Genomic DNA, 224038 nt, shown 5'->3' on the forward strand with positions numbered 1-224038 from the left:
CGGCCTGCGGTCCAGAGAGACCCAGGTTCGGTTCCCGCTAGGGGTGCGTACCTCGGTTGCAGTTTGTCCCCGGCCCTGGTGGGTCGTGCGGGTGGCAGCCACTCGATGTGTCCCTTTCACGTCGATGTTTCTCTCTCTCTCTGTTCCTCTCTCCCTCCCACTCTACCTGAACAAAAAATGGAAAAATGTCCTCGGGTGAGGATAAAAATAAAAAGAATAGGCAAGATGACAAGACCCTGTGCTTATGGCCGAACAGTCACAGAGTGGCCGGCTGGTGTGGGTCAGTGGTTAGTGTCCTCAGACCAAAGGGTCGCTGGTTTGATTCCCAGTCAAGGTCACATGCCTGGGTTGCAGGTTCTGGTTGGGGTGCATGCAGGAGGCAACCAATTGAGGTGTCTCACACTCATGTTTCTCTCCCTTCCACTCTAGAAATCAATGGAAAAGAAATAAAATAAATGGAAAGCCCTGGCTGGTTTGGCTCAAGGGTTGGAATGTCCGCCCGCAGACCAGAGAGTCCCGGGTTCGGTTCCTGCTAAGGGCACGTACCTCGGTTGCAGTTTGTCCTCGGACCCAGTTGGGGTCATCTGGATGGCAGCCACTTGATGTGTCTCTCTCACTTGGGTATTTCTCTCTCCTCCTCTCCCTCCCGCTCTATCTGAAGATAAATGCAAAAAAATAAATGGAAAAATATTCTCTGGTGAAGATTAACAACAAAAAAAATTAAAAAGGAACAGCAAACTACCTGGTTTTTATTTTAATTTTTATCCTCACTGGAGGAGAGTTTTCCATTTATCTTTAGATAGAAGGGGAGGGGGAGAGAGAGACATCAATGTGAGAGAGGCTGCCTCCTGCATGACCCCGACCCCTGGTCGGGGATGAACTGCAACTGAGGTGCATGCCCTGGGAACTGAACCCAAGACTGGCCCGCTGGCCCACGCTAACCACTGAGCAGAACTGGCCAGGGGGCAGATCACCCCGTTTTTGCGATGTAACGACTTCTAGACGCCCGGTTGTAGTCTACGTAGAGGAGGGTGTCCGGCGGCTGTGGGCTGAGACAGGATCAGGGACATCTCAGGCCTGCAGAGCCTGGGGCCTCAGGCCAGGCCCATCCCTGACCGAGAACTTGGGAAGGGGCTCAGCATCTGTTGCGTCTATACATCTACGGGGGAGGGCCCCTGAGACGCACCTTCAGCTTGCTCCCTGGGGTGGGAAGTGTGCATGTTTCCTGACCCCAGTCCCCTGCTCCAGGCTCCTGTTGCTGAGCTGGGCTTCCAGGTGCCAGTCGTGACCATGGGTGGTTCTCTAAGGGGTCACTGCTCATGGTAGGTGGGGTGTCATCTCCATCACGAGCCATCTCAATCCCAGCAGGAGGCCCTTATGCCCACCTTGCCCCCAGTGCCCCCAGCCCCAGGGCTGCTGCTCCTGCCTCCAACCAGAGTGAGCAGGGTGCTATGCCGTGAGGACCTGGTCCCGTGCCGGTGTCAGGCCCCACTCCGCGGGGTGGAGACTGCCCGCGGTCAGAAGTCCTTCCCGGGTTCTGGGGTGGCCTGTGCCCGGGCTGCTTGCCAGCTAGTCTGCCCCGGGGTCTGCGTGTTGTGCCTCAATCCTGCCAACATAATGGCATGTGCATGGGGGGTGTCAGCACCCTGGGCGGAGGTCACCGAGAACTTAGCCCTGCCACCCCAACCATGGTTGCGCAGCACAGAGGGCGCTGTCAGCGTCACAGCGACAAGTGGTGGGCTGTGCCCAATCCCACTCTCCCTGCCCCAGTGACTGTGCCCGTGACCCTGGGCACCAGCCGTGGGAGCCTGTCCCTGGCACAGAAAGCTGGGGCTGGGCCACCACGTGCTCCAGGAGGGGTGTCACCGGTACCGTCCCCTCCTGCAGACACAGCTCACGAGTGCATGGCTCGGCCTGTTCTGCTGGGAGGTAGCGAGTGGAGTCCAGGACCCAGCAGGGCTAATGGGTGAGCGAGGTGACTTCACAGGCTCTGGGGTAGTGACATCCCAACTTCTCTTTCTCCCTCTCTCCCTCTCCCTCGATCTTATTTACACAAAGGTGGTAACGCCACGGGCCTGGAACCCGAACAAGCAGCAGCAGACCGGGGAAGTCTGGCCTCAGAGGCTGCAGGGAGGGGCCTGCAGCGGCCGAGCCCCGGGGGGGCTCCTTGGACTTTGCAGCTTCTCGCATTGTCTTTCAGTTCGCGTCCGTCCTCTAGGTGGCGGAAGTCACGCAAACCAGGTCACCTCACTAGTTCCAGGGCAGAACCACTAAGCACAGGCTTGGTCCTGCCGCGTCTGCGGGAAAGGCAGGCTGTGCCAATGGCACCGGTCTGACTGCTGGCGGCCAGCCCCCAACGACGGGTCAGCTGGCAGGTCGTACCCACGGTCCCACCCCACAACTAGCTTTCAGGGGTCTTTTTCGACGGGGAGGCGTTGGTACCAACCCTTCTCTGATCCTAGTAGAAGCCCCGAGCTCTCAGCCTGTCATTGGCAGACGGGAGGAAGAGGGTCCCTCTTGGAGTCACCACCATGGCCACCGAGACGGGCTTACCCAGCCTGTCTCTGGCCTGGCCCTGGTCACTCCCGAGAGGGCCACGCCCTTGGTGGCAGCTTCATCCACGGTTCTTTCACCTGATCCTCTGAATGGGGAGGGCAGACAGAACTTTCCACAGCATCAGAAAAGATCATCTTCACATCGAAGGAAAGTTCTGTCTCCTGCCTAAAGGGTAGAACTTTTAGTCTCCGGCTTTGTGTAAATAAGCCAGAAACTCGACCTGACTCCTCCCCAGTGCCCAGGAGTCCGACCACCCAGCCAGTCCCCTGAACCCTGAAGTTCAGGACGCTGGGCACCACCCTTCTGTCGGGGCCCCTGCAGGGCCTAGCATGGGGGAAGAAAAGCCACCAGAGCCCTGGAAAGTTTGGCTCAGTGGTTAGAACATTGGCCTACAAACCGAAGGGTCGCGGGTTCGATATCCGGCTAAGAGCAGGTGCCTGGGCTACAGGTTTGATCCCACGCTCCAGTCAGGGTCATGCAGAAGGCAACCAATTGTGTCTCTCTCACATTGTTGTTTCCATTGCTTCTTCTCTAAAAAGCAATGGAAAAACACCCTCGGGGAAGGATTAACAACAAACAAAGCCCACCGGGAGGCTCTCAGTGCCTGGGTTCAAGCACTGGACTCGGCCGAGGCTTTGGCCCAGGGACTGAGGTCCCGGTTTGATTCCTGGTCAGGGCACATGCCGGGTTGGGGGCGTGCAGGAGGCAGCCAATGGATGTTTTTCTCTCACATTGATGTTTCGATCTCTCTCTCTCCCTCTAAAAAAATCAATAAAAACATATTTAAATAAAAAAATACACGGGTGGGCAAAAGTGGGTTAATTTACCAGCCATCTTTACTTAAAAGATAAATCATAAGGCTATGAGATGACAATATAAATAATATAACAAAGAATACAAGAATAGCCCTGGCCGGTTTGGCTCAGCGGTTGGAGCATCGGCCTGTGGTCCAGAGAGACCCGGGTTTGGTTCCCGCTGGGGGCATGTACCTCGGTTGCAGTTTGTCCCCAGCCCTGGTTGGTTGTGCAGGTGGCGACCACTCGATGTGTCCCTTTCACATCCATGTTTCTCTCCTCTGTTCCTCTCTCCCCCTCCCACCCTACCTGAACAAAAAATGGAAGTGTCCTTGGGTGATGATAAAAAAAATAAAAGAATAAACTATTTTGCTGACACAACTGTAAACCTACCTCTGCCCACCCTCTATGTTTGGGGATTGGATTTTGTTGGATGGACCAGCTGGGCGAAGCAAGGGGTGCGGGTGACCCAGCTGCCTGCCCCACCCTGTCTGCTGGCCAGTCTTGGTTCTGACCTCAGTCAGGTTTTCAGTGACCTCCCGGGGGTTGGGGGGGTGGTCTCACCAGGTTTAGGGCTTGAACTGCATTCCTCCAGGATTCATATATTGAGATACTAACCCCAGGACCGCAGGAGGGGATCTTATTTGGAAATGGGTTGTGCAAATGTCCTTAGTCAAGATGAAGTCACACTGGAGCAGGGTGGGCTCCTACTCCACTGGTTGGTGTCCTTACAAAAAAAGGAATTTGGCCCTGGCCGGTTTGGCTCAGCAGTTAGAACATCGGCCTGTGGACCAGAGTCCTGGGTTCGGTTCCTGCTAAGGGCACGTACCTCGGTTGCAGTCTGTCCCCAGCCTTGGTTGGGGACGTGTGGGTAGCAACCATTCGATATGTCTCTCTCACATCGATGTTCTTTTTTTTAAAGTCTTTTTATTTTTTTAAATTAATTTTTGTTACAGGTGTTTTTCCTTTTTCCCCCCACTGACTCCCCACTTCCCCCCCTCCCCACCCTGTCCCCAGCTTGGTTGTCCATGACCTTTGTTCATGCTTACGTGCATTTAAGTTCTGTGGTTTATCTCTCCCCCACCACCCCGTCTTCTGGGGATTGTCAGTCTGTGCCCCACTTCCACGTCTCTGGGACTACCCCATTCCTCAGACTGTTATGTTCATTATATTCCACAATTAAGTGAGATCATATGATACTTGTCTTTCTCTGCTTGGCTTGTTTAGCTTAGGATAATACTTTCCAGGTCGCTCCATGTCATCTCAAAGGAGAAGAGATCTTTCTTACAGCTGCATAGTACTCCATTGTGTAAATGTGCCACAGCTTTTTTTTATCCGTTCGTCAACTGAGCACATCGATGTTTCTCTCTCTCTTCCTCCCGCTGTATCTGAAATGCAAAAAAAAAAAAAAAGTCCTTGGGTGAGGATTAAAAAAAAAGGGAATTTTGGACATGGTCACGCATACAGGGAGAACGCGTGTGAGCGTGAAGCCACGGGAGGCCTAACGTGTCTGCAAGCAGAGAACACTGAGGACTGCCAGGAGCGGGGCCTCCAGACCCTGCGTTGGAGGAACTCACCGTGCCCACACCTTGATCTCCACCTTCTGGCCTCCAGAAGCAGAGAGAATCAAGTTTGTTGTTTAAGGTCCCCAGTCTGGCTCCCTGTGACGGCAGCCCCAGCAAACCAACATGACCAACGTCAGGTGTGCGGGGCTGTCCGATCCCGTGGCACGCTCCTGGCCCGATTCTGCTGCCGCGTGTGTCCCGGGCTCCATCTTCTCCGCTGGCTCCTCCTGCACCCAGGCCTACGTCCCACCTCAGGCCTTGGCTGCTGCAGTGAAGGCAGGTGGCCCGGCCCAGCCTCAGGCCTGTCTTTCAAAAATTCCACTGGGTGCATTCCTCCAGGCAAGCCTGCACCTGGCCAGCTGCAGAGGACACACCACCTGGGACCTAATGGCCTGTCCTTGCGGCACAGACTGGATGCCACCTCAAGTGTGAGCAGGGTACAGTGGCAGGGACCTGGCACCAGGAGAACTGGGGGCAGGGCCAGGGGTCGTGACGGAAGGAAACTGGCCATGTGGGCAGGGCCCACAGAGGGCTCCTGGCGTGCTTGGTGGTATGTTCTGAGTGCGAGCTGAGGCATTTAGATCCAACCTGGGAGGCCCAGGAAAGAATAGTGCAGGGAGGGACAGGGGTCTTGCCCGGTGTTTCCTCAGATGTGGGCGGCCCCTCGCTTCCCAGGAGGTGGAGGAGCCATCCTCACCACACATCCTAGAGAACCCAAGACTGGGGGAGACGCCTGGGCCCTCGGATGTCCTTGGTACCCGCTTGCCTTCCTTGTAGGTCCTGTCCTTCCGGTGCCCTCTGTAAGGCACCTTGTCGATCCAGCAGCGGGGCTGGGTTCGATGGCCAGGAAGGATCTGACCCCTTTGGCCAGGCACAGCGACAGGTGGGCTGAAAGACGAGCCAGTAAACTTGATCTGAGGCTGGGGAGGAACAGCGGCTCGGTTTCCACCCTTCGCGGTGGGAGCATGACCGCGTGGCTTTATATAGCCCGGTGAGTCCTATATAAGTGGGAGGCGCCCTTGCTCAAGGCGCATTGCGTGGTCCAGCTGGAAGCCACTGCCCTTGGCTCGAAGACCCTGCCCCCTAGTCTGGGCTGGGCACACGCCTCCCCCAGCAGCAGGGTCCAGCGGGGCGGTCCCCACCACAGCCCCCAAGATGCCCAGCAGAACAGTCCGCTATGTCCGCTACAGCCCACAGCAGCGGCGGCGGCGGATGCTGGCTCAGCGCAGCGTGCGCTTCGCTAATGATGTCCTCTTCCTGGACCACATCCGCCAGGGCGACCTGGAGCAAGTAGGGCGCTTCATCCGGGCTCGGAAAGTGGCGCTGGACACCATCTACCCCTCAGGTGAGCGCCTGCAGGGCCAGCCGAGGGTCGGTGGGGCGGCAGGGGAGGGCCTCAGCCTTGACCCTCCTGCCCTGTGCTGCCAGGCCTGGCGGCCCTGCACGAAGCAGTCCTCTCGGGAAACCTGGACTGCGTCAAGCTGCTGGTCAAGTATGGGGCGGACATCCACCAGCGCGATGAGACGGGCTGGACGCCCCTGCACATCGCCTGCAGCGATGGGTACCCCGACATAGCCAGGTGAGAGGGTGAGGCCCGCAGCCCGATCCCAGGCCCCAGCCTCAAGGAGCCTCCGGGATGTGGTCCCCCGAGGCTGGCCTGTGATGGAGCTGAGAAGCCTCGGGGCTTCGGGAAGCTCTTCCCGCCCTGTTGCCCCCTCCTCCCCCCCCGGGTGCAGGCGGAAAATCAGCCTCCATTTCTGAAGGACCAGGCGGATCACCCTCACCCCTCGGGGTCCTCGGGCTGCAGCTGTTACCTGGGCCGGGGGAAGGCTCCTGCAGGCCCTCTCCCCACTGCAACCGGGGCCGCCCTTTGCACCCCAGGTACCTCATCTCCCTGGGGGCAGACCGGGGTGCGGCCAACGACGACGGCGACCTGCCCTCCGACCTCATCGACCCGGACTTCAAGGACCTGGTGGAGCTGTTCAAAGGGACGCGGGTGGCCTGAGCCCCCGTGCCCGCCCCCTGCTCGCACGCTCCCCCGCCCGCGGGGCGCGTGCCCCGAGATCGGGGCCCCCCTCTCCCCTACCTCTGGCCTGGCTTTTTCTCCAGGTGCACTTTTTATTGGGACACTTTGTACTTTTTCAATAAACGTGATGCTGCAGTGCGTGGTGGTGCCTTCGATCCTGCAGACGCCGGCGCCCGGGCCCCGCCGCCCCGCGCGCCGCCGTCACGTGGGCCGCCGGCGCCTGCGCGTGCGCGTGCGCGTGCGCGGCGCGCGTCACTTCCGGCCGGGCCCCAGCTGGCGGAGGCGGCGGCGGCGGCCGAACAGCGAGGTGAGGCGGCGGCGGCGGCGGCGGCGGCGGCGGCGGCGGCGGCGGGGGCGGAGCGGGCGCGGCCGGGACCCGCCCTGGCGCGGCGGCCTCGAGGGGAGGGCGGGGCGGGCCGCGGAGGCCCGAGCGCCCCACCCACCCGCCCCGCGCGCCGGCTGCCGGGCGGGAGGAGGGCGCGGGGAGCGGCTGGGCGGGCGGCGGCCGGCGAGGGCCAGAGGCCCGTCTCCGTGTCCAGGCGCCTGCCCGGGCGCTCGCCGCCGGCCGGGGCCCCGCAGCCGCCCTTCCCCGCGGCCGCATCCCTCTCGCCGGGACGCGCGCACGGGGCGGGGCCCGGGCTGGGGAGCCCCGGGCTGGGGAGCCCCAGGGCGCCCGCAGGTGCAGGCGGAGCGCCCCGCGTCCTGCGCCGGCGTCCTTTCGCTGCGCCCCCGGGTGAACACAGCGGCTTGGGGCGGCGGGGACAGCGGGAGCAGAGGCCGGAGGGGCCAGTGGGCAGCAGCGAGCGACCCTTCGCTGGAGAGGGTCGAGGGTCGAGGGTCGAGAGCCTTGCGAGCAGGCCGGGGAGGAGGGCCCGGGGCCGAGTCCTGAGTAGTGGTCCTGCTCCCGGGTGGGTTGAAGGGGTGGTGGGACTTTCAGGGGACGTGACGGGGTTGCACACGCGCAGGGGAGGGGAGCTGCCGTGGGCACCCGGGAAAGCAGGCGAGGGGCGGTGCGTGCTTGGAGGCCGCGCCCCAGGGTGTCCCGGGACCCGCCGCCCTACGCGGGGCCTCACGCTCCCGCTCTGCTTGGGTGGCGGACCCCTTTCCCGGAGCCGCACGGGCTGGAGCTGGGCTGTTGAGAGCCCAGGCGCGAAGTGGAATCTAAGAGTCTGAGTCTCAGAAGTTCCGAAGGAGCACCGAATGCCCAGCGGTCAGCCATTGGCTCGGACCCCGGAATACCCGCTGTCACAGTTCCGGGCGACACTGTCTCCTCCCCTGTCCGTGGGCACTTGGCTGTGTGTGGGGAAGGGGTTGGACACGGTGTCAGAGGCCAGGCTTTGGGCCCCTCGCCCCCATGGAGGTCTCTGGAGCCCTGGGTTGTCTGGAAGAGCAAGGTACTGTGCAGGTCACCAGAAAGGTGCGCTCCACGCACCTGCGCAGGGCCACCTCCGTGTCAGGGCGTCCAAGAACCCGCAGGGGCCAGGCATGGGCTCTGGGGTATCCAGCCTAGTCCAGGCCCTGGAGGCTTCGACGTTGGGGTGCAGACCCTTCTCTGCTGGGTGTCAGGCTGCTCTAACCACGGAGCATCTAAAATGGGGATTGTCGGGGTACCTTCTTTCTGGCCCAGCGTGGGACGGGAGCTGAGTTTGTATTGCACCCAGCGCAGTGCCACCCTGCAGTTAGCCCGCAGCACGTGTTCGCTGTGGCCAGGACGCGGATGTTTCGCACAGTGCCCTGTGTTTTTCTGGCTCCCACCTCCTCTGAGTGGGTTGGGTGCACGTTCAGGTTGTCCAGAACTGTCCTGGTTCATGCCTGGTGATCAGCAGCATCTCTTTCACTCAGAAGTGCCGGTTTGACAGTACATTCTTTCTAAGATCGCCCTGTCTGTCCTCTTACTGGGTAAGAGGCCACGCAGGTCTTTTTTGAGGTGGTGGCCTGACATGGCTGTGCTTGGATCCCTGTCAAGCAGGAGGGCTTGGGGAGCACCCCTGGGAGCCACAGTGACTCAGATGAGAACACTGAGGCCCCGAGAGGGAAGGGACTTGCCCAGCAGGGATGGGCAAACTTCCACTGCAGAGTGGTGCTGGACTCGGCCGTGTGCCCAGCATGTAGCCCACCAAGGTCTACGGGATGCAGTGGGGGTGCGGCGGGTGGTTCTCCTGCTGGGACGCAGTGGGGGTACAGTGTGTGGTTCTCCGGGCTGATGGCCGCAGGCAGAGGTGACTCTGTGGCAAACTATGTTTGGGGATGGGCCAGGGGCCCAGTAGCCAGTGATACTGGTGAAATAGATTGGGGCCAGACCTGAGAGCTTGATGTAGTACAGGGGTCCCTGTGGGAAGTGAGGGGAGTGGTTGTCGGGAAGATCATGCTGGCAGTGTGTGTGGGGACGAGGAGGCTGTCCCTCTATGGGGGTCCTCACACAAGTACCCTGGGAATGGGGAGAAGTAGCAAGAGCGCCTTGGTGGCGGCTGTGGGCCGAGGGGGGACCTAGATGTCCGACTCTGAGACACCAGGGACTGTGAGCGCCTCCAGTGGGGTTGCGCTCGGATGGGAAGACGGATGGGAGGGAGACGCAGTCAGACTGGCACGTGCTGGCCCAGCGCAGCCCAGCCCCACGCAGCTAGGGCGAGGGAAGTCTCATAGGGTTGGCGGCCTGCCGTGGACGCGAAGGCGTCCCTAGCTCACGGGCTGAAGTGGCTGTGTCCAGTAATCCTTGTGAGGGAGAGCGGGAAAGACGGGGAGGGAGAGGGTGTGGAAAGGGGACACGTCCCTGCCTGCCCCCGTCCCTGGTGTGGCCCAGGCAGGGTGAAGGCCAGGTAGATGCTGGACACGGTGTGCAGCCTGCCCGCTCCCTGGCCCCACACCTCTCCCATCACCTTTGCCTCCGCTGCTGAGCAGCTGGTCTCTGTCCTGCCAGACTTCAGTCTCTGGCCACTCCAGGGCCCTCAGGGGCTTTTTCAGAGTCCCTGGGGCTTCCCAGGCCTGTGTCGTTCTCCCCAGCCCCCTTCACCTGCGCCTCCACGCCCTCCTGTTTGGCGGCCCAGCTCAGCGCTTTGCCCTCATAGAAAACACAGTCAGGTTTCCTGCACTCAGCCAGACATGCACCGCCGTGGGCCCTCGCCCGGCGCCACGTGCCGTGGACTAGTCTGGGCTGAGTCCCACCTCCCCGCGCTCCACTGAGACCGCTGTTGCTAAAGTCAGTGGGGATGATGTCATGCTGGTCCAGAGGTCACCTTGGTCCAGGTCTCAGCTGCTCCCCCCACGCACTACATTGACTGTCACAGGGTGTGCACATCCGTTTGATTTTTAATGGAATGCCCTTTGGGTCAGAATTGGGCCCAGCTCCTTGGAGGAACCTCAGGAAGTGATGAGGGTGAGTGAGCTACTGCCCCTGCTGTCTCTGGGAAGCAGCAGGTCTCTGGCCTCTTGGGAAGCTGCTGCTACATCTGTGAGACTCCTTGGTGCCCCGAAGGCCTGTCAGGTGGCAGGGTCTTGGCAGGGCAGGGCCAGCAACGTCCTGGTGAGAAAGACCTGGGGAGGGGGAGGGAGGCCGAGCTCAGGGAGAAGTAGGAGGACTTGGAGGTGCCTCACACCTGAGAAGGCTGGTTGGCAGGACGCAGGTGGTTAAAGTCAGGCCCTGAGGGGTGTGCCCCCCCCTTGAGAAGAGACAGACAGGCTCCTTTTGAAAATGTCACTTTATTTGTCTTCAAGTCTTGAGGGTGGGCAAGCCTGCTGAGGGTCTGGCCCCTGGTAGAGGGGCTTTCACTCTGACTGAAGCCCTGAACCGAAGTAGGGTGTTTGTGTGGGAGGGTGCTCGGTGACCAGGGACAGGTGCCGCCTGGACAAGGTCCTGTCTGGTCAGGAGTCAGCTCTTGGGAGCGGCATGGGGTGGGGTCCCAATGCAGAGACCAAGGGTTCTGGGTCCTGGGGCTCAGCTCGTGGGCCCAGTCCCCTGCAGGCCAGCTCCTGTGGGCCCAGTCCAGCCAGACCTGGGCTTGCGGAGATGAGGGGGAGCAGGGCGCAGGGTGTGAGCAGAGGAGGCCAGCAGAGGCTGCAGGGGAGGAGGGGCGGAGGCTGGCGAGGCCAGGAAGGCAGGCGCCCTGCGTGGTGGGCGGGTCTAAGGGAGGGTGCAGGAGGGCCCCGGGCCCTGGGTGAGCAAGCAAGGGCCTGGCTCAGGGTGGGCATCTCCATCCTGTTGCATAATTGGAGCCCCTCTGCTCCCCACCATAGCCCCTTGGGCACCCTTGTGTGCTCTGGCTTTAGACGAGGGAACCTGGCCTGGGAGGGGCACAGGGCTTGGTCTCCAGGCTGCTTCTGTGCGTTTTTGTCACTCTTGACTAGGCCTGTGGGCTTCTGTGGACCTGTGTAGGTGTTTCAGTATGGCTGAGTGAGCCAGAGAGGACACACCCACACTGTCCCGCCTCCTGGCCTGTTAGGAAGGGCTGCGGCTCATGCTCTGGGCAGTGTGGGGGCCCTGGGTTCCCGGGTGGGTGAGGGAGGCTCTCGTGCTCAAAGTGCCATCCCAGAGTCCCCTGCCCCCGCACCTGTGGTTGCCCTGCTGTGGGACAAGGTCAGGCCTGGGACCAGCCACCCTGCAGTGTGTTCTCAGCCAGAGAGAGGACACTGGCCAGCTGGCCAGTTTGAGAGTGAGCCTAAAAATAGATTCTCACCCAGGGCTGAAAACCCCCCTGGGCAGAGAGAGGGTATTTAACAGGCTGTGCCCCAGGGTCTTGGTCACTGGGTCAGGCCCAAGCCCTGCAGCTTCCTCTTGGCTCACACCCGGCCCCCGGCCCTCCTGCCCTGCTGGATTCCATGTTCCGGGCACCAGCTCACTCACACCCCAGCCTCCAGGACCAGGAAGCTGGGCAGGTTCCGTGTGTCCACTGGGCTTCTCACCCCCAGGAAGCATGTCCCCATTTTACAGATGGGGAACAGGCTCACGGAAGCAACACGCCAGGTCCTGCAGGCTGTGGGGCAGAGTTAGGGTTCACTGGAGAGGGGCTTTGTGATTCTGGAAACGGGGTGTCATAGAGCAGCTGGCACCATCTGCACCCCCTGACTGTGGAGAAGGCTCCAGGGCAGTGGAGGTCCAGGTTCTGGGGGCTCAGGCTGCTCCAGGTTGTGCATGTCGCTGTCCCCCAGCCCTTTGCTCCCCCCAGTTGAGCCTGCTTCATCCCTAGTCAGCCCAGATTGTGGCTGGACCCCACCCTGAAGGGTCCCCTGGTGTCAGTGAGGCCACAGCAGTTTGTCGTCAGCTTAAAGGGAGGAGGGCGACACACCTGCGTCCCTCCCCTCTGAAGCTCCTCTGGAGAGGGTGACGCTCTGTCCCCTGTTCTGGGTTTTCCCTTCCAGAAGCCAAGGGGATCCGGTGGAGTGTGAGGACCAGACGCCCCAGCGATGACCAGGTGGGTCTTAGGCAGCTGAGTAGCCTTCACCCCAGGGGCAAGGGGTGTGGCATCCCCACCCTGCCCCCCAGACTCTCCTCATGAGCCGGGTCCCCCCAGTTCCCCTGTCTCCAGAGTCGTCTACAACGGCAAGAGGAACAGTAGCCCCCGCTCTCCCCCCAACAGCAGCGAGATCTTCACCCCGGCCCACGAGGAGAATGTGCGCTTCATATATGAAGGTACGGCACCCTGCCGGCCCCATGTCACTGCTAGCCCCAGGGCCCGTCTGGGAGGACAGGTTCTTGTTATGGGGCTGGGGTTCCCAGTGGGCAGCACCCCCCAGAAGAGGCAGCATTTGGAGCTACTTGGGTTCTTTTGGGGAGGGAAGGGCACTGTGGAAGGCAGATGTGAGCTCTGGGGCACCCAGTGGTGCCCGGAAGTAGGGCTATGTGCCAGCAGGGGTAAGTGCTGTACCCCAGTGGGTCATGTGTGCTTCTGTGACCATAACCCTGGTCTGGATGGATGAGGGGACAGGCCTGCTGGCGGAGCTGGGCGTGGAGGCCCCCATGGGTCCGCAGAGAGTGAGGGGTACGGGGTAACTTCAGGTCACAAGCCGGCCAGTCTGGGCCAATTGCTGTGAGCTGGGAGATTGGTGGGGCTGGGGGAGGGCCTGGGAGGACACTGAAGGGGCAGGGGGAAGGGGACTCTCCAGCCGGGACTCTGACCCCTGGGCTGGAGCTCTGACTGGGCCGCGTTCCCACAGCCTGGCAGGGCGTGGAGCGGGACCTTCGGAGCCAGATTTCAGGCAGTGAGAGGGGCCTGGTGGAGGAGTATGTGGAGAAGGTCCCTAACCCCAGCCTGAAGAGTGAGTGGGAGGGGCCGGCCTGGAGGGCGGGGCCTGGTCGGGGTGGGGCTGGGGCGGGGAGGCCCTGTTGCTTCCTGTTTCCTGATGGGGGGACAGCTGGTTGGGGTGGTTGGTCCCAGGGCTTCAGGGAACAGGATCTGGGTGGAAGCTGCCTCTCCTGTGCCCACCGCTGACCAGTCTGTCCCCCAACAGCCTTCAAGCCCATTGACCTGAGTGACCTGAAACGCCGGAGCACGCAGGATGCCAAGAAGTCCTAGAGCGCCTGCGGGCTGGCCTCTGGGAGACACGGTGCGCCTGATGCTGGGCGGCTCTCCTGGGGCCCAGCTCCTGGGGGCCAGGGCCGGCTGCCAGGGCGGCCAACCCCAGGACCAGGACAGCGTGACTGATGGCTGAGGCCTGCTGCCCCTTCTCCCCAGGCCCCTTCCCTCTTGGCAGGCTCAGCTGCCAGTCACTGGGAGGGCCTGGGCCCTGCCAGCCCCTGGGCTCTCCTGGGCCTAGCCGCTAGGTTCCTGGAGCCCCTGGTCTGCCTGCCCCCTGGGCCTAGCTGCTAGGTGCCGGAGACCCTGGCCCGCCTGCCCCCTGGGCCTCCTAGCCGCTAGGTGCTGGAGCCCCTGGCCCGCCTGCCCCCTGGGCCTAGCCGCTAGGTGCCTGGAGCCCCTGGCCCGCCTGCCCCCTGGGCCTAGCTGCTAGGTGCTGGAGCCCCTGGCCCGCCTGCCCCCTGGGCCTAGCCGCTAGGTGCCTGGAGCCCCTGGCCCGCCTGCCCCCTGGACCTCCTAGCCGCTAGGTGTCCGGAGCCCCTGGCCCGCCTGTCCCCTGGGCCTAGCCGCTAGGTGTCCGGAGCCCCTGGCCCGCCTGCCCAGGGGCCTGGATCCTGACTCCCCTCCCTTTCTGCCCCACTGCCCCAGCCCAGACCTGTGGCTGCTTCCAGGATCAGGACAGAGACCAGAGGCCCTCTAGTCTCCTGGCCTGTGGGACTAGTCCAGGGTTGTCCCTGAGGTGCCAGAAGACAGGACGAGGGCAGCTCCGCCCTCACCCTTCATGGATCTGCCATGTTGCTGTTTCTCTGGCCTGGACACGGGAAGTGAAGAATCCCACCCACACTGTCCAGACTGGCCCCTCCCTCCTGCGCTAGCCCCAGGAGGGCACCAGCCCCCCAGGCCTGGGTACCACTGGTGCCCTCATAGGGCCCTGGGCCTGGTGTCTGCAGCCCTGTGGCCACAGCAGCCCCTTGAGCAGGGGTGTGAGGTTGCCTGGTGGTCCTGTCTCTGTTCTGGGAGGGTCCCGTCTCTGTTCAGGGCCCTTTCCCTGTGACTGCAGCCTGGGACCAGTGAATAAAGGCGGGCGACGCGGGGTGGGCCTCCTGGTGGTCTGTCCCTGCAGCCAAGACGTGGCTGTGAGTCTGAGGTTATGGTCGACGCCCCTGAGCCCAGAAATGTCTGATCTCTGGGCTCCGCTAGGGGTTCAGGCCTCTGGGGGACTGTGGGAGGTGGGGCCTCCTGGAGGACAGAGGGTGGGATGGTTCCTGTGGGCCCCTGCGGGCTGTTCCATTTGGAGGCAGAGACCTGAGTGCATTGACCTTCAAACCGGGAAAGTCCTGGCAGGCCAGACCCAGACAAGCCAAACCAGAATTTATTTTGGGAACATCTTTTCCCAGAAGAGTATTTTGGGGGCTTGAGGGCCCCACAGGTGCCCCTGGGAAGTGTCATCAGGGGGGTGGTTCCCCGGGGCTGGGGCACAGGAAGGATGGCTCATGTCATTAACAGCCACCAAGACTTGCTGCCACTGGGCACTGGAAGGTGCCTGGCCCTGAGCCAAGTTCCTGTAACCCTGTGGCCTCCTTTGCTCCCAGGGGATCTTCTGGGCTGGGTCACCTGAGCTGCCCCCCACTCTCAGGGGCTGGGAGGGGAGTGTGGGCCAGGAGTGGGTGGGTCCAGGGGGCTACAGCCAGAGGCTGAATGGGCCCCCGGCGTGTATCACACCCTCCACTCAGCATGACCTAGATGACTGAAGACGGGGTGTGGGGGACCAAAGGTCCTGCCCATGTGGGGTCCTGCCAGCCTTGTGCCCATCTCATCTCCCTTCACCACGGTGGGCCCTGGAGTCAGCCTGCCCTGCCTGCCGGACCCTCCCTGGCCTCGCCAGTGGTGGTGCCACTGGGCCTGTACACCCCTCTGCGTGGGTGGCCCCCGGGACACCCCTCAAGGCCTCCCACTGTTCTGCCAGTTGAACAGCTCTGTGAAATGAAGGCCCTTGGCCTGGGGTCTTTCTGCCAAGAACACCTTGGGAGTGGGGGTGGGGTCGCAGGCCACATGCTGGGAGGAGGGCAGGGGGGGAAGTAAGCACAGAGGGTGCAGCGTGGGGCAGATGGGCCAAACGGGGAGCCCTGACTGCAGACGTCTACTCCAGTGCCCCCCTTCCCCAGTGTGGGGCCAGGCATCCTGTCTGGGGGCCCCCCCGAGTGGCTGAGCACTGACACTTCCCGGTCCCAGGCACCTAGGGCCCTTACCAGCACGGGGTGGCCATGTTGGGACAGGGGCGTCCACGGGGCCATCACCTCCTACACTACAGCGCAGGACATCGCTGCTGGGCTGCCCTCCCTGGGCCGGCTCAGTGCCCTGGTCCTGCCAGTGAGGAGGGGCCTGGGAGGGGAGGCCTGACTCAGGCCTGAGCTCCGTGGTCATCAGGCCTGTGGGGTCAGGACACTCCGACGTGCTGGGCGCGAGTGTGAGCAGCCCTCCTGGTGGCGCCCGGTGCCGTCCGTCACCCAGCGACGGTACCCTGTCTTCTCGTGGGTTTTGTCCCTCGAGTATGTCTTTCCCTGTTTATGGGTTCAGCTTCCCCCACCCCACACTTGGGGGGGGGTTTCCCACATTCTGGAATGGGCGGGGCGTCCTGTGGGTTAGCAGGCTGCCGTGTCCTGCACTTCCGCAAGCAGCGCGGCCCAGGCTCAGCTGGGGTCCGAGGAGAAGCAGGGAGACCTGCAGGAGGGTTTCCTCAGCAAACCTGGGGGGCAGAGGGGCAGGTAGGGGCGCAGCGTGGGCATCAGAGGGCACCAGTGGGAAGCTTGGCCCACAGTGTGGATTCTGGGGGGCCCTCGGGTTGCACATACAGATAGGGAGTCCTCTGAATATTGATTTTTAAAAATCGCTAGAGATGGGAGGAGCGCTGGGCCTGGCTGGAGCGGAGGGGAGCAGGAGAGGGACTGAGTGGTGGGGAGTGAGGCAGAAAGTGGGAGGGCTGCCGGGGTCCAGGTGAGGCCCAGCAGCTCCCAGAGGCCCTGGCTCTCAGCCTTCCGCACCCCCCGCCCCCCGCAGCCACTTCCCAGCTGGTCTGTGCTGTGCCCCCGTCCCCCCAACGCCCTCCCCTCCCCCGTCACCGCTAGACAGTGCTTTCCCTCCCAAACCCGCTGCTACGATGTTGAGTATTTACATTATGATGTCCGTGTTTGTATTCAGAGCTGAGCTATGTGCTAAGTTGTGATTATTTTTTCTTTCCTGCCCAGCTTTTTGTTTTCCTTAGAGTTATTAACTGCCTTCTTTTTTCATTTGCTAGTTTCCTAAGTACTAATACTAACAAAGTCCTGACCTCTGCCCCGGGCCATCTATGTCTCCTCACAGTGTGCTCGGTCACTGTGATCCCGGGGAGGGTCTCTCCTGGCACACCCTGGGGTTACACCTTGATGCTCCCAGGTTTGACCCATTGATCAAAGTCCATGTTTTCTTTCTTGGTGCCCACACTCACTTTAGTAGCATGCATATACGTGCACACACACACAGACACACGCGTGTGTGTGCACACATGTGTCTGTGTGTGTGTGCACACAGGCTGAACAGTACTCATCAATTTTGGGGAAAGGGCCTGCGTGGAGGACTGGGTGGAGGCAGGGAAGGTGGTAGAGATGGGGAAGGGGCAGAGGGTCTGGGTGTCTGTCTCCTTGGATGGAGAGTGATGCTGTGTGGATGCAGGGCCCTGAGGGGCAAAGTGGGTTCCTCACCCCTCCCCTGCCCCCCTCAGGGCCGCCTGATCAGAATCAGTTTATTGGCTGGGCAGGTCAGCCCCTGCCAGGCCTCCACCTCCGCCCCTGACTCCACTGGCCTGCTCTAGTTCCCTTGGGGACAGGGCCGGGGTAAATGAGGACAAGGGCAGAGGGAGGCCCCTAGGTGAGCGCACCCCCAGGCGGTCACTCACCCAGCTCAGCTGCCGTGAAGGAGAGAGCTTGTGCCTCCCGTGCCAGCTGGAGCCCACACCCACTTCGGGCACCAAGGGGCTCGGAGGAGACTCAGGGTCTCGGGGGCCTGGAGCAGGAGGTGGCCTGAAGCCTGAGGGTCTGAGGGTCAGGTGCCGGCAGCCTCCCGCTGGTCCCCTGGCTCTGCCTGGGAGCCTCGCAAGGGTGCAGCCCACTGATCACAGGGACACCGCCACCCACCAGCCCGCAGGGAGCCAGCCCCTCACTAGCCTCTAGCCCACACCCTCCCCTCCTCACTCCCTCCCTGCCTCATCCAGGCCTGTGGGGCATGGGCAGCTTGGGGTGCAGACCCCCTCAGGAGGGCCCCAGTGCCTGGTGGGTGAGTAATTCTATTTACCTTTCCGGAGAGGCCTCCTGTCCTCTCATTTGCTCCAATTAGCCTGGCTGTGCCCGAGCAGCTCCAGCCCACGTGGCGGAGGGGCTGGAGGCACCCCTCCCCCAGCCCAGCCTGCCTCCCAGCAGCCCAGGAGCAGGGACACCTGCTGCAGGTCTGCCTCGGGCTCTGCTCCTGCGGCCCTTTCCTCCTCTGACAGCCCCCCCATGCGCACACCCCGTCAGGCGTCAGCTCTGCTGCAGGTGCTCTAGAAGGGGGACACGGCCCCCCGGGGCTCCCACTCCTGCCCTGCCTCCAGCCTCCATCAAACATGCTGTGCCAGGTGGCACCTTGACCTCAGGATGCACCTGGGCCACTGACCCCCCCCCCCCAGTGCACCACCTGGCTCTTCCTCCTGCCTGGCCAGCAGGGTGCCCAGCACCACCCCACGGCACATCCTCGCGGCACAGCTGTGTGGTGGGCGAAGACAGAACGGCCACTCCTCTGCCAGTGGCCGCACGGGTGTGCCGCCGTCGCCTTCCCTCAGACCTGCTCAGTTCCGGTCGCAGCTCCCTGCTCCGACCTGCCGCACAGCCTGCAGACTGCTCAGGTGGCTGGAGCCAGCACGAAGCAGAGGCCCGAGGACGCCGGTCCTGGACTGCCCGGCCCTGCCTCCGCTGAGCCCAAGTCCAGCCCGGCCGGTGTCCACGGGGGTTGGCAGGAGTGTGGCCCCCCTCGGCCATCATTCCCGTCACGTCCCTCTGGGGCCAGTGGTGACCCTCTGGGGGCTGGGGGGCCAAAGTTAATGGGGACTGTCTACTCTGGGCTGGGTGGGGTGAGGCCGCCTGAGCTGGACAGAAGGGTAGCCAGAACCCGTCCAGGTGGGGGCAGGGAGGGCACCGACAGCCACACTTGGGGTTCCCTCAAAGGTGCCAGGTCCAAGTCATCTGTAAAATGGGGGTTTCCATCGGCAGCTGCCCGTTCTTGAGGGGACACCCTGGGCTCAGCCCGCCCACCCCCAGGCCCCTCTCCAGGCTGCACACAACGCCTTGTTAGAGCTCTTTATTGTAGGAGGACAGACACTTCCTCCGACAGCACTAGACGCGGGGACACAGCCCCTGGCAAGACAGCTTCCCGCCACTCCATTCCCCAGGGTTCCCCACCCCTCCCCTGCCCTGGGGCAGAGCAGGGAGGAGCCCGGGCCCCAACCCGCAGACCACCACCCTGGGCCGCTCCAGCCTCCTTGGGCGTCAGTCTGAACCGCTGGCTGGTGCCCTCTGGGCTCGGAGTCCAGCCCCCGTGGGGCTCCGCAGGCATCACAAGCAGCTCTGGGCCAACCCAGGGAGGTTGCCGGCCACACAGGTCTCCACAGAGGGGCCCTGGCTGGCCCCGTTGCTGTCTCGGCCCCTGGACAGGAGCAGCTTCTCGGTGGGGGCTCCGCTGGTGGTCTGGGCCAGGGCCGAGCGGCTCCCGCCCTGGCGCCCGTCCTGCAGCGCCTCGCCCCCGCGCCAGCGATGCCAGTTCCGCAGCAGCTCCGCCTGCACCTGGGGCGGCGACAGGTTGGGCCAGTCCCACCCTCGGGGTCCCCAACCTCCAGCCACGAGCAAGATGGGCCTGGTCACCATGGAGCACGGCCTGCCGCCGGCTGGCACCCCTCGCTGTGCGCGCCCCGAGGACAGGGCTGAGGCCTGGCACCCAGACACCTCGGCTTGCTGTGCCCGCCCCGCCGACCCAGACCCCACCTACCTCCTTGTTGAGGAAACAGTAGAGGACAGCCACCAGCAGGCCCTGCAGAGAGGGGGGGCCCCGAGGGGGGCAGCTGAGGGAGGGTGCACCTGAGGGGGGCAGCTGAGGGGGGCACCTGAGGGGGGCAGCTGAGGGAGGGTGCACCTGAGGGGGCAGCTGAGGGGGGAGGCACCTGAGGGAGGGGAGGCACCTGAGGGGGGCACCTGAGGGGGGCGGGCACCTGAGGGAGGGGGGCACCTGAGGGGGGCACCTGAGGGGGGCGGGCACCTGAGGGGGCACCTGAGGGGGTGGGCACCTGAGGGAGGGGGGTGGGCACCTGAGGGGGCCAAGCACCTGAGGGGGCACCTGAGGGGGGCGGGCACCGGAGGGGGGCGAGCACCTGAGGGGGGGCACCGAAGGGGGCGGGCACCTGAGGGGGCACCCGGAGGGGGCGAGCACCTGGAAGGAGCTGAGAAAGAGGTCGAAGAAGAGCTTGGCGGAGCGCAGGGTGCCCTGGGCATGCTCGTCAGTCACAAAGGCGAACACCACCTCGTGGACGCCCAGCAGGGGGATGAGGGTCAGCGTGGACTTGGCCAGCCTGTGGGGGCGGAGCCTGAGCCAGAGGCACGGTGCCCGCCCCCCCCTCGGCACCCGCCACCCACCGGAACTTGTAGTCGGTGTGGCGCATCTGGCGGGCGCGCAGCTTGGCCACGAGGATGTGAAGGATGCGGATGAAAATGAAGAAATTGATCTGCACGTGGAGGACACAGCTCAGGGCACCCTGGCTCCCGAGGCCCTGGGGCTGGCGGGCACCCTGCCAGGGAAGGCAGCCCAGCCCCAGGCCAGGGCGCCGGCCAGTGTCCTGGCGGGGTGCCGGGCCTCCCTCCTGGTCCACCCAGGCAGGATGCTGTCTGTCTCCTGGGCCACTGCAGGCCCACAAGGAAGGGGGGCTGGAGGCTGAACCCTCAGGCCCCCACCCCCTCCCCTGGAGCCAGCAGGGGAGTCATGTCCTCACCAAAATGGCCAGGAAGACGGGAAAGCGCAGGATCCACCAGACACCCATGTTGTCGTTGCTGGTCCAGCACCTGAGGGTGGGGCCAGCTCACACCTGTCAGCCCCCCCCCAGCCCCCAGCCCCTGGGGATCTAGCTGGTGCCTCAGGAAAGAACGGAAGATGCTCAGAAACGGCCCCCATCCTGGGCACCAGGTTTGCTCACCCCCCGCCTCAGGCCAGAGATTCCTCCCAATGCCCCAAGAACTGGGCACGCAGCTGCCCCCCACCGCCCCTGTCCAGCGAGCGCCGGGTGAAGTGAGGTGACCCCAGCCACCCGGGCTGCCCTCGGACTCTCATACTCACTGGATGTTCTCGTACAGACACTTGACCACTGCCCAGGGGACGACGAACAGCACGGGGGCCCCTGCGGGGGGCGGCAGCTGTGGCGTCAGCGCTCCCACCAGCCTGCCCCCCCGCAGCAGCCCACTCACCCCAGCCGATGCCCAGGTAGAGGGTGGACAGGCTCCTGTCGCGGCAGGCGGCGAGGCTCAGCAGGCTGTGCAGGTACACGCCCTCCACCAGCAGCCAGCAGTAGTTGGCCACGACGCCGTACTGCATGACCACCGCGGCCACCCGGCAGCCGGCCACCGCCTGGCCGCAGGGGCAGCAGTGAGCTGGGGTGGGCGCCCGCAGGGGTGGGGCGGGGGGGGGCGGGCGCTCACCCCGTCACTCAGCCAGCCGCTCAGGCTGAGGTCGTCGCCGACCTTCTGGCTGTAGCGGGTCCTCAGCAGCGTGTCGATGACCAGCACGGAGCTGGCCCTGAGCACGAAGGACGCGAACAGGTTCACGTGGATGTAGTTTCGGGTGCAGTGCAGCTTCCTGTGGGGGAGGGAGTCAGCGGCTGCCGCCCCTGCCCGCCCCCCTGCTCTGGGCTGGGGCCTACCTGAGCCCCAGCAGGATGGCCAGGGCCAGCAGCAGCGCCCCCAGCGAGAGGCAGTACCCCACGGTGTACATCGCCTGGAAGGTGCTGTACATCACGGCCGTTTCCTTCTGCAAACCACAGGGCCGGTCAGGCGGACAGGGCACCTCGCCGGCCCCACCGGCCTCTGCCCCGCGCGGGCTGACCTGGGCCTTGAGCTCGTCCTCGTCCAGCTGGCATTGGGAGGCGTTTCTCCACGGCTGCCCCCGGGGCCCGCGCACCCACTGCCCGTCGGGCCCACACCGCTTGTAGACGAACCGGTGCTGGACTGCGGGAGGGGGAGCTCTGGTCAGCGCCCCACCGAGAGGCTGGACCCCTGGACCCCACCCCACATACCCTTTGCTGCTACCTTTGTGGTGCCAGGGCAGGTACCAGGGGCAGGAGATGCTGGCCGTGGTGTTGGGGGGCGTGTCGGGCCAGCAGGAGTACTTGTCGAAAGTCCTGTTACAGACCAGCTCTGCAGAGGCGGGGGCTCCTCAGCAGGGCCCCCACAGCCCCTCCTGTTTCCTCGGGATCCCCGAGAACCATCCTCTGCTCCCCCAGGTCTCTCTGACCCTCCTCCCTTCCTTGTCCACCCCCAGAGGCCCAGCCTGGTCCCGCACACCAACTCTCCGGACACTTCACAGACCTGCCCGGGGTCTCCCCTCTTCCCTTCTTGAAGTGCCTCTCTCTCTGGGGGCTGAACCCCAATTCTGTTGGCACCCTCCCTGGACCCAGCACCACACCCCGCCCCCTCAGTCCTGCACAGGCCCCTTCCCTGCCAGGACAGTGGACGGGCCTGCCCAGCAGCTCCTGCTCCTCTCTGACCCCAGTGCCCTTCAGAACTCATCCCTTGGCCACCCCACCCTGCCTGAGCCCTGGACAGGACGGCCACCCCCCAGCCCCGCCTGAGAGGCCTGCCCACCCCAGCAGCCTCCATGCTGTCTGCCCAGTGGCCTGTATGCCACGGGGCAAAGACAGTGTCCTCAGGCCCCATGGGGACACCCGCACCGGGGGCATGGAGCACCCCAGTTCCGAGGCAAGTCCCTGGCCTCTCGGTGACTGGGTGTCCTCACCTGCACAGGGTTTTCCTAATGAGTTCAGGAAAAGCTACTGGGCCAAGGCCTGGACTCGGCGGAGGTGGGGGGGGCTCACCGGTGGGGGGCGGCAGCAGGCTCAGGTTGTGGAGACACTGGTCACCATAGAGCTTCCACTTCTCGAACAGGAAGTCTGTCACCTGAGCAGCGGGGGCCTGGGGCTGGGCAGAGACCACAGGGGCGAGCTGTCGGCAAGGGAGGGGGGCCGGCCCGAGGGGGCGCGAGGGCGGGGGCGGGCGGGTGCTCACCTGGCCGGCCAGCAGCAGCAGCAGGAGGAAGGGGGGTCGGTGTGGCCAGGTGGGGGGCATGCCTCTGGGCTGCCACCCCCCACATCTGGCTGGGGCTGCGAGGTGTGGGTGAAGGGTCTTCGAGGGCAAGCACGCTCCTGGGCGGCTGAGGGCCAAAGCAGCCTGGTCTGGGGAGAGGACCCTGGGGTGAGGAGACTGAGCGGCCATCTGGGTGTCCTGCTCCCTGAATGTCCCCCATCTGAGACTCCAGGTTGTATTGATAAAGTGGGAGCTGGCAGAGAGGTAGTTGCTCTTTGTCAGTAGGTCCTGCCCAGCGTCCTGGGGTGCAGCTGGGCTCCCACAACCTGCAGCTGTCTCTCTGGTGGGTCCCACAGCACCAGGGCCCCTCCCCTCTGTGCTGGGGCCACCACCATCCTGTGGTCCCAAAACGGGGGGAGAGGGGAGCGTGTCCCCAGCAGCCCACCTCCTCCCACAGCCGGCACCAGCCTCCCCACCTATTCTTAGACCCTGGGAAAGTCGTCTTGCCAGGGCTGGGTGCCGGGCCATCCATCACGTCGCCCCCGCTGCCATGGTTATCGAGGTGGCCCTGCGCCAGCGCCCAGCCTTGCCAGGGGCCAGGAGCACCAGGCACATGCGCAGGGTGGTCCCTGTCACACGCATGCCCCCTTCCCCAGACTGGAGTGTCGAGGTGCCCCCGGCTCAGGCTGGTTCTGGGTCCCACGGGGCAGTGAGCTGGCAGAACATTCCTTCGAGATGAGCGCTGCTGGCGGCGGGGCCCAGACACGGGACCCCTGCCCTTGTGGTGCCGGGTCCTGGGCGGGAGCCCGTCTGAGCCAGAGCTCTGGGCAGCAGCAGCCCCATAAATCCTCCCTTCACGCTTCCAGCCTGCCTTTCCTCGGCCTGCGTCCCCTGGGGCAGCAGGGAGGGGCCTCCCCAGGGCCTGGGTGCAGGGCCCAGAGCTGTGGGTGGTCCTCTGGGCACACTGGTGCGGGCTGAGCGAGTGACGGGTGGACAGATGGACGGCTGGCTGGCTGAAAGTCACTGTTGGGGAGAAGCTAGGATGGGGGTGTACAAGCTGTGGCTGAAGGTGGAGGATGTCAGGACACCCCGGATTTCTGCCCCCTCTCATTAGTTCAGCTGGGTCCTTGTGGGACCATTTCAACCAGGCGTCTCCCTGAGACTCACCCCTCACCCCTAATGGGACCCTGAGATGCCACCATGCAGGGTGAGAGCTGCGGCCTGGGGGGGCACCTGGGTCACAGCCTACTCGGCGGCTCCTGACCCTGTTCCTTGGGCCCCGGATGCCGGCCAGGCAAGCCCAGGAGTGGCTTGGTCCCCAGTCCCTGAACAGGCGAGGAACCCCAGCGCAGGGCCCTGGGGGGCACCATGTGAAGGGTGCTCGGGGCAGAGAAGGTGGCCAGCAGGTGGGGGACGAGGGGCGGTTCAGGTGTCTTCAGCCCTGAGGTAAAATATGGTCCTTACCTCCTGGTTCTGACCAGACAGAGCTCTGACCATCTGCTGCCCTGCTCCTCGCTGGCCCTGCCACTGAGCTCGGTAGGTAAGGGGCAGCTGGACAGACCTGTCCCCAGACCTCTCCCCACTGCACCGGCTGCTGGGGGAGGGGCAGTGGGTGTGCAGGCTCAGGGGTACCGGGGGGCCTGGGCAGCTAGAAGCTCTAGGGCCAGGGGAGGGGGAGAGTGACAATGGCTGGCTGGGTCAAAGTGGAGATGCTAGCAGGGCTGCGGGAGGAAGGACACTGCCCGATAAGCTGTTCCCTGTCCACTGGCCCTGCAGCGGGGGGTGGGGCCGTGGGGACTGAAGTTGTGGCCGGCCAGGGAGGACAGCCCCTGGGAGCCAGGTGGGGCTCAGCAGCCAGGCAAGCCCAGCTGTGCCCCAGCTCCTGGCCTCGCTGACCTCACAGGCATGTGGGGGCCTGTGGGCAGGGCTGCCAGGGCTGCTCAGGCTGGGACCCCAGAGAGAAGCAGGGTTCGGGGGAGAAGGGGAGGGGGTGGGCTGCATTGGGCCCCCTCCCTCCCTGCCCCTCCCACACTATCTCTATGGCAACCATGGCTAAAGAAGGGGGGTACTCTTCATGTCCCTCACTCCCACCCCTAGTCTGCCAAGGGCTTAGGAATGAGCACCCACAGATCACAGGCTGTGTACCCCAGCTCAAGGCACCCCTAGCCCCAGATCCTTAGAGGTCAGGGCCTCAGCACCCCAATACTGAAGGCTGCAGGTGATCCCCACTAGGCACCTGATGGGAGCTGGACAAGGGCCAGAAGGGGGTGAGTCCTCTGTCCCTTTTGGGGCAGTGCAGGCAAGGATAATCTAGGCATGGGACTGAACAGAGGTGGGGGTGGGGAGCTGAGGTGCTGGGGTCCCTGCCCTGGGCACCCTGGCTCTTGCAGTGCCCAGTTCTGGTCCTTGGACCAAGGGCAAGGAATTTAACTTCTCGGAACCTCAGTTTCCCCACTTGTGAAGAGGGGAGGTCTGTCTCCTCAGGAGTCAGTGACCTCTGCCTGGACAGAGCGTCGTGGCCGGGCCCCTCCTCGCCACGAGGCCGGGGCACCCCAGGACAGACTGTCAGCCCAGGAGCAGTATCTGTTGAGGACTGAAACCCCAGATGGCACCCTGGCCAGTTTGGCTCAGCGGTCAGAGAGTCGGCCTGCGGTCCGGAGAGAACCCGGGTTCGGTTCCCGCTGAGGGCATGTACCTCGGCTGCAGTTTGTCCCCGGCCCTGGTCGGTCGTGCGGGTGGCAGCCACTCGATGTGTCCCTTTCACATCAATGTTTCTCTCTCTCCCTCCCTCCCACTCTATCTGAACAAAAATTGGAAAAATGTCCTCGGGTGAGGATTAAAAAAAAAGAAAAACCCCAGATGGCGGATGGTGAGGAGCTGAAGGCAGAGGTGCTGCTCTGGGCTTCCCCTTGGCTGCAGCACGGGGCTCCCTGTTTTTCTTTCTTTATCTTCACCCGAGGACATTTTTCCTTTGTTGTTGTTGTTCAGATAGAGCGGGAGGGAGAGAGAGACATCGACGTGAAAGGGACACATCGCAGGACCAACCAGGGCCGGGGACAAACTGCAACCGAGGCACGCGCCCCTAGCGGGAACCGAACCCGGTCTCTCTGGACCGCAGGCCGACGCTCTAACCGCTGAGCCACACCGGCCAGGGCTCCCTGTTTTTCACCTACTGTCCTCCCACTGAGGGTGGGGTGGGGGCAGACGACTGGCCAGGGGAGGACTGTGCCCACACAAATGTCAGTCCAGAACTGGAGACTCAGTAGGCTCAATGGACAGAGGCAGGGGCCTTTCCCAGGGCCCCAGACCCCTCTCTCCCAGTCCCCACCCCTCTCCCGGGATTCACCCCACGTGCATCACACCGGCTCTCTGGCACGTGCCCTGCCCACGCCTGGCACCAGTCTGGAGTGTTCTCGGCTGGGCCAGTGCCCCATTTCCACTGGGGATGGCTGAGAGGCTCCCAGACCTGGCACAGGGGTCCCTAGGCTGAGTGGATGGCTCATTAGCCAAGAAGGGCAGGCCACCCCAGGATCCCAGTGGGTGGGGTCGAGCCTCCCAGCCTCCGAGGTGTGCGAGGTGGGGGGTGTTTTTGTGAAACCAGATCACGTGGCGGAAGGTGGTGACCAGGGTGGACCAGGGGCCGCGGGCTGTTGACAAATCCTGTCCCGATGTCCTTCACCCCCAGCCCGTGGGGGCGGGGCGGCCTGGACGCCGGCCAGGGTACAACCCCCCCCAGCCCTCATCCCCAGCACCGCGGAGGAAAACCAGCCCTGGCCGGTCCTCAGTCCCGGTGGATGTGGGCGCCCAGACGCCAGGGGTCAGTCGGTTCGGTGCGCGGTGGAGGCAGAAACCCCGCGGCAGAGAGGCGGGAGGGGGGCCGCTGGCGCGGCGGGAGGGGGGCCGGACGGTGACCCGTCCCCGTGCGGGTCGAAGTAACCATCGTGGGCTTTGCGCAGAGCGGCCCGGCGGGGTGCTGAGCCCCTCGCGCGTCCCTGGAAACCCCCGGGAAGCTGGGATATTGTGGGGCGTTCTGGGGGGCAGGCGGGGCTGCCCAGGGCCCGCGCCCCTGGGGTGTCTCTGCGGAGCTGCCCATGGGGGAGGGGAGGGGGAGGGGAGGCAGGGGTGCCCGAGGAGGAGTGGGGCGGCCGGACGGAGGCCTGGCGGCCACGGACACCCCATCCTTGGCCTCGCTCCCCGGAGAGAAAGGGGGGCGAAGCGCTGAGACACCCCCACCCCCAGCCGCCCGACGGTGCGAGACCCGCTGTGTCCGAGCTGGAGGGTGCGTCCCGGGCGTTGGGGACGAAGGTGTCCGACGAGGATGAGGACGGCAACCCCGGGCCCCGGGACCGCCCAGCCCAGGACAGGGGCCCCCGCGGGCCAGCCCGAGCTCCCCCCTCTGCGGGCCCGGCCGGGCGGGTGGGCTCCCGGGACGTCCCCTCGGGCCGGGCCCAGTGCTCACCGCGCCGCTCGGTCCGCTCCGCGCCGAGTGTCCGGTCGGGGTCGGCGCCGGCTCCGCGCCCGCGCCCCGCGCCAGCCGCGCGCAAACTTCCCGGCGGCGACGCTGGGCGGCGGGGGCGGGGCGCGGCGGGCGGGCTGGGGGGGCCGGGGGGGCCGGGGGGGCGGCAGCGGGGTCTGCGCCCGAGCTCGCGCCGGGCCCTCCTGGCGACACCCGGCCCCCGCCCCGCGGACACCCCCGAGGCCCCCGCCCCCGGACCCGCCCGGCGGGGGGCGCTCGCGGGGCGCCGGCCCGGAGCCAGAGGACGGCGGCGGGTGTGGAGGGCGCGCGCCGGGTGGGGCCGGACTCGCTCTTCCCGGTGTCGCGCCGACCTGCCGGCAGGGCCGACTCCCCCGCCCCGGCTCCTGGGTGACACTTCCTCCGGCGCCCCGCAGAGGGGCTGGACCCGCGGGGTCAGGCGGGGGAGGCCCTGCACCGGCTGAGCCCAGGCCAGGCAGGGAAGGAAACCCCAGGGGCGCCCCTTGACGCTGGCCTCAGGGCGTGTCATCTTCTTCAAGCCCCCCCCAGTACCACTGACCCCAACTTCTGTCCCCCGCCGGCTGCTGCCAAGGGCCCCCCACTGTCCGACGGTCTTGTTGCCAAAGAGAGCGCCCTACAGCTGCACCCCTTCTCCCAGACGTCTGCCTGGGACCCCCCACGAGCACTTCTCCTGCTCCTCCCCTCCCACCAAGTCTAGAGCTAGCACCCCGGTCCCTGCTTTGGGGGCCCTTCCACTCCCTCACCTGCCAAGCCCCCACCCCAGCAGCCCCTGCTCAGAGCCCAGGGACCTCAGGGTCACCAACCCTATGGACACTTTGGGGCCCCATCTTTTCTGGCCTTTCAGCATTACAGGACACTGTCACTGATGCCCTCCTTCTAGAAGGTTCTTCCATGGCTTCCCGGGTGTCACTCCCCTCCACTGTTCCTCATACTGTGTCCCCCTGCTCTCTGGGTGCCACACACCCAGGGCCCCCCCGGACCTGCTCCCATCTCCTGGATCCCCCCCACATATACACACATGGTCCTGAAGGCACCAGGACCCCATTCTTTCTCGTGTGTTTCTGTAGAACCCCTCTGGGCCTCCTCTCCACTGTAACCCCTCTGGCCACCGTCACCTGGGACGTGCTCCCTGCTGCCCTTTGTCTCTGCCACCCTTCTCTCTATTCTACTTCTGTTTCAGGGGGCGTGGGGACCTGTGCCCCCCCAGCCCCTGAGCAGAGCAGGCACTGGTGCCACCCTGACAGGTGGCTGGGACCCTAGCACACCTCTGTGCCCAGCCTCCTCTGACGCCCCAGGGGGAGGGGCACTCCTGAGGGGTACCCTCCAGACCCCCATTCTTACCAGTGCACCTGAAACCCTGCCCCCAGAGCGGCCTTTCTGTTTCTGTTCAGGTGATGGCCAGAAGGCAAAGGTCAGAGGCAAAGGTCAGGAAGTCAGCTCGGCCGGCTGAAGGGCTGTCTATACAAATGCAGGGCTCAGGGCTGGGGGAGGGGAGCCTCCCCAGCTTGTGCCCAAAGACCCGGTCTCCCCTCCACTCCCCTGCCCAGCACCCCTCCTCCACCTGCTCCACCTCTCTGGGTACAAGCACCTGTGTGGGTGGGCACAGTTCTAGGTCAGCCTTGGTGACTTCCACCTGTGCGTGGGGTAGCAGGGACCACCTCTAGGCGGCCGTGGGGATCAGAGCACAAGCTACCAGGTCTTCCTGGGGTGGGGGGGATCTGAGCAGTTGAGAAAGGGGTCATCTTCTCTGGGCTGTGTAATCTTCAGAGATGCCCTCCCATTTCTGGGCCTTATTTTCCCCACGACGTCTCCAGCTGGGCAGAGGCCCAGCGGTCCAGTCTGGAGTGGGCGCTGGGTGGCCGAATGGGCGGAGTTGGGGTTCAGCAGGAATCGATGTGGGAGAATCAGTGTAGGAGCGTGAAGTGGATGAGGGGAGCAACACCTGAAATGTGTGGGCGTAGTGGGGAGCAGAAGGGGAAGGGCGAGGGGACAGATGGGGATGGGGGCTCCCTCCCTGGGCCGGGCCACCTCTATTTACATAACTGAATTCGTAAAACATAAACAGAGCAGGAACTGGGAATGAAGGGGACTGGGCCTTCCCACGTAGCAGTCTGGGGGCCTCGGAACAAGGAGGCGCCTGCCCTCCCCAAGTCCCCAGGGGTCCTGACAGAGGGGACAGCCTTGGAGGTGTGCAGGCTGGAGTGGAGGAGCTCCATCTGCCTGCGTCTGCCCCAGCCCCCTATCGGGTTCTGTCTGTCTGGACTGTGGATTCTGGAGAGAATACCCACAGAGCTCAGTTCAGGCTTTTGACCAAGCTCTGGAGCTGGTACTGCCCACAAGGAGAGAACCCACACCCACCCCATGTTCGGGGGGGGGGGGCAGGCACAGAGATGGTGGCCAGCCTGGGCGGTGCTGGGCAGAAACCAGGGCAGAGGGACGCAGGGCTGGGAGGGTGCATAGGGGCTCAGGAAAGGTCTCAGAGGGAAGAGAGGGTACCCCAGTCACAGCTGCTGGTGGCCCCCCCGAGCTGATCTCTCCTGGGGCTCCTCACTGTGCCCTAGTCCATTGCTTTTGATACAGTTTTATCCAGGTTTTCTTGGGCACAACTTATAACACAAGCATTTTGTTCTATTAATACGTCCTCTTTGCTCGGGTGCCGAGTGTTCTGCCGTGTGGGTCTGTCAGGTCTGACCCACTGTTCACGGGTGGCAGGAATCCAGAGGGTCACCCACGCCCATGTGGATGGGCACTGAGCTGCCAATGAAATCTGAGGACCCCAGACACATTCGAGGGATCGAGAGCCCACGGAGAAGAGAACACTGGGGGAACCAACGGGTGCAGGGAATGAGAGAAAACCCTGGAACCCCGTAACCACTCGGCTGTCCTTAGCGAGAGAGGGGAGACAGGGCCCCTCCGGCTAGGATGGGCACTTCGGAAAACAGGCAGAGAAAGAGAAAAAGCCCTGGGAAATTATAATATACTGTTTGCAGTTTTCAAAACGTACTGGACGGTTGGAAAGGTGCGCCGAGGGACTCTCAGGAGGCAGAGGGGAATCCTGGAGACAGCAAGGAGGAAGGGGAAGGCAGGAGCCGGCGGGAGCTCCCTGCGGACGTCTGGCCGGAGCTTCCAAGACGAGATCCGAGAATGAGGAGACGCCATGGAGAAGCAACGCCAAACACGCCCCCGGAGCTCCAGCACAGGAATCAGCAGGCAGACCCCAGGCATGACCCTGGGCGGCGGCATCCTCCTGCAATGTCAGAGTAATCGGAACAAACAGAAGAGGTCCAGAGGTTTCGGGGGGCATCGGTGTCCCGGTGTGAGCCCGGATCAGAAGGGCCCCCGGCTCACCAGCAGCACAGTCTGAGTGCGTCAGGAGAGGACTTCTGCCCTCGGGTCCCCTCGGGTCCCCTCAGGTCCCCTCAGGCACAGTCATGGCAGTTTTTCCGGGGCAGACTAAGGACGTTGGGCAGATACCAGCGGGTCCTAGAAGCCCGGAGGGTAAGCAAGGAGCTCAGAACCAGGCAGGTCCTAACGGAGATGCGCTGTCTGCGGTATAGACACTGGATTTTGAAGGCTTAGTAAAGTCGTTCATGAGCTCTGGCCCGATAGATCAGTGGTTAGAGCACCATCCTACTATGCCAAGGTTTGGGGTGTGATCCCGGGTCAGGGCACATAGAAGAAGCCACCGGTGAGTGCTTAAGTGTGAACAACAAACAGATGTCTCTCTTTCTCTCCCTCCCTCCTCCTCTCTCTAAAATCAGTACATAGCCCTGGGGGGTGGGGGGGTCAACTGCAAACAATCGATGTCTCTCTCTAAAAATCAATAAAAAGCCCTGGCCAGTTTGGCTCAGCAGTTAGAACGTCGGCCTGCGGTCCTGAGAGACCCGGGTTCGGTTCCCGCTAAGGGCGTGTACCTCGATTGCAGTTTGTTCCCGGCCCTGGTCGGTTGTGCGGGTGGCAGCCACTCGATATGTCCCTTTCACGTCGATGTTTCTTTCTCTCTCTCTGTTCCTCTCTCTCCCTCCCACTCTACCTGAACAAAAAATGGAAAAATGTCCTTGGGTGAGGATTAAAAAAAAAATAATAATAAAAAAAAATAAAAATCAATAAAAAGCAAATCCTCGAGTCAGTGAGAATTAGCATTTTTTAAATCAATCAATCAATAAACTTAAAAATAAAATAAAATTGCTCATGAATCATGTGTGTGCCAATCACATGTTGAAATGATATTATTTCTTTTTATTTTTTAATCTTTATTGTTGAATGTATTACAGATGTTCCTCATTTTTCCCCCATTGACCCCCTCCTCCCCACTCCTGCCTTTTTCTACACTATTGTCTGTGTCCATTGGTTATGCATATAAGTTCTTTGGTTTATTTCTTCCCACTCCCCAACCCCTTTCCCTTTGAGGTTTGTCAGTCTGGAAACCAATTTGTTCTTCTTAACCCCTTCACCTTTTTCACCCATTCCCCCAACCCCCTCCCATCTGGCAACCAACAAAATATTCTCTGTATCTATGAGAATGTTTCTGTTCTGCCTGTTCATTTTGTTTGTAGATTCGATTGTCGATAGATATGTATTCATTGCCATTTTGTTTGTTCATATATTATATCTTTTTCTTCAAAAAGACCTTTCATCATTTCATATAATGGTTTGGTGGTGATGAACTCCTTTAACTTTTTCTTGTCTGGGAAACTCTTTATATGGCCATTGATTCTAAATGACAGCTTTGCAGGATAGAGTAATCTTGGTTGTAGGTTCTTGCTTTTCTTTTTTCTTTTTTTTATTTCTTTATCCTCACCCGAGGATATTTTTCCATTTTTTTTTTTTTTTTTTGTTCAGGTAGAGTGGGAGGGAGAGAGAGGAACAGACAGAGAGAGAAACATCGATGTGAAAGGAACACATCGAGTGGCTGCCACCCGCACAACCAACCAGGGCCGGGGACAAACTGCAACCGAGGTACGTGCCCTTAGCGGGAACCGAACCCGGGTCTCTCAGGACTGCAGGCCAACGCTCTAACCGCTGAGCCAAACCGGCCAGGGCTAGGTTCTTGCTTTTCATCACTCTGAATATTTCTTGCCACTCCCTTCTGGCCTGCAAAGTTTCTTTTGAGAAATCAGCTTATAGCCTTGTGGGAACTCCCTTGTAGGTGACTAACTGCTTTTCTCTTGCTGCTTTTAAGATTCTCTCTTTGTCTTGAACGTTTTGCTTTTTGATGATGATGTGTCTTGGTGTGGACCTCTTGGGGTTCATCTTGTTTGGGACACTCTGTGCTTCCTGGACTTGTATGTCTGTTTCCTTCCCCAAGTTAGGAAAGTTTTCTGCCATTATTGTTTCAAACAGGTTTTTGATTTCTTGGTCTCGCTCTTCTCCTTCTGGCACCCCCAAGATGTGAATGTTGGCACGCTTGAAGTTGTCCCAGAGGCTCCTTACACTATCCTCATTTTTTTGGATTCTTTCTTCTTTTTGCTGTTCTGATTGGGCATTTTTTTGCTTCCTTATATTCCAAATCGATAGTTTGCTTCTTGGATTTACCTACTCTACTATTGATTCTGTGTAAATTATTCTTTATTTCAGTTAGTGCCTCCTTCATTTCTGACTGGTCCTTCTTTATGCTCTTGAGGCCCTCACTAAGTTCGCTGAGGTTCCCATTAAGTTCACTGAGCATTCTTATAAGCAGTATTTTGAACTCAGCATCTGTTAGGTTGCTTATCTCCATTCCACTTAGTTCTTTTATTGGGGTTTTGTTCTGTTCTTTCATTTGGGACCTGTTTCTTTGTCTCCTCATTTTGGCTGCCTCCCTGTGTTTGTTTCTGTGTATTACTTAACGAGAGGTATGGGGCTAGATGCTGCTTGTTTGAAAGAATTTAGGAAAACCTGAAGCAGGATCCAAGACAGGCCAAGCTTATGGTTAAGCAAGTGGCAACAGCTTGGGTGGGCCTGAAAGTTGGGTGGGGCGGGGCCTCAGGGAATCACCAGGGCGGGGCAACCAGTATGAGCCAAGTTGCTGGAGTCCCAGATATGGGGGCTGTCTGCCGCCCCAGGGAAGGGTTCACCAAAGGAACAAAGGCTCTGACAGCACATCTGTCCCCGAGGAAGCCCCCTCTCCAGGCCTCGCTCCAGTGCCAAACAGCTCAGTTCTTCCCTGTATGTCTCTGGCGCCCCTGGAGCTGCCTCCCCTTCAAGCTTAGAGGGAGAGAGTCCCATTAAGTCCGTGTGCGGGCCCTTTAAGAGGAGCTGCCTGAGGCTCCAGCCGCCTCAGCCTCCCTGAGCCTCAGTTCCCGCTGGTTTTCCAGCCAGAAGTGATGGGGACTCTCTTCCTGGCACTGGAACCCTGAGCAGGGGGCCTGGTGTGGGACGGGGACCCCTCAGTCCTCAGGGAGGACCTTCCCAGCCGAGGTGTCCTCCTGATTTTATCCGCCACACGTGGGTGTGGGACCAGCCCCTCCGCCTCCACCCTTCCTGCCAGTCTCGATGCGGCTGCTGCTTTAATTCCGTAGTCGTAGGACTTCCATCCAGCTTGGTGTCAGGCGGTTCTGAAGGATGGTTGTTCTGCAGTTTGGTTGTAACTTTGATGTGGTCGTGGGAGGACGGATACCACGCTTACCTACCCGCCGTCTTGACCGGAAGTCCGAAATGATATTATTTCTACATATCAGGCTCAGTAGAAGGTAAGACTAGAATCGCCCTGGCCGGTTTGGCTCAGCGGTTGGAGTATTGGCCTGCGGACTAGAGAGTCCCAGGTTCAGTTCCTGCTAAGGGCATGTACCAAAAAAAAGAAGGAGGAAGGTATGACTAAAATTAATTTTGCCTGTTCCTTTCACTTTTTTTTAATCCTTACCCGAGAGTATTTGTCTATTTATCATCAGATAGAGTGGGAGAGAGAGAGAAAAACATCGACATGAGAAGGGCACATCGACTGGCTGCCTCCCGCACGACCCCCACCAGGGCTGGGGACGAACCACAACCGAGGTACGTGCCCTTGACCAGAATCGAACCTGCAACTCTCTGGTCCGCAGGCCGACGCTCTAACCGCTGAGCCAGACCGGCCAGGGCGAGGAGAAAATGTAAAATGACTGGCTCAGAGGTGTGACAAGCACGTGTACAGAGGGGAGCGTGGGCTCAGCAGCCGCTTTTCCACAGTGAGGACGAGGAGCCGCACCCCATGAACCCGACCGAAGGGCACGGCGCCCCTGCACCAGAGGCCCACCAGGGTAGGGGTGTCAGGGAGTCGAGATCATGCCCACAGTAAAAACAAGACCTTGACTGAGCACCACTGTGTGCCCGGCACTGTGGTGGGTGGAGAGAGGCCAGCTGGGGGCGGACAGTGTGGACGCCGGCCTCTAACCGAAGCAGGGTGTGGAGACGGAGTGCAGAGGCTTCGTTTCCATTTCTCTATCGTTGAAAAAGCGACCTCCTATGGCTATTGTTTATTTTAAATGTTTACTGTTTTAATGGCAGGTGACATACAACGTAGGGACTGGGCATCGACGCGGTCGCCCTGGTAAGTCTGGCATCCCGCTGACACCGTTCCTGGTGATGACTGTATTACCCTGTTTCCTGGGCTTTATGTCCCGTGACTGTTTTTATTATGGCAATTTGTACATCTTAACCTATTAGTTATTTGTATCTGTTTTAGATCGTTTCTTTTAAAAATATCGTGAGCCCGGCCGGTGTGGCTCAGTGGATTGAACGTCGTGCCAGGGACTGAGGGGTCCCGGTTCGATTCCCAGGCAGGGCACAGGCCCGGGTTGTGGGCTTGATCCCCAGTAGGGGGCGTGCAGGAGGCAGCTGATCGATGTTCTCTCTCACGTCAATGTTTCTCTCTCTGTTTCTCCCTCTCTCTCTCCAGCTCTATCCGAAGATCAATGCAAAAATGTCCTCGGGCCCTGGCCGGTTTGGCTCAGCGGTTAGAGTGTCAGCCTGCGGTCCAGAGAGACCCGGGTTCGGGTCCTGCTAAGGGCATGTACCTTGGTTGCAGTTTGTCCCCAGCCCTGGTTGGTTGTGCGGGTGGCAGCTACTCAATGTGTCCCTTTCACATCGATGTTTCTCTCTCTCTCCCTCCCTCCCACTCTATCTGAACAAAATACCAAAAAAAATGTCCTCGTGAAAGGATAAAAAATAAATAATAATAAATAAATAAATCATATTTTTAAATGATAATAATAAAATAAAATATCACAAAGCATTTCAGACAAAAGTATACAAATATCAGCTGCCTTAAGGACCAAAGGCTGAGCCCCCCCCCCCCCCCCCCCCCCGGCGCTCCCTGGGGCTGGTGCTTTCCCACAGGTGCCTCCGCTGGGCCGGTCAAGGTGCAGTGTGATGGCGGCGCAGCTGCTCCTCTGTCCCTGTGGGTCCCCGGAGCCCTGGCTGCCTGCCTGCTGCGCGGTCCTCCGGGGGGAACCGTCCTCTGCTCCTGTCTCTCTGGCAGGACTTGGGTCCCCCCGCTCCTTTCCAGAGGGCTGTGACGAGGCCCGTTCCCGGACGGTCTCCCGGCACACACCGTGGGTCTCTCCTGGGGCTACCGCTGCGTCGTGGGCCGTGTGCACATCTGTTCTCCGAAATGATGGTGTACGGGTGTGGGCCCACCCGCAGGGCTTCGGAGCTCCTGGCCACACCTGCCGGGTGCCGCCGTTCACCCTCAGGTGTACGAGAGCTTCCATTTCGTAGTGTGAGTCACATACAGAGAAGTTACCCTGGAGAGATGTACCGGTCACATGAGCTTCCAGGGGAGCACGGCCACACCGGGGGGGGCGGGGGGGACTAGTCCGGGCCACAGGGGGCCGTCGAGGGCTGCGAGGCACACGGTGTGGGGAGGAGTGAGAAGGATCCGTATGGGCCCGCGGTTCTGGGCGAGTTGGACTCGGCACAGTTACAGGTTTAACGCCCCTCAGTGGCTTCCTGGTCCTCGCTCAGGCCCTTCAGGTCCTGGGGGACCCCTTCCCATCTTTCCCAACATCCTTGTCACCCCCACTCCCTTGGCCTGGCTTATTCTGCAGATGCCCGGGAACCCTGCCTCCCCGGGTCCCCCCCTCCCATGCTCACATCCTGGCCCTGAAGACTCGGGACCTGGGACCTGCCTGCTCCCTCCTGGGTTAGGAGCCTCCTGTCCTGCCGCATCCTCTGTGCCCCGGCCCACCTGTCCCCTGCCAGTGCCGTCTGCCCCAGCCCCCGACTTGGTCATTGACCGAAGCCTGGCACCACCCACGCTGGCGGCCCCAGGGTCCCTTCCTGCCGCCACCATCCCCCTGAGCAGCCTGATTCAATTGAGCTGGCTGGGTCCTCCCTAATGTGACTTTGCAGAACCTAATGGCCGTGATGGTGGCTTGGGGCGAGAGGCAGCTGCTGAGACAGTGGCCAGGGCCCAGGCACCCTTCCCGGAGGATGGGGGTCACTCAAGGGGAGAGAAGACAGAAGTTCCCTGTTGCACTGTGTCCTCAAATCCACATGATGAAGCTCTGACCCCAGCACCTTAGGACGTGTCTGTGCTTGGAGGTGGGGTCTCTGCAGAGGTGATTGGGTCAGTGAGCTCACTAGGTGGGGCTCCAGTCTAATCTGACTGCTGTCTTTATGAGAAGAGGACATCGGACAGGGACATCGGACACCTGGGGCAGGGAGAGAGGGCGGCCGTCTACACACCGAGGGAGAGGCCTCGGGAAACCCACCTGCCGACACCAGGACCTCAGAACTGGACCAGGACGCGAAGTGCTGACTACTGGTTTGGCGCCTCGTCCGTGGCACCTGCCATGGCACCTTCCGTGGCACCTTCCGTGGCAGCCCAGGACACGTGTGCGGCACCACGGCAGGTCTGGTCTCGTTCCCTAAGCCGAGAACAGATCCCAGGGAAGGTCGAGACGAAGAGTTGGTCGCGGGCAGGAACCCGAGGAGGAGATGTTGCTCCCCCTCCGTCCGTCTCCTGTGTGCAGTCAGGGCCCCGGCAGCCGCGTGGACCCCCACCCAGACGGGTGCCTGGTGCAGCACCCGAGCCCCTGGAACTCTGGGCCGTCCTCCACCACCAGGCCATGCTGAGGTCTCCTCTCCAAGTTCCGGCAGTGACGGGTCGAGTCTCCCGTGGCCGGAGTGGGAGGTTTTGGGCCCGCGGCAGCTGGGAGGGTCGGCCCTGCGAGGAGCTACCGGGCAGGTGTGCAGGGCAGGCCCCAGGGCAGGCGAGGGCCTGGGCCTCCAGGGCGCGGAGGGCTGGCAGGGTCGGGCTGCCTGGAGGAGCCGACGGATTTGGGGCGCTCGCCACATCCTGCAAGGGTGCCCGAAAGCGTCCTGATACACTGCCCGGCGGCTCCTTGACATGTCAGGAGGACAAGGACCTGCAGTGTGGAGGTACAGAGGCGGGGGCGACGGGCCAGGGCCCCGGGGGCTGGCAGAGCTGGGCTGGCAGAGCCGGCCGGTGGGCTTCCTCCGCAAGATCAGAGAACCTGCTGCCGACACGCTCCCTGGAGTCCAGAGGACGGTGGGGGCGTCACGACAGGCTCCGTGTCCCTCCTGTGTCTGGGACGACAGCCCAGAGCGGCAGTGGGCAGGTGAGTGTGACCACAGAGCAGGCAGTGAGGCAGGATGGCCCCAGGGGGCCCTGACTGCTGGAGCCGGGACGCGGTGTGCCGGCCGAGGGTGTTGGCGACCTGCTGCCGCAGAACCAATGACCCCAAATGTGTCAGCTTCAACCACAGCAGGCGTTTACCACCCGGGGGTCAGGAATCTGGGTCAAGGTGTTGGCCGGGCTGCGGCATCTCGAGGCTCGGTGGACGGCGACCCTTCCAGGCTGGGCCTCGTGTTGCGACTGTCAGCCTCGGGTCCGCGCTGGCTGCTCGGGTCCGAGCGAGAGGGCAGCCACCGCCCATTCTCAGCCTGGTCTCAGGAGAGACGAAGTCTGCCGCATCCCGTTTGTCAGAGGCACGTCCGTCCAGTCTACACGCAGGGGGCGACTTCACACACGTGGGTGCCGGGGCAGTGCCGGAGCGGTGCGTGGGCCGGTGAGGGTGCTGCTTGGCCTTAAACCCTAAAAAGATCAAGAGTGGGTGACCCCTCGCCGACATCTCAGCCCCGTCTGGTCTCAGGCGGCTGCACGCCCGAGAGCCGGATCTTTCCAGAACTGTAAGGAAGGGCCTGAGCTGACCTGCTGCTGCGTGGGGGTTACAGAGGCCGAGGATGGTGTCACCCCGAGACACGGCCCCTCAAACAGGACGGACAGCAGGACTCAATGTTTGCACACTCGTGTTCACAGCAGCGTGGCTCACAGAAGCCAGAGGTGGGAACAGGCCGTGCACAGACGATGGACAAGCAAGATGCCGTCCACCCACACGACGGCGTATGGCTCGGCCTTGAAGAGGACGGACGTTCTGACGCCTGCCAGGACGTGGTGGCCTTGAGGACGTCGTGCTCAGTGAGATCAGCCAGTGACAAAGGACGGATGCCGTGTGATTCCACACACACGAGGGTCCGAGAGGCGTCAGATTCCTGGAGACAGAAAGCCGATGTGGGGGGACGGGCGGGGACTGGGGATGGATGGGGTGATGGTTACACTGAGTGCCACTGATCTGTGCTCCTGAAAACGTCTAAGATGCTGAGTCCATCTGACCCTCCATCATTTGTCACACAGACGGACCTCGGAGGTTCGGTTCCCGACCACCATAGAGCGAGTGTCCCGGTGAAGCGAGTCCCCGGATGTCTGGGTTTCCGGGTGCACGACAGCCCCGTGGACACCGCCGCAGGCTGCTGAGTGTGCGAGAGCTTCATGTCCAAACTGCGCACGCGCCTCACCAAGAACACCCTCGTGCTGAAACGCCAGCCACCGGCCGAGCCCTCGGCGGGTCCTCGCCTTGCTGCTGGGGGAGGGTCAGCCTCAACCTTGATGGACACGCAGTGTCCCTTTTATTTTTATTTATTTATTAATTTTTTTTTTCCTTTATTGATTTTAGAGAGAAAGGGAGGAGAGAGAGAGAGAAATGTCGATGAGAGAGAACATCAACTGGCTGCCTCCTGCACGCCCCCCCACTGGGGTTGGGCCCACAACCTGGGCATGTGCCCTGACCAGGAATCGAACCGGCAACCTCTTGGTGCAGGGTTGATGCTCAACCACTGAGCCACACCGGCTGGGCCTGTGTCCTTTTTTAAAAAAAAAAAGTTTTTATTGATTTTAGAGAGAGAGGAAGGGAGAGGGAGAGAAAAACACTCATATGAGAGAGAAACATCGATCGATTGCCCCCCATGTGCGCCCCGACCAGCCTGGGACAGAACCTGCGACCTGGGCATGTGCCCTGACCAGCAACCGAACCAGCGGCCTGTCAGTGCACAGGAGGACGCCCCGCACCCGGAGCCACGCTGCTGGGACGACACGCAGTGTTTTTGAAGTGTGAGAAAGTGAGGTGAGCCCTTATTTATTTATTTCTTTCTTTATTTATTTATTTATTTTTATCCTCACTCGAGGACATTTTTCCATATTTTGTTCAGATAGAGTGGGAGGGGGAGAGAGAGAGAAACATCGACGTGAAAGGGACACATCGAGTGGCTGCCACCCGCACGACCAACCAGGGCCGGGGACAAACTGCAACCGAGGTACATGCCCTTAGCGGGAACCGAACCCTGGTGTCTCCAGACCGCAGGCCGACGCTCTAACCACTGAGCCAAACCGGCCAGGGCGGTGAGCCCGTATTTAGATTTATTGTACATTTATATAATTATAGCATTTGTTATCTTTCGTTGTGTTTTATCACACTACAAACATTTTAAAGACATGACGCCGGGGTGGTGGTGCCCGTCAGACCCCATTCCATCCACGAGCTGCAAACACCCCCGGATCAGGGACCACGCGCTGCAGGTGCGACCCCCGAGCGCAAAGCCGAGCACGCCCCTGGGACCAGCAGAGCCTGCAGGGACGCAGCCAGGACACCTGGGCTGGACCTGGGGAGAGCTCGGGCCTCGGCACTACTGAGCAGGCTGCACACGTGTCCCGCCTTGGCCCAGGGCCACCCCCGCTCTGCTGGCACCAGCGAGCAGGTCGGAAATGTGCCACGTCAGCGGGGCTGTTTCTGTTCCTGCACCCTCGGCAGCAACTCAACGCGGCCGCGGCCGGAAGGATGAGCGGCTCAGCGCGGGAAAGGGTCAGCCTGGCCCTGACGGGGCACCTCCCAGGAGGGGCGGCCTGCAGAGCCCCAGGGACCACAGGCCTCTGGGGTGGAGCCTGGGCACCCGCACCTGTGACGGGAGGGGCCCCTCAGATTTGGGTGCTCCAGAGAACTCCTCACCCGTTCTCTCGGCCAGGTGTGCCCTGCAGTGGCTCTGGGTGGTGATGGAGGCGGTGGTGCTGGTCCTCCAATCTTCACACTGGGGGACTCAGTGTTGGGGTGCGGGAGAGAGAGGACATCCCAGGGGGCGTCCTGGTAACCCACGTGGGGTCTGAAACGTGTCACCTGGAAAAGAAATCTTGGCTTTTGGAGGGTGAGGAAGGACCAGTCACACCAGGGTAGGAAGGGTGGGGTGGCGGTGGAAGTGGGGTGCAGGGTCCTAGCCCTGGGGAGGTGCACACTGCCTCCTGCATTCAGCACCCCAAGGCCTGCCACCTTCCTCATAGACCCTCTCCCTCCAGCCCCCATATCCCGCCTGTACCCCACAACCACCCCGAAGTGTGCACCAAAGGCAGCCAGAACCTTCTCTCCACACACCCCAGGGTCGCCGGGGTCTCTGCCTGCCGCACCCCTGCTGCAGAACCCCGTTCCCATCGAGTCCGGCAGGACAGACACTCCTGGCTGGACAGACTGGCCACGTGGTCTGGACTCGTCCTTCCTTTCTGGCCTGTGCTCGGTCACAGACCGGCTCCCCTCCAGCAGCCACGTGTCACCCTGCAAGCCCGCTGGGTCCGCGCCCCGCTGTCCCGCAGGGGGAGGTCTCACCCCCAAGCCTGCGCGGGCCCCTCCCAGCCAGCGCCCTCTCTGAGGCCCTCAGGTCTCCTGCTCCGGCTGTGGCTCGGACCTGATCCGGCCCCAGAGCTTCCCGGTTTGTACTGCTCCAGGCCAACCCCAGAAAGCAGGGCCACCAGCCTGTCCTCTGTTCCCACCTTCCACCTGGAAGGTCCCCTCAGGCCCCACTGCTGGCGGCACCTGCTGGTCACCTCGTGGACTCCCTCGTGACAGCCCTCCCGCTGACAGCGTCGCCTGGCTGCCACCCCGTGGCCACTCTGAGAGTGACAGGCTGTCCCGGGGCTGCGGCTGCTGGGTGGACCCGCCCAGCCCCACAGAGTTCCCACCCATTTCGTTTTTTTCTTTTGATTCTAGAGAGAGAGGAAGGGAGAGGGAGAGAGAGACAGAAACATCAATGAGAGAGAACATCGATTGGCTGCCTCCTGCAGGCCCCCCACTGGGGATCGGGCCCACAACCTGGGCGTGTGCTCTGACCGGGAATCGAACTGGCGACCTCTTGGTGCAGGGTCGGCGCTCGGCCCCTGAGCCACACCGGCCGGGCTCCCATCCTTTTCTTCCTTCACCTGCTTATTGGATCGTTCATTCTTTCACTCGTTCGTTTGTTCACTCACTGGGCGCACGACCGTGCTGGCCGGCGGAGGCTGGAGGGACACAGGAAACACCCTACCCCTCCTGTGACTCCCCAGGTACAGGACGGATGAGCAGGGCATTTCTGTCCCAGCCCCATGGACTCCCTGCCACCCTCCGGGCGGAGTGGAGGGCCTGTGCCCGGCACCAGAGGTGCAGCTGTCCCCAGGGTCCGCCCGCCACCACCCAGCTTCCCCGTCGTCCCTCAGCTGCCCACTGTGGCCTTTTCTCTCGTTTGAAACGGCTTTATTGGGACGTAATTCACCACTGACGTGCAGTCGATGGGCTCAGTACACGCGCACAGTTGTGCAACTACCACCAGTCTGTCTGAGAACATTTCATCACTTCCCAAAGAGCCCGCTCCCCATGGCCACGTCCAGCCCCTGGCCCTGCGGAGCCGCTGTCCGGGGACCACGTGCGCCGCATCGGCACGGTCCCTCGGCTGTGGCAGGCCAGCTCCCTCCTTCCTAGGCAGGCTCGCCGTGCGGCCGGGCCACCTTCGCTCCTGTTCACCCGCGGACAGACATCCGGGCAGTTCCCACCTTCTGGCCACTGTGTGTGAGGCTGCTGTGGACACGGGTGTGCGGCCTCTTGTGTGGACACGGTTCGCTTTTCTGGGGTGTACACTCAGGAGAGGACTTATGCCAGTTGTCTGAGACCCACCAGCCAGGGGACCCTTTCACACCTGAGCCTGACCCCCTTGAGGCCCAGTCAGGACCTGCTCGCTGCTCCTGGCCGGCAGCCCCGCCCTGAGCGCACGGGGGCTGTGCTGCGTCCACGGGAGCCCTGGAGGCCTCTGCTCCGGCCCCTTCTCCAGGCTCAGCCCGGGCGGGCGCCCACACTCCTCCTGGTGTTTGTGCAGCTGGGGGCCAGGTCGGGGCTCCAGGAGGGTGAGCAGTCTGCTCAAGGCTCGGACTAGCCGTTCCCACCGGTTGGTGAAAGGACCAACCCTTGAGCAGGGCAGACCCAGAGCAGGTGAGCTTCTCAACGGGGTGGCTGTAGGCAGTCGGCTCAGGTGGGGTCCGTGAAGGTCACCCAGGTCTTCTCTCCCCTTTCCACGGGGAACCCGAGCTGGTGGGATGTGGCCATGGTTTGAGGGGAGGCTGCCCGGGAATGGAGCCAGACTGAGATAGAAGAAGACTGGGTGAAGCCCCTGGATCGAGCCATGCCTGACGCCTGCCACCCAAACTTTTCAGTGTTGCGAGTTAACACATTTCCTCTTTCACGCGCCAGATGAAACCGGGTTATTGCACCACCTGCTCGGAAGGCTCCAGATTAGTGCAGGATCCGATTCACAGAGATGCACCGTCAGCCCGTTTTCTCTCGGGTTATGCTTCCCTTTTTTTTTAATGGTTTAAACGGTGACTTTTACTTTATTATTTTTTATTTTTTTTATCCTCACCCAAGGACATTTTTCCATTTTTTGTTCAGACAGAGTGGGAGGGAGAGAGAGAAAGAGAGAAACATGGACGTGAAAGGGACACATCGAGTGGTTGCCACCCGCACAACCAACCAGGGCCGGGGACAAACTGCAACCGAGGTACATGCCCTTAGTGGGATCCGAACCCGGGTCTCTCTGGACCGCAGGCCGATGTTCTAACCGCTGAGCCAAACCAGCCAGGGCTATTTTTTATTTTTTAATTGGATGTATTGGGATGACATTGGTTAATAAAATTATGTAGGTTTCAGGTGTACAATTCTATAATATGTGAGGTATATACTGTAGTGTGTGTTCGCCACCTAAGCCAAGACGGGTTGTTCTTTTCTTAGTACAGTAATTTGCAGGAACAATTAACGCGTTAGGGACTTGGCAACATATATTTTGCAAACGTCCTCTGGTCTGCTGTTTGTTCATGGAATATTTTGCAACGCACAACTTTTAAACTGTTATATAATCAAATGTCTATTTCTCCCCTATAATTTACAGGTTTAATTTTGTTTTTTTTAAACAAATTTTTTTTCTTTATTGATTTTAGAGAGAGAGGAAGGAAGAGGGAGAGAGAGAGACAGAATATCCATTGGCCGCCTCCTGCATGCCCCCCACTGGGGATCAGCCCACAACCTGGGCATGTGCCCTGACCGGGAATCGAACCGGTGACCTCATGGTGCAGGGTCAATGCTCAGCCACTGAGCCACACTGACCAGGGCTCCACTGGCCTCTTACTTTTCATTTTGGAGCAGAGGTCACACCCATCTCGTATGGAACTTTGAGAGTGGGTGTCTCTGTCCCATGAGTGTACAGTAAACATCTCATCAGACTAGTGACATCAGGGTGCCCGTGTCTGGGAGCGCTGGACCACCCAGGACAAGCAGAGACTGTGTGCTCAGGGCTCGGGTGGCAGGGAGTGGCCACTGTCTCTTGCGTTTTGGCAGAGACTCAAAGCAGGCCGGGGGGACGGCCTCCGAGTGGAAAAGGAGGCCCAGGCCGACTGGAGCCCTGGGCTGTGGGTCCTAGGTTGCGTCTGAAGGACATGGCCCTACTCTACCCAGCCACCCAGGGCTCCCCACCCTGGGGACCACCCTGGGACTGCTCACTTGGGGAGCGCACCCCCTCTTGGTCCACCGGCTCCAGAGAGCCAGAGACGCTGAGCTTTGGGCCCGAGCGTGGCCAGGGCTGGATGGCACACTCACCCCACCAGGACCGCTGCTGCCTGGGCTGGGGGGCAGTGGCTCCCCGAACCCCAGAGGAGCCACAGGCACTGAACTGCTTTGAACAGAGTGACCGAGCCCATGGAGTCGGCCCAAAACAGGAAGGAGCGAAAAAGGAACACACACTCCGGCGGGGGAGAGAGGAGGAAGAAACGGAAAAAACGTCCCAGCCTGCGAGGAGCCCCACCCGGGTCGGACCCGCGCCAAGGGCGCTCAAAGGGCATCACAGGCGCGTCCTCCGGTGAACCGCGGGAGCTCACAGAGGGGCGGGAAGCCGAGGGGCGGACACGGAGGGCTGGGCGGCTGACCGGGCCCTTCGGAGCCAGGAAATGAGCGGAAACTACAGGACAGACCCCAAGTGGCCATAAGCACCGCGGGAAGGCAGAGATGAGCGCAATTTGAGCAGCTCACAGGTGCACAGAACAAAGACCACCCAGGAGGGGGCCTCTGGAGGAAGCCTTTATCTGGGACAGAAAATGTTCTCCAGGGAAGGACCCTGTGTCCTCAAACACACCTGCGTCAGGGGAAAATTACAGACAACTGACCGCGACCAACCCTGGATGGCACTGAAATTCAGGGTCAAGAGTCACTGAGGCCTCAGGACTTGAACCCCCACCCAGCCTTTGGGGTGGGGGGGACTACCCACCAATGACATGTCAACGTAAGAAACGTCCAAACCTGCAGAGCATTTCTATGAGTTTATTTGAGCCAGACGGACGACATACACCAGGGAGCAAGATCTCAGATGCTCCAGAGGACAGTTTGCAGCTTCTCTGATGCATTTGAAATGAAGAAGGGGATGGGGGGGTGGGTAAGGAAGGTCCCAGGAAGGCGGGAACCGAGTTACAGGAGAGTTCGTGTGATCATGTACCCCGAGGGTGGATAACCCCGTGGAGAGGGATCACTTCTGGCATTTCAAAGGTTCTTTAAGCCCGGCCAGTGTGGCTCAGTGGTTGAGCGTGGACCCTACACCAAGAGGTCACCGGTTCAATTCCCGGTCAGGGCACATGCCCAGGTTGTGGGCCTGATCCCCAGTCGGGGGCATGCAGGAGGCGGCCAATCGATGTTCTCTCTCATGGAGACGCTCTAACCGCTGAGCCAAACCGGCCAGGGCTCTCATGGATGTTTCTATCTCTCTCGCCCTCTCCCTTCCTCTCTCTCCTAAAATCAGTAAAGAAAAAATAAAAACAACTACAAAAAAAACCAAAGGAGTGTTAATGTAGACGCACAGAGCTAGCTTAAGGCAAAGAGGAGCCTTTCAGTAGAGAAGTTCTAAGCCTAGGTGTAACTTTCACCATGACCCGGCCGGTTCGGAATGGATCACACTGTGAGGCAGCTTTCTGTGGAATCCCTTGTTTCCTGTCCACAGACACAGGTAGGCGGAAAGATCCGGACGGGCTGGGGAGCGGAATGCTCAGAGGCCCAGAGAAGCTCCTCCCAGGAGGTTGTGTTACCTATGGAAGTGAGGTGACCCAACTGGAGGTGTGTTCCTTACACCATCTCGAGACAAAGAATTTCTGAGACTTGCACGGGAGGCTGAGTGATTTTTATTCGTGTATAATTACATTTCTGAGTTTCCAAAGTCCCATTTCCCTTGACCCTGTCCTGGATGAAGTGCAGCTGGGGTCTAGTAGAGCGAGAAGCAGAGCCAGTGTCCACCTTGCAGCTGGGGCCAGTTCAACAGGCTGGTTACAGTCCATTAGTCCACTGTGCGGGGTCCACATGGCCACGGACTGTGAGAGAAGCCCTGTGAGCCAGGAGCCAACAGCGAAGCACCAAATGCCAAGAGAGCTGAGTTGATTTTGTTTTCTTAATTGATTTTATAGGGAGAGGAAGAGAGAGAAACATCGATGAGAGAGAACATCGATTGGCCGCCTCCTGCATGCCCCCCACTGGGGATCTGGCCCACAACCTGGGCATGTGTCCTGACCGGGAATCGAACTGGTGACCTCTCGGTGCAAGGTCAATGCTCAACCACTGAGCCACACCGGTCAGGTTGATTTTTTTTTTTAATCCTCACCTGAGGATATTTTTCTATTTATCTTCAGAAAGAGTGGGAGGGAGAGGGAGAGAAATGTAGACTGGTTGCCTCCCGCACGACCCCGACCAGGGCTAGGGACGAACTGCAACCGAGGTACATGCCCTTGGCCATGTACCTCAACCCGCAACTCACTGGTCCGCGGGTCTACACTGTGCCACTGAGCCAAACCGACCAGGGCTTTTTTTTTTACATAAAATTTTTTATCTTTATTGTTGGAAGTATTACAGATGTCCCTCCTTTCCCTCCCACTGACCCGCACCCCCCCACACCCCACCCCACATTCACTGCCTGTGGGGAGCTAATGTCTTTGTTCAGGGAAATAAAGAGCCCAGACCGGCTGTTGCTTGCAGCGGCCACGCCCGCTCTGGCCAGTGACCTGTCCCCCGGTGTGATGGCAGCCAGCACCTTCCTGGGCAGCCCACCTTTCCTGGGCAGCATCTGTCCGTCAGACAGACGTGAGCAGAGAAGGACGATGGGCGAGGACCAGGAGGCCCCGGGTGGAAGGCCACGGGGGTGGGGGGGAAGGCGCCGGGTGGAAGGCCACGGGGGTGGGGGAGGCACCGGGGGGAAGGCCCTGGGGGAAGGCCGGGGTGAAGGCCCCGGGCGCCTTGCAAAGGGCAGTCGTGGGTGGAACCTCACCGCAGGTGACCTGTCCTCTCCAGCTACTGTGGGTCCTGAGGTTTGGACCTCGGACCCTCCCTCCCTAGAGGTACCATCGAGGCCTCAGCTGTATTTCAGCTCCAGGCCCAGGAAAGCAGCAAACCAGACAAGGGTCACCAAGGCCGACCTCAGGACCAGCTGCTGTCACTAATGAGTTCCTGTCCTGGCGCCGACCACCCATCAGTGGATACCTGGACCCCGAGAGGACACACCTGGACAGCTGCTGCCTACTCTGCTGAGCCCCCCCCCCAGCACCATCACCTCCCTCCCTCCCAGCTCCCAGGGCCCTTCCTTTGCCTCTATAACTGGTTTCCTCGGCCCATTTCTTCTACCACTTGCTTCTTCTGCCTCTGTGGTTTTTTGGATGGACGTTCTCGTATACCTGGGCTCGAATTCTTTCCCAGCCAGAACTCAGGTGTCGAGGTTCCTGAGCCCAGCGGTCTAACACCAGGTGCCATCCCGATGCCCACAGCAAGTCTGCCTTCCTCTCTGTCCAGTCCCTTCCTCCAGGGATGGGGGTGGGGCGGGCTGGACCGGTGGCTCCCTGGGCCGCGCAAAGCCTTAGCGGTCTGGTGAAGCTGTCGCAATGACATGCCTATGACATGTGGCCTTCCCTTTGCCCCCTTCCTGCTGGTAATAACCGGGTTCATGACAGTGGTGTCCGCCGCAGCCAGGCCGCTGAGCCCCACGAGCCTGGGAGGCAGGGGGTGACATCTGGGTGACTTTGGGCAGAAGGGAGACGGTGCCCAGGAGGGGACTGTGAGGCGAGGCAGCGTCACGAACAGGCAGGCGACACGCACGACAGTGTCCAGACCTTGACCGCGTCAAACTGCGGGTGTGGCTGTGCGGGACCCGGTGGTGCGCTCCCCGTCACCCGGCAGCCTCCCTGCCTCCCGAGCCCCAGTACCCGGCCCTGCCGGCTGAGTCTGCGGCCATCTCGCGCTGACTTCTACGTGCGGAAGGCTCCCAGGCAAGGGTCCCAGTGCTTCCTTGCGGGTGACTGTCCAGTCGTCCAGACCACTTGCTGGAAAGTTGGGCTTTCCCGCTAACCCTTCCTGGGGCCCTGTTGACATGTCTTGACAGCCGATACCCAGCGAGCAGCTTTTGTAAACGATAAAGTGATAAAGTGACCAAGTCTTTCTTCAAGAAGGTGGCCGGGGCTCCTGGGCCAGAGAACCGGGGTGCAGCGAAACCCCACTGCTCACACTCCAGACTGGTTCTGACCCCGCGCCGTAAAGAATGTGGGGCCCCTGAACTGAAAGCTCGGGGGGAGGGCTCCACGCTCAGACCTGCCCCCCGTCCTGTCCGCTACACGGGGTGCTCTGCCTACCGTCCCCGAAACCTCGCGCCCCGCCCCCCCTGCCCACCCCACCCCTGCTCTCTGCCCTGCCTTGGTCCCCAGCCAGGCCGGTCCCTGCCAAACTGCCCAAGTAGACGGGGCACACTCACCCCCACCCTGGTCCAGGCAGGCATTGCCTCACGTGGCGCGGTGCCAGCCGCCCAGGGCGCATCCGCCAGCCGGGAGGAGGAAGCCTGTGAGGCCACGTGGCCCCCGAGGGCCAGTTTCTGAACTTGCTGCCTTTTTTTCTCAGTTTCAGTTGACGTTCAGTATTATTTTATATTGGTTTCAGGTTAGACAGTTACACCATGAATGAAGTGATCCCGATAATTCCGGTCCCCACCCGGCACCACACGTACTCATTACAGCGTCGCCGACTACGATCTCTGGGCTTCTCCGACCCCCCACCCGCCTCCCAGCCCCTCCCACTGGCGACCTCAGTCTGTTCTCTGTGTCCGGGAGTTTGTTTCTGGTTTGTCCGTTTATTTTGTTCTCTAGATTTTGCAGATAAATGAAGTCACGTGGTATTTGTCTTATTTTGAACTTGCTGGCTTTTTAAAAAAAATTTTTTCCCCACCTTTATTGGTTTTAGAGACAGAGGAAGGGAGAGGGAGATAGAAAATCGATGGGAGAATGTGGACTGGCCGTCTCCTGCACGCCCCCCACTGGGGATCAGGCCCACGTCTGGCCACGTGCCCTGACCGGGAATCGAACCGGCGACCTCCCGGTGCAGGGTCGACGCTCACCCACTGAGACACGCCGACCGGACAAACTGGCTGCCTCTTTAACTCGCCAGGGGTCCGAGAAGCAGCTTCCTGGTGACCATATGACCATATTCACTCACCTTCCTTGGCTGTGGGGGTCCCATGGCCTCGACAGGGTTTCTCACCCTGGCCTTCAACCTGTGCTGGCCCTGAACCCCGGCAGAATTGGGGGCTCTGAGCCCTTCCCCAGCGTGCCAGCCCCTGGGGTCTGGACCTGCAGCCAGGCCCGGCCGCACACCTGCCTCACCTGTCCTGGAGCCCTGGGAGTCTGGCTTAATCCTGTTTCCAGCCACTGGCCGCTTCAAACCCAGCCAGAGATGCCCGAGGGCACCCTAGTCCACAATGCACGCCAAGTACTGTCATCCACGAGACCCACCCGAACCCAGACCCACCTGCTGGCTTTGGAAATACGAGGGCAGAGCAAGGGGCCGAGTTCGGCAGGAGGCAAGCGCCCAAGGCCCTGGTGACCAGCCGACAGGGAGGGGAGGGGGCTCCGGCCTGCAGGGACAGCTGGGATTCCCAGCAACCCGACTTGCGGCAGACTGGGCGCAGCAGCCCAGGACGCTGACCACGGGCTGGGCAGACCTTCCCGCTCCTGCAGTTACTGCTGTAGTTCACATCCCTCAAAGGCCCTTTTTAAACATGTGAAGTATTTCTATAAACGACGTGACTTCCGGGATTTGCCCCAATAATCCAGTGGGTGGGAGGGGCTGCAAGTGTTCCCGGGCTGGGTGGACACAGGGGAGCAGGCTGGTCGATGTTGTTTAACCCCCACCCCAGGGTATTCTCCCATTTATCTTCAGATAGCGTGGGAAGAAGGGAGGGAGGGAGAGGGATAAACATCCACGTGAGGGGGACACATCGACGGGTTGCCTCCCACACGCCTGGACCAGGGCCAGGAATGAACTGAAAGGGAGGTGCACGCCCTTGGCTGGAATCAAACCCGAGGTTCATTAGTCCAAGGGCCAACGCTGAGCCAAACCACTTGGCTCCCAACCGCTGAGCCAAAACGGCCAGGGCAGGCTGGTTGTTTTTACTTTTTTTGGTACATGCCCCTAGCGGGAACCGAACCCAGGACTCTGGTCCGCAGGCCAACGCTCCAACTGCTAAGCCAAACCGGCCAGGGCAGGCTGGTTGTTTTTAATAACAGGTTTATGGAGACACCTTGGCTTTTAGTGGTCACAGAGCTGCAAGCATGCCCCCCCCCCATGATCTAACGCTCCAGATGTGAGTGGGCTGCAGACAGACCACTTGCCCTGGGGGCCAAAGGCCTCAGGGCAGGGCCCAGACCGGCTCCCGTGTACTGAGGCTCCAGGCCAGGGGCCCAGGGTCTCCCCAGCCCCTCTGAGCTTGCTGGGCAATTAGCCATAGCCCGAGTCCAGGGCTCTGACTGGGGGGCATCCCACACGGCTGGAAAAGGGAGGCCCACCCACTGAGCTGAGGGGTCCTGCGGTCGCAGGTGCTTGTTGGGACGGGGTGGTCCTGTGGAGTCCAGTGACCAGGACCTGGGAGCTCAGTGCTGACCAGACCTCTCAGCTCACACACCCACCCCCCGCCCCCACAATGTTCTTGGGCTGCTGCCGCCTGCACCCCATCTCTCTGCCCACAGGCCGCCCAACGCACCCAGCCAGGGCTTTGCTTCTCTCCCCTCTGGGCCCTGCCCCATAAACCAAGAGCGCTTTGCCCTCCGACAGCAAGGCAGTCTGCAGACCGGCGAGCGGCCTGGATGCAGGCGCCAGACGAGGGGCGGTTCACTGTCCTTTATTACTGTCCCTGCAGACCGGCCCCTTGCGGGGGTGGGGACACAGTCCCAAGGGGGCCCGGGGGGAGGGGAGCAGGCTGCACTGGCAGCGGACTCTGGGTGGTGGGGTGCTGGCTGATCAGCTACTGGGGCCTTGGGGGTGACCGCCATCCGCAGAGAGGGGCCCTGAGGGGAGGCACGGATGGTGGGGGCACCGCAGCCCTGAAGGCAGCCGTGGTCTCTGCGCGCTGAGGTTTCGATGGAGCTGTTAGCAGCTGGGCTGGCTGGAGTGGGAGGGGCCGGTGGGCGGGGGCACCCTGAACTTGGACCCTGCTCCCTGGCACCCGTCTGGCACTTGTTCATTTGTTCACTGGCCTGGCAGCTGGGGGCACAGCCACCTTTGAAAGCATTGTAAGCGCCCTGGTCCCTCTCGTGAGACAGAAGTCACGCACACACCGGTCCTGAGGCCTTTGGGCAGCTGCTCCACGAGAAACCTTGGGACTGGAGAAGGCACAGGGGACCCCAGAAAACCCGACAGCCCGCCTCCCAGCCCCCGTGTTAACTGCCTACTGGGGGAGGAGAGAAACCCAGGGCCTGGATGCTGCCCTCCTGGCGGCCCTCTGTGTGCAGGGCAGGGTGCGGGCCCACGGCCGCCGGGAGGAGGGAGGCTGGCGCTGTGCTGGGCTCAGGGCGCAGCCCAGCCCCCTGGACTCTGGAAGAACCTGGTTTGGGGGTCAGGCATAGCCCAAGCGCCACAGCCATGGCGCTGTCAGGATGGCACTTTGACGCCAAAGTGTTTACGAAGCTGTTCCAGAAACACGAACGTGAGCACGGTGTGGGGCATGAGGCGGATGCCAGCTGGCACGAGGCCCTGGGGGAGGAGGAGAATGAAAGTGACAAGTGACGAGCCGGAGGGGGACCCCCGCCCTCACCGCGCTGCCCCGCCCCCGCACCTTGTAGAAGGCCAGCGGCCCGAGCTTCGCGGTCTCCAGGGTGCAGTGGAGGACGCCCTGCAGAAAGAGCCACAGAGCTGCTCCCGGCTCCGAGGAGGCGGTGACGCCTGCCCCGGCACCGCCCGTGGCCCCGGGCGAGTGTGAGGGTGACCTGACGGCCGGTGCCCAGCGTGGCCAGGACACTCAAAGCTACACACAGGATAACACGTGAGCCAGAAGGTCATGGTCGCCCTGCTGCTGACCGGCTGACTGCTGACGTGGCAAAACCAGAACCCGAAGGCGTGTCCAGTGTGCCAGCAGCAGGCTGACCCGCCGGGCACCCGAGGGGTGGAGAGAGCAGGGGCCGAGGCACCGTGAAGACACGGAGCGTGCCACGGGCACCGAGCACCAGGCCCCGCCTCTGTCAATGTGACAGAGAACCTGACTCAGGACACACAGGGCCAAGGCTGCTTGGAGGCAGCTGGGAGGGGTGCAGTGAGGAGCGGGGAGAGGACAGCCGTCGTCATCCCAGGATGAGGACACGGGCTCACGGGCCACAGCCTGGCAGCCGCAGGGCAGGGACCCCCAGGGCCCCGCTCACCTGGTACTCGCCCTTGGAGTTCATCAGGCGTGTCTTCAGCACGTCCAGGGGCTGGCACAGGACCGTGGCACATCCACCCTGGGGAACGCGGCACCAAGGGCCTGCCGTGTAAGATGCTTGGGCACCCCTCAATCCCCACTGGTCTGCCCCCAACCCCCAGGAGCTGCAGGACGGCACCAGGAACTGCTTTAGCCTGGGCACGGGGTGACCTGTGCGCTCTCCTGGCCTGGCACTCAGTCTGAGGGGCATTCACCAGCTGGGCCGGTGCCTCCTAAGCCCTGGCCCTCAGCCCCCAAAGCTGGCCGGGACCCCCACGAGCGCCACGCTCAGCACTCACTGCGATGAAGCTGGCAATAAAGTGGGTGAAGATGCCGTCAGACAGGTACCCCGTGCTGAGGACCAGCTGCTTGGCCTGGTCGTAGCAGGACAGCTGTGGGGTGGCAGGGTGGTCAGGGCCGTCCGGCCCCGGGTCCGCAGTGACACCACCCAGGCTGACTAAGCACCTGTTCTGCGGTCCCCTACACCGAACTGTTGTTGGGTGGACAGGTGAGACCCAGGAAGGTGAGGCCAAGGTCACACACCTGACCCACCTGTGCCCACCTGTGCTCAGTGGCCACCGCCTTCCTCTGTGACCTCTAGGAGGGCTGTGGCCGGGCCAGGGACCCGTAGATGCTCCCCTGAGACCCCCACCCCTGCAGAAGCCCTACCTGGCCCACGGTGACCAACATCCCTCGGCTGGAGGCCATGGTTGCTCCCGAGAACAGTCTCCTCAGACCCTCTGCCAGAGGAAGGGAAAAGGTCCAGCACCAAACCCGTCAGGCCTCCCCTGGGTCTGGACCGCGCTCCCGCCCCATCTGCCTCCGGACTGGATCCTGGCCCGAGGCTGCCCCAGGCTCCTGCCACGCACAGGGCCTGCTCCTCACCTTCTCGGGCCACGCGGTACAGGCCGTCCAGGGCGTGGGCGTAGCTGCCGGGGACACAGAATGGGCCGGTGAGGCTCTCTGCCCACGGGCTCCCCGGGGAGGGTCTTCCCCAGGAAGAGCCAGGAGACCCTCAAGGAAACATCGCAGAGCCAGGAACCACGGCCTGTTCCGGCAGCGCAGTCTCCTCCCGCGGGGCCCTCAGCAGCCGCGGGGCCCCCACACCCACAAGGAAACACCGGGCACCGCCCCTCGGGAGCGGCCAGCCCCAGGCTGGGATGCCCTGCCCGGCCCCTTCCCACCTTCCCCAGGCTTCCGCCCGCCGAGTGAGGACCACAGGTGCGTGTGGAGCACCTTCCGCCCTGAACCGATGCCGATCACGAGTCTAACTGCAGTGTCCGCCCGCAGACAGAGGTAAGAAGGGACAGTGTCTTAGACTTCATGAAAAATAGTGGTGTTGCTTTTTAAAATATTTTTTTCTTTATTGATTTTTAGAGAGTAGAGGAAGAAAGAGAGAGAGAGATAGAAACAGCGATGAGAGAACATCGACTGGCCGCCTCCTGCACGCCCCCCACTGGGGATCGGGCCCACAACCCAGGCATGTGCCCTGACCCGGAATGGAACCAGGACCTCTCGGTGCAGGGTCGACGCTCAACCACTGAGCCACCCCAATCAGGCAAAAATGGTGTTTTTATCATAAAAATCCCCAGCTCCTAAAGCCTCTGAAAGGCCCAAACTCAACCTTCTAAACCACCCACCACGGAGCCGTGTGCAAAGAGCAGACGGGGAGAAGACGGTGACCGGCCGTCCCTGCCACCCAGCCCGAGCCCCAGACTCCTGCACAGGACAGACTCACATCCTGGAGTCCCCTCGGGACTCAGGACAGACATGCGACGCCGGTTTCCAAAGCCGCCGCCGCCCTGCTCCGCCCCGGTGGCCTGCTGGAGCCCCAGCCGAGCCCCTGCACAGCGGCTGGGGTCCTCCCGGCCCAGGCCTCCCGGCACATCCCAAGGGCAGGACTCGGCCCCACTACTCACTTTCGGCGCTGACTCTGGGGCAGCTTCATGTCATTCTGCATCCTGCAACAACAGCGTGGACTCAGGGGTGCAGGCCACACCCACCCCAACTGCAGCACAGGAGGGCTCCCTTGGCTCGCCCACCACAGGCTCAGCGGCTTCCTCGTCCAATGCCCAGAATTCCAAGGTCCAAGTGCCCTGTTCCAGGCTGAGCCCTGGCCTTGTCAGGGGACAGCAAAGACCCTGGCCATGGGGACTGCACTGACCTGACGTTGACCATATCTGCGGGAGTCCCCACGAAGCCTCCGATGCAACCTGGGCAACAGACCCCAGGATCAACAGGTGACCGTGGGCAGTGGCTCTGCTGCCCTACGGCCCCATCTGAGCACACCCCCCTGCCGGACCTCCCCCCACTTGGCCCCCTGCCCACCCAGCCACTCACCACTGATGGAGCCCAGCAACACCTTCTTGTAGAAGGGCAGGGGCCCCTCGCTGCCCTTGGCCACCCGGTCCCGCACAGTCTCGTAGATAGCGAACCGGGTCAGGGAGTAGGTCATCTGGGGGAGAGGCCCAGCTCAGGGGGTGCAGGTGGAGGGAGGGCAGTGCTGTGCGGGGCCCGTATCCCTTGCCCCCCCATGCCAGCCAGGTGCACGGTCATCCCTTGTGGACAATGAGGAGCCCTCTCAAGGCCACATGGCCAATGAGTGGCCGAGCCAATCAGCAAACCTCTTTCCCTCCCTGGGCCTCAGTTTCCCCATCTGTAAGTGGAGGTCTCCAGTCGGCTTTGAGAATAGGGCCGACCCTGTGGAAGGCGGAGGGCAGCACACCCCATATGCCATGCCCTCGCCCACCCAGGGTCACCAGCCCCCCGGGCCCTGGGGTTCCTTCCTCCCAAGCAGCCTTGAAAAGGAGAAAGTTGCCCTGGCCAGTTTGGCTCAGCGGTTAGAGCGTCGGCCCGCGGACGAGAGACCCAGGTTCAGTTCCTGCTAAGGGCATGTACCTGGGTTGCAGTTTGTCCCGGCCCTGGTTGGGGTCGTGTGGGTGGCAACCAGTTGATGTGTCTCTCTCATATCGATGGTTCTCTCTCCCTCCTGCTCTATCTGAAGATAAATGCAAAAATGTCCTCGGGTGAGGATAAAAAAAGGAGCAAGTTGCTTTGATGCCCATGGGTGCCCACAGTGGATAGGAGGCACAGCCACGTTTGAGTCTAGGCGTGGTGGATGCCAGCCATCCCTTCTGCCTGCTTGGGCTGCTTGGAGCGTGGGTTCTGGGCCCAGGAACCCCTGGTGGGGGCTGCCCTGGGAGGCGGGGAGCCCTGGAGGCACCTGTCTGCACAGGGAGGCGCTCAGGCCGTTGTAGAGGGCCAGGATGCCGTCGGAGCGCACCACCTGCAGCGCCATGCCCGTCATGCGCAGCTTCACCTCCTGTTGCGTCTGCAGGTGCACCTGTGGGGGGAGGGGACACACCTGCTCAGTGGCCAGCCTGCTCCTCGCAGAGCTTTCCTGCAGCCTTGACTCCCCCACGATGACCTGGGGGCCAAGTGCCGCCGCAGCCCCGCTTGGAGACGGAAAACGGAGGCACTGGGAGGCGCTCAGCGAGGGGATGGTGCTGGGATGCCATGCCGTGCCTGGCACCAACTTCTGCTCCACACTACTGTTTCACAAGTGACAACACCAGGTGACTGGTGTACCCACCAGGCCTGCGGGAAACACTCCAAACCTGTCTGAGTCCTCTGGGCACTGCTGTGGGTGGGGATCGTAAGCCCCATTTTACAGGTGAAGAAACGGAGGCAGGACCCCGGCAGGCCCATCGTTCAGCCTTACTCACTCCTCACGGGACAAAATTATAGGGACTCAGGCACCCCGAAGAGCATGGGGATGGACAGAGGCAGGCAGGGACTCGGCGGGGAGGAGGGGAAAGGCACCTCAGACCGCCACTCCCTGCGGGCCCGCTCGGGCAGGTCCCTGATCTGGGCCTCGGTGTCTCTCGGTGTTCCGTGATTAGGGAACTGTCTCTTCCCAGGGCTTCCAGGCAGTGGGGCGGCCAAGGTGGGGGTGGGGGGCCTTGTGCCCAGCTCAGAGACATGAGCGGTGGGGTCCCGCTGCCCGAGTCAAGCATGGCAGGACAGTAGGCACGGGGTCCTTGGTCAGGGCTGCCATGTGGGCAGCAGCTCCTGTCCAGACAAGAGACTGAGGATCAAGTCAGGACATGAGGCAAAGAAAGATCAAGGAGCTTCAAAATAATTTCTTCAGTGACCATGCTGAGAAGTAAAAACCCCAGCCTGGGCCTCCCTCCAAGGCCAGCCTCCACACCCTGGCACAGGGCCACTTGCTCTGCCGGCCAGAGGTGGCCACACTCCTGTGGCCATCTGCCCCCTGACTCATCCCGGCAGCAAAACAGTGCGTGGGGGCCGGGCAAGGGGCCTTGGCTAGTGCAAGGCTGGGGGGGCTCCGAGGGCCCCTGGAGGCTGCTCCCAGGTCAGAGCCTGACCCTCCAGGGCCCCAGGGTGGTGGGGGGTGTGGGAACCTGTGTGCGCACCCAGAAAGCAAACCAAACGGATGCGAAGAGGGGTTCCTTTCTCCAAACCAAAAAGCACTTTCCAGTACAATGTCATGCCCCCTCTCTGGTGGTCAGAGCACCCTCCAGGCCCTGGGGGCTACTCCCAGGACAAGCCAGGTCTCGCCAACAGGGCTACCCAGCTTCAGCCTCCTGTTCTGCTAAGCCTGCCTTTACTCCTGCCTTTACTGGTGGCATAGTTTTTTTTATCCTCACCCAAGGATATTTTTCGATATCTTGTTCAGATAGAGTGGGGAGAGGAAGAGAGAGAGAGAAACATCGACGTGAAAGGGACACATCGAGTGGCTGCCACCCGCACGGCCAACCAGGGCCGGGGACAAACTGCAACCGAGGTACATGCCCTTAGCGGGAACCGAACCCGGGTCTCTCCGGACCACAGGCCGGCACTCTAACCGCTGAGCCACACCGGCCAGGGCTACCGGTGGCATTTTTACTAGAGAAGCAATCCCCTCCCTGGGGGCAGAGAAAATGCCCCCAGGCAGGGGACGCCTGGGGGTGCCAAGCCAGCCAGCCAGCCCCGGAGTAGGTTTGGGGGTTGGGGGGGCAGTGTGGGCACAGACAGCTCTGGGTGGGGGTGAGGAAGGGGGTGGCCAGGTGGCTGCCCCTCACCTACGGGCCCCACCTGACATAGAGCCAGTTCCCTGGGCGGACAATGGACAATGGACAATGGTTCGTGCCTCCGGCCCGACTTTGTTCTTTGTGGTGAGACAGGGCAGAAAACAAGCCCCGGGCGGGCCCTGGGGACAAGGAAGTTGGGTCTCATTCTGCCTGTAGCTTTGACAACACGCGAGCAGGGTGCGGTGCGTCGCAGGGGCCGCTGGCCGCCCTCCTAGGGCAGGGCCGCTGCTGCCCGGTGCCCGCCGGGTGCCCACCCGGTGCCCGCCCGGTCCCAGGAAACAGCCCAAACAGGGGGCCTGCCTCACCCCGCTCGCCCAGCACACCCCTCATTCTCTCCCCTCGTGGGTGCGGGAGTGCGTGGGGGCGGCTGGGCCCCGGCCCTGGGTGTGCCACAGCCACTCCTCGGCTGTCCTCGGGCCGGAAGGGTGTCCTCGGGGTGCGGGGGACACCGGCTCGGCGGGGCCCAGCCGGCCAAGGTCACATGGGCAGCGCAGCGCGGGGCGGCCGCCGGGAGCGCTGGGCCCCGGGGCCGCCCTGCGCCCGTCCCCGCGGCCCCGGGCGGGCGGCCGGAGCCCCGGGCGCGGGCCGGGCCCTCCCGCCGCCGGCCGCGGCCTCACCTTGAGCAGGTCCAGCGGGTGCGTGCAGCAGGCAGCGCCGCACGACGCCAGGCCCCCGAAGTACCAGCGCGACACGCGCGCCTCGGCCGCCATGCCCGGAAGAGGGGCGCTGCGCGGGCCCGACCCGACCCGCCCGACCCGCCCGACCCGTCCCGACCCGAGCCGGACCCCTGCCCGCGCGGCCGCCCGAGCGCCGGGTTCAAAGCGCCGTCCGCCACCCGCGCCCGGCGCAACCAATACGCCCGCGCGGCGCGGGGCGGGGCCAGGGGCGGGGTCTCCGGGCCACGCCCCCAGCGCCTTAAAGGGGCCGCACCGCAGGGCTGCGGAGCCCGGGGCACCCCCAGCTCCCGTCTGTGGGTCGCACGGACTCGGGGACCCTGCTGCGTGAACCCCCCCAGTGCCCCCAGGAACCTGGGGCCCCTGCCCCTGCGCCGACCCCGGGTGGGCACGTGGCCGAAGGGCACGGCTTTGGGGCTCCGGCCCCCCTCCCGGAGGCCGGCCCCCGCAGCACCCCGCCCCAGCCACGGCCGAGCCGACGTCCAATGCCCACCCGCCACGCAGGTCGCGGTCCGCCCCGGACAAGTGCAGTTGCAAGTAGCAGAGACCCCCTTGGGACCAGCCTGCGGCAGCAAGAGGACTAGGGGCGAAAGGCGGCTCCGAGGCCGGACACCGCGCCTGCCCGAGTTCCCAGCCAAGTCCAGCCTCAGGCCCGTCGGGCCGGGCAGCCCCAAGCTAGAGGCGGCCAGAGGCAGGCTCAGGCCCCGGCCCCCGAGGGCGGCCACCCGCAGGCTGCCTGCCCCTGCGTGCAGGTCCCCACGCTCCTCCCACCTCCCAGCGAACAATGGGAGAGCAGGTGGGCTCTGAGCCCAGTGAAGTCCAAGTCCCCCAGGGCCACTTTCAGGCAGGACCATGGGGCCGCGGGGGTCCTCTGGGGGGTGGGGGCAGCCTCTAATCTCAGAGAGGGCACAACCTACCACCAGCTTGACCACTGCAGCCCCCACCCCAAGGGAGGAGGGGGAGGGGCGCTGGGGAAACCACTCTTGGTCCCCTGAATCTGCAAAGTGCACAGTAACGACCGTCCTGGCTGGCCTCTGGGCACCGAGCAAGTCCAGGACGGGTGAGCAAGCCCATCTATGTAGTGAAGTGGCTACTTGGAAACGGAGGGGCTAGGTCTTCTAGAATCCCAGGAGGATCTGACCCTAAGGTCATCAGCTGGGGAAGCCAACAGCAGGCAGTAAAGACGGTGTCCAGCCCAGAAAGGCTGGGGGCGGGGGGGGAGGGGGCGGGGAGAGGGGCGTGTTGGCCACAGGGCAGCTGCCTCATCTGAAAGGGGGTGGGGTTAAGAAAGGCGGCCGATGAGCCAGGCCCCAGCCCTCAGCTGGTCCAGCGTCATGCTGTGCACTGGAAGGTCGTCAGTTTCATTCCTGGTTGGGGTGCAAGCAGAAGGCAACGGACTGATGTTTCTCTCCCTCTAAGTATGTCCTCAGGCGAGCATTTAAAAAAATGCTTAAAAAAAAAAGATGTCAGGTGCAAACTGGGTAAAAACACTACCCTGGGGAGAAGGGTAGCAGGAGTCTCTGGAGACCAGAGGGGAAGGTGGGTGACAGAGCCCCAGGAAACCTGACAGTGTGGCTTCACAGCTAACACAGACTTGCACAGGTAGCACCTGGGCAAAGCAGAGCTGCCCTGACCACTCAGGGCACCTACAGGAATCAACCAGTGAATGCATGGATGGGCAGAACAAGCCAATGTTTCTCTCTCGATAAACAGTAAATAAAAACAACAAAACCAGAGCTAAGAGCATCTGCTAGGAGGCGAGAGGCAGACCCTGGGGCGCCCTAGGGAAGCAGGTGGAGCCCTGGGAGCCCACTCCCTGTCCCTAGCCCATCTCACTCAGTAGCCATCAGCCCAAGGGCAAGGTCATTGACTCCTGACTACAAAGTGAACAGGTTGATGAAGCAGGTCTCGGAAGTGGAGGTGACAGAGACTTCTGGGGTCCCTAAGACTTTGTGACAGCCCAGGAAGCAGGGGGCCAGGCTCCAAGGGGTGTAGGGACTAGTTGCAACTAGATTGGGTCCTGCTGGCAGGGAACAGACTGTTCTCACATTGGGAAGGAGTGCCTGGAGGCTTGGCAGCCCGAAATGAAGGGATACTTTAAGAATAAAAATGTAAAGAGCAGCCCCCGGGCCCGGCCAGTGTGGCTCAGTTGTTGAGCATCGACCCCTGCACCAATAAGTCACCAGTTGATTCCTGGTCAGGGCGCATGCCCAGGTGGTGGGCCCGATCCCCAGTGGGGGCATGCAGGAGGCAGCCAATCAATGTTCTCTCTCATCAGTGTTTCTGTCTCTCTCTCTCTAAAATCAATAAAGAAAAAAAAAAAAAGAGCAGCACAGGCTGGTGTGCTCAGTGGTTAGAGTGTCAGCCCTCGGACCAAAGGGTCTCAGGTTCGATCCCCAGCCATGGTAGGGGCACGTGCCTACTGATTTGTCTCTCATATCAGTTTTTCTCTATCCACCCCCTCCCTTCTGCTCTCAGAAAAATCAATGGAAAAAATATCCTCAGGTGAGGACTAACATCAGAAAAGTCAAAGCAGCATGAAATGCACGGGCTCTTGTGAAAGGCTGGTCAGGCCTGGACGGCAGGAATGTGCCCGTGTTGCAGGTCAGGACCTGGAAAAGGCCCGAGCGGAGGCCTCGGGTGGATCCCAGACCGTCACAAGCCCAGCGGTGATGGGCAGGCAGGGGGCAGGTCTGATAACAGGGTTGCGGCAGGCCCGGCTCTCGGGTGGGGCCTGAGGTCTGTTCTGGGGCACCTGCACTTTCTCCTGGAGCCACATGGGTAGCCTGGAAGACTCCGGGGCCCCTGGAACGGGGGACCCATAAGGGCAGGAGGCACATGAGTCAGCTCCAGCTCTCTCGGCCATGTCCGGAGACCTTTTCACCAGGCTGGACAAAGAACAGGAATACTATTTCCTACTAGGACCTGACAGGACCTTGTGAGGTGCTGTGTGGGCACCACAGGGCAACCCGGGACACAGGCACACCTCCCAGTGCAGAGCCCAGTGCCAAGGCCACGTGGGCTCCAGGGACCAGGGCAATCCCCAGGGCACAGCCCTTATCCCCAGGTCTGGCACTAATTCGTGGGCCACCTGCAGGCTGCAGCACGACAGGGGAGCTGGGAGTGGTGGGCCAGGACCCCCGTCAGGAGGCCCAGTGCCTTCAGGAATCGACTGTGACCTCAGGTATAGGCCACCAAGGAGACACCAACACCGCCCTAGCCTGGCACACTGGAGGAGGAATGCGCTTGGCTAGACGGCCCCTGAATGCAGGGCCGCCCCTCCCTCTGAGCGGCCACCCCAACAAACCCAGGACGACGCAGAGGCCCGGTCATGCCAGCTGTGCCCCTGGCTCCCTGGGAAAGCCGAACAAAGGTCTGTGATCCTGCAGGCCCGGCTCTCCCTGAGCTCTGCCGCTTCCTCCCCCACCCCCACAAGGCAGCCAGGGCAGCAGGCCACACCCAGCCCCAGGTAGCCAACTGCCATCTCCGGATGGAAGGCACACCGAGACCTACGGATGGATAATCATTAATCTTGTGGGGCGGCACGGCCCCAGGCTTGGCAGGGGGGCGCCTGGGTCAGAGAGCAACCTCCCTGTGCCTCCCTGGACCCTTCCTACAAGGTCCAGCTGGCAGCACACACTGGGGGAGGGCCCCCAGGCTTGAGAACACCCATCTGGAGCTGACCCACCCAAGGGCCGCACTCCCGAACACACAGCGCCCCCTCTGGTCCCACAGGTTGATCCTGCAGGTTATTCTTCCAACAGGGGCAAAGGGGGTGGCAAAGACAGGACACGGAGACCCAGGACAGCGAAGGTGGGGAGCCCTGGGGGGTAGCAGGCTCTCAAGGCACACTGCAGCTTCCCTCCTTCCTGCGCTCTGCCCCAAGTCCCTGGGGTCTCCGGCTAAGGGCAGGGGAGGAAGAAGTCCACTGCCCCCAGAAAGGAAGCCAAGGTTCCTGGGAGCAGGGCCCCAGGGCTCCCCCCCTCAGAAGCTAAGAGCGGCACCAGGCTGCGTCCCTCCCCTCCCCCTGGCTTCTAGGCCCTCTTGGGGCCGCCTGGGGCACAGCCTCTCCCCGCCAGCCTGGGCGGGGCTGTACCACAGCCTCCAGGCTGCCTCGGCGAGGGCGGAACTGCACATCCAGCTCCGGGGTGAAGACCTGGCATCAGCTACGGGGCAGCTGCCAGCTGTCAGGCACGATGGGGAAATGCCGCCAGCTGTGAGGTCTCAGAGGACCCTGATGAGCGCCGGCAGACCCTCGCCCATCCCGCGGCCCGCCGGACAGAGCACTGCGTATACACGGCCCAAACCATGTATTTTCTCAGCGGCCACCAGGGGGCGCGCGGTGCACTCGGGCACGGCCCAGAGTCCGCCCGGTGCCCACAGGCAGCGGCCGCCCCTCCAGTCCCAGCAGGTCCATGCCTGTCCCAGAACCAGGCTGCCACGCGGTGGCGGTGTGGAGTTCTGCTCCGAGGCGCCCATCCCCTGAGCCTGGGTGTGGGTGGAGCCGGCAGGGCCTTGCCCGGGTCCCAGGGACCCCTGTCCACGAGTCCTCAGCACTGGCCTGCTACTCCAGGACCACGGTGCCGCCCACTGCCTCCAGAGCTGCCTTGATCTTCTCTGCCTCGGCCTTGGCGACGTTGGCTTTGATTTCCTGGGGCAGGGACTCCACCAGCTTCTTTGCCTGCCAAAGAGTCAAGTCAGACACCAGGCCTGGGTTCTGTGGACCACGCATGGCCTGGGAGGGGCGGCCCAGAACTCACCTGCACGAGGTTTATGCCCTGGACGTAGTTCTTGATTTCCTTGATCAGCTTCACTTTGTCCACCGGCTTTGCCTCTGTCAGGCGGACAGTGAAATGTGTCTGTTCTTTTTGTTTGGGGATGTCTTCTTCTACTACCTGGAGGGGGACAGAGAGTGGGTGAGCAGGTGAGCAAGGATGGCATGGAGCGGGCACATTCACTCCAGGGCTGCCCGTCCTGTAACCCCAAAGGCAAGGCCCCTGCAACTCCAGCAGGAGGGAGGCCAGTGCTTCCCCTCCCTTATCTACTCCCGGGTCAGACTGAGTCCCCCCCCCAGAACCATTCAGCTCTCCAGACACTTCTAAAACTGTCTCCCTTCCCGGCCCCTGAAACTCCAGGTCGACAGCAAAAGTGCTTTGTGGGTAAAATAACTTGAAGAAAAGCAGGGCCATTCCAACCCTCAAGCAAGCCTGGCGGCTCACACAAATGTACCACCAGCCTGGGCTCCGCCTTCACCAAGGGGCCAACAGTGCACACCAGGGGTGACAGCCCCTGACATCTGAACAAGTTGGGATAGGAAGTCAAGGCCAATTCTCTTTGCTGCGCGAGTGGATCGTGGCACCTTGTGGTTTGAGAGAGGTGGGCTGGGACGCAGAGAGGAAGGAACAGACCAGAGTTCTGCCTTAAGCGTCAAGGGACAGGAGGCACAAACGGCAAACCTTAGTTATTGCTAAGGCTGGTGAGGGGTATACGAGTGATCGTGTTCTTATTCCCACTTGTGGACAATTTGAGATCTTTAAAAATAGTAAATATTGAAAAGAACAAAAGCAAATTCGTGTGTGACTTCAAGTCTGCTGGCTTCCTCGTAGACACCCAAACCCATACCAGTCACTCAGAGATGAAGCTGCCCATCACCTCCCTGCTCCTCTCCAGCCCTGGACATGCCTGATGGCCCTCGTGCTCACTGTCCCCCCACCAGGAATGCCTTGCTCTCTCCCTCAACTCCTCAAGAGTGTCACCTGCTCATCATGGCCTTCCTTGAACCTGTAACTCCCTTAAGCTTCTTCCCTACTTTCCCACACAGCACTTGTAACACCCTACTATTCAATATAATTTGTCTTTTTCCTCTCCTCTGGTTCATTGTCAGTTTCCCTCTAATAGAAACATGGTCTCCTGTGGGCAGGGACCTGCACATCCTTGGCAGGGAGGAGGTCCTGGGGAGGCTGACCAGAGCCACACCCAGCAACACACAGATTTGCAGGGTGTATAAGTTGGTCCAGGACAGAAACGAGGGACAAGAGAAATCTGGCCACGTGACGTGAGGGAAGCTGGGAAATGGGCATCAGAGGAACATGTCTTTCTGCAGAAGACACTGCCTGGGCTCACCTCAGGAGCTGCCGCAGCAGGGGCAGTACCAGGCATCATGCCACCCATCGGCATGAGCCCCACATCCTGGATCTTCAACGTTTTCTGCAGGGACAGAGGAAAGCAGTCTCAGAAGCTGGCTGTCACAACCAAACACGCTTAGGGACAAGTCTGGCACATCCTTGCACTCGGAGAGCACACTTTCCACAACTGACTAAACTCCCCAAATACACCAGGAACGAGACACAAGCCCAGGCCTGGCCCGTGATACCTTCAGGAGCTCGTTGAGGTCTGAGATCTCCAGGAGCGTGAGGCTGGCAATGTCCTGGACCAGCTGCTGGATCTTGGGGGGGTACTCCTTGGGGGCGTTATCTAGGGGTGCGCCGGCGAGGGCCTCCCCCTTTCGATGACTGCTGCATCTCATCAGCCGCACAGTGCAGACTCGTGGCACCTGTTGCCTAGACACCATTCAAACAGAGCAGTCAGCCCAGCACAGGTGGGTGACACAGTCCAGGCAGGTAGGTGCCATGAGCGCAGGTCTAGCCCCGTGGTCCCAATCCAGGGTTCTCAGACTCGAGGGTCCATGTCGACAGCAAGAGATTTTCCCAGCTACTTGACACTCTTCACAAGCCTTAGAAACCCAGGTAATTACTGCTGCAGAATGCTGCTCACAACAACTTCCCGGTTTGAATGGACCACGGCAGCTCATGGCGGTAATGCAATCATGCAAATGCATTTTGCTGCACGAAGCCTTTCGGAACCTGACGGCGGACCGCCAGAGGCACTGCTGGGAGTCCTACCATGTCACTGGGCTGCGAGGGAAACTGAGGCCCGGAGAAAGGCAGGAAGCCGTCCAATGCGATCTGGGGCCACCCTGGCACTCTCCGCGGCCCGTACGGTTAGGGGGCCGGCCGCGGAGGTCCCGCCGCCCCCCAACCCCGCCGGGACCTGCCGAGTTTGGGTGGCCTTCCGCCCGCCGCCACGACCTGAACCGTCGGTGGCCGGCCGAGGGCTCCCACTCTGCCCGCCCGAGCCTCAGCAGCCCGCGGTACCTGGCAAAACGGAGCACGGCACCCCGAAGACCGAGACACGGCCCCCAGAGGGGGAGAGCGGCCGCCGGCAGCATCGCTCCGCGGGCGGGAAGGTCACACGCGGGTCCGGGTAGGAGGGACGCTCTAGCTGCCGGAGCCGCCGAGTACACGCGCTGGGGAGGACGCTCTAGCAGCTGGGGCCGCCGAGCATACGAGCTGGGAAGGACGCTCTAGCCGCCCGGGCCGCCGAGCATACGAGCTGGGGAGGACGCTCTAGCCGCTCGGGCCGCCGAACATACAAGGTGGGGGAGGACGCTCTAGCCGCCGGGGCCGTCGAGCATACGAGCTAGGAAGGACGCTCTAGCCGCACCTGACGCTTGCTTCCTCTCGCTCGCCGAGATTACCCACAAAGCGAGCGGGGCGAGCGAAGGCCAGCGGAGGCCGAAGCTTGGTGCCAGGCTCCGTCCGAGTCGGGGGCGGGCCCAGCTCGGGCAGAGCAGCGCGGTCACCTCTGCCGGAGCCTGGCGTCCGCAGCCCGTGGCGTTCCCGCCGCCCTCCGGCCAGCCTGCGCCTTGCTCGTCCTCCGCCAGCACGGGGAGGCGCGCGTTCGGCCCCGCGGTCCAGGCCGCCTCCTTCCCCGGAAGGGCCCCAGGTCCCACAGGTCCCAGGGAGGAGCGTCTGCCTGCCTGCCTCTCGGTCCAGCCCCCAGACACCCGGCCGAGCGGTGTCTTCAGCTCGCCCGCTGCGGCGTCTGCCCTGCGCCCTGGCCCGTTCCTGTCTGTGTGCAGCGAGCTGAAGCTGCCCCCGCCGCCACCGGCGAATTTCTAAGACCCAGCCCTGGAACAGCCCGACTTCATGTCAAATGAGAAGGCAGGGCTGCCCTTGCCGGCACCTGCTGTCATCCTGGGCCCCGCCTTGGACTCCAGCTGTGGTGGCCCCTGCCTATTAAACAAGCCCGCTCCTGCATAGAAGAGCTAATGCTGTGGTCACCTAAGAGGTCTGGGTACTTAAGGCTGTGTTCTGAACTCTGGATGCAAGGTGCTGAGTCTAATGCTCAACATTTTCTTCCAGACTACAACTGGCATTGTAGTCCGACTCCAGCCACAGGCCCTGCACGCCTGTCCCAGGACCAGGGGAAGTGGGGCTGTCCCAGGGAGGAGACAGAGGCTGCCTGTGGAGCTGGGTCTGGGGCAGCAGACAGGCTGGCCTACGGCGGTGCACCTACACACTCCTGTCCAGAGCTGGACCAGCTGCCCACCACCTTCCCTCTGACCAGACACTTGATACTTTTTTTTGGACAGGAAGTAGGATTTATTGGTGGGTGTAAGGAGGGGGCAGCACTGAGACTCTCATGAGTAGAGTGTCCGCCACTTGTCCAGGGGACCAGTTAGGCATGTATTTAGCCCACAGCCATCTGGGATGAGCCGCTTTTCAGCCACCATGTCTTCAAATTCACCAGCATTAAATTGAGCAAAGCCCCACTTTTTGGAGACGTGGATCTTCTGGCGGCCAGGAAACTTGAATTTGGCTCTGCGTAGGGCCTCAATCACATGCTCCTTATTCTGCAGCTTGGTCTGGATGGACATGATGACTTAGCCCATGTGGACCCTGGCCACTGTGCCCCGGGGCTTTCCAAAAGCACCCCGCATACCTGTCTGGAGCCTGTCACCCCAGCACAGGACATCTTGTTGATGCAGATGACGTGTGGAAACCATCTTTGCCACAGCTTTTCACCATGTACTGTTGGCACACATGCGGGCAGCCTCCAGGGCTTCAGAGGAGAGCTGCTCACATTCACCTGACACCTTGTGGCCAGAGTGGGAACTCATCCACTTTTGCCTTCCTCCACCCCAGGTCAAAGATGCGGATCTTGGCATCAGGGACACCTCTGCAGAAGCGAGTCTTTGGGTATGGCTTGTTCTTACAATACCAGTGACACCAGGTGGGGCGGCGGCCCATGGCAACACCAGGATCTTCACTGGCATGCCGCAGGGAGAGACCACTTGATACTTGTTGAACAGATTTTATTATCGCTGTTCCATTCTGTCTACTGGGGGCACTGGATGACAGCTCAGAAGCAGAGAAGCTGGAGACAAGCCCCCACCCCTCCTGTGGGGGCCAGAAGTCCCCTGCTGACAGCCCTGGGGATTTGGGGGGTGGCACTAGAGGGCTCTGGGGAGCACTCACACTAGTCAGCCAGCAGGCCCCCAGTGGGGATGGGAGGGCAGAAGGACCCGACACCAGGCTGGGGTTTCCTGTCAGAGAAGATGCTTCCCTCCACCCTCACCCTACAGCCCAGCCGTGGGGAAGGAAGTCAGAGGCCAATTCAGGAACATGAGGTGGAGCCCGAGGGGTGAGCCAGCAGGCAAGGACAGGAGGACTGGGGAGAGGGCCACCCTGCTCACAGGACAGGGACACTGCAATGCGTAGGAGGAGATCACGGGGAGGGAAGATGACACTAGTCAGAAATGGAGGTGGGCGGTCTTGGAGGACGTAGTGTTACTCTGGGCAGCGAGCTGGCCTGCGGTCAGTCGAATGAGATGAGCTGGGCCTCACTGCCCTGCACCTGTGGCCCCTGTGCAGGCGGCGGCTGGGCCACGGGCGGCTGCTGCTGCTGGGGAGGGCCACCAGAAGGTGCCATCTGGGGGACAAGGGACCATTGGTCCTCCTCCCCCAGGCCCCAGCTCCCCTCCCTCTAGTGGCTTCTCTAGGACACCCCATCGCAGCCTTGTCCCTGGTACTCAGTCCCCGCCAGCCCTGGGCGCACTGAGGGTGGCATTTCCCCCCAACTTGTCATGGGCTCTCTGTGAGCTTCTTGCCCCAGCAGGGGCAGCCCCGGAGCTCCCAGCAGGGCCCACAGGGTGCTGCATGTATCCGGGTTCTGCTGGGTGAGCAGCACTCCTGTGCGGAACTATCTGCTCTTCCCAGCACAGCCCCTGCGGGGGCCTGGGGCCCAGGGTGGTGTCCTGGGGGAGGCTCACCTGCTGGTACATGGGCTGCTGCCCCGAGATGTAGTGCTGCTGAGGGGGTGGCAGAGGTGCATCCTGGCTGGGGAGGGTGGTCATGAGACTCTGAAATGAGAGGAACCCAGACGTTGAGAAACAGGCCCTGCAGCCAGACAATGCAGAATTTCTGATTTGGAGAACCAGCTAGGGGGGCCCACTGGGGGTCAGGGGGTGGTGATTACAAGGGCTGAGCCTGGCCAGCACTCCCCACAGCTTCTTGCCCAGGGACCTGCCCGTCTGGATGCCCCACGTGGACTCACCTGCATGCTGTAGGGCTGGTAGCCCATGGACACTGCCTGGCTCCCCATATAACCCATGTTGGCGGACTGCGGGGGCTGGGACATGGCCGGGAGGCTCTGTGGCGCCTGGGAGGCCACATTCTGTGGAGGAAAGGAGTGTGACAGGAGGAGGACTGGCGGGCACGTCACAGGGACCTGCTGGGGTGGGAGCGCCTACCTGATAGCCCTGCGTGGGGGTGGGCTGGTAGGAGGAGTAGGCTGGGCTGGTGCTGGGTCCTGCAGGGCCCTGAGGGGCTGCCTGAGCACCAGCAACCCCTGCGGGGTACATGTAGGTGCTCACCATGCTGGGGTCTGTGGAGGAAGAGGAAGAGCAAGAGCCTGGGGGTGGGGAGTATTTCTCTTGAGTTTTCCTTTCTGTTGTGAGTTTTGGAATCAAGTTCACGTTTCATGTTCTCACCGAAGGAAAATAAATGAAATCAGCAAGGAATGGAGAGGACCCCTAACCTGACAGAAATCAGAAGAATCGAACCCAACTGTATTCCAACCGAGTCAATGACACTGCAGCGGTGGGGGACAGCACAGCCCGGTAACTTCTGAACCCAGAATCAGGACTCAGCACAACAAACATCAACCTTCCACAGTGGCCTGGGCTGGCACTCCTGAAATTACTTCTGAATTCTGGGACCAAACAAGTAAGTCAACACAGGGGACGGGTGTTGGTGGGGGGTGACAAGCACAGGAAGGAGAGTAAGCTTGAGCCTCAGGACTGAAGGTGATGGAGTGAATGGATTTCAGTGTGTGCCGTAAAGATGCGCGCACGCAAATGCAATAAAATGTTAACATTTGGGGAATCAGGGAAATTCTTTGCACCATTCATTCTCTTAACTACTCTTTAAATCTATTATGCTAAAATAAAAACGAAAGAAGATAATGATTTGGGGTTCATCCTGGCTGGTTGGCGCCTCTGCCCACTCCATTACCTGCTCCGGAGCCTGGCACGCTGGGGTAGGGGCTGCTGCCGGCTGGGGCTGGCTGGCTCATGTACACGGTGTGCATGGGGGAGCCTTCCACCGAGCCTGCTGGGCTGAAGGTCCCTGGGAAATTTGTGGGGCCAGTGGGCTGGTACAGCACGCCCCCTGCCGTGGGCATGGCCTGGAGCTGGGGACAAAGAGATGCCATCAGGGTGGCTCCCAGTGGCTGCAGGCAGTGGGCTGGGAGGAGCAGGGCGCCTACCTGGGCATAGGGCAGGGAGAAGGCAGGCATCTGGGCGCGCATCTGGATGGTCTGCTTCTGCTGCTCCAGGCGCAGCTGCCGCTCCTTCTCCTGCTCCTGCAGGCGCTGGATGGCCAGCTGCCTCTGCACCTCCAGGTACTCCTGCGGGCCACAGGGCAGCAGTCAGCACGGCCGTGTCCTGGGGCCCCCGCAGTCGGCCTCCAGGCTGCCCGCCGCACCTGCTTCTTCTGGCGCATGATCTCCAGCTTCTGGGCCAGCTGAATCTGACGCTGGCGCTCCGCCTCCTCAGCTGCCCGGCGCAGCTTCTCCCGGTGCTCCTCCCGCAAGGCGGTCAGCGCCCCCCGGGCGTCGCGGATCTGCGCCAGCTTGTCCTGCAGCCCCTCGTAGTACACTGCGGGAGGGCAGAGCAGGCCCTCAGCACTGTGTCGACTCGGTTGGCCGTAGTCCTGAGTGTTTACTGACAGGGCACAGCTGGCACTGGGCTGGGGGACTGTTCCTTCAGCCAACTGTCCCGTGCTCAGTGACACCACCTCCCCTGGAGCCAGAGAAGCTGCGGCCCCTGGGCAGCCCTGTCCCAGGGACCTCTCGCTGCCCAGTCAGAGGCCAGCACTGCTGGGGGCCTGGCCGAGGCCAGGAGGGACCTACACCTGCGCTCGTCCAGCTGGTTGAGCAGCTCCAGCAGCTGAGGGTGCATGCCGTTGATGGACTGGAAGAGCGACAGCACCGCCGAGTCGTTGGTGATGCTGCGGCCACGCACGTGGTTGCTCTTCATGCGGTTGACGAAGGTGCTGACGGCGTTCTGTAGGGCCTTCAGGAACTGCGCGTGGCTCTCCTCCGACTCCCCGTTCTGGAACTGCTGCTGGGAACACGGGCCGAGTCAGGGCCGCCCTCCCTGGGCGGGGCACTCAGCAGCCCCACCAGCACCCCCAACCTGACCGACCGAGAGTGCTGCGAGCACCATGGCCTCCAGTCCTGCCGCTTAGGAAACCGAGGCCAGGACGGAGCTGCTACAGCCCTGTGGCCACACCCACAGACACACCCACTGGCAGTGACAAGGACCCGCCTCCCCGCAAAGGCCCTGTGCCGCCTTCTAACGGCCAACAAAGCCCCGGACCGAGTGGGCACCTCTGGGCTCTGGTCCATTTGAGGCAGGCAGCAGTGGCTGAGCCCACCTCCGCCAGGTCACCATGGCGACGGGTGCCCACGCGGAGCCTGGGCTGTGCGCTCAGGAGGCTGTGCTTCCCTGGCCCGAGGGGAGAGCTCACCTCACCGAAGGGGCCACCGGAGGAAGTTATGGGCTGAGAGTCTGTCTCCGGGAGGGAAGTCTGGAAGAGATCAAAAGGTGAGGGGGGCCTGCCTGTCTGCGTCCCCCTCACAGGGCACCCCGAACCTGGAGTGCTGAGAGCGGCCCTCACCTCCACCGCGTTCACAGGGGCTGCGTGTGCCTCCCCGGGCTGGGCGGCGGGCTCTGTCAGGGGCACGGGTGCGGACGGTGTGGGGCTCTTCCGAGCCTCCTCCTGCTTCTTTTCCCAGTAGTTCCGGTTGAGGTACCGGGCGAGCTGTGTGGAAAATAAGAGGTCGTCCCGGGGCCCGGGAGCAGGGAGGGGAAGCGCCACCCACAGGGAACTCACCTCGGGGTCCATGTCCTCAGCCAGTGGCGCTGATGAGTTCTGGGGAGACAGGGGAGGGTCTGAGGGGTCACAGGCCACATACCCCAGCTCCTCCTCAGAAGGCCCAATGGCACAGCAGTGACCCTGGAGTCTGTCCAGGGCTGGTTTGAGGGGGGCCCAAAGGCTCCATAACTATTGACAAGATGCAAGGCAGTGCCCATCCCCCCTCCATCAGCCACACAAATGGGCCCCAACAGATACATGGCAGGACTCTTCCCATGCCCTGTGCCTGGCTGGCCCCACCCACCCCCCACCCCCTAGTCACAGAGGGGCTGGGTTAACCCCCCAGAAAACAACTCCCGTTATGGCCATGAGTTGATGCTAGAAAGGGGCAGCCACCCTTAGCCTCAGGTCCCACCTCCTGCCTGAGGGGTGGAGGAGAGTGGGCTCTCACCAGGAGGGCCTCCACCCCACAGAGGACCCCTGACCAGGGAGCCAAGAGCCAGGGGGTGGGTGGGGTGGGGAGGTGAGGCCAGGTGACAAGGTTTTGTCCTTTTGGGGGCAGCCCTCTGGACCCCCGCACAGGCAGGAACTGCTGACCCCAGGGCTGCTCACCACAGGCGAAGAGTACAAGCTGCTGGCAGGGGGCGCTGACGAGGTCACAGGTGCTGGTTCCACCTTGGGGTAAGCCGTGTACGCAGACTTCTGTCTCTGTGGGAGGACCAGGAAGAATGTGTCCCCCAGGGAGCATGTGGCATAGCAGGCCAAGCCTCCAAACACCTAGCAATACTCCCCTAGCACCCCCAGACTCAGTGAAGCCTGGGGTCTCCCCTCCTCCCCCCAGCTCACCATCCTCTCCTTTTCCTCGGCCTCCGACTGTGACAGGGCCAGGGCCAGCTGCAGCTCCTCCTCCTCTTGCAGGGCTGTCTCGTCCCTCTTGGGGGGCAGCTGGGGGCACACAGGCTGGGTGAGCAAGGTCACGGGAGAAGTGCCAAGGGGAGAGGCCCGCGAATGGGCAGTACCTGCGACTGCTGGGACAGTGGGCTGGTCAGGTACTCCGGGGGCAGCTCCGTCGTGGAGGGGGCCTTGCCTTCCGCTTTCCTGGACCAACAGGACACTGTGAGGGACCGAGCACTGCACCCCGGCCCCCCAAGTGCTCGAGACCACCTGGGATCCCTCCGGTGTCACAGAGTGACGACAGTGGTTCCGCAGCCCACACTCGGGAGAGACTGAGCCACCATCTGCCTCTGCTTCTAGGCCAAGGGACCCCGGGAGTCCTGGAAGTGGGGTTCAATTACCCACCTGGCCGTGCTGTGGACACCGCCTAACGTAGGGATCGGCTACATCACTGACGCTGGGACACACAGATGGATGGGGCTCTGTACCCAGTACATTGAGGACCCGGCCTCCCTCTGGGGTCCTGTCAGGAGCACAGACCCTGCCCCTAACCGCAAGGGAAGCTCATGCCAAACTGAGGGACACACTGCCAGGGCCTGGACGCATCAGAAACGTCATCAGGAAAGACGAGGACTACGCGGGAGGTGAGGGCGCCGAACGGGCCCGAGAGGGACAGAAGTGCCGCTGCCACCGGGACTGGGAAAGACGGGGACGGCAAAGGCCACGCCAGCACTGTCCTGACGCCTCGCCGGGGCTCCGGAGCAGGACACCCCTTCTCCAGAACACGAACGTGGAGGCTCTGGGTCAAACGCCTGAACACGCGGGCGAGGGAGCCACGGGCAGCATGGCAGGTCCGCACCGCATCTTTCTTGGAAGTTTTACTTCCAAACTAAAAAGGTTGAGCCCTGACCAGTTTGGCTCAGCGTGTAGAGTGTCGGCCCCCGGACCAAGAGTCCCGGGTTTGATTCCAGGCAAGGGCATGTACTTCGGTTGCGGCTCGTCCCCGGCCCCAGTGGGGTTGTGCGGCAGGCAACCAGTCGGTGTGTCTCTCTCACAGCAGTGTTGTGCTCTCTGCCTGCCTGCCTCCCCCCTCCCTGGAGATAAACGGAAAAATATCCTCATGTGAGGATTGAGGAACATTAAAAAGGTGAAAGGCAAACCTCCAGCAAGTGGCTGGCAGGTTCCAGGCTGGGTGCCGCCTGGCTCCCCGCATCGGGCGAGGCTGAGGCCGGAGCCCGGCCCAGGACTCACTTGTTGAGCTGCTCATAGCAGGGCTCGCACACGCGCACCTCCTTCTCGATGCCGAACCTGGGGATGGCGGAGCACCTGGACGAGCACTTGCCGCAGAAGATCTGGCCGCAGGCCCGGCAGTGGTGCTGCAACAGGGGCCATGGGGCTGTGACAGGGCCTCACGACCGCTTCTCAGCACCCACCCAGAGCTGCCGGGCTGCCTCCCAGGCCAGGGCGCACAGAGGCAGGCCTGGGAAGATGGAGACCCTGGGGAACAGGGCCCAGGCCCAGGCCATCAACTGCAGCTACTGTTTGGGGAAAAATACTTTAAATTAAAAAGGAAGGTTTGGCCCGGCCAGTGTGGCTCAGTATTTGAGCGTCGACCCTGCAACTGGGGTTGCTGGTTCGATTCCCAGTCAAGGCACACGCCCAAGTTGTGGGCTCGATCCCCAGTGGGGGGCATACAAGAGGCGGCCAATCGATGCTGATGCTTCTGTCTCGTTGATGTATCTCTCTCTCCCTCTAAAAAAAAAAAAATTAATAAAAACATTAAAAAAAAAAAAAAAAAGGGAAAGGTTAGCCCTGGCTGGCGTGGCTCAGATGGTTGGGCGTCGTCCTGTGCCCCAGAAGGCCGGCAGCTCGATTCCCAGTCAAAGGCACATGCCCAGGTTACAGGCTCATTTCCTGGTTGGGGGCATGCAGGAGGCAGTCAATTGACATGATGCTCTCACATCAATGTTTCTCTCTCTCAAAAGAAATAGAAAAACAATCTCTAAAAAGAAAGAAAAAAAGGCTCACAAAAAGAATGGGTCAATTGTGCTGGGTGGAGCTCCGGTGGGTGCTGACACCCAGGCCCGGCCGTTGCCATCATCATCATTGGCCTGGGCCACCGGGGGAAGAGAGACATCAGCTTGAGGGAGCATTGGCCAAGGCAGCACAAACTGCACCCTCAGCCAGCCCTGGGCCTGGGTGTTCCTGTCCCCAGGGAGCATGAGCTGTACCTGGCGACACCAACCATCAGACACCAGAGCCCTGGTGACCACGCTCACTACACAGCGGGGCTGGGTTTCCTCCTCATACCACCAGGCTATGGCCCAGAGGAGAAGGACCGTGTGGCTGCAGTGACCTCCCAATGGCCGTGGGTGGCAGGGCCCCTCCCCCCGACAGGTGCACTTACCTTTCGGGTCACCACCCCGAACTGCACCCTGCATCGGTGGCACTCCTCGGCATCCACCCAGTCGGGGGCCTGTGGGAGAGCAGAGTCAGAACACCAGAGCCCCACCCTCCCTCACTACCCACAATCCCTGCTCCCCACAAGGCTGGACTCAGTGGCTGCAGACACGAGGAAGGAGACCCTCCACAGGACTTTTCTTTCCAAGGCTCAACGGCAAGATGCCTGTGGCCTCAGGGACAGGCCAGTGCTCATTTAAGCACGTGCCGCAGTCCAAAAGCACCTGAACTCGTTCCGCTTGGCAACGCCGGATGAGACCACCAGTAGCTCACCCTCGGCCCAGTGCTCCCCGCAGGCCTGCCCCAGGCTCCCTCCAGCGTCCTCAGAGCAGCACCCCCAACACCCAGCACCACAGACTCACTCTCTCCGCAGCAAACATGGCGTCGCTTTCCTTGAACTCTGGGAAGACGTGTCCTGGAAAAGAAGGTGAGTCATCCCTGGGCCGCTGCGGTGCGCTAGGCCCCGCAGCCAGGGCCTGCAGCCTCCCGTCCCCACCGTCTCCCCTGACGCCTGCAGCCTCCCGTCCCCACCGTCTCCCCTGACGCCTGCAGCCTCCCGTCCCCACTGTCTCCCCTGACGCCTGCAGTCTCCTGTCCCCACAGGCTCCCCTGATGCCTGCAGCCTCCTGTCCTCACCGTCTCCCCTGACGCCTGCAGCCTCCCGTCCCCACCGTCTCCCCTGACGCCTGCAGCCTCCCGTCCCCACCGTCTCCCCTGATGCCTGCAGCCTCCCATCCCCACCGTCTCCCCTGATGCCTGCAGGAGCCATGTCTTGGTCTCAGCATGTCTCTGCAAACAGACCACCAGGAGGCACAGCTGTCGGGCTCCCCACACCCAGTGAGTCCCCGTGGGCTGCTAGTCCTGGAGGCCGACGCAGAGCCAGGCCTTGCTCCCACACATCAGGCCTCACAGACCTTCCCTGGGACTCTCATCCAGTTCCTGACCCGTACTCCAGCCAACCACACTGCCCAGAACTATTAAAGTCGGGGTCCCCAAGCTTTTGTCGAGGCACAGACCCCTTGGGAACCCTATAAAGCCTTGACACTCTCCCCAGGAGAGCAAACCTGAGCCCACACCCAGCATGCAGTGTCCAGTGTTGAAGGTCAGCCCATGGACGTGGACAGGACCCTCGCCACAGCCAGCAGACGCAGCCCCTGCTCACACTCTGCACCTCCTCTACAGGGCTGGGGGACCTGGCCGAGCCCCTCACACCTGCTGCCCAGCAGGAAGGGCACCAGCAGGGCCTCCAAGAGTGGCCTGACCACGGCTCTCCTTGCCGAGCCCACAGCTCTCCGTGGCAACGCACCGCGGGAGGAAGGCAGAGGCTCCTCACACCACGCCTCCGCTGTCACTCCCCAGCTAAAACCACCCAGGGACTCCCACTGAGCTGAGCTTCGCCTGCGCGCCTCCTCCAGCCTGACCCCCGCCTTCAGTGGCCCACCTTCCCATCCCTGGGCCCCGCACCCGAGTCCTCAGCAGAATGCTGGGCCCGGTCTCCACTCACTCTCACGCCCAGGCCTCCTGCCCTCTGGCCGGTAACTGCCCCAGGAACCCTCTCTCAGAAACTAGCTTCTCTCTTCACTTCCCATTTGTGGGTTGTGTGTTCCCGAGGGGTGTGAGGTCTGGAAAGGCAGGGACTTGGGTGCCCAGAGTTGGGCTGATCCCATGCACCCACCTTGGGGATGCCCACTCCACGTGCCCACTGCTCGTCACTTGGTGGGGGCTATCTCCCGGCCGCCAGGGTGAACACAGCCCCCTTGGTCCTGCCTGGAGCAGGCGGTACCTGCCCGACTCACCCTCCACCTTCATGATCTGGTAGGTGTCCTGCACCACCTTGTACTTGGGCTCGTTCCGGAAGGCGTGCGCCCAGGCCTGGATCAGGTACAGGATCTTGTTTCGGACATTGACTTCCACCTGCCTCTGCAGAGAAGGGAGGGAGGCCGTGAGGACCGCTGGAGACGCAGGTGCCAGGGGGTGTTTCAGCGTAACAGAGCGGCTGGTGAGACCCCACTACTCAGAGCAGAGGTGGGGCGGGACCCCAGGGTGGGGTGCAGGGGGCACCTCGGACCCTCTGCCCAGGCCCAGCCCTCCTCCATGGAACCCTGACCCTGAGGATGAACCCCTCGCACCTATCTGCCCACTTGGGGCCTACATGTAACCCCCAGGGCTCCCGAGGCAAAAGCTCTCCAACTCCCTTGATCCCATAACGACATGCACCTCTTCCATCCCTCCCTGACCAGACTGGGAGCCCCTCCGTCTGTAACCCACTCTGGCCCTGCCCCCTCCTTCCAGCTACAGCAGCTCCAGGGCCACGCCCACATACAGAGCCACCATTTCTGCCAGCTTAGAGCGCAGCCAGTTCCACTTTTACAGCCCTCTGGGGTGCCATCCGCACCCAATGCTCAGGAGGACAGCAGGGCAGAGATGCCGACCACAGCTCAGCGCTGGGCCTCTGGGTCTTTCCTGTGATCTGTGTCCAATTGGTGGACTCCCCAATCCTATCTCCAAGGGGGACCAGCTAGCTGTTACACCAGGTGCAGCAGACAGGGCACAATCTCCGGTGCAGGAAGAAGGCAGCTTCTAACTGCTTCCGCTCTTTCCAGTGGGCCCCTAGAAGCCAGATGTCCGCTCAGGTCCCGGGAGGGCTCCTGGCCCCACAGGCCCACAGGCACCAGGACAGGACCAGGAAACTGTGGCCTGGCCCACTGGTGGCAACCAGACAGTGCCTGGGGCTGCACTCCTTGGCAACCTCATCTCTGCGGGGCACCCCTGCACCTCAAAGAATGTCTGCCCCACCCAACTCTGCATCACACAACCTCGGGTGTCACTGCCCACGTCACAATCCCTGCAGGGCAGCGCAAGCCTGAGAGGCCACAGGCAGGGGCCCCTCGGGACGTCTCGGGCTCAGGACTTTTCCTCCTCTGCTGAAGGAGAGCATAAAGCCCACTCCCCAGTGCGTCTCCCCTGCTCTCCCTCCAGAAACACATGGGGCTCAGTGCACCCTGCTGGGGACCTGCCCCGCTGCCCTGGGTCCCCAGGCCTCTGTTCGCCACATGCAGCTCCTTCTTCCACCTTCTCTACCACTCAGTGAGTGCCCCTGCCCGTCAAGGCTCGGCTCCCAGCCCTGCCCCCAAGGAGCCTTCCCCCACCCTGAGGAAGAGAGGGGCCTTCTGCGCCCAAACATCGCTGGGATGGGACTGGCGTGTTGCAAGGACTACCAATGCTCGCCCTCCCGGCCTCTGCCACACCTGCACTGTCCCTGCCGCGGGTGCCAGCAAACACCAGGAAAAGCAAAGGCCTGGCAGCGGGTGGCGCACCCCTCCTCCCCCATCTGGACCTACTACTCCCGATGGAGCACCCACCTTCAGCAGCTCCTTCAGCTCCTCCATCGTCTGCTTATTGGCCACCTCGTCATGGACTGTCTGGCCGCAGTTCTTCACCACAGACTCCATGACCTGCAGACCCCAAGGAGAAGAGTCAGGGTGCTGGTTAGGGCAGGGACCCCTCCGGGATAGGCCCACCTCCCCAGCAGAAGGCAGTCCTCAACAGGCCCCACAAGCCACCCACCTGTCAGGAAAGCCACCATGGCAGCTTGGGGCACACAGCAGCCAGCGCCACCCAGGCTCCTTCTAACTCCATGTGTCATCACCAAGGACAGGGACTCGAGTCACCCTCCCCGCCCAAAATGTGTCATTTTCAGGTGGAGCAGCTGAGGCCTAGCTCCCACCCCAGCTCATATCTGGCCTCATGCCCAATGCCCAAAGTGTGCTGTTGGTACACCCAAGCAGGTGGGCAAGGCTGTGGGGGGCCACTCCTCTCTGCCATCCTGACCGCTGGGGGTGGGGACCCTTGACAGGATTATAGGTGGGGGCCTAGTCACCTCTAGGGCATACAGAGCCACGTGGGGGTTCTTGTCGTTGACTTTCTTCTTGATAGAACTCACAGCATATTTTGCCCTGAAAGAAAAGGGTGTTGGTAAAAGCACAGAGACAGAAAAAAGGAAACAGTCTCAGCAACTAAGATGGGAAAAGTCCAGCTGCTATCTGGCACTTGAGATCCCCCAAGCTGTACAGAGTCCTTTGGCTATGCCCCGATCTCAAACACCCCAGCACACAGACCACATAGCTCTCCACCAAGGTCGTGAGGCCCTGGAGGGTAGTGGGAACGAGTGTCCCCCTCACTTACTGTGTGTCCCCCTGGCGGATCAGGTCACAGATCTGCAGGATGGACTCCCAGTCGGTCTCTAGCAGAAGCTGGCTGGTGGCTTTGTCTAAGGCAGAAACGCATGATTACGGGGGCTCGTTCTGCTGTGATTCCTAGGGGGCTCCAGCTTAGCAACAGGAAGGAGTGCCTCCTTCCCATTCCAAACACAGCTGGACCCCATGGAAAACCCGTGAAAATCGTGTTGACGCAGCAATAACCACAAGAGTGCTGTCCTGACCCAATGAGGCAAACAGCTTGAAAAATAACAACGGAAAAATCCCGCTGCCTGCTTGTTACACGCCAGGGGCTCTTCCAAATGCCTTCCGTGAACTTGCTGCTCACGCAGCCTTACAATCTAGGCCGTATTTCCATCCCCTTCCAGGTAAGTTGAAGCAGGGAGGTGAGGTCACTGCCAGGAGCCACACAGCTTGCTGGGGACAGAGCCACCAGGATTCAACACTATGCTGGCTGCTTCTCGACAGGGAAATCTGCCACCTCGTCCCTCAGTCCCTGGTTTTCAGAGGTGTGACCTAGTTGGTTGGATTTCCGCCGGGGCAAGACTTCAGGGATGCAGCACCGATTCCCGCCCTCTGCTTCCAGTGTTCCGTGTGGCGAAACGGGACTGACCTCCACGGATTCTCCGACAAACGGCCCTCCCTCTCCACCACCGCCGCCTCACAGGCGTGCTCTGCTGGCCCTGTCTCCCCTGGAGACTACCAACAACCTAACAGGCCTGTCCACCTTCAATATTGATCTAGTGGTAGCTTCCGGATCGGCCCTTGAAAGGCTGACCCATCCCACGTGCCTGAGTTCCCCAGCCTGCACTTTCCACGAACAAGAACGATGCCTCATCTGCGGTCTCCTCCAAAACCGCACTCAAGGGGAAAGGAGGGCGGGCAGGGGCTGGTGGCTGGAGCACCCAGGCCGCCTGTCCCGGACACGGGCACGCGCAGGCCGCGGGAGGGCGGGGGCTTGCCCAGAAACATCCCTTTTCCTTCCTAAGCTCCTCGGGGCTCAGCCACAGCCTCCGGCAGTCGGAGGACGCGCTTCCCGAGCGAGTGGGGGCAGCGGGCTGGCCTGGTCCGCAGGGAAGCAGGCCTCAAGGGAGCGTGGCAGGTCCCAGAAAGGGGTCCTCTTTTGGGGGAGCCAATGTCTGGGTCCAAAGCCCTGAGCCCCACGCAACGTAGGCGTTTTGGGGGGAGGGGGGCGTCTCCTGAGAGTTGCTATTCGACCGAGCCGCCCGTCTCCGTGACTCAGGACTTCGGGCACGCCCGCGGTCGGTCCCCGCGCACCTGCCGGCTCCGGGCCCGGCTCCTCCGCGGACCCTCGCCCGCCCGGCCAGCGCCCGCGCCCGGCACTGCCAGCCCGCTCACGGAGAGCCCACCCAGGGCCCGGGACGCGCGGCGGCCGCTCCGCCCCGCTCGGGGCCGCGGGCTGGCCGGGAGGAGCAGGGGCCGCGTTACCTAGGAGACGCTCGAAGGTGCCGCTGCCGCGCCCCATGGCGACCCGGGCCCGACCCGACGCCAAGGCCTCCTTCGCTGCGAGCCGGCGCGCCCCCGACTTCCGCTTCCGCCTTCCTCTCGGGCGCGCGCGCGCACACGTCGCCGGGTCGGCCCTCCAGTCGTGAGGGGGCGGCCTTTCCGCTCGCCACTGACTTTGTGCGCCGATTGGGCCGCGCCTGCGGGACGACCAATGAGAAGCCCAGAGGCGAGGCTTATCCAATGAAAGCGGGGCGGAGGGCGGGCCTTGCGTCGCCGCGGGGCCGAGCTACGGGAGCCGAGTGGCGCGCGGGGTTGGGATGTGTCTCCTGCTGGGAGCTAGCGGCGTGGGCAAGTCGCTGTTGGTGAAACGACTGCAGACTATCCTTCCGGGCCGAGGAGGGGCCGGGGAAGGGTGGGGGCCGGGGGCGGGGCCGGGGTGCGGTTGTGGGGGACCCTTGGGGTGGCCGCGGTTAGGCGACGCGGGACCGTGGAGGCGGTCGGGGGCAGGGTCGCCTTGAGGGCCGGACCGGGAGCCTGGAGGGGCGGGAGGCCAGCGGCGGGGTCCGCCCTGCTCTGCCCCGCTGGGGTCCTTGACCGCGTCGCACAGCTGAGCTCTCAGGATGGGAAGGGCGACCTGGGCGACCCGCCCCCGACGCGACCCACGGTAGGCGTCGCCCTCCGCAGGCTCCGCCGAGTCGGTGCCCTCGCGTTTTCCAAGTGCTGTGCGTTCCTAGGCGGAAACCGGCACCTAGCCGGCCGACGAGTTAGAGACAGCCCAGGGGAAGCGTGCGGGGTGTCGCAGGAGGAGGCTGGTCCCACCAGGACACAGCCGCTGTGGAGGCGGGTGCATGACGTGGGGTCCGAGCCGCCCCTCCACGCAGCGGCGGTTCCTGTCGCTGGTCGCCGCCCACAGCGAAGCCCCCTGGCGGGCGTTCCTTCTCTGGCCATAGCCAGCCAGGAGGGGTGGGGCCCAGAACTCCTGGGAGCCCCTCTTCCTTAGGGGTTCTGCTTTAGGACCCAGGACCTTGAGAAAACGGGCCGTTTGAGGTTTAGGTCACAGCGTCAGGGGCCGGGCATGTTGCTGTTCCGCAGTCCCAATAGGAAAGAGCTTGTGGTGGTCTCTGCATCCTGTTTTTTTCCCACAGGTGGGCACCAACCTTACCGATGTCATGGCCCACAGAAAGATCACCATCAGGGAGCTGGGGGGGTGCATGGGCCCCATCTGGTCCAGTTACTATGGAAACTGCCGTTCTCTCCTGGTAGGTCATATTCTTTTCACTGTTTTAGGGCAGTATGTCCTCTTGGTATCGTCCAGGCCCCGACCTCACTTTATATAGGATGGAGTTTGGGTTGCTGGGTAACCATGCTACCACTTCCTTCTGGGAGCTCAGCCTGATCCCCAGTACTCCGCTGGTGAGCTAATGTAAAAGCGCAGCAACGGCTTGCTGAGGGCAGTGTTCATGTTCTGTAGCTAACTGCCTGACGCCCGTCCTGTTCACAGGTGTGTTTTTGTTGATTCTTAAATTCTACATCCCTCGGGTTCATCCCATCCTAGCAAGTCCTGCCCCCCAAACGTTGGGACCCTTCCTGGGAGAACAGGTGGGCACATGAGGAGAGAGACTTCCGTGGTGTAGGTGGAAACAAGTGACACCTGGTCACTCTCATACACCTTGTTTCCTTTTGCTTCTGCCTGTCCCCAAAGCCCTTTGTTTCAAAGTCATTTTGTTCTTGAGCCAGGTCTGTGATGCCCAGGGGAGGAGATTTGGCAGGGGCTGTCTCCATCAGAGTGACCCCGAACTCTTTCCCCGTCTTCCCAGTTTATGATAGACGCCTCCAACCCCACCCAACTCTCTGCGTCCTGCATGCAGCTCCTCGGCCTCCTTTCTGCAGAACCACTTGCAGAAGCATCGGTCCTGATACTCTTCAATAAAACGTATGGGTCCATGAGCCGAGAGGGAGGCAGAGGGTGCCCAGAGAGGAGCTCCCATGGAATGTAGCCAGAAGGGTGGCTCCTTGGGAGGGGTGCGGCGGGGGTTGGGACAGGCTTGTGGGACCCACTTTGACAAGGTGCTTCTTTTGCTCCAGTGACCTGCCCTGTTATATGACCATAGAGGAGATGAAGTCGTTAATCAGGCTTCCAGACATCATTGCCCATGCCAAACAGAACATCACCATGGCAGAAATCAGTGCCTGGACAGGCACTGGCTTGGCAGGGGTGCTGCACTGGCTCCAGGACACCCACAGAACCGGCAGATGACTACCAGGTGGAGAACGTGGCTGGACAGCTCTGCTTAGCCTCAGGAGGTTTGTTCTTAGGAAGACAGGTGACGCAGCATAAACCTACAGAGCGGGCTTCTGTGCTGAGTTGCAGTGATGGGTAAGCCAAGGTATGCAGGTTACAGAAACTCCTGCTAGCCAACATTGGAATGAAAAGACCATCCAGGGTGTGGGAGAGCAGACTGGCCTACTGGACCTCTGGTCCTCCTGAGCACCCAGAGAAGCAGGCAGAGTGGGTAGGAAGAGGCTCTGGCGGGGCACGGGTGCTGGTGAGGCCATGCCAGGCCCTCGGGCCACAGTTCCCCAGTATCCCACTGTGCCTTCCATTTCAGGTGAGGGAGCTGGCAGAACACCTGTTGATTGGTACATGTGTCTGTGGGGACCCATAACAAATTACCACTAACTGGCTTAAAACAACCTGTTTATGGTCAGTTCTGGAGGCCAGAAGTCTGAAATCAAGGTGTCACCAGGGTTGGATCTTCCTTCTGGAGGTTCTGAGGGAGAGTCCATTCCTTACTTGGCTCTGGCTTCTAGTGGCTGCAGGTTTCTTGGTGTCCTTGGCTCAGGGCTGGCCGAACTGGAATCTCTGCATTTTAATGTGGCCGTCTTTTCCTATAAGAACACCTGTCATTGGACAGCCCACCCTAAATCCAGCATGATCTTGTGATCCATAATTACATCTGCGAAGACCCTTGCTCCAAGTAAGGTCACGTTGGCATGTCCTGGGGGTTACAAGTTGGATGTATCTTTTTTTAATTTTTTTTTTTATCCTCACCCTAGGACGTTTTTCCATTTCTTGTTTAGATAGAGTGGGAGGGAGAGACAGAGAGAAACATCGACGTGAAAGAGACACATCGAGTGGTTGCCACCTGCACAACCCAACCAGGGCCAGGGACAAACTGCAACCGAGGTACATGCCCTTAGCGGGAACCGAACCCGGGTCTCTCTGGACCACAGGCCAACTCTCCAACCTCTGAGCCAAACCAGCCAGGGCTGGATGTATCTTTTGGGGCCACTATTCGGTCTACTATGATTGGGTAAGGAACCTTCTGCCCAAGTGTAGTTTGAAGCGTTCAGCCTTGCAGTGCTTCTGGTCTGCACTGCACGGCAAGTGTCACTGCTGGGCGCCACCTTCTTAGACACCACTGAGCAGCCCTAGGTGTGGGCGAGCTCCACATTGTTGGAGGGGTCCTTGTAGATTTCAGACAACTTAGGACCCAAGGAAGGGGCTTTCAGACATCCCCCAATTTCAGAGGACTTGAGCAAAGCCTGGATAACAGCATGAAGTGTTAGAAGAATCTCTCTGGGGCATGAGACTCCCAGAAAACATTAGCACGAAGTGTGAGCTCCAGGACCTGCCTGCAGAGCAGCAGCAGGCTGGAAGGCCCCCCTTTTACAGTAAACTTCTGAATTGTGTAAGCCGTGTTTTACATATTCAGAAAAGGAATTAAGACATCAAAGCAAAAATGGCAACTTAAAACCTGAAAACAAAAAAGATCTTAACTGTGAATCAAACTGGTACCACATTCAGAAAGAGAAAAAAACCTCTTAAGGTGACATTCAAACACAGTTGGCCTGTCCCACTTTAGGTGGATAACAAAACTGAAAAAAATCTTAAACTTCATTCTGTACTTTGTGTTAGCACTGTTCATTCATATTAGACCTATTTTATGTTTGTTATAGCATAAAGTATATTTGTGAACCGTTTTCGATGTAAAAGATGCAAACATAGAAGAAAAACTATAATATTAAAGTTTAATGCCAATTATCAATATAAACTCAGAATCTTAAAGTTGTTATTTTTTTAATTTCTATTTTCAAGACCATTTCAAATGGTCTAGAAGCAATGACATCTCAGTCTCAGTGACCATCTCTATAACCCAGATCTTGGTTTCTAAGCACCACATCCACAAGGAGCAGTGGTCTCTCACAGAAACCAGACCCCATACCCCAGGCAAGGCAAGAGCACCTTGTGTCTGAAAGCTAAGAACCCAAGAGATCAGTGTCAAGATACAAGATCTTCTTGGGGGTGGGGGTGGCTTATAAACCCTTTAGAATGATGTTTTTCTTTTTAATTGTTTTTAGAGAATTATAGATTGGTTGCCTCCCACCCCAACTGGGGATCGAACCTGCAACCTGAGCATGTGCCCTGAGCAGGAATCAAACCGCAACCCTACAGGGCACAGGATAATGCTCCAACCACACTGGCCAGGCAAGAAAGATCTTCACTGGCCAAGTATGGGGTAACTCAGCTAAAAATGAACCTCCAAAAACACCAACCCCTGAAACTTACAACACACTATGTTAAATCACTTGAGTCCTCAGTGATGGGTGCCCCTGCTGACTTTATATGCCCTGTAGGTGACTATGCCAACTGCTAAGGCGGCTCTTTCTCCAAAGATGGCTTCCTTGTGAAACCTTCTTGGTACGCATGCCCTCTCGACGTCTCCATGTCAGAACCGAAGCCTGGGTGGACTCCACCTGCCCCGGGGACTCAGCAGTGGCACTCTGAGATGGTCTGGATGCTGACCACTTCATCCCAGAATCTCTTTCCTCTCCTGCACTGGCCGCTGCCTGCCTGTGTCCAGCTGTGCTGCTCTGTTGAATGGGAGCCTGTGATGGACTTGGTGGACCTAAGTCAGCAGTGTCTATGATTAATTAGCATTCAAAGACGGGATTATGGGATTGGTCCACAGTTGTCTCACCCTGGATCTGAGGGTGATGCTAGGCTCATGGGAATGGCACCGGGTGTGACCAGGCGCTGGCCACATCTATGGGAGTAGGCACAGATGATGTCCCATGTGGGACATGGACCTGGCAAGTGGTCAATCACGAAAGCATAGTCTTTAGGGAGGAAAGATGAGAGCAAAGACCGGAGCCCTTCCCTGAATTTGGGAGTAGGTGCGACAGGCTCCATGTCCTGGGGTGTGTCCAGAGAAAGGACTGATCTCTGGGCTCCCCTGCTCGCTCACCCCCACCCATTGCAGCAGTCCTGGTCTCGCCATCATCAACATGTCTGTGGCTTCTTCCTGGCAGGGAGGTGGGCCGACTGGGCCCCCTGCTGCCGCTGCTGCAGCTTCTTTATCGCCCTGTAGGCCTGCACAGCCCGCTCTCTCTCCTCCGCCACGATCCTCTGTCGGGCCATCGAGGTGGATGGAGGCTGGGACACACCGCCAGGGCTCAGAAGCATCCCCAGCATCAGTGATTTCTTGCCGGGCTGAGGACGAGAGACAGAGGGCATGGCACAGGTTCAGGAAGAGGGAGATGACTAACAGCCTGGCCCAAGAGAACCACATTCACCAGGAACAAACAGGGAAGTCCCCCTGCCCTTGCTTACCGGGCCCACACTCATGCTCTTCCTGGGCTTAGCGGTCAGCTCGGGGGGCTGCAGGGCGACCTCTCCAAACTTCACCGTGTCTGGAGGAGACAGAGGAGCACACCTGAAGCCCACGGCCCACACAACCATTGTACTGCCGGTACCTGAGCTGCTGTCTCCCCATCGCCCATCAGCCGACCGGGGGGGACACAGGTACCTGCCAGCGGCCACCCCCACCCATGGCTGACCCATCCCTTCGGGATGAGCCACCTTGGAGCAGCTCCTGCTCTAGCCTCTTCACTGCCTTTTCCTGTCTCTTCTGCCGGACTTTATCCAGTCGCCGCTTCTGGAACCTGGGGAAGAAAGCACAATGCTGTTCAGATTCCCAACTCTATTTCCCTGGACTCAGGAGGCGAAGTTCACACTGCCTTCACGGGATGCTCAAGGCAGAGCCGAGGCGGCTGCCCCCAAGTCCCAATTCCGCCACCACCTTACCGCTGCCACCAGAGAGGGCCCTGAACCCCGCCAGCCAACAACTGTAAGATGGAGATACCAGTACCTCCTCTTTACAAGTGAGGAACTGAGGCTAATGGGTCACTGCTAAGGGCTCTCAACTCTCCTCTGGACAAGAAAAGTGGCAATAGGTCAGCCTCAGGTCAGCTAGACCCCCCCACACACGCAGTCCTGATTCCTATGGGGTGGGCATGGTCCCTGGTGGCCAGCAGGCCCTCCTAGGAGGACACGGTCTCATCTCTTCTCTGCTCCCCCACAGCGACCAGCCTGGCCTGGACAGCTGGCTTAGCCTGCTCTGGCTCTTGCACCCCTTGATGACTTCGCAGAGAAACACAAAGACAAGGTCAGGCCCTCAGACTTCATGGGTCAGAGCCTCCCTGAACCCCCAGGTGACTAGGGATTTTAACTTCTTTCCCTGAATCACAGGGTAGGGTGGGGTTGCCCCCTGGCAACAAAACACTGTTGCTGCAGAAGACAACTGTGGGACCCCCAAGTCCCTCCAGCCCCCACTCACGCTTTCTTCCGCTCCGACTTCTTCTTGGGAGCCGCCTGCACCTCAGGCTGCTGGTCGGCCTGGTTCTTGCTGAGGAACAGCACATGCTGGGCCTCCTGCTCCATGCGCTGGACATAGGCCCCATCGGACTCCCACTTCCTCTGCTTGAACTTGGGCACGGCGATGTCTGGATCCACTCCCCTTGCTTCCTTCTCCAGCGTCTTTCTGAAGGTCGCTTGGGCTGAGGACAAAGGGAGATAGGGCATGAGGGGCAGGAGGAAGTGGGTGGTGGTGCCAGGCTGGCAGCCATGGTCATTTCCTGCCACAGGAAGGGAAGACCAGGCTCAAGAGGGACCACCCATCCTGGCCAGTGTTGCTCAGTCGTTAGAGCATCAGCTGGAGCAACGGAAGAAGGGTCACAAGTTTGATTCCTGGTCAAGGGCACGTACTTGGGTTGCAGGTTTGATCCCCAGTCTTGGTCGGGGCACATGTGGAGGCAACCAATCAATGTGTGTGTGTGTGTGTGTGTCCCTTCCACTCTCTCTAAAAAAAAAAAAAAAAATTAAATGGAAAAAAATATCCTTGGGTGACAACAACAACAAAAAAAAGAGGGAGCAGCCCAACTACTATGGCTGAAGAGGACCTAAGATGCCTATCTTGGGGCACCCCACAGCCCATTGGTACGTGTCAAAGGTGTCACTGCAACTCAGCTGAAAAAGGAACCTAAATGTCCATCAGTAGGTAATTGCTGAGTGAGTCCCCTGTGCTCACACAGAGAGGTCACTGCCCAGGTGTAGAGGGCAGCACAGCAGGGCTCCACACAGGTGTGGACAGATCTACAAAGGCCTGTAAGTGAAAACCCAGGACACTAAACATGTAGAAGGAAGGTATAGGACTTATGGTATACGTCACATGGACTTGAAAACGCGCAGATTTCTCCTGGAGAGGTATACAAGATGTTCATCTGAACAGTGGTTTCTTTCAGGGGGAGGGAGGCTTTGCCTCACTTCATACCTTTCAGACTGATTTTTCCATGTAGGTGAGTTTTTATCTCTTTGGGAACTTAACCAAAAAAAGGGCTCATTCAATAAGCGTGGTTCAAATGTGCCAGCTTCCCGCAGGCCAGTGCACCCTCCACCATCCCTTGGGCAGCCACACAGCCCCCTGCGAAAAGCCTGAGGTTGAGATGAAATCATCACACAGCAATGCTGTCAGCGCAGTCATACGTCAGGAGGACAAATACGTATCCACACAAAACAGAAACACGCTGGGCTCCATTCCTCAACACGTCCTGAGTGTCATCTCTGGCAAAAGCTGATGGGTGGGCCCAGCCTGGCCTTGGGGGGTGGGAACAGTCCATTTGTCAGTGTGCCTCATCAATTCCCTCCGGAAGCCCCTGACACCACCCACTTCTGCCAGCTGGCACTTGCAAGGGCCTCACTGGCTTGCCCTGTCCCTCTCCCTCCCCTGCTTGTTACAGTGGCCATTCCTCAAAGGTGGTCTGAACCGAACACCCCCTCTGATGGGTCCACTGCCCTTGGGGGAGGTCAATGCTTCTTACACCAGGCCCAGGGCTCCTTTGGAACCTCATCTGAACCCACACGGCCTCGGCAGCTGCTGTGGCCCTGGAGACGCGGCCGTGGGTCAGTGCTCCGTGTGCCCCTGCTTCCCCAGACCACCGACACGCCATTAAGACATCTGAGCAGCCCTGGCTGTTTTGGCTCAGCGGTTAGAGCGTCGGCCTGCGGTCCTGAGAGACCCGGGTTCGGTTCCCGCTAAGGGCGTGTACCTCGGTTGCAGTTTGTCCCCGGCCCTGGTCGGTTGTGCGGGTGGCAGCCACTCGATGTGTTCCTTTCACATCCATGTTTCTCTCTCTCTCTCTGTTCCTCTCTCTCCCTCCCACTCTACCTGAACAAAAAAATGGAAAAATGTCCTCGGGTGAGGATAAAAAAAAAAAAGACATCTGAGCAATTAAGCTTTTTTTTTTTTTTGCCACACACACGGGCCCGCATTTTACCTTCTTTCTTCCTCTTCTTGTTACTGACTGGGTTTTTCATTTCCTGGCGGCTCCTCATAATCTCCTGGAGCCGGAACGGGATTTCCTGCTCATCCTGGTTCTTGGGCTTGCAATTCACTTTCTTCTTTTCTTTGCTAAGAAGGAGAACACGGGCGTGAGACGCGTCCCAGGTCCAGCACAGCCAGAGAGAACGAAGATTCGCAGGCCACCCTGGGTGCCGTGGGGCATGCGGGTCGAGGCAGCATCCTCGCCGGGGCCCGTGCCGGAGCCGGGTTCTCGCCGAACACGCCGGCGCCCCAGGCGGGCCGTCGCTCCCTGACCCGGTCCAGCATGGCCAAGACGGCACTTCGGAAGGTGGCCAGTGCCGCACCGGAGGCTCCCGCGCGCCTCTGCTGGCCGGCTCCCCCTCCGGCGCGCCCACGCACGGGATGGGCAAGGCGCGGGCCTCCGTGGGGGAGGCCCGGGCAGAGACTTCAGGGCGGTGAGACCCACCTGCGCGGCCTGCACCACGGCGCCGAGCGCTGCTTCCCCTGCAGCTGCTGCTGCTGCCGCCGCCCCGGGCCCACAGGGCCCCCAGGGCCCGCTGTCCCCGCCGGGCCCGCCGCCCGGCGCCCAGCTCCCGCCATCTGCACCGGCCGGGGTCCTGAGAGAAGCTACTTCCTCCGTTGCGCACGGTCCCGCCCCGTGCCCGCCACTTCCGCTTCCTGCGCTCAGCCCCCTGCTCTTGGAAGCGGCTCAGCTCCCAGGCGAGTCGCGATTGGCCAAGGCGGTCGTCGCTCACTGGGAGGCGGGAGCGCGCATGCGCCATGCGTCGAGCCGCGGGCGATGCTGCTTCGGAGTGTAACCTCCGGCGGCCGGGCGGTGGCCTCAGCTGCCTTCTATTCGGTAAGTGCGTGGCCCGGGCGGATGCGCTGGGGGGTGGGGCGAGGGCTCGTTCGAGGGGCTGGGGCGGCACCGACTGGAGAAGCCCCGCCCCCGCTTCCGGGGAACCGCGGCTGCAGCCCCGCGCCGCCGGCTCGTAGGGCCGCCGGCCGACCTCGGCGTGCGTCCCTTCTGCTCCCTGCAGACACCGCCCCCTGGCTGCGAGCTTGGCTGCTGGCTGAGCCCGGGGTAGCGCCGGGAGCTCGTGCACGCGACGGGCAGTGTCCGCCGAGCGCCTGCAGCGTGCGAGCCCTTCGGGGAAGCCGCGGTGGCCGAGGGGCTCGTGCTCTTTGCAGGAGGAGCTGGAGAAACAAGTCTGGGCGGGGTCTGTCAGTTTCCCGTTCCCTGGAGACACAGCAGCAGGGAAGGGGCCTCCAGGGCTGTGGGGATGACCTGGGCGGCCTGGGCTTCTCTTGTAACCGGCAAACAGCGACGAGGGGGTGATGCAATTAGTCAGATGGTCAGCGGGGACGGGCACTCTGTACTGGTTGGAGGGGGAAGGTGGCTTCCAACCCCCATTCCTGTCCAGGGAGCAGAACCATCGTAGCTGGAGGTGCCAGGCTCCCCCACCCCGCAGTCTGCTGGAATGCATGCCTAGAGCCAGGCGCCGAACCCGGCACTTCTCGTGAGTGGTACCATGTCTTCCTCCTACCAACCACCACATCCGTCTTACAGATGGAAACTGAGTCTAGAGATGAAATAACCTGTTTAAGATCATATAGGAAGTGAGGAAGCCTAGAAGAGTGTGGAACCTTCTGCCACTGTCAGGAGGCCGAAATTCCTATGGAGCTGGGGGCAGGCGAGACCTTACCAGCTTCCTGGAGACTCACGGGTTTATCTGCGTTTTTAGGGGCCCCACAGGCTTCCTGGAGGCAGCAGCACTCGGCACAGGTACCATGCCCGGATCCCAGTCTGTGAAGGCCGAAGAGAGTTCAGGAAGGACCATGTGGAGGAGGGCTCCCAAACAGGTGCCGAGGGCACCAGACCTCCCAAGTCCTCCGTGCCTGGCGGGGATACCTCAGAAGCCCCGTACCCCCCGCCACCTGAGCTGCAGCCCCCCACAAACTGCTGCATGAGTGGCTGCGCCAACTGCGTGTGGGTGGATTACGCAGAAGCACTGCTGCAGCACTACCAGGACGGCGGGGAGCGGGCCCTGGACGCCCTGCAGAAGCACGTGGCGGATGAGAACCTCAAGGCCTTCCTGAAGATGGAGATCCAACTCCGCATGAGGAGAGGGGGCTGAGCTGGCCTGGCCACACAGCTCGCCCGACGGGCTCCAGCCCGCAGCCCCCAGCCCGGCAGCAGCTCGGCCTCTTCCTTCCGCGTGTGGCCCCATGTGAACCCATGTCAGCTGGGAATCAGAATAATTATTTATTGACTTTCCTCAAAATAAATAAGTTCTCTGTGCTAGCGAGATAAGAGGCCTCTGTGCTATTGTCCGGAAGGCTTGTATGGCCTCGTCATCTGTTCACTGAGCACCTACAGCCTCACCGACCAGTGAGGGTAAAATAAGACTCATTTCCTTGAATATTAAAATGACAGTGACCCCACGGGCCCCCTTCTATGTCCCAGCATCCCAGAAGTCCTACCCAAAGGTCAGCTCAGCGGTGTGGCAGAGAGAGGACTGTCTGGTCCCATGAAGTTGCCCTTAGCAAGGCCCTTGGTAGGCAGGAATGCTCCCAGGCAGCCTGCAAAATTCCCCATTCGTCCAGCTGCTGGGGTCCTTGGGGAGACACCTATCCCATCTGCCAGCCAAGTTGATGGCTGTAGATCATTCTGCGGGGGCCTGAGCCCTGCATAGCCACCAATCCTTCCAACCCACTTAGGCATGGCCCCCAGGGCACTTGGCCAGGGCCGAAGGACCAGGTGACCTCAGGTGTTAACCCCAGAACCAGTGTCCCCACATCAGCCTGGTCTTCGGCTTCAGACCTGGCCACTGGACCATCAGCCCAAGTGGGACTTTATCTTAAGGCCCTCACTGCCCATCCCCATTTCTCCTGCTCATCCTGATCCGTGGACATTTCCCCCTCGTCCCCCACCCCAGCAATTCCCCCTCGTCCCCCACCCACCTTGTCCCCCACCCCAGCAATTCTAAGCTCTGATACCACTGGCCGGGCCAGAGCAGGGATTGAAAGAACTTATGCCGCTGTTATTTCCTCACTTAAGGGAAAAGCTGGGGTTGTAATACTTCACCAGGGATTGGAGCTGACTAACAGGCCTTCCCTTTCGTGTAAGCCACGGTTTGACGTAGAGAGAGAGGCCTGTGGACGGGAAGGAGACCACATCTCAGACCGGAGCTGCGCCGATGCCTGAACCGACCCAGCTTCCCGGCTTCCTGCACAGCTGACGCTGGTCACACAGAAGCGTTCAGAGTTTGGGCTGGCTCAAGGACGTGATCATGGTGACATCCTTACAGGCTCCATCTCAGAGGGTGTCTAATCCGACCCTGTCCGTACAGACTTGAAAACGGCCCGCAAAGGGCGAGATTTTCCCCAGAGACAGCAGCTCGGCAGAACTGTGTGCACTCTGGGGCTCCAGGGGAGTCTACAAGAGGTCTCGGAGCTGGAAGAAGAGGTTTTCTGTATTTTTCTTAAAAATACGGATTTCTAAAAGGTTTTCTATGGACACGTGTGTGTATGTTCGTATGTGTACATGTGTGTATCTATGTATGTACACATACATCCCACCCAAGAGACCTTATGAAATTAGCCTTATTTTAGAATTAGACAGTCATGGCCAAGGTCCTTGCAGTGTGAGCCCCAAAGAAAAGCCACTGGCCCGGTCCCTTGCAGTGCGGCAGGACCCTCCCAGATTGGGGTGTGGTGGCCAAGAATGCCAGCGCCGTGGACACGCTCGCTGAGAACACCCTGCCGGTGCGGACCTTGTCTTCCTTTTTCCGATCATTCATTCATTCCACAGGTGCTGGTGAGGTACCTGGCACTGGGCTAGACATGGATCGGGGAGAAATCTGCCCCTTTCCACTCTAGTGTGGAAGACAGTTTAACACAAGAATATCCAACCTGTCTGGCCGGTGTGGCTCAGTGGTTGAGCATCGACCCTGCTCCAAGAGGTCACCGGTTTGATTCCCGGTCAGGACACATGCCCAGGTTGTGGGCCAAATCCCCAGTGGGGAGCATGTAGGAGGTGGCCAATCAATGTTCTCTCTCATCGATGTTTCTGTCTCTCCTTCTCACTTCCTCTCTCTCTAAAATCAATAAAGGAAAAAAAAGTAAAAAGAATATCCAACCGTTGTGCGCTCTCACCTCACACCTGTCAAGTTGGCTGTTTCAAAAAGTCAATAAACAAGTGTTGGCGAGGACGTGGAGAAAGGGGAACCCTCTGACTGTTGGTGGGATGGTTAGTTGGTGCAGCCACTGTGGGAAATGGCATGGAGGTTTCTCAAAATATTAAAAAATAGAACTACCTACCATGTGACCCAGCAACTCCACTTCTGAGTATTTATCCGAAGAAAACAAAAACGCTAATTCAAAAAGATACACGCGCCCCATGTTCATTGCAGCATTCTTTTTTTTTTTTTATTCCTCGCTGAGGATATTTTTCCACTGATCATTAGAAGATAGAGTGGGAGGGAGAAAAAGAGGGAGAGAGACAGAGGAACATTGATGTGATAGAGCCACATAGACTGGTTGACTCTCACACGACCCGACCAGGGCCGGGGACGAACTGCAGCTGACGTACGTGCCCTTGACCAGAATCGAACCCGTGACTCCTGGGTCCATGGGCCGATGCTCTAACCGCTGAGCAACACTGGCCAGGGCCATTGCAGTATTGCAGCCAAGATGTGGAAGCAACACAGATGTCCGTTTTAGTAAAAAATAAAGTTAAAAAGAATTATTCAAATGTACGGCTGTGTGATTGGTGTGATGAGAAACGTCCAGCTTCCGTGAGTCTGTGGAATAGGAATCTTGGTCTAGCCCAGGGATGCACTGAGGAACCAACACTGGGCAGAGTTCTGCCGTCGGGAGGAGGGCGCCAGGGGGAGGGGCAGCAGGTGCAAAGGCCCTGGAGTGGAAAGGGCTGCTTGGAGCACGGAGGAGAGGGAGGGATGAAAGGTGAGGCCGGAGAAGTGGGCGGGGCCAGGCTGCACAGGACTTTGGGGCCATGAGAGCAGTTTGTGGAAGTCAGAGGACTGGACTGAGAGGTGGGGAGGCCCCAGACAAGCAGCCAGTGCGTCTCCTCTGTTTCGAAGATGAGCCGCTTCGGGAGAGAGTCCTGCTCTGCTTGCTATTCCTAATCACACTTCCCCTCCCTGTCCTTCCTTCAGGCCCTGTCTGCACCTGAACCCCTTCCCCGGCCCCTGGAATCCTCAGCGGTGGTGCCCACCCCAGTGGCCCTGACAATCTCATTAGTGTGGCATCAGGGACAGTCCTAATCAGCTTACCCAGCCTCAGGATAAATGCCTGGCTGACCCCTGGTACAGGAGGCCTGCCACTCACACCTATGGCCCCCTGAGACCTGCCCGGTGCTTGGTGAGTAGTGACCTCCTCCAATTGCCTTTCCTGGCAACCACTTACCCAAGGGTGTTAGTGGGCATCTGCCCAGAGGGTGGGAAGCTGGTGGGCTTTTCACCACCATGCTGAGGCTGGGTCTGTGAGAGTTCACCCGCCACTGTGTTCAGAGAGGGTGCTGAGCCCATCACCTCCTCTGCTCCCGCAAGTCAAAAGGTGGCGCCGGCTCTCCCCAAGGCCAGCGATGGTCTGTGAGTCTCAGGCCACTCATGCTCAGTGAACTTGGGGCACCAGCCGTAAGCCTGGCCGGGGCCAGGGCAGCTCAGGGGTGATTTCCATGGGGACAGCATATGTTACTTGGAGCTCCATCAGAGCTGTCCACGCCAGGCCCAGGGCCTGGGACTGGGGAAGGGATCCAGCTGGGCCACCACTGTCCGGGCTGTGAGGGGTGGGTGCTGGGGTCTGAGCAGCCGGGACCACCGGGCCTGCTGCCATCTGCCTTGGACCCCTTCCGGTGCCGGTCCCAGCACAGAGGCTGAACCTTACGGAGGGAAAGTCCACGGCAGGTCCACCCCGATCCTGGGTGCCCGGCACCCACCACCAAGCCTTCCTTGCCGGTGGGACCACCTGTCCTTGCCTCTCCCTTGGTCTCAGCCCTGACGCTCCAGCTGTCGGCAGCCAGCATCGCAGTCCCCAGACTGGGGACAAGGAAGGGGACGCGAGAGATGGTGCCGAGCACACAGGGTGGGGGCGGTGCTCCTGTCTGTGTCGCATGCTTAGCCCCAGAACCTTCTGGACCCCAGTGGCCCTGAAGGATTTGTCTCCCTGGAGCTAATAGGCTTAGAAGAAGCCGAGCTGCCCTTGGCCTTGGCCAAGGTCACTGGGGCTTAGGGCATCTGGGGAGCGGCCTGGGGGAGAGGAGAGGAGGTCACCTGTACCGTGGTGCAAGGACACCAGCAGGTGACCCTGGTGCCTGGAGCGGCTGCGCACAGTGGGCGGCTGGGAAGACACTGGCAGGTGAAAGCCACGGCTCACCCGGCGGCTCATGCTGAGACAGGCCCTTCCTGCCTGCACACCCTGCCCTGTCTCTCGGGTCCCCTTCATTGGCACTGCGTGTCCGGCGTGCCACCGTGAATAAGACAGCACGTCCCCGTCCCAGGGATTGGGGAGGGGGGTGCAGAAGGGGAGACAGCTAAGGAGGGGTGCCCTTGGGGGCCTCCAGCACCCTCATTCCCCTGTGTGGCCCCAGGGTAGCCCCATGTGGAGACGGCGGGGCTGCTGTCCGGGTCATGCCGCGGGCCCACTGGGTGCCATGTTTGGGGGTTTCCTCTGGCGGGCTGGAGGGAGGAGGGCTGACTGGGACCACCTGCTCTGCCCAGCCCACAGCGTGAGGGATCCAGAGGCCCAAGGTCGCCGCAGGCCTCTGCCAGCCTGGCCATGAATCTGGAGCTGCCCAAGGCCGAGATCCGGTCAGCCACCAGGGTGACGGGGGGGCCAGTCACTCCCAGGAAAGGGCCCCCCAAATTTAAGCAGCGGCAAACCAGGCAGTTCAAGAGCAAGCCCCCCAAGAAAGGCGTCCAAGGGTGAGCAGGCGGGGAAAAGGCACCTCTCTGAGGGGGGAGGGGTCCAGCCCCGATGCACAGCAGAGGGGCAGGGGCTGGGGGACTTCAGCCACCCCTCCCTGGGTTCTGGAGAGCCTGAGCGGTGCCTGTCCCAGGGACCCCGCTCCCCAGCATGGCGGGGGGGCCTCCTGTCACTCTCTCTAGCTGTTATTGCCAGACAGGTGTGAAGGCGTACTCACTGTCATCTAGAGGCTAGGAACAGCCCCCTACATGGGTCCCCAAACACACACCCACGGCCCCCCAGGTACATGCCCAGGGCGCACCCACGGCCCCCCAGGTACACGCCCAGGGCGCACCCACGGCCCCCAGGTACACCCCAGGGCGCACCCACGGCCCCCCAGGTACACGCCAGGGCGCACCCACGGCCCCCCAGGTACACGCCAGGGCGCACCCACGGCCCCCCAGGTACACGCCCGGGCACACCCACGGCCCCCCAGGTACACGCCAGGGCGCACCCACGGCCCCCCAGGTACACGCCCGGGCGCACCCACGGCCCCCCAGGTACACGCCCGGGCGCACCCACAGACACTCCACACTCTCAGAAACCTGCCCTCGAGGGCAGATGTACCCCCACACACCCCACTCCACTCTCGTGGCCACTGCCCTGACTGCTGTGTCCTTGCAGGTTTGGGGACGACATTCCTGGAATGGAAGGCCTAGGAACAGGTATGACGATGCTAGGGTCCACCAAGCTCTCCTCTCACCTGCCCACAGTGTGGAGGGGCCCAGCCTCCTCCGGCTTCCCCAGGCCAAGGCTCACTTAGGGGCACCCCCAGGCTGTCCTTCCTTCTCTTCCCAACATCAAACATCAGGTCCCCCTGAAGTGGGGTCATTCCCACACAGTGGCTTCACCAGGTGTTCGGAGGGGAGGGAGATAAGGAGGAACCTCTGCTGTTCCCTCCCTTGGGCCTACTGTACCCACTGTCTTCCTGGGCAGGGTGCCCACTTGACACCCCAAAGCTGGTATGTCTTAGGAGGAGGGCCTTCACCACTCGGGGTGTGGACAACAGGGCCCTGAGAGGGTGGTGTGGCGTGGGACCTCCTGCACACACTGGCCCCTTCTCCTGCAGACATCACGGTCATCTGCCCGTGGGAGGCCTTCAACCACCTGGAGCTGCACGAGCTGGCCCAGTACGGCATCATCTAGCACTGACCGGCTAGTCCCGCACCCTCCCCCGCTGCCCCCTTCAGCCCCCTCTCAGGGGTCCTGTGAGGAGGCCTGCCCCCAGCCGAGGGCACCAGGATTGCACGGATTATGTCTGGAGACCCTCAGAGGGCGGCGACCTCAGGCCCCTGGACACCAGGAGTCCACTGCCTCCCCACGGGATGCCCCTGGGGGGCTGGCCAGGCCCTGCTGGACTTCCTGAGAGACTGGCCCACAGACCCTCCCCTCCCGCAGCTGGAAAACCGGGGCAGGACCTGCCAGGAGTGTCCCCCCACCCCTGCCCCACCCTGTCTATCCTGAGATGAGGACAAGCTCCCCCTACTGGCCATTCCCAGCTGTGCCCCTGGGTCAGCGTGGTGGGTGGTGGGACTCCTGAGGGCATCAGGGAGAGAGTGAGCCCCTCCACGCCCACCGTGCCTGTGGGAAGCTTGTCCTTTCCAGCATGGCCACCCTGTTTCAAAGTAAAATGACCACACCACACTGGCTCGTCGAGTGTGTTGGGAGTGGGGACAGAGCCCGAGGGTGTAGGTGGCTTCTGCAGGAGCCCATGGATGAAGGCACAGAACGGTAGGGGCAGCAGGGGCCTGGCCAGGCCGAGAGGGAAGCAACCCCGTTGGGCGCAGAGCCTGTGCTTCTGATGGCCAGAGCACGCGTGGCCACGCCAGGGCTGGGGCAAGACAGGTGGCCGAACGCACTCGGAGCCAGAGCGGGCTTCGTCAAGGAGGAGGACTGGATGAGACCCAAAAACAGCTTGTGCCAGGAGGAGGGAACTCCTATCCCCACCTCACCGGGCAGGAAGCAGGTGCAGAGACATTGGGTAACTCACCCGGTGGCCTGGCCAGCCAGCCTAGTGTCTCCTAGAGCTGGACAGGCTGGCACCTGTGACTCACAATTCCATGCCGGACACCACGCCCAGGAGAAACAGGTGCCCCCACGTGGACCTGTGCGGAACTGTCCCCAGCCGTAGCCAGCGACCGAAATCCAAGTGCCTGTCCACGTGGACCAGGTGCAGTGACCAGATAGTGACTCTCAGGAAGGCCCCTCTGTAGCCCCATTTATGTGACAGCCAGACAAGACCACTCTAAAGAAAGGTGAGGAAGCCCAAGCTGGGGTGACTTGGAAGGGGTGGGGTGGGGGGAGCATGCTGCCTGGTGGTGGGCCGGCATCAGTTTAGATAACTCCTCATGCTGCCTACTTGAGATGGGTGCAGTTTACTGTATGGATGACATAGCTCGAGAAAGTTGACTCCTTCCCCAAAAAACCCTCTAGAGGGAGAGGCCTGGGCCTCACCCTTAACCACAAGGGACAGGAGAGGGGGAGGTGGCCCCAGAGGGGGGCAGGTGGCAGGTTGTGGTGAGGCCGTGGGGCCTCAGGGATGTGGCTGGTGGTGCTGGTCTGAGGTGGTTGGGGGTGAGGGTTTGAGGAGACGGGCGTCTGATGGACATTCGGGCTAGAGGTGGGCGTGGCAGGGGGGCTCTTAGCCCGGGCCTGTGAGGCCAGGGTCAGAGGGGGTGAGGGAGTCTGAGGCTGGGCCTTGGAGTCAGGGCTAGGAAGTGGTCACACGTGGGGGTCAGAGGTGGGCACGGGCGGTTGGAGTTGGAGGCTGGGCAGCAGGATTTCACTCAGGTGGCCTCGCGGGCACCCTCCGCGGCTGCCAGGCTGCACCGGGATCTGCCTCGCTCTGATCCCAGCAGTTTGCAAGGCAGGGAGCACTGTGAGTAGTGGTTTCAGGGGGAAAAAGCGAAATCAGGTGGCGGCCAGCCTCGGGGAAGGAGCAGAACCCAGCAGGAGGTGGGTGGCCCGGCCCTCGGAAGGGGAACCCTGGGGGCAGAGGCGCAGCAGGTGGAGGAAGCGCAGTGTCCAAGGCGCTGGTCCACAGCTGCGGGTCAGCCCCGGGCCGGCTTGGCCCAGGACCCCGCCCCGGGTCCCGAGCTCTCCGTCGCCCCCTTGCGGACAGCCAGGGCCCTCAGCAGCTGGGTGGCCAGCAGGAGCTCCGCCGCCTGGACCAGCACCACCGCGATCGCCCAGCCGCCCACGGCGCGGACGTTCCTGCGCAGCCACTGGCGGAGGTGCGCGCCGCAGCCCTCCAGGTGCACCACTGTCCGAGCCGCATCCTCATCCAGGCGCAGGGCCCCGAAGCCGCACTGGTCGTTGACCGAGGCTCCATCTTCCTGCGGGTCGATGCAGCAGGAGGCAGGGAGGCTGCAGGCCTGGACCCCTGGGGAGCTGCAGTTGAAGTACCTGAAAGGGGCACCCGCGTCAGTTTGGAGGGCGGGGCCCAATGTTCTGGGACCTGAGGGTGCTTGGGATGTCTCCTACCCACCTTCACACTTCCACGGCCACACCCAGGCATGGGCGCATGCACACAGACACACACACTCAGGTGTGAATGCACACACGTGATGCACACACATGCATACAGGCATGAATCCATACACGCACACAGGCACACATAATTGTGCGCACACAGCACCCAGTTTTCTGTAATTGATCCTGGCACGTGGTTGCCCTCTGCACACACAGGCAGATGTAATGGCTTCTGGACTGGAAGGGACCTTTTTAGTGAGATGGTGGGGGGGAGACAAGCGTTTGATGGGGGGTGTAGACGGCCTTGCTGTGTAGTTGCTACCGACTTGATTTGAGCAGGCAGAGCTGGAGCAGAAGGTGAGCTGAGGCATGGCAGAGGCCCGTAGTGGTCAACGGGTTGTAGCAGAGAGGTGAGGGGCAGCACTGGGCAGAGACAAGAGGTGGGAAGCTTGGGGGAACTCCCAGGGCCGAGGGGGACTGTTGTTCTCGTTACAGCCTGCACTGCCTTTGGCCTTGGATGGCTGTCCAGGGCCCTGAGACCCACAGGTTTGTCCCCCTCACACTCCCTCCCAGGCATGGACCCATCTCCCAGAAGAGTGGGCCTCACTAAGGCAGGGGATCGAAGACCGGCAGGATAGGTGGTCATAACACCACAGGGGGCTGCCACCAATCCAAGATCACATGAGGCCACTGAACGAGAACAACCAATGTGGATGCTTCTAGAGTCCCTGGCGCGTGGAAGGCCCAACACGTTTTAGTGACTGTTGAGTACAAATGGCCAGTTTCCAAGAGTCCTCACATGACTCTGTTTCTCGTGGACAGGTGCTCCAAGGGAGTGGCAGACACTGTCTGTCATGGGGTCTGGGGGAGAACAGGTGCTGCTTGGGCATCTGTCCGTGGGGATAGACGACAGGTCAGATAACCTCCAGCAGATCACAAAGCACGCGGTGATGTATTCCTAAACACACACACAGACACACACACACACAAACACAGACACAGGTGCACACACAGGTGCACACACACAAACATGCACACACAGACGCAAACATGCACACACACAGATGCCCATGCACACACACATGCAGACACACAAACACGCACACACAGACACACATGCAGACGTGCGCGCGCGCACACACACACACACACACACACACAGTGGTGGGAGAACATCCTAGATTTACCTAACAGCTATTTTCATTTGCCATTGGGATGTTCCATGTGGCATCCTTACCAAAAACACCCCAAAGTGACTTTCTAGGCCTGCTGGCTGAGCTGCTCCGTGAGGGTCCCTGCATGTCCCCTGGCTGGGCCTGAGCGTGTGCATGTGGGTATGTGTGGCCTCTGGGTTTCAGGACTCACAGGTTCTGCTGCCAGTCCTGGTAGGAGGCAGCCCCGCAGCACTGCAGCCCGAACTGGACTTGGTCGATGAGGAAGCGCAGGTCAGGGTCGTCCTGGTAGTGGGTGATGGCCACGCGGAGGGCGTGCCCCAGGCTGTCCTGCAGCGGGCCCCAGAGGGCCACCACCAGGGCCCCCCCCACAGCCTCCAGCACCAGGAAGGCCAGGAGACCCCCCGAGAAGCAGCGCAGCAGGCAGGCGTTCTCACAGAGCGCTCCCAGGCAGCCCGCCAGGCTCACCGCACTGACTGCCAGCCCCCCCACCACCAGCCCCAGCATGGGGTCAGCGGGCAGGGGGCCCCCCCAGCTGCTCCCCAGAGAGCCCTTGACGGCCAGGCCCCAGAGCCCAATGGCCAGGGCCAGCAGGCTGAGCAGAGAGAAGAGGAAATTCGACAGAAAGGTCAGGCCCTGCAGGCAGCTGCTTCTCCACGGGAGGGGGGCGGCCTGGCCTCCCCCAGGGCCTGCCTCCCAGGTCTGTCCCTTCCGGAGCGCTGGACCCAGGCAGCTGGAAGTGAGGGGTGGTTCCTGGCCTCCAGCGTCCTGAAGAGGGAGGAGGGACAGAGGAGCTCATCAGTGCGACCCCGTGGCCAGGGGCCAGAGCCTGCAGGGTGAGAGAGCTGGTCAGCAGAGGGGAAAGGGGGTTCAGAGACCCTAGACAGCAGAGACATGGGAGCTTCCAGGCTGGACAGGGCGGTCCTAGCTCCTTCGGAACAGGGGTGACTGTGTCCGGAGCAAGGTGACCACTGGAAGTGTGTGTGCACTCCACAGACGCCTTCCCTGCTCCCCTCCACATTACCTGATGAGGATGTGGTCACAGGGGACTTCTTCACCCAGGCTGGGGGCCACCAGGCAGGGGCCAGCTCAGGTAACCGCCCGCTCTGCTTCCCCGTCTGAAAGGGCCCCGTGACCCAGGATGCCCTCGGCCAGCCGTGCTATCTGAGTGCAGTCGCTGAGCGAGGCCCGAGCCAGGGGAGGCCGACTGGGCTCCCAGAGCCGGGGAGGGGCCGGGAGACCAGGGCTCCGTGGAGTGCAGGCCTTCCAAGGGGCCCGCCTTGAACTCTAGCAGGACCCTCAGCCAAGCCCAGGGGACCTTGGCCGTACCAAGGTGGAGGGTGGAGGGGTGCTGAGTGCTGGGGGACCCGTCCCCTCTCTGTCTCCCACAGAGAAGTGGCACATTGATCAGTGAGGTTAGGAGAGGTCACTAAACCTGTTCTATTTGGCCCCTAAACGGACAGTCTCAATTTCAGACCTGCCTGTCCCCTCCCCCAGCCCAACCCCTGCACCCACAGGCTCCCGCACAGGGGGAGAGGGACAGCCTGTTCCACCAGCCCTGCTGGGGGACCCCCTGGCACCTAGCTCTGCCAGTGCTGAGGAAGCCCAGGCAGCGGTCCTGTTCTGACCCAGTTTCCCAGGAGAAGCTGTCCCTTCCTGCCCCTGCTGTCTGACTCTGCATTGATGCTTCGCTGATTCTAGACTCCCCAGTCGGTGGAGGCAAAGGGGAAAGCTTCCATGCCGGGTGGGGCAGGGGTCCGCAGCTCCATGGCCCCCTGGGAGGGACATTGCCTTCAGCCCCTTCTGCACCCTGAGCCAGAGGTCACCCTCGGATCAGCAGGGAGACCCCCGCCCCGATCCCTTGTCCAGGGGCTGGCACTGGGCTGAGCGACAGGAGCAGTGGGGAAGGGGCACAGGGGAGGCGAGGAGGCTGAGGAGTCTGGGGGTGGGGAAATGAGGAGGCTATGAGGGAGGCCCGATGGCCCCCACCGGCACTATCTCCTGGGCATGTGGTTTCTGGGGGCATGGCTGCACCCTGTGCTGGGCCCAATGCAAGGGCAATGCTGGGTCACATTCCAGAATCGGAACAGGGTGCTGGTGAGGTTAAGAGCCCGATTAGTAAAAGCCCACCCGATCTTAGCAGCGTCTATGGGCCTCAGGCCTGGGGACATCTCCAACGGGGAGGGGGTTGGGGGGAGGCCACCAGGGCACTGGCTTACCTGGGATAGCAGGGGGCTCCTTTCCCCCTCCTCCATCCCCCACCAGCACAGTTGCACTGGCCCCTGCGGCGTCTCTGGCTGGGCCCCGGGGGCTGGTGCTACCGCGGCCCTCACTCCGGGAGTTGTGAGCCCAGGGCCGGGTGAGCTGTGAGCACCACCGGGACACATGGTCACGATGGGATCATGTGAGGAATCACGTCTTAGAGCTCAGGACAGCCTCTGCTTATCCAGATGCAGCCTTTCTTCTCAAGCCTGGTTCTTGGCCCCCGCTCTGGGCACCACGTGGGTGGGGCTGTTGGGGTGCTGGCCCCAAGGCTACCACTGTGGGGCCCTTGTGTGGGCCTCAGCCTGGCAGGGTCAGTGGCTGCTCCCCGGCTCTTCCAGGGACACGGAGGCCTGTGAACTGGTCCACAGCGCCAGTGCCAGGCGACCCATCCACAGCTAGATGCCAGTTTATCCCCTGATTTATTCCCTGTAAAAATGAGCCAGGTCACATCCTTCCTGGTGATGAGATACCTGCAAACCCCCTGCCCTCTGAGCTTCTAGGGGCAGGACCTTGGCATGGTCACCATTGGGCCCGCTGCCTGAAGGACAGCGGGCACACAGCCGCCACGCGGATGGTGTGCCAAGGCTCTGACACTGCACCATTCGGTGGGGAGGAAGGTTTGGGACAGGCCCCCACCTGCCGCAAACTCTGAGACCTCGGCATGACCTGGCCACACCCTGCTGTCCCCTCTGTTCTGTGAGGTTGTTGCCCTGGGGCTTCTGGAGGTTGCCCGGGACAAAGGGTGAGACCTCCCGGGAGTGCCCGGTCCTGCCCCATCATCCTCCCGTGTTCTGTGGCTTCTCCTGTCTGGCACTCCGGCCCCAGACTCGCTTCACACCGGCCACTTTGCAATCAGTACGCTGCTACTGGCCTCAGGTGCCCCGCCCTTCGCCATCCCTGAACCGTCCCGGTGTCCGGTTCCGGACCGCCTCCTGCCCAGACAGCAGTGGCCTCCCTCTTCTGCGTCTGGGCACTTTCCGCTTCTGTTCCACTTGATCGATGTGCTTCGTTTAGTAGCTACCTGTGTACCACACCCCACTGAGAACAGCCACGGCCGGCCTGGCTTCCACGCCTGGCCCAGGTACCGCGAGCTGACCAAGGGTGTGTTGTCATAAGCCACCCAGTGTGGGGAGGGGTCTTACACAGCATGACGGACAACAGCTGACCGAGACGGGGTTTATTATGTCAGGGACTTTCTGAGCCCTGGCGACACAGCTGGGAAAAAACCTGAAATCCCCTGCATCGGGGTGTCAGCGAGTCAGTAAGTGGACGTATCTCCTTTATTTAAATTTTTTTCTCTATTGATTTTAAGAGAGAGGAGCACCCAGACTGACTTGTGCTTTACAAGGGCCACTCAGGCTTCTGTGCAGTGGGCAGGGGTCAGGGCGAGGGCGAGAGCTGGAGATTAGACCTTGTACAGTCAAGCTGTCCCTCACCTCCTCCCCTAAGGTGACACCCAGGCCTCATCCCTTCTGGCTCCAAAGCCAGGCTCTCAGGTGCTGGCCGTCTCCGTCCTGCTCCATCTCAGTACTGTCCTGATATTGCCGTACAGTGATGGGCGCTGCCACTGTCGAGGGCTGGATTGTGTTCCCTCAAATGCATATGCGCAAGTCCCAGCCCCAGCACCTCAGAATGCGACTTGGAGATAAGGGCCTTAAAAGAGGTCCTCAATTTCTAAGGAGGCCATGACAGTGGGCCCTACTCCACCGTCCCTGTAAGGAGAAGAAACTGGGACCACACAGAGACAGCAGGGGTGCTTGAACGCAGAAGACACAAGGAAAAGGCAGCCATCTGCAAGCCAAGGAGAGAGGCTTGGAAGAAACCAAATCGGCTGACAGGTTGACGTCAGACCTCCGACCACCAGACTGTGAGATGATAATACTAATTAATAATAAGCCACCCAGGCTGAGCTATGTTGTTATGGCAGCCCCAGAAAACTAACACAACTATTAATATATCTTGCCCAGCCCTGGCTGGTTTGGTTCAGTGGCAGAGCGTCAGCCCCCGACCCATGAGTCGCGGGTTTGATTCCAGCCAAGGACACGTACCTTGGTTGCAGTTTGGTCCGGCCTCGGTTGGGGTGGTGCGGGAGGCAACCAGTCGATGTGTCTGTCTCATGTCGATGTTTCTCTCTTTCTTCCTTTCTCTCCCTCCCACTCTACCTGAAGATAAATAGAAAATATCCTTGAGTGAGGATTCAAATACATATATATCCATCTTGCCCAGCCAGTGTAGCTCAGTGGTTGAGCATTGACCCATGCACCAAGAGGTCACTAGTTCGATTTCTAGTCATGGTTGTTCAGGGGGCAACCAACCAATTAATGTTTCTATCTCTCTCCCTCTCAAAAAATCAATAAAAAAATAACATATTAAAGACAACGACTAATACATCTTTAAAAATCAGCCTGTATGGCTCATTTGGTTGGAGCATCGTCCTGTGCACGGGAGGGTCATGGGTTTCATTTCCAGTCAGGACACATGCCCATGTTGTGGGTTCCACCCCCGGTTGGGATATGTATGGGAGGCAGTTGGTCGATGTTTCTCTCTCACATTGATGTTTCTCTCTCTCTCTCTAAAATCAGTAAAAACAAGTCCTCAGGTGAGGATTAAAAAAGAAAAGACCAGGCCCTGGCCAGTTTGGCTCAGCGGTTAGAGTGTCCGCCTGCGGTCCAGAGAGACCTGGGTTCGGTTCCCTCTAGGACGCGTACCTAGGTTGCAGATTGTCCCTGGCCTTGGTTGGTCGTGTGGGTGGCAGCCACTCGATGTGTCCCTTTCACATCAATGTTTCTCTCTCTCTCTTCCTCCTACTCTCTCTGATCAAAAAATGGAAAAAATGTCCTCAGGTGAGGATAAAAAAAAAAAAAAAAGTCAGTACTTCCCAGAAACATAACGGAGACCAAAGGTAAGCGATGTATGATAGACTGGCAGGTCCTTCCCCATGCAGTGCTCGAACATGGCCACGTTAGGAGACTCACCAAGAAGACACAGCCTTGCCCTTAATACGTTTGGTGACAAGAAAAGCGAAAAGGTCAGAGGCCATTCTGTACAAGAACAGGAAACAGTCAGAGTGGAAGGACACGTGTCAACGGGAACAAAAGCCAGTCCGCTGTCTTTAGGGCCATCCCATCCTCTCTTCCCCCAATGTTTGTGCTAGATCCAGCCACCTCTAAGCCTTCGCGGCCACCATGACCTGTCCTCTTGACTATTGCTTTAGCCTCCTGAAGGGTGTCCCTGCTTCTCCTCCTGCCTGCTCCCAGAGGTCTAGTCTCCATTCAGCCTCCGGAAGAATCCTGAAACGTAGCAGAGGGCAGGTCTCCCCCTAACCCTCCAGAGACTCCCTAACACACTTAGAATAGGGACCAAGGCCTTTCTTTGCACGTTTGATGTGGCTCCTCCTGACCCTGGCCGCCCCTGCCTGACCCTGCCCTCCCCTGCGCTCAGCCACATGGGCTCCTCTGTTGTTCCTTGAGCACCTCAGGGCATCTCAGGCCCCTGGGCCTTTGCACAGGCTGTCCCCTCACACTCTTCCAGTCTTCTCTCAGATGTGTGCATCGCTCACTTCGACTGGGAGCTGCTCAAGCCTTGTCTCTTCGGAGAGCTCCTTCTTGACCATCTATTATTATTATTTTGTTAATTCTCATGCAAGGATATTTTTTCTGTTGATTTTTTTAGAGAGCGTGGAAAGGAGGGAGGGGAAGAGACAAAGAAACAGAGAAACACAGTTTCAAGAGAGACACATCAGTCGGTCACCTCCCACATGCCTGGGATCAAACCTGCAACCCAGGTACATGCACTTGACTAGGAATCAAACACTAGACCCTTTGGTGTGAGGGCCTCCAATCACTCAGCCACACCGGCCAGGGCTTACTTAACATTATTTATTTATTTATTTTATCCTCACCTGAGGACATTTTTCCATTTTTTGTTCAGGTAGAGTGGGAGGGAGAGAGAGAGAGAGAGAGAGAAACATCGACGTGAAAGGGACACATTGAGTGGCTGCCACCCACACGACCAACCAGGGCCGGGGACAAACTGCAACCGAGATACATGCCCTTAGCAGGAACCGAACCCGGGACTCTCTGGACCACAGGCCGACGCTCCAACCGCTGAGCCATACTGGCCAGGGCTCACCATTTTATTTAATGTAGCCTCTCCTGCCCTCTACAGTCGGCCCTCGTTTGTCACGGCGAATCAGTTCCAGACTCGATCCGATAAATGAATTTCCCAAAGTAGGATTCTTTGTTCATACAGGTCGCCCCTCGCCACTTCGCGCTCCCGCGTCCCAGGCTTCCCTCTATCGGTTTGTCCTGTGAAGGGCGAAGCGTGAGGTGGCGAGGGACGACTGTACTCCCTCCCTTGCTTTGACATTTGACATTATGGATTCATATGTTCTGTGAATCTGCCTCCTGCTGGTGGATTCCATTAGGGCAGGGCCATCCTGCGTCTGCTCTGTCCTCGGCATGAGAGCCATGTCACCAAGAAAGTAGACACTCAAAAGTATTTGGTGATGGCCCAGCCAGTGTGGCTCAGTGGTTGAGCGTTGACCCTGCACCAAGAGGTCACCGGTTCCATTTGGGGTCAGGGCACATGTCCAGGTGGTGGGCCCCATCCCCAGTGGGGGGCATGCAGGAGGCAGCCAATCAATGTTCTCTCCCATCGATGTTTCCATTTCTCTCTCCCTCTTCCTTCCTCTCTCTCTAAAATCAATAAAGAAAAAAATTAAGAAAAAAAAAAAAGTACTTGGTGATGGAATGAATAAGCCGAGTTCAGATAAGGGCAGTAACTGAGGTCATGGAACAGAACACTGACATTTCAACAGTGGTAACAAAATCAGGTAGGGATGGCAGGAGATGACAGGAACAATTTCTTGACTTTCACCAGCACAGGAGTTAAATAAATACGTTTTGAAATTGAACCACAGAGGTTAAAAAACGTACCTCTCAGCCTCTTGGATATTTCATAACTTTTTACAATCATAGGCAAGGTCAGCTAGAAAATTTGTGGGCCCAGTGCAAAATGAAAATGTGGGGCTCCTTGTCCAAAACTGTTAATAATTTTAACAGTGACAGCACTTAGCAGAGGTGGGTGGCCCCCAGCCAGCCCTGGGAAACGTGGTAGGACTGCATCTCTGTGGCAAAGATACGTTCACCTAAAATGCACTCAAAATCAGTATATTCCTCTTAGGTCAGATTCAGGGGAAATACTTCTTTTTTCTGTAACATGAAGGCAGGACCCTTCCTGAAATCATTTCTCTGTTTCTATGTGACTGGCGAGGTGTTCGTCATGCCCCCACCCCGTATCGCAACCCACCAATGGTTATTTCTTTTTCTCTTTGGACTTCCCTCTATTGCTTGGGTTTTTAAAATAACCAGCATGTGCCCTGGCCGGTTTGGCTCAGCGGTTAGAGCGTCGGCCTGCGGTCCGGAGAGACCCGGGTTCGGTTCCCGCTAAGGGCACGTACTTCAGTTGCAGTTTGTCCCTGGTCCTGGTTGGTCGTGCGGGTGGCAGCCACTCGATGTGTCCCTTTCACGTCGATGTTTCTCTCTCTCTCTCTTCCTCTCTCTCCCTCCCACTCTATCTGTACAAAAATTGGAAAAATGTCCTAGGGTGAGGATAAAAAAAAAATAATAGTAATAAAATAAAATAACCAGCATATGTCATTAACAAAACCCTCTTTCTCTTTCTTATTAAAAATATTCAAATTAAATGAATTTTAGTTGCAGTTCACACGCAATATTACTTTATATTAGCTTCTGATGTCCATCAAACCATCTTTCCAAGGGCTCCCCTCCCCCCTCCAGGCCGCGGCTCAGGGCCACGCTCCAGGCCGAAAGGGGGCGGGGCGGCTGGGGCGCGGAGGCGGGCGCAGGGCCGCCGTGCGCACGCGCGTCCGTTGGTGCAGCCGGAACTCTGTTTCGGGGCTGCGCGGCCGGGGGAGCGCGTTGGGCGAGGCACCGGACGTCGCGGCTGTGGCTGTCGGGCGGCGAAGCTGGAGCGGCGGTGGCGGCGGCGGCGGGAGGCCGGGGCCGGGGCTGAGGCCGGGGCCGGGGCTGCGAGGCCCGCGGGGCGGCAGGCGGCGGCGGCGGCCCGGGGCTCGAGCCCGGAGGCGGGAGCGGCCGCCATGGCCGAGAGCATCGTGAGTGGGGCGGCGGGCGGGAGCGGGCGCCGGGATGAGGCAGCAGATTTGCCGGCGCGGCCTGTGGGGTCCCCGCGGCCCGCCTGCCCTGCGCGCTGGGCCGGCTGCGGGGCCGGGCCCCCGACCTCCCCCCTCGGCTCTCCCCGTCCCCGACCCTCGCCCGCAGGCGGGGAGAGGCGGCGGACCTGGCGGGGCGGCGGTGCCTCCCTCCCCGCCTGCCCGCGGCGGGCTCCGGCCTTCCGCACCTCCTGTCGCTGCGTCCTGCCCCGCACCCGCCCCGGTCGGTGCCTCGTCACGACTCCCGAAGGCAGAGGCCTCCTCCCCGCGGGGACCTGGCCGCCCCCGCCCCGGGGCGCACGCCGAGCAGCCGGCGGGACGGCCGCCTTGCTGCCGGCGGCCGGGGGAGGTTGACAGCCCCCCGTCTATAAAGAAACGTTGTAGAAGTTCATTTCCTGACATTAGGGCTCGGCACACTCCTCTGTGACACCTGAAAGGGAAAAAAAAAAAAAAAAAGAGCCACTGAAAACCAGAAAACCGGCCACCCGTGAACTCGTGGAAAGTTTTCCCTCCAAAGGCAACATGGCAGAAAACAAAATCGACAGACCAGTCGGACGGAATGATTCTGTTCGCGTCTAAGGACTGTTTGGGGTTCCCCAGGGCAGCCGAGCAGCACCGGGTGGCAAGCAGTGGTCAGGCATTGGCGGCTGCCCGGGCCGCCGCCGCTTAGCCGGGTGTCCAGCGTGGCCTTGGGGCCCTTTGCACATGGGTCGGGTCTTAGGAAGCTCCAGGCCCGAGTCCAAGGCTTCCCTGTAACGACTCCTCCCCACTCGGCTGGCTTTCCAGCAGGGGCCGGAGCTGGAGGTGGCCCAAGAGAAACGTGACTCGTTTAAAAATAAGATGCCCTCATCGTTGGTGACTTCTTCTCAGAAATAGGTTAAGAGCACTCAAATCTGCGTTCACACTTTCTCTTGGCGGCAGGGCTTTGAACGGAAGTCACCCTGGCCCAGAGAGGCCTTTTCTGCTAGAGTGTTTAAGGCCAGATTCTTAATGATGGCCCGGGTCTCTTGTCCAGTTTCCCAGATTGCGAGGACTGACTCGGGTCCTTCTGACATGGATTCAGAAGTTTTGTGGGTTTTGTTGTTGTTGTTGTTGTTGTTGTTTAGAAAGAGGTCTTCTAAAAATTTCTGTGCGTACAACTGATTTTCATTTCACTTCCCCGAGACGTTTTCTGAGCTCATTTCCTTGTAAGTAGGGAAACCTAAGTTACCAAGGGGCTGCGTGTCCGTGTTGCCAGGTCTGTGTGCGTTTTATTTTGTAGCCTGAGTTAGAAGCCAAGCCAGAGCTTCCCCCAGCACAGTTCAATACTGGGCTGAGCTTGGAAACCAGCACTGGCACGCCCTGCCGAGCCGGTCAAATGGAATGACTTACGCTTCAGAACTGTCCCCAGACGTGTAAGCCTGACCTTTGGCTCCTCAAGGAGTGCAGTGTCAGGCTTGTTCCTAGTGGAGAGTCAAAGGACTGGTCGCAGAACCCCCTCCAGAGAGAAACAGCTCTTCACTCTGAGCACGTCTCAGTGTGGAGACACTTCAGAAGCATGTATGTGGAAGGAGCTACCTAATGCCCAGCACATTTACTAGGTGTTGGGTCAGAGTGGAGGGAACTTGGAATTAAAAGCCAAGAGCCCCTATATTTGCACTCCACACAGATGAGGAAGAAAGTGAGATTGCAGTTAAGCAAGAAAGGTAGAAAAATATTTTATGCTCTTAACTACTGGGATTTCGTAAGGATTATTCAAAACAAAATCTTAAACATTGAGAACAGAATGAAGCAAAAGTCTTTTTAGTCAAGTGAAAGCTATTAGAAGCGAGGACAGCCAAGCTACTTTAGGACAATCTGGGTTCTTCATTTGATCAAAGTAGATAGTAGATTGAAAAGCCTTTGTGGCATTTTGTTGTGTGTCAGTGAACATCTTTTTTTAAAACAATGGCTTGTGACATTTTCATCCGTATAGTGTTTCAGACCCAGTGCACGGTGCAGTGGTTCTGAGAAGGGAAACTACCACATGAGTACTTTCTGGTATATTCCTGTCTGGGCTTCCCCCCCCTCCCCAGGCCCTGGGTTGTTGGAGCACACCTGTCTGGGCAGCAGGACATGCTGTCTCCTGCCCCTGGCACAGTTGCCAGGCGTAATCACTCACCTTCAGAAGGGCTTTGATCAGAATAAAATCAAGTCCTGGAGAGCGATGCTCTTTGTCCAGTAGTCTTCCAGCCTGCCAGCTGTTTTACATTTTCTTTTTTAAGCCATTCAAATAGGGGGGGGTAGTGACACGAATTTTAGTAAGTTCTGATAACCCACTACTATTGTACCAGCTCGTTTAATATTTTCTTAAAATGTTAATGGTATTAAATATGTTTCTTGCCCAACCGGTGTGGCTCAGTGACTGAGCATCAACCCATGCATGCACCAAGAGGTCACCGGTTCGATTCCTGGTCAGGGCATATGCCCAGGTTGTGGGCTCAATCCTCAGTGGGGGGCATGCAGGAGGCAGCCAGTCGATGTTCTCACTCACCGATGTTTCTATCTCTCCCTCTCTCTCAAAAAAATCAATAAAGAAAAAAAATTAAAAAATAAATAAGTTTCTTTTCTTTTAATCTTTACTAAAAATAAATGACAGCCCTGCCCTACTACCTCAAGAAAATAAAAGATAAATAGATAAAAGTAAATGACAAATCAGAAGATGTCGTATGGTTCTATTACATTAGTCTAATGTCTTGTGTATAGATCCTGGGACAAAGTTTGATTTTTTTTTGAGGAACCCAGTCATTCATGATTCATGGTGGGGTTTTTTCCTTCCCTGTTTTTGGGGAGGGAGGGAATCTGAAGAAGAAAATGTCTATTTCAGATATACTCTTTAAAAATGACGGTTACAAATTGCACTTGTATTTTCCTGGGTGAAATGGTGAGAGTTGAGAATTGGCAGCACTCTCAGGGTGTCCTCCTGTGTGTTGATGGGCCTCACCCCATCCTCTGGGAACACTGGTGGGCACTGCCAGGGGGAGGGTGGGCTTTGAGAGACTGCACATTTGACTCAGTGACAGAGCCACACCCTCTTCGTCTGTAGTAACCATCTTGTTTACTTACAACAGATAATCCGTGTTCAGTCCCCGGATGGGGTGAAGCGGATCACAGCAACCAAGAGAGAGACAGCTGCAACGTTTCTGAAAAAGGTACCTGGCTTTGGTGGTTTAGCTTTCAGGATCGTCGTCCTCCACTGTTCTCTACCTTTCCTCTTTCCTTGTGTCCTGGTCCTGCCCACTCCGTCAGTCTCTTGCACTGCTTTTTCCTGTCTTGATTGGTCAGATTGCTACAGGATCGGATTGTGGCACAGTTGGCACAGCTGACACTTATAAGACCAAGGTCCTAAAGGAGGAAGTGCAAAAGGATTTCAAGGAGTAATGCTCGTGAAAATGAAAACCTTGCATTGTCTGTGGGGAGTCGAGAACACGTATCGAGTGATCCCACTTTGTTCTTGAGACAGGAAAGCTGGCAGGCTCTCGTGATGAGGAGAGCACAGCCTGGGGAGGTCGTGGTACAGAGGCAGCCGTAGCTGCGGTCATGGGCTGGCTGCCTTGTTTTGTGAACAGAGTTTTATTGGGACACAGCTACACTCACTGGCTTATGTATTATCTTGCTGCTTCTGAGATCCAGTGACCGAGTAGTTGTGACAGAGAGTATGGCCAAAATATTTACTGTCTGGCCATTTACAGAAAGTGTTTGCCAACCTCTACTTAAACATTTTATATCACTTGAATTTGTTGCAAGCAGGTGATACCTTTGTAATGATAAAAAACAATGTTTTTCATTTTTTATAAGCAAAACATTTGTAGAATCAGACTGTTACAGCCAGAGGGAATCTTAGGTGTCATATGATCTGATCTTTTAAAATTCACAAAGGTGCAAACTGAAGGCCAAGGGAGTGGAGAGATTTGCTGATGGTCATACTGGGCCTATGACCTATTAGTTGAGACACTGCGCTTCTTGGGAAGTTGGTTTCTAGAAGCTGGTTGCATCATGATGTCAGGAGCACTGCTTATGGGGCCATGGTTATAAAGGAGAAGAGGTAGGTGCAGTGGAGAACAGGGACGAGAATCCCTGCGTGTTGAGGAAGTGTCTGCTATCCTACTGATTGCTCGCAGTAGCTGCTGACCATTGTCAGCTTGCGTCTCGGACGGAAGTGTAGGGCATAGTCAATGCTGCTTCTTGAGAGGTGGTCTGAGACGGATGCAGCACTAAGGATGATCGCCTAGACAGTTGTGAGGAGAAACAGCAGAGGAGAGGACTGCATGCGGTTCTTAACTTTTCTCGGGCTTTGTGGTAGGGGATTTCTTTCTTAAACTTTTTTTAAACAGTTGATTTTAGAGCCCTGGCTGGTTTGACTCAACAGTTAGAGCGTTGGCCCATGCACCAAGAGGTCGCTGGTTACTGGTCAGGACACATGCCCAGGTTGTGGACCCAATCCCCAGTGGGGGGCATGCAGGAGGTGGCCAATCCATGTTCTCTCTCATCTATGTTTCTCTCTCCCTTTCCCTTCCTCTCTCTCTAAAATCAATAAAGAAAAAAATTAAAAAAAAAAAAGGCAGGGAAGAATCACTTGAAATTCTACCACCCAGCAATAAACAGGAACATAACATGTCTTCATTTGTGCACATGTGCTTGCATATACACATGCATACCCCTACATACATGTGTTCATATACCTGTACTAAAATGGGATCGTACGGCCCTGGCCGGTTTGGTTCAGCGGTTGGAGCGTCCGCCTGTGGTCCGGAGAGACCCGGGTTCGGTTCCGCTAAGGGCACGTACCTCGGTTGCAGTTTGTCCCCGGCCCTGGTTGGTCGTGCGGGTGGCAGCCACTCGATGTGTCCCTTTCACATCGATGTTTCCCTCTCTCTCTCTTCCTCTCTCTCCCTCCCACTCTGTCTGTACAAAAAATGGAAAAATGTCCTCGGATGAGGATTAAAAAAAAAAAAAAAAAAAAAAATGGGATCGTACGTACTACTGCTATAGTTCATCAAATCCAAATCCTTATTGAATTTAAGGAGAAACATTGATGAACCACTAAGGAAAAAAATGCTGTTACACCTGCTTTCCTTTGCTGTTAGAGTTTTATACTCACATAAACTTTGCAGAGGCTTATTTGGAAGTCATGTATTCTAATCATGCATCACTCATGCACACACTGGAGGGAATCTCACTGCAGCTACCTGGGTGGGATCTCCCTGCATCATTGTCACAGTGAGTCTAGCCCTTCTGAACCACTTTGACTCAGCTGTCATGTCCACGTCTCACTGCGGAGGGTCAGCGCCTGCGCTGTCAGGAGGGTCAACATGCCAGCCGCCACACCTGTTCTGCAGGGGCTGGTGCTGGTATTCTCTCGCTCTTACCAGCAGGCTTGACAGCTGAGATTTGTTCCTTCCTTTCTGGATGATGGAATGGCTTGTTTGATATAAATGTTGAGGGTTGTGGCTGTCCAGCCATGCAACTGGGTGACAAGTTTACATGAGCCAGGCCTGCTGCCCTGTGGCAAGCACAGTAAGACGCTGTTGCTGGTCTGATCCACCCTTTCTAAGGATGTTGAATTCATTGTCTCGTAATTTGTATCCTGATTTTTTCTTTTTTTTTTATCCTCACCTGAGGACATTTTCCCATTTTTTTGTTCAGGTAGAGTGGGAGAGAAAGAGAGGGACAGAGAGAGAGAGAGAAACATCGATGTGAAAGGGACACATCGGGTGGCTGCCACCCGCACGACCAACCAGGGCCGGGGACAAACTGCAACCGAGGTACGCACCCTTAGCGGGAACCGAACCCGGGTCTCTCAGGACCGCAGGTCGACGCTCTAACCGCTGAGCCAAACCGGCCAGGGCTATCCTGATTTTTTCTTTTTCTTTTTTATATATATATATATATTTTTTATCCTCACCCAAGGACATTTTTTTATTTTTTATTCAGATAGAATGGGAAGGAGAGAGAGAGAGAAACATTGACATGAAAGGGACACATTGAGTGGCCGCCTCCCGCACAACCCAAACAGGGCCAGGGACAAACTGCAACCGAGACACGTGCCCTTAGTGGGAACTGAACCCGGGTCTCTCTGGACCACAGGCTGACGCTCTAACCGCTGAACCAAACCAGCCAGGGCTGTAACCTGCTTTTTTTCACTTGGCAGTAGGTGATGGACATGGTTCTATGTCTATAAATGTAGATTTACATCCTCTTAAAAACTGTGTAAAAAATAATACAAAATCTTCCATCTAAACCTCTTTTTAAAAGAATACTTTATTGATTTTTTTTCTTTTTCTTTTTTTACTCTCTTTGCATTCTGCACAGACACAGAAGTAAAAAAAAATGACTGGAACTTTAACATGAAAGAATTCTTTACAATTAAGTCCACAACTGTATACATTTACCTTACATGTCAGTGAAACATCACTATTATGAAATTGGACAGATTATATCAAAAAACCCCAAAAAGATCTCATAAAAAAATATATCCAAGTCTGAAGAGCGCTGCAGGCTTGACACCTTCACACCCTCCTCTTCTGCGTGCTGATGGACAACGCATTGTCTCCGCGGATAAACGCCCCCCATACTTACTCTTCAGTTGTCCGTGTCCATGTACTTCTGTCTGCTCCAAGGCTGTATTCGTGTAGCTGTCCAGCCGGGCCCCTTGATAATCCACTCCAGAATCTAATTTTACCACCACTGGTCGTCCAGTGGTTTGCTTTAAGAAGTCACTGGGGATTTGCTTCCGCAGACTCATTTTAACAATCCTGATCAGAAATTTGGGAGGCAGGACACCTGAGCTCTAATCCCAGCTCTGCTACTTAATTAGCTGTGCGGCTTGGGTAATTCATTTCACCTCTCAAGGCCTCAGGTTCCTCATCTCATGGCTGGGACCTGGAATCCCACTCTGGGTGCCCCACTTGATTGATTTTTAGAGAGAGAGAAACATCGATGTTTGAACAACATCAGTTGGCTGCCTCCTTCATGCCCCCAAGCCCACAATCTGGGCCTGTGCCCTGACCAGGAATCGAACCAGCAACCTTTCTGTGCACGGCATGATGCCCAGCCAACTGAGCCACATTGGCCAGGGCCTATCAAAACCATTAAAAAAAATTTTGTTTTTCCTTTATTGGTTTTAGAGAAAGAGGGAGGGAGAGGGAGAGAGAGATAGAAACATTGATGAGAGAGGACATTGATTGACCACCTCCTGCACTGGGGATTGGGCCCACAACCTGGGCATATGCCCTGACCAGGAATCGAACCGGCGACCTCTTGGTGCATGGGTCGACCGATGCTCAACCACTGAGCCACACCGGCGAGGCATATCGAAACCATTTTAAGTGCACACAGTTCAGTGGCATAAAGTACATTCATACTGTGCAACCCATCATTCATTTCTAGAACCTTTTCATTTTGTATATCTGAAACTCTGTCCCAATTAAACACTTAACTTTCCCTCCCCCAGCTCCTGGTAACTGTGATCCTACTTTCTCTGTCTATGACCGACTACCCCATCGTGTCTTGTATTAGTAGGATTATACTCATTTTCAGTAATCATTTGGCTGTGTATATGTGCCCTGTAAATGGACTTTGAGATGGCCTTCCTGTCCTCACAAGCTTGCCTGAAAAATGTGTGTCATCCACTGTCCACATTGCTGGTTCCAGCTTGCTGACCCCACACTCAATGGCCCTGTTCCTTGTTTAGTATGTGGCATGATGCCCTGGAAGGAAAGTGATGTTTGCAAGTGTGATGACATCGTGTATGCGGCAAATGCCTGGCAGAGTCTTAGAGTCACTGGTGCCTTTGAGACCATCCCTCTCTGAGTCATCAGACGTGATCCAGGACAGCCTCCTCTGCTGACCCACTTGCCAGCACCTTGTGCCTCCTGCTGTCGCCACTGTGGACCAGCTCCTGTCGAGTCACCCCTGGTCCCACTTGTTCTTCCTCGTGGGCAGTTCTTAGTCCTGTCTTTCTTTTCCTCCCGAGGACACTTTCGCATTCATCTTCAGATAGAGAGAGAGGGAGGGAGGAGAGAGAGACACACACATTGATGTGAGAGAGACACATCGACTGGTTGCCACCTACACGACCCCAGCCAGGGCCGGGGACAAACTGCAACCGAGGTACATGCCCTTAGCAGGAACCAAACTCGGGTCTCTCTGGACCTTGGGCCAATGCTCTAACCGCTGAGCCACACCGGCCAGGGTGGTCTTGTCTTAATTGACAACTCAACAGCTTGTGACATAGTCCCTTCTCCTTTTAATACTTGGGAACCATTTTTTTTGACCATGAAATAAAATACATTAAGAAATGCTTGAAAAATAGAGGCAGCCAACTGATGATGAAGCAAAGGCCCAGGTCACAGTGAGGGTGGTGCCAATGCTTAGGAAGCCATCAGGCAACCTCTGTGCTCCTCCGCCCTGTCACCTTCCGCCTGACCCGATGGGAGTTGCCAAATCTGATGAGTGTCACCACCTCAGCATGCATTCCTGAACCATAAATTTTAGTTTTGCTGTTTTTTACTTAACCTTAGATGGAGTCATGATACATATTCTCTTTTGTTACCTTCAATTATAAATATTTGTAGCTTTCGTTCCATACCACGTTTCTGGTTTTATTACAGTAATCACATCAGGGTGACCTCAGATGTGGATATAAATTTACTAAGGTTTTTATTTTTAAACATGTGTTTATTGATTTTTTTTTATAGGGAGAGAGAGAGAGCAACATTGATTGGCTGCCTCCTGCACACCCCTCATGGGGATCGAACCCGAAGCCCAGGCACGTGCCCTGACAGGGAATCGAACTGGGACCTCTCAGTCCCTGGGACAACGCTCAGTCCACTGAGCCACACTGGCTGGGCTAACGTTTCTAAGGTTTTACTTGTGTTCTTGTGAGGCTTTGCTAAGATTTTGTTTAAACACTTAGAGCATTATGCTAGATTTCGGTATCTTCATAAAGTTCACAGAATCAGTAATTTTCACAGGAGCACTAAAAAAACGTATTCCTGCATCTCCCCAAGTGGGATCAGCCTACGTAGAGGACGGCTCCTGACTGTCACATTGGAGAAGGCAGCTGCACTGTCCTGACAGAAGCATACCGCTCCGGTCTTGCGGTCATCAGTCAGTCACCTTGACTCAGAGGGCTGGCCACACAACACCCTGCCCCGTTTGGACATTGCTTTCCATCTGGGGTACTCAGCTTCGTATAGCTGACATCTCCTTGGCAGTGGTTTGCATTGCTTTGTCTGCGGAAAAGGATAGTGTGTGCAGAATTGGTGAGATGCCACACTTGGTTAATTTCAGTTTGTATCTAAGCAGTTTCAGGGAACAGTCAAAGCCATTATTTTTAGTCTTGATTCCTAATTTTTGTGTGCTTGGGGATACAAATTTTATGGTCTTAATTTCCTGGTGCTTTATTTTATGAATGCCACTTTTAGCTTGGAAAAAAATTACATAACAAATACTAGCGTACATCTGATATCTTTATAGGCTTTTTAAAAATTTTTAATCCTCATCCGAGGATATTTTTCCATTTATTTTTATTTTTTATTTATTTTTTTATCCTCACCCGAGGATATTTTTGTTCAGATAGAGTGGGAGGGAGAGAGAGGAAGAGAGAGAGAGAAACATCGACGTGAAGGGACACATCGAGTGGCTGCCACCCGCACGACCAACCAGGGCCAGGGACAAACTGCAACCGAGGTACGTGCCCTTAGCGGGAACCGAACCCGGGTCTCTCGGGACCGCAGGCCGACGCTCTAACCGCTGAGCCAAACCGGCCAGGGCATCCATTTATTTTTAGATAGAGAGGGAGAGAGGGAGAAAACATCGATGTGAGAGAGACACATCGATTGGCTGCCTCCTGCATGACCCTGACCAGGGCGGGGGACGAACCGCAACCAAGGTACATGCCCTTGACTGGTATCAAACTCGGGACTCATTGGTTCGAGGGCCGACGCTCTAACTGCTGAGCCAAACCGGCCAGGGCTCTTTATATGTTTTTTAATTGATTTTTGTTTTTAGCGAGAGAGGAAGGGAGAGAGAGAGAAAACATCAGTGTGAAAGAGGTACGTCGATCTGCTGCCTCCTGCACACCCCCTGCTAGGGATCACATCTGCAACCTGGGCATGTGTCCTGACTAGAGGAGAGGAGAGGAGGACCTCTCAGTCCACTGGACAACGGTGATTTGGAGTTATTTTTAATCCATTTGTCTGTTTTTTTAAAATCAGTAGAAACTAGGTTAGTACATAAAGTTAATTATTAAGTCAACTATTTTTGCTTATACTAAAATATTAGGTTCTATTCGCCCTGACCGGTTTGGCTCAGTGGTTACAGCGTCGGCCCGCAGACCAAAGAGTCCCATGTTCGATTCCGGCCAAAGGCACGTACCTCAGTTACGGTTCGTCCCCAGCCCCAGTTGGGGTTATGCGGGTGGCAATTGATGTGTCTCTCTCACATCGATATTTTTTTCTCTCTCTCTTCCTCCCTCTCTCCCCCCACTCTATTTGGAGATAAATGTAAAAATATCCTTGGTTGAGGATAAAGAAAAGAAAAATACACTAGGTTCTATCAGTAATTCCATATGAAAGGAGAAATCACTCGTAGGTGCGCGGAACTCGGCTGGTGTGGCTCAGTGGATTGAGCATCATCCCATGGACTGAGAGGGCCCGATTTGATTTCTAGTCAGGTCACATGCCTGGGTGGTGGGCTCGATCCCCAGTGGGGGCACGCAGGAGCTGGCCTATCTATGTGTCTCTCTCACCTCGCATTCATGTTTCTAGCTCTCCCTAAAAAAAAAAAATCAGTACAAACATTGAAAAAGAAAAGAAAAGGGCCCAGGGATATTTTCCACTGAATTTTAGAGAGAGTAGGTGGGAGGTGGGAGAGCGACACACACGGAGAGGTTACCTCCCGAACAAGCACCTGCCAGGCCAGAAATCACACCTGCAGCCCAGGCACATGCCCTTGGCTGGGGATCCAACCCTTGACCATCCAGTGCTCAGGCCAGCACTGTCCACTGAGCCACACTGGCCAGGACTTCAGCCCTTTTCTTTCAAATGTTTTTCACTTCTGTTCTCACGCTCTGCTCCTGAGGATCATGTGACATTGTCCCAGGGCTTCCTTGGGCCGTTCATTTTCCCTGCAAATCTGTTTTCATACTGTGTAGTTTCTATTAACCTACTTTTAGGTTAATTGACTCTTCTGTCATCTTTCTGTTTCCAGTGAATTTTCTATTTTTCAGTTTTAGAAAAATACAACTTTATTTTTCAGTTGTAGAATTTACATTTGATTTTTTTTTTTTTTTTATCATTTCTGTTTTTCTGCTGTGATCACTTATCTCTTCATTTGTTTGCTCTGTTGACCCATAAATGTCTAAAGCTCGACCCCTCTGCTGGCCCCATACTCAAGTATTAATTGCCTACCTGACACCTTCACTGGGGTGTCGGGGAGTCACCTCAGACCTCGGTGTCAAATGGAAGACCTGATTTTCCTTCCGTCTCTTTTCCCAGCGTCTCTTGTGGTTTCTGTCCAGGTGTCCACACCACTCTGATGTCTTCCTGTCCCTCCCTGCATTCTGTCCCTCGTCCTGCCAGTGAGCAAGGGTTGTTGATTATAATAACTGCAAGGTATGCTTGTCCCTCTGTTCCACCCGGCCTCCCTGCGTCCCTGTGTCCCCTGGTCTGCACACCAGGCTCTCCTGCTCCTCCTCCTGCAGCAGAGCTGGTGAGAACGAGGCTCGGGGGCTTGACCACCCCGAGCCCGCAGCTCCCCGGACTTGCCTTGGCTCCAGGGCTGGACTGCAGACGCCTCTCAGCCCCTGTGGTCCTGTGCCTCACTCTTCCCTTCGAGCCTTGGGCTTCTGTCAGCCTGGGGTTTCCGTCTTTGTTGAGTTTGTCTTTCTTGTTTGACGGTGAGACCCTCGATGGCAGGAACCCTGTTTGCTTTTATTTACTATTCTGAGCGCCAGCCTGGAGCCAGCACGCAGGACCGCGTGCTGTGTGTTGGGTGAAAGTGTGACCCGCGCCTGGCCTGTAGGTGGTCAGTACTGATGTGCGGGCATCTTGCGACACTCCGATCTCCTGTGGGGTCAGGTTGCATTGGGTTGGTGCAGTTGATCCACAGCAGAAGTGAAACTTCAGACGTGGCCATGACTCTTGCTTGCTTGACTCTCACGTGTGTCCCTCAGTCTTGGTGTTTACACAGAGCTTTGCTTCTTTTTGGCCACTGTTCTAATTTGCTTGACATCTGTGTAAGTAGTACTGATTTCCTCACGAGAGAAAGTAACGAGAAATTGGTTAACGAAGAACAGTTTCTAAAAAGACGAGTGTTCTAGTGACGTCTGAAGCACATGCAGTCAGAGCGGTGACACTTGCTCTGTGTCTGGGCCTTGTTTCAGGTGGCGAAGGAGTTCGGCTTCCAGAACAACGGCTTCTCGGTTTACATCAATAGAAACAGGACTGGGGAGATATCCGCTTCGTCCAACAAGTCCCTCCACCTGCTGAAGATCAAGTAAGTGTCATGGGAGCGGGTGGCGACACCGGCCATCACTGAGGCTGCTTGATGTGGGCCTGTTTCCTCGTCAGGCCTCTTAGTTACAGTCCTCTTCACCGCCGCGGTGCGGGTGGTCGTGGGTGGCCAGGTGTTCAGCAGTCACACTGAATCGGTCTTGTGGAGCTGGTTTGGTGGACTTGAGAACTCTGAGATGTGTCACTGAGGATGAAGCTGTGGCCTCAGGCTGTGTGTGCAGCTGCACCTTTAGCCATTCTGTGCAGGGAAGGACGTGGACTGGAGCTCTGAGCAAAGTTCCGCCTCAGGACCTGAGTGGTAGGCAGGTAGGAGGACCGGCAGTCAGTGGCCCCTTGCCCACGCTCCATTTCTTGCTGGCGAGACCCTTCTGGGTGCCTGGGAGCTGATCCGGCATGTCAGGAGGAGTTTCCAGGATGCAGAGACCTCCTGCTGCAGCCCTTTCTGCTTCTGTGGTTCACGTGTGTGCACTCCAGGGGCAGAGCTGAGTGGCGACGGTGACGGTCTGCAAAGCCGAAAGTAGTTACTGTAGCCCTTTCTGGAAGGTTGCCAGCTCCTGCCTAAATGGTCTGGGTGCGCCTGCTCATGGATCAGTGGCAGGATCCTTAACATCAGCAGCACCTGCGGCCGGGCTACAGGCCAAGCAGCCACCCCTGGCTGCGCGCTGGATTGGGCTCTGCTGGCAGTTGGCCATGTGCTATTGACCAGCCGGAGTGATAGGCAGTTTGGGCCATTGTGTGATCATTTCAGGTTCACACATTAATATATCTAGGGAAAACATGCAGTTATAGTGTTCATTTGTTCTTCAGCAGGCATTTGCTGGGGACCTGCCATCAAAGCCTTAGATAAAATCTGTCAGTGTGTGGTTTGTGTTTGTTTCCAGTGTGGATAAGGTTTGTCTTTCCTCCCCGCTTAGAGGGGTTTGCCTCTGCAAACCACTTCTCACGAGTGTTGGTGGGTCTGGATTCTCACTCCGCCACCCACTGGCTGTGTGCCTGGAGAAGTCGCCTACCCTCCCTGGGCCTTGCTGTCCCGGTCTGCCCTGGGTGCAGCCCTCCCTCACGGCTGCAGCGGGGCAGCCGGTGGGGTGCTGTGCTGGCTGCTGGCGGCTGCACGGGGAGAGGAGCCACGGAGGACGGCGCCGTGAGCCTGAAGGCGGCCTGCAGTGTGGTGCCCAGCAGGGCCCGAGGCCCAGACTGGGACGCTCGCCTCTCCAGGTGGCCTTGGAGGGGTGTCTTTCTGAACTTTCTTGGAGTGAAGCTCTCCAATGACAGTTGTGATGCGGACTGACTAGCAGGGTCTGAACGTGTGGGCTCCATGCTGTCACTGCTGAGTCATCTGACTGTCTGTCCCACCACACCCTTCTCTCTGCGTCTGTCGTCTTCCACTGGCTTCTGGCTTCTCTTGTTGACTGGAGATGACCTTCTCCTGCTCTGGCTGCTTTTAAGGTCTTCTGTCCATCTTGGGGTCCCGCGGTTTCTTTTTACCTGACCGTGTGTGGGTTTCTAGTTTGTCATTTGTTTAGTCCTACCAGATGTAGATTATGTTTTCTGTGTCGGCAGCTGAGGTCTGAAAAATTTATGGTCACTATCTCTTTAAATATTACCTCTCCCCCATTCTTTTTATTATTTTGGTGATTGTATTTTTCACTGTAAATAGCGTTTATTCCTTTTCAAACCTGGCTGTTAGTTTCCCATGCACGGCGCAAGCTGCCCAGGCTCTCTCCTGGGTTCCGCTCCACTGTCACCCTGGCCCCAGGCTCCCAGTGAAGATGCCCGTGTCCTCTGAGCTCTGCCTGGCCTGTCACACATGATGCTGCCCTCTCGGTTTCTGTAACGTTGGAGTCTGTCTTCCCTGTGTGTGCTCAGGGTCATGAGACCTGTCGCTCTCTTGTCACTATTTGTGGCTTTGAGGGGAACCTGGGAAGGGCCACCGAGCCTGGCCCCTTGCTGCCCTGCATTCATGTTGGATAGCCTCTCAGTGCTGCACCCTCAACTTACCGTTTTCTCCTTCTGGTCCAGGTATGAATTCACTTCTGCATCTCAGCACAGCTCCCCGCAGTCTTCAGCTGTCAGCCTGGTTGCTGTCGCGGCTGCTCACTCTCTCTCTTCCTGTGCGTTTGCTGACCTTCTTTCTTTCTTGTAACCCTCACCCGGGGCACTTTCCATTTGTCTGCAGACAGAGTGGGAGGGAGGGAGGGGAGGAAACATCTATGCGAGAGGGACACATTGACTGGCCGCCTCCCGCACCACCCTGCCAGGGCCATTTGCTGACCTTTCTTGAGAGCTTGTATTTGACCAGAACTGGTTTGTGGGGGTTCCTGAAGGGCCTGTGGTCAGTGGTTTTTCTATTGAGATTGTTTGCATTTGCTTCAGTCGGTACAAGGCAACTATGGACCTGGCATTCCTTTGAGACACTTTCTGTCTTTGGACTTCCTGAACCAAAGACCACCCCTAGATGCAGCAGGCCCTTGGTTACAGGCTTAGGGGTGCTTTCTTCCTAATACGTAGACGGTGGAGGCAGACAGGATTCCTCCGTGAGTTTTCCCCACTGTTGAGACATCCTCAGATGTCTGGCTTTGTGTAGTTTCAGGCTTGGCAGCTCACTCTGGGCGGGCAGGCTCAAGGCCTTGTCCGGTTGCCCAGAGAACAGCTGTGAGCTCAGCTCCGGGTTCCAGAGGGCAGCTCTGAGCTGTGTTCTCGCTGTTCTGGTTTGAGTTACTGCTGGTTTTTTGGACCCTTGGGGATTCCTCACTTTTCTTAGCACTCAACAGTGCATTTTAGGGAGTACTTGTTAAAACTGACCGGGCAGCGGATTGCAGTGGTCCATAGCGGAAGGTGCTCAGGGATGTCTGCCCTGCCTCTCACACGTCTCCGATGACAGCTGGGCACTGACCGCTCTGAAAGGGCGGAAGCAGGGGGGAGGACAGACGCCCTGAGTAGCATAGCCCAGCCTGCTGACATGCTCTGTGCCCACAGCTGTGCCCTGCCCTCCCGTCCTCCCTTCTGGTCTGTGTATTCTTGTTGACAGCTGCTGAGTGTCACCCAGGGCAGGGCTGCAGCGTGTCTGCAGGCACTGGGGTCTCGGCCTGGCCGGGCCACGGAGCTCCCGTGGGCTGGTGTGGAGGCAGGTGCTTGCTTAGCCTCAGGTTGGAGAGCTGGGCTGGGGACAGGTTTTGTAGTGCCAGCCGGCAGGCAGGTCAAGGCAGGAACATGATTCACACGGGAAGTGTGACAGGAAAAGAAATACTGCCCTTGGAATGTGGATTCTGACAGCCTTTCTGGAAGTAGTGCATCAGCAGCTTTAAACACAGCCAAATCCGCCAGCCCACCAGGGCCAGCGCCCTGTGGAAGGAAAGCTGTGGCTGCCTCTCTCGGGGCATTTCCTTCAGTGGCATTCCTGGTGGCAGGGATCACAGAGGCGCAGGCTGCCAGTGCGGGAGCCGCAGAGTGAATCCCGAAGCGGCCTCCCTGGGGAGTGTTGTGCAGCCATCAGACGTGAAGACGCAAGACTGTTTGGATGGATTTTGTGAGGTGTTGTCACACGAGAAAAGAAACGCAGAAAGTGTGTCTTTCAGATTTTCAGAATCTCAGTTCTGCCCAGCAGTGACATAAGTGTACATGTGTGGATGTGTGTGTGGGAATGTAGACCCAGAAACGGAAGGGTGTATCCAAGGTAGAGTGTGTGGGGCTGAATAGGGGCTAAGGATCCGACAGAGGAGAGTGGGAGCCAAGCAGAGACTGGGAGAGAGGAGGTTGTCTGTACACCTGTCTGTTGTGACCGTACAGCTGGCCCTTGAACAGCACAGGTCTGAGCTGCACAGGTCCATGTATATGTTGATAATTTCTAATAAATACACAGATTAAACCAACCGCGGGTTGAAAACAGTATTTTCAGTCCATGGTTGGAAATCCGTGCATGCGGAGGGCCAGCTGCGTTGAGCTGAGCCATGTTGTGTAAGGTTGGCACCCTATTCCCATGCTGTTCCAGGGTCAACTGTGTGTTCATGTGTGTGAAACCGGTGGGTATGTGGATGTATGTCATAGTGCTGAAATGCAGATGGAAAGAAAGAACGGTTACAGAAACCTGCTGCTGGCCTGTATAGGGTTAAGAATTGGAGAGACATTTGGGAAGAGTGTTCTGGTCTCTCAAAAGTGGGAACCTCTTATTTAGGCTTTCAGGGTACAAGCATTTGCCTTTTGCAGATGTCAGAGATTCTCACATTTAAGTGATCTTCTGTGCAGCTCAAGTTCTGGAAGGAAGATGGGCCTCGACTGATCTTTGTCATTTAACAGGCATGGCGATTTGTTGTTCCTGTTTCCCTCGAGCCTTGCTGGACCCTCGTCCGAAATGGAGACGTCAACCACACTGGGGTTGAGGGCCTTCGGCGCTTCCAACGTGGTAGAGGATGAGATCGACCAGTACCTGAGCAAACAGGACGGGAAGATTTACCGGAGCCGCGACCCACAGCTGTGAGTGCTAGGGCGCAGGCCTGCTGGCCTCGGGGCTTGGTCAGGGGCTGTTTATAGTGTCCTCTTGTAGAAGGGATCCGATGAAGAACCTGAGCTTGCAATTTGACCATCTATTTTCGGATTGAGTTTCACCTCATTGTTTGAATCTTCGAGTATGTTCCACATAAAACTTGAAAGTTTTCAGGTGTTTGAAACTTAAGAGATTTGAAAGAAGGAGCGTCTTTAAACCAAGTCTGTTCTCTGATGTGCCCTGGAGAGACTTGCTGCTCCATGCAGGGGGGGCTTTAGAGAGTGTGACAGGCAGGAGGAGGCGGTGGAGAGTGACACTTGGTGCCTGCTTGTGTGGTGTGCTTGTCCCTGTCACCTCATGTAGTGGTGGAGCGGTTTCAACATGACATACAGGGACTTTCTTCCCCCTTTTTTGGTGAATGCCTCATTCGCTGAAGATGACGCCCCTTTGAACATTCATTTTCATCTGGGATCACATAAATGCCTATAATGGTGTGTTATGGTTTAGATTTTTGAAATTGTATTTAAGGAAAGCAGTTAGAAACACCTGAGTTTACCCTCTGTGAGGCAGAGCCTTCTGAGTGAAGGTTGCTGTGTGCAGCGGAGTCTTGGTAACTGCGTCACTTCCTGGGCAAGGCGGTGCTGACACCGAGGCCCTAGGGCTCCAGATGCGCCTTTGCGGCTTGTTGGTCTCGGACTGAAGAGCTGGGGTGGAGCTCAGCTGCGGTCGGCACGGAGCTGCCTTGCAGCCAGGGCTCAGTCTGCGTGCTCTTCCATGTGCATTTCCTCCTGGTCGCCAGTGCCCACTCCCATCTGAGCCTTTGAGACTTGGTTTGCAGTCTTTCAGAGGGTGCGTGTGCGTGCACCCACCTGTCCTCTGAGCCAGAGCCTGCATGTTAGGAGAGACCCGCTCTTTCGACTCAGAAATGTCAAGTCAAGTGCATCTAAGAGCCTGACCCCATTTATTATTTTTATTTTTAAAAATCTGTTTTTATTGACTTTGAGAGAGAGAGAGGAAAGGGGAGAGGGAGAAACATCAATTGGCTGCCTCCTGCACACCCTCTGCTGGGGATCGAGCATATAACCTGGGCATGTGCCCTGACCAGGAATCAAACTGGGACTTCTCAGTCCATGGGACGACGCTCAGTCCACTGAACCACACCGGGCAGGCAAGCCTGACCCCATTTAGAAAGAGTTCTGATTGAGCCGGGATGGACCACTTAGCTTTCCCACTAACCCATCACTGCCCTCATCACCTGAGTACAGCTACACTGTCTTATCATATGTGCGAGCTTCCAAGGTCTCTCTGACCGAAATGACTGAAACCCACAGAGCCAGGCGTCCTTTATTTTTTTTTTTTTTGCATTTATCTTCAGATAGAGTGGGAGGGAGAGAGGGGTGAAGAGAGAGAGAGAGAGAGAGAGAGACATTGATGTGAGAGAGACACATTGACTGGCTGCCACCCTCACGACCCCAACCAGGGCCAAACTGTAACCGTGGTACGTGCCCTTAGCGGGAACCGAACCTGGGACTCTCTGGTCTGTAGGCCGAGCTCTAACCACTGAACAAAACTGGCCAGGGCAAGCCCAGGCATCCTTTATATGCTTTTATCCAAAATGAATGTGATGTGGGTGTTTTCTAAACTTGAGGTATTTACCGACCACTGTCAGGGTTTTTGCCATGTTTATGGACCACCTTGCTTAGTATTTGCTTACCATTTTTATTTAAATGACTTTAAATCTATTCACTTTTATCTTTGGTTAGCATTATTGTAAGCAGTTAATATCCAAGAAACCACAGGTTTGATGTGGTCAGTTTTTTCTAATACACATCAAAATGAACTGAACTATTAAAAACATTCACTACGTACCACCTAAAATGACTTCAGTTTCTAAGTCTGATATAATTTTTAAGTATCAAACGCCGGGAGGCAGCAGTAGGAAAGCGTGCTAACTGCTGTGCGTTTCTTTGCCCTGTGCTCGCAGGTGCCGACACGGCCCGCTGGGGAAGTGCGTGCACTGTGTTCCTCTGGAGGTGAGTCTGGATACGTCCCATGTCCCAGGGCCGCCCCAGAGCTTCCCTGAGCCCTGCACGAGGCCCTGTGGGCAGGAGAACTCATCTCTGTTGCCCTGGACCTCGTGTTCCCTCCAGTGCGAGCTGCAGAGGCGAGCCTGATTTATGGCAGTGGCCTTCTGGAGGTTATGAATGGCCAGGCATTTGTGTTGCTGTGATAAGGGGCCGTATTTGCACTGGCTCTCTGGACATCCTTTCAAACCTGACACAAAGCTGGGCCTGGCAGCTTCGCACTCATCGTTTTGATTTACTTTGCCCTGAGTCTCATGTCTCCTTGCTGGTTTGTCTGGTGAGATTGAGAGTTACCATAATAATGCTGACTGGTAACTAGTTCACGCTGAATTTACAGCAGGAGGCTTCTCTTGCTTCATTTTGTGATTTTTATTTTTGCAAAGTTTTCCCGATATTTACTTGACTTCATTTTCCGTTTTCATCTTGAAAAGATAATTGGCACCCAAAGAAAATGTGGGTTCTGACCTAGAGAGACAGTGAGAGCCAGACCATTCGCATCCTTCTCTCAGGCCCGGCCTCCCTGCTTCACGGGGGCTGGGCCGCGCTGCCCGTCTTGCAGCCCCAGCAGGTGTGTGACTGGTCTGACTGTTTTGGCAGCCATTCGATGAGGACTACCTAAACCATCTCGAGCCGCCCGTGAAGCACATGTCCTTCCACGCCTACATCCGAAAGCTGACTGGAGGGGCTGACAAGTAAGTGCCTGAGCATAATGCACAGAATTTTGTTTTGTGTCTGGTAGGTGTTGCTTAAAGCCACTAGGCATGTGACTAAAAAAGTAAAGATCGGGATCTGGGCTGGAAGCACTCGAAATCATGGATTTCGCCTTCACTGTAGAAAAGAAACAGGCAGGTGGAGACTGCCACCCTGCCGTCACCCATGGTGGGCAGAGTGTTGAGCAGAAGCCAGCCTGGCGATGGCCACTGTGGAGGCCCCCAGGGACCTCCCTGACCTTTCCCTGGGTGTGTGGTGCCCTGGCCTTTTAGGTGCATGTGAGGGTGGATGAGATAAGGTGCGGTGATGGCCAGTTGTGTCTGGCGTCTATGTTTTTTTCTGCTTTCTGGAAAAGTGTAACCACTCCATGGTCATGTCAGACCGCCTCTGTCAGCCCCTTGTCCAGAGCCTGGTGTGTAGCAGCCCTGCAGGACTGGAGCAATGGCGCTGTCCTGGGCTGTCTGTATGCAGGCCGCCTTCCCTGGAGTGTAGGCCTGGGGTGGAGTCGGCAGGCTGCCCTTCCCTGTGTGCAGGCCTCGGGGTGGAGTCGGCAGGCTGCCCTTCCCTGGAGTGTAGGCCTGGGGTGGAGTCGGCAGGCTGCCCTTCCCTGTGTGCAGGCCTGGGGTGGAGTCGGCAGGCTGCCCTTCCCTGGAGTGTAGGCCTGGGGTGGAGTCGGCAGGCTGCCCTTCCCTGTGTGCAGGTGGCGGGTGGAGTCGGCAGGCTGCCCTTCCCTGTGTGCAGGCCTCGGGGTGGAGTCGGCAGGCTGCCCTTCCCTGTGTGCAGGCCTCGGGGTGGAGTCGGCAGGCTGCCCTTCCCTGGAGTGTAGGCCTCGGGGTGGAGTCGGCAGGCTGCCCTTCCCTGTGTGCAGGCCTCGGGGTGGAGTCGGCAGGCTGCCCTTCCCTGGAGTGTAGGCCTCGGGGTGGAGTCGGCAGGCGGCCCTTCCCTGTGTGCAGGCCTGGGGTGGAGTCGGCAGGCTGCCCTTCCCTGGAGTGTAGGCCTCGGGGTGGAGTCGGCAGGCTGCCCTTCCCTGTGTGCAGGCCTCGGGGTGGAGTCGGCAGGCTGCCCTTCCCTGTGTGCAGGCCTCGGGGTGGAGTCGGCAGGCTGCCCTTCCCTGTGTGCAGGCCGCGGGGTGGAGTCGGCAGGCTGCCCTTCCCTGGAGTGTAGGCCTCGGGGTGGAGTCGGCAGGCTGCCCTTCCCTGTGTGCAGGCCTCGGGGTGGAGTCGGCAGGCTGCCCTTCCCTGGAGTGTAGGCCTCGGGGTGGAGTCGGCAGGCGGCCCTTCCCTGTGTGTAGGCCTGGGGTGGAGTCGGCAGGCTGCCCTTCCCTGTGTGCAGGTGGCGGGTGGAGTCGGCAGGCTGCCCTTCCCTGTGTGCAGGCCTCGGGGTGGAGTCGGCAGGCTGCCCTTCCCTGTGTGCAGGCCTCGGGGTGGAGTCGGCAGGCTGCCCTTCCCTGTGTGCAGGCCTCGGGGTGGAGTCGGCAGGCTGCCCTTCCCTGGAGTGTAGGCCTGGGGTGGAGTCGGCAGGCTGCCCTTCCCTGTGTGCAGGCCTGGGGTGGAGTCGGCAGGCTGCCCTTCCCTGTGTGCAGGCCTCGGGGTGGAGTCGGCAGGCTGCCCTTCCCTGGAGTGTAGGCCTGGGGTGGAGTCGGCAGGCTGCCCTTCCCTGTGTGCAGGTGGCGGGTGGAGTTGGCAGGCTGCCCTTCCCTGTGTGCAGGCCTCGGGGTGGAGTCGGCAGGCTGCCCTTCCCTGTGTGCAGGCCTCGGGGTGGAGTCGGCAGGCTGCCCTTCCCTGTGTGCAGGTGGCGGGTGGAGTCGGCAGGCTGCCCTTCCCTGTGTGCAGGTGGCGGGTGGAGTCGGCAGGCTGCCCTTCCCTGTGTGCAGGCCTCGGGGTGGAGTCGGCAGGCTGCCCTTCCCTGTGTGCAGGCCTCGGGGTGGAGTCGGCAGGCTGCCCTTCCCTGTGTGCAGGCCTCGGGGTGGAGTCGGCAGGCTGCCCTTCCCTGTGTGCAGGCCGCGGGGTGGAGTCGGCAGGCTGCCCTTCCCTGGAGTGTAGGCCTGGGGTGGAGTCGGCAGGCTGCCCTTCCCTGGAGTGTAGGCCTGGGGTGGAGTCGGCAGGCTGCCCTTCCCTGTGTGCAGGTGGCGGGTGGAGTCGGCAGGCTGCCCTTCCCTGTGTGCAGGCCTCGGGGTGGAGTCGGCAGGCTGCCCTTCCCTGGAGTGTAGGCCTCGGGGTGGAGTCGGCAGGCTGCCCTTCCCTGTGTGCAGGCCTGGGGTGGAGTCGGCAGGCTGCCCTTCCCTGGAGTGTAGGCCTCGGGGTGGAGTCGGCAGGCTGCCCTTCCCTGTGTGCAGGCCTCGGGGTGGAGTCGGCAGGCGGCCCTTCCCTGTGTGTAGGCCTCGGGGTGGCCAGAGAATGCACACTTGGACTGTTGTGGTTTCTTCCAACTCATCAAGTACTTACCTGTGTGATCCCTCTGTTGACTCCATTTTCACTTCACCAGAAGGTGACAGACTTCCTGCCGTGACCTGGTAATTCCTGCCAGTGCAGCAAGAAGAGATGGTGGCTGAACCCGAGTCAGCAACATTTTGTGAAGAATGTTATGTTGGCCCGATTATAGTTTTTTTCTGACAACCTGCTGACATCCTGAAATGACTTTTAAAAAAAGTTAGACCAGGAGAAAACAATCCCATCAGAAACCCATTCTTGCCTGTCAGTGGAATAAGCTATGGAACTTTCTGGACTGGGGGATGAATGTGCCAGCCTTTCTTCCGTCTGGGTCAAGGCCCATGGTCTCTGTGGGGGCACATCTGTAGCTGTCATTAACCTGCGGACAGGTGTGGGGGCCGCTTGCTCCCGCATGCCCCCAGAACCGTGCCAGTGGCTTGTGAAGATAAGATTGAGTGTTTGGACCATTTTGTGAACAGCGGACTGGCTGAGGGCTCACCCCAAGTCCAGAGTGGGGCCAGTGCTTCCTCACTGATAGTCTTATAACCACAGTGTTTATTTTGGCTAAAAGCAGAGTGAAGAAACCTTTGTTGTGTATCCTAATTGGGTTTTTCCTGTGAACAAGAATTTTTCACAGACATTTAAGTATGAGTCTCATGGTGTAAGTGTTGCTAATAAGTTAGCAGAACTGGAAAAGCACTGCACTTCCTTTCAGGGCACAGGTTAGATGGATAGACACTCAACAGTATTATCATTTTTAGAGATTTTTCATTGATTTTTAGAGAGAGAGGAAGGGACAGGGAGAAATGTTGATGTGAGAGCAAAACATAGATGGGCTGCCTCTCCTGTGCCCCCTACCGGGGATTGAGCCTGAAGCCAGGCATGTTCCTCGAACGGGAATCGAACCCGTAACTGTTCAGTGCACAGGATGACACTCAGCCACACTGGCCAGGGCTCAGCATTGTTGTTGAAATCATCCGGATGTTAGGGATAGTGGACATGAAAATGGCTTGTGTAGGACAGTAGTCATGTGCTCCTGCAGGCGGAGTGCACAGACGAGCTGGGCTCCACTGGGGGGATCTCAGCACATTTTCTCTGCTGCTCCACCCTGTGCCTTTGCTCCTTAGAGCTCTGTCCAGAGCGTAAGATGTTTGAATATTATTTCCAGTGTCCTGCCAAGCTTTTCATATGGTCACGTCTAATTAAGTTACCTTTTGTTCAGGGGGAAATTCGTTGCCCTGGAGAACATCAGCTGCAAGATTAAATCAGGGTGTGAGGGACACCTCCCGTGGCCCAACGGTATCTGCACCAAGTGCCAGCCTAGTGCCATCACGCTGAACAGACAGGTGAGGTGCTCGCTGCGTCGTGTGACAGCGGGAAGCAGGGTTTTGTGGCCGAGAAGTGAACATTTCCTTGGAGAGGAGCTGCCACTCACAGAGTGGGTTCCATCGGCTGATTCGCAATATTTCTTGACTGATCGATGGACCCTTCTGTGGAATCATACACCGAAGACAAGCTTTTTAAGATCTGTAGCTCTTGCAGGCAGGGGTGGGGCTTCGGTTTTCTGTTTTGTCAGCCTGTGTGGAGGCAAATTTTCCCGGTGACTGTTTAAAATACTGAGGACTTGCAACTTTGCCTTTTAAGAAACCGTATACCTGGAAACTTCTGAAGCATTGTCCTGGGACTAGCTCAGGGCACCTGTCCAAGCCAGTGAAGAAGGGAGCTGGGCTGGAGCAGGAGGGAAAGAACCAGGAAAATTGCATGTGGTTCTTCTGGCCTTTTCTGCTCTGTGGCCCTGGTCCCTGGGAACAGCCTCCTGCGTTTCCCTTCCGCTGCTGGCCCAAGGCTCCCCTCAGAGAATCCCATCGTCTCCCGGGCTCTTTGGAACCTTCTTGCCTTTTCCTGCTCTCCTTCCCTCTGTCTCTTCCTTGTTTTCTTTCTTTTCAAGAATTATTCTTTCCTGTAGAGATTTTGAAAACCTTCATGTTAGGTGAAATCCCAGTAAGATTAATTTGAATTAATTTATTGAGGAACCCCACCTATACCCACCTGCCACCGAGAATCTGATGTGGGCTTAAGGGCAGAGCACGTTCTTTCTTTTTTCTTTATTGATTTTAGAGAGAGAGGAAGGGAGAGGATGTGAGAGGGAAACATCGATGAGAGAGAACATGGACTGGCCGCCTCCTGCACGCCCCCCACTGGGGATCGTGCCCACAACCTGGGCATGTGCCCTGATCGGGAATTGAACCAGCAACCTCTTGGTGCAGGGTCAACACTCCACCACTGAGCCACATGGGCTGGGCGAGCACATTCTTTTTTAAAAAATTGATTTTGGAGAGAGAAATATTAATGGGTTGCCTCTCGTATACACTCCAACTGGGGCTCAAACCCGAAACCTGGGTATGAGCCCTGACTGGGAATCAAATCCACCGCCTTTGGGTGCACGGGATAATGCTCCAACTGAGCCACACCAGCCAGAGCCAGAGCACATTCTTAAGATATGTATGCACATGTGTATACTAAGGATCAGGTAAAAGCTATTTATTTTTACCTATGTAATTTTATTAACTATTTTCACCCCAATAAATTTAATTTAAAAAGATTTATTTATTTTGGATGGATGTTTTTATTTAGCCCATTGTTAACTCTACAGAAATACAGACATGTGGACAATATCATGTTTGAGAATCACACCGTTGCTGACCGCTTCCTTGACTTTTGGAGGAAAACCGGGAATCAGCATTTTGGATACTTGTATGGACGGTACACAGAGCACAAAGACATTCCTCTGGGCATCAGGGCAGAGGTGGCTGCCATTTATGAACCTCCTCAGGTGGGTCTGCAGTTTGATGGCCTCTGCATGTCTTTGTTGTGAAGACTTCGTGGTGCCCTTTCAGATTGTAGCTGCTTTTGTTTTACTCTTTGTCTGTCTACACACACACACAACACACACCCACACACACACTTCTGAATTATTGGAGAGTAAGATTATGGCTCCTAAATATTTCATCGTGTGTTTCCAAAGAATAAGGATATTCTCTTATGTAATAAGTACATTTATCAACTTAAGTAAATTGAACATTGATACAACACTTTTATTTCACCTGTTGTCTGTAGTGCACTTTAGTTGGCTGCCCCCAAAGCGTCCCACAGTTGCTCCCTCTCTTACGTCTGCACATCCTCCCCATGGCTACAGTCCGCTCTTCCGGGAATGATGGAAGCAGAGGCACAGGATCGCGTAGCTCTTCCCCCGCCACACACACCGCTGGGTCAGAGCAGCACTGGAATGCCGCTGTGCTGGACTGAAAACTGTGTGAGGTGTTTTTGGTGGGAGGGGGAGCGTCCTTAGGGTATATCTGTTTCTATGTTTGTGTTTTCAAGATTTTGTATTGATTTTTAGAGTGGAAGGGAGTGGGGGATGGGAGAAACATCGAACATGGATCAGGTGCGTCCTGCACACCCTCTGCTAGGGATTGAGCCTGCAGCCGGGAGTGTGCCTCTACTGGAGGTCAGACCAGCAACCTTTTGGTGCACGGGACGATGTCCAGCCAACTGAGCCACACCGGTCAGGGCTGTCACTGTGTTTTAAAGTTACTTGGGCCTTGGCCGGTGTTGCTCAGTTGGTTGGAGCAGTGTCCCATACACTGAAAGATTGTGGGTTCAATTACCAGTCATGGCACATATCTAGGTTGCGAGTTCCATCCCTGGTTGGGCCGTGTACGGGAAGGCAACCAGTTGATGTTTCTCTCTCTAAAATCAATAAACATGTCCTCGGATGGGGATTACAAATTAATTAATTTTTAAAAAGTTACTTGGAAGATCCTCTCAGTATGATGATGCCACCAGCCAGTCACAGCTTATGCTCATTTGCATTCATTTTCAGTGTCGAGGGGCTGGTTTTATGCTCTGTGAGCACTTGAGTTTCAGGCAGCAGGGTGATGCTGACGTGGGGGAAGTAGACTCATGTCTGCAGTGGGCCGTGAGATTCCACAGAGAACAAGACGGACTGGGGGTGGCTAGCACGATGGTAGGACCCAGTGAACGGTAATGGCTGAGTTGGGTGCTGGGAAACGGGTGTTCTCTGTAAAATTCTTTTGACTTTAGTGAATGTTTGAAATCATTTATAAAAAAAATTGTCGAAAAAGAAAAAAAATTGCACGTTTCTGAAGTCAGACTTGGAAGCGAAGTATTCACTTCGCTTGTCCTGTTTCCTCCCTTTCCCTGCAGGTAGCGCTAACCTGTAAAAATGTCTAGTCTAGACTTCCAAAGCTACACCAGAACTCCTACTGCCCAGCCCTGGTTTCTGAGTGTCTGTTCCGCACTGTGTGCACCTTTGTCACCAGGCCGTGTTCTAGAGGGCATGCCGTGACTGGCCTGCTTTATGCACGAACAGGGTCTGAAACTGCAGGCTTGTGGCCACTGGCTGGTATGCAGGTGTGTGGCTGTGGCACAGATGCCAGTGCCTTCCTGGCTGTGTTTGTACAGGTGTCAAGTGTAGTCTGACCCCTCCTGTTGGCGTTTACCAAGAGCTACAGACGAAGTGTTTGACTGGGCCTTTGGTGGTCCACTTAAAAGGAGACACTAGGTGGCAGCACAGACACCACCAGCTGGCCTGTGTGCAGGGCTCAGGAGGCTCCTGTGAGGCACCAGGTGCTCCGCTCCGTGTGGGTCTCATTCATGAAGGGTCCAACGTTCTGTCAAGAGCATGACTGAGCAAAAAACAAGAACCTCTGGCACCCAGACTACTAATAGCATCACAGCCCCCAATTTGGGGATCGAACCAATTGACCACTGAGAACCTCCAGCTTATTAGAAGTTGAAGCTCATGCTGCTGAAGGTCGTGAGAGGAGACCCTCAGGCTTGTCCTGAGTGTGCGGTTCACCTGGGCTCTGAAGGTGTCAGTGAACTTCAGATGGGTGGTGCCAGCAACAGATGGGTCTTCTGTGGTTTTGCCAGAATGACATTAATTACAAGGATCGCTCCAGTTAGGAACTTAGTCTGGGCTTACCTTCACTGTCCGGATTCTGCAGCCCGGGCTGCTGCTCAGCATGACACTTATATTTTTTTAAATATGCTTTTATTGATTGTTTTTTTTAGAGAGGTAGAAAAATTGATGAGAGAGAAATGTTGATTGGCTGCCTCCTGCAAGCCCCCACCGGGGATCAAGCCTGCAACCTGGGCATATGCCCTGACTGGGAATCGAACCGGGACCTCTCAGTCCATGGACAACACTCAACCCACTGAGCCACACTGGCCGGGTGGCACAACACTTCTTATTGACGACTCACAACTGCATTTCAGTGCAGATTAGAGGTTGCATGAGCATCACCCACTGCAGGCAATCGGAGCTGGTGGCCAGTTAGGCTGCATGTGAACTGGCCAGAGCCTGAGCCCACCTCTGTCCCTAGCTGAGTGCTCTGCCACCAGCCAGCAGGTCACTGGTTTCAGACCCTTTCTCCTTTGCTGGGGGCTGCGAGCCTGTTTCTCCATCACTTGGGACCTTGCCAGGGAAGCTGTGTCTGGGGATGAATGTCACCTTATATCTCTCATCCTGCCAAACCTACTTAGAGGGAAACTATTTATCCAAAGGCGATTTGAAACTAACTTTTTCCCCCAACAAAGGAACCTTAAGAAACTGTATAGAGAGCCTTCCTTAGTCCCTGACGGTCCCACTTGCTGTGGAGCTGTGATCAGTCTGCACATCGTATCCCGGTTTCTGAGTCTTGACTAGAAGCGTGATGCAGCCTGAGAGGGGACGAGCTGGTTGTATGTGATCTGGTGGCCTTGAGTTCTTCCTGCTGCTGTCACTCTCCTTTAGGCCAGGGTGACCCATGCTCCTTTGTGACACTGGAGCCAGAAATGGAGCTGGGGGTGTACACTTTTCTTAGCCCACTCCTCCAAATCCGTCTCTCCTTTAATGCCCGACAGATTGGAACACAGAACAGTTTGGAGCTTCTTGAAGACCCAAAAGCTGAGGTGGTGGATGAAATTGCTGCCAAACTCGGCCTGAGGAAGGTACTGGCCTTGGTGGAGCCTGGGCTCTGGGGACATCCAAGTGGGAGGTGTGGCCAGGCCTCACCTGGGACTGAGCACCCAGCTGCATGCGGTCAGGTGCAGGCCAGCAGTTCTGAAGCCTCACTTGTGTTTATTGGGCACCAGAAGCTTTTATGTTTCTCTCTGATTTAGAGTAAAATGAGAACATTTTCCTGAGCATAAACTAAATGATCCCAGTGCAGGGCTGTTACACTTAAAGCTGCTAGCCATTTTTCTTATTTTTAGTTTTTTTATTCCTTACCTGAGGATATTTTTCTACCTATTATCAGACAGAGTGGGAGGGAAGGAGAGAGAGAGAGAGACAGAGAAACAGTGTGATAGAGCCACATCGACTGGTTGCCTCCCGCACAACCCGACCCGGGCTGGGGACAAACCGAAACCGAGGTACGTGCCCTTGACCGGAATCTAACCTGCAACTCATTGGTCCATGGGTCGATGCTCTAACTGCTGAGTCAAACTGGCCAGGACTGCCAGCCACTTTTCTTGGGGACTGCTTCAAGGTGGGGGAAGCCGTGGAACCAGATCCCTGTCTTTCTGCCTGGGTGGGGACCCCAGTGCCAGGCTGTGTCCTCCTGCCTGGCTGCCACGCACCCTTAGGTGCCAGCTCCTCTGTCGTGTGCCTTTGCTGCCTCTGGCCAAGACCTGTCCACAGTCTCCATGTCCTGCTGTGGTGTGGAGCAGGCGTTTCCTCTCCAGTCATCCCCAAACCTGCTTACCGCTCAGGGGTCAAAGTACATGCACCTCCTAGTGTCGCGGGCACTTAGACAGCCAAGGAGTACGTCCTTGTCGAGTCTACAGATGTGTGTGGACTGTGACTCTGAACACATCTTAGAGGTTCACTATTAGTACCTTTGCAAGTTTTTCCCTTTACTTCCTGATCAGTTTAGACAGTGAAAATAAATTTTCTCTAATAAATAATGGGGAAAACTAGAAATGTGCTTTCTAACCTGGGAATGTTAGGGAGCAGAGTCACTGCACCGTTGTAAGAAAAATGACCCATTGTCCCTAATGGAGCAGCCTCTCGATTTAGGGTCATGTTCCTGTTTAAGTCCTGGAAGCCTCTCTCCGTGCCATCTTTTTTTTTTTTTTTTTTTATCCTCACCCGAGGATATTTTTCCATTTTTTTGTACAGATAGAGTGGGAGGGAGAGAGAGAGAGAAACATCGACGTCAAGGGACACATCGAGTGGTTGCCACCCGCACGACCAACCAGGGCCGGGAACAAACTGCAATCGAAGTACGTGCCCTTAGCGGGAACCGAACCCGGGTCTCTCCGGACCGCAGGCCGACGCTCTAACCGCTGAGCCAAACCGGCCAGGGCACGGTGCCATCTTTTGACGACATTTAGTACAAGCACATCGTTCCCGACAGTCGTGATGTGATAGAGGATTTGGAGTTACCTGAATGCCTTTCTCCAAAACACTGCTTCGCGTGTGCCCCAGCCCCTCAGCAGCTGTGCACCGCGCCTCCACTGTCCTCGGAGCCTCGCCTCTCCATGCCGCCCTCGTGCTTTCATTCACTGGGCATCGTGAGGGAAAGGACAGTCTCAGCTGCCGGTCAGCTGTGCAGGAGCAGGATTGGAGAGTCCTGTATCCCGCTGTGCCGGCAGCGTCCTGGGCCCCAGACCACTTTCCCAAGGGACAGAAGTGGGTGTGTGCCTGGCTTCCAGCCTGCTCACAGTCCCCCAGGTTCTGGCTCAGGCCCGCGGGAGGCTTGCGGGCACAGGAGGGCCAGTGGTCATGGAGCACACAGACACTGTCACTGCAGCAGGACAGGGCTCTGAGGCCGCCCCTGCCCCGAGCTTGGGGACCAGGCTGAGGGTGCCCTGGTGCCGGGACTTTCACACTCTGTACCCTCAGGCGCTTCCTCAGCAGTCCCCAGGGTGGTACTGCTCCTGTCCTCGCCCTCAAGGGCGTCTGTTTTCTACCTGGCACCTGAGACACGGCACCTTGGTGTGCTTCCTCTGGGCAGCGACGCTCCATTTTCATTGACAGTCTGTTCATTTTGTTGACCGTGGGGTCCCCTGCGCTTGGCACGGTTTGCTGACGGGTCAGTGAGCTCTGCTCGTTTCCCTCCTCTCTGACCCGGCAGCACCTGGAGGGCGGCCGCTTTGAACTGAGCGGTTTGGTATCCCTGGCCTGGCCTGAGGTTCAGGGGGGTCTTGGCGACGACTGTCTGTGAGCTATCTGGGCAGAGGCCAGAAACCATCGCCCATTTCCAGGAGAGACTCAGAAGCTGCTTTCTTTCCTTATGCAGGTTGGCTGGATATTTACTGACCTCGTCTCAGAAGACACACGAAAGGGTACAGTCCGATACAGTCGGAATAAGGTGAGGGGGCGGGGCAGGCATGCTCGCTGACACGCAGCTTGGTTCCAAACCTGCTCTGGCCCATGCTCTTGGGGGTCTCTGCAAGCTTGCGTTGTTGGTTAGACCAAGTTATTTTCAACATGGTGTTCTCAATCAATGAAGGCGACTCCCTTCAGTCAGTCTTGTAGAGCAAACGCACACGACCTTGTAGGCCAGTGCTTTCAGGGTCAGCCTTGGGGTGGATCGTGCATTGTTTCCGGCCTTCCGAGCTGTGCATGACTTTTTGGGAGGGTTAATGATGGCCAGGAACGCAGACATTGGCTTCACCCTAGTTTTTCGTGTTTTTTTTTTAATATGTTTTTATTAATTTTTTTTTTTTAGAAAGAGGAAGGGAGAGAGATAAACATCGATTGACTGCCTCCTGCACGCCCCCTACTGGGGATGGAGCCTGCAACCCGGGCATGTGCCCTGACCAGGAATCTAACCAGGACCTCTCAGTCCAGAGGATGACACGCAATCCACTGAGCCACACCAGCCGGGCTAACCTAGTTTTTGACATGTTGTAGTTTAGTACTTTTTTTTTTTTTTATCCTCACCCGAGGATATTTTTCCATTTTTTGTACAGATAGAGTGGGAGGGAGAGAGAGAGAGAAACATCGACGTGAAGGGACACATCGAGTGGCTGCCACCTGCACGACCAACCAGGGCTGGGGACAAACTGCAACCGAAGTACGTGCCCTTAGCGGGAACCGAACCCAGGTCTCTCCGGACCGCAGGCCGACGCTCTAACCGCTGAGCCAAACCGGCCAGGGCTAGTACTTTTTTTTTAATCCTCACTTGAGGATATTTTTAAAATTTAATTTTAGATAGAGTTGGAAGGAGGGAGGGAGAGAGAGAGAAAAACATCAGTGTGAGAGAGACACATTGCTCGGTTGCCTCCTGCACGACCGTGGGGCCAGGGACTGAACCTGCAACCCAGGTACGTGCCCTTGACCGGGAATCAAACCCGGACCTTTGGTCCACGAGCCAACACTAATCGCTGAGCCATGCTGGCCAGGGCTGTAGTTTAGTTCTTAAAATCTTCTAAAGAAGGAATGGAAGCGTAGTTTATGTGCCTCTCCTCAGGACACCTACTTCCTGAGTGCGGAAGAGTGCATCACTGCCGGAGACTTCCAGAACAAGCACCCCAACTTGTGTCGGCTCTCTCCTGACGGGCACTTCGGGTCCAAGTTTGTTACTGCAGTGGCTACAGGTATGACCGAGGACCTTTATTTGTTTGGTTGGGTTTTTTTGGACATTTTTGCATTTATGTTCAGATAGAGCAGGAGGGAGAGAGGGCGGGAGAGAGAGAGAGAAAGACGGATGTGAGAGAGACACATCGACTGGCTGCCACCCACACAACCCCAACTGGGGCTGGGGACAAACTGCAACCGAGGTATGTGCCCCTAGTGGGAACCTCACCCGGGACTCTCTGGTCCATGGGCTGACTCTCTAACTGTTGAGCCAAACCGGCCAGGGCTAACCGAGGACCTTTATATTTTAAGTGTTATTAGTCGTTTGTGTGTTTTGGTAGCTTTTTATTCTTAACTTATAGTAGATTTTCTTAATGGGCCTGTGAGACACTGATTCTTCTTTTTGGTTTGTGGTAAAAATCCTGACTGTGTCAGTGTTAGTCACAAAGCTACTGGAATCAGGGCCTCAGCATAGCTCTCCTGTAGTCCACTCTTGCTCCAAGTCCAAGGTGACTGGGTCTGGATCTGAGCTCGGGCTGCCTCTGCCCCTCCTCAGTAACCAGAGGCTGTGCAGGAGAGAAGAGGGCTGCTGGCTCTGCTCCTTGTTTGTTTTGACATCGTGAATGAAACTGTCATTTTCATGAAGCTTTCCAGGAGTGACTGTGTGTGTGTGTGTGTGTGTGTGCATGTGCGTGTGTGTGAGAGAAAGAGAGAGAGAGAGACAGGTTGTGGACTGCACAAATCTATGATAATGAAAGGTTATGGCCTGTGAAAAAGTGCCACCCATCTTTTATAACATGCTTGAGATGTGGTCCTAGAAAAAGCCAGATGTAGGACCATGCTGTTTGAAAGAAGTAGGAGTTTGAAACCTGGAGAGCCAGCTCCTAAAAGCATCATCTGTCTGGTCAGTTTTTTAGAGTAAACACGAACTCGCTCTGTGCAGATCTGGTTTCCCCCCTCGTGGGAATGCGCATTCAGTTCACGCTGGGCAACCAGCCTTTCCCTAGTTCTGTAGAAAGAAACAAACCCCTCCCCTAACGCCGCAGTTTGAAAGCCGCAGCAAGCACCTGCCTGCCGCTGCGGGACGGCCGGACCCTGCTCCCAGACGTCCACCGGCTGCGCGGGAGATGTGCTGCTGAGGCTCCTGGGCCCCTGTGGGGATAGCTCAGCGGCCAGAGGCACAGTTTAGAATGTAACTAGTTTCTAACTCGGCAGCTTGTACCTTCAGCTACTGAACCCCTTTCTTATTGGGAGTTTGGAAATTACAGATCATCTGTGGAATTTTTGCCTCTGAAATGTTTGCAAGCCAGACAGACAAAATCGGTGTTCCCTGATCAGTAACATTCTGATTTTGTAAAAAAAAAAAAAAAAAAAAAACTAAACTAAAATAGAGATATTGAGGTTTTCAGTTCTTTGAGCCATGAAAAGTGATGGATGTCAGCACTGTCTGGGTGTGACTGGGCTCTGGGGGCGAGTGTGTCTGCCTGTGTCTGCGGTGGTGGGAGGCATCCACATGCAGTCTCGGCCCCTCTCCGCTGTTTCCACTCAGTCTCAGCCGCCTCCATGACCCTCCTCGGCAGCCTTCACACTCACCCCTGTCCTTGATTTCAAGTCACGGTGGAGGCTTTATGGAGTGGGGATGAGACGGAGGAGGGGCGTGAATGGCGCTCTATGCCGCGCTGCCAGCAGCTCCTGAGGGGGTGGCCATGCAGGCTCCTCTGAAGCAGAGACGCCGTGCGTGTGATGCAGTTGCTGTCACTGTTTTCACTGCGAGGCTTCTGTCCTGCTCTTCTCCCCTCCGCTTCGCACCTCTGCAGCCTCCAGACGAACCCCCCGTCCACCCGAATGTAAGTGTGCTGGCACGTAGGGCTCTGTCTGTCGTTAAAGACCGAGAGCCCACGCATTTGACACTGAGCAATGTGGGCAGATATTGGAGCGCGTTTGCCAGCCTCGTACCCGGTTCTGAGCCGTGCCCTCAGTAGGCCTGCTGGAGGCGCTGGAGCGGCATCTCCGGGCCCTGCATTCAAGGCCTGTGCTCAAGCCACTCGGCAAGTTGCCGTCGGGTGGTTTCAGATTCTAAGCTCCAGCAGGCTCCTGTCGGTTTGCTCTGTTCTGAAGCGAAGAGGAGCAGATATGGGCTTGTGGTGAACGTCCTTCGGTGGATGCTCACGGAAGGTTTCTCCCTGCAGGTGGTCCCGACAACCAGGTCCACTTTGAGGGCTACCAGGTGTCTAATCAGTGCATGGCGCTAGTCCGGGACGAGTGCCTGCTGCCCTGCAAGGATGCCCCTGAGCTCGGCTACGTCAAGGAGTCCAGCAGCGAGCAGTATGTGCCTGATGTGTTTTATAAGGTAAGAACAGCACGGTGGGGGACTGCGAGTGGACGGAGGACGTGTGGACACTGGGTTGCCTGGGCCTTGACGGGTCCTGGTGCTTTCTGGCCAGATGGGGTGTTGTTGGTCAGCCGTGGTGGTTTGGTGTCAGCTTGTGGATAGAAGCATTCCATAGCATTTCCCAGGCCTGTTAGGGCCTATCACTAGGAGTGGACATACCCTCACTGGGTCTGGGGTAGAACACAAGTCCAGCATTGCAGCATAGTAGTTTCCGTTTCTGAGAAGGAGAAGACCTGTACCGGAGCAAAGCACGGAGCGCGTGGTCGGTGCCGAGGCTCCGCTCACTGAGGACAGACATGCCCGTTGCGTCTGGCTTCTAGTGACAACTGCAGAAGCTTCTGTTCGGAAGGCTTGTCCAGGTTGCGCATGCTTGAGTCCTGTGCTCCCTGGCAGCACCGGAGAGACGGTCTCTTCCTCATCCCGACTTGTCCCTGGCCGTGATCGAGGACCTGCCTGGTCCCGGGCAGACTCGCGTTCTCCCTGGCACTGTCTGCCGCCCGCAGGGCTTCGTCTTACAGCACGGGCAGCTTTGATGTCTGGAACGTGTTGTGTTTTGTTTTTTTTTTTATCCTCACCCGAGGACTTTTTTTTTTTTGCATTTATCTTCCGATAGAGCGGGAGAGAGGAGCAGGAGAGAGAGACGGAGGAAGGGAGAGAGTGAAACATCGACGTGAGAGAGAGAGAGACATCAAGTGGTCGCCACCCACACAACCCCAGCTGATGCCAGGGACAAACTGCAACCGAGGTACATGCCCCTAGTGGGAACTGAACCCAGGACTCTCAGGTCCACAGGCCAATGCTCCAACTGCTGAGCCAAACTGGCCAGGGCTAAATTCCTTTTTATTTGGTACCATCACTTACTAGGTTGGAAATTTGCTTTTCCCCCCGTTGTGTGTGTTTCTCGGACATGGCTGTGGAGCCTGTTGCTTCCTCCGTCACACTGCTGTTCCCATCGATTGTTGTCTGCCTGTTGGTGTGAGCAGCTGGGGGTGCTTCCCAGCGTGGTTCGTAGCCCTGGAGGCTTGGAGGCTGCGACAGCAGACATGGGAGCCACCCTTCTAGTCCTGTGGGCTCCGGGTCAGCTTTCACCCCTGCTTGTAGCATGATGGCATTGCCTGTGCTAACGCATCCTGGGAGTCCAGCAGTGGGCACCACAAGGTGACACCCACGTGAGGGGATGGTGTGGTCACTAACGGTGCGTGTTTGAGAATTGTTGAAGATACAGCGTAACACACAGTGTAAGTGTACGCTGCCTGGGTGTGCGTGCTGGTGTTTGGAAGATGGCTGGGGAGCTGTTTCTGCAGGTGCCTTCCGCCCAGCAGCAGGGCCGTGCTGTCGGGGCCCAGGGTGCACCCCTCTTGCGTGGGGCACCTGTGTGTGTGGTTTGAAGAGCTTGACGCGGGCTCCCTCGGGGGACTCTGGGTGGAAGTGGGCTCCTTGGTCACTGAGGCAGGGGTCACACGTCCCTGCAGCCCCCTTGGTCTGGCAGGAAGACGTTAAATGATGACACTGTTTGCGTCCAGCATAGTGCCTTCTGCTTTCTTTTTCTGTTTTTTTTTTTTTTTTTTTTAATACGTTTTAAAGTTATATTTACACAGAATAAATGAGTATATGTGTTGCGCGTGTGGCCCGGCCATCATGTGGTCAGTCTGCTGCAGGTGACTCCTTCAGTTGTTCCTGGTGGTGGTTAGGGCGTTGCTGCAGCTTTGCACTGGGTGCCAGTGCCCCCGCTGGCTGGGAGCGTGACATGGACCCTACACGTGGACTTAAGTGTGGGGTCCGATGGTGTTTGAGGACCATTGGCCTGGATGAGTGATCAGGGAGTGGAGAAGGAGACGAGAAGTCAGGGCCAGCTGAACCTGGGCCTCCAACATGGACCCCGAGACAGCACGCATGCCCAGGCAGCAGGGAGCCTGGACGCGGAGCCGAGGATGGGGCTGCTGTGGCTGCCATGTGGCTGCTGGGGCCTTGATGAGCACCTTGCATCCGGGTAAGGCTGGTTGGTGTGGGTTCCAGGAGGAGGGGGTGGGGGGGAGTGAGCTGGCGGGCAGAAAGCTCTGAAGGAGTCTGGCTTCAAAGGGAGGTCGGCACCCTGGCTGGTGTGGTTCAGCGTTAGAGTGTCGGCCCGTGGACCAATGAGTCGCGGGTTCGATTCCGGCCAAGGGCACGTACCTCGGTTGCAGTTCAGTCCCCGGCCCTGCTCGGGGTCGTGTGGCAGGCAACCAGTTGATGTGTACCTCTCAAGTCGATGTTTCTCTCTCTCTCTCTCTCTCCCTTTCTCTGCCTCCCACTATCTGAAGATAAATGGGAAAAAATCCTCGGGTGAGGATAAAAGAACAGGGAGGTTGGCAGTGGCAGTGCTGGTGTGGGAGGTGGGATCTGACGGCTTCTTGATGGGCTTTTTCATGTACGAGAGCCTGCACGTGTGCCAACGCTGGGCCGTGGAGGGCGATGAGGGTGCAGGAGAGATTGGAGGGAACTGAGTGATGTCCTTGAGAAAATGGGGAGAGAGGGTCTGCTGCGGGGGCTGGGGTCTGGGGGTTCTGGGGCATTTGACACAGGGCGGGAGGTGGATGCAGGCCCAGCAGCAGGCCCTTGAGGTGCGGTCATGGTCCAGAGTTTCGGATGCACCGGGAGTGCAGGTCCTCGTGCGTGCAGGGTGTTGTGCGTGCCTGGGCCTAGGGTGACAGTGGTGAGCAGGTCATGCTCGGTCCCTCCTCTCAGGCTGTCTTTTGAGGTGTCCCGGGGGGTGGTGCAGGGCACGCCAGGACCGGAAGAGTGAGTCAGCCAGGCAGGGAGGGGGCCCATCCAGGCCCCATGTGCATGGGCTCCATCGAGCTGGCATGTGCGTTTGATGGGTTTGTGGGTGGCAGGAAGCCAGAAAGAGAAGTGGAAGGTGGTTCTGGAACATTGCTGCTGGGTGTGAAGAATGGTCTGGAGGCCGGAGACAGCAGCAGTGTCGGTGGTCGGACCAGGAGAGTGCAGCAGGAGAGGTGTGAGGCCCAGTCCTGTATGAGACTCCGCAGGAAAGGCCGACAACTGGTGTGGGGGCCACCACTGCAGAGGATTCTTTCTGGGTACAAGGGTGCGGACCCAGTGAGAAGGCTGGTGTTGTAATCCCGGTGACGTGCCTGCTCCTGTGGCCTTTGGGGGTGGACAGGGTGTGCAGGGCCGGGCCAGGTCTGTGGTTGGGGGTGTGTGTCGGAGCTGCAGAGTGAGAGCAGAGGGGAACTGGCAGGGGTGGGGGCAGTCAAGTGCCCACGTTCGTAGTTTGCTCTGGGGGCTCAGGAAGGTAGTTGAGAGGTGTGGGCTGAGAATGCCATTTTCAAGGTCATCTGCCAAAAAGCCCAAATCCAAGTCCTGGAAGTAGATGAGACAAGACGAGATTGTTCAGAGGACAAAGAGGGTGTCGGACAGACCCAGGAAACTGCTCTTAAGGCCCTGGCCTGGCCAGGGTAGGGCTCGGTGGGGTGTGGCCAGTGCAAGAGGCCAGGCAGATCCAGCAGGCAGGAGGAGGAGGCACCCTTCCTTTGAGGAGCTGGCTGGAGGGGATGGGACTCTCCAAGGGCCCCTTCTGTCACACCCTTCACAGGGCACCACCCATCCCTCAGCCACACACAGGTGTGTCCCAGCCTCCAGCACTCAGTGCTGTGGGCCATCCCAGGGCTCACCCTTTTTGCTCTGAACACCTTGGGACAAATTCCCAGAAATAGCATTGTTCTGTCGATGGATGACATAAATTTCAAGGGTTTTATATGTTTTTGCTCATCTCAAAGAAGTTAGCAGACTTCATGTACACTGGAAAGCTGTGGACAGGTCAGCCCTGCCTTCTGCCTTCTGCCCTCTGTCTGGGACCCCACCCTTTGCAGGGTCTCGGTGTGTCATGACTTCTTGAGTCAGCCGCGTGCATGTGGTTGATTGCGGGGGCTCGTCACTTGTGTTCCTGTGTGAGGTCTTCAAATGCCAGCCATCATGGTCTTCATACTTTTCTGATTTCAGGTGCAGTACCCTTTTTCATTATAGTTTCTACCTTTGTCATCATGACTAGGAAGCAGTTCTTTACCCAAAGGTATATATTTACCTACATTTTCTTTTAGTGCTTTTAAGATTTAATTTACATTGAGATCCATAATCAATTTACCCATTTTTTTCTTTCTTTTTTTTTATCCTCACCCGAGGACATTTTTGCATTTATCTTCAGATAGAGCGGGAAGGAGAGAGGGAGGAAGAGAGAGAGAGAAACATTGATGTGAGAGGCACATTGAGGGCTGCCACCCGCATGACCCCAACCGGGGCCAGGGATAAACTACAACCGAGGTACATGCCCTTAGCAGGAACCGAACCCAGGCCTCTCTGGTCCACGGGCCGACGCACTAACCACAGGGCCCAGTTTTTTCTTTATTATAGTTTCATAGTACATTTTTATGCTTGTTAGGGCAAGAGTCTTCACTATTCGGCTTTTAAAAAGAAATGTTTTAATCACAGTGATTATGAATAACAACATCATTCAGAAAAATATCAATTAATCAAGAAAAGGCTAACAAGAAGAGATTCTGAACAACTCGTTAGCATAATGTCCCCGTTTAGAAGGGACTCTGTGGTACCTGAAACCCCCGAGTGTGATGTCAGTCCTCCCCTCGCACTGCGCAGTCTTCTGTCAGGGGGGGGCGCGGGGTGGCACGTGCCGAGCTCCGCCTTGGGATGGCCATGGGCCGGGTGTGGCCGCCCTCTGCTCCACCAGCTACTGGAGCTCGGGCACCTGACTCCTCAGCGCTGGGAACCTGGTGGTCATGTGCTTGTGGTGTCGAGCGGCTCCTCCCAGAGCTCTGTGGGTCTCCTTGGTGCAGCTGCTTCCTGAGCGCTGGATCTTTCTGGAACTGTTGTGGGAACTGTCTTTGCTCTCCCGTGATGGCGCAGACCAAGCGGCTCCTGTCACTTGCGCCCTCTCCCAGCTCTGAGGAGCGAGCAGCAGTGCAGGCTCCGCACGCCCTTTCCAGGCCAGGGCGGTGCTGCCGGTCCGTGGCGTTGGTGCTGTTCTGGCGCCAGGCCCACGTGCCTTTGCTCACAAAGACAGGTCCTGTCTCGGTGCTGGTGCCACTGCTTCCACACGTGGCCTGTGGCAGATAGTGAGGCAGGGGCACCTCGATTTCTGACTCTCCCGCTGTCTTGCTCAGGGTGGAGCTAAAACTGCTGACTTGTCGGCAGCTGCCAAACTTAGAATTAAGATGTCTTTCTCTAGCTACTGCACCTGACGTTTGCTGACGTTTGTAAAAGTGATTGTCTTTTTAAATGGTGGCTAGGGCTTGGGATTGGCTGGCAGAACTGTTGGAGGGAGGGCATGGGGGAGAGAGACGTTACCTGTCCCCCCACCCACCCCGGGAAGAGAGGGGGATGCAACACCTTTATCTTCGTGGGGAGCAGATAGGTACAGTGGGGCAGTTGAATCTGGAAGAGAATAGCACGACACAGACGATGAGAGGCATTTAGCCAGAAACATCCTCGAGGGAGACCAAAGCGAACAGGTGCTGGGGAAGCGTTTCTGTGGTTGGAGCTTAATTAGATCTGAGGGCGAGTTCCAGGCGGGCTTGTTATGTGTGAGTTGTTGAGGTTATTTCTTGTGGGGCAACCATGTATTTTGGGAGATGGCGATTTAGTTTGATTGGATTCCTGCCTCTTACCATGTCTCAATCGAGAAACTGCTGCTTTCGGGGCCCAGGACCCCTCTGTGCGCTCCCATCTCGGCTGCCCCGTCGAAGCTGGTGAGCCGAGAAGGCTGGGCACAGCCTGACTGCTGCAGAAACCAGCACAGGCACACCTGTCCTGTGGAGGGCCTGAGAACCACCCAGGTGGGGGAGTCATCCAGCTCCACAGGTGCAGACAGACAGGCAGCCGTGTGTGGTTTCCAGGGAGGTGTCCTTTGGTGGGGTACCGATGCTCTCGGGTAGATAAGGTTAGGTGGACTCGGGCCACTTTCTGGGACGCAGAGGCACACATTCTTGTTGGCAGCTCTGTATGTTGTGAACAGAGAAGGTGAGGAAGGTGTGGATAAACTTGACATGTGTTGCAGCCAGAAATGTCCATTTTTCAGCAAAAGGAGCAAGGCCAGATGGAGGCAGTGGGCTTGGTCTGACGGGCGGCTCGGCCCCCGGAAGGTGGACGTGCGGCCTGGCTGCGCACCGTCCTGCACGCCTCGGCAATCTGCTCCGCATCCGTTCGGTCTGAGCGCTAATAAACGTGCACTTTTATGGAAGACCCCGTAATTGGAAATTATGGATGTATAATTTATATATGACTCCATGAGTGATTTATATAATGTTAAGTGATGATTTAGATAGAAAAAATATGACCTTCCTGCAGAATCTTTAATGAAAAGCATCGGTTCTTATGAATTTATTTCTAGAGCTCTGTTTGAACACAGCATGTTTGACATAAATCAGGTTTAATTGTCATTTTATGATTAATGAACATATGCTGGCCATTTTTCCCCATAATTAAACTTTATGTTCCGTGCATCTGACAAAGCAAAACAAGCGTTGACTTTGACAGATTGGCGGTGGGGTTTCCATGTCTGTGTATTTGTGGGTATGTATACTCATGTGTGTGCGTATATTTTTTAGTAATGTACAAGTATTGAATTCCATGAAGTCGGGTTTCAGAGGTGTAAGGTCGTTAAAGAATTCGCAGTTAGACCTGAGAGGAGGGGCCGGGGCTCCCTGTGGAGACTCCCCGTCAGGTCAGCCGAGAGCATGGCTGTTTCCTGTGTTACGGCCTCATGAAGAACTCCCAGAGATGATGGAAGTGGGCTCTTGCAAAAAAGGGCACGTTTTTCCTGCTTCCCATGCCTCTCAACAAGATCAACAAGAGCTGTCCTGATTTAAAAGGTGAGACGAGCACGTGGAAGGAGAAAGGTCGCTGCTCAGCAAACCTCCACTCACCATTGTTTTCCTGTTTCAGGACATAGACAAGTTTGGCAACGAGATCACCCAGCTGGCCCGCCCGCTGCCCGTGGAGTATCTGATCATAGATGTAAGTTGCCTCGTCCCCGCCGGGCTCGCGGTGGGCACGGTGGAGGCAGGACTGCAGGGTGGCTGCGAGAGGGTGGCTGCGGCCTGGACAGCTGCCCTCTGCTGGCGCAGGACAACCAGGAGGTGTTAGAATTGACAAACTCCGCCCTGGCCAGTTTGGCTCAGCGGTTAGAGCATCGGCCTGCGGTCCAGAGACCCGGGTTCGGTTCCCACTTAGGGCGCGTACCTCGGTTGCAGTTTGTCCCCGACCCTGGTTGGGTTGTGTGGGTGGCAGCCACTCGATGTGTCCCTTTCACGTCCATGTTTCTCTCTCTCTCTGTTCCTCTCTCTCCCTCCCACTCTACCTGAACAAAGAATGGAAAAATGTCCTCGGGTAAGGATGATAAAAAAAATAAAAAAAAAAGAATTGACAAACTCCTGGCATCCCTGAAAAGCTCACAATTTTAAGGGCTTTTTCTTTTAGTTTTTTCCGCATAAAAACAACTTAGGTGTTAACTTTTCCCAAACTAAAGTGCAGCAAAGGGCCACCAGCTGGCTCACACGTGGCGCGTGCAGGAGCTGCCTGGTCGTAGCTACTGGCACAGCTGGGCTCATGATGGGCCCTCTGCTGAGTCGGTCCTCGAGGGACACAGCCGTCACTGCCCTTGAGCGAGGGGCAGTGGTTTCCTGGGTGGAGCTCCAGGAGCCAAGAAGCCACCTGGCTTCAATGCCTCTTCCCAGGGTCTCGGCTCCTCTCTGGCTTTGAGATCTGGTCACGGAGCTGTGTCTGCGGATCAGCGTGGTGACCGCCACAGGACGGAAGCCCAACAGTTTGTGGTGGTCAGCGCTCTGTCCAAGGGGATGGGAGCAGCCGTGCCTGCCTGCCGCCTGCTGGGATCTGTTTGGGCTGCTGGACTCGGGACGGCCATGTGGGAGGGGCTGTAAAATAGTTCTGCTTTTGGAGCAGCGAGTCCCCAGGAGCCGAGCCCATTGGTGCTCCATCCAACTGACAGCTTCCCAAGAACATATTTATTACCTAGGCTGTAAAGGCATCTGTTTTTAGACTACCTGGGGTGTAATTAAGATGCGAACAGATTGATGGAATATGCGCTTAGGAGGAGTTGGCATGATTTAAAGCCAGCTTTCTAAGGTCTTCTCTCCCAGTGGCCTCCCCGCCCCTTTGCTTTCATGGAGGAGCTAAGTTCTTGCCTTTGTGCATCGGCTGTATTTGGTTGACAAGTGAACACTTCCCTGTGATACCCCAGCTTCTGTTCCTGTGGAAGATGTAGCAGTTCTGAGAGCAGGTGCCTAGACGGGTGCTTAGCTCCTCTCCTGGCTGTCTGCTGTCCCCAAACCTTGTGACCGACCTGAAGCCGTTTTAGGCAGCATGAGCTGCGTTGCCCTGGGCTCCTGTGGAGGTGTTCTGGAGGTGCTCTGGCATCAGCTAGTCAACTCCAGCACGGGCTGGGTAGTGGGAGGGTTCAGCACAGGACAACGTGCTCAATGGCCTGTGTCCGCTCCCCCGGTCCCAGACTGGTGCTGAGCTCTCCAGAGGCAGTTACAGGTCTTAACAAGTACTTCTCTTTTTGTTGTTGTTAATCCTCATCTGAGGGTATTTTTTCCATTGATTTTCAGATAGAGTGAGAGGGAGGGAGAGAGAGTGAGAGAGAGAGAGAAACATTGATGTGAGAGAGACACATTGATTGGTTGCCTCCTGCACGACCCTGACCGGAACTGGGGGTTGAACCTGCAACCCAGGTATATGCCCGGAATTGAACCTGTGACCCTTTGGTCCTTGGTCTGATGCTCTAACCACTGAGCTCGCTGGCCAGGGCTAACAAGTACTTCTCTTAATTCTACATTTTCTCACTGGTAGGTGTTCTGTTGTGCTGGTCTACTGCTGGACCTGCCTTCCCAAAGGGAGTGGCCAAGCCATCCACAGGCTTTCTCCTAGCAGCATGGATAGCTCTGCCATTGTCTTTTGAACTGTGACAGTGGCTCAGACTGAGTCCCATATGTGTGGCCATTCTGAGGGCTTTACGAGTCTGAGCATTTAATCCCCAGAGCAGCCTTAGGAGGTGCAGGCACCTGGGGCGTCCTTACCTTGCAGATGAGCAAAGAGGACTAGGATCCATGGCTGACAGAGGCCACACAGCTGCGATGTGGCCCTAGAGCTCAGGTCTACACTCTTTGCCACGAGGCCGCATGGTCTGGTCAGTGCTCACCATACCAGTGGTGGGAACAGAGTCGGCTCCCAGATCTCTCCTTGTGCCTCTGCTGTGCCCAGATGAACACCCTCAAGTTCATCCAGGGCCTAGAGGGCCGCTGTGTGGGAGGCTTGTCGCATGGAAGCTGTCCCTTGGGTGACCTAGTGGGCTTGCGTTTTGTCTCAGAGGCCGACAGAAACTGCCCACGTGTGGCATGGTTTTGAAAACTATTAGAGGTGATTCTCCATTTGCTTCCCAGTCAGTTTCAGAATGTTGTTCAGGGTGGCCCCGTGGTCACCCGCCCCTCATGTGGACAGGTGGGCTCTGGCTGCTTGTTGTCTCGAGGGCTGGCACACCCTGGTTCACAGCACAGGTGACTTGACATGGGTCTGTCTTTCTGTTCCTTAGATCACAACAACTTTCCCCAAGGATCCAGTTTATACTTTTTCTATTTCGCAAAATCCATTTCCTATTGAAAACCGGGATGTGTTGGGAGAGACACAGGTGAGCTCTTTGTCTTTAGAAAATAATTTAAAGTACCTACTGCTTGTTTGTCTGGTGCCAGTTATTGCTTTTCCAAAGTGCCCAGCTTTCAGACTGTCCTGATTCACTCAGTGACAGAGCCCAGTGGGACCTTTTTCTGCAACACTGGTGATCACTGTGATCCCCTGTCCAGCCTGGGTGACGGATGGCCACCAGGCAAAGCCTGCCAGTCCTCGGGACGGAGCTGCAGCAGGCCCACTCTCAGTGGACTTCTCTTTGTCCAGAATGTTTTTGTCATTCTGCCATTTTCTTAAACAACTTGTCATCACTCTTGTTGATGGCGCCACCTCTTTGTGGGGGTGTCGCTCTGCTGTTCGCTCTGGCCCCTCTGTCTGCCTGCGTCTTTCTCAGGCACGAGCACGTGTGCCACGCGTGACCACCGTGCGCTCCTGAGCACAGGCGTCCCAGGAAGTGGTTCAGTGAGAGAAGGTCTGCGGTGGTTCCTTTACAAACATCTCCGACACTGTCTTCCCACCGCCCATCTGCCTAGGGGCTCGGGGCGGTTGCAGAGGTGCAGAGCCGTTTATTAGGGGTACACTCTCAAGTCTCCTGTTTTTAGTCCCATCCTCTCCTGACCCCCCCATTCTGCTGCTCAGTGCCCCCTGGCCTCTCCCCTGAGAGTGAAGGGTGACTCCTGTGCATGTGTCCTGCAGCCAGGTACTCCGATGTGCTGAGTGTCCACTCCTGTGCTGAGCCCCCATCAGTGGGCATAGAAAGAGAGAGGGGGGTGTCTGACAGCCTTGAACATGTTCAGCTGTGTCTTAGGAGGAAGGGGCTGTCCTCTGGGAACGTACTGGAACACAAGTTCATTCCCTGTCGTCCTGCCTGTCACTCTAGGACTTCCACAGTCTGGCCACCTACTTGTCGCAGAACACCTCCTCCATGTTCCTGGACACCATCTCCGATTTCCACCTCCTGCTCTTTCTGGTCACCAACGAAGTCATGCCTCTGCAGGTACGGACAGAGCAGGAGTGCCCACTGAGCACCTGGCATTGGTGGTCCCCAGGGGGGCTGGGCACAGGTGCTTCCTTTCCCCCCAGAACCAGAGAGGTGGTCAAAGTCCCCCTCATGTCCCGTGGGCAGCAGCTTTGCTCAAGGGGCTTATTGATCAAAAGGGGAATTTTCCATATTAAGTGTTGGCTCTCTGGGATGGGCCCGGGCTCCTTGGAGGGTTCTAACCACGAGGGATGTAGTGGTGGTAGCTCGGTGTCACCCACTGTGGGGCAGCAGAGCCCACAGAAGAGTCCTGTACTGATGGTTTCAGAGCCACAGTCGTGCTTTTCCATGTGTCCCCTCTTCCCAAACCAGTTGTTGTCACCTGGGCCAGATGATTGGCGGGCAGCCAGGCCCAGGTGCACGGCTACACAGCTGGCTCTTGTGAGACCCATGGGGGAGAGGGGGAGTGCACAGCTGGCTCCTGTGAGACCCATGGGGGGGAGAGGGGGAGTGCACAGCTGCACAGCTGGTTCCTGTGAGACCCATGGGGGAGTGCACAGCTGGCTCCTGTGAGACCCATGGGGGAGAGGGGGAGTGCACAGCTGGCTCCTGTGAGACCCATGGGGGAGAGGGGGAGTGCACAGCTGGCTCCTGTGAGACCCGTGGGGGGGAGAGGGGGAGTGCACAGCTGGCTCCTGTGAGACCCATGGGGGAGAGGGGGAGTGCACAGCTGGCTCCTGTGAGACCCGTGGGGGGGAGAGGGGGAGTGCACAGCTGGCTCTTGTGAGACCCGTGGGGGGGAGGGGGGAGTGCACAGCTGGCTCCTGTGAGACCCGTGGGGGGGAGGGGGGAGTGCACAGCTGGCTCCTGTGAGACCCGTGGGGGGGGGAGAGGGGGAGTGCACAGCTGCACAGCTGGTTCCTGTGAGACCCGTGGGGGGGAGGGGGAGTGCACAGCTGGCTCCTGTGAGACCCGTGGGGGGGAGAGGGGGAGTGCACAGCTGCACAGCTGGCTCCTGTGAGACCCGTGGGGGGGGGAGAGGGGGAGTGCACAGTTGCACAGCTGGTTCCTGTGAGACCCATGGGGGAGTGCACAGCTGGCTCCTATGAGACCCGTGGGGGGGGAGAGGGGGAGTGCACAGCTGCACAGCTGGCTCCTGTGAGACCCATGGGGGAGTGCACAGCTGGCTCCTATGAGACCCGTGGGGGGGGAGAGGGGGAGTGCACAGCTGCACAGCTGGCTCCTGTGAGACCCATGGGGGAGTGCACAGCTGGCTCCTATGAGACCCGTGGGGGGGGAGAGGGGGAGTGCACAGCTGCACAGCTGGTTCCTGTGAGACCCATGGGGGAGTGCACAGCTGGCTCCTATGAGACCCGTGGGGGGGGAGAGGGGGAGTGCACAGCTGCACAGCTGGCTCCTGTGAGACCCATGGGGGAGAGGGGGAGTGCACAGCTGCACAGCTGGCTCCTGTGAGACCCATGGGGGAGAGGGGGAGTGCACAGCTGCACAGCTGGCTCCTGTGAGACCTGTGGGGGAGAGGGGGAGTGCACAGCTGGCCCCCTTGAGACCCGTGGCGGGGGGAGTGCACAGCTGCACAGCTGGCTCCTGTGAGACCTGTGGGGGAGAGGGGGAGTGCACAGCTGGCCCCCTTGAGACCCGTGGGGGGGAGGGGGAGAGTGCACTTATGGTGGTTGCTACTGGGCTGTGGGCAGCTGGGCAGCATCCAGCCAGGAGGCCGAGCATGTGCCATGGCATGGGTGGCCTTTCTTTCTGCCCTAGACCCAAGGACACACCAGAGAGAAAAGAACAATTTCTTCCTGAGCCACTGAAACTGACACCATGTGTTTCCCCCAAGGCGACAGAGTAGAACGGAGAGCTGCCCCCTACCATGCTTTTCTCTATCAGCAGGCATGTGGCTGCTCTTGTTTTTTTCCAGCTTTTTCTTGTGTCTGTATTTTGTCCAAAACGACCCACTTTTGCCCTTTCATGTCAAGCACCCTGAGACCTGCCACCACTGTGCCTTCCCTGTGGAGCTGAGTTGAAGCTCCTGGCCCTGGTTCAGTCGCCGCCTGTCCAGTGGGCCAGTGGGGAAGAGCTGGGCCCTCCCCATCAGTACTGCTTGATGGGCAGTGGGTGCCGTTCTGTGGTCACTGTCAAACGTCACTTTCTGTAGACACTGTCTGAGCACCCTGAAGCCTTTCATAAACTTACAAAATTTACATAAACTATTTTAGTTCTCTGCTTTTGGGCCTGGAGGCCTGGGCTGTAGAATGTGCATTGGAAGGCATGATTGAGAAGGTAAAGGACCTAAGGGGCGAGTGAGGTGGGTGGACATAGCACCTTGGCTCCTGCCCATCCACCGAAGCCCAGGAGAAGGGATGAGTCTGTCTCCCAAGTGCTGACAAGTGACTGGCCTCTGGGAGGGTGCACATCCGGCTGGGTGCACTCGTGTGTGCAGATGGAGGTGCGTGGCGTTTATGTTTCATAGCATAGCCTGCGAGGTTTCCTTCATCCCCTCTGAAGTAGGTCGTGACGCCGGAGAAGAAGGAACCTAGAAGAATGTCTGCCGCAGGCAGAGCACGTTGGAACCTTCTTTTGGCTTCTTGCAGGACAGCATCAGCTTGCTGCTGGAGGCCGTGAGGACCAGGGACGAGGAGCTCGCCCAGACGTGGAAGAAGTCTGAGCAGTGGGCCACCATCGAGCAGCTCTGCAGTAAGTGCGCTGCCTTTCCTAGTCGCCAGGTCACACCTTGCTCCTGTTGCCAGAGCTGAGGGGCCCACGTGTGCTCTGCAGAGCTCCCAAACTGCCCCGGAAGCCTGCCCCCAGACACGTTCTGACAGGTGTCATGGGCAGCCAGCAGGTGCAGACGGACCTCTGCCGGGGCACACAGGCTGTCTGCTGTGACACCCATGCTGTGAACGCCACAGGCCTCCGGTGCACGGCTCCGTGGACCTGCACACATCTCTGCAGTGCACACACTAGTCTTCAAGCCTCTTGGGGCAGTTGGAGAGTCGTCGTTTTGGAGAAATGGAGACTTGATGTTCCCACGAGCGCCGAGAGTACAGAAACCTCCGGTGTCCTCGGGCTCTCCTTTTCCCACCAGTCCTCAAGGCGGCTGTGATCGGCGAAGGAGAGGGGCAGCACGGACTGGGGGTCTCCCTCTGGGAGCTGCCGCCTTGGGCAGGCACCCGCACAGCCTCTTCCTTGTGGGTTCGAGAGGTGCTGAGACGCCCTCTAGGACAGCCTTGAAAGTACACGTTAGGCAGTGTGTCCGCCGGGTCCCCGATCTAGCGGATAGGACTAGAGCCAGTTAGCCCAGAGCATCGTGCAATCGAAGCCGTGGCCGTCGGGCTGCCCCTCTCCTGACACTGCCCCGGAAGCTCGGCCTGAGAGCTTGAGCGTCCGTGTGCAGCTCTGCAGCTCTGCAGCCGGACCAGCCGAGCAGCCGCCTGCACGCTTGCTCTCCTGTCCCAATACTGCCTGGTGTTCTGGAGACAGAAGACAAGTGGTTCCCTAAACTCAGCACCCTGCAGCTTCACGTCCACGGTAGACAGTGGTGTGGTGCTGGCCAGTGGTGCTCAGCGCCTGGTATAACAGACTCTCCCATATAGTGGGCTGTCTGGCTGAGAAGGCGCAGAGGGGCGTCCTGTGGCCCTGGGGGAGGGCAGGTCAGCCAGGGTGTCATCTTGGAGGTGCATTGGCCATGTGGGGGTGAGGAAAACCGGATCTGAGAAGGTATGTCTGAGCACTCAGCATATCTCTGCCACCCTCAGAGACACTAGCCTACAGCTAGTGACCCCGTGGGAGCGGGCCCTCGGCTCCCCCAGGTGCTCGCTGGTGAAGTTGAGCTGCCGTAGCAGGGCCACAGCCTCTGCTGGGAGCTCCTGGCAAGAGTGCACTCTGCTGCCACATCCGCCCTGGGTCATCGGGTCCCACCGGGTGCTCACCCTGGCGTAGGACAGAGGAAATCACTGACCTTGTCAAAATGAAACTGTCGCCCTGGCCAGTTTGGCTCAGTGGTTAGAGCATCGGTCTGCGGTCCAGAGAGACCCGGGTTCGGTTCCTGCTAAGGGCATGTACCTCGGTTGCAGTTTGTCCCCGGCCCTGGTTGGGTCAGGGCCGTGCAGGGGGCAGCTACTTGGTGTGTCCCTTTTGCGTCAATGTTTCTCTCTCTCTCCCTTCCTCTCTCTCTCTTCCACTCTATCTGAGCAAAAAATGGAAAAAATGTCCTCGGGTGAGGATAAAAAAAAGGAAAAGAAGCATTCATGCTCATCAGAGGACTGTTAGGAACGAGACAGGGCTAGGCCTAGGCTGGGTGACGTGGGACTCACCTAACGGATACAGCTGTGCACCAGTGTCGCCACGGCGTGAGGTGCACTGCCCTGCGGCAGGCTGCCGGCTACACCAGTGCAGCCAGAGCACGTGCTTGCTCCACTTGCCCTGCGGTCCGTCACTGCCCGGCGCCGGAGCATGGCACGTGGCCTCGTGGGGAGCTCGGCACACTGAGGGTACTCAAAACAGCACGACGAGAGTGTGCGAGGTTCACAGAAAGGCAGAGTGAGGGTCAGCACCGTGAGTCGTCAGGGAAATGCAGGTTCAGTGAGGTGCATGTTCACGGGCCCCGCAGCCCACCCCAGGGCCCTCGCACGCCGAGAGTGTGGCCCCGCAGCCCACCCCAGGGCCCTCGCACGCCGAGAGTGTGGCCCCCGCAGCCCACCCCAGGGCCCTCGCACGCTGAGAGTGTGGCCCCCGCAGCCCACCCCAGGGCCCTCGCACGCTGAGAGTGTGGCCCCGCAGCCCACCCCAGGGCCCTCGCACGCTGAGAGTGTGGCCCCGCAGCCCACCCCAGGGCCCTCGCACGCTGAGAGTGTGGGCCCGCAGCCCACCCCAGGGCCCTCGCACGCTGAGAGTGTGGGCCCGCAGCCCACCCCAGGGCCCTCGCACGCTGAGAGTGTGGGCCCGCAGCCCACCCCAGGGCCCTCGCACGCTGAGAGTGTGGGCCCGCAGCCCACCCCAGGGCCCTCGCACGCTGAGAGTGTGGGCCCGCAGCCCACCCCAGGGCCCTCGCACGCTGAGAGTGTGGGCCCGCAGCCCACCCCAGGGCCCTCGCACGCTGAGAGTGTGGGCCCGCAGCCCACCCCAGGGCCCTCGCACGCTGAGAGTGTGGCCCCGCAGCCCACCCCAGGGCCCTCGCACGCTGAGAGTGTGGGCCCCGCAGCCCACCCCAGGGCCCTCGCACGCTGAGAGTGTGGGCCCGCAGCCCACCCCAGGTTTCTACTTAGAGACTTGTGCGGGGTGCTCGTTAGCTCTGTTGACAGTAGCTCAGAACTAGAAACCACCGAGTGTTGGTGACGGCCTGGGCAGCACGGCCACAGACGGCTTCCCACTCTGCAGACAGCAGCTGTGTTGGGCAGGGTTCAGGGTGTGAGCAGGGGACCCACAGTGGGTCCTCAGGCTGCATCTGCCTGTACTATTGGCTTCAAGTCCACTTGGACTCCGAGAGGCGGGGACATAGAGCTCAGGTGGCTGGAATGTCTTCCCCGTGCAGAAATGACCGCACCGCTTCTCTTCCCATCTGCAGGCACTGTCGGGGTGCAGCTTCCGGGCCTCCACGAGTACGGAGCCGTTGGGGGCCCCTCGCATGCTGCCACGGCTGCCATGTGGGCCTGTGAACATTGCACCTTTGTGAACCAGCCGGGCACCGGCCACTGCGAGATGTGCAGCCTCCCCAGGACCTAGGGCTCTGGCCCCGCTGGCAGGACTGCGTCCACCCAACCCTCTGAAGCCACGTCGTGGAGCCGTGCCCCGCGGTGGGCAGCCCTCCTGAAAGGCAGGGCAGTAGCTGCTCTGGGGTCTGGCCCACGAAGCCTCTCAGCACCAGGCTTCCCTGGAGGACGGAGCCAGGCTGTGCTCTGCCAGCTGACGCTCGGCTCCTAGCGGGGGAGCAGGGCGGCCTGGCGCGGACACCTTTCCGGTACCAGCCCCACTGTGGTGGGGGGACTGGCGCCTCGTCTCCACTGCGAGGAGGCAGGAGCTCGCTGCTGCACCAGCCTCCTCTCTGACGCTGTCCTCGCCCTCCCTGGTTGTGGTGGAGCTCTTGCTAGCCTCTGTACCCTGCGTCCTGGGGCAGGCCCTGCCTGTGGGGCCACTTCTTCCCCGGTAGCCATTGTCCAGTGGAAACGCGAGTGGCCACAGGCTGGCCGGCCTCCCGTCTGCTTGGCCTGCAGGTTACTTTGCTGCCCACCCTTTCTCCTGCTCTTACCCGACATTCGGTGGGAGCTAAAGTTGGCATTGGTTGTAATAACAGTTATCAGTAATTCTTGCCCAGAAGACTTTTATTTATTTTTTTAAAGATAAAAGCTGCATAAAAGGGGAGTGAGAGAGACTAGTTTCCACTTCCTTCCCTCCAGCGAGTCCCTGCGGGGGTGAAGGGGGTGAGTGGATGGGGACCCAGTCAGTTCTGGGAAGTAACCTCAGTGCCTGAGACTTCTCTGCCGAGCTGCAGGCTGTGGCAGCTGCAGACAGGCCATCTGAGCGGAGCTCAGCGTGGCTCCCGCCAGATGGGGCCCCTGACAGCTCTGGTCCTCTTGGCCCCATACTCGTTCCTTCCCACGGCCCCGTCCGGCCCTGGCCTCTGGCACAGTGACATGGCCACTGGTGGGGTTAGGGGCTTGGCCTCTTAGGAAGCCTCATGGGTCTGCCACGGGGGCCTGGACTGCTGCTTCTCTGCTGATGGTGTGAGGTCCAGACCATCCCAGGACAGAGGTCTGGTCAGACCTTGCACATGTGCTCCGGGGTCCCCACATGTCCTCTGTGGCTGGGCTATGGCCAGTCCTGCCCTGGGAACCTACCGGCATGCTAATGCCTCTTTGCCTTAACAAGAGCCGATCTCTGCTGCTCTGTGCCCACAGGAGAGGTGGCCTGCCAGCCTGCTCAGAGACTCACGTCTGCCCAGGGGCGGGGCAGGCCCAAGGGACCCTCCCTTTCCCTCAACCCTGTGCACAGAGAGCACAGGGGTTTTGGCTGTGGTGGTAAGGACCCTGGCATCTCCAGGTCCACTGGCACAGACTTGTCTGCTCTTGGGGCCAGGGCCAATCGGGTTGGGTTTGGCCAGGACAGAGCAGCTGATGTGGGGCAGCAGGAGGGCTAGAGCAGCCAGTCTAAGCACAGCCACTGTCGAGGACTGTCTGGCTGCTCTCCCAGCAGGCACACTGGCTAGAGCTCCAGTTTCTCGTCTGGTCCCTGCGATCAGATGTGAGGCTGCAAGCAGGTCTGCTACTTGACCTCCCTTCTGAGACCTCACCACCTCCACCAGCTCCTCTCAATTTGCTCTTGTTTTTTTTTTAATGTGTTTTTATTCATTTTTAGAGAGGGAAGAAAGGAGAGAGAAAGAAACGATGAGAGGGAAACATTGATCAGCTGTTTCCTGCATGCCTCCCACTGGGGATCAAGCGCATAACCTGGGCATGTGTCCTGACTGGGAATCAACCAGTGACCTCTTGGTGCAGGGTCGATGCTCAACCACTGGGCCTATCGGCCAGGCAATTTGCTCTCATCTTCACCTACCCAGCCAGCTCCCTTTCACCAGTATCCTCCTTGCTTGAGTTCTGACCTCCACATAGTCCATGTTCCTTTTGTCTTACTGGAGAAAGCATTGTGGTTTCTCTCCTCTGGCTTGGAGTCACTCTGTTCAGCAGTGCACTTTATTTTATTGCCCAAAGAGAGTCAGAGCTCAGTGTTAGGGTGGGTGGCTTGGCCAGGCAGCTCAACCTCCTCCTCCTGCACAGGAGGGGGGGAGTGCCCCCTGCATCCCACGTGCCCTCATGTGAGCACAACCGTCTGCTACCAGGCCCGCAGCTGAGAGAAGGGTGACTGCACACCTGCCCAAGTGAACACCGCCAGCACCTCTGACCAGTCTGCTCCTCTCGGTGCTCCGCTCCGCTCCGCTCAGGGCTGGTGGTGTGCATGGGCTGGGTGTGAGCACTGCCTGGACACGCCCTGCAGGGGACTAATAAAAGCACCTGAAGCGCTGCCGGGCTTCCCTGTCGTTCTGGCCCTGAGGCCTCTCCCTGTGCACTGAGTGTCTGTCTGCAGGGCTGGCTCATGTGGCCTTTGAGCCAGGTGTGGACCACTGGAGGGTAGAGACCCCTCTTCCCCTGCCCAGGTTCCTGGGCTCTGCTTCCAGTGGGAGGTCTGGGAGGAAGAGGAGCATGGCCTCCCTTGGGCGTCTCCTGTGCCTTTTCTGCCTGTCACCCATGTGGCTGCTCCTGGGCCTCTGCATGCTGGGCCAGGTGCACGTGGCCAGGCAGCAGGTGACAGATAAAGTCCAGGAGCCCCTCAGAGCTGCGGGGAAACAAGGCAGAGGTGACAAGCTGCTGGACTGAGTTATCTGGTCCCTCTGATTTCGGTGCCAGCTTTCACACATGCCATTCGGCACACTCCTCCAGGTGACTGCTCTCTGAGCAGGTATATAAAACACCTCCACTGGTGCCTGAGGGGCCCTGTGGTGGGCAGGCCCTCCGTGAGGCCTGTCCCTGAGATGACTGCTTGGGACAGTGTGGTTGGCATCTGACAGCTCCCATGGTCGGGTGTGGCTGCTGGCCCTGGGCACTTAAAGCTACTGAACTTGTTGGTTCTTGAAGTGAAGGTTCTCGGACCTCCCCCAAGAAATCAAGCAAACGGAGTATACTACTTGGAAACAGAACTTGGTCCCACACCCCTTTTCTGGCATGTGCGCCCCATGAGCGGGCTGAGTAGGGCTGTGCTTCCTCCCTGACCTGGGGGTGTAATTTGTCCTGAAGAAGATCAGACCACCTCCAGATCTGAGACTGCTGACCACCTGCAGGCTTCCGGCCTGGAGCAGTGTCACCCTGATGTCTGAGCTGGACTGTGGCCCTTTCCTCCTATGTGACCAGGATCAGCACTGTTTGGATGGGCTGGTGACGCTCTTAAGTCCTCATGTCACCAGATGTGGGCTTGCCTGGGCGTGGGACCGGGAGCCTGCTAGCCTGAGCAGAAGGGAGTGGGCCAGAGAAGCCACCCTCTTAACAGTGCCTAGAAGGGTATTTCTCTCCGCGCTGGGAAACAGCCAGTGGGGACCTGCATGTGGCTCACAGGCTTGGTGAGCAGAGCCCTCAGAACACTGCCCTGGGCGGGTGAGGGCAGAGCGGGCATCTCTGGAAAGGAGCATGTCCTCACTTAGAAGGCCAGCTGGGAGCTGGTCTTCCTCGCACCCCCTTGGCCCTCCCAGTCCCAGCATCCAGGTTAGCGTTTCAGGCCCAAACACCAGGGAGCAAAAGGCAAACTGCAAATGCCACACACACGTCGCCTCCCAGCACCCCGAGACGGGACAGTGGCTGCCAGCTGCCCTGGGGGTTAAGTGCCCGCCTCCACCTCAGCAAAGGCAGTTAGAACTTCTGCGACTGGTTCTTTTGTTTTGGCAGGCACCAGCCTCCCTAATGCCAGCCTAACTTCCAAGCCCAGAAAACGTTTGGCAGCGGGGCCCCTTCCACATGCCAGGCCTGGCCATGCCCCCCATATGCCTCTTGGGTGGCTTTAGAGATTGCCCCATTGGCTTCTTAAAGGAGGGCGGTGTAACTGGCGTCTGCAGGCACCTTTCAGGGGTGCTCTGGGTCTCAGGTGGTCAGCCCCTCTCCCAAGCCCTGAAGGACGAGGAGGGAACAGCCCGGTGGGGGCACAGATGTCTTGCCCTGCCTTGGCTCTCGGCCCCAGGCTGACTGCTGGTGATTGCTTCCAACCCAGAACTCCTCCGGCTCACCCACTGCGTGCAAACAGCACAGCCGAGCAAACAGCACAGCCCAGCACACCTCGTGCCAGGCGCGAGGGAGGCACTTCGTCCGTGTGGCCCAGCAGGTCAGACGGAAGGGACCCGTCCCTCGGCTCAGAGCCACCGGCTGTGGAAGTCGCAAGAGCCGACACCGCTGCTCCTTGACCCCACGGCGTCCACGCGCTCCCCAAAGCCGAGACCATCGCTTTAGGGGCAGCCGGCCGCTCCAGGAGACGCGTCCTGCGGCCGTGGGGCGGGCTCCAAGGGGCACGGGGCGGGGAGGGGGCGGAACTTGGGGCTGGACCCAGGGCACGCCGCGGCCCCGCACGGGCGTGGGAGATGCTGCGGACCCGCAAGGTTCCCCCGAAGGCCCCTCGGGCCGCGGAGGACGACGGGCCGGGCGGGAACAGGCCACGGTTTCCCGCGTTTGCGAAACTGCTCTGTGCGCCCGGAACCTGATCGCAGCGGCCCCGCCCCCCAACCGCCCGCCGCGGCTCCCGCGCTGGGCCGGCCCCGCCCCCGCCGCGCGGCCCCGCCCCCGCCACGCGGCCCCGCCCCCGCCTCGCGGCCCCGCCCCCGGCGCGCGGCCCCGCCCCCGCCGCGCCGCTTTACGGCGGAGGCCGCGCCGCAACGTGGGCGGCCGTACCGCGCCCCCTCCCGCCCCCGCCCCGGCGCCCCGAGGCGGAGCGGCCTCCCCACGCCACCCGCGCGCCCGGCCGGCGGCCCCACCATGGCCGGCCTCGTGCGGCGCGTGCACTACCTGGCGGGCTTCAGCGGCCCCGCGGCGGGCCCGGCGGCGGGCAGGCCGCGCGTGCTGCGCCCCGGGGCGGAGATCTTCCTGTCCACCGGGCGGGAGCTGGTGCACGTCTACGACCCCGAGGGGCGGCAGCTGACCGTGAGCGGCGGGCGCGGGGTCCCGGGCCGAGGGCCGCGCGGGGGGCGGGGGCGGCACGTTCCGGGCGGCCGTTCACCCGCAGCCTCCGCCCGCCCTCTCCTCCCAACGGCAGGCGGTGTACCGGCTTCCCGCCCAGGTGTGGCACCTGGAGGTCCTGGCGCTTCGCCGGGCGCTGCTCGTGCTGTGCGCCCGGAGGGGCGTCTACTGCTTGTCTCTGGACCCGGCGCGCAGGTAAGGAGGGGCCGCTGACGGCACCGCTTGGGCTGCCCCCAAACACCTGCCTGCGAGCCCCCCGCCCCCGGCCGCTCTCGCCATGGAGACGCGTGGGCCGGGGGCCAGAGCCAGCCCAGAAATCCAGGTGTGCCCCCCGCCAGCACCTGCGTCGCCTGACAGGCTGCTGTGGCTGGCAGAGCATCCTTAGTAAACGGGGTGCAGCTGGATGAATGCGGCCAGGAGCAGGACCTGCCCCCACTGGCCTGACGCCCCTCGGAGGTGGGTCCTCTAGTCCCTGGGTCAGTAGTTCGAGGAGACTGTGTTGGGGGGAGGCCCCCCAGGCACCAGCACACAGCCTGGACACAGGCCTGCTCACGGCTGGTGTGGGATGGTGACAGGTCTGTGCTGACTTCCATCCGAACCCCTGTTCCCGGAAGCCTCCTGTGCAGGTGTCCCTGGTGGACCAGTGCTGAGCAGAGCAGCCCACGGGGCAGGTGGGAGGAGGTGTGGGGCCAGCCACACTGCCCAAGGGCTGTGTGGGACTCTGAGACCCTCCCTGTGAAGACCAGGGAGGGGCAGGTTGTCATGGAGACAGCCTGGGAATACCTAGTGACACTCCCTGATGTTCTCAAAGGTCTGTGAGCCCGAGTGACGGGGACCACGAGGATGGTGAGCTCCTTTCCCCTGTGATCCCCGTGGACCCAGACACCTGTGTCCTCGCAGACGCCACCCTGTGCGCGTTCACTGTGCTGGACGACAAGCTCATCACATTGGCACAGGGCCCCGCCCAGTGGAAGGTGCAGCTGTTTGAGTGCCCATGTCCGGGGCAGGACCCCAGGGCCAAAGGCCCAATCGGCGAGGTGGAGCTGTCAACCTACACCCCCCCGGAAGGGAGCCCAGGGAAGCCCAGAGCCCCCCACTTCCTCCCAGTGCTGTGCTGCGTGTCACCACCAGGCTCCAGGGCTCTGCACAGCCACCTGCAGGGTCCCCGGGGCTTCATGCTGGAGGGCGCCCTCTTTGGGCTGCTCTTCGGAGTAGACGCTTGTCTCCTAGAGTCGCCTGTGATCCTATGTGGTCTCCCCGATGGCCAATTCTGCTGTGTAATCTTGAAGACCCTGGTCACCTCCAGGCTAGCCCCTGGGGACCCAAAGGCCCTTGTCAAGATCCTCCATCACCTGGAGGAACCTGTCATCTTCATCGGGGCCCTGAGGACAGAACCAGTGGCTGAGGACCTAGAGGACGCGCACTCTGACTGCCTGGTGGCACTCGGTCACCGTGGCCGGACGCTGGCCATCAAGGCCAGCTGGGATGAGGCAGGGAATCTGGTGCCCGAGCTGCGGGAGTACTGCCTGCCGGGGCCGCTGCTCTGTGCCGCCTGCGGTGGGGACGGCCGTGTGTACCACAGCACCCCCTCCAGCCTGTGCGTGGTGGACCTGGCCCGAGGGGGTGCCCCCTGGGACGCCGAGCAGCCCGATGGCCCCGCAGGCCTGCCCTCTCTGCTGTGTCCTGCCAGCTTGAACGTCTGCAGCGCTGTGGCCCTCGCTGTGTCGCCGAGGGTGTCTGAAGGTACGTGCCACTGTTTAAACCTGAGAAACCGAAGCTGTGGGGAGGGGTGGAGCCCCCCTTGGGCAGTTTGCCCCCCTGTGAACTGGCCTGTCCTCCCCGTGCCTCGTTCCTGTCTGTTGAGAGGGCAGGCTTGTTCCCGCCTGCCGCAGCCTCGTGGCTGACAGTCCTGTGTCAGGGTCGGGAGCGCCTGACGGTGCGAGTCCTGTGGCTTTAGGAGTGGGGTGTGTGCCACTCTGCCAGGGGGCGTGGTCTGCAGCTGGTGACACAGGGCAAGTGTCACCACGACAGGTCCTGCAGTGCAGGTAGTCCAGGGGAGATTCAGGCCTTGACATTTCTCCTGAGGGCCAGGAAACGCGCCTCCGCTCCCCGCAGGGCCTGCTGACGAGCCCACTCTGCACAGGAGGCGGCAGCTTCCCGGAGCCCTGGGTGTGTGCTGTCCAGGGTGGGGGGCAAGCAGCGTGTCCAGTTCGTGTTCCTGTTAGATGGTCCACGTGCGGACAGTTCTGCAGTGAGGGAAATGCTCGGGGGGAGGGGGACACTGCCCGCACAGGGAAGGAAGCCCCGTGGGGGGTGGACTTGGGGGGCACACGGCGGCTGGGCTTGGGGACAGGCAGACAGACAAGCGTGGTCCCTGAGGGCTCCTGGTAGCCCAGGAGCAGGAGAGCAGAGACACTCAGGCTCCAGAAAGGGCCACAGAGACACAGAACGAGGGCAGGGGTCTCCGGCACCCACCCCTCTCTGGAACCTCAGAGCAGCTCTGCCCAGCAGCCTGCCCGACCGATGTGACCCACACGGGTCCTTGTTTGCCCCTCTTTAGTCCCGACCATGTGTGATGTGCCACCGTGATGCCCCCTCCACTGTTTCGAGGTCCCCTCCCAGGAAGGGCCCTGTGGGACGTGTGCATAATGAGTCCAGGCAGCTCCGTCCAGACCCCGGCACGTGTCTGGGCTCTGGTCATCCCGGGTCCTCGTCTGGGTGCTGCTTTCTGCCAGCATTTGTCTTGTCTGGGGAGCTGTCCCGGCAGCTTGCCCTGCCCGCCCGCTGACTGGGGCCGGCCTGTGTCCATCCTCAGGGCACGCCGAGCTCCTGGCCCTGTCTGCCAAAGGCCGCTTGATGAGCTGCAGCTTGGACCTGGGCTCCAAGACACCTGGTCCCACCAGGGTGACCGCGGCGAACAGCGGCCGGAAAATCAAGGATTTGCTCTGTGGCATCGGCACTGTCTCTGAGAGGTAGGCCGTGGGCTTCGTCCCTGGGAGGCGGGCAGCCTCCTGCTGTGGACGCTGGTCCAGGCCAGGCCCGTCACCTGGCCTCCAGTCCCCAGCGCGAGCCCCAGACCGAACTGCCTGATGGAAGGCTGGCTCCCTCAGAAGACAAAAGGAGCCCCCACTGTTTCCTCAGACTGCCCCCTTTTCCTAGCCGGGGTGAAGGAGATCCTCTGCTCAGAGACCTTCCTCTGCCGGCAGCCCCTTCCCCTGACCCGTTCAGAGAGCAGGTCCCTCAGCGCCTCTCCCGTGGCCCAAGTGAGCGTCAGGCTCCAGGCCCCGGTGGACTAGGGCCGCGTGTGTGGTGCTCGGCCCCTCGCAGGGCTGTCTCTGTGGCTGCAGAGGGGCCACCTCAGAGCTCGGGAGCACAGCAGGAGACCAGCCCAGCACAGGCTCCCTCTAGCCCGTGTGGCCCTATCGGGGCTGGCTGGCTCCCGGCCGGTGGGCCAGGCCCAGGCGACGGGCCAGCACAGGGCGCGAGGAGGGCTGGTCTCCAAGGCAGGCTCTCCATGGGTGCATGTTGGAGCCAAGTTCTGGAGCCTTCTGACCCCAGGTTGGGGTGGCACCTACCGTCTCGGCTCTTCACCCCTGCCTGGTGCCTGCTCTCCCAGGGTGTCCTCTCTGAAGAAGGCTGTTGATCAGCGGAACAGGGCCCTGACGTGTCTCAACGAAGCCATGAACCTGAGCTGTGCCCTGCTGTCCAGCCGGGAGGGCCCGCGGCCCATCTCGTGCACCGTCACCACTGCCTGGTGCCGCCAGGAGCTGCAGGACGTGCTGACCGCCACCTGCTTGCTGGAGAACAGCAGCAGCTTCACCCTGGCCCGGGGCTGGGCCCTGTGCCTGCAGGTGCTCCCCAGCTCCCCCGCCGCACACCTGGACTCAGCCGGCTCGGCCGTGACCTACACCGTCCCCGTGGACCAGCTTGGGCCCGGCGGCCGGCGGGAGGTGACACTGCTCCTGGGCCCTGGGGAGGACGGCGTGCTCAGCCTGCCCCTGACCGTGTCTTGCGCGCTCTTCCTCAGCCTCAGGGAGGTCGTGGGCGGGGCCCTGGCCCCCTCGGACTCTTTCAAGGACTCCTCCTTGGACGGGTGTCCCCCCGACGTTTTGCCTGAACAGGGGGGCATCTGCCTGCCCCTGAGCGAGCACACGGTGGACATGCTGCAGGGCCTGCGCTTTCCTGGCCTGGCCGCGCCCCCCGCGCAGGCGCCCGGGGACCCCGTGGACACCTTCCTGGAGAGCTGCCGCAGGCCTGGCGGTGAGCCGGCGGGACCCGAGTCCCTGCGCGCCAAGTACCTGCCCCCTTCCGTGGCTGCCATCAGGGTGTCGGCAGAGCTGCTCAGAGCCGCCTTGGGGGACAGTGGCTCAGGTTGGTGGCACCGACTGGCTTCTCCTGGCCTCGGGGCCCTGAGCCCTGTGGCTGTGCTGAGGCCTGCAGACCTGGGTCCTTCCTCACTGTCCCAGGACCCGTCCCGGCTCATGGCCCACACCTGTGTGTCCTAGGCGTGTCCCTGTGCTGCACCACCCTGCAGTGGCTCCTCGCCGAGAATGCCACCGTACACGTCGTGAGGGCCCAAGCGCTGTCCTCTGTTGAGGGGTTGGCCCCCGATGGCACTGGGCTCCGCCTTGACGTCCGCGAGGCAAGTAGGGGTTGGCTCTGCTGTCCTCGGGAGCACGGCTCGATGGCCGCCGTTCTCAGTGGGGTCCCCGAGCATACCCAGGTGGCCCCAGAGGAGTCGCCCCGTGGGCCCACCCTGTAGAGGTTTCCCAGTCCGCTGGCGTCTGGGGCACGGCTGTGCCAGGACCCCCTTCGCAGGGCCCCCGGCACTTCACACACTGCTGGAACTCAGCCAGCGCCTGGGGACCACACTGTCCCAGCCGCTCAGCCCAGATCACTGGAGGGCCAGGCCAGTCACGGAAGCCACTTACCGGGTGCAGTGGTGTCCCCTCCTCCCGCACACCTCCCTCCTGGACTCCTGGCAGGCGTCCTGGGTCACACCTGCCTGGCCCTCACGTTCAGTGCCGCAGACGCACAGAGCAGCCCCGGCGGCCAGGACATGGCCCCCCGGTGGTGGGTGGCAGCCGCCTTGGCCTCGGGCACCTGGCCACTGCCCACTGCACAGCCCTTGACACTCACAACCAAGCCATGTCTGGGTTGGCTGTCTTGGCCTTGAGGTGGCCCTGCAGGAGGAGGGCAGCAGGGTCCTCAGCCCCTGGGGACCCCACGTCCCGGCACTGGGGTAGAGCTTCCATGACAGTGTCCTGCCTGGTGTGCCCGGGCCCCTGGCGTCCTGCCGTGTGCGTGGAGAGCAAGCCCCTTGACCTGGCTCAGCCTGGCCCTGCTGGTTTCGTCTTCAGCTCCGTGTAGATGAAACCTCTGGGAGGGCACATCTGGACCTTGACCGCCCAGCCCACTCCCAGCTTTCACACCTGAAACCCTGACTGCCGTCAGGTGACCTGGGTGGCCCAGTGTGGGCTGTGGGAGGGCTCCAGGCCAGGTCACAGCCGCCACCTTGTTCTAGAGAGCACCATAGGGGGCAGGGTGCTTCCTGGACGGGAGCTGCCTTGCTGTGGGTCAGCTGGCTGGTTCTTTAGGTGAGAATAGCCGATGGGCAGAGAGACCCAGCACCTGGCTTTGCCCAGGACGGCACAGGGGGCAGCCCGGGGGTCGGGGGTGGGCACGAGGCTTCTCCTGTGTTGCAGGTGGCGGTGACCGACCTGTGCCCGGCGGGGCCCATTCCGGCTGTGGAGGTCCAGGTGGAGAGCCCCTCTCTGGCCAACATGTGCAGGGCACACCATGCTGTCGTCGGACGTATGCAGGTGCGTCAGCCCCGCGGGGGCGTCTGCACCAGGTGCAGGGGCACGGACCACGGGGTCTGGCTCCCTGCCTCGGGGTGCCGGCCAGTCTCTCCCCCTCCTTTCTGCTTCCAAACACACGTGTTGTGCAGATGAGCTGGGGGGGCTGCTGCAGTCCCCAGGGGGTGCCCAGGACCCACTTGGCCGAGATTGAAGGGAGAGGCCCTTGCTGGTCGCCTGCAGAGGTCGGCTGGAGGTTACCACGCTGCCTGGCTGAGCAGAGGCCACGTGGAGAGGCCGGGCCCTGGGCTCAGGTTCTAGGACAAGGTGTCAGCTCGGCTGACGCCCCGTGTCTTTGCCTGGAAGTGGGAGTGGGTGGCCAGCCCCTCCCACAGCCCCCGGGCCTCTGCTTCACTGCTGTGGGGCTGCGGCCATGGCCTCCGGCTCCAAGAACGTCAGTTCCAGAAAGTGTCAGGGTGCCCTTGGCCAGACGCAGCTCCTCACCTCGCACGGCCTCCCCTGGGGACCCGCCAGCACCTGCTCCCGGGCCCTGGCCAAGCCCCGAGAGTCGGCACCCACAATCTGAGCCTTGACGAGGGTCTGAGGGTCTGAGGGCTGCTCCGGACCTCGGCTGAGCCGGACCCCTGCACTCACCCTGGCCGACAACTCTGATGACCACCTCTCAGGGCACCATGGCCCTTCTGCGACCCCTGATCCCATCCCGCCGTGACCCCAGTTATCACCTCTGCCGTGACGGCCCTGCCGGGCATGTCCCGAGGCTTTGTGCCCAGGCTCAGGAATTTGGTCCTGACCTTCGGGTGGCGGGAGTGCCCCCTGTCAGGCTCTGCCCACCGGGGGCGCCTGCCTTCAGATGGTCCCCGCTCTGTGCCGACAGCAGGCCCGACTCCTGCGTTTTTCTGCCCAGGGAGGAGCCAAGCAGGTCCCGGCCCTCTTGCTGGGCCTGAAGTGTGCGGGCGCCCCTGACCTTGTGGGCATGGCCGCCCTGAGCCGGACAGTTAGCCCCTCAGGGTTTCTGGATCCTGTTGGGTGCGCAGCGTCTCCTGGGCCCTCCTGTGGCCCCACCGTGGCCCCATGTCCTCGGGGCTCTGCCCAGAGGCAGCAGGGCCTCTCCGTGCCTGTCTGGAACTGGGGTCTGAGCCCTGGGAACCAGGGTGGCTCCCCCAGAACGCAGGCCTCAGAGCAGCCCTGCAGTGGCCTGAGTGACCCTGCAGCCCGGGCAGGAGCAAGGACGCGGGAGGGTGGGCAGCAGGAGCTGGTGGGTGCCTGCAACGCAGGGGGCGGCCCAGGGGCCCAGGAGGAAATGGGGTGAGGCAGGGAGCCGGGGGAGGGGAGGGGCTGCTGACTCGTGCCCAGAGGTCTGGTGCTGCCGTCACCCTCAAGCAGCCTGTCCTTTGTCCCCCCAGAGAATGGTCATGGAGCAGGCCGCCCGGGACTCCAGCCCCCCTGACCTCCGCATGCAGTACCTCCACCAGATCCAGGCCAACCATGAGGTGAGGCCCTGGGGGTCCCATCCCCGAACCTCCCAGCAGCCTGGACAGTGAGGACTGTCTGTGGCAGGGTCATGTGTTGGCCAGCACGGCCTACCCAGGCCTCACAGCTGAGACGGGTAGGGGCGACCCTGGCCAAACGTGGGCTTGGTCACTTGTGTCTCTGGCCCCGCTCCTTCCTGTTGGCTCAGACCCTTCTGTCACGTGGGGTGTGGTCTCCCCTTCAGCCCAGCCATGCCTTCCTGTCCTGAGGCCGGGCAGGTTGTCCCACACAGAGGCCCAACCTGTCTCAAGCAGGGTTTGTGTCCCAGAGGGACCGGTGGCGGACGGGTGGGGGGCCAGCTGTTGCTGCTCGCGCCCCTGCAGACGCTGCTGCGGGAGGTGCAGGCCCTGCGGGACCGACTGTGCACGGAGGACGAAGCCAGCTCCTGCGCCACCGCCCAGCGACTCCTGCAGGTGTACCAGCAGCTGCGCAGCCCCAGCCTCCTGCTGCTGTGACCCCAGGTGAGCTCCCAGCCCCGCCCCCCGGCCACTCACAGCCGAGAAGCACCGAGGACACGCAAGGCTCCTTCCGGCTCGAGCTGGCGCCAGGTGCCGGCTGGTTGTGGCTGTGGGAGGCCAGGGAGAGCTGGCCACCTGGCCGCTTCTGGGGTGTGCTTGGAGAAGGCGGGCCGTGGAGTGGACGCCGGGCCCTGTGCCTGCCTGGCCCCTGTCCGCCCTGGGTGCAGGGCCTCGGCTCCCATCACCCCTTCCCTTCACCCGCTGCCCGTGTCTCCGCCCTCAGCCTTTCCCGCTGGGCCGTCTCCGCCAGCACGTGGGGGTGGGATCGGCGACATCACCTCCGCTCGGAAGTCTCCACTCGGAAGCCCAGCTCAGGACAAGGTGCTGGCGAGAAGCAGGAGCGGCATTGTCAGCGGCTTCCGGAGGCCAGGGACAGATGGTTTGGGCAGGACGTGGAGCGGGTTTGTGTCTGGCCGTCACCGTTCCGGGAAACACCGCCTGCCCGCACCTGCCCTGCACCCACTCGGTGCCGCGGCCCTGCCTCCACACTGCCAGGAGGGGCTGCCTGTGACCAAAGCATAGGACTGGGGGTGCTCCAGGGTGGCCTGTGACCTGGACACTACTCAGCCGGGTGCCTGTGGTCTGGGGCACCCAGGGCCCAGTGGGTGGGTGGGCCCAGCGGTGCTGGTGTTTCAGTCTGGGGTGACTCCTGGATGTCACATGGTGCTCTCTGTGTGGGGCTGAGGGCTCTGCTGCCACCACAAAGGACCCTTCTGTGAGCTGCCTCTGCCTCCGCTGCTTTTGTTACCCCCCCCCAAATGGGCGGTGCTCCGACCCGGATTCGGAGCCCCCAGCTGCACACCCGGGGGTCCTGCACTGGCCTATTTGTGGCCCTGGGGTGCAGCACCGCACACGGCATCCTGGGGAGACAGTACCCCTGAGCAGAGGCAGGAGAGGGACGGGACAGACGGGACTCAAGGGGACACCTCAGTCCGGCCGTGACACAGTGGGAGCTGGGTGAGCCTGAGGCCTGCCCACTCGGGAACAGCACACGCAGGTGTGGAGTGGGCGCCAGGGCCCCACAGCCGAGAAGGTGACAGCTGCCCCGGGCAACGCTGGGCCAAGCCCTCGCCTGCCTGGGGGCCCTCTCGGCCCCAGTGTGGCCTCCACGTGCAGTGGGCTGTGTGAGGCCCTGGGCTGGCCCTGCAGTAACGTCCCCTGCTCTCGGCTCCAGCCTGCCCCAGCCGCAGCCTCTCTCCACCCGGTCCCAGCCTGCACCCCATTGCGGGGTGTGAGGGTGTCCTGCCCTGGCCCCTTCACTCTTCCCGCTGCCCCCTCCAGCGCTGCCCCAGGCTTTGTGGGCACACTCAGAGTGTCTCAGGCAAGGCACTGTGGCTGGGGCTGCAGGGGAGGCCCCTCCCCAGGTGCCACCAGGGGGCAGCACAGGCCGCAGCTTGGCAACCTCAATCCCCACAGGCTGGGCTCCCAGGCTGTTCCTCCCTGAGTTAACTGGTGTCTACCTCTGAACCCAGCCCTTCCTTGTTCCTAAGGTGAGGGGAGGGCTCAGGGGTCCTTGGGGAGGAGCTGTGGGAAGGCCTCGCGTGACTGCAGGTCCTCTGTGTCCCCGGGCCTCTCAATCCCTTTCTGACCTCCCCTTCTCCCTGTTCACACGTCACCTCTGCACCGTCCCGTCGTGTGTGTGTGTGTGTGTGTGTGTGTGTGTGTGTGTGTGTGTGTCCCCGCCTTCCTTTCACAAAGCGCTCTGACTGCTGACCCCTCTCCTTGGGCCACATGGGCAGGACTCACCAGAGGGGACTTCAGGCCCAAGCAAGGGCTGGGGCTGCGGGGGTGCTGGTCCTGCAGGAAGTGGCCGGGGCGACTGTCTGGTTAAGTCATCTGTCCGAGCTCGCCCCCCCCCCCGGGCTCTCTGGCTTCGCCCGTGCTGTCTCCCACTGTGCGCCCAGCCCCACTGCCCCGTCCCAGGGGACGTGCCTCCCACCCGAGAGGCATCAGCCTGTGTGGGGGTCCTTGTGAGCTGGGGCCTCTGGGTGCTGGCTGCTTTGGGGAGGCAGAGGGGAACCATGTCTGGTCATCCACTCTGGCCCTTGGAGAGACAGCCAGCGGTGGGGCAAGGCGGGTGAGGATCTCCATGCAGGTTAGGAGGGGGCTTGGCGAGAGCCCCTTTCCTGGGTTGGGGGTCTGGGTGCAGTGAGGCAGGTGCAGGAGCTGAGAAGGGCCCTCCGTGGCCGTTTGGGAGGTGTGGAGGTCACTTGTTCATCAAATGCTGGCAGGATTCCCTAAGACCGTCCGACTGGCCGCCTTGTCTGGGGCCTCCCGGCTGCTCCCCGCGGGTCCCGCTGGGTGGAGAGGGCATCTCCTCCCCAGACTGGGGAGGTGTGTGCGGCGGGGACAGGACACGAGACCCAGGGCCGTGGCTGTGCAGGCTGGGGTGGGGGCGGTGACCGGGTGGACGTTACTCCCGAGCAAGCCCCGGACACAGCATTTCCCGGGACTGAGGGATGGAGAGGCGGTCGCGCGCCGCAGGCACCGGGGCCGCAGGGAGCGAGGGCGGCGTCCAGGCCCCGCGCCGAGTCACCAGGCGCAGCCCGCCCCGCCGCGCCGCTGCCACTGAGCCCACCAGCCGCTGCGACAGACACGGTTTAATGGGGGCGCGGCCGCTCAGTACTCCCAGAGCGCGACGCCGGCCGGCGCGTCCGCGTCCGCGCGCAGCAGCCCCGAGGCCCCGCCGCGCAGGTACTTGCCGCTCCGGGCGCGGATGGCCAGGCGGCCGCGCTCGCGGAGCTCGAAGAGGAAGTCCTCGGGCCGCTCGCCGTCGCTGCACACGCTGCCGTGGCTGCCCGTGTGCCAGAACCCGCCGCCCCGGCCTGGGGGAGGGCACGCGTCGGGGGTCGCTCCGGCCCGCGCGCCCCCCCCCAGCTCCGGCCCGCGGCTCCCCCAGCTCCGCCCCGCGCCCCCACTCGCCCCGGTTCCCGCGCCATCTGCACCTCGGATCTGGTAGGCGCCGTCGCTGAAGCTCAGGTGGAAGACGTCGTACACCGAGCGGTTGGTGTCCAGCTGGTTGGACCCGCGGCGGTGGCACACGAAGCCGTCCAGGCCGCGCAGCACCAGGATGGGCCGGTTGATGAGCTTCAGGATGAACTCCTCGTCCTGGCCTGCAGAGAGCCTCCCTGTCCTAGCCGGTCGGTGGGGTGCCAGAGAGGCGCCCCAGAAAGCTCCCAGCAGACCCGGCCTCCGGGCTTCTGGCCCTGACCTGCCGTCACTGTTCTCGTGACCTCGCAAGGGGCTCCGCCTGACCCAGGGCTTCCCGGAGGTGCGGGGAGATGAGCGCCCTCTGGGAGCTAACTGTTCCCCTGACAGCAGCAATGTGACTAGTGCCAAGGACAGCACCTGATCCATGGGGGGCGGGGGGCAGCTCTGGGTGGACACGGGGTCTCTGAGCAGGCGCTGTCCCTGGGCAGAGGGTCCAGCCCGGTCACCCAGTCAGGCGGGGAGTGCTCACCCACGAAGTCGCTGATGGCTGCCAGCTGCCCATTCTTTTTCATGCACACGTAGCGCCCATTACTGGCCTTGAGGGCCACCCGCCGGCCACGCCACTCCATCTCAAACATGGTGCTGGCCGAACTGGGGGCAGGACAAGGTCCCTTCAGAGCAGCAGGACATGGGGGCTCAGGGCCAGGGTTCCTCCTCCCCCTCAGGTCCAGTACCACCCCACAGGGGAACAGGCACTTGCCTTCCACTGATATGCCCACCTTCATTAAGAGCTGACGACCCCCCCCCCCCCCAGTAGGCATTCTTCCCTGGCTGGGCTGCTACAAAATCCTCATGGTGGAGGGGGTGGTGGTGGAGGGGGTGGCGGAGGTGATGGTAGAGGTAGTGATGGAGGTGGTGGTGGTAGAGGTGGTGATGGAGGTGGTGGTGGTGGTAGAGGTAGTGATGGAGGTGATGGTGGAGGTAGTGATGGAGGAGGTGGTGGTGGTAGAGGTGGAGGTGCTGGTGGTGGAGGTGCTGGTGGAGGTGGAAGTAAAGGTGATGGGTGTAGGATGGTACACTCACACTTGTGTGGCTGTGGCCTGGATACCCCCGTGAGTGACCAGGGTCCAGTAGCCCCCAGTGCTGGAATAGAAGGTGCACTTCTTTGTCTCCCGGTCAATTTGCATCAGGAAGGTCTCGTGATCCAGTTCTTCATCTTGGTTGGCTGAGATGTTGACCCCTGGAGGGAGGAGATGGGAAGCCCCTCACGCCTCTCCCTGGGTGGGTGGGGAGCAGAGGGGTGGGCAAGCAGCTCTTGGGGCAACCCCGAAGCCAGAGGGGCTCATCTAGAACATGGGAGGATTTAGAAGGCACTTCTCAGAGGGTCTGGGAGCTCCGCCCCCGGGGCCATGTGGGCACAGGGCACCCCACACCCTCCCTTAGCTCCTTGGCCCAGCTCCGAGCGCAGCCAGCGAGGCCCTTCCGTGCTGACAAGTCCCAGCCTGCTAATCAGCAGGTAATCTGCTATTTATAACTCGCCCTAAGCCACTGTGTGGGCACAGTGGGGTCCCTGTCCTCCCCAGAGCCATGGCTCAGGACACAGCCCAGGCCTGGGGTTCACTCCTGGCACTGCGCAGGGGCTGAGCCCGAGTCACCTCCCCAGCCTCCCTCTCAGGTGTGGGGTCCCCCAGGAACCCTTGAGGACGGCAGGGCTACTGAGGCTCTGCCTGGGTTCCGGGGCCGGGGCCAAGGGGCATCCATGCCCAGGTGGGGGCACCGAGCAGGCCCTGGGGGCCTTCCCAGTATCTATGCATAAACCCAGTTTCTGTTTCCATGGCAACTGGCCAGGTTGAGTGGTGTGGCAGGTCACAGCTCATCTCCAGCTGGGGGAGCAGGCGGGGTGGCGGCAGAACCCACCAGGGCCTGAGGGGCGGAGCCAGATCCTGTCCCACCCTGCCCCTGGGAAGGAAGGCCAGGCACGGGGCAGGCTGGCGCTGGGGAGGCTGAGGCCTCCCCCCGCCACCCAGGCTGGGCCCCCTCACCCCTAAGTCAGTGCTCGGAGAAGGCGGCTGGCGGGTTCTTGTCCGCCCCCAGCTCCGGTCTGTGAGCTGCACTGAGCTAAGTGAGCGCCCGCTGCTCTGCGCTCTCCATTGAGCACAACACGGGAAACGGCCCTCCCTCCCGGCCCTTGTCCGGTCTGCGGGGAGTGGCGGCCGCACGACAGTCCAGCTCCGTGACCAGTGTGGGCCTGGCCAGAAACGGCCTCCGGGGAAGGCAACACCCTGAGGGGTGAGGAAGAGGCCCCAGCAGTGCAGAGCACACCCTCCCGCAGATGAGGTCTGGGCTCCATCTCACAGTGCTGCCGGGGCCTGACCGCGAGGCGGGAGACACCTGGAGTCCTGGCTGGTGCCCGCAGAGCACAGACCCCACTCCGGGAGGGACTGGTCACCAAGCGGTGTGCGAGCACCCGGGGGCCTGCAGGGGTTTACAGAAGAACCTTCCTGACTCCTGCAGTCCCGAGGAGAGCCCGGGCCCCTCTTTCCTCCGGACTGTGTCCTGTTTAGAAGTGAGGCCCGGAACAGCGGCAGCTGTCCTGTGACCATGAGGGCGAGCTGTTCCTCAAGGAGCGGCGGACTTGGGTAATGTCACTGAGCTGGCAAGGCTGTCCTGCCTGGGACACCCCAACCCTTGCCTCCAGACACCCCTTCATGAGAGAACCAGTGTCGTTCCGGTCACTGGCAGCAGCAAACGCGGCGTCAGTGGAGGCCGGGGACAGCAAAACAGAGACACCAGGGGAACACAGGCCAGCAGGGGGTGCCGCAGCCCACTGGGAGGCGCGGGCTAGGGGCTGCCCGGCCAGGACAGTGACCGTCTCCAGGCTCCTCTCAGCGCCCGCGATGCAGCTGCCACACATCTGGGGCCCTCCAGGACGGAGCGGCCACAGCTTGCTTCCACGCAGGGACGCCAAGTCGGCGAGCACGGGGGCCAGGCCACATGCCGCCAGGCTTATTGCAAGGGCAGCAAGGGGACACGGGGGAGTTACCTCAGCTTCCGCAAGGGGAGGTGGTTCTGGCTGTCAGTGGGGGCTCCCCCATCAAAGGTGTGGGATCAGATCCTGCGTGGCCCAGTGGATGAAAAATGGTCCCTACGACACTGTCCCTCACCACCACCACCATCTCCAAACCAACACCCCACCACCACCATCACCATCTCCAAAACAACACCCCATCACCACCATCACCATCTCCAAACCAACACATCACCATCCAAACCAACACACCACCATCACTATCACCATCTCCAAACCAACACCCCATCACCACCATCACCATCTCCAAACCAACACATCACCATCCAAACCAACACACCACCATCACTATCACCATCTCCAAACCAACACCCCACCACCACCATCACCATCCAAACCAACACATCACCATCCAAAACAACACACCACCATCACTATCACCATCTCCAAACCAACACCCCATCACCACCATCACCATCTCCAAACCAACACACCACCACCACCATCACCATCTCCAAACCAACACACCACCATCACTATCACCATCTCCAAACCAACACACCACCACCACCATCACCATTTCCAGACCAACACACCACCACCACTATCATCATCTCCAAACCAACACACCACCATCACCATCACCATCTCCAAACCAACACCCCATCACCACCATCACCATCTCCAAACCAACACACCACCACCACCATCTCCAAACCAACACCCCATCACCACCATCACCATCTCCAAACCAACACACCACCACCACCATCACCATCTCCAAACCAACACACCATCACCACCACTACCAACACACCACCATCACCACCACCATCTCCAAACCAACACCCCACCACCACCATCACCATCTCCAAACCAACAGCCCACCACCACCATCACCATCTCCAAACCAACACACCATCACCACCACTACCAACACACCACCATCACTATCACCATCTACAAACCAACACCCCACCACCACCATCACCATCTCCAAACCAACACCCCACCACCACCATCACCATCTCCAAACCAACAGCCCACCACCACCATCACCATCTCCAAACCAACACACCATCACCACCACTACCAACACCACTGCCATCAACACCACCATCCCCACCACCACCATTATCATCTCTAAACCACCACCGCTAACTACCATCACTACAAATATCACCATCATAAAAACCACTACCATCAACACCATTACCACCACCACCACCTCCCACACGACCATGAGTCTGGCTCACAAACTGAACATGTACTTTGTACCCAGCATCTCCTTTGACTCAGAGGAAGCTTTTCACAAGGTGCCCGCATCCTACTGACAAGCCACAGGTGGGCGTGGCTCAGGCCAATGCCAGTCGCTGGACCATAAGGCCCGCGGTGGGAGGGACCTGGGCTGTGCGCTCCGTCGCACCCAGGACCTGGCCACCCAACAGGACGAATGCTGGGGAGGTGCTGGAATCCTGCCCCTGCACGGGACTGGCCTGGAGGACTCTGACTGCAGCCACGGCGGGGCCACTCCTCCCAGGTGCTCCCGACTGGGCCTCTGCCATCTGGACGGGGTGGGGGTGGCCCTGGGCCAGGCCAAGGTGTGTCTGGATAATCCCGGGTGCACAGAGTCAAGAGCGCAAGTGGGAGGCAGCTGGCCTGGGTTGCGGCTGCTCCGGACAGCGTGGGGACCTCGCTTCCTCGCGGGGAAGGAGGAGCTGCCCCGTCATCCCACAGGCCTGCGTGTGGCAGGGCCCGCCAGTCACACGGGGCTGGTGGCCAGTGGTCCAGGAGGCAGGGGAGCCAGGCCAAACCCACCAGGCAGACAGGGCCCTCCCGCCAGGGAGCACAGGCCCGGGAGGAGCAATCTGCTCCCTACATCCCCAGGGCTGGAGGAACCCCAAGGTCCCCCCCACTCCAGGGGCTGGACGAGGACCCCCCGGTCAGCCATTTGGGGGTGTGGGGACCACTGCTCTGGTCCTACTTGCTCCTCCCCCCGGCCTGGGTACCTTCCCCAAGTTCCTTTAAAGTTCAGAAAGTGAGGGGGTGAGAGAGAAGGGATGGGAAGCGGGGGGCCTTGCCACCCCCCGCTGGGCACTGCCCATGTGGCTTTCGCCTGGCTGTTCTGAGACAGAGCGCCCTCCTTCTGACCCCAAAGCCAGCAGCCCTCCACGGGGACCCACATGGCCACGGCCCACCCCTGCGCCAGCACCCCCCTCTACCCCTCGACGGGCCCCCCCACGGAGCCCCGCGCCGCTCACCTTGCCGCACCGACACGTAGCGGTGGTTGGCAGCCACCAGTACCACCTGCGGGTGACTCTCCTCCAGGTCGAATAGCTCGTCTTTGCCGGGCCGGGTGTTGCGGCCCGCCCTGAGCGTGCCGGTGGGCCCCACGGGCGCCAGGTAGCGGCCGTCACAGTCCTTGAAGGCCAGCTTGCCCGCCTTGAACTCCAGCGTGTAGCGGGCCCGGGCCTCGGGCTCCCCGACCAGGCGGCCGTCGCTGCGCAGGTAGCGGCTGTCGCAGGACCGCAGGCAGTACTGCCCGTTCTGGAAGATGAGGGTGATGAGCGCGTCCACCCCCCACGGCGTGTTGCTGTCGGCCGCGATCTCGTCCTCCTGCGGGCACAGGTGCGCGTAGCGCCGCCTGCTCACGCTCAGCAGGTGGGCCTGCGGGTGGATGGCCAGGTGCACCGTCCACAGCTCGGCCGGCGAGATGGCCGTGGCAAAGCACGACAGCCGGTCCTCGGTGCCGCCGAAGAAGCGGCCGTGGGGCTCCGACTGCAGCGCCCAGCGCCCGTCAGGCTGCGGCAGGACCAAGAAGCAGCAGTCGCGGGTGGGCAGCTCCGCCTCGCAGGCCACGCGCCCGTCCTCCTCCGCCGACAGGTAGCGGCCCAGGTGGCTGCTGCGGAGGAGGACGGCCGTGCTGTGGCCCGGGATGGGCTCTAGCACCCACATCTGCTTCCTCTTGAGGCTGGGCGCGGAGGCGTTGACCTTGAAGCCGAAGCTCTCGGCCGTCAGGTAGCGGTCAGTGTCGTTGACGAGGCCGAACTGGATCTTGAGCACCTGGTGTAGGCCGTTGGTGGGCATCTTGGGAACAGCCCGACAGGGGCCAGGGAAGCTCTCTGTGTGCTCACGGCCCCCAGCGGCCGCCTGATGCCCAGCTCGGCGGGGCTGGCCTGTGGCCCCCAGGCCCCACCAGCGTCATGGACCCGCTGCCCGCTGGACGCCGCCTCTGACCAGTGGCTGTGGGCCCGGGCAGCTCTTACATGACCGTGGGCAGCAGAGGGCGGGTGGGAGGCGGATCAGAGCTGGGCCGGCTTAGGGACAGCCGTTACCCCAGCTTGGATTTCAGCCACTCCAGGGTGGCATGGGGACGGAGCTGGACCCTCCGGGCTGGAGGACGCCCCTCCCGCAGCCCTGAGCACCTTCTCGTCCTCCCCAGTGGCTGCTGGGGAGCAGGATGGGCCCCTGCACTGCCTCGTGGCTCCGGCACCTCTTGGCCTCTCTCCTTCTTGTCCCCCCACCTCAGGCCCCCAGACCCACGGCACCAACTCGCCAGCCCAGCCCAGCTCTTTCCCGATGTAGAAAAAGCCACCCGGTGGAAAACAGTGCCACGGCAACCCGATCACAGCCCTCCACCCTCGGCAGCCGCCAGAGCTCGGCCAGATCCAGTTACCGCGTCTGATTCCCGCTGCCAGGAGCAGGGCGAGGCCCCCACCCCGCGGCCGCGGCTCCCTCGGAGGCGGCCTGCAGCCCTGGCCCTGATGCTCCTCAAGGGCGGCTGAGGCTGGGAGAGCAGCAAGTGGGGTGTCGGTGCCAGCGAGGGGCACACGGACCCGAGCCAGGGTGCAGAGGCAGCTGCTCACCCTGTACCCACTGGGTCGGGCAGCCTGGCTGTGCCGGGCTCCGGGGAGAGGGCCCCTGCTTAGGCCGAGAGGGCAGCCGTGTGATGGGGACAGTGACTCCTGCTAATGGGCTGCACAGGGGAGGGGACATGAGAACGTGAGCACAGAGCAGTCACGGGGCGGCGGGGAGGCGGCAGGCTGACCTCTGGGCCCTGAGCACCTCATGGGGCCCCTGAGGCTTCTCCCTCCTCTGTGGGTGACCTCCGGTCAGGCCAGCCTTGTTAGGTGGCCTTGGGACCCCTGAATTGCCATCCACATTGCCAGAGAAACTGTCCTCGCTGTGGGGTCTTCATGGGATCGGGTCCAGGGGGCCATGGAGGGATGAGGCCAGCCAGGAAAGGCTGGAAGCTGGCCACCCCCAAACTAGCACCTCCCAGTTCCAGCTGCTGGGGCCTCCCCTGCACCCCCCCCCTCGCTGAGCGCCAGGAGGCCGTCTTTGGGGACCTGCAGTGGCCTGCTCAGCCTGGACATGCCTGTCTGTCTCCTGCACCTGCCTCAGAGGACAGGAGCCAAGTAGTGAAACCAGAGCTGCCCGGCTTGGGCCTGGGCCAGCGTTAGTGTCCTCTTCACAGCGTGTGACCCTCGGGGCTCCCTAAGGCCCCGGGCCTGGGGCCATGGGGCATTTCCAGCCACAGCCTCCGGAGTCCTGCTCCGTCCTCGTGGGCCCTCGAGACCCCGGCACACGCCTGCACGCCTCTCGGGGCCACGACGGGCCTCATGCTGTGGGAGTCAGCAGCCTGGATGGACTTGGGCCGAGCACCTGTGAGCCCTGGGGGTGGGCTGGGCAGGCGGCACAGGGTCCACACTTGGGAACGGACACAGGGTCAGGAGTCCTTCCTCCCTCCCCCAGCCCAGCACAGGCACACTGAGGAGGGCCGGGGGACCAGACCAGGCCTTGGTGCAGAGGATCCCCCCTGGCCTGTGGGTGCAAGCCACAGTGCTGTCCGAACCTCAGTTCATCTGTGCGTGGGGCCCAAGGGGCAGCGGAGCCCGTGGTCCCTCATCTGCACCCTGAGTGCCCGGCCAGGCTGCACAGGCGTCTGCTGAGCATGATGGCCTCATTAGCGCTGACTGGCGTTGGCAGGGTGCTCGCGGGCATCGTGAGCCCCGCCGCCAGGCTCTAAGCGGGCCTGGCTCGGGCAGCCTCCCAGTGGCAAAGCCAAAGCGGCTGTGGCGTCTCAATTCTGGGCCCCCCAGTCCAGGTGGGGTGGGTGGGCAGCCTGCGGTGGCCGTTCTGGCCCCAGAGGGACTCTGAGACGTGGCGCCCGGCTCCGGCTCCCTTGGAGGAAGGAAGTTTGTCCAGACCTCCCTGCTCCCGCCCCTCCCTCAGGACCCAAGACCCTGCCCTGTACCTGCTGGGGTCACCTCCCTGCTCCCCGCTCCTCCCTCAGGACCCAAGACCCTGCCCTGTGCCTGCTGGGGTCACCTCCCTGCTCCCCGCCCCTCCCTCAGGACCCAAGACCCTGCCCTGTGCCTGCTGGGGTCACCTCCCTGCTCCCCGCCCCTCCCTCAGGACCCAAGACCCTGCCCTGTGCCTGCTGGGGTCACCTCCCTGCTCCCCGCCCCTCCCTCAGGACCCAAGACCCTGCCCTGTGCCTGCTGGGGTCACCTCCCTGCTCCCCGCCCCTCCCTCAGGACCCAAGACCCTGCCCTGTGCCTGCTGGGGTCACCTCCCTGCTCCCCGCTCCTCCCTCAGGACCCAAGACCCTGCCCTGTGCCTGCTGGGGTCATGGTTCCATTCTGAACCCCCGAGGGTCTGGCACATAGTAGGTACTTAGTAAGTTCTCGTGAATGTTTGATGTAGGGGCTCTTCGGTGATGGGCTGAGCTCTGCTGTGCGTGCGGGGGTGTGAGTGTGTGTGTGTGTATGCATGCGGGGGTGTGAATGTGTGTGTGAGTGTGTGTGTGCATAAGAGTGTGTGTGTGTACGTGTGTGTGTGTTTGTGAGTAATGTATGTGTGGGGGTGTGTGTGTGAGTGTATGTGTGGGGGTGTTTGTGAGTATGTGTGTGTGTGTGAGTGTATGTGTGTGTGTGTGTGAGTGTATGTGTGTGGGGGTGTGTGTGAGTGTATGTGTGGGGGGGTGTGTGTGTGAATGTGTGTGTGTGTGTGAGTGTACGTGTGGGTGTGGGTGTGTGTTTGTGAGTAATGTATGTGTGTGTGGGTGTGTGTGAGTGTATGTGTGGGGGTGTGTGTGTGAGTGTATGTGTGGGGGTGTGTGTGAGTGTATGTGTGTGGGTGTGTGTTTGTGAGTATATGTGTGTGTGTGTGAGTGTATGTGTGTGGGGGTGTGTGTGAGTGTATGCATGTGGGGGTGTGAATGTTGTGAGTGTGTGAGAGTGAGTGTGTGTGAGTGTAAATGCACAAGGACAAGGATGGGCAGAGTGAGCCACAGCCACTGCTGGGTTTGCCCAGGCCTGAGCGCTCCCTGGACCCCCTGCGGGTGATCAGGCACCACCCTAGGGAGTCGGCTCAGGCCCCACAGCCCAGATGTGCACTGCTCCCCAGCCGGTGGGTTCGGTGCTCCGCCCCTGGCACTGTGGAGCACCCCTCTCGTGGGACCCTTGGAACCTTTGGCTGTGCCCTGCATGTCCACACAAACGTGCCCGCCACCGTGCCTGTCCAGCCTGCCACTGTGGGGGTTCTATTCACCCACCCCCACTCACCTCTGAACCCTACACAGTCCCTCCTGGGGGCGGGGGGTGTGCCCAGCGTGTGCCCACTGTCCCAGCTGCCCCTGAGACCACCTGATGCACCATCTTAAACACGTTTGACTTGAGGGGTGCCTTTTCCTAGGGGCACCAGGAGGCCGTGTGAGTGAGCAGCACCCTGGCCCCTTCCTCAGGGAGTAGGATTTGGGGCTGGTCACAGCCAGAGGGACCTTCATGGCCGTAGCTGGGCCTGGGAGGCAGGGGTCCCTCAGCTGTCAGAAGTGCCCAGCAGACAAGATCAGGCTGGTCTTTGGCCTCGCCCCCTTGTAGGGAGTGTCCAGCTGGGGCCAGGAGCAGAGAGGGCGTTTCAAGGGCCCCCCAGCCCCGGCACCCATCTGGGAGCTCTCAGGAAGTGACTACTTTCCCAGGGGGCTGGGGGATGAGCAGGCCTGGGCTCTCGAAGGGTCCTCGACCCCCTCCACCCAGGCAGGCCCCTCTGGGGCCACCAGAGAAAGGACCCCTGCCTCAGCATGTCTGGACCACTGGCCCTGCACGCTAGCGCCAGCCTGGGCTCCTGCCAGCGCGCAGCTTGCTGCCATGACGACCAGCACGTGCACTGGGCTGGGTGCCCGGCAACGCTGATGCTGGTGGTGTGAGCTGGCACCGCCCTGTGCGTGTGCGGGCTGGGGGGGGGGGGGCTCTCCGCCTCAGCTGGCCTGGAGCCCTGGAAACTGGGAAATGGCCCAGGACGGAGGCCCAGGCAGCAGCCGGGTGGAGGGACCGCCACAGGTGGCACCTTTCCCAGGTCCAGGTCTGGCCCTGCTCTGGGCTTCACCAGCCGCACAGCCCCAGTGCCCGCCCTGCCTCCCAGAGCCCCTCAGCCCCAGGCCCCGGCCACCTGCTGCTCCTGCGGCATTTGGGTCCTGCCCTGCCCTGGTATTCTGCCCCTCTGTGGTCAGACCACACTGGCCAACACCCTGCTGGGCCTCTGCCCCCGAGGCCAAGGCCACCCTGCCAGTCCGGGCGCTGGTGGGCACAGCCCGGGCTCTGATTTTCTGGATCCTGGGCCCAATGCCTGCTCCTGGGGTCCAACTTGGCTGGCGCCCAAGGCCCCGCCTCCTGCATTGTTCCTGAACACAGGCCCCAGCTTGGTTACCTCATGATTTTTTCATGGCTGGGCTCCCTGGGCTGCACAGTTCCACTTACACGTGGGCAGGGCCCACTTCTCTTACTCGGGCCTCATGGGTTGGTTTACTGGAGGCCTGCGGCGGTTTAGGGTGACAGCTCCCCTTGGAGAGCTGAGGGGCAGTGCTGCAAGGAGCAGCGTGGAGAGGGCTCCCCGCTTCAGACCGGGCTGCGGGTGCGGACACCGGGGGTGCCCCGTCTGCACCCCCTGCCTGCTCCGCGTGAAAATCCACCCCACCCCCACCCCTCAGCGCCCCTATCTACCACCCCCCTCCTTGGACTTGGCAGGCAGCCCCTTGAAAGACTGGGTTTTGTGGACCTCTCTCCTGCCTGTCCCCCTTCCCCTTCAAGCACAGAGCTGCTGGCTGGGCTGGGCAAGCCGCTTGGGACTGTCAGGGCAGAAAGCTGCGGCATTCTCCTGGCTTTTGTATCCTGCAAAACCGTAAGAGGGAGGGCCGTCTGATGGGGAGGGCAGGGAGGGCAGCTTGCAGGGGATGGAAAGACCAGAGGCCTCTGGGCCTTAACGATGCCAAAAGTCTCCAGAGGACTATCAGGACAGGACTGAGGACATCTGAACAACCCGAGATGCCCCATGAACACTGGGCAATCGTTCAATACCCAAACCCCAGGACCTTTGCACATACCTCGGACAAGAGGGTAGCATTCACAAGAATATCTCAGAGTGAACCCCTGGCTGCATGAGGCTGAGTGAGGGCCAGACCAATTCTAAGAAAACAAATACCTACTTGCTGTTCACCTGAGTTTCCAGACACGCAGGTGTGAGGCCAAGTTGTGTCAACATCTGTTATGAGCTCACAACTCCACAGGTGACCATGGCAGCTTCTACTCTGCCCCCATCCATGTGCACCTTCATAGGAAAACACACGCTCACATGCCCATTCACACATGCACACAGACATGAATGCAGTCACACATGCACAAAGACACACGTGCACACAGACATGTAGCACACATGCACACGCAGACACACATGCACACAGACGGGCTGCACGATGCCACATCTATCTGCAGAGGGTCAGCCACTGTAAAAGATCCAGACCCCTGGCACCAAGCAATCACGGGCCCTGGTTAAGTCCCACTGTGTGCCAGAACCTTGCTGGGGACCCGTATCTGACTTCCAGGACAAAACAGCAGTGGGCCATGTCCTCATCCTCCAGTGAGACAGGCTCTGCACATGGTCACAGTCCTTCATCTAGTGGCTCCTATGGGGACAGCGCCACCCCACTCAGCTCGAGGCTAGTGCTGGTCTGCGCTTATAAAAACCTCCTCACCTGTAGGTGACGCTGTAAGCGTGCGGAGAACAGGCACGAGGCCTGGAGGAGTAAGCGTATGATAGAGTTTATGACGACTCCAGTGTGTGGAATCCCGGATCAGGGCAGGAAAAATGCTGCAGAGGACATTATTGGGACATTTGTCACCGTGGGAATGCAGATTAGATGGATGGTACTGTGGTCATGTAAAAGATACCGTTTCTGGCCTGAGGAGACACTCCCAAACCGTTCAGAACAGGACGATGTGGCGAATGTCAACAACTTAGTGAGTGAAAGTGTCTCCAAACAAAGTGGGTGGAAGCTGTAACAACAGGAATGAAGCATCCCACTGCAGGGTCAGAGAAGTAAGAATAAAACCCCAGAAAGTTAATAAAGCAAAACAAAGACAAGTAGAAGAAAAATTATTAAAATATTACAGATTCATCTAGAAGCTATGACATCCAAGTAATAGAAATCCTCCCCCAAAAGGACTGAAAACATAAAACAGGAAAGACATTGTGAAATAAATAATAAAAGGAAATTCCCAAGATATACATAACCAATAGACATGGACAACAAAGCCGGGGACGGGGGTGCCAATGGGGGTAAAAAAGGAGAAACATCTGTAACAAAAAAAAAAAATTAAAAAAAAAAAAGAAAAGAAAATTCCCAAGAACTGAAGGCGCTGAGCAGCCAGGGCCTAGACGTGGCCAAGCAGGGACGAGAAGGCGTTCCCAGGGTTCAGCGGGGATAGGCCCCCGGGAGCCCAGCGAGAATGCTGACGCCCGGGAGAAGCGCTAATGAGCACAGACGTTGGATCAGGATCCCCAACAGCAACTCTGCAAGAGCCTGGCAGCCAAGCCTTCAAAGCCCGAGGGAGCATTTTCAACCTGACACTCCCTCCCTGCCTGGAGGGTGGAATACAGGCCACTGCGGATGCAGGACTCAAAATCCTGACAGGCCCCAGGCCTGTCCCTTCCCAGCTGGGCCAGCCACGTGGAAGCTGTGGGGGCTGGCAGGAGGGGTCTGCACAGCAAACCCGAGGCTCCCTGGGTGTGGGTGGGCGGGGCCGCTCCTGGGGACTGGCTCCCTGTGGTGATTCATTCCCACAATCCGGTGGACAGGAGGGTGGAGGCTGACTCACCTGTCACCCAGAGAGGTGGAGGTGCTACCCTGGCCACATGCCCATGGGTGTCTTCTGTCCTTCCTCAGCAGTGACCTGACCCCATCTGACTCTCTGCATCCCTCACTACTCCTGTTTCTGCCCTCTGCCCCCCCCCAACCCAGGGTCTTTCATGGCTCCCCACTACCCTGGTGTAACACTGCAGGGCCCCTGAGTCTGCCCCCTGCCAGCGCCTACCCCCCCTTCCCCCCCAACCCTGGCATCCCACAGACAACAGGGTGTGCATAGTGGGGCTGGGGTGGGGGTGGCGCTCAGGGTCCCGCCCCTCCATTTCTGGCTCCCCTTGTCCTGCTGTGTGACCGGGAACCAACCTCAACCTCTCTGAGTCTCCCTTGCCTTCTCTCTGAATTCATTACCTGGGGTACTGTCATGTATTCAACAGACTCGTCAGGTCCAAGAGCAGCCCTAGCTTTGGGGTCCCTCTGTGGGTGCTGGCCACCCCTGCACAGAGGCGTTCCATACATTGGGGTGGGGTGGCCCTGCCGGTGCGTCGCCGCCCTGAGTGCAGGCTGACCCGGATCCCACCTTCTCTCCCTTCGTCAATACTGCCTGAGGTCACAGGCCACTCCCAAGCGCTCTGCGTCACCCTAGGGGGGCAGTGACTCATCGGAGGCAGGCGGCACCGGGTACCTCCCCAGACCCAGGGGGGGCCAGCGGGCTCGGGGCGGGGGGGCGGGGCAGGCAGGTGCGGCCGACTCCCCACCTGGCGGCCCACCTGGGAACGACACTGGCCTGGCTGGGAACCGGGGCCGCCGCGGCCGGCCAGGGCGCCATCTCCTGGCCCGAGGCCTCCGAGTTCGCTGCCTCGGGGTAGTGTCCGGCGGCCGGCCCGGCATGGGCGAGCTGCGTGCAGACTCTGCGCCCACCTCCCCTGTCCCCAGGGCTCCGGTTCCGCGCCCTGGCCGTACCCCGGGGGGGCAGAGGAGATGGGGGTGCGGTGGAGGCGAGGGGGCTCTGGCGCCGGGTCTGAACCCGCTAACGGTGCAGAGCAGAACGGCCGCGGGGGCAGGGCCGCCTCTGGATCGGCGCGGGCAGGGCGACCCCGACCTCCGGCCCCAGTTCGCGCTGCGAGGGGGCCGCCTGCTGGTGTGCCCGCCTGGCCCACTCCGTCTCCGGGGACCCAGCCTCTCCCCGGGGTATCGGCGCGGTCCCCACAGGGCGCAGGACAAGCCGGAGGTGGCTCCAGGTTCCCGGGCCGGTTGCGGGCAGGGGCGCCACGGGATGTGTGGCCCGGGCGACGTCCCCGGACCAAATTAGGACGCGCTGACCAGGGCCGGGCCTGGAAGTGAAACCCAGCGGGGTCCCCTCCGCGCCCCGCAGGATCAGACCAGCTCCCGGGGCGGGATGCGCCCCTACCTGTAGGGCTGGGCGGGGCCGAGCGCGGCAACGCCCACCCCGCAGGGCCCGCCCCTCCTGCGCTGAGCAACTTCCCTGCGAAGTCCCAGCCGGGGAAGGAGGGGCAGCTAAGCCCAGGACGACTGGTCGGGACCCCACCTCCCTCCACTCTGCCCACCCCGGGGACAGAGCGCCCAGGCGGGCGGCCTCCTGCACATGTCCCACCCTGCCCCGACGCCTGACCCGGGTGTCTCCGGCCCCAGACCTAGTCTAGCTCAGAAAGCTTGGCTGGCGAGGTGCGCTCCCCACAGCCCGGGGCCAGAGTGGGAGGCGCCGCAGGGTTACCTTCTACGTCTCGCCTCAAGGACCCACCTGTCTCATGCTATCCTGGAACCCTACCAGCTGGCTGGGGGGAGTCCCTGGGGGCAGTGAGGCCCCCTTCCCTCTCAGTCCTGGAGCCAGGGTTGGAGAGACAGCCTGTCACCTGCCCCCCCTGCCTCTGCCTCTCAGTGAAGGCTCCTCCCTCTCCACCCCTGCCTCCATCCATGCTTTCTGCAGGCGTCTGGGTGCCAGGCGCTGTTCCAGGGACACCTGCTTCACCGTTAGAACCTAACACGCTGGGGAGGTCGAGGACAGACAATATTCGGGTGGGAGGTGGGGACTTGAACCGAGGCCAAAGGATGGTGTGGGACCCTTCACGGAGAAGTTATTCCCAACAGGAATAACTTCCCAGGCAGAGGGACAGGCAGGCGCTGGCCAGGGGCTGGAGGGCAGTGAGCCCCAGGTGCCCACGTGGAAGAGGTGGAGGGTCAGGCCCAGGGTCGGGGCTCAGGTTCCATCTGAGGCAGTGGGTGGCACCAGGAGCAGTGACCTGATTTGCAACGGTAATTGTGGGGAAGCAGGAAGCAGGTGGACATGTGGACACCGTGGCAGGTCAGGGATGTCAGGCGTGCTGTGGCCTGGTGGGCACCCTGGTTTCTGGCTTTGGTCACATGTGGAGCACAGGACTGTGGGTGCGGCTCACTGCCAGTCAGAACTACTGCAGGGAGGGGAGACTGTCCACCTCCACGAGTGGGGTCACTCTGTGTACAGCCTTCCGGGGAGGCGTGACCTGGGGTGGTGCCCTCCAGGCAGAGTGAGGACCTGCTGCCCCAAGGCAGGCCCCTGCTCCCAGGATGTTCGGGTCTGACACACAGGTGCTGAGTGAGTGCTTCTGACTCATCACCCAAAATTGGGCGCTTGGGGACAGCAAGGCCAGATGCCTGCAAAACCTCAACAGGGAGGCCTGGGAGCGAAAGTTTGCTGGGCCATCCAGTGGCCTCCCATCCCCAGAACGCCGTCCAGTGCAGGAGGGCCACCAGCCTCAGAGCCTCTGATGGGCCATGCACCCCGCACAGAGCTGAGGCTGAGGCACAGGGGGGCTCGGGTCCTGACTCCCAGGCCGGGGCTCTTCCTGGTTCCTGCTGCCCCAGTTGGGAAACAGAGAGCCTCAGATAAATTCCCATGGGGCCTGCCTTCGAAAGGCCTGGAGCCCACCACTGCTACAGGCAGGAGGGGAGGGGCTCAGGAACGCTGAATCTGGGTGTCTCTGTGCACCTGACCCTCAAACTTCATGTGGGGTGCACACTGCGAGCCTCAGTTTCCCTGCTGTGAAGTGGCACAGTCACGGGGTGTCCTCGGGCGGTGAGAACTGGACCACAGGTGAAGCTTCGCCCCGTGCATCCTGGCACAGGGCAAACGGCAGCAACAGACACACAGTGCCGACCTGCCTCACCATAGCGGCTGACAGCTGGCCCCGCGAAGGCTCCACAGGGATAGGGGCTGGGCGCCGGAGGAGGCTTGAGCCCAGACCTCCAGGTGAGCCCCGGGACAGTGGGACTTCTGTGCCTCAGTCTGAGCAGTGATGGAGGACAAGTCCCCACTGTGCACCAGACCAGAGACAGAAGTGTGTGGCCCTGACCATGTCCTCTGACCTGAAACTGCGGCAGGCTGGGGGGTGGGGGGCACCTGGTCTTGATACCAGGGCAGCCCTCAGGGCCAGCTCCAGCCAGCCAGTCCAGGGGCTGCCCCTGCCCCCATGGGAGCCCACCCAGCAGGTGCCATTTGGTCTGTCCGTGGGCCAGGGAGAAGAAGACAGTGAGCTGAGGGCAGGGAACTTTGGTTTTCCTTGGACTTTTGAGAAATGTTTTTATTGTGAGCTGATTCAAGACCCACAGACAATCTGCAGAGACTGAGCCTTCCTGTAGGCTCTCCGCTGTTTCCCGAAACCAGCATCATCTGGGCTCTGTACAGTTGTCACACTGAGGTTGACCTTGGTGCTTAATGTTAACTAAACTCCAGACTTTACCTGTTCTTCCACTCTGGTCCTGCTTTCTGTCCCAGGATCCACCCCAGGAAGGAAGGAAAGGCAGGTGGGATGGTAGCGGCAAAGGCCAGGAGCAGGGACTCATCACCAAGTCCCCTACCTTGTCTGCCTGATGAGTGACCAGCTAGTTGGTTGGGGCTAGAACGAGGAGGGAGACAGAGGGGTCTGGGGGGTGGGGTGTGTAATGGGTTTCGGGCTATGCTAGGAGATGCAGAGGTGACCCAGATCCTGCGGAGCAAGGCTGGAGCAGGGAGATGACAGGTGATGTGGATGTCAGAGGGAGGAAGAAAGGGAAGGACCCCGAGTTGGGGTTGCCTCGGTCCAGACACATTTCCTTGCAAGGGGTGCTATCTCCCTGCTCCTCAGTTTTCTCAGCCACTGCATGGATGGAAGATTAAATAAGACCCACCGAGATCACAATAAATCCACCACAGGCAGCACTGCGCTAGAAAAAAATCACATACTTCTCTAAGCCCCAAGTATCCGTTCTCCAGACGGGAAGGACACACCCGCTTCCGGGCAGGAGGGCCGCCGCCGACTCCCTCCTCCGCTGGGCGCCGCTGATCAGGGAGCCTGGGCTGCCACATCCGAAAGGCCCTCTCCGGCTGCAGCAGGGGTGGGGACGGCCCTGTGCTTCCAAGAGTCCGGCGCTTCGGTGACCTTGGGGGAGGCCTCGCAATGCCCGGCTGCAAAGCAGAAAAAAATCTCGGTGCAGAACGCGGTGCTCCCGCGTCCCCCGCGCGGGGATGGCAGGCCTCGCTCGGCCTGGGGCCTGGTCCCACCGCGTCCACTCGCTCCTGGCTTCGGGCGCTGCGTCCCTGGCGGCGCTCGCCACTGTCCTCGCCCATCAGGCGTCCAGCTCCGCATCTCCCCACCTCGGCGGCCACCAGATCTCAGGGGCCGTAGACACCCGGCTCCAGGCCCCCTCTCGGCTCGGCCTGGCGCGGAGCTGCGGGGTCTCCCGGAGACGCGGAGGACCGGGCGTGGGGGTGGGAAGCGGCGGCCCCCTCCCTTCCCCGCCCCCTTGGAGGCGACGGGGCCGCCCCACCACCGCCCCTTTGTTCCGCGGGCCAATCGGCGGCCTCCTTGACTAAATAAGGCGAGGAGCGCGCCCGGCGCCCCCAGTCCGTTACTTCCGTCCCCCGCCCGGCCGGTGACTCAGGGCCGGCGGCGGGCGGGGACGGGGCTGCCCGGGACCCGGTTTCCCGGGCGGCGCCGAAATCGCCAAATATGGCCGCGCCGCGCGCCGCCGCGCCCCGCCCGCACACCTGCGGCCGCACCTTGACTCCCCCACCCCCACCCTGGCCAGTGACACAGCCGCGTAAAGAGGAGCTCCCCCACCCCGCCCCCGCATCCCAGCCCTTTGGCCGTGTTCCCGGCGTCCTGCCGAGCGCAAGGTGGGGAAGAAGGAAGATGGGGGGCGGGAACAGAGGCCCCTGAGCCTCTTCTCCCCTCCATCTGTCCCCAGAAGCAGCCGGGCAGCCGGGTGCAGCCACCCCTCCCGACACACACCAAACAAAGGAGGGCTGGAGGGAGTTGGAGTGGAATGGCAGGCGGACCCCCTGCCCCCGAAGTCGAGTCGAGGGGGCCTGGGTGGAATGTAGGGTGGGCAGACAAGGTGAGGAGGCCTTAGATACTTTCCACCTCCCCCACGTCCTGTGAGTGACATCTTGGGACCCCCAAGTGCGATCAGTTACCTCGAATCGCTGACGCCCCACTAGGGGCGCGAGTGAGGGTGGGCTTTCCGGAGGCCCAGCCGCGGGTTCTCCGATGGGTGGGGCAGGCACCTGACAGGCAGCAGCCTTGCCTGCACCCTGGAAAGTCTGGGGAGTTGGTGACCCAGCTAGGCCTTGGTGGCACCGGTGGCCAAAGGCAAGGCCTTAGCATCTGGGAGGTGCAGTCCGCAGGTGAGCTGGATAGCTGCTTTACCTGTGCCCTCACCCCCAGATGTGGTCACCAGCTGACCTTACAGTTCTTGGGGCGCTGGCCCGACTCCCCGCCCCCAGACACCTGCCCCTGTCAAACTGAGTGTCCAGGACAACGGGGCGCCACTGCTACCCGTCTTGACAAGTGCTCCTCACGTCTCCTCTGGTTTTTAAACTGAGCGGTTCCACAAATTACAAATACGCCTGAAAGCCCAGCACCTGCTTCCCGCTCTGGGCATAAGCAGAGCCCTGGCACCGGCAGGTGCGCCAGGCCCGTGACAGGTCTTCCAGCGCAGGCTCCTGGGTAAAGGGCACGTCTTGGACCAGAGAGAACCCACACCCCAGGCAGCCCCGGCCAGAGGGCAGGGGCGCAGCGAACCCACCCCAGCCCTGGCCCTTCCTTGTATCACAGACAGGAGAGGGTGCCCCTCGCGTCTAGTGGGGAGTTAACCCTTGGGGCAGTCAAGACCCGCTTCCCTATAATGCCCACAGGTGATTAGAAGGAAACAAAGCCTCTTCCCTCACTAGCGGATGGGGGGTGGGGTGGCCCTAAATCCGGAGTGGAGCCGCGATTGGGGACAATCAGGGCTGCGGTTTGAAGAGGATGCGTCGGGTGTGGGCAGGGCGAGCCGATCTGCACCGCGCACCGCCGGGGACCTGCGCCGGGCCCTCCTCAGGTGCGGGGCCTGCGCGCTCACAGCCCACCTGGGGGACGCGCGAGGTCACGGCTCCCGTGGTGCCCAGGCCGCGGGGCCGGGGTGCCGCAAGGGTGGCCTGCGAGGATCCCCACCACCCTCCCCGAGCCCGGCACCAGCTCCGGGAACCGCCTTCCCGGCTCACTCTCTGCGGAGTGTCGGGAGAAAGGTCGCGGGGGGCAAAGCCCCGCAGCAAGGCCGGGCCGCGGCGACACACCCCAACTTGGGGCGCGACCCAGCCCCGGGCCAGGCAGTTTCGGGGTGCACCCGGGCCCTCCCCCACGACGCGCGGCAGTCCCGGGGCGGGGCCGGCCGGTCGGCCCCACGGGATCCTCCCCTCGACCCCCTCGCCACCCCCGGAGGCAGCCGCCCGCCCCACCCGCCTGGGCAGCGCGGGGTCTCGGGCGCGGGGTCTCCGGAGCCGAGCGGGCGCGGGCGGGGCCGTTGGGGGCGGTGCGGGCGGGGGGCGGGGCCCTATCGGGGCCCCACGTGCCCCGGCCGGGCAGGCCAATGGGCGCCCGGCGTTCGGAAAGATCGCCATATATGGACATGTTCTGGGGCCGCGCGCGCCGCCGTTCCGCGCGCGCGGCCCGCTCCGCTTAAATAGCGGCGGGGGAGGCCGCAGTCGGTCTCAGTCTCTGCAGCCGGCCCGCCGTCCTCGTCCTTTCGCTGCTCTGTTCTCCGCTCCTCCGCGCCCCGCCGCCACCACCCTCTAGGTAAACGGCTCGCTCTGCGCGCCCCGGCCCCGCTCCGAGCCCCGCGCCCCTCCCCGCAGGCCCGCTCCCGGCCGAGAGGCCCGGCGCGATGTCCCCGGGAACAAAGCGGGGCCGGGGCGGATGGCGGCTGGGCCGGTGCCGCCGGGTGGGGGGAGGGGAGGCAGGGCGGGGCCGGGCCGCAGTGCGCAGAGCCCCGGGTCGCCCCGCCGCGGAGGGACGTGGGGGGCGTTGCAGGGGAGGCCCCGCCGGGTTCCAGGCGGTTGGTTACTCCGGCGGCGGCGGACTGGGGTCGGGGGCAGGCGGGACCGGCCCTCGAGGAGGCCTCGCCGGGTCGTTCTGGCCACCTGGGCCCACCTGAGCTGGTCCTTCCTTCGCCCAGGTCGCCATGGAAGAGGAGATCGCTGCGCTCGTCATCGACAATGGCTCTGGCATGTGCAAAGCTGGCTTTGCTGGGGATGACGCCCCCCGGGCCGTGTTCCCCTCCATCGTCGGGCGCCCCCGACACCAGGGCGTCATGGTGGGCATGGGGCAGAAGGACAGCTACGTGGGTGATGAGGCCCAGAGCAAGCGCGGCATCCTGACCCTGAAGTACCCCATCGAGCACGGCATCGTCACCAACTGGGACGACATGGAGAAGATCTGGCACCACACCTTCTACAACGAGCTGCGCGTGGCCCCCGAGGAGCACCCGGTGCTACTGACCGAGGCCCCCCTGAACCCCAAGGCCAACCGTGAGAAGATGACTCAGGTAAGTGCTGCCCTGACTCTCTGCCCTCCCAGCTGTTTCACAAGTCATTTTCTGTTCAGCTTCTTTGTTTTCTGAAATTCAAGTATTTCTTTCGATATTTCCAGGGTTCTGTTCCTCTCCTGGCATTTCTTCCCTGAAGTCTCAAGGTTTCTTATTGTGTTTTTGCCTGCTTTCTTTTCCTTTCTCCACACATCACATTTGTGGCATGCTGGCATGCGGCGTGTGAGCATGGGGTGGCCCCGGGTCCCTGCCTTGGACTAAGGGGCGCCCGTTGCCTCTTGTCCAGATCATGTTCGAGACCTTCAACACCCCCGCCATGTACGTGGCCATCCAGGCCGTGCTGTCCCTGTACGCTTCCGGCCGCACCACTGGTATTGTCATGGACTCTGGGGATGGGGTCACCCACACTGTGCCCATCTACGAGGGCTACGCCCTCCCCCACGCCATCCTGCGTCTGGACCTGGCTGGCCGGGACCTGACCGACTACCTCATGAAGATCCTCACGGAGCGCGGCTACAGCTTCACCACCACGGCCGAGCGGGAGATCGTGCGGGACATCAAGGAGAAGCTCTGCTACGTGGCGCTGGACTTCGAGCAGGAGATGGCCACTGCCGCGTCCTCCTCCTCCCTGGAGAAGAGCTACGAGCTGCCCGATGGGCAGGTCATCACCATCGGCAACGAGCGGTTCCGGTGTCCAGAGGCGCTCTTCCAGCCCTCCTTCCTGGGTAGGTGTCCGGAGCTGGTCTGAGGCCCTGCTCGGCAGCCGGAGAGGAGGGGGCGCGAGTTCAAGGCCTCTTTGTCTCCTAGGTATGGAGTCCTGTGGCATCCACGAGACCACGTTCAACTCCATCATGAAGTGTGACGTCGACATCCGGAAGGACCTGTACGCCAACACGGTGCTGTCTGGGGGCACCACCATGTACCCAGGCATCGCCGACCGGATGCAGAAGGAGATCACCGCCCTGGCCCCCAGCACCATGAAGATCAAGGTAAGCCCTGTGGGCGGGGCCAGCGGGCGGGGCGGGGCTTCCTGGACCAGCAGAAGCTGACGCCCGGTCCTTGTCTCTTCAGATCATCGCCCCTCCAGAGCGCAAGTACTCCGTGTGGATCGGCGGCTCCATCCTGGCCTCGCTGTCCACCTTCCAGCAGATGTGGATCAGCAAGCAGGAGTACGACGAGTCGGGCCCCTCCATCGTCCACCGCAAGTGCTTCTAAATGGACTGCGGGCAGGTGCGCCTGCCGCTGAGTTGATCGAGTCTGAGTTTGCCCTGGCAAATGTACACACCTCATGCTGGCCTCGTGAAACTGGAACACGCCTTCGAAAGATTGTCCTTGAAGCCTGTATCTGATCTCAGCACTGGATTGTAGACCTGGTTGCTGATTTTGACCTTATATTCAAGTTAACTGTTCCCTTGGTACATGTTTAATACCCTGTACGTATCTTTGATTTAAGCCCCTGTACATGCGGTCAGTCCCTTGGTGGCTGAAGCGAGAACGTGCTTCTGCGGGAGAAACCCAGTGGCGGGACGAGAAGGCGAGACCGCGCCCCCATGTGTGCAGGGTGTTGGCGTGCAGGAGCCGCCTCGTCTGATTTCTCCAGAGCGGGCGGTCCTGAGTCGCCTCTGTCCTGCCGGTCTGACGGCTCGGGCGGGGCTGAGCTTAGGGCCCACTCTCCTTTCTTAGCTGATGTTTCCTGCCAGAGCACCTGGGTTGTTACTTGCCTTGAGTTGGAAAACGGTTTGCATTTCCACCTGTAAATTTATTCATCCTTTTAATTTATGTAAGGTTTTTTGTACGCAATTCTCAATTCTTTAAGAGATGACAAATTTTGGTTTTCTACTGTCATGTGAGAACATTAGGCCCCAGCAACACGTCATTGTGAGGAAAATAAAGTGCTGCAGTAAAACGCCGGCTGCTGTTTTGGGAAGGGGGGGACAGCTCGCGGATGAGTCGGAGGCCCCCAGCCTGGGGTGCTGAGTGGCTGCCCTGGGGTGCGTCGGGTTGGCCTGGAGCCTGGGGCATGCACAGGTTCTGCCTGCCTTGGGGCCCTGGGGAGCGGCAGGGTGACAAGCAGGGGTGGGTGTGGCTGAGGGGCTCAGGCTCCTAGTGAGTCTCCACAACTGTTACATTTTCAAACAACAGTTACAGGACAGCTGAGTTCCACGTTGAGATGGCCTTGGTTGGGAGACATCGCCTGCAGGGTTGTGGTTTTTGTTGCCCCTGCACCTGGGTGGGAAAGGGTCTTGAGGGTCAGGAGCCCAGGAACATGTGACAGGCAGGTGTGTGGACCCTGCTGGCTCAGGCCTGCCCCTGTAGGTTTCTGTCCTGGGCAACTGTCCACTCAGTCTGGGCTTGAAACCACTGGCTGGCGGCCTGAGGGCAGAAGAATGGACGGAGTGGAGGTGACCTGGGAGGGCGGTGGCGGCCGGCTGAGGGCCCTGTCCCGCCCCACCCTTCCTGGTGTTGGAGCTGGTGGGTGTGCCTGTTGCAGATGGGACAGCAGTTCCTCCTCCACAGGGTGCCCAAACACGGTAGGGGTCAGGCATCAGCCCTCCCCTGACTTCTGTGGGCTCCTGGGGCAGTAGGCAGATGTCAGAGCCAACCACTGCCCACTCAGTGGAGGAAGGTGGTGCGGAGGTCTCACTGCCGGCGCTGTCCCGGGGCACAGCGGGAGGATGTGATGTGGCCACAGGCCCTGCTGGTGACCTCACCTGTCCCGCAGCTGAGGGCACGGCCCCTGAGCTCTGACGGAGGAGATGAGGCTTGAGGAAAACGGGCACCTGGAAAGCCACCACGACTTGGAAACACTTGCTCAAACGCGGCTCGTTTTGCCCCCTTCTCCGAAGAGAGGGCTCCCAGCAAGGACTCGGGAGCACCCTCGCAGTGGGACACGGGTTGGTCCCCCGACCAGGCAAAGAACTAAGTATCGAGAAACGGGACTCTGGCCGGGGCACAGAAAAGCAGACGGCTTGCAGAAGATGGACCCTCAAAGGCTGACAGTGCTGTAAATACCAGTCGATGGAAGCTTCCGGAAGCGGTGCCTCTGCAGGGAAGTGTCTTGGGCACTGGGGTCTCAGTGTACCTCTGAAAGGCTCCCCTCCCCAGGGCCACCACCTATTCTGATGTTGGGAATGAGGACGGGCTCGGCGTGTCGGGCCTGTCCCCACGCCCGGGGGACAACCAGCAACCCCTCCGACTTGCAGTCCAAGTCCCCGGGCAAGAGGTGGACATCGTGTTCACTGGATGCAGTTCCAAGTTCAAGGCCCTCTGGTCCCAAGTGGCCCTCTTAGTAGAGGACAGACCATTTCAAGGAGGGAGTTCAAGGAGTCACACTGGAGAGGTGGTGTCTGGTGACAGACTGTGGCTTCCAGGACCCTCTCCTGGTTAGAGGCCCCCAACAGCCCCAGAGAGCTCCCCGTGGGGTGTTACCCTGGAGAACCACGTGAGCCACGGCTGCAGGGGTTGCCTGTTGCACACAGAGCCCCTAGGGCCGCACAGTTGTCTGCCCTGCAGCCTGGTCCCTTACCAACCAGCCAGCCAGAGGTCCTTGCTTGGGGAGCCTCCCCTCCCTTTGAGCTCCTGCTGGGACCCTTCGAGGGGGCCCTCCTGGAAGACCACCACGGTGCAGGTGACTGGACATGGGCTGTGATTTAGACAATGAAATAGGAGTGAAGGGCTTTAGTGTGGGGTGGCCCTGTTCAGGGACCACCGTGTTCAAGGGAGAGGCTTCTCCACCAGCCTGGAGGCCTGAGAAATGCTGTCGGAGCCCACTGGACGGACGCTTGGTCTGAGCAAGGAAGAAATCTGTTTTTAAATTTTTTTTCTTTACTGATTTTAGAGAGGAAGGGAGAGGGAGATAGAAACATGGATGAGAGAGAACATCGACTGGCCGCCTCCTGCATGCCCCCCACTGGGGATCAAGCCCACAACCTGGGCACGTGCCCTGACAAGGAATCAAACTGACGACCTCTTGGTGCAGGGTCGACGCTCAGCCACTGAGCCACACCGGCCGGGCAAGAGAGAAATCTTTAAGCCCTAAGTCTGTGACACGCGGGTCACTGGTGGTCGGCATGATGGAGCCTCTTCTGCCTGACACAACATCACGGTATGTGCCAGTGGCACCCCCTGGAGCTGTGCGCTGCGCCACCTGTGCCACCGCCCCGGGCCCCTGGCACCTCTTCCACCCCATCCACGCCTGAGCCTATGTCGCCTGTCTCCTTCCCTGGTCTGCAAGACCTTTTATTTTATTGTTTATTTCTCACCCGAGGATATTTTTCTATTTATCATCAGATAGAGTGGGAGGGAGGGAGAGAGAGAGAGACAGAGAGAAACATCAATGCGAGAGAGCCACATCGACCAGTCGCCTCCCACACGACCCGACCAGGGCCGGGGACGAACCTCAACAGAGGTACATGCCCTTGAGTGGAATCGAACCCACGACTCATTGGTCCGTGGGCAGGGCTGCAAGACCTTTTTAATTGCGGTAAAATATACGTAACATGAATTTATTCTTTTTACAATAGCACCAAAAAAGAATATTTAGGAATTAACCCAGAGGTAAAAGATTTGCAATAAAAACCATAAAACATTGCTGAAAGAGAACTGAAGAAGCCCTGGCTGGTGTGGCTCAGCGGTTAGAGCGTCGGCCCGTGGACCAGTGAGTGTGGGGAGATTCCAGTCAAGGACACGTACCTCAGTTGCGGTTCGTCCCCGGCCCTGGTTGGGTCATGCAGGAGGCAGCCAGTCGATGTGGCTCTATCATGTCGATATTTCTCTCTGTCTCTCTCTCTCTCCCTTCCTCCCACTCTATCTGATAATAAGCAGAAAAATGTCCTCAGGTGAGGAATAAAAAAACAAAACAAAACAAAAAAACAAAGAAGACAAATAAATGCTGGTGTGGCTCAGCGGTTAGAGGGTTGGCCCACAGACCAAAGGGTCCCAGGTTCGATTCCAGTCAAGGGCATGTACCTGAGTTGCAGGTTCGATCCTTGCCCTGGTTGGGGTCCTTCAGGAGGCAACCAATCAATGTGTCTCTCTCGTCCCTCCCTCCCACTCTCTCTAAAATAATATCCTCAGCTGAGGATTAACAACAACAAAAAGTTGTTACCTGAAGCGATCTACAGGTGCAATGCATCCCTATCAAAATCCCAGTGACTTATTTGCAGAAGTAGAAAAACCCATCCTGAAATTCATATGGGACCTCAAGCGACCCTGAAGAGCCAAAACATTCTTGAAAAAGAGGAACAAAGCTGAGGACTCACACTTGCTGATTTCAAAACTGACTATAAATCTACAGTAATCAAAACAGTGTGGTCCTGGCATGAAGACAGACGCATGGACCATGGAACAGAACAGACCCGGAAATACACCCTTCTGTATGTGGTCAAATGATTTTTAAAAAAGTTTTTATACCGCATCCGGTGTGGTTCAGTGGTTGAGCGTCGACCCATGTACCAAGAGGTCGCCGGTTCGAGTCCCCGTCAGGACACCTGCCGAGGTTGTGGGCCTGATCCCCAGTGGGGGGCCTGCAGGAGGTGGCCAATCGATCTTCTCTCATTGATGTTTCTATGTCTCTCTCCTTCTCCCTTCCTCTATCTAAAATCAATTTAAAAAATTTTTAAATAAAGTTTTCATACATTTTATTTTTTGTTCATGTATTTATCTTTTTTAAATGTATCTTTATTGTTGAAAGTGTTACAAATGTCCCCGTTTCCCCCCCCATTGACTCCTCCTCCCTGCTCTGCTCAAATGAGTTTTGACAGGGGCTCCAGGACCGGTCCATGGGGAAAGGACCTCTTCTCAACACAGGGTGTGGGCAACGAGATAGCCACGTGCAAAAGAATGAAGTCGGGGCGAGGCCTACATACAAGATCGAAAACACTAAAACTCTGGGAAGGGAACAGGACGAGCGTCACATTGGCTTCGGCGATGATTTCTTGGATTTGACAACAAAGTCATAGGTAAGAAAAGAAAAAATAGAGAAATTGGACTTCATGAAAATGAAAACATTTTTGCATCCAAAGACACGTTCTGCCTCTGGACCTGCCTGTATTGGGAGCCTGGTAGCGGCACCGCACGCTTGGTCCTCACGCCGGGGTCGCATCCCTCCGGTCTTCGGGGCTCGTGTATCGCAGCACGTGTCAGAAGGTCCTTCCTTTGGAAGGCTAGCCCTGTGCCGCTCGGTGGGCCTCGTGTTTACCTGCCCTGCTGAGGGACGCGGGCTGCGCCCTGTCCTAGCGACTGTGAGCAAAGCTGCCATGGGCACAGGTGGACGAATGTCGCTCTGGGCACCTGCTTTCGGTTCAGTTGTGCATAGACCCCAAGTGGGATCGTGGGCTCCAGAGAGTCTACATGCTGAGCCAGAAGTAAGCGTTCTGGTGTTACGCCCCCTCCTCCTCCTGTCACTGGGGTTCCCCAGAGCAGAGGCTGATGTTAAGCCGTGAGTCTGTGGGGGCCTCATGCAGGGTCCCCTGCTCCCAGGGGAGGGGCTGACTGCTGTTCCAGGGGGGCGGGGCTCCCAGGGGCTGCGGCCTGGACCCAGCCACGCCAAGCCTGCGCAGTGCCAATGCCCCAGGACCAGTGTGCAGTCCCCCTGCCCCTCCTTCGGGCTCCCATAGCCCCCCATCACTGTCGTTCCGGAAGCGCAGCTTCTGTTTACAGAAGGGGCTCTGGGATCCCAAGACCTTGAAGGACCCTGCCCTGGGGCCCACCTGGCCCTGTGGTCAGCATGGGGAGCAGGGCCCTGGACATAGTTTGGCGTCAGCCTGTCTTTCCCGATGGCCACCGGTATGTGACCTGACCATCAGTCCACAGCTGCTCCTTGCTTTCCGGCCCTCTGGCCCAGGTCCACCGCTGCCGTTGATAAGGGCCTGGTCCTTGCAGACCAGCAGGCTCCTGCCGAGGGGGCACAGCCCAAGGCCGCTGGGCTCTGACATCCCTGGACGGCAGGCCCGCGGGCCCTGGGCTCCCGCAGGACCCTGGAGGCAGGGCCATCTGCTTTGTGGGGCTGGCGGGGGGGGGGGAGGCTCGAAGCACTCCCTCCATAATTGTTGGCCACTCACCGTGACTGCCACACTTGCTCACTCTGGCCTGGCCTCATTAAGAGTCCCCGTCCCCAGAAGAAATGGCCCCTGCAGTGTTGAAGTCAGAGGGGCGGAGTCAGAGGAAACTCTGCCCCAGCAAACAGATGTCTATCTCTTTGCTGTAAAAAACAACACACTTTTCGGGTGGCAAAAGTAGGACATTTGGAGAACACGGACAATATGAAGGAAGAGGGGTTACGTCCCACCCAAGTAGAGCCGGGGGGCCTGTGGTCACAGCCCTCAATGTCCCTGTGCTTTCGGAGAAAACACACACCATGTGGAATATCCTGTGTTCTCCCCAGTCGATGTAGCTCTCTTTTTAAACGTATCTTTATTGTTGAGTGTATTACAGATGTCCCCCCCTTTCCCCTATTGACCCTCTCCCCCCTGCTCCCGCCCCCCTCCTGCCTCCCCCCGACTCCTGCCGGTGTCCATTGCGTATGCACATAACCATATCAGCTCTTCAGTTCACCTCTTCCCGCCCCACCCCCCCTTCCCTCTGAGGTTCCTCAGGCTACCAATGTGTACTTCTGTTTTTTTCGATTTGTACCTCTTAATCTCTTCACCTTTTTCAGCCCCCCCCCCCCAGTCCCCTCGCATCTGGTAACCAACAAGAAATTCTCTGTATCTGCGAGTCTGTCTCTGTTCTGCTTGTTCATTTTGTTTGTAGATTCAATTATTGATAGATATGTATTCATTGCCATTTTATTGTTCACAGTTTTCGTCGTCTTCTTCAAGAAGGCCCTTCGGTATTTCATATAATAACGGTTTGGTGGTGATGAACTCCTGAGTGTTTTCTTCTCTGGGAAACTCTTTCTGTGGCCATCGATTCTAAATGACAGCTTTGAGGATGGAGTCACCGTGGTTGTAGGTCGTTGTTTTTCCTCACTTGGCTTTTCCTTGTCTGTCTGGGAGAAAGCGGCCCTTCAGCTCTCGTCCCGAGGCCAAACAACTCGGTTCTTCCCTGTGACTCTGGTGCCTTTCAAGCTGCCTCCCCTACGCTGGAGCCTGGGGGGAGTGGGTTCGGGTAAGTCCATGCGCGGGCCCTTTAAGGAGCTGCCTGGGGCTCCAGAGCCTCAGCTTCCCTGAGCCTCAGTTCCCACTGGTTTTCCAGCCAGAAGTGATGGGGATTCTCTTCCTGGCACTGGAACCCTGAGCAGGGTGCCTGGTGTGGGACGGGGACCCCTCAGTCCTCAGGGAGGACCTTCCCAGCCGAGGTGTCCCCCTAATTTTATCCACCACACATGGGTGTGGGCCAGCCCGTCCACCTCCGCCCTCCTACCAGTCTCGATGTGGCTGCTGCTTTAATTCCGTAGCTGCAGGACTTCCATTCAGCTCGATGTCAGGCGGTTCTGAAGGATGGTGGTTCTGCAGTTTGGTTGTAACTTTGATGTGGTTGTGGGAGGAGGCGAGACTGCGTTTACCTGTACTGCCATCCTGGCTGGAAGTCAACATATCTTTCTGTTTTTCTTTCTTTTCCATCCCTCCTTCTTTCCTTCCCTGCCTTCCTTTCTTCTCTTTTTGATCTTATTTTAGTAGTTTTAGATTTCTGGAAAAATTGCAAAGATAGTACACAGAGTCCCTATAAACTCTGCACCCAGGGTCTCACTGACTCTTACAGAGTGTGGTACCTTTGCTACAGTTCATGAGCCAACATGGATACATTATTATTAACCACACCCTGCACTTTATTTCCTTAGTTTTTCATCTATTGTTCCTTTTCTGTTCCAGGGTCCCACATGACATTTAGCGGCCAAGTCACTGCAGGCTCCTCTGGGCTGTGACTGCCTCTCAGACAGGTGACCTTGACAGTGCCCAGTGCAGACTGTCCCTCTCTTGGGATGTGTATGACGTTTCTCTCATTATTAGTCTGGCCTTGTAGGTTTGGGGGAGGAAGACCACAGAGGCAAAGTGCCCTTCTCGTTGGTCATGTCAGGGGTCGTGCTCATGGTGATATGTGACCTTGGTCATGTTTCCCAAGTGTCTCCATTGCAGAGTTTTTAGAAGCAGATGTTCTATATACATAATCATTTCCTGTGAATAATAAACATTTAACTCTTTTCTTTCATATCTATTTGCCTTTAATTCAATTATTTTGCTCTTGTACTGACATCTCCAGTATGATCTGGAAAAACGGAGTGATGGGCACAGACATCATGTTCCCTAACTCCTGGGGCCTCCGGTCTCATTCAGTATGGTTAGCTGTGGAGTTTTCAAATACTCTCCATCAGATTCAGGGCGTTTCTTTCTATTTTCATTGTGCTGAGAGTTTTTTTTAAAAAATCATAAATGTGTATTAAAGTTTGTCCCATGATTTTTCTGCATCATTGAGAAGATCATGTTTTTCTTCTTCTTCTTCCCCTCCTCCTCCTTCTTCTTGTTTAAATTTATTTTGAGAGAGAGAGGAAGGGAGAGGGAGAGGGAGAGAGAAACATTTCCGTATTGGGAATCGAGCCTGAAACCCCAGCGAATCTGACCAGGAACTGAACAGGCAACCTTTGGGTACACGGGATGACTCCCAACCCCCTGAGCCGCACCAGCCAGGGCTACAATATATATTTTAAACATATCGTGACTTTACAGTCCACATGTAAAGCAGAACCTCACAGCAGTACACTTCTGTCTCATTCCTCTTATCTTCGTGCTGGGTTTGCCATCTAGCACTTCCACATGTTAAAACTTGGCCGGCATGTTTCCCGTTCCGGCTCTTCGTTTCCATGTGGTATCCATTTCCTTCCGTTCGCGGGCCTCCTTTAACATTTCTGGTAGTGCCTGTCTGCTGGCCACAAATCATTTCTGCGTTGTTTGTCTGAAAAGTTTGGTTTTTGCCTTCGAGTTTGAGGAGCAATTTTTTTTCTGGATATAAAATTAAGCTGAATTTTTTTTTTTTGGTTGTTAATCCTCACCCGAGGATATTTTCCCATTGATTTTCAGAGAGAGTGGGAGGAAGGTGTGTGGGGGAGACATCAGTGTGAGAGAGACACATCAATTGGTTGCCTCCTGCATGGCCCTGAGGCTGGGGATCAGACCTGCAACCCAGGTACGTGCCCTTGACCAGAATCAAACCCATGACCCTTTGGTGCATAGACCGATGCTCCGACTGCTGAGCCAAATCAGCCAGGGCAAGCACAGATTTTTTTTTCCAGCAATCTATTCCACTGTCTTCTGGTTTGCATTGTTTCTTACAAAGTATTTCTTATCCTTGTTTCTCTAAATATAATGTCTTTTTTTCTCTGGCTACTTTTTAAAAAATCTGTTTGTATTAATTTTAGAGAGAAAAATGTGTTTTTATTAATTTTATTTAAATTTAGAGGGAGAGAGAGAAATATCAATGTGAGAGTGAAACATTGATTGGTTGGCTCTATGCCCCCTGACCAGGGACTCAACCCACATCCTGGGCATGTGCCCTGACTGGGAATGGAATCGGTGACCTTTTGATACACGAGATGACATTCAACTAACTGAGCCACACTGGCCAGGACTTGTCTGGCGACTTTTAAGCTTTTGTCTTTATCACTTGTTTTTGAGCTTTTTTTTTTTTGACAGAAAAAAATAAACATTTTAATGCAAGCACATGGGGAATTCACATAAGCATAAATTTTTCCTGTTTTGGAAATTTTGGTTCAGACATGTCATGACATGGCTTGTTCTTTCTTTCTTTCTTTCTCTCTTTCTTTCTTCTCCCTCCCTTCCTCCCTCCCTCCCTCCCTCCCTTCCTTTCTTCCTTTTTATTGTTCAAAGTAATACAGGTGTCCCCGTTTTTTCCCCAATGACCCACTCCTTCCTGCTCCCGCTCCCCTCTGGCTTTCCTCTTTGGTTTATCTCTTCTCACCCCATCCCTCTGAGGTTTGTCAGTCTGTTCCTTATTTCCATGACTCTGGATCTCTTTTGGTCGACAGCTTATTTTGTTTATTATAGTCCACAAATAAGTGAGATCATGTGGTACTTGTCTTTCTCTGATTGGCTTATTTCTCTTAGCATAATACTTTCCAGGTCCCTTCATGTCGTCTCAAAGGGTGAGAGATCTTTCTTTCTGACAGCTGCATAGTACTCCATTGTGTACCTGTACCACAGCTTTTTAATCTACTCATCTACTGATGGGCACTTAGGCTGTTTCCAGTTCTTAGCTATTGTACATAGTGCTGCTATGAACATAGAGATGCATATATTCTTCCTGACTGGTGTTTCAGGCTTCTTAGGGTATATTTCAAGAAGGGAGATTACTGGGTCAAATGGCAGTTCCATTTTTAATTTTTTGAGGAAACGCCATATTGTTTTCCATAGTGGCTGCACCAGTCTGCATTCCCACCAGCAGTGTACTAGAGTCCCCTTTTCTCCACACCCTCGCCAGCACTTGTTGTTTGAGGTGATGTCTCATAGTCATTTTAATTTGCATCTCTCTGATGATTAGAGACGTTGAGCATTTTTTCAGATATCTCCTGGCCATTTATACGTCCTGTTTGGAGAAGTGTCTATTCAGGTCCTCTGCCCATATTTTAATTGAATTGTTTGTCTGCCTTTTGTTGCATTGTATGAGTACTCTCTATATTTTGGATATTAGCCCCTATCCAGTGTATCATTGGCAAATATATTCTCCCAGAGACTGGGTTCCCGTTTCATTTTGATGCTGGTTTCTTTTGCCATGCAGAAGCTTTTTAGTTTGATGTAATTTCATTTATTATTGTTGTTCTTTGTTTCTCTTGCCCTAAGTGATATATCAGTGAAAATTCCACTATGTATGATGCCTGAGACTTTTCTGCCTACATTTTCTTCTAGGATATTTATGGTTTCATGGGTTACATTTAAGTCTTTTATCCATTTTGAGTTTATTCTTGTGTATGGTGTAAGTTGGTGGTCTAGTGTCAGTTTTTTGCATGTAGCTGTCCAATTTTCCCAACACCATTTATTTATTTATAATTAAATATTTTTTCTTTATTGATTTTTTTAGAGAGAGGATGAAGAGGGAGAGATAGAAACATTGATGAGAAAGAACATGGATTGGCTGCCTCCTGCATGCCCCCCACTGGGGATTTGGCCCACAGCCTGGGCCTGTGCCCTGACCGGGAATCGAACCGGCGCCCTCTTGGTGCTCAAGCATTGAGCACCACTGGCTGGGCCCATCACCATCTATTGAAGAGACAGTCTTTTCTCCATTGTATGTTAGTGCCTCTTTTGTCGAATATGAATTGTGCATACTGTTTTGGGTCAATATCTGGGTTCTCTGTTGGTCCATTGAACTATAGGCTGTTCTTTTGCCAGTTTCAGGCCTTTTTTAAAAATCCTCACCTGAGGACATTTTTGCATTTATCTTCAGATAGAGCAGGAGTGAGAGAGGGAGGAATATAGAGAGAGAAACATCGATGTGAAAAGGACACATCGACTGGCTGCCACCCACACGACCCCAACCGGGGTAGGGGGCGATCCGCAACCGAGGTACATGCCCTTAGCGGGAACTGAACCAGGGACTCTCCGGTCCACAGGCCGACGCTCTAACCGCTGAGCCAAACCTGTCAGGGCAGTACCAGGCTGTGTAGTATAACTTGATATCTGGTATTGTGATCCCTCCCACTTTGTTCTTTTTTAAGAATGCTGTGGCTATTCAGGGTCTTTTATGGTTCCATAGAAAGGGCCGTTGGTACTTTAATAGGGATCGCATTGAATCTGTAGATTACTTTTGGTAGTATGGACATTTTAATTGTGTTGATTTTTCCAATCCATGAACATTGTATATGTTTCCACTTTTTAATATATTCCTCTATTTCTTTTTTCAATGCCCTATAGTTTTCTGAGAAAAGGTCTTTTACTTCCTTGGTTAAATTTATTCCTAGGTATTTTTGTTGTTGTTGTTATTGCAACGGTAAATATTTTTGTTTTTGTTTTTTTTAGTTTCCCTTTCTGAGTGTTCATTATTGGTGTATAAGAATGCCATAATTTCTGTATGTTAATTTTGTGTCCTGCTACTTTGCCAAATTCATTTATTAAATCTGGTAAGATTTTGATGGAGTCTTTAGGGTTTTCTATATACAATAATATATCATCTGTGAATAATGACAGTTGCACTTCCTCCTTTCCGATTTGGATCCCTTGTATTTTTTCTTCTTGTCTAATTGCTGTGGCTAAGACTTCCAGTACTATGTTGATAATAGTGGTGAAAGTGGGCATCCCTGTCTTATTCCTGTTCATAAGGAAAATGCTTTTAGTTTTGGCCCATTGAATATGATGTTGGCTGTAGGTTTTTCATATATGGCCTTTATTATGTTGAGATATGATCCCTCTATTTCCACTTTGCTGAGGTTTTTATCAGAAATAAGTGCTAGACTTTGTCAAATGCTTTTTCAGTGTCTATTGATATGATCATATGGTTTTTATTTTTCATTTTGTTTATATGGTGTATCACATTTATTGATTTGCAAATACTGTCCCAGCTTGCATCCCTGGGATGAATCTCACTTGTTCATGGTGAATAATTTTTTTAATGTATTGCTGGATTCAATTTGCTAATAGTTTGTTAAGAATATTGACATCTATGTTCATCAGGGATATTGGCCTGTAGTTTTCTTTCTTTTTAGTATCTTTATCTGGCTTTGGAATTAAGATTATGCTGGCCTCTTAAAAAGAGTTTGGAAGTTTTCTTTCTTCTTGAATTTTTTTTTTAAATAGACTTTTTATTTTATTTTGCATTTATCTTCAGATAGGACAGGAGGGAGAGAGGGAGGGAGAAAGAGAGAGAGAAAGTGGTTGCCACCCACACGACCTGACCAAGGCCAGGGGCAAACTGCGACTGAGGTACATGCCCTTAGCGGGAACTGAACCCAGGACTCTCGAGTCCACGGGCCATTGCTCTAACTGCTGAGCCAAACTGGCCAGGGCTCTTTTTGAATTTTTAAAAAATAGTTTGAGGAGAACGGGTGTTAGTTCTTCTTTGAATGTTCAGTAAAAGTCCCCTGTGAAGCTGTCTGGGCCCAGGTTTTTGTTTGCTGGGAGTTTATTGATTACATCTTCAATTTTCTTAGTTGTTATTGATCTGCTCAAGTTTTCTGTCTCTTCCTGGTGTCCATTTTTCTTAGGTTGTCCAATTTGTTTGTGTATAATTGTCATAGTATTTTTTTTAATCCTCATCTTAGTATATTTTTTTATTTATCCTCAGATAGAGTGGGAAAGAAGAAGAGAAAGGGAGAGAGAGAGAAAAATCAACATGAGAGAGACACAATAACTGGTTGTCCAGAATTTAACCCACAACTCTTTGGTCTGTGGGCTGGCACCCTAACCACTGAGCCAAACCGGCCAGGGCTGTTCATGGTATTTTTAAACAATCCTTTGTATTTCTGTGATGTCAGTTGTTAGTTCTCTTTTGTTCCTGATTTTGTTTATTTGGGTTCAGCTAAAGGTTTTTTAATCTTGTTAATTTTTTTAAAGAACAAGCTCTTTGTTTCATCGATCTTTGGAATTGTGTCTTTAGTCTCTATGTCATTTATTGCTACTCTGACCTTTACTATTTCTTTCCTTCTACTTGCTCTGTTTTTTTTCTTTTTGTTTACTTTCTAGTTCTTTTTTTTTTATACCCACCCGAGGACATTTTTCCATTTTTTTGTTCAGATAGAGTGGGAGAGAGAGAGAGAGGAAGAAAGAGAGGGAAAGAAACATTGATGTGAAAGGGATACATCGAGTGGCTGTCACCCAAACAACCAACCAGGGTCGGGGACAAACTGCAACCGAGGTACGTGCCCTTAGCGGAAACTGAACCAGGGTCTCTCAGGCCAAACCGGCCAGGGCTACTTTCTAGTTCTTTAAGTTGTGAGTTTAGATAGTCAATTAACATTTTTTCTTGTTTTTTTTTTTTTCTCTCCCCTCACTTGAGGAAATTTTCCCTCAGGGAGAGAGAGAGAAACTTCGACATGATAGGGACACACTGACTATTGCCTCCTGCATGACCCTGACCAGGGCCAGAGACGAACTGCAACCTAGGTACATGCCCTTGGCTGGGATCAAACCCGGAACTCATTGGTCTGTGGGCCAACACTCTATTGCTGAGCCAAACTGGCCAGGCTTTTCTTGCTTCTTGAGGTGGGCCTGTAGTGCTATGAACTTCCCTCTCAGAACTGCTTTCACTGCATCCCACAGATTTTGTGTTGTTGTGTGTTCGTTTTCATTGGTTTCCAGAAAGTTTTTGTTTCTTTCTTGATCTCCTTGGTAACCCATTCATTTTTTAATAACATGCTATTTAGCCTCCATGTGTTCAAATGTCTTTGCATGTTTTTGTTGCAATTGATTTCTAGTTTCATGCCATTGTGATCTGAGAAGACGCTTGATATGATTTCAATCTTCTTGAACTTGTAGAGATTTAGTTTGTGTCCCATCATGCAGTCTACCTTTGAGAATGTCCCGTGTGCACTTGAGAAGAATGTGAATTCTGCAGTTTTGGGGTGTAAATCTCTGTAAATGTCCATTAAATCCATTTGATCTAGTGCATTATTTAGAGTCTTTGTTTCCTTGTTAATTTTTTTTCTAGAGCAGTGGTTCTCAACCTGTGGGTCGTGACCCCTTTGGGGGTCGAATGACCCTTTCACAGGGGTTGCCTAAGACATAACAGTAGCAAAATTATAGTTATGAATTAGCAACAAAAATAATTCTATGGTTGGGGGTCACCACAACATGAGGAACTGTATTAAAGGGTCATGGAGAAGGCCACTACATAATATTGAAAGAATCTATCCAACAGGAGGATATAACCTCGGTAAACATATATGCATCCAAAATAGGAGCACCAAAATATATTTTAAAACTTCTGGAGGACAATACAATCATAGCAGGGGACTTCAACACCCCACTGACATCACTGGATAGATCCTCTAGCCAGTGGTTCTCAACCTTCCTAATGCCATGACCCTTTGAGAACCACTGGCTAGAGGATCTATCCAGTGATGTCAGTGGGGTGTTGAAGTCCCCTGCTATGATTGTATTGTCCTCCAGAAGTTTTAAAATATATTTTGGTGCTCCTATTTTGGATGCATATATGTTTACCAAGGTTATATCCTCCTGTTGGATAGATTCTTTCAATATTATGTAGTGGCCTTCTTTGTCTATAGTTATAGCCTTCATTTTGAAGTCTATTTTATCAGATGTAAGTATTGCTACCCCAGCTTTTTTTCCCTTTCTGTTTGCTTGGAAATTTTTTTTCTGTCCCTTCACTTACTTTATTTAAAAAAAAAAAAAAAATTTTTTTTCCTTCATTGATTTTAGAGAGAGAGGAAGGGAGAGAGAGAGAGATAGAAACATTGATGAGAGAGAACATTGACTGGCTACCTCCTGCATGCCCCCCGATGGAGTGTCCTGACTGGGAATTGAACTGGCAACCTCTTGGTACATGGATTGATGCTCAACCACTGAGCCACACTAGCCAGATGGCAATCCCTTCACTTTCAACCTTTTGTTGTGACGTGGGTCTCTTGTAAACGACATATATATGAGTCATGCTTTCTTAGCCATTCAGCTACACTGTCTTTTTTTTTTTTTTTTTTATCCTCACTCAAGGACATTTTTGCATTTGTCTTTAGACAGAGCAGGAGGGAGAGAGGGAGGAAGAGAGAGAAGAGAAACATAGATGTGAGAGAGACACATTGAGTGGTTGCCACCCACACGACCCCAATCGGGGTTAGGGACAAACTGCAACTGAGGTATGTGCCCTTAGTGGGAACCAAACCTGGGACTCTCTGGTCTGCAGATTGACACTTTAATTGCTGTGCCAAACCAGCCAGAGTTGATATGTACTTATTTCTTCTGCTTCTTTATTTTACTTTTTATTTTGAATGATAGTCTTGCTGGATAGAGTAGTCTTGGATTCAGATCTTTGTTTTTCATTACCTTGAAAACCTCATGCCATTCCCTTTTGGCCTGTAGTATTTCTGTTGATAAATCAGCTGATAGCCTTGTGGGGGCTCCTTAGTAGGTAACCTGTTGCTTTTCTCTTCCTGCCTTTAAGATTATCTCTTTGTCTTTAATTTTTGGCATAAAAACATCTTTTTTCCTTATTGACTTTCAAGAGAGAGAAAGAGATGGAGAGAGAGAACATCGATTGGCTGCCTCCTGCATGCCCCCCACTGGGGATTTGGCCCACAACCTGGGCATGTGCCGTGATCTGGAATCAGACTGGGGACCTCTTGGTGCATGGGTGAATGCTCAATCACTGAGCCATACTGGCTGAGCTAATTTTTGGCATTTTAATTATAATGTGTCTTGGTGTGAGCCTCTCTGGGTTCTTTTTACTTGGGGCTCTCTGTGCTTCCTGAACTTGTATGCCTTTTTCCTTCACCAAGTTAGGGAAGTTTTCTGCCACTATTTCTTTCTTCTTTTTGTACCCTCACCTGAGGACATTTTTGCATTCATCTTCAGATAGAGCGAGAGGTAGAGAGGAAGGAAGAGAGAGAGAGAACCATCGATGTGAGAGAGACACATCGACTGACTGCCACCCACACGACTCCAACTGGGGCCTGGGACAAACTGCAACTGAGGTATGTGCCCTTAGCGGCGGCCAGGGCTCTGCCACTATTTCTTCAAATAGATTCTCTAACCCTTGCTCATTTTCTTCTTCTGGAACTCCTATGATGCGAATGTTGTTACATTTCATTTATCCCACAGCTCTCTTAAACTGTCCTGCTTTTTAAATTGTTTTTCTTTTTTAATTTTATTTTTGTTACAGATGTTTCTCCTTTTTTACCCCATTGACACCCTCCTCCCCATCCCCCCCACCCCGTCCCCAGCTTTGTTGTCCATGTCCATTGGTTATGCATACATGCATATAAGTTCTGTGGCTTATCTCTTCCCACCCCTCCACCCCCTCTTCTGAGGGTTGTCAGTCTGTACTCTACTTCCATGCTTCTGGGTCTACCCTATTCCTTAGACTGTTATGTTCTTTATATTCCATATATAAGTGAGATCATGTGGTATTTATCTTTCTCTGCTTGGCTTATTTCACTTAGGATAATACTTTCCAGGTCCCTCTATGTCGTCTCAAAGGATAAGAGATCTTTCTTTCTTACAGCTGCATAGTACTCCATTGTGTATATGTACCACCACTTTTTTTATCCATTCGTCTACTGATGGACACTTGGGCTGTTTCCAGATCTTAGCTATTGTAAATAGTGCTGCTATGAACATGGGGGTACATATATTCTTTCTGATCGGTATTTCAGGCTTCTTAGGGTATATTCCTAGAAGCGGGACCACTGGGTCAAATGGAAGTTCAATTTTTAATTTTTGGAGGTAACACCATATTGTTTTCCATAGTGGTTGCACCAGTCTGCAGTGTACTAGAGTCCCTTTTCTCCACACCCTCATCAATACTTATTTGACAATTTGTTGATGGTGGCCATTCTGACAGGTGTGAGGTGATACCTCATCGTTGTTTTAATTTGCATCTCTCTGATGATTAGTGATGTGGAGCATTTCTTCATATGTCTCTTGGCCATCTGTATGTCCTGTTTGGAGAGGTGTCTATTCAGCTCCTCTGCCCATTTTTTAATTGGGTTCTTTGTCTTCCTTTTGTTGAGTTATATGAGTACTCTATATATTTTTGAAATTAACCCCTTATCTGATGTATCATTGGCAATGATGCTCTCCCATACAGTGGGTTGCCTTTCTATTTTGATGGTTGTTTCTTTTGCAGTGCAGAAGCTTTTTAGTTTGATGTAGTCCCACCTGTTCATTTTTTCCTTTGTTTCTGTTGCCTTAGGTGATGTATCTGCTGCTGTGTAAAATGTATCTGCTGCTGTGTATGATGTCCAAAATTTTGTTGCCTAGATTTTCTTCTAGAATTTTTATGGATTCACGGGTCACATTTGAGTTTTTTACCCATTTTGAGGTTTTCTTTGTGTGTTTCTTTGAGGTCTCTTGTTCTTTCATTTGGCTTTTGTTTCTGTGTTTCACCATTTTGGCTATCACAGTGGGCTTTGGAGCTTGCCAAGTTTTCCCTGTGGGTGTTGGTGTTCTGCTGTTTGTGGCTCCCTCTCCTGGGTTTAGATGAGCGATGGTTTAACCCACATTAAATACCACTGTCAAGTCTTACTTTCCTGGTTAGAGTTGCAAGCCCAGGAATGGTATTGTTATCCTCTAGCTTTTTGCCTGGAGGCTAGCAGTCAAGGTTACTTGAAGAGTTTTGGGTTGTTAGTTGATTGAAAAACTCCCTCAGGTGCTCAGCGTAAGGTGATTTCCTGAGGGTGGGGCAGATGCTGGTTGTTAGTGAACCTCAATTTGCATTTCAATGGCCCACAGGGTGGGGTTGAATCTCCGAGGGAGGGGCTGCTGCCTCTCCCCAGAGCCCTGGGAAGAAGCAAGATGGCCACCGTCCTGCGTGGCCGCAACTCAGCAAAAGCTCTGAGTGCCCTCCAAATCCCGAGTGTCCCCACACAGTTCCAGTCCAATCTGCCCTTCCTCCGCTGGAGCCCAAGGTGAGTGGCTGTGGCTATTTTAGCCTCTGTACCGGCTCTGCGCTGTGGAGCTGCTTTGGAGTTTAACCCGAGGCCGCTGTTCACAGCTAAGGCCACTGCTGTCTGTGGGCTCCCAGCCTCCCTCTCACAAGCTGCTTTTCTGTTGCTTTTTCCCATCGATTTGTCTGTTTTAATTGCAATTCCAGTTTGTTAGTGAACCTCAATTTGCATTTCAATGGCCCACAGGGTGGGGTCTGGGAGACGGTCTGTGTAGTTTCCATTCACTCCGCCGCCATTTTGGAATCTTTGTTAAATTGTTTTTCTTTTTGGTTCTCTGATTGGGTGATTTTTTTCTACCTTGTCTTCTAATTTGCTAATCCAATACTCGGCTTCCTCTAATCTGTTGGTTATTCCTTCCAATGTGTTTTTTATTTTTGCTGTGTCATTCTTCATTTCTGCTTGGTGGTTTTTCATTCCCAATTTGTTGATTTTCATTGTTTCTATATCTTTATCATGTTGTTGAGCTTCCGCATAATCATTACTCTGAACTCTACCTCTGATAACTTGCTTAATTCCATTTCATTTAACCCTTCTTCTGTAGAATTCTCTTGTTCTTTTATTTGAGATTTGTCTCTTTTTTTCACCTTTTGGCTGTCTCAGCAGGTTTTGGAGACTACCAAATATTCCCTGTGAGTGCTGCTGTTGCACTGATTGTGTGTCTCTCTACTGGGTTTGGATGAGTATGGAAGGGACCACGTCAAACACCAATGTCTAGTTTATTTTCCTGGGTAGATTCAATTATTCCAGAGCTTTTGACTGCATGCTACAGTGAAAAATCCTCAGATGGGCAGGGTAAGAAGATTTCCAGTGGGTGGGGGCAATTGCTTTCCCCTGGGTTAAAGTAAGAAAGTGGTTTCTGCAGTGTGGGTTCTTATTGGCTCCGTACAGAGATCCAGGCCTCCGCCTTCATAGCTTAGTCCTCAGAGCCAGGATACCCAACATGAGGATGAGGCCCAAGGCTCAAAGCCTTCAGAATCTCATCTCTGCCTATACTAGCTTGCTGGTAGTCTCTGGCTGTTAATTAGCCTCAGGTTGCACTTCTCCAGGGCAGGTGATGTTCTTATGTGGTTTTATTTATCTTGCTTGGGAGTTGTCAAATATTTGGATCCATGGGTTTATAGTTTTCAACAAATTTAGATACATTTCAGCCATTATTTCTACAAAAAAACAAACAAAACGTTTTGTCATCCTTTTCTGTTCTTCTGGGATTCCAATGCATGTATGTTTCACTAACTGCTGCTGTTCTGCAGGCCACTGAGGTTCCATTCATATTTCTACATTTTTCTCTCTGTGATTTAGTTTGGATCACTTCTATTGTTATGTCCTCAAGATCACTGCTATTATTGTTTTGCATGGCTATTAGCATAGTTCATTTTAAATTTCAATTATTGTATTTTTTAGCATTAGAAGTTCCATTTGGCTTCTTTTATATCATCTCTCATTCTGTTGATGCTTTGTTTTAAATTCATGAACACATATGATCTCTTAAAATCTCTGTCTGCTAATTCCATCATTTGTCTCATATCTTGGTCTGTTTCTATTGACTGATTTTTCTTCTGGTTGTGCATCACATTTTCCTGCTTCTACACATACCGAGTCATTTTTCACTGGATGCTGAACGTTGTAAATGTGTTGACTCTCTGAATTTTATTGTCTTTTTTAATTAGAGTGTCGGCCTACGGACCAATGAGTCACAGGTTCGACTCCAGCCAAGGGCACATACCTCGGTTGCAATTGGTCTCCAGCCCTGGTTGGGTTCATGTGGGAGGCAACCAATTGATATGTCTCTTTCATGTCGATGTTTCTCTCTCTCCCACTCAATCTGAACAAAATTTTATGGAAAAATGTCCTTGATGAGGATAAAAATACACACATATACACACACAAACACACACACATACATATGTATGTATATATATACAGACACATATATATACATACATATATGTTTTTATTTTATTTTTTTAGAGAGAGAAGAAGGGAGTGAGAGATAGAAACATCGATGTGAGAGAGACCCATGGATAGGCCGTCTCCTGCATGCCCCCCACTGGGGATCAAGCCTACAACAAGGGCATGTGCCCTGACAAGGAATTGAACCCTGATCTCTCAGTCCATGGATGACGCTCAATGCACTGAGCCACACTGGCCAGGCTTTATTGTCTTTTTTTTTTTTAAATCTTCAGATAGAGCAGAAGGGAGAGAGTGAGGAAGAGAGAAAGAGAAACATCGATGTGAGAGACACATCGACTGGCTGCCACTCGCACGACCCCAAACCGAGGCTGGGGACAAACTGCAACCGAGGTACGTGCCCTTAGCAGGAACCGAACCTGGGACTCTCTGGTCCGCGGGCCGAAGCTCTAACCGCTGAGCCAAATCGGCCAGGCTTTATAGTCTTTTTAAAAGAGTGTTGAAGTTTGGTTTCACAGCAAGTCAATTTATTGCAGAGCAATTTAATCTCTTTGAGGTGATTTTAAAGCTTTGTTAGAAGGAGTCTAGATCGGCTTTTATCCTGAGATAGTCTAATCCCACTACTCACGTGACTCTTGGGGAATCTCTACTAACTGCTCCGGGTGCTTAGTGAGGTCTGTGGGGAGCCCGGCTACCTCTGGGTCCTGTGTGGGCGCTGGGAGCGGTGTGGCTTCGCAGCTCTCCGGGAGTCATTCCTGGATGAGTCTCATGCAGTTTCCTGGGACACAGACACCGTTTAAAATTCACCAAGAGCCTCCAGATGCCCTCTATGTAGACTTCTGGACCTGTTCTCTGCACCGACACCTCCATGTAGGCACTCTGCCTTGCGAATTCCTACCGTTCAGCCTCCCCGAACTCTCATCTTGGTGCTTCAGCTCCGGAGACCTCTGTATTCCGTGCCTCCGCCAGAAAGGGCCTCCGCGCAGAAAGAAGATCATTGTAGGGCTCACACCTGAGTTCCTTCTCTTAGGGATCACAGTCCTGGGCTGCCTGTTGTCCAATGCCTAAAAACTGTCGCTTCACGCCCGGCCGGTGTGGCTCCGTAGCTTGAGTGTCCTCCCAGGCACCAAGAGGTCGCTGGACTGATTCCTGGTCAGGGCACACGCCCAGGTTGCAGGCTTGATCCCCGGGAAGGGGGGGGGGGGTTGCAGGAGGTAGCTCATGGATGTTTCTATCCCTCCCTCTTCCTTCCTCTCGCTAAAAAAGAAAAGGCAATAAAAAAGGCAATATTTAAAAATAAATAAGCCCTGGCCAGTTTGGCTCAGCGGTTGAGCATTGGCCTGTGGACCAGAGAGTCCTGGGTTCGGTCCCCGCTAGGGGCATGTACCACAAAAAAATAAACATAAATAAATAAATAAATTTAAAAAGTCATTTTATGTCTTTTCTTTCCCATTTTCTAGTTGTTCATGGCAGGTGGGCAAGCCCCGCCTCAGTTATCCCAAGATGGCTAGAAGTACAAGTCCCTTCCATACTTTAAAAAAAAATTCTTTGGAGATAGAAACATCGATGAGAGAGAACATTGACTGGCCGCCTCCTGCATGCCCCCCACTGGGGATCAGGTCCACAACCTGGGCATGTGCCCTGACCCGGAATCAAACCAGTGACCTCTTGGTGCAGGGGTCGACACTCAACCACTGAGCCATACCGGCCAGACCCTTCTATACTTTGTACTGTATTATTGACATACTTTTACACATGAAGGATATATGAGTGATCTGATTTTTCTTTTATCAACACGTTAGTGACTTCTTTCCATGTGAATACAGTCCTGTGCCACAGAAGAATGCTTTGGTCAGTGACAGACCGCATATATATATATGATGGTGGGTTCATAAGATTATAACAAAGCTGAAAAATGTGTATCGCTTAGAAACATCCCAGCCTCACAATGCTGCAGCAACATGCAGAACAGTAAGAAGTGCGTTTCACTACCTCCCCATTGTCCCGAATTCAGCACGATAACAGGCTGCACGGATGTGTAGCTCAGGAGCTGAAAGAGAACAGAAGTTGTTGCCAAAATATATCTCTTCGGCATAAAAATTACTTGAGGCTGGTTAATTTTAAGAAATAGGGCCCAAGTCCTTCTTATTGAGACCCCCAAAAAAGAAAAAGAAAAAAAAAAGAAAAAGAAATAGCAGGCACGGGAGGAGCTCTGAAAAGCAAGTAAAAGTTAGACTTTGCAAAGGGTGTGACATTTGTGAGGGCGATCTCCATGTCAGGGTGTCTCCCTCCCTGTAGCAGGAAGAGGCGGTGACCCTCTCTCTAGAAAGTCTTATCAGGCCTGGCCGGTGTGGCTCAGTGGTTGAGCGTCGACCCTGCACCAAGAGGTCGGTTCGATTCCCAGTCAGGGCACGTGCCCAGGTTGTGGACCCGATCCCCAGTGGGGGGGGTGCAGGAGGCGGCCAATCGATGTTCTCTCCCATTGATGTTTCTGTCTCTCTCTCCCTCTCCCTTCCTCTCTCTCTAAAAGAATTAATAAAGAAAAAAAAATTAAAAAGAAAAAAAAAGAAAGTCTTATCAGTGCTGAAAGGAAAGGTTTACATCTGCACAGTGACCTTGCCCCGTTGACTGTGCTTTTACTGGTCACCCCCATAACTGACTCCAACACCTTCTTTTGTCTTCAGCTGAAGATGGTATTTAAGGTGGTGGCTTCAGCCATTTGGGCAAGTTACTCAGTTTTCCAGGGTCTCTCCTGGCTACACAGGAGGTGTGCATATTCCTTAACTTGTGTTTTCTCCTGTTAATGTTTTGTTTTTGTTTTTTATCCTCTCCTGAGGATATTTTTCTCTTTATCATCAGATAGAGTGGGAGGGAGAGAGAGGGAAAGAGAGAAAGAGAAACATTGATGTGATAGAGCCACACCGACTGGTTGCCTCCTGCACGACCTATCAGGGCCGGGGATGAACTGCAACCGAGGTACATGCCCTTGACCAGAATCGAACACGTGACTCATTGGTTCAAGGACCGACACTCCAACCACTGAGCCCAACCAGCCAGGGCTGTCCTGTGTTGTTTTTTTTTCATTCCTCACCCGAGGATATTTTTCTACTTATTATCAGATAGAGTGGGAGAGAGGGGGAGAGACAGAGAGAAACCTCAATGTGATAGAGCCACATCGACGGGTTGCCTCCCACACAACCCGACCAGGGCCGGGGACGAACCGCAACCGGCCGACGCTGCAACCACTGAGACAAACCGGCCAGGGCTCCTGTTAATGTTTTATTGCTGCTATCTTAGCCGAGAACCTGGAAGGGTAGAGGGAAATGATTTTTCCTCCCCGCTGAGCAGTAGGCTGCATCCGAGAGCCTGGGTGTGTGGCAGGCGACACTGCTGGAATCTCTGTGCCTCGGTGCCTTGGTGGTGTTCACAGGACGAAGTCACATAATGATCCCTTTCTCAGGATGGGCCCTGTCGGTAGGCAGCACATGACTGCACATTCCCTGAGCCTTCCTCAAGGCCGAGTGGCATTCTGCGGTGGACATGACCCTCCGTCCACTCGCTCTCGATTCTGGCCACCACGGTGGCTTGACATTTCTTACTGTTACCCACAATGCAGTGATGGGGTCCTTGTTTACTCATCTCTGGGGACTGGTCCGGAAGGCCCGCGACTGAACTCTCTCGGCAAGCAGCCCTGAGCGCTCCCCAGGGCGTCTGCATGTTCAGGCTCTCCTGACTTTCCTGGGGACCTTCCTTGGGGTGGAGACGCTCCCCAAGCACTTCAATGGCAAAGCAGCTAACACCTTCACAGCAATAACAAGGGACAGGCTAGTGATAAGTAGATAACGTAAAGGCTTTTCCAAACATTTCTGTGAACTCAGTTTACATCAGGCAGGCCTGCCCACTGCTTTCTTTCCTGTTTGTTTTTGGAGAGACAGGGAGGGAGAGAAGGGTCGACTTGTTGTTCCACTGATGCATCCATTGGTTGCTTTTTGTATGTTCCCTGACTGGGAATTGAACCTGCAACCTGGGCGTATGGGGAGGACGCTCTAACCAACTGAGCCAGGGCTGCCTACTGCCTTCTTGCATTTGAGAAGTAACCCACCCCAGCTGGTGTGGCTCAGTGGTTGAGCGTTGATCCATGTACCAAGAGGTCATTGGTTCTATTCCTGGTCAGGGCACATGCCCAGGTTGTGGGCCTGATCCCTAGTGGAGGGCATGCAGGAGGCAGCCAATTGATGTTCTGTCTCATTGATGTTTCTCTCTCCCTCTCCCTCCCTCTCTCTCTAAAATCAATAAAGGAAAAAAAAAGGAAGTAATCCAGCCCTGGCCAGTTTAGCTCAGTGGTTAGAGTGTTGGCCTGCAAACCAAAGAGTTGGATTCGATTCCAGTCAAGGGCATGTACCTCGATTGTGGTTTGTTCCTGGCCTTGGTGTGGTTATGTGGGAGCAACCAGTTGTGTCTCTCTCATGTGATGTTTTTCTCTCTCTCCCTTTCTATCCGTTTCTCCTTCCCACTCTGTTTTTTTTGTTTGTTTGTTTTTATCCTCACCTGAGGACACTTTTCCATATTTTGTTCAGATAGAGTGAGAGAGAGAGAGAGAGAATCATCGATGTGAAAGGGACACATTACCACCCGCACAAGGTCACCCAGGTCTCTCTGAACCGCAGGCCGATGCTCTAACTGCTGAGCCAAACTGTCCAGGGCTATATCTGAAGATAAATAGAAAAGTATCCTTAAGTGAGGATTTTAAAAAAAGGAACCAGTCAATGAAAGAGACACATCAATGTTTCTCTCTCTCTCTCTTTCTCTCTCTCCTCCTCCTCCCCACTCTATCTGATAATTGAAAAAAAAATCCTTGGGTGAGGATTAAAAAAAAAGTGATTGGCCGCTTTGTTAAGATGTGGGGGCTCCACCTGGAGCAGGTTGAGGGCCACACCTGGCAAGCAGACGGTGGCTGTTCTGCTGGGATTCTCTGGAACCCTTCTCCAGGGCCCTGTGGGCTCAGTGGGCTCAGCCTGACCGGGGTAGACACAGAATCCCCTTGGACACCTTCTCTCATTCTTTTTGCTGAGAATTTACTCCTTTATTTCAAATAACTCCCTTTATAGGAGGCTCACAGGTCTGGGCAAAGGAATAATCCAAATTGTCCCTGCAGCCTTGTCAGGCCCATGGAGAGCTCAGCGCCCACACCACCCTGGCCCAGACTTCCTGTCCCCCAGGGGGCCTGGATGAGAGGCCAGGGCCAGGGCCAGGGCCAGGGCCAGGGCCTGCCACCTGACAGGCTTCCTGGACATCTGGGTGTCCCCGGCTGTGGGCCCATAAGCCAGCTGCCAAGGACAGCTCCCACTCTGATGACATCACATGGGGAGTGGCCCAGAGCCAAACTGAGGAGAGTCTGGGAGACAGGACAGGTCCTCCAACACGGATGACCCAGGACATCAGTCGTCCAGAGTCAGGAGTACTCTGTCAGCTCTCTGCTCCACACAGCTTCTGTGCAAATCAGTCTTGCCCATTTTTAAAGATAAATTAAAGGCATCAATTTTAAAAAATGCCAAGCGGTGATGAGGAGGGTGGGGGAGGGGACAGAGCTGTGATTTATTGTCTCTTTAATAAGCATTTCTAGGGCTGCGATGGCTGCCTCCCACCACCCCATAGTGCCGATGGGCCCTCCACTGACGTCTTGAGTGGAGCTGCCCCCAACTTGGCACCCAATGGGCAGGCCAGCTGGTGTTTCAGATGCAAACTGCATTGGGAAAGAGACCAGGAA

The 224038-nt window shown here is 58.3% G+C and overlaps 15 protein-coding genes and 2 pseudogenes across 18 annotated transcripts; 8 read left to right on the forward strand and 9 right to left on the reverse strand.

The window, feature by feature from the left end:
• The first annotated feature begins 6070 nt into the window (after positions 1-6070).
• Positions 6071-6920, forward strand: PPP1R27 (protein phosphatase 1 regulatory subunit 27). Its single transcript, XM_036268312.1, has 3 exons — positions 6071-6260; positions 6344-6494; positions 6797-6920. The coding sequence occupies exons 1-3, from the start codon at positions 6071-6073 to the stop codon at positions 6918-6920; spliced, it is 465 nt and encodes a 154-aa protein (XP_036124205.1).
• Positions 6921-7207: 287 nt separating this feature from the next.
• MCRIP1 (MAPK regulated corepressor interacting protein 1) lies at positions 7208-14576 on the forward strand. 3 transcript variants are annotated; one of them, XM_036269540.1, is made up of 5 exons: positions 7208-7248; positions 12294-12346; positions 12446-12564; positions 13089-13190; positions 13383-14576. In XM_036269540.1, the coding sequence occupies exons 2-5, from the start codon at positions 12339-12341 to the stop codon at positions 13445-13447; spliced, it is 294 nt and encodes a 97-aa protein (XP_036125433.1). In that variant the 5' UTR covers positions 7208-7248; positions 12294-12338; the 3' UTR covers positions 13448-14576. The 3 variants fall into 3 exon arrangements, with proteins under 3 accessions (XP_036125433.1, XP_036125434.1, XP_036125435.1); XM_036269541.1 differs by lacking the exon at positions 7208-7248 and adding an exon at positions 7998-10314; XM_036269542.1 differs by lacking the exon at positions 7208-7248 and having other exon boundaries at positions 11057-12346; positions 13383-13478; positions 14096-14576.
• Positions 14577-19065: 4489 nt separating this feature from the next.
• Positions 19066-22863, reverse strand: GCGR (glucagon receptor). The gene is made up of 13 exons (XM_036268313.1): positions 22771-22863; positions 22581-22683; positions 21796-21903; positions 21593-21714; positions 21411-21517; positions 21190-21346; positions 20959-21118; positions 20831-20891; positions 20490-20559; positions 20137-20225; positions 19934-20072; positions 19496-19537; positions 19066-19293 (listed from the first exon to the last, which is right to left on the reverse strand). Exons 1-13 carry the CDS (start codon positions 22828-22830, stop codon positions 19066-19068), a joined length of 1446 nt encoding a protein of 481 aa, XP_036124206.1. The 5' UTR covers positions 22831-22863.
• Positions 22864-51048: 28185 nt separating this feature from the next.
• SLC25A10 (solute carrier family 25 member 10) lies at positions 51049-58414 on the reverse strand. Its single transcript, XM_036268627.1, has 11 exons — positions 58317-58414; positions 55830-55949; positions 54947-55061; positions 54771-54819; positions 54526-54567; positions 53492-53535; positions 53276-53346; positions 52906-52998; positions 52569-52646; positions 51989-52045; positions 51049-51906 (listed from the first exon to the last, which is right to left on the reverse strand). The coding sequence occupies exons 1-11, from the start codon at positions 58407-58409 to the stop codon at positions 51805-51807; spliced, it is 864 nt and encodes a 287-aa protein (XP_036124520.1). The 5' UTR covers positions 58410-58414; the 3' UTR covers positions 51049-51804.
• Positions 58415-62533: 4119 nt separating this feature from the next.
• MRPL12 (mitochondrial ribosomal protein L12) lies at positions 62534-65670 on the reverse strand. Its single transcript, XM_036269054.1, has 5 exons — positions 65528-65670; positions 64747-64933; positions 64497-64580; positions 63134-63268; positions 62534-63054 (listed from the first exon to the last, which is right to left on the reverse strand). Exons 1-5 carry the CDS (start codon positions 65599-65601, stop codon positions 62938-62940), a joined length of 597 nt encoding a protein of 198 aa, XP_036124947.1. The 5' UTR covers positions 65602-65670; the 3' UTR covers positions 62534-62937.
• A 1013-nt stretch (positions 65671-66683) lies between these two features.
• Positions 66684-67465, reverse strand: LOC118634371 (annotated as a pseudogene).
• Positions 67466-67511: 46 nt separating this feature from the next.
• Positions 67512-80723, reverse strand: HGS (hepatocyte growth factor-regulated tyrosine kinase substrate). Of its 2 annotated transcripts, none has more exons than XM_036268852.1 (22): positions 80617-80723; positions 79136-79220; positions 78831-78906; positions 78313-78405; positions 76747-76870; positions 75313-75365; positions 74898-74966; positions 73742-73866; positions 72616-72694; positions 72443-72541; positions 72209-72304; positions 71615-71653; positions 71399-71542; positions 71249-71308; positions 70629-70839; positions 70202-70374; positions 69984-70124; positions 69731-69908; positions 68968-69101; positions 68772-68891; positions 68488-68577; positions 67512-68147 (listed from the first exon to the last, which is right to left on the reverse strand). In XM_036268852.1, the coding sequence occupies exons 1-22, from the start codon at positions 80651-80653 to the stop codon at positions 68034-68036; spliced, it is 2340 nt and encodes a 779-aa protein (XP_036124745.1). In that variant the 5' UTR covers positions 80654-80723; the 3' UTR covers positions 67512-68033. The 2 variants fall into 2 exon arrangements, with proteins under 2 accessions (XP_036124745.1, XP_036124744.1); XM_036268851.1 differs by having other exon boundaries at positions 70629-70842.
• A 228-nt stretch (positions 80724-80951) lies between these two features.
• On the forward strand, positions 80952-83686 carry ARL16 (ADP ribosylation factor like GTPase 16). The gene is made up of 5 exons (XM_036268997.1): positions 80952-81012; positions 81240-81298; positions 81780-81893; positions 82452-82567; positions 82720-83686. The coding sequence occupies exons 1-5, from the start codon at positions 80952-80954 to the stop codon at positions 82889-82891; spliced, it is 522 nt and encodes a 173-aa protein (XP_036124890.1). The 3' UTR covers positions 82892-83686.
• A 1347-nt stretch (positions 83687-85033) lies between these two features.
• CCDC137 (coiled-coil domain containing 137) lies at positions 85034-89891 on the reverse strand. The gene is made up of 6 exons (XM_036269888.1): positions 89743-89891; positions 89251-89384; positions 87255-87474; positions 86498-86580; positions 86249-86328; positions 85034-86128 (listed from the first exon to the last, which is right to left on the reverse strand). The coding sequence occupies exons 1-6, from the start codon at positions 89874-89876 to the stop codon at positions 85919-85921; spliced, it is 861 nt and encodes a 286-aa protein (XP_036125781.1). The 5' UTR covers positions 89877-89891; the 3' UTR covers positions 85034-85918.
• A 175-nt stretch (positions 89892-90066) lies between these two features.
• On the forward strand, positions 90067-92149 carry OXLD1 (oxidoreductase like domain containing 1). Its single transcript, XM_036269005.1, has 2 exons — positions 90067-90135; positions 91022-92149. The coding sequence occupies exons 1-2, from the start codon at positions 90076-90078 to the stop codon at positions 91412-91414; spliced, it is 453 nt and encodes a 150-aa protein (XP_036124898.1). The 5' UTR covers positions 90067-90075; the 3' UTR covers positions 91415-92149.
• A 2359-nt stretch (positions 92150-94508) lies between these two features.
• PDE6G (phosphodiesterase 6G) lies at positions 94509-97910 on the forward strand. Its single transcript, XM_036268704.1, has 4 exons — positions 94509-94661; positions 96020-96223; positions 96888-96928; positions 97333-97910. Exons 2-4 carry the CDS (start codon positions 96078-96080, stop codon positions 97407-97409), a joined length of 264 nt encoding a protein of 87 aa, XP_036124597.1. The 5' UTR covers positions 94509-94661; positions 96020-96077; the 3' UTR covers positions 97410-97910.
• Positions 97911-98622: 712 nt separating this feature from the next.
• On the reverse strand, positions 98623-105233 carry TSPAN10 (tetraspanin 10). Its single transcript, XM_036268703.1, has 3 exons — positions 103126-105233; positions 101100-101674; positions 98623-99668 (listed from the first exon to the last, which is right to left on the reverse strand). The coding sequence occupies exons 1-3, from the start codon at positions 103291-103293 to the stop codon at positions 99314-99316; spliced, it is 1098 nt and encodes a 365-aa protein (XP_036124596.1). The 5' UTR covers positions 103294-105233; the 3' UTR covers positions 98623-99313.
• A 7225-nt stretch (positions 105234-112458) lies between these two features.
• NPLOC4 (NPL4 homolog, ubiquitin recognition factor) lies at positions 112459-160585 on the forward strand. Its single transcript, XM_036268397.1, has 16 exons — positions 112459-112534; positions 121771-121883; positions 126194-126370; positions 128365-128413; positions 129062-129156; positions 132827-132950; positions 134258-134437; positions 137533-137619; positions 139914-139985; positions 141090-141216; positions 143386-143546; positions 150543-150614; positions 153208-153303; positions 154180-154296; positions 156888-156990; positions 159860-160585. Exons 3-16 carry the CDS (start codon positions 126249-126251, stop codon positions 160015-160017), a joined length of 1563 nt encoding a protein of 520 aa, XP_036124290.1. The 5' UTR covers positions 112459-112534; positions 121771-121883; positions 126194-126248; the 3' UTR covers positions 160018-160585.
• Positions 115892-116127, reverse strand: LOC118634087 (annotated as a pseudogene).
• A 4210-nt stretch (positions 160586-164795) lies between the features above and the next one.
• On the forward strand, positions 164796-173567 carry FAAP100 (FA core complex associated protein 100). The gene is made up of 10 exons (XM_036268314.1): positions 164796-164960; positions 165073-165191; positions 165808-166739; positions 167812-167968; positions 168613-169367; positions 169502-169638; positions 170702-170818; positions 172219-172305; positions 172669-172806; positions 173087-173567. The coding sequence occupies exons 1-9, from the start codon at positions 164796-164798 to the stop codon at positions 172798-172800; spliced, it is 2601 nt and encodes an 866-aa protein (XP_036124207.1). The 3' UTR covers positions 172801-172806; positions 173087-173567.
• Positions 173568-175470: 1903 nt separating this feature from the next.
• FSCN2 (fascin actin-bundling protein 2, retinal) lies at positions 175471-182056 on the reverse strand. Its single transcript, XM_036268910.1, has 5 exons — positions 181084-182056; positions 176878-177034; positions 176324-176445; positions 175809-175976; positions 175471-175688 (listed from the first exon to the last, which is right to left on the reverse strand). Exons 1-5 carry the CDS (start codon positions 181907-181909, stop codon positions 175483-175485), a joined length of 1479 nt encoding a protein of 492 aa, XP_036124803.1. The 5' UTR covers positions 181910-182056; the 3' UTR covers positions 175471-175482.
• Positions 182057-195970: 13914 nt separating this feature from the next.
• Positions 195971-198705, forward strand: ACTG1 (actin gamma 1). The gene is made up of 5 exons (XM_036269931.1): positions 195971-196051; positions 196431-196799; positions 197086-197524; positions 197607-197788; positions 197871-198705. Exons 2-5 carry the CDS (start codon positions 196437-196439, stop codon positions 198012-198014), a joined length of 1128 nt encoding a protein of 375 aa, XP_036125824.1. The 5' UTR covers positions 195971-196051; positions 196431-196436; the 3' UTR covers positions 198015-198705.
• The last annotated feature ends 25333 nt before the right edge of the window (positions 198706-224038 follow it).

This window comes from Molossus molossus, unplaced genomic scaffold (assembly GCF_014108415.1).
Source record: "Molossus molossus isolate mMolMol1 unplaced genomic scaffold, mMolMol1.p scaffold_m16_p_19, whole genome shotgun sequence".
Classification (NCBI taxonomy): domain Eukaryota; kingdom Metazoa; phylum Chordata; class Mammalia; order Chiroptera; family Molossidae; genus Molossus; species Molossus molossus.

What these genes read in the sequence shown, in the direction of transcription:
- PPP1R27 (XM_036268312.1), top strand. Translation starts at nt 6,071, where the DNA reads ATGCCCAGCAGAACAGTCCGCTATGTCCGCTACAGCCCACAGCAGCGG. An exon ending in GGACACCATCTACCCCTCAG is followed by an intron (nt 6,261 to 6,343) that starts GTGAGCGCCTGC and finishes CTGTGCTGCCAG; the next exon opens with GCCTGGCGGCCCTGCACGAA. An exon ending in GGGTACCCCGACATAGCCAG is followed by an intron (nt 6,495 to 6,796) that starts GTGAGAGGGTGA and finishes TTTGCACCCCAG; the next exon opens with GTACCTCATCTCCCTGGGGG.
- MCRIP1 (XM_036269540.1), top strand. An exon ending in TGTGCGCTTCATATATGAAG is followed by an intron (nt 12,565 to 13,088) that starts GTACGGCACCCT and finishes GCGTTCCCACAG; the next exon opens with CCTGGCAGGGCGTGGAGCGG. An exon ending in CCCTAACCCCAGCCTGAAGA is followed by an intron (nt 13,191 to 13,382) that starts GTGAGTGGGAGG and finishes GTCCCCCAACAG; the next exon opens with CCTTCAAGCCCATTGACCTG.
- GCGR (XM_036268313.1), bottom strand. Translation starts at nt 22,830, where the DNA reads ATGCCCCCCACCTGGCCACACCGACCCCCCTTCCTCCTGCTGCTGCTG. An exon ending in TCTTTCTCAGCTCCTTCCAG is followed by an intron (nt 19,538 to 19,933) that starts GTGCTCGCCCCC and finishes CCCTCTCTGCAG; the next exon opens with GGCCTGCTGGTGGCTGTCCT. An exon ending in ACTGTTTCCTCAACAAGGAG is followed by an intron (nt 19,294 to 19,495) that starts GTAGGTGGGGTC and finishes TCGCCGCCCCAG; the next exon opens with GTGCAGGCGGAGCTGCTGCG.
- SLC25A10 (XM_036268627.1), bottom strand. Translation starts at nt 58,409, where the DNA reads ATGGCGGCCGAGGCGCGCGTGTCGCGCTGGTACTTCGGGGGCCTGGCG. An exon ending in GTTGCTGGGCTCCATCAGTG is followed by an intron (nt 54,820 to 54,946) that starts GTGAGTGGCTGG and finishes TCTGTTGCCCAG; the next exon opens with GTTGCATCGGAGGCTTCGTG. An exon ending in ACTCCAAGGGCGAGTACCAG is followed by an intron (nt 52,046 to 52,568) that starts GTGAGCGGGGCC and finishes CTCTTTCTGCAG; the next exon opens with GGCGTCCTCCACTGCACCCT.
- MRPL12 (XM_036269054.1), bottom strand. Translation starts at nt 65,601, where the DNA reads ATGCTGCCGGCGGCCGCTCTCCCCCTCTGGGGGCCGTGTCTCGGTCTT. An exon ending in GCCGTGCTCCGTTTTGCCAG is followed by an intron (nt 64,934 to 65,527) that starts GTACCGCGGGCT and finishes AATGGTGTCTAG; the next exon opens with GCAACAGGTGCCACGAGTCT. An exon ending in ACCTCAACGAGCTCCTGAAG is followed by an intron (nt 64,581 to 64,746) that starts GTATCACGGGCC and finishes CTGTCCCTGCAG; the next exon opens with AAAACGTTGAAGATCCAGGA.
- HGS (XM_036268851.1), bottom strand. Translation starts at nt 80,653, where the DNA reads ATGGGGCGCGGCAGCGGCACCTTCGAGCGTCTCCTAG. An exon ending in CCGAGGAAAAGGAGAGGATG is followed by an intron (nt 72,305 to 72,442) that starts GTGAGCTGGGGG and finishes GTCCTCCCACAG; the next exon opens with AGACAGAAGTCTGCGTACAC. An exon ending in AGCAGCCCATGTACCAGCAG is followed by an intron (nt 68,148 to 68,487) that starts GTGAGCCTCCCC and finishes CTTGTCCCCCAG; the next exon opens with ATGGCACCTTCTGGTGGCCC.
- ARL16 (XM_036268997.1), top strand. Translation starts at nt 80,952, where the DNA reads ATGTGTCTCCTGCTGGGAGCTAGCGGCGTGGGCAAGTCGCTGTTGGTG. An exon ending in GTTGGTGAAACGACTGCAGA is followed by an intron (nt 81,013 to 81,239) that starts CTATCCTTCCGG and finishes ACCGCGTCGCAC; the next exon opens with AGCTGAGCTCTCAGGATGGG. An exon ending in CTGATACTCTTCAATAAAAC is followed by an intron (nt 82,568 to 82,719) that starts GTATGGGTCCAT and finishes CTTTTGCTCCAG; the next exon opens with TGACCTGCCCTGTTATATGA.
- CCDC137 (XM_036269888.1), bottom strand. Translation starts at nt 89,876, where the DNA reads ATGGCGGGAGCTGGGCGCCGGGCGGCGGGCCCGGCGGGGACAGCGGGC. An exon ending in AGAGCAGGAGCTGCTCCAAG is followed by an intron (nt 86,329 to 86,497) that starts GTGGCTCATCCC and finishes TGTCTCCTCCAG; the next exon opens with ACACGGTGAAGTTTGGAGAG. An exon ending in AGAGCATGAGTGTGGGCCCG is followed by an intron (nt 86,129 to 86,248) that starts GTAAGCAAGGGC and finishes TCTCGTCCTCAG; the next exon opens with CCCGGCAAGAAATCACTGAT.
- OXLD1 (XM_036269005.1), top strand. Translation starts at nt 90,076, where the DNA reads ATGCTGCTTCGGAGTGTAACCTCCGGCGGCCGGGCGGTGGCCTCAGCT. An exon ending in CCTCAGCTGCCTTCTATTCG is followed by an intron (nt 90,136 to 91,021) that starts GTAAGTGCGTGG and finishes CTGCGTTTTTAG; the next exon opens with GGGCCCCACAGGCTTCCTGG.
- PDE6G (XM_036268704.1), top strand. Translation starts at nt 96,078, where the DNA reads ATGAATCTGGAGCTGCCCAAGGCCGAGATCCGGTCAGCCACCAGGGTG. An exon ending in CCCAAGAAAGGCGTCCAAGG is followed by an intron (nt 96,224 to 96,887) that starts GTGAGCAGGCGG and finishes GTGTCCTTGCAG; the next exon opens with GTTTGGGGACGACATTCCTG. An exon ending in AATGGAAGGCCTAGGAACAG is followed by an intron (nt 96,929 to 97,332) that starts GTATGACGATGC and finishes CTTCTCCTGCAG; the next exon opens with ACATCACGGTCATCTGCCCG.
- TSPAN10 (XM_036268703.1), bottom strand. Translation starts at nt 103,293, where the DNA reads ATGTGTCCCGGTGGTGCTCACAGCTCACCCGGCCCTGGGCTCACAACT. An exon ending in GGAGCCCCCTGCTATCCCAG is followed by an intron (nt 101,675 to 103,125) that starts GTAAGCCAGTGC and finishes CTCCCTCTTCAG; the next exon opens with GACGCTGGAGGCCAGGAACC. An exon ending in CAGGACTGGCAGCAGAACCT is followed by an intron (nt 99,669 to 101,099) that starts GTGAGTCCTGAA and finishes TGCCCCTTTCAG; the next exon opens with GTACTTCAACTGCAGCTCCC.
- NPLOC4 (XM_036268397.1), top strand. Translation starts at nt 126,249, where the DNA reads ATGGAGACGTCAACCACACTGGGGTTGAGGGCCTTCGGCGCTTCCAAC. An exon ending in CCAAACTCGGCCTGAGGAAG is followed by an intron (nt 137,620 to 139,913) that starts GTACTGGCCTTG and finishes TTCCTTATGCAG; the next exon opens with GTTGGCTGGATATTTACTGA. An exon ending in TGTTACTGCAGTGGCTACAG is followed by an intron (nt 141,217 to 143,385) that starts GTATGACCGAGG and finishes TTCTCCCTGCAG; the next exon opens with GTGGTCCCGACAACCAGGTC.
- FAAP100 (XM_036268314.1), top strand. Translation starts at nt 164,796, where the DNA reads ATGGCCGGCCTCGTGCGGCGCGTGCACTACCTGGCGGGCTTCAGCGGC. An exon ending in GTCGCCGAGGGTGTCTGAAG is followed by an intron (nt 166,740 to 167,811) that starts GTACGTGCCACT and finishes GTCCATCCTCAG; the next exon opens with GGCACGCCGAGCTCCTGGCC. An exon ending in AGATCCAGGCCAACCATGAG is followed by an intron (nt 172,306 to 172,668) that starts GTGAGGCCCTGG and finishes GCGCCCCTGCAG; the next exon opens with ACGCTGCTGCGGGAGGTGCA.
- FSCN2 (XM_036268910.1), bottom strand. Translation starts at nt 181,909, where the DNA reads ATGCCCACCAACGGCCTACACCAGGTGCTCAAGATCCAGTTCGGCCTC. An exon ending in AGCCATCAGCGACTTCGTGG is followed by an intron (nt 175,977 to 176,323) that starts GTGAGCACTCCC and finishes GGCTCTCTGCAG; the next exon opens with GCCAGGACGAGGAGTTCATC. An exon ending in CGGCGCCTACCAGATCCGAG is followed by an intron (nt 175,689 to 175,808) that starts GTGCAGATGGCG and finishes GCCCTCCCCCAG; the next exon opens with GCCGGGGCGGCGGGTTCTGG.
- ACTG1 (XM_036269931.1), top strand. Translation starts at nt 196,437, where the DNA reads ATGGAAGAGGAGATCGCTGCGCTCGTCATCGACAATGGCTCTGGCATG. An exon ending in ACCGTGAGAAGATGACTCAG is followed by an intron (nt 196,800 to 197,085) that starts GTAAGTGCTGCC and finishes CCTCTTGTCCAG; the next exon opens with ATCATGTTCGAGACCTTCAA. An exon ending in CCAGCACCATGAAGATCAAG is followed by an intron (nt 197,789 to 197,870) that starts GTAAGCCCTGTG and finishes TTGTCTCTTCAG; the next exon opens with ATCATCGCCCCTCCAGAGCG.